Raw genomic sequence first — 257,826 nt, 5'->3', positions numbered from 1 at the left:
TATTCATAGAGGTTAAAAATGTTTTCCAGACCAGTGGACTATGAAAGACTAATAAATGTTTTAAATAATACTGCCTGAGTATGTGTTGGTGGCCTTGTAAGGGTGGTAAAACCACCTGATATGGTCTAAAACATTTTTGTATTCCAGAAGCATTTTGTTAAAGCGTTAAAAGTTTTGTTGAGTAGTGTCAGGCTTAGAAAAATGAAACCACTTTCTCAAACTTGAAATCAGACATTTTGAGTGGGATTTCTATATGCAGGTGCATTTGTGTGCAAGCAATGGTGTCATTATACAGACAGTCTGCTTTCAGCTAAAGGTACGCAGTTCCCATGGAGTTCCAGGGAGGTGACTGCGTAGGCACCGAATGCGTGATGCAGCTTAGAGATATCCATCCATTCAATTCCTACTGAGTATAGTACGTTTAATAATACACTGGCCCAAAGCCCTGAAAAGACAGGCTGCATACACTTAGGTGCTGATTTATGCTGTGCTAGGACTTCAGAACTTTTTTTAAATAGCTAGCTAGAACATAGCTAGAACTAGCTAGCATAGCTAGAACTAGCTAGCATAGCTAGAACTTTTCTTTTTTAAAGCAAAACAAAAAAAGAACTGTGAAAAACAACAAATTCTCCACTGACAGTGAATCAGATTTGAATGACTTGAAACAACTTAGAAAGGGAACAGCTGACTTTTTTCATGAGATCTAAGTCCCAAAAGTAAAGCAGTGGATGATCTCAGAGTCACTTAGTATCCTAAACTCATTTGAGCCCTTACTCGGCAAAGCATATGGCTAACTTCTTAAGTAAAGGCGTAGTCCTGCTGAAGTCGAGGTGATGTATGTGCATGGTCAGGTGTTCCAGAGAAAGGCAGTGCTCTGGATGAGTGAGGATGCAGAACACTGCCTTCCTATCTGGAAGTCCTGAGATGCTCTTTAGCTCCTCGCTCGGCTGAGTTGTGCACGCCAGTCCTGACACTGTTCTTGCAGTCATGTTGCTGCTGTTCTCTCTCTGAGCTAGCACAGCACAGATGCTGGATCAGCCTGACTTGGCTTGCTTTTTAAGCTTCTGACAAATTGCTTAAACTAGTAGTTTTGTGTCTGGGCTTACAAATCAAGTCTGAAGGGATAGATTTTACTTTTCTTTTTTTGGTGACTGGACTAATGACAACACAGATGTCAGCACAGCACACATTCTGATTGGAAAAGCTCTTGAAGTACCTCTACCAGGATCTGAACAGCTCAGGGTCATTTACAGAGAGTTTTAAGAGATCCACATTCTGTTTCAAACCGGAGGAAGTGGTTAACCAAAAAAGCCCCGACCAAACGAACCAGCTTTGCTTTTCTCCCCGAGATGGGCAGGCGGAGGCTCGGGTGCACCAGCAGAGGGAGCGAGCCTCAAAGGCTACAGCCTGTGGTGGGGGAAGGTTGTGACCTGGGTGAAGGAAACCATGCTGAGAGTAAGGTGTTCTTTGCTAGCTAGCCCTCTCTTAAGTGGTCTCCTAGGTTAGATGGTCTGAGCGACGGGACATTAAAGACTAAGCAATGTGTACGTTTACACCTGCAGAAATTTAAGCAGACACAGCAGAGATGAAGAGGAGGAGGAGAGGAACGTGCGCATGAGTTACCCTATTGAGAGACAGGTTTATGTGCAACCCTGAGGGGTAAACTTGCAGCTGGTTTACCTCAAGCTGATGAAAGCGTGGGGATGAAAGGTTTTGTGAGGGTGAAAGAAATCCTCTGCAATAGCTGAAGTTTGGGAAGAAAGGGGCAGCCTTAGCAGTGATGAATTCAGTAGAACATAGAAACGAGACACATCTGGCAGTAAGTGAGGGGGTCACCCACTATCAACTAGTCTGGTGATACCTATGTCAGTTCCATTTACACATCATTACCTGTCCATACACCAGAGCTTATTTAAGTGCGGATTTGAGTTGAAACGCTGATTTTTACTTTTTCTCTCTTTAAGAGGCTACCTATGTTCCATCATAATAGACACCTACAATAGTCTCTTGGCAATGGAATAAGCATTACAAAACCAGCAGCAGAAACGGAACAGCTAGCTATGGATTCCTGGAATACAGTTGGTCAAAGTGGCAATTCAAGGAAGGAATGTACTGCAGCCAGGAAAAATTATGGTGCATGGACAGAGGAGGTAAAATACCTTCTCAGAACCCCAGAGCTGTCACACTGCTTTCCTCTGTTGAGCCTCATCTTTGCAGCCCTTTCAATTATCTTCCTAGCCAACTTCCCCTCCCCCCCTTTTTATACAGTGAATGCCTTCACAAAGAGGTCTCATGTCAGCTAAGGGCTGTACTGCTGCAGCTAGACTTGCCCAAATCAACCCTGCCATGACTCTTTGTCTGATTACTGAAAGAGAATATTCTGAACAACACTTGACAAAATCTTAAGGCTTTAGCCCGAGGAGCTGTGGCTAGAAAACTGCCATAAAGTGTTCATTCCATTGCAACTTCTTTATCTCTTGCTGTTTAGTGTTCTGGAGAGGCTTTCTAGAAATGCTGTTCAGCATGAAGGTCACTAGCATTAGTCCCAGCTGAAATGCTGAATACAGTCCACTTTCTGAGATGAGCTAGAGGTGTGTGCTGCTGTTGGAAGAGATATCTAATTCCATATAGTATGTTTAAGTTGCCATTTACTTTGCAGATAAAGGATTAAATGCTATTAAAAGGTAGAAGCATTTACAGGCCTAGAATTCAGTAATCAAGTCTATTATCTCACTGCAAAACAAAGACATTAAGTAAAAGCTACGCCTTCAAACACCATACATGTCCAGCTCCACTGCTGTTGTGAAGAACAGAATTGAGTCAGGGATGGGCTGCAGGATGATATGGGGCAGAGCAAAGCACAGGTCTTTTAGCCAGTTCTGGAACTGTGGGCAAGGTAGGTCACTTATTCAGAGTTGAGAAAAACAGCCTCACTTTTAGTCATTTACGTCACCCTTAAAAGTTTTTGACTTTTTGTTTTTTTTAAGGTAGATGTTTCCAAACATAGAAACTAAAAAAAAAGAAGAAAAATGAAAACAGACTGGCTAATTTTGGCATTCAAAGAGGATATAATATGAAATATAGGCATACTGAGATTTAATACTTTTAAGATGTGGAAAGGGCTCCCAGTAAGCACAACTGGGTTTGTTTGTAATGTCCATATCTCATTCAGAGTTTTGCTTACAAAGAATCTTCAAGGGAATCTTCAAGGTGCAGCAAAGAGAGCTTTTAATTCTTTGGACTCCCTACTTAATTGTTGCTTAAACAGGGAAGAAAACCAATTAAAAATAGACCCATAATGATGAGAAATTACTGTGTTATTTCTTGAGTTTTCTGATGGTAAATAGAAAAATATCTGTAGCTTATAGCAAAATGGGAGTACATCATAATTAAAAGCCTAAAATGACCACAGAATGTTTCAGCTGTTAGTGGTAACAAATGGCAAACTAATGAATAGTGCTGTGCATCTGAAAAGGGGTTTGTAAGCCCTGCTCAGAACACACCTGTGAAGCCTGGTGGTAACTGTAACTGGCATCACGCAGCTGCAAAACCCAACTAGAGGGGCTGAAAACACATCTGTGCTTTCTCTCTCTCTCTCGGACTAGGATGGCCCTAGCACGAGGGAGCGCAAGCCCTGAAATGACCTACCTGGCTTGCAGCCCTCCCACAGTGACCCACAGGAGCAGCGTGGGCAGCGCAGGTCCTCCTCAGCCGTGTCCCAGCACAAGTGTCTCTGGCTGTGGCACAGAGCTGGCTCAGCGCTGCTGAGCAGCCCTTCCAGCCAGCCTCTCCTCCAGTTGGAGCTGAAGATTGTTTTACAGCCCATTGCCGATTCAGTGGGGCTATGGGGCACTTGATGAATTCCCTCCTCCGAAGAGGACGTGACTTGCCCAGGGCCACAGAAGGTCCGTGCCAGAACTGGGATCAGGACTCTGCAGTCCCCAGGTGCCAGACACGTGCTTGCCTTAAAACTGAGCACTTCATCAAACCGTAAAATCCAGCCAGATGGTGACTCTTTGCTATTATCTGGACCAGTGCTGGGAGGCCTAACGTGTGCAAGGCACGGGGAAGATCTGGATTCCGGTTTCTGTGTTTAAGGCTCAGAAGCCCAGAAAACGGATCCGCGTTTTAGACCTAAGTGCTGCAAGAAACATGAGCATGTTTAAACTCAAATCCTGACTTTGATCCATCCTTCTCATTAAATATTTCCATCTCAGCCTGAACCCACCAGTTTCAGTGGGGAAAGTCTTTCTTTGGGAAGGGATAGAGAGGCGAAGGAGTAAGGACTGGCTACTTTGTCAACCTTACTCTGCCCTGTGTACATGGCCCCAGTCAGACTCTCTTCTTCCACGTAGAAAAGACTGCCTGATTCGGCCAGTGGATCAATTTTGCCCCTTGGCAATCATTAAGAACTCACTGTAGGGTCCCAGGAGGCAAATACACCCTCTCTGCCTTACATACAGAATCACAGAATGTTAGGGATTGGAAGGGACCTCAAAGGATCATCTAGTCCAATCCCCCTGCCAGAGCAGGACCACCTCGATCAGATCACATATGAACATACATCATGAGATCAGATCACATATGAACATACATCCCAGAACTCTCAGTTAAACTCTCCAAATGCAGGCCTGAGCTAATACAGAGATTTTTTGCAGTTGGATTTTTTTTTTTAAAAAAAAGTGGTTTCTATGGCTTTATTCCTGTCTCAAATTCAACAGCAAATATTTCTGTTGGCTACCCCGTGAATGGACTTGGGCCTTTTTCCCATCTTCCAAAAAATCCTTCCAAGCTTATGAGCAGCCCATTGCTCTTTGCATCTTGCTGCTGGGGAAAAAAAAAACCCAAACAACTATATATTTCTCTTAATTACAGTTACCCCTTTATTTGCGTATTTCCTGGGGCACATACCTCTGAGGTGGTTGGAATGACCACGTATTTTTTCCAGTAGCTTCATTGTGCATGTCTTTGTCCCTTTCTCCCAGTCAGTGTATAAACAGCATGTTAGTTCCAAATCAAAAGCAATTCACTGCTGCTAACTGCAGCAGAGCCTTTGTCTTTCCTTAGCGTGAGTTTTGGGGAGCTACTTGACCTATCCATATGCTTTACCATTCCAGACAGCGCACAGTAGTTATTGTCCACTCAGACTTAGTGAACAACACCACATTGTAAACAGAAAAATAACACAGATAAAATCTAAGAAAAGAAATCAGTGTGTTAAACAGTAAAGTTTTCATTTCTTGCTAAAATTATGTTCTAGTAAGGGAAATGGTTTTCCCTTGAACTCCTAGTGAATTGGAAACTTAAACTCTGCGTTCAGGCCTGGCCCTGCCAGTCAGAGGCAGGCACTGAAGGTAATTCTCTGTGCTCCAGGCGGATCGAAAGAAACTCATTATCAGTCAGTCATCTAAAAGGATATGACAGCTTCACATCCAGTTGTTCGGCAGCTTAGATGCAGTCTGGAATGGATCTTTTCTGTGTCTGCCGTCTATAATAGCTTTTAGAGCTGGCCCTTCTTCCAACACACAGTACAAATCTCCGATAACTAGTACCAGCCACACACAAGAAAAGCCAGCTAAATCTAGTGTAAGCTCAGGAATCGATGACTGCTTGCCCTTTTCTCATGCTCAAGTCAGCAAGAGTCTCCCAGGCTGAGTGTTCTGGGCAGCAGCCCTGGGGGCAGGAGTTCTTCTAGACTCCTGTGGACGCTGCTACTACCCAGAAGAGTGTATTCCCTTCCTCCAAGCAGACTGAAGCTGACCAGTGTGAACAAGATGTTTTCCCTGGTCCCTTTTTGCAACACTGGCACTGCACTTCTCCATGAACCTGAGAACTGATGCTGAGTAAAATTCCCTTTGCAAGCATTAATAAGAGGAGATCGTTTAAGGCCGACCCATGCTCATCTTCAACAAAACTTGGCTTCAGACATGTCTGCAGTTACAGCAAGCCAGCTGCAATTCATGTTGCTTTTCTTTCAGACTAAAAAAAGGTACCCCCTGCCTGGTGCACATGCAATCCATCATTTGCATGCCTCAACTCTTCTGCACGTTTTCTCCCAGATACCTGCGTATGTGCCTGCCCCAGCCGCCTTCTCTCAGTGCTTGTGTCAATTAAAGCCTTTTGAAGGAATCGGTGCACATGTTTACCTAGGCAGCCTTTTGATATTCCTCTTCCAGTTCCTGCATCTGTCAGCATCACGCTCCCCAAGGACATACACAGAGTTGATTCCAGAAGTCATCTGTCAGCTTACTCTATATCCTGTCCTTCACCTATACGTAAAACTTCCTCAGGGGTGTTAATATACGTAAAATAAAGTTAACATTTCCTGTCCCGATAATAAAGATGAATAAGTGGGAAAGGGAAGCCAATACAGAAACAAGATCCTTCTCTGTTTCTTCCATGGGATTTGCCCAGTAGATGAAGATAGCAGCAACAGAGGAACAGAGATGGGAAGGAGGGCGGACAGAGTGTGCGTTCATTCTGAAAGGAGGAGGCTGCTGGCTCAGGCCAGTAAGAAAATATGGAACCACTCACAGACTGCAGCCACTGTGAAAATAATGAAGTGTCACTGTGTGTTTGGCTGCTGCCAGAAATCTTGCATCTGCACAGAGATACATGGGATCCAAAAGGATCCCCTGAGTCACTGAACTCAGATCCCTGGTATTGTAGACAACCGTTTTGCATGTCTTCTTTCACAAGCCGGTCACATCCGTTCCTAAAATTAATGCAGGTTCTTGTCCCTCATAGTCTATGAGAAAACTTCTCTAGAACGTCAGCCTAAAGTTGCCTCAGATATTCTAGCTAACTTAATAGACAACAGTTTACACTTTTTTGTTCCTGTGCCAACAGTTTTTTTTTGTTGAAAAAGCTCTTCTTGCTGTTGACCCCAAAATATTTATGTTAGAGACTACTACTGATGTTTGAAGTCTAGTACCAGCGTAAGGAGCTTTTTATGGCAAGAAGAGTTTGTGTGGTCACAGCCTATTGGCACTATCGACTGCAGAGTAGAAGACAGTAATAGAACCATGGTTTTGAAAAAGCTCAGATTATCTGGGTGGTGAGTTGATATGACTGTCACACTTCTACTCTGCCTTTGCTTTGCTAAAGCATCAAAAGAAACTCCTTATCAGTCAGTCACATAAAAGGATATGACAGCTTCACGTCCAGTTGTTTGGCAGCTTAGGTGCAGTTTGGAATGTGTCTTCTGTTCTCTTGATGACCCCGCTCTTCTCTCCATGCACCAGCACAAGTTGGTATTCTTTTTGAATAAAGGTGGTGGTCCTTTCAGAGTCCTTCTCCACTAAAAACACATCAGCTGATGCAGTGTAGGGTTATACTGTTTATTTTACGGCTTGTAGATGTTCTGCACAGGCAAGAACCTGGAGTGAAAATTCCCAATTGTATACTTCTTGCATCCTTCCTGAGACCTGCCCTTTACTGTGTATCAAATCAAATCCTGCAGCCTACACGTTAAAAAAAATGGCTAGTGACTTGCAGTGCTTCCATCTGTAAACTTCCAACCTGCAGCACAGGAAGAGATGCTCCACGCTTTCAGAAGAATAAAGTACTTCGTTAAGTGTCACGTGGGATATCCAGAAGCACAAGATGCTTTTTAAAAAGGTAAGCAAGACCCAAACAAGTAACAATGGCTGAGCTGCAGCAGTAAACCAGGGCGATCTGACACAGAGGAGGGGTATTAGATTAGGTAAGCAGGAAGACAGCAACACTGACATATTCCACAGGAATGAGGGGACAGGATCTAATCTGGAGAGGCAAGGAGTAAACATTGCACCAAGTACTTTTGATCTAAAGAAGTGGTGCTGATAATCCTGCCTATGCATTGTCTCCTATAGAGAATGTACATCTTTGCGTCACGTCAAAGAAGAGCCCAAGCTTCTAGACATCCAGGCTGCACTAAATCCCACCTTTCTCACCCTTCTAGAAAGAATGTATCCCTGTGCTCACACATCCTGTATTTTTATTTTGCTTATCTCTGGAACATCAACACGACAGAAGCAGTTCCTTGATGCTTTAAACTACCAAAGGCTGGTTTTCCACAGACGTGGAGTGCCTGCAATGGAGACCCGGCAGCTGCCACTGTTGGTGTCCTGACACTTCCAGAAGTCAGGTCGCCGCTCCCCTGCCCACAGCGCAGCGCGAGTGTGGACCTCTCCGCACAAGGGAGCGCGGGTGAGTGCCCGCCAGCTGCTGCACACCCAGGGCCGGGTGTTGGTCTCCCCGCGGCGCTCCCGGGATGACCGGAGACGGTCTGGTCTCTTAAGCTGGAGAGGGACTTTTTAAGCTGGAGAAGGACTTTTTACAAGGGCATCTAGTGATAGGACAAGGGGCAATGGATTTAAGCTGAAAGAGAGGAGATTTAGATTGGAAGAAATCTTTAGATAAGGAAGAAATTTTTCACTCTCAGGGTGGTGAGGCACTGGAACAGGTTGCCCAGAGAAGTTGTGGATGCCCCATCCCTGGAAGTGTTCAGGGCCAGGCTGGATGAGGCTTTGGGTAACCTGGTGTAGTGGAGGGTTTCCCTGCCCATGGCAGGGGATTGGAACTAGATGATCTTTGAGGTCCCTTCCAACCCAAACCATTCTATGATTCTATAATGACCTGCAGGGCAGGGCAGTGGCCAGGAGCCGTGGGGGCGTCAAGTAACCTCCCTGCTTAGAGACGGCTCCCTGCAGCACGGACAGCATTTCCTATTTTTTTTTTTCCATCAGTTAACGCTGATTTCAAAATCCCTCGGAGACGAGCCCTGCTCAAGGCCAAAAATGTCCCTCGTGTTTTCGCGGGCCTTCTACGTCCTCGCGGGGCTTCTACGTCCCCGCGGGTCCCGTGCTTATCTCGAAAAGGGCAGGCCGGGCCCAAGGCCGGGGCGGCGGCGGCGGCCGGACCTCGGGCGGTGGTCGCCGGCAGCAGGAGCCGCGGGCCGCGCCGTCGAGGGGACGCGCGGCGGCAGTGCCCACGGGGCTGGCCGTGCCCGTCCCGTCGGGCCCCCGGGGCGGTGCCTCCTGCAGCAGAGTCAGCCCGGCATCACACGGGTGGTGGAAGGCAGGGAGAGATGGGGCTTCCCCAGTGAAAGCCATGGCGGTCGGGAAAACACACAGCCCTTGCTTTGGGTAGAGGTTGGTTTTGGCGGGTAGAGGGAGGACAAGCGTCAGCCTCCCCGAGCCTTGCTCCCGCCTCGCCGGGCACGTCCTGGCCGCGGGCAGAGCGGGCAGGCTGGCTTCCCTGCCGCGACCTCAAGTGCTTTTCAGCCGCCGCCGGCCGCGAGATGGGTTTTTGCACTTTCTCACCCCGGTGTTATTTTTACCGGCCTCTTTTTCGGGCGCGCTGGGCTCCCCGCGCCAAAACTCAGCCTGGGGGGGCTGCGCCGGCCGCCCCGTCCCGCCGCGGCCGCGGTGCGCGGGGCGGGGAGCACCCCCCGCTCTCCCGCCGCCGGCCCGCCTGGGGATGCGAAAGCGCTGCGAAGCGCTGGGTTTCCTCTTTAGCAACCTCGCCGCTTGTTTTGCTGTGTGGGGTTGGTGGTTGGTTGGTGGGTTTTGTTTTTTTTTTGCCGAAGGGGAGAGGGAAGGGGGGTAGTCTGGGTGTAGGGAGGGGAGAGGGGGAGAAGAGTGGAAAACGTTGGCTCTGTCCATGGTCAAAGTAATTCAGCTATAATCCCCCTTTCTCTTCCTCTCCTGGAGTTCTATTCATATTCTAATCACAGCTTTTCCTTCCCTAAACCAGCCACTTTTATCAGAGCCCTAGCTTTGCACTTTTACTTCCACTTCCAGCACATACAACCGCATGCAGAATAAGCAACTTTTTCCAGCCTCCGTCCTGCCCCCCTCTCCCCCCGCAACGTGCTAACCCGAAAAGGGATCCTCGCATCCTCTGGCTAATACTGGAAAGGAACACGAGTTTGAAAATGAACCCGTTTGATTCTTCGTTTCTCTTGGCAATCGGGATCGCCCCCATCCCTGCTTTACCCCCATTCCCACGGAAAGCTCTCCGCTGGCAGACAGGCCGGTGGCGGGGCGACCCCCACCCCGCCTTGCCCTCTCTCCCCGGGGCCGCGGGGAGACGCACGGGAGTCCCTGTCGCGGATCTGCAACGCCAGCACCGCTCGCCCAGGCACTGGCAACTTCTCTCTCCTCTCACCATCCCCCCCCCGCCTCTTCCCTACCCACACACATCGCCCTTTTTTTCCCCCCAATAAACTAAGCTTACAAGATATTTGGGAAGCTGTGCAGCTTCCAACGCCATGTGCCCGCGAAGGGTCCCAACCCAGAGCCCACCGGGAGAAGGAGGAGAAGGAGGAGAAGGAGGAGGAGGAGAAGGAGGAGGAGGAGGAGGAGGAGGGGAGCTCGGCGGCGCTGCACGCACACCCGGCAGCCCCAAAGAGCACAACCCCAAACCTACTACCCGTTTGAAGATCTAAGCCAATTTTGATCTCGGGCTGTAATGAGCCAAAGACGCTGGGTGGGGGCTGGGGGAGGGAAGGGAGGAGTGGAAAGGCCGCTGGAACTTTAAATAAGAAAAACGTTTCTAATGCTCTAATAGAAGAGGGAAGTCGAAGTGTTGGGATTGCGTAGATCTAAGGCCCCCCTTTTTGGAGGAAAGCTTTTCTTATTCAAAACAGCATCACAATGGGCTTCACATTGAGCCTTGCCACATCCCCATCTGAGTAGCAGCCATTCATCAGGCTGGCTGGCCTATCAATGACATTTCTCCCATCAGGGCTTCTATAAAATGATGCTTTTTCCCATGAAACATCCGCAAACATTTTGACGGGTCTGGCTTTGCCCTGCTGGATTACGGAGTGTCCCTCGCTCCCGCGCTACACCACCCCCCCCCCAACTATCTGCCTCTGCCCTCCCTCCCCACCCCCTCGCCGCCACCCTGCTCCCTCTTCCCCGCGCATCTCTGAGATAGGGGCTCTCCACACCCCGGGACCTTGGGGCTCCCGTCCCGTCCATGGGAAGAGCATGCATTGCGGGTTGCTGGAGGAACCCGATATGGACTCCACAGGTAAGTTCCCCCCCGGCAGGCAGCGGGCTCCTCTCTCACGCCAGGGAGGACTTTTCAACTTGACCGTGGCGGCGGGGGCAGCGCGGGCGGCAGCGGGTGGAGCCGCCGCCTTACCGGCCTCGCAGGCGAATGAGCCCGGCGTGTGCGGGGGAGCCGGGTGCGGGGGGTGCGGTGGCCGCGGCGCGGGGGGAGCTCTCGCCCCTGGGCTGGAGCCCTGCGGTTGCACTTGCAGATACGATGGAGCTCAGGGTGGCTTTTTTCTTTTCTTTTTTTTTTTTTTTTTCTTTTCTTTTCTCCTCTATAGGCGGCCGGCCGGCAAACTAATTTCCCTTCCGCTTCTAGTTTTAGGCGCACCCTCAGTTTTAAGCGGAGCCTTTCAGAGGGGCGAGAAAACGAGGTTTATTAGGAAAGATGGTCGATGTGTTAGGGCAAGCCCAGCACCGAGGTCATCGTGTCCCGCAGGCAGAGCCGAGGCTGGGCTGCTTTGGAGGGAAAGGAGTTTGGGGAGGGGCAGGGTGGGTTTCTCTCCCCTCGCACCCCCGAACGATGACTTGGCCGGTCGGGTGACCGGACGCGAGAAAAGGCGGCTGTAGTCCCACCGGCTGGAAGCGAGGAGGACGCGCCGCTCGCCCCGAGGGCCGCAGCCCGCTCTCTGCCACCCGACGGCCGCCGGCCGCGGCGGGGGACGCGGGGCGGACGGGCGCCGGGTCTCCCCGGGGGCAGGGCCCAGGCCTAGGTCTTCCCACCGCGGCTGTCAGCCGGCAGCCTCCCGAAACCGCGGCCCCTGCTCCCTCGCTCTCTGTCGCCAGCAGTGCCCGTGCCTCCCCCACGCTACGAAGTCCGATTTCCAGCAGCCGCAATCGCTGCGCTCTGCCCTGAGCGCGGCCCCAGCGCGCCCGCGTGCAGCGGAGGGCAGGCAGCCGCCACGATAACCTTTGCGATTTTAATTCATTTTATTAGCACTGGAAAACAACCCCTCTTCCTCTCCCTCCCTCCCACCCTCCCAGACCAGGCATTTCCCCGGCGCACAGCTCGCAGGTTAGGGTACAGCCCGGGGACGGCTCCCCCGCTCCTGACCTGCCCCGTCCCCTCCTGCAACCGCTGTCCGGCTGCGATCGCCGTGCCCGGCGGTGGATGGCCGGCACGGCGGCCAGGTGCCCGGGGAGCTGGGAGCCGGTCTGCTTCAGCCCCGCCGGAGCCCGCAGCGGGATCGGGTCCCCCCCGCGCCTCCCCGACGGCCGCGTCGGGCCGCGTCCCGGCGCTCCCCCGGGGCTCCCGCAGCTCCGTCCCGCTCCCCCGGGCTCGCCCGGCGCCGTGTCCGTGTAGCTGGTGCGGGTGGGTACGGGGCAAGGGGCGGCGGGGCAGAGCAGTCCCGACTTCGGAGCCGCTTCGCTCCCCACTGCCCCGAGCCCGCCAAGGGCTTTCCCACCCCTTGCCCCTAAGGCGGTCCGAGGGGCATTTTGTAGAATTTAAATAATGATTAAAACCAAACCAAATAAAACAACAACAACAACAACAACAACAACAACAACAAAAGAGAAGGAGAGGGCAGGCTGCCCGACCCTGCTCGGCTGCGCCTGCCGCGGGGGCTCGGCGCACCGGGCGGCTCGGCCCTTCGCCGGCCACCGGCAACACCAGGCAGCTTTGGGCCACTTTTACTGCCGGGGCCCCGGGACAAAACCCGGGGGACTGTTCCGGGGAGAAAGTGCTCGGCGGGGAGGGAATCGTTGTGTTCAGGTCGGAGCATGTGCGGGAGTTACTGGGGTGTAAAAGAAAGTTGCCGCTCTATCCCGCGGCACTGCCGAGACGGAGTTAAGGGCTCTGCTGACAACTTCTCGTTATCGACACTAGTGGGTCTTTAGCGAAACAAACAAACAAACAAAAACCCAAAACCAAACCAAAAAAAAACCCCGCGTTTTTTATCCCTGCATTGAAAATTGTCCATCCTCAGGCTGAGCCTCCGTACTATTCGTTCCTTAAATTCAGTACCGTTATAATAAATGGCAGTATGATTGATTAAGATAATATTAATCAGAAAACACTTTAGCCTTGCTAAACAGATGGCAAGAAAAGTGGAGCTTTGCAGTTGTCTCATTCAGACACCTTAACCTCCCTTTCAGAGGACTTAATCCAATTAGCTTTTCTCCTGAGTTTCAGTTGTTATGTAAAGATCCTTTTGCATTGTGGAGAAATATGGCTTCATTGAAAAAAATCAGTCATGTTTTAATTTCTCTTTAACAGTTTTTCCCTAAAGCAGCGGGATTAAAAAAAAAAAAAAAATCGCCCACGGCTCTAATTTTAAGGCAGGGGAATGGTTTGGTTCCTTCCCCTTCCCCCAGCAGCGCCGTGTGCTTCCATCGAGTTTAGCTCATGTTCCCCTAACCTGGGCAGTGACCCACGGGGGCTGTCACCAAGCCTAAACCAATTTCTGGCCGTCTAGGGACACGGGACACCCCCACCCCAGCCTCTCCCTGTCCAACGCAGGGGGCCGGGCTGGCGGCCAGTCGGCCGGCCAGCGGCAGCGCGCCGGGCCCCGACCGGGCACGGCGCGGTGGCAGGGGCAGCGCTGGCACCCACCCTGGTGGGGAGCGAGGCACCCACGCTCTTCTCCAGCATCTTTTCCCGCATCTCATCTCCGCCGCCGTTAACTCCGTAAGGCTCTCGTCCGCCCCCAAGCAGAGTTTCCAAAGCTCGTAACTCCCCGGGGAGCCGCCGAGCCGCCGGGGAAAGTTTGCAGCGCTCGCCGGGGCTCTCCCGCCCGCCCCTTCCCTGTGGGGCACTAAGGGCTCGCCCCGGGGTGCCACGTCTGGCTTTTGGGGCTTGCAGGAGCGCGCCCGCCGCCGCCTGCTCTGCCCTCCGTCCGGCTTTCGCCGCACACCCCCGCCGGACACTCGGCACCCCTGTGCCCGCAGCCTGCCGAGGGGCCGGCGACCGCTGCACCGGGACCCCATCCCATCCTCCCCCGGCAGAGCCCACCGGAGCCCGAGGGAGAGCGGCGGCGGGGTGGGTGCTCGGGGCCGGGCGGGCCGGCACCCGGGGAGCCCGGAGGGGCGGCTGGGGAGGGGGCCTTCGCGGGAGATCCCGAGTATAAATAATGGGTTTCCACAGCCGCAGCCCCCCCTAGTGACACCGGCACCGTGAGTGCGAGGCGCCGCCGGCGGGGGTGCACGCCCGGGGCCGGGATGGGGCGGCCGCGGCCGCACGGCGGGTTGGAGCCTGGCACAAGGGGAGCTCCCTCGTCCCGGTGCCCGGACACCCTCCGCCGCCCCGAGAGAGCTCTCCCCACGCAGGACCGCCACCGGTGTGCCACCCGGCCAGGGAGCTGCGTGCGGGGACGCGGGGCGACATGTGTTTCCCGGGGGCTGCCACTCTCCCCTTTCCCGCAGCACCCCTGGGGAAGGTCCCCGCCGCACCGCTTCAAGGAGCAGGAGCCGAAGGAAAAGTAGGCACTTTCTTGGAGCGCAGCTTTTCTGTGTGACTCAATAAATATGCCTCGTTATTTCAGTGTTGGAGCCAGGCGGAAACTCCGCTGGTTTCAAAGTGCTAGATGGATGAGATCCTTGGGACGTGAAGCTGAGACTTAGGAGCTGATCCAAACGCCATTAAAATCAGCAGAAAGCCTTTCAGTACTCTCAAGGATGTTGGGATCAGGCCCTTAAAGCAGTTTGTGTGAACCAGGAAAAGCGTGTTTCAGTGCCTGAAAGGAACATGATATGGTGGTCGGATTTTGGTCTATATTCTTACGAATTTGTGGGTGTCGCGGCGGTAGTGGGTGACCTTTTCTATGAGCTTGTAATTTAAAAAGGATCTAGCATATAAGCACTGATTGAAGGGAATTAATAATGGCTTTAATGTCCTGGTTCAATTAATGAAATCACCAATATTGATAGTAAATACTTGAATACAAGTCAGGAAAGCAGTTGCGACATTTCAGAACACATGTATAACGCTGAAGTGTGCATTGCTAGGTCTTGATTTTTTTGATCCAAACGAGTGGGTGATTTTGCTGCTGAAAAGTGCTTATTGCAACACATTTTACTAATAGATAAAGAGGAACTTGCTATTGTTTTGTGGGGTTTTTTTTCTTACTTCGCTTGAGTACTTTTCATACTCAGGCAAAAATGTGATTTACTTTTGTTCCAATAAATAAAAAAAGTTCTTTACTCTGCCAGGATTTGTGTTTAGAAAGGCTCTTACCTGCCGATCAGTTAAAATAATCCAATTATTTTTTTCAATCCTAAATTTCATATGGATATCATATGGACATGAAAAAGAAATACTGCTGGTCCTTTATGTAATTGAACCCATTTGTCTTACATCATTTCATATCTTTTACGGTTTCACACGTGAAAGAAATGGAACAAAAAAAAAATCAACAAAAATATTTTCTTTCCTGCTGGCTGCAGAGTTCCTGTGGACAATGTTTGCGCAGTAGGGCCCAATCCTTGGCAGCTCCCTCCTCCTTCAGCAGTAGCAGAACTGAAATCTACTTGCAAGTCCCAGCACTGGATCAGGTCTTCATGCCTGAGGGTTTTTTTCAGAAGTTTGTAAAATCCAGGGGGATTTTTTAGAGGTTTGTATGTTGGTCAAAATTACCTTGAACAAAGAAGTTAACCTTCTAAGTCTGACTCAGAGAAAACAATTATTTTATTATTTGTTTGTCTGCTAATTAATTAATTCCAAAATACTTAGTGAGGGGAATTGAGGTACTTTTCACTGCTCCACAATCTGTTATTTACCTGCAATAAAGAAAAGGTCCTTAAAAGCATGGAAAGAAAAAAGAACTAAAACAAGCTTTTGCATAAGAATAGCCAGAAAACTGTAGGAAACTATTTCATTTATTTAAGTTACAGTTTAGGGTTTACAGTCCTCAAGGTTTTATTTGGGTGAAACCCTCATTAAAGAAGGGACTCCAGATTCAGCCAGATTCAGCTTTTGTCTGTGACACTGCAAAGAAACCTGTAGCCTCAGTTGGTCTGTCATCGCAGCTGCACCTTTACGGTAGTAAACATCTACCCAGCAAAAGATCTTCTCGAAATTAAGAGAGACCATTTTGTGCTAAGATACGTACGATGCTGTTAGAAGTGTCCCACAGAAAGTCACTGGTACGGTACCCTGCTTCCATCAGGGTCATTGGTTTGTTTGCTTTTAGAAAATAAGGCTTTTTTTTAGCCACCGTGCAGTGAGCATGCAGGCAAGGAAGGAGGTTAGCGTAGCTGTAAAATCTGCAGCATCTCCCTATGTAAACACCTTTGCATTTCTCTAGCTTAATCTGCAAATGGTTTTCGAGTTAGGACAGCCATAAGGAGGAGCCTCCCCTGGGATATTATTTCTATACATGCAACTTCACCATAGCAAAATAAAGACGAAATCATGGGATCACTGAAATCCGCGTGGTGATGAAACGTTGGTACCTCTTCAGATGAAGACTTTTGAAGAGGTGGCCTTAAACGCAGCCGGGGCTTGATGGTTCACAACAATGCCTTTAGAGCAGCAGCGGGCTGTCATGTAACTAATACAAATATAGGGTCACTCCTTTGGGGATACTTGATGTGACATTGGAGTCCAAATAATTAGCTCACCATTTCGCGAGCACTGAGGTTTTTGAATTTTCCGAGTTCGCCCACTTGTCTGTTTCCCTGCATCTGTGCTGGATTTTCTATTTGATTCATTGTGTCCGAAAATGAATACCCCATACGATCCGACCCTGCTGGAGCCCAGCGCCCCAGCGGCTGAGGGGATTTGATTGCTAACATTCTAGTTAGGAAGATGGATAGCATAAAGGATATTTGATGGCTGAGCGATCCTATAGATAGCAAGCGTAGGAAGGAAGAGTATGTGGTGATGCTTAAGCCAGTGGAGGCCTGCGTAGGTTTTTTTAATATGTCTGTACTAAAAGCAGGCTTACATACATCTTTTAGGTCCTATAGAGTTGTATATATGTGCCGGAGAGTTTCTGCGAGTATTTAAAACTGTAATACGATTTGCTGTTAGAGATGGGTCCTGATCCTGTGATGGCTCCACAAGGGAAACACCTGTTGAAGTCCCTGTGTTCCTCCGAGAGGGCAGGTGCCCAGGGTTAGCTCATAACGATCCCTCCCAATGTTGGGGATGTGTAACAACTTAATTGCAGCTATTTTACATGCATAACTAGCAGTCCTGGCCTGTCTTCATACTAATTTATTTTCTCCCAGGAGATTTACAGGAAGAACAGTTTATTCGCCATAAAACACTAGCCGGTGTTAGAAATGGTGCTTAAAGTCAGTGGCAGAGTCTTTTTGGCTTGCTGCAAGAGTCGTGGTTTCATTCTCTGTATATAAAGAAGTGTTAGGTTAATTTTTTTTTGGCTCTTCTTCCCTTTGTGATAAACTTGAAATCAGGAAAAGCGGAGAGGGTTAAACAGAGCCTTGTCTCACTGCACCCAGTAAAGAAGAAAAAGCTCATTTGCAGCTTAAATTGCCTCGAGACTGAAACGCAGGGCTCAGCGCTGTCTCATTTCCTTCACTTCAGCTACAGTTAAGCACTTTGTTTTCTTTTATTGGTAAGTGAACTTAATTTCTCTAAGATGGAATTTGTTATGGGAACCAAGGAGTCAATTCACAGCTATGAATGATGGGTTTGCAATTAGTTAGCAGCTCATCCCGAGCATTATTGCATAGGATTCCAAATATTATGGTAATCGGAAACGATACATTTTAGGTAGCTGGAACCTTCTCTGAGTGAGCTGTTCCCTGAAACTTACAGCCCTGGCAATTATAGGCATTAATTTAAGAGTAGCAGACCGGAGACATATGCTGGGATTTCATTAGTTTTTCTAGGCTTGCCATAGTCTGATGCTGTGGTCATTGCTTGGACAAACGCTGCGCTGGAGCTCTGGGTGCAAATGAACCCCATGGTATAGACTCATACACTTAGAAACACAAAATCCTCTTCTCTAGGGGTTTTGATTTGCTGACTGAGGTGGTATCTAGAAAAAAAGGAGATTTGCCTGTAAGTAAGAACTATGAGTTTTGAGTGTTAGAAATTATTGCCTTTTTTTTTTTTTTAGTAAGAATGCTGTCACTAGAAATAGAACTACTTGTTGTTGCCCACCTTTGCTTTTTTCTCTTTTTAAACTTTCACTGCTTAGAATAATATTGTCAGATTATCCTGTTTTATTCAATGCAGCCATTTTTACTGATTTGGCTACTTGGGCTGAGACTTACAGACACTCACATTAAGTCAGGTAGAACTCATTATATGAAAAATGTCTTACATGCAAATGTAAGTTTGCAAATGGGACCCCTAAGTCAACAAAACAGGCGTGAGCTTTCTGTTTTTGTATAGATCTCTAAATTCATATCTACCTCATGCTAAACTTGTAAAGCAACAAAATACCAGAAATGCAGTAGCAAGGGGAATTTAAAAGTAATGGAAAAGCCAAATATGGAGGAAAATACAGAAATGCAGATACCACTAAATGCAATGTAGAAGTGTTAACATACTTTTTTATTTCTGCCCCCCTTCCCCACCCCAAATCCTATTACTAGCTAAACTATTTCAGAAGTGCTAAAAGTACCCCAGCTGCAGCTGAGGAAGGACAGTATTGGGGGGGAGAGACCAAATCAAGGGTGGGACCTCATGAGCTGCTATCCAATGCTGGGAGGAATCACCTGTGTCCTGGAGCCTGATCCCCCATGGTGGCAGCAGTGCATGCCCAGTTCAAGAAGCTTCACAGAGCATCCTTTCCATAATCCATGGCACTTTCCAGCACCCTTTAACAAAGGTGCAACCTGCTGCAAAAGACCAAAAGCTACTGTGTGTCAGATGAAAAGCAGGAAAGGCTGTGGTGGCTGTGTGTTTTGTTAATATTCTAGGATCTTGCAGAAGCAGGTCATTTATTGAGTAAAATCCATGGATAGTCTTAGGAGTTAGAAGGACCCTGTCCTTCAAAGTGGGGGGGAAGTGCTCAGTGACCTGACTTGTGTATTTTCCACCTCATCTGACATTCATTTTAACCCTGCCATGTGGCAGGATGTCCTAATTAAGCAAATAAGCATTTAATGCTGTTAGCTTTTGCAACATGGCTTGTAGGTACCCTGCTCTTAGCTGTTGTCGTTTTCAGTGCTTAGAGAAAAGTAAAATCCTTCCCACCCCTCTACTCCCTACAAAGCATAAGCAACCTAGGGAAACAAAAATTTGTGCCTGGTCCTCAGGGTGACAGTGACCTGATAAGACACTGAAAAACATGATGCAAGTAAATGCGGAAGTGGAGTCCCACTCGACAAGTGCTGTGTGTCAGGGCACAGCAGTAGCGTGCTGTTCTGTGATGGGACATGCCTGCTGCTGCCATGGATGTTCCCCTGGTACATTGGCTTATGCATTGGATAGAGGGAATGGGCTTCTTTGCAGAGCCTCACCCACCCCTCAGCACAGCCCTTCAGCTCCAGGTCTCTGTGTGTCAGACGTGGCTGAGCAGCGGGCCAGAGATTTGCTGGCTGACACGTTTGGCACCCTGGGGTCGGCAGGAGAGGAGCCATGCCTGGTGCTGTGTGCGAGATGGAGATCCCATTGGGAATGGGCATGGCACAAGAGCCAGACCAGGAGTTCTCACGCCGAGCATGACAGGTCTGCAACACGTGCCTCGTGCCTGTGAAAGGCCGTTTCTCTTGGGCTCGAGGGTAGAATGGGCTATATTTTAGTTACCAAGGAAGATCTGACCCTACGAGAGGCTGTGTGCAACTGGCTGGTTTGCTAAATGGCACGTTGCATTTGCACACCAGCCTTTGGCCCAGCCGGGCCTCCTGGGTGCTCACTGCGTGTTGCTGCAATGCACCCATGCAGAAGAGGAACGTTTAGGAGACCTCCCAGGTCCACGGCAGAGCAAGGCAGCTGCTGGAGAGATTTACCCGGTGCCTTGTGCAGGCTGAGAGCAGGAATACCTCAGCAAGACACGCTGCTCCTCCGTAAACTGCACCTCGTTCCTCCTTCCTCCGTAGTGGTGGCAAGAACAGATCCAGCGGGTCGGGTTGACTGGCTAGCGCAGGTTTCCCAATGCTGGAGCTCGCATTCCTCTCCCAAACACAGAGTCACGGGGACAATGCTGGTGCGGGGGCCCCTCTAATGCAAACATTTTTTTTTAAATGAGTTTTGGTGGGGGCAGCAAATGGCCTCCATTGTAATGAGGTGGGGAGAACTGTGGAGGACTGCGTTTACAGAGCAGTTTAATCACATGGATGGAGCAGCGTGTTCACCTCTCCTCCTTGCTGGGTCATTTCCACTTTGAGCTCTGCAAACAGACTGTCTATTGAGCAGTTTGTATTCAGTGCTGAATATTCAATACTAGACTCTTGTTTTGGTGAGTCTTAGGCAAGAAAAAAGGAGGAGGAAAGAAGACTTCTCTTTTTTCTCATGTTCCCTCCCTGAGTTTGCTTTGCATATTGTTTAGAGGAGACTGGAGGCTTCTCAGAAAAGCCAGGCTCCTAGTTTTAAAAGCACTGGTCTAATTTCATAGCACTTTCTACGGGGTGGGAAGAGACAGCGTGGAAGGGCCTAAATTCATAGAAGGTTTATAAATCTGTAAGTCTAGGCACATCAGGACTGAGCGAAGACTTTTTGACAAGCACAATTAGGCTGTAAACTTAATAGCATGAAACGCTTGCTCCATACACACAGATTAGTTCTGAGAGGTACCAATTTTTGTGGGGGAATGTTATGATGATTAATGTCCTCGCTGCTAGTTTTGCTACGCAGATATTCTCTGGGTGCATTTTTGAGAGCTGAAAGAAATCTGTTTCTGTCTAGTTAGTGCCATATTTGCTCACAAAAATGGTTGTGAGTAATGTAATAGCTGCGTCCTTTGACAGGAGTGAACAACTGCTAGGTTTGGAATAGATGTACATAAAGTGAGGGGAAAGTGGCCACCATTTGAGTAAATACAGTATGTCTTTCCTTCGATTCACACTTTTCAGTCAAGTGATTGTCTCTTTCTTACTGCCATGATTACATCCCGACACATGAGTTTTCTTTGCACATATGTGTCTGTGTTTTTCTCTTGTTCTTTCAGTCTGCCTGACTGGATGCTGTTTCTGATGAGAAATATTTACTGTAGTCCTATTCCTTCATGAGTTGACCTCTTTTCTTCTGATTTTTAAAAAATCTTCTCTCTGTAGTTACTGTTTCCTCCTATACTCGATTTTTGACCATGCCCTTTTTTTTGGTCATTCATTCTTTTGTTTCCTTTTCTTTCCTTTTTCACCTCCTTTCCAACAACCAGCCTTCTCCTTCTCTTGCCTCCCTGAGCCCCACAGCCAGTGTTTCTTGCATGTCCCACCCATCTCGCATCTCTTCGTTTTGTCATCTTTGTGGGCCCATCTTACTGATGTACCACCGTTTCTGTGCCAAATTGGCTTGTCTGCTGGATTCATCGGCTCCTGAGGCAGAGGGAGGCGTTTTGTGGGTGCTTGATGCAAATCCTGTTTTTTGTTGAGTCACAGACTTCCTGTTCAGCCAAATGACTCCAGCCTTGTGCTCTGGTGAAGCGGAGCTGAATTAAGGATTTGAGGGCTCCATGTCTTCCCATGCACATTGGTGAGCTGAGGGACCATGGTAGCAGCTGGGAATCTTTAAGCCAAGAGCTAGTGAGCAGAGACTGCCATAGAGTAGGCGTATAAGAAATGCTCTGATAGGTACTGAGAAGTGAACACCCTCCTCTTATGACCTCTCTAGCGTACTTCACACTACTTCTACAGTAAAAGAAGTTAATGAAATCTGGGGCAAAAAGGGTATCCAGAGACTGTCCTTTATTCTGGGAGAGAATAGGACTGACAATAATCAGGGGGCATGTTTGCATTTTCTTGGACAGAAACATTGCGGCTAAATCAGAGACAATGATAGCGTTTACACTGGTTCCCACAGCAGACCCTGAAGGACTGAGGATCTGTAACACATCATGTTGTAGAAGCATGAGGGTGCACTTTGCTGCATGCAGAGTTGGTGCTTGGAAAGCACATGATATGTGTGATTATCCTACTGATGAAAAAATTGGCTGCATGTTGCACACCAATGTAAGTTAAGTGCCCTGGGAGAGGTGAATCGGTCAGCTATTGGTGTCACCAGCTTAAATGATCCTAGGTGAAAGTGAGGAAGTGTCACTGCGCTGAAGTTGGACCAGCTGAGGTTCTCTTCCCTGTTAAATGAGGAACGGCCTTGATGTGGCAAAAACCAAGATGTGGCAAAAACCAAGTAGATATTTACTGGTCAGGTGAAACTTATTTTTCAAAATAAAATGATAGATAGCATCTGTGTGTGACTGGGAGAGGGAAAGGGCTACTCCCAATTAACACGCATACTGAGTTGGAAATGCAATAGCAATATGATATGTGATTCCAGAGAAGGGAATGGATAGACTTTGAAGTCCTGTCTGATCCAGGTTGGAGGCTGCTTTAAATGACAGAATCAATATGCAGAGGAATCTTGTATTCTAGGGTTTCTGAGTGTGCTTGATCTGCATTTTGAATGCAGCTTCTTCATGAGGAATATTGTGCATGGAGTACTTCAACGAAAGTATCACATTTAGATGAACTTCTGTATAGTACACAGAGTAACAAGAAAGCAACATATAAATTCCAGTTTTCCTACGAAGTATGCTAGATGAGTTAAAAGGTGATGAACTATAGTGCTTTTTGTTATATCAGTTTAAACACAGCATGCCAATTTTTTAATATACTTTATCAAATGGATTAACAGAAAACCAGTACTAGGAGCAAAGACCTGGCTAAACAAAACAGAAGAGTGTTCTCAGATTCAGGAGAGTCATTCTTTGCGTTCTTATGATATCTTGGTGAATTTCACAATGCTTTACCAGAATCATGAGTCAAAGAAAAGGACAAAAACATCCCTGCCAACATTTAGTAAGTGCCCTGGACCAATGTCCATTAACCCTGAAGTAGTTCCAAGAGAACTGTATGCCAAGCAACGAGAACAAAAGAAAGGACTGCAACAAGAGCGCCCGACATTTTGCCCTGTTGGAAACAAAATAAAAAGTTAGATTAGCAAACAAAGCACCAAGGTATCTGGCAGCTTGTCAGGATAGCAGCTCAACCATCTGCACCAAGGCCATGTGTCACTGTCATCCCTGAGGAGCAGGTCTCTTGGAAGAACAGAAGATGGCTATGCAGGACCAAGGAGGACACTGGCATGATTTCCTGTGGAGCTTGAAGATGTCCCTGACAGTTCACACAGACTGACTGAAAAATATGTGCATTGCCAGCTGATGGCAATGAAGGAGGCAGTGAGGAGCAACACCAGGCTCTGTGTGGCAGGTTCATCTCAATGGTGAAAGAGGAGCTGCTGTGTGAACGAGGAGTGCCTGTCCATGTGATGGAGTAGTCGGAGGGAACAGCGGTCAGATGATGGCCCTGATACGGTCTCATGAACCTTTCATTTGAGAACGGAGAGGAGGGAGATTACATCACCTGTGAAAGCCTAAATCTTAGAAAATCCCCATGTGTGTGATTAGCTGTCCCTAATAGCTTATTCTGCTTGATTTTAGTTAGTCACTCCTCCATGGGAGCCAGTGGCTGCCAAGCACTGTCACGTTACAGGCACACGGTTGTTCATAACACTGTGCAGAGGCCAGGCTAGGACATCTCGCTCAGGTCTTGGTTTTACAGTAGCTTGAGGTTTCAGCGAAAAGCTGATTTTTGTTTGCTTTCAAACAAGAGCTCTCAATGTGCTGCTGTAAGCAGCCCTCGCAGCACTCCGGCAGCATTGCACTTCTCAGGTGGCGGATGTACCTGTAACCATCTGTGCTGTGCTGCAAGGTGTGTGGGAGATTCAGAATATGAATCCTTTGCTTCTAGTCAGAGTGGGTCTGATGTGCAGCAGATACTGCAGCAGGCTTTTAATAGTTTGAGGATCAGACTTCAGGTTTATCTCCTAATCATTACCCCTGACAGAAGGGGATAGTCTCTTTTGTCTTCAAGGAACTGTTTTAAACTAGTGGTTTGTCTTCTAAGGTGATAAAACTAATTGAACCAAGACATCAAAGTGTTACAAGGTGTAGTTTTCACTTGCACATGAGAAAATATTAGATGCATTGGCTCATTTTTTGCTTTAATTCATATGGCAGCTAGAAATTAGGTTTGCAGTGCACTAAGGAGTAGTCAGACACTGTTCAGACATTATGAATTTAACAGCTGTAGAGGTTAAGAGTTCTCTGTTCACAGTAATGGTGCAACACAGACAGCATGAACAGAGGGTTCAGACCACATCCAGCAAGACAAGCTCTGCAGAGAAAAGACTCAATGGGTCATGCAGACCTCAGCATTTATTCTGAGACAGACAACAGAAGAAGCTGTCAGGCCAGTGATGGTTTTCCTAAAAGAGAAAAGATGTAGAATATCATCCTGTCAATGCCACTGAAAGTTTTTGTGATAGATATGATATCTACTTACTACCATGGGCTAGTCATCTAGAAATGGGACTTTCCGTGACCTTTGGTCAGCCTCCTGAGCTCTCAAGGTACTACTTTTACTTGTTAAATCTGCTGTTTGCAACCACTTTCTCTTGGCCTAGCAGATCAGATGAGCAGCTAGGCAATATTGCTGGCCAGCACGGTACTGAGACACTTGGCAGAGATGCTGTAGGAAGAGATGAGCAACTCTTCCCTCTGAGAACGACAAACAAATAACTCAGAGGGGTGTTAAGACTCCATATGCATGACAGGAGTTTCTTCTCTGTCACAGGAACTGTGACATTAAGTCTGTCATTACTTCTGAGTATTCATTTTTCCAACAAGTCCTCTTATAAATCCACTAAAATTTGGTGGTCCCTTTGTTTTTGCTTTCTCTACATTTTATATGCCTTTGCTCACAGTTACTTTCTACTTTTTTCTACATCTGCCTTGAGAAACTGGGGAAAAAAATTACAGGAGCGGCCGTGAATAAAAATAAGGAGTCAGACTGTTGCAGCTGTGCCATCCAAGTTGGCGCATGGCTCAGATTTGGGTCCTGGAAAATCTCTAATTCTCATTCCAGAGGTAGCTCTACTACAGTGACCAGCAAACTTCTGTGGAGGAAATGCTGGTCCCTGTGCAGAGCGCTAGGTAAATTGTCATGCTTGTTGACAAACTGCTTTAAAATTTGAAGTGTGGGAGGCAATCTAGAGCTGAAGTGTGTGAGAGGGATTTCTGTGCAACTACTAGTGCCATGGTGAAATAAGTGTATGGTGATTGTGCAGACTCTGGTATTGTGAATACCACAAGCCTTGGCTATGTTTCTAGAACACGGAGATTCTCATCTCGCACAATTTCAGTAAAAAAAAGCAATTCACAATTATGCCAGTGATATGACCGCATCGAGATCACAGGATAAGGCATAACTGGGGACAACCAGTGCGGTTTGTACTGCTGTCGGGTAATGAGGTGAGGCAAAGTGCAGATCACATTAGGTGACCATAGAGTTTCATTCTGCCTGTAGAAATCTCTTAACCTCCCTTCAGGATGCACACGTGCCCACAGGGCTGCAGCCAGTGGGTGGCTCGGGGTACGCTCACTGCCCAGCAGTGTGGCACAGCCCCTCCAGCTGCTTTTGCCGTTCTGCTTGGGTGAGAATGGCACACTCACCTTGGGTGAGGACACGGTGGTTCTCAAAGGCCAGAAGAGGCTGTGTTTACAGGTTGTGCTAATTCTGCAGCAACTCTTAACCCTTCTGGCAGGACAGCAGCTGTGGAAGCCAGTGCCAGCTGCGATCAGGTCCACCTCCTCTTGCCCTCCGCAGCATGGAGCCCAGGTGGCTCTCACGCTGCTCTCCCTATGGCCATGCACATGTGGGAGCAATGAATGTGTTCTTTTCTGGGCTGCAAATATGCTAAGCCAATAACCATTATACAAACAAGATGGAGTAATTATCCCATTAAGCATTCTGGCAGTATGCAGGCACCTCTGCTGTATTCTTTCACCTCAACCGAGGCTCTCTAGGGAGAAGACTCGCAAAGGTGTTTTCCAGGAGCAAACCTTTCCTTCTGAAGGAGGTAATTTGTCAAAATAATTTGTCAAAGATATATTTAAAGACCAGAAACTCCTCTTTTCTGATGGCTCGTGAAAGCTCCTGCCCCTGAGCAGCTCTCCTGTTTGCCTCTATTTTGGAGAGTCCCATGCCTTCCTTCCCAGATCAGTGGTGAAGCACCATACAAATAAAAATTATGTTTGTCAGGGTGAAGAGCCTTGGTGGGGACAAGGGAAAGCCATACAGGCCTCTGTTCTGGCAACTCTTAAAACCAAGTTCAGTTTAAACTTCTGTTGTTAAAAGTGTGGTGGACATGTTTAATGGAAGAGGAATACCCGCATTCTTGAGGTTCAGTGGATGTGTCAGTCTTAGCAAGATTAGGACTGAAAAGAGAAGAGGTGAAATGAGGGCCAGAAGTAGTCCCGTAGTTCTTTTTAATCCATCTTTCAGCACTTCACTGGGAACAATTTATATTTCGTGCTTGTGTCATGATAAGTTACTCTGTCAGAAAATTGACACTGGAAAAATTATTCTAATTTGAACAATCATCATCTTTCCTTCATGTTGGAATCCTGCTGAAAATACATTGTATTTGCATTTAATGGTATACAAAATTATATAACAAAAATTATAAGGCTAAGGGATATAGCTGTGCACTTCATCATAATTTACTTTTGATGCTTGGGAAATTAAATAGCTGATATAGTATTTAAAGGTGCATCTTCAAAACACCATTAAGTACACCTTAGTTGCATTCTTTACTGACATGATATTGAAGCTATTACAATCTTGTCAGAGTACAGTTATCAGCATGTGACTACACTACATTTTACTACTAGATATTAATTAATTTATTTATTTTGCCTGGATGTTTTTTGGCTAGTGCTGATGCTTGCTCAAACCACTGTGCTGGTACAACAGAGGGTGCAGTATGCTGGGGCTCAGGATGGGAAGGGATCCTAGGGAGCAGAAATGCCTTAAGACTTGATACACTGAAAACGTAGTGAGTAAAAATAGACCCTGTGTGAGACAGGATGTATTGTCTTTTACTCTCCCGAGCACTTCCCACCAGAAATTTGGGGTTTCTACATGTTATGTTAACAATTCGTCATTGTTATCAGGTCTGATACGCACTTCTGCTTAATCACCACCTGAACTCTCCGTTACTTTGTGAGTGTTCCCGATGTGAAATCCTGTCTGTGAGAAGTTTGTAAGGTCCAAGACCAATAATTTAGGCTTTAATCATATAAAGACTTCCATAACGTGTGGTTCAACGACTGTCTAGAGCAGCACTGTAGTGTGATTGGCGTCAGCCTTGAGAGCAAGTGGTGAAGCCTCAGACGAGGGACACTGAGGGTTAGCCACACGTCTCTTCTCTTCCTCTGGCTCTGCAGCTGAACCGCCTGGGACAGGCCCCAGTGCAGTGGGTTGTACACCTGTGTGTTGTGAGGACAAGAGCATTCAGTGTGTACAGGGCTCTACCCAGTATTAACTCTGAAAAATCTTACAAAAATCAGACTTAGTTTTGACTTTTTATTTTGCTTGCTCTGCCTCTTTCTCTCTCTGTTTGTTTTGGTTTTGTTTTATTTTAGGCAGGTGCTATCTGAGATGTATGGGCTCCTGAAGGGAATATTTTTCATTTCAGCAAAACTGTGGTTGCATTTTCTTCTAATACCTGAAGGCATTCTTGTTAATATGTTGATATGACTTCATTTCACCACTAAATGCCAATAAGTAAATAAAGGAATAGTCATGGCCAAACACATCCTGCAGAAAAAAATGGGAGTTAAAAGCTTTGTAAAAACTTTTTTTCTTTGTACAAACAGGGAAAAACATCTACTTATTAAATGAAGGTATTTATTAGAATACTTATTTATTTATACTTACCTCACTTGGTTTATGAGATAATACAGCCTTTAAATAGCTAGTTGGTTTTGTTGCGTTTTGTCATCTGCCAAATAATTTTACAAATTTGCCATAAACTCCCTGACACTTTTTCTCAAAAGAGTTAGTTTTCTTCATTCTTTGCTGCCAGACAGGTCATGTATCTTTTCAGGCTGGAAGAATTTCTGTCAGCTATTTAAATGCAAGGCCACAAAGACAAAGCCAGACCCAGGCTGCAGCGAGCTGAACTAGGGTGATTCAGGACCAAAGGAGTTGCAGCACATAATTAAACAGTAACTGCACCCTACTCAAGAGACTTTACATCTCGCAGTGTGAACTGCCTGCCTCACCAATGAAAAAAAGGGTATATACACAGTTATTTGAGACAATATATGAACGACGACGGTGAAAATTGCTGTCAAGTGACACCTAAAAAGTTTCTTTTTCTGCTACTTAGGCAGGGAACGTGACTAAAGATGGCTGCTGCCAGTTCCCTGTTGCCGAGGGAAGAGGATGCGTCCCGGCTTCCCAGCTCTCGGTGCCGGGAGGAAAAGAAAGGGCAGAGCTGGGCATCGGTCTCTCCTTGGCGCTAATGGCAGCCGCCTTTGCTTTTACTCCCTGCAGCTGGGCTCAGAGCCAAGGGAATTATATACAGCCGTGGCTGTGCCCTGAAAGGAGGAGGAGAAGGAGGTAGGGTAATCTTTCTCAAGGCTTCTTGCACCTCTCTCTGGTGTTGTCCTCAGCAGCAAGTTTCTCTCCACCTCGTAGTGATCTGTGAGGATCCAAGCTCCTGTCCCCCAGCTCGTGGGACTAAAATGGGAGAGGAGAGATGGTATTAGCTCAGTTGTAGGGCAGTAGAAGAAACTTGGCATGAAGAAGCCATCTCGTTGTGTTGGCCCTTAGACAAGGAGGTGATACACCCCCACCCGGCGCAGCTGAGCCGGCATGAGAAAGGAAAACCTTGGAGTTAGAGTTGCCACAGGCGTGTGGGGGGTTAGTAACTGAGCAGGAGCTGATTGAACAGCCCGGGCTTCGCTGGCAAGTTTTAAGTTGTGGTGTCAGCAACCTTGAAATAATTTTTATACAAGGCTGTGTTGAATTTGATGGGAGAAGAAATATCCTGAAAAAAAAATCTATTGGCAACAGGAGTTATTTTTGCTGATTTTCAGAGAAGTACCTCAAAGAAGCAGACCACAGGGACGGGGCGGCACAGTTTTGAGGCTCTGTAGGCATAGGGCAGCTTAATGGTGAATGAGGAAGATGCACACAGGGACGTTGATTGTACCTATGAAGGTAGCACCCCAGCGTGTTCCTGCTGTGAACATGGAGGCAGACAGAGAGGAAGGGAATAGCCTGGAGCTGTCACAACCTCTCTCACACTGCCTGAAAACCAGAAGCACACAGAGCAACAGTACTGGGAGTTTTGTGGCAGGGCCTGGAAGTCAACTCTGAAGGGCTCTTGGTAGACCCTTTCTGAATTCCTACGCAGATGCCATTGCCCTTTTGTTTCTGTGGCAGTGGAGAGTGTGTGTATATGAGTTTGTGAAACTGCTTGGGTGCAAAAAACCATTTTTTCTGCAGGATGTGTTTGGCCATGACTATTCCTTTATTTGCTTATTGGCATTTAGTGGAGAAATGAAGTCATATCAACTTTTACTTTCTATAAACCAGATGGGCAGCTTTCCCAAGACACTGAGCTTCTGCTCTCCCTTCAAGCCTGCTGCAGTGATGGGCTTTCTCTGGCTGGCAGGCTGCTGCCGGCACTGTGCTGGTAGCCTGATGTGCCCGGAAGGTGGCTTATGGAAAGGAATCTGCAGCCGTTTCCGTGTCTTTGAAGGTGTTTCTGGTTCTGTCAGTCTGCTTACAGCAAGGCCTGTTTCCCCTTATTTCTTGTGGATCTCTTTGCTCAGTGGGGTTGTTACCTGTCATAACTTGTGAGGTTACCTTACAGCCTTCCCACCTATCCCTTCTTTTTTTGCTTTGACCACAGGGAGCTCTGACTATAAGTTCATTTCTATCCATGTGTATGCCCTTGAAAAATAATCTTACCAGGGAGATCAGTTTATTGTAGCAATATGCAGGGACTCCAGGCAAACTCAGGGACTCATATTTCATACTTTGTCCAAGGAAACACATAGGAAGGTGCAACTTTTGCCCTGAAGACCTGTAATAGTAAATTCTGCTGAGCCTGGTGCATCCTCTAAAGTCATCAGGGGATGTGTGTTATAACTTCCAGAAAGAGGAACAGCAGAGTCAAATCAATGTAGTGCTGTACCTCATCTGACTGACGGGAATAAAGAGAAAGTGAGAAAGAGGGAAGACAGGAGTGGTTGAGTATCCACCGCAGAGTGACAAAGGTTCGAGTAGCTCAGCAGCTACTCAGTCATTGTGTTGGATTCCTACCAGCATGGAAAAGATCTTGGTAGGGCCTAAAACTCCACCGGGGTGAATAGGTTCGTATGACTGAACTTCAGAGAGCACAGTTTGAGCCCTGCTGTAACAAAAACTCACATAAATGATTGATTTACCCACATGAAGAGTCTTTTCAAAACCAGTGGAAATACTGGAGTACATAAGTCTTTGGCAGGCTAAGACTTAGAAATTAATGCGATTTATGTGTTTCAGTTGCCCACATGAGCTGATTTTTTTTTTTTTAAGGTATCATGTGATGGGGAGGGGAGAGAATGTCCTGAGGAGCTTTATGTGCATGGAAGTGTTTCAGCCTCCGTCGTTTAAAAACAGACAAACAAAAAATGCAACTAAAAAGAAATAGCTACGTTTGAAAGCACGGGAGGATTTTCTTGATAAATAACCTCAGACTGAGCATGTTTTAACAGAAATGCTACAAAACACCATCTGTTGAAAACCAGTGCTTTATTTAGCTTTATGTGTTGGGAGTTTGTTTTTTATGCAAAGACAAACACAAAAAAAGAGCATCTTTGTTCTTTTGCAGAGAGTTGGATTGAACGATGTCTCAATGAAAGTGAAAACAAACGTTATTCCAGTCACACCTCTCTGGGGAATGTTTCTAACGATGAAAGTAAGTAACTTGTCATTAATTTAAAATGAGTGTGAACGTGTCCAAGTGCTAATTTCCTGCTATATAAGTTGCTACATCTTGGTGATATTTTTAGTACTCTGTAGTTTGAAGAGTCAACTCACTTGACATCCAATAGTTTTATTTTTTTTTTTTTCTGGAATAGTTGCTATTTTGTATTATTTAAAAGGAAGTAATACTATCTATTAGTTAAAACAACCAGAAGAATTTGTGTGTCACTGAATAAAGGTTGGATGACCTCTAAAATGTGCTGTTAGTATTAGCTCATGAGTAAAACCATCTGTTTTGCTTTTCGCTGGTAAATACCATTTGGTTGAAATACAGGAAAAATGGTGCTGTTTTTTCAATACTACTATATTGAGTCATACATATAAAATCTTTCTTTTAGGAATTAAACTATCATCAGATTAAAAAAAAACACATACTAAATCATGATATTGCTTCCTTTTTAGTAATAGAGAGGAAACAATTATAAATCTAGCTGAGTTTAAAATTACTATTTTTTCTTATCTCTTCTAGTTATAGTAATATTAGATCTATCTTTTTAACAGCAGGTAATTAAAAAGGCTCTAAAATACTTTAAAAATCACCTAATGATTTATTTTTTAAATTGTAAGACAAATTTTAGTTTACGATTTAGTTTTCCCTGTTTATGCAATTTCTATACTACTTAATTTGCCTAAAGCAAAATACTCTCTGGACTTCATATGTTAGTTCATGCTACAAGATATTAATGCAGACTGAACTCTGTAATTCAGAAAGACTCACATTTTTGTAATACTCAAGCACATAAGTTTGGGAAATGTATTTTTAATAGCTTCTTTATTGCTGAATGAATCTTTTTTTTTTTTTTAATTTTAAGAGAACTACTTTATTTTGATGTTACAGTAAAATTATATGCCTTGCAGCACAGTGATTTTAGTGTATCATGCAATTTGCTATATTGGGTCCCTACTCTTATTTGTCCACGGATCTCTTTTAAGGCAATATCTCTTCTTCTGAAGAAAGGAGGTATTAGAAACATGGTATTTATTCATGACTCCCAAGCTAAGAACAGTGGACAAAAATCTTTAAAGACAGACAATAAAACTTGGACAGGTTTGGGGTTTTTGGTTTTTAAAAATTAAGGAATTAAAAATCTGTTTCATTTTAAAAATAAAATTGTGGTGAATTGGAGTGAATAACAAAAGACATCTGCTTGTTAATTTGCATTTTACGAGAACTTGTGAGAGTTCATTTCACTCTGATGCTACTGAGAAAGTGGTGGAAAGAATCTGTAATGAATGAGATGTGACTTCAGACTCTTAATAAGGTCAGAATTCAGAATTCAACCCTATTGACTTTAGTGAGCTTTTCCTTAGACTCACAGTTCAAGACAGTATTGTCAAGGTAATTATTTATCACCACTAGCTATATTTAAAAAACAAATTGTAATGTCATAATTTTAGTTCTCCTTCCATGTTCTGTTCTAGATCTGTTACCCTAAATAGGTTGTAGAAAAACTAGCTGTAGTTTGTTATACATGCTTTCAGTTTAAATGTAAGCATGAGAACTTGCATGTACCCAGGGACAGGCAGAAGCAGACCTGGGTGCGTTAGCAAGAGCAGGAGTTTCAGGCAGCAACATTGAGAAGATGGGAGGGTTGTTCATTCTGTTTTCTGGTACTGGAATTAAGCGGCAAGCGATGATAATTAAAGGCAACAAATTTAGAGCGGGTAAAATAAATGAATTTATCCCACAATTTGTGTGCAGAAGACATTGTTGCGGTATGTAGTGGAAACCCAAATGAGAGTGAGGGGTGATTTCACCTAGTTTCTTTCTTAGTAGCTGGTTCTTCCAGATGCTTCTTTTTCACTGCTACCAGCTTTTCTGCACTGCAGATAAGACAATTAATCCACTTGAGAAGTCATTGTTGTTTTAGGGGGGAGGGGCAAGGGAGAGGATGAAGAGGAAGGTGCAGGAAAGAAAAATAAGCCACTTGCCCAACAGCGAAAGACCAATAATCTGTGAAATCCAGAACAGACTAGAAGTTTCACCTTAGGTATTGTACCGTGTGCTCCTTTCCAGCCCTTGAATTCTTTCTAACATTTTTCTCTAACAATGCCCACACACCAATCAAGAAATTTCCAAACCGTTGCGTCGCTCTTTGTCCAGCTTCTGTCATACATTTACAAACTCCAGGAGGCAAACTGTTTTGAGAAAACCTATGTAACCCTATCTGAATTCTTCAGAATGGTGGTAAAATTGCTGTTGTCAATGGAACTCCAGTTTTCATCTGCAGCCAAAAGAAAGCACCATCCACCCTTCTCTTGACTAGTTTTTTGTCTCTAAATGCATTAGGTAGCTGTAGGCTGGACTCTAACAGAGAAAACATGGGTTTGATGTTGGGGATTTTTTGGCCCTGCATCCAGTAAAGACTGTGAGAATTTGCACTGTGAACTGATAACGTTCTTAGTATCACGCTTGCTCTTGCGACTCTTTGTTCTTTCATGTTTTTAGAGTTCGTAGGATTTTAGGACAAAAGTAATAGTTTTGCTGGTCTCCTTTTCCATAGTTGAAGTATGCTACAGAACCATACTTCAGGCCACAGGGGTCCTTTGCCATCTTCTACTCTCATCCAGACACCTCCAGGCTTCTGTATTGATTCAGGTTGGATGTTAGGAAGTATTTCTTCTCTGAAAAGGTTGTCAGCCACTGGAATAGGCTGCCCAGGGAGGTGGTTGAGTCCCCATCCCTGGATGTGTTTAAGAATAGGGTGGATGATCTACTTAGGGATATGGTTTATTGGGGATTAGGGACGGTTGGACTCGATCTCTGAGGTCTTTTCCAACCTAGAAATCTATGAAACCTCTTATTCTTCCATTGAAAAAAAATGTTTAAAAAAGAGTTACTTGATTTCATTGAAATTTTCCTTGGGCAAAGCTCTTTCTTTTTCAATCATACCTACTCAATTATAACTATGCTCCTGTGTTTCTCAGAGGGTTTTAAAAAATCCCGCCATTTTAAAAGCATGGAATACGTGTTAATGAGCCTGAATCTTATTTATGCCTACATCTAAGTAAGAGACAAAGAAGCTCCTACTGTCACTTAATTTTAGCTAAGGGCAAATCACTTCTGGTAACAGTCAGAACTTGGACTGCAGAAGTTACAGAGGAAGAGGCTATTCCTCTGAAAGGTGTGGAGCTAGCTGAACTAAGGGAAGGATTTTATCCATATAAAGCTACTAGTAACATATTAGCTCCTCAGAGGTTCTCTTAGACACACAGAGGCAGCATGGGAATGTACAGGGCTCTTCTCTTATCTCCACAGTGGAAAGCTTAGCTTTAACTCCACTTTAGTTATGACAAACAGACTAACACCAACATTTTGGAAAAAGTTGTACTAATGCAGGGTCTTCACTTTGTGGATGTTCCACTTACTGTGTTTAAGGCAGCATGCTTAAAGAGGTGCTGAGCATAGGTCCTATTGTCTCCATATCTTTCTCCAGGAAGCAAGAAATCCTTCAAGCTACCTAAAATCAGACAGCAAAAGTTAGAGGATACTACTGAGAGTTCAGGGAAAGCCACAAACATATGCACAAGGCACAAACAGAACTCTACTCTGGTGGCTTTGAAACAGAATTTTGAAAGAAGAAAGATGGAGCTGTTAGCAAAGACACTTCCGTGAAGTTTGGGAAGAAAAAGATTCTCTGATCTCTCTGGGGAGCCAAGAAATACTATTATTCTAGTACATTGGTGATCCTAGTTTTTAGTATCTTTGAATGCCTCTTCTGTGCCAAGAGCTTTACTTGCAACTGTCTAAGCTCTTACCTGCTTTCAGCTTGGGATGAGTACTAAGTTTCCTCCTAACCACGTACCTTGAAGATACCCTTCCTTGGAATGCTGGTAGTCCTCTTACTGGCAGTGGAGTGAGATCTGCTCCTAGCAAATGGGTTTCTCTCTGAGGTGCTGTGCAGCTGCCATGTCTGTGAACACCTGCAGCTGTGCATCAGGAGCAGGAGTTTTCCTCGTGACTTAAGTCCTTTTGCATTTGTCACAGAACTGCTGGCTCTGTTCTTTGATAATGCCTCAAAGCAAGACTTCTTTTCAGTGTCTTTATTTCCTTCCTTCACAAAACAGATTGGATTTTAAAAGTTATTAATTTTAAAAGGTATGGGTTAGTTGTAATCGACAATGTTGTTCTGATGGAGACAGGTCAAAAAGTAAGGGAAAATAGCATTCCTTACCTCTTTCATGCTGTACAAACAGATCTGGGATCAGACCTGAGTTGAGTCACACAGAGTTACATTTCCTGCTCAATAGGGAAGCCACTAAGTGTCCTGCTACCAACTAAAATATAAGGAATAGGGATATTTATTATTTTTTTGCTAGTCAATTATCTGATGAGATTATACTGTTAAACTATATAAGGTAGAAAAAAGTGCTTGTATGTGTAATACTGAAAGTTCGTATTTCTAGATCCCCTCCATTCCTATACCAAGTGCAATTCTTTCCATCTATTTAATAAAAAAGTGAAAATTTTCTGAAAAATATTTTAGCCAACATTTGGTGAAAATGAGAAACATTTTGTGACAGCTGATCCATTGGCAGAAAACAAACAAAAAACCACCCACAAACTGTTTTCATGTACAGAGACTTGATTTTGAGGGAGACAAGCACTAACTGTGAAAAATTTAGTTTTGATGAAAATCCAGTTCTTCAATGGACGATATTTTGATGGAAGATAGTGCCTAAAGAATTTTTTTTAATAAGTTCAAAGTCCACCATTCTCCTTCTTGGTTTTATGGGATAGTTAGTGGAGGATGCTGAAGAGTCTTGAAGAAGGATCCTCAGAAAGCAGACATATGTGAGGAGGGAGATTTAAATTTCGGTTTATGATCATCTTGTTAGTTTAAGACATTAAAACAAATCCTTACATGGGAGGAGCTGAGTATGGCTGGCTTGTAGTGTGTCTGAGGGCAGGTTAGGTAAAGCACCTGCTCACAGGTTCTCACTGTTAATGCAAGTGAAAAACAGCTGGGAGACGAATGTCAGGGATGTAGAGACTTCAATACTGTGTAATTTAGATATTGGCTTGATGACTGATAACGTGCCACATATCCAGGGGAAAATTAAGACTGGTTACCACAGGTGAAAGCCATCTAATAACAGACCTTTGAATACTAGCCCCCTTAGATAATAAAAATTTTTATTTTGGGGAGGGGGGAATAGTACCTCTCAGTTTCACAGGCAGAGGTTTAGGATTTCTGCACCTTAGTTAGATGAGGAGTTATTTAGATGAGTAGCTTTCAGCCTTTCCAAATTGCACAATTTCTAGCGAGGTAGAAACCAACTGTATACTGAACTTAAACCAGTGGATGGTAGGCTTTGGCACCGACATAGAAAATACTGGTTAAGAAAATAGATGACTTTCCCTTGGGAAGCAATAACCTTAATTTGAACAAGAAGACAGTGGGGCACAGGAGGAGGACTGGGCCCCAACGTGCTGCTCATACTAAACGACAGCCTGGAAAACCATGAAACTCAACCCAGAAGGCTCTTCCCACCACAGGGCAGGGCAGGGCAGACGTGGCCGCCCCCTCCTCCCCAAGCCTCTCCTCGGGGAAGGCTGCAGCCGGGCGAGCTCTCCTTAGGCTGGCTGTGTTGTCGGTTGGGGGGAGGGAAAAGCAGCCGGTGTCGTGAGAGGCGGCGGCCCCGACTGTTTTATCCAGCCGGTGGTTTGCATCCCTGCTGCACGGCTCTGCCTGCCGCCACGGAGGAGGCGTCCGGCGAGCCCGGGGGCTGCGGTCGGTCGCCCGCGGCCGCTCGCCGTTCAGGCCCTGCGTGCCGAAGGTTTGTTGCACGCCGGCCGTTTGTTTAGGAAAAACAAACGAAAACCACAATTTAAAAGTGATTTGAAACGTGTATGTTGGTCCTATGCGCTGAATAAAAGCGGGCCCCTGAAAGGCAGGGAAGGAGCGCGGTCCAATAATTAGGGGCCAATTGTCATGCAGATGCCGAAGGGGGGCTGCCCCAAGTGTCTGCGGGTAACTGTAAATCTGGATTTTCGTGACATTCAGGCAGGCAAAAGGATGTTCGGTTAACACAACTTGCCCGATATGTAATGGAAAAAATACCGTGGCACGAGGGCTGAAGGCAACGTTTTCCAAAGTGGGGTTTTATTTGTGTGCGCGCCGGCTCTTGGGACGGCAGGAAAGGCCTCCCTATGGGGCCCGGTGTTCGGAGCAGATAGCCCTGCTTCCTTAAGATTCAGCATCCTAGAGGCTCACTTTACATAACTTCAGAAGTTAATTGTATGAAGAAGCAAAACTTGCAGCATGGTGTACAGGTGCAGTGGTTTACCTCGTTTAGGTACCAAAGCCTTCTACACTTAGTGCGTTCATCAGGGACAAAGGTGTTAAAATATCAAACTGGGATGCAACAGTGTTTCCCAAAGAATACCCTTCTGGAGATGCTGATTGTGCTTCACTCCAGCTTTCGCCTAGGAATGTTTTACGGGCTTCACAAATCATGATTTAATAGGAATTATTCTATACATACTTTTAAATTGTTTCAAAAGAACCAACATGATTTAGGAAGAATCTAATATTTTAAGAGTCTTATTTTAATTATTTTTTTCTTTATTCATCTTTTATGCAAATTTCTGGAAAGTTAGCAAATCAGAGCGTTGCCTTGGAAACAGTTAATGAGGAATGCTATCAGAAAAGTTATCTGGAAAGGAATAAAGTACATATATAATAAAAATAAAGTACATTATATAATGTTTTAAATTTCTTCTTCACAATTAATCTTTGTAAGTTTACAAACATCTAGTACATATCATATGTTAGGATAACAACAGTGGATGAACCCAAATAAGTTAAATGCCTCATTTAATATAAAACTTGGGTAAGGCAATTGTTCCCTTAAAGCAGGTGAAAGTCTCTTTATGTTCTGACATGCTGCTAGAGGTCTAAGAGTTGGGATATTTTCATATAAATGTATCCTTTCCAATGTCATTAGCCCTATGCACCACTCTGCTCCTGCTATCAGTGATGTTTGCAAGGTTTCTTGCCTTAAGCAGTATCTACAGATACTACCTTAGGGAACATAATTATTTACATTTCCACAATTTGACCAATATTTTGAGAAAGCTTGGGCACTTGAGAACATTCTTTTTTTATCAGATAATTCCTTACCAGTTCATAAATGCCTGACTGATTCCCACTGAAATTACATAGTATTTTTTTGTTTCTTAACAGATGAGGAAAAAGAAAATAATAGAGCATCAAAACCACACTCAACTCCAGCTACACTGCAATGGTAAGATGCCTTTTTAAAAAAATTGAGAAAACATGTTAGTGTTTTTTCTTATACTTTTTCCAACTGAAGAGAATAGAGGTCTTGGACATCTTATACAGTTCTAAAGATACTTTCATTCTGTGTATTTAATCTGCTCATTAGTATCCTGTACAGCATTTCTCAACAAATGTCTTACTCTAATGGGATTTTTTTTGAACATAAGAAACCTCCGATATGATTTAGAAGATCTACTTGGCGTGTTTGTTTGCCACCTTGCCAGCTGGTGGTTTGTCATCATCATTATATTTATTAAAAAAGAAAACTAGCACTGAGAAGTTTTTTCTAGACTCACGTTTGTTTCAGTGTATGGTGAAGCCCACCTTTACTGGCTGTTCTACTGACATAAGATCTCTGTAATTTAATGTAGAAGACAACAAAACAAGAGAGAGAGTTTGAGGTTTGATTCATGTGTCAAAATCCTCTTGCAAATTCAGTGAGAGGGAAAAGGAAGGGTAATTGAGAAGAAAGAAAGAGAGGATGGGGAGGGGAAAGTTTGTGAGTTAGTCTACTGTGCTATGAAAAATGAGCAAGTGCTGTTCACTGTGATTTACAGCAGTAATTTAGACTGCGTGTTCTGTAATGTTCCTTATACTTCTGGCATCCCTTTCTATAGGTTATCTGTTAGACTTTTGTTGGCTTTTCCCTTAATTTAGGTTTTCAATTCTGGTTTAGCTTTCTTAATATTGTAAGTGATCAACCGTCTCTCAGGAGGTTCCTTGTATCTGGCAGAACAGAGCTCTGTTACAGAGAAGCCTTGAAGCATATTTATCTGAAAACTGATACTCCTTGGCTTGTTTTAAGTCTTTCAAAGAAAGGCTTTTACCTCACCTATAAGTTTCTGATAGTTTCCTGGATGAAAAGATAAGATTATTGACAAAAAATATGTTTTTTTTAGCAAAATGTTAGGAAAATATTTTTTTTTTGCTTGCCAGTCTCCTGGGAGATCTAACGAAATAAACAGCAGGGAATAATTCTTTCAGTGAATTTTACTTTTTTTTTCTCTGTCTGTGAAATTCTGTGATTTTGTGAAATATGCATAAAAAGATTTGGATTATTTCATCTATACTTGCTTGTTAAAGTCAATCAGTTACATTTTAAATTTAAAAAAACCCCAAGACCTGTGGATTCATTTATAATAGGTTGCTGCTAATATTCAGTGTTCTGCCTTGAGGAAACTTGCAGACACTTCCAGTGCAAATAATGAGATGGGTAAATATAAACAAAGGCATTTAGTTCTGAACTATTGCTTCTTTGTACCTATTTTATCACAGAAGTGCCGTTTTTCAGAAGTTCAAGAAAAGTGATTAAAGAAAGAGAGTGACTACAGACAGAGAGAAAAATATTAACATAATAGTGAAATGTCGTAGAGGTATTTTATTGTTTTCCATTATTCACCCACACAACTTCAACACAGTTCAAACAGGATAACAAAGAACCATCTAGCTAAAATAAAATAGCAGGCAGAGCTTGCCAGTCTCAAATTCAGAACAGTGTTTATTTTGCGGTAGAGTCAGTTAAGAGTCTTTTCCACAGGAGCAAATAACGTAGTAGCCAAGAAGCCAGAGTTAATTAGAACATGCCAACGATACTGTTCCCAACAGAAAACCTGCAAATACTGTAAACAATCTTTTGCCAAATACTTTCAAGCTTCCTCGGTCATAAAGGTTAGTAAATCCCTAAACTCCTGGGATATTGAGCCCTGCTGGAATTCAGTGTGCACGCTAATGCTCATTCAGCAGCGTTTGCAATAGAATCCTAGAATTTTGATTCTGAAAAGCCTGCTTACATCATCTTCCCTTCCCCCTTGTTAGTGCACTGGCTTACTACCTGTCTGTTGTGTTGTGTTTCTTACACGTTTAGGTAGCTCAGACATTCTCCCCTTTGAGTCTTTTGGAGCATTTGCAATTTCCTCCATTTGATTTTCCACCCAAAAATACATGAAAGAACAGAAATCAAAGAATTTTTCAAGTTTAATTTCTTCAGCTGGTCTCATACGATCAGCTCATTGATTAATAGAACTGTAAGTAAAAGTTTCCCAGCTTAGTAGGCATACCATAAAACAGTTTTCTGGTGGTTTCCATATACTTTTCATCCTAGATACTGCAGCTTTGAATTGATATTTCCTAGAGAAACTGTGCTACTGGGTTTGATACACTAAATGAAATTACAAGCTCAAAAGTTATGGTCAAATTGTTAAAGTAGTAAGCTTGCTTTGTGTGAAGATGTCAAGTTTCCACTGTTCTGGAAAGCTGGACACATCAGTGTCAGGTTATTTGTAGCGCAGTAGCACCGAGCAACCCATGGATCGATAAACTATTGTAGTCAGCACCGTACAAATGCTGCACTGAGCTCTTCCTGCAGGTTTAGCTTTACACGTTTCACAATTTTGCCTTCTCAGGCCTCAGATCGAGTTTTGCACAGTCAAGAAGGAGAAAATATTAAATTTACCTGAATATGCCTTGGGTAAGCATGTGCCCTACCCTCTTAGAGGAGCCTGTGGCCAGATTCAAGAGGTGGAAGTGGTGGGGTAAATTATTGACCAGATTTCAGGACGCAGTACAAACTGGCCTTATTCTGGCAAATGGAAGCACCACGATTGTCTGCAGCGTCTGGTGTCTGCCACATTGAAACTGGTCATATTTTCACTGTTGGATGCTACTATCATTTACAGCTAATGAAGGCAATGGAGTGTTGGAGAACAGAAACAGAGGAAATGTCAGCAGCAAGGAAAAAGAAGAGGAAGAAAGTAATAGGGGAAATGAAGCAAGACATAAGGGAAATACATACGTTTTGTTACATGGTTCATATTACCATCAACTTTATTAGTTATTCCTTGTCTGGCACATTGCTGAAAAGAGTGAACAGCATCAGTCCTACAGGGATCTATCCTTAATGCTTATGCCTCTCCAAAGGCAAAGTATGCTGGACACTATAAATGAGTAGGAGGAAGAACTAGCTGAAGATGCCAAGAAGCATGTCTGGATAACTGTCAGCTTGGCTAAATATCCTTTTCCTGGAAACAGGGCTGAGGTTTTTGTTTTGTTTCACTGATGACACAAAATGAAGTGAAAGGCCTGGTAAATGTAGCATTACTGCCAAATACCTCATAATTGAGGAAACTATGCAAGCTTGAATTTAACCGTTAAGGCATGAACATACCGATACCTGGTATCCTGTGCTTATCCCATGTTCCTGTGTTTTTTGTTGTCTGTAAAGCTATGGCTTACTTAACACTTGGCTCTAAAACGTTCATGATTATTTAATTGGTGAACTGGTTGACCAAATTGTAAGTGTGAAACTTTATTTTACCTGTTTGGGATGGGTGTGTGCGTGTGCATGTGTCTGTGTGTGTCTACTTCTGCAAACACCGAATTATTCAAAGCACGGACAGCCTAATTCCATGCAGTTTGGTGGCTTACAGTGTAGGTGCTCCGAATAATAACAGTATTGTGAGGCTGAAGTCAACAAAACTATTCTATTTTCTGCAACATTTGTAAAAAGAAGTAAAAAAGAGGAAGGCAAAGCATCGCTAGGTAATGGATTCTCCCTAGATCGGTAGTTTCTCAGAAATTGTTATAATACATGAAAATTGATCTGTTCTAGAATCCTTTACATGATCAGCAGCGGTAACATAACAGTTGTTCCGTTGCCTTCATATCTACAACCAAGTCTGTAAAAACACTACAGACCTGACTCTGCAATAGAATAATGGCATTTAATCTAGAACTATATAAGTGTATAAAAAGGAAAACAGTAATAGGAACAGATAAAATTGTCATTCGTGTGGAAGGATTAGGGGTTTTATTGCTATACTGTAATGGTACAAAAGGTCTCATTGTGAACCACTGGATTTCACATGGCTGTATTAGGACATTTAAAATGTTATATATATATTATTTCTGATAATGATTCGTTAGGTAGAAGATTGAGTTCATTATCTTTCTACAATACTGCAGAAGGAAGCTGAATTCAAAATATGATAAAGTTGTTAAATAAAAGACAGGAAAATAAAAGAAGTGGAGCAAGATGGGTGTTTGATCATTAAAAAAAAAGTTCAGGTATAATGGAGCATTGTTCAGTGTCAGACTAATGACTCTCTGTGAAAGAGAGGCGAAAAAGAGAAAAATTCATCAGATATGAACAGAAATAATTAACCGCTTTTCTTTCTGTCCTGTCTTGGTCACAGAAGCTGACATTCCAATTAGCAGCTATAGTATACAAACGAACTCTCCAGGTTTTGAAAGGAGGTTTTGTTAAAGCGCTATGAATTTGAGGAAAGATGCCGTGATGATATTTCTGTAGAAACCAAGGAAGAATAGATGTTGCCCATACAAACCGATTCCATTCATCTAGCCGGATATCTTATTAAAATAGTTTGCAGTCACAAATGATCACAATAACTGAAATGGAAGGTAGGTAGGTCCTGAAAAAGGCAATGAAGGAGAGAAACTAGATGCTTGGAAGGTGTTCGACAGCTATCAAATGACAGGGGGTTATTTACCGTAAAATTGGAGTTTTCTCAGAACATATATGAATTTTCTCATATGTTTAAGAAGAAGCTGCACCTACCTTTTCCTAGCCAGCAAGGCAGACAAGCATGCATGTAACTATAAGCACAAGTGACACCACGGATGACAAGATTAATTGCGGTTTAAAGTTAAGTATATATGTAAATACCTCTTGAACTTCATTGGATCAGCAATAATAAAAATGTCATTTCAAAGGAATGTTTTTTCTAATCTATAGATTTATAATGAGCTCAGTTTCAGATTTTAAAGATGAATCATATGCCTATTTATATATTTCATGGGTAATTTAAAATTTTATAGTTGTGTTTTTCCATGAGTAAATGAATAATAATAGTTTCTACAAGGCAGAGGATGATGTTATTTCACTATTTTATTCGGCATAGTATTCAGACCATGGACTCATTTTTTTCACTTTGTTCAACATCAATAGCAAGAAAACATACAGATATGATTTTGTGCATGCTCTTCAGTATTTGCAAATGACTTGCTTTAGCCACATCTGCTTCCTCGAGATAAGGAATTTGCAGCTGGACAGGAGTGAAGAGAGTGTCATGAACCAAAGATGACCTCTCTGTAAAGAATGAGGAAATGCTTCGCCTCAGTGAACGTTGTTTCATAGTTTTACGTATATTTGTTTACTGTAGGATGCTACTAGAGTATAAGAGATTACTAGTGTATTTTTTCCTAAAAATAGCACTTTGGAGCATGGTCAAACACCAATATCCCTTTGTGCTAATCTCTACTTGCCTGAGGACTTTCAGCCGATGTTTTTAATAGCAAGCATGAAACAAATAAAGGAAGTAAGCGGTATGGAAGGGAATTGGAAGAAGCACTGAGGAACAAAGGAGGGAAAATTTAGTAGACAAGCAGAAGCTGGAATGTTTGATCTTAAAGATGCAGCTTTGCACACTGTGTACCATACAGGACATCCAACATACTTGCAGTTCTCTCTGTTTGATATTTGCTTTTTAAGGCTGGAGGAGAACTATGAGATTGCAGAAGGTGTTTGCATTCCTCGAAGTGCTCTCTACATGCATTACTTGGACTTCTGTGAGAAAAATGACACGCAACCTGTTAATGCTGCCAGCTTTGGGAAGGTGAGTCTAAACAGCAGTATGATGCCTTGAGCTCTCGCCTGGTTGAGGTGAGTTTGGATTATTGGAAAAAATTAAATCATCATTTGCCATTAGAGATGTATGAATGGAATCTCTTATGTATTCAAGTTACTGGACAAAGACTAAGATTTTAAGTGTTTAGAAGGTTGGAATAACTTCTGACCATGACTAAGCTCCGTGATACACTAAAATTTTTAATGACTTCAGTCTCCAGCCTAGCTGACAGCGACGTGGTGTGCAGTGTTGGCACTTGGAAGTTGAATACAAGCCAGTGTAAACACATCTGCATTGTGACCTGCTCTGCTGTAACAAATACATATATTTTTTTTAAATAGAAGTGTAAAATATCAATCAATTCTGGTGCCTGTCTATGCCATTCTTGTAAGCAGGCTACAGAGATCCCTGAGTTAACGGTATCAGCCCACACTGGCAAATTCCCATATCGGTATACAATGCCTCCAGATGTGAAAGTCCAGAAAGCATCTAACGGCATTTGTGTGGCACCGCAGATACAGGTGGCCAAGATATCTTTGCAGTGTGATTCCTTGTGCTTCTCCTTTCCAGTCCAGCTGTAGTAAGAGCCACGGCGGTTAACTCCAGACTCACAGTGGAGTCACACTCTTAGCACAGATGCAGCGGTGTATTGTCCCCATGTGAGCAGTAAAGCTCTTATGCTATATGTCACTAGCAGACATTAATGGCTGGCTAGGATGTTACATAAAGTTCTTATTTTGAATTTGCTGATCAGGTGATATTTTTCTCTCAGTGAAAAATAGGATAATATTTTTATATTTTTAATTTTTTATTTAAAACTGATTTTTTTCTCTAGAATGTATCGCAGGCCTTTAAAACTTGTAGGCTGTGAAAAATATCAAAAGTGTAGAGTTTGCCACTGTTTTTGAAATGCTTACAAGCATGAATCTGAAGCTGGATTGTCCTACAAGCTATTCTCTCCTAGTGTTTGCAACATTTATTCTATAGAAGTGCTGGGTCTTCAAAGCAGGAAAAATGTTTCTAGGGTAAATTCCTGTGTAAAGAGTAGTTGAAGAAGAATGTATTTAATGAGATGCCATTTTCTATAGCACATCTTTATGTAGGAGGATACCATGTTGTAACGTTACTAGGTTGATTGTTTCTTAAACACCTGCATGGCTCAGTTGATTCTGTTATGCAGAATATATGAACAGTAACCTAAGTGTGAATGAAATAGTTCATTCTATATGTTTTTGCTACCAAGAGGTAAGTATAGCGGCAACATGTAATTTAGGAATAGAAATAATAAGAAACAGATGTCATGCAGGTTAATATATTTGGAAGGTGGGTAAAATTTATACAAGTTATTTTTGCTGCTACTAAAAACTTCTGTAAGTTGTAAGGTGTAGCGAGTCTGAAATTATTTCATCAGAACATAAATTTACCAGGGACTTCACCAATTTTCAGTATGCAACAGTCTTGTTACACTGCATATGACTCCCTTCTCCTCCCCTGCCCTCATACACACACCTGTTCATCAGTAGGAGTCCCTTGACCTAGCAGGACAGGTACAGAGCATTTCACCCCAAAATCTAAGCATTCTAAATGTGTTTTTCATGTGTTGTGCTCCAAGTGTTTTCCACTTGTTTGCAATAACGTTCTGGAGCAGTGATGCATGAAATTTTTTTTCCCTTATTGTGGAGAGGACTCTGTACAGAATTCTCCTAGTAGTGTCCCAAACTAGTGCTTTGTGTGGCCATCGCTTTTGGATTTGGAAATTGAGGCTTCTGCACAGGTGTGTCCAGGAACCTCAGACAACACTGGCACAAATATTGAAGTGGAACAGACTTCTGCATCTGCAGAACCCAGAGCAGACCCCAATGATTCTGCCCAACCTATCATTGCTAAGAAAATGTGCTGCAGAGTCATGAAGATCTGCAAGGCAGACACCCACTTCATTCAGTCAATAGCTAGCAGTCAGCTTCTTCTTAGGAGCAGGTAGTACACGGATGAAGTTTTAGCCAACAGGCTTGCCATCATGTGACTTAAATGGTGTATTGGCAGTTTGTGTTGTATAAATGCCTTGGAGGCAGTGCAGTGAAATAGGTGCTATTTGAGGGCTTCCGCACTTAGCTGCTAAAACAGAGACCCCAGACATGTTTGTCCTCATTGGGAATCATCAAGAGCCCTGCAGCTGTCATCTCCTCCAGAGAAAGGAGTTAGTTGTTCTGTGAAATTGTAGACAGTTCGCCTTTCAATAGGCCACATTGAATTTATGATTCATCTTTGAACTTTAACTCTGTGGGAAATGTTAAACATTTAGGATTTAACTTTAAGAGACTGGTAGTTTTTAGGAAGAGACAAGGAGTTCAGCACATTGAAACAATCCGTAATAAATAACATCCTAATGTGTTGTTACATACTCACTTACATCTCAATTGACAGAACAGTGTTGATTTCACTTTTAAAGATACCACTGGAGACATAAAATTTGCCTGAAACTGATGTCTCCAGATAAAGGTTTTGTTGACAGTGCTTCAGCCCGTAGGTACTTCTCAAGACTGATGTAAGTCGAATACTTCTCAAGTCTGATGTAAGTCGAACAGAGCATGGCAGGGAGAACGGACAAGTTGTCCGTGAGCAGCTGAACTAATGGATCTTGTTTTCTACCATCTCCTATGTTCCCTAAATTCATAGCCTTACCTAAATCTTACGTAATATCTCTATGCTTCCCTGCAGTACTTTCAATTATTTTCAGATTCCAGCCACTACATTAAGGTCTTGCTTCTTTCATTTCTCTCACACATCTGCTGCACCTTCTTTCTACATTATTTTTAGATTCCCTCGTGTCTGTCTGTCTGCCTGTCTCTTTCTCTCCCTCCTCCCAAGCTGACAGCTGGGCAAGCAGCAGCACATTGAGTGCCCGGTTCAGAGCAATAGAAGTGCTGACTGGTTGCTTCATACTCACGGTTGTCCAGTCAGTGCCAAATGGCTCAGATAAAACCTGAGCTTTCTTCCCTGTCTTGTCCTCAGCATTAACATCAATATGCTCTCCCAACTATCCAGACAGTGTTTTCTATTAAACTTCAAGGACACGGACTGGACCTCAGGTATTTGGTGATATTGGATTGGTGAAACAAAAATTTGGGGAGTGGAGAGATTAACAGAGAGACAGTAGTATCTCATAGACTGTTTCCTGAGGAAATCAGACTAATAGCAACAACAGTAACAAGAAGAGGAAAGAAGAGAACTACTGTACAAATAAACACTTCTAAAAAAGCAACCTATACTCCTAAGCCACTTTAAGAACATATGAAATAAAGAAGACTCTAATATGGCTATTTACGTTATATGTTCTTGTATGACAAAGGGAGCTGTAGCTTTAATATGTTAGCCAAGATTTCAGTGCTTTACTCACCTGGTTAATATGTGAAATTACAGGCAGTTTTGTCTATACCAGCATTTGCCAATCTGCTAATAGCTATGCTACCTAGTCTGTCATTACAGAACCTTTTCTTGCCTGCAAAAGACAGGACCAAGCCCTCTTTTACCCGTATATGTTAACTAAACAGTGACTAGGGAGTGCCCTTTATTTGCTGGTTACATTCAGCATCAATGAGTGGAGAATCCAGTGTTAAACTTCTGCTCTTACCATAGGCAGCAAAACATATTATATTCAACGGACTCATAATTCCACCCAAAAGTGAAGCAGAGTAAGTGAAACTATTCCATGCAACCAGTGAGAAGACAGGGAAGTAAAGTGAAGGAGGGCAGGCATGTCACTGAGTTACTAACAATAAAATGTTGCATATGAGAAAAAGCTTTCTCACAGTGAACATGTTTAGGCTGTGAATTAGTCTTCAGGCTGAAGGAGTGAAAGCCCTGTTGCTGAGGACACTTCAAGATGGCAGCCTTGTGCCCCTCATCCCTGTGCTGCAAATGCTTCGGGCTCCGCTCCGGGACCTTGAGGAGTCGGAGAGCAGTTTAAGGAGTTTCCAACTCAATTTCTACCACTGCCTGCAGCAGGGGGGGTTGAGCAGGTGTATGTTTTTTTCTCAGCAACATGTTAACATAAAATACCATTAATAATTAATACACTGAGCTAGGAGTTATGGTGAATGAAGGCTCTGACTCACTATCCTCATTGAATTTAGTTGCAAAAGATAAATCATTCTGAATTGGGGCCTCCACTGAATCAAACAAGTTGCTGAAGAAACAGGGATGTTTTGAGCATTTCCAAGGCCCTCAGTAGCTATTGCCTACGGATGGGTGCCACAAGGCAAGGCTTGTTGGTCTCTCCTAGCCGTAGTATGTCACCCAGTTGTTCAGCAGGATTGGCAGCTCTTTGAGCTTCTCTTTCACTTTTATTTCCAACATTGATTTTTGTTCTTTGTTTCTTTTGAGGCCCTGTATGAACCTTATTTTCTTAATCAAGCCTCTTGAAGATGTGAGCTTCCTCCTCTGCACTGGTTTCCCCTATGCTCCACGTCCTCAGTTGAGTGCTTTATACTTACTGTGCAGTGCTGAGTCACCTCCCGGCCCCTGCCATCTCTCTGGTACAGAACACTTAGTTTCTCGCGGTGCAATCTCTTTTGCATCCTCATGAAATGTTCTTCCCACGACTCCCATATGCCCCCTGGAGGTTAAATACTTTCCTCTTTAGCTTTTCTTTTTTGCTTTTGGTGCTTTCCTGCCATGTCTTTTGACAAGTGATAATAAATTAGTATTTGAAAAGGAAAACGAAGGATGCTGACACTTTGCAGGGTGATTCTCCCCCAGCCTGGGGTCCCTATACATCACTCTGGCCGAATAAAAAGGTTTAACATGGTGCACGTTCACACACATTTTAAAGCCTCTTTTTTGCTCCATGACTGGCTTTGCTGTGAGTGAAAATTAGATTACAATTGAATTATTTCACTAAATAAAGAAGAGTAAAGTCTACAATAGATTTGTAATATTGGTTAGGAAAGAGATCTTTTACATTCGTGACAAATATTTCCACCCTATTTCTAAAAAATGGGCTGAGGCACACTTGTACCAGAAGAAAAGTGCTTTTTTTCCTCCAATAGTTTGCTTTGCTCCAGGGAGGTGCAAGCTGTACCAGCCAGAGTCCTCTTTTATCACTATGCACTGTCTCTATGCCCAGAAGTTTTTCCAGCAAGACTGCTTCTCTAAGCATGATTAGCATAAATAAGATTTACAGTTTCATCTTTTCATACTATATATATTTATTGTTTAAAAAGGACAAACAAGTAGCCTTATTGAAAACTCTTTGATAATGACATTATGATGTGCTCGCGTTCTGATTTGTCTTTATATTGAAATGCAAACATCTGGAAATTGCCTGCTGTGCATAAGGAGATACTTCTCCTGAAGACCTATTTTTTTTCCTTTACTCTCATTTTGCTCTTAAATACCCTCAATAATAACTGATATAGCAAATCCAAATTTACTCTTAGTGCTCTCTTCTGATAGGCTAAAGCAGCACTTGCTTTCTTATGAACAATTTCTACATATGGAAATTTTTTTATTAGACTTTTTTTTTCTAGTCAATATAGAAAAGAAAAATAGAATAGGGGAAAAATAAATCTGAAGCTCAGGATGTGGTTTCTGTTACTGCACTGAAGGACCGTATCAGTCTGACCATACTGTCTGAGCAGTCCCTGCTTATCCTTCATCCCTTTTTAACAGCTAAGGTGGCTGACTGAAGGACAGTTAACACCAGTGTGACTTTTCTTCCTGATTCAGTATCTTCTAGGCCAAGCTTCTCTGAGGGCACCATAATAACACAGGTACCACAGAAGCAAGCGGTCATGCTGGTGTGGGGAATGGAGATCCTACAGCGTAGTTGGAAAGGTCTTTGTCTCCTTGAGTCTGGTTCACTGATCCCCTGTATTAGTGCAAATTGCTGACTATTGCCTTTTTCTCCTTGAGCCTAGGGAGTAAGAAAACCAGCAAGGACACCTCAGTTTCTTTGGAGTCCTAGTTAGGTCTTCAGCATGAAGTAGAGTGGCCTCTGGGCTGCTTTACCTCATGCCTTGTCAACACGTCCCAGAGGCTGTTCTTACATCACAGGGTCTGCCAGAGTGCAGGGATCCTGGCACTCAGCCTTTTCCCACAGATATGCTGGATGATGGTAGTAAGTGTGCTGGCACCAGTACAGAGCAGGGGGAGTTGTACAGGGTTTTATATCTGCTTGGCTTCAGCAAGTCAGTGCTGAAAGCGGCTGCAGCTCAGCTAAGCGTCTGAGTCGGAGCATTCAGCGTTTGCAGTTTTGTTGGGATGCAGTAATCTGTTTGATCATGCCTTAGGCTGGATTCCATCTGGCCAGAGGAGCTGCTGAAGGAGGATATTGTTGTACATAGATGAATTTGAGGAGGGGTCTCACAAGCTTCTCTAAGGGCTCCAGTTCAGTTGGAGTTCCTCATGGAGTCTAATCTCCATAGCTGGCAGAATTGGGCACAGGCATTAGAGAAAGTGCTAGCAGGCTTTTCTGACTTGCTTTGCAGTATCAGTTGAGATATATGAGTGCTAGAAACAAGATCTTATCCTACAGCTAGACCATGCCCTGTTCCACAAAACGGTGAAAGTGAGTGGAAAGAAATGGGAAGGTTATTGAATCTAAACAGACAACAGATTTGGGGTCAAGAATACTGGACCCATGCACCACAGTCTTCTGTCCTGAGCCATGCGAGTAAGTGAGCAAGGAGTAGAAAGGATATAGACTCAGTCACACCTCTTCTCCTTTTCTTTGCACAGTTTGGTGGATTTGGGGGACAGGAATGGTATTTTGTAATGAACTAATTTGATTATGCTCTTTCCTATCTGTGGTTGCTTCTTGGGGCAGAGATTTCTTGACCTTTTCCTCAAGGTACTGTGGTGTTAAGCTAGCCCCAAGCCATCTTTGAGCCAAAAGGTACCTGTTAATACAGGTGTTAATAATAGAGTGTCTCAGGGTAGGATTTTCAAAAGCACTGAAACAGATGGGGAAATCCCAGAATGATCCAGCTGGAGCAGTACCAGGTCAAAGACGAATGAGCCTAAAAATCCTATGCTTATCGTCATATAAGATTGAGGTTATCAGCATTGTTTGTGTATCACAGCAATGAGAATAAGGAAAGCAGAGCTGTGTGGGGAGTATAGTTATATTTGGCATCACTGTTTTTTTTTCTGCTGCCATGGCAAAGAAGTTTAAAACTGAAACACTACAAGAGAATTTGGTAAATCTGTCTGCTCCTGACTTCATAAAAGAAATGCATGCCCTTTAGATATGGGACTTGAAGTTTGAGTTGAGATAAGTAGAACCAGGCTCCATTATGAAGGATTGCTTATCAGAGTAAAGAGAATGTATTCCATTGTATCTAGAATCTCTCTAGAACCCCCAGATCTACAGAGCCTGGAGCCTGGAATCAGTTTCTGAATCTGGCAGAGTGCAAATACTGGGTTGTAACTTAATTTGATTTTATTTCATTGTTCTAGGAAGTTCTAGTAGCATGACTAGAATTATTTCAAATAGCAAAGAACAAGAGTCATGAAGAATAACATCCCTCTAGATCAGATGCACTAACAAAATGAGCATACCTTTTGAAAAGCAGCAATTTAAAATTCCTCCAGGGAAAAGACTTCTAAAACTCATAGAATCATAAAATGGTTTGGGTTGGAAGGGACCTTAAAGATCTAGTTCCAACCTCCCTGCTTGTCCAGGGACACTTTCCACTAGGTTCAGTTGCTCAAAGTCTCATCCAGCCTGGCCTTTATCACCTCCACGAATGGGGCATCCATCTGGGCAACCTATCGCAGTGCTTCACCACCCTCATTGTAAAAAAATCCTTCCTTAGATCTACCCTTTTTCAGTTGAAAGCCATTGTGCCTTGTCCTATCACTACATGCACTTGTCCAAAGTCCCTTTACAGCTTTCTTGTAGGCTCCCTTTAGGTACTGGAAGACTGCTAGAAGGTCTCCCTGGAGCCTTCTCCAGGTTGAACAACCGCAACTCTCTCAGCCTGTCTTCACAGGAGATGTACTTCAGCTCTCGGATCATCTTTGTGGCCCTCTTCCGGACCTGTTCCAACAGCTCCATGTCCTTCTTATGCTGGGGACCCCGGAGCTGAATGCAGTATTCCAGGTGGGGTCTCACGAGAGCAGAGTAGAGGGGCAGAATCACTTCTCTCAACCTGCTGGCCACACTTCTTTTGATGCAGCCCAGGATACAGTCCGCTTTCATCCAAAGTCATCATCTGCCTATTGCCCCCAGAGCAAAATTTCATGTTTTGGCAAAGGGAGGGAGGTAAAAATTACTTCAGAAGATTCCAGACATCTCTGGTTTCTTCCATTCTTGTTTGTTTGCCTGAAGACAAACTCATAAGATGCTTTATAAGATGGTCTGTTGGGGTTTTATTTGTTTTGTTTTGTTTTTTCCCTGATTTGTTTTGGCATCTCATATCATAGAAGAATTTAGATGGAATAATTTGGAAACATAAAGTTTACAGTTTGATAGTGAATGCAGTGAGGAGTGATGGGTCACAGCATAGGGATGAAGGCAGAATAGACAATGCATTCCTCGTTTTAAAGCTGGGTCTGGCTCTGCTTCTGTTGGAATGTCACAGTGCTGGAGATGTGAGGAGAGATGCAGTGGCAGAAATTACAGCTGGCAGCAATCAGGACAAAGGAATGCACATTTGCAGCGATTTGAGGGTAACAGAACAGTTCCTGCAGTTTGCCATGTCTGAGGCTAATAGGTTGTGCAGACTACAATACAGACCTTTACAGAGGAAGTGCATTCTTCTAGTTGTTGCTTATAAAACTTTGTGTTTTGCGTGGATGCTCAAGTAACTTACTTAATTTTTCTTGCATTATTTTAAGAATTACCAAAATTACAAGTAACTAGATACTTGAAATTCAAGTTTATTAAGACACCTCTACTAGGTTTAAAAAGCTGAAATGGGGTAAAAATCCTGTCAGTTCCAAGATCTGTGGAATATATGTTGTCTGTTGTACTGCCAGTGTTGTAATCTCAGTGTGAGAGAATGACATGAGAAGACTTTTCTTTCCTGCATTCACTTTGTCTGCCGTGTACATTCAAAGTGGAAAGGTTCCAGCCTGTCAGAAAGAAAAAGATCCCCTTATGTTCTACCTGCACAAGTATTTCTAAAATCACGTATCAGGATTGTCTGCAAAAAGGGTTAAACAAATGCTGACCTGGATATACTAGTCCCCTGAAAAGATGTGAACTATATATATGTTGTTTTATAATGTAATAACTTCTTGGACTGGATGATCTCTAAGGTCTTTTCCAACCTAGAAATCTATGACTTCTCTTTGGCTCTTATGTATACAGCAGGCAATCAACAAAATAATTATGGAGTTGCAAAAAGATAAGGCAGTTTTTAATTTATTTATTTTTTAAAACCAAGAAAGGCATACAAGATCTTCTACAGGCAGAAGGCAAGATCAGGTCTTGAGCCAGGCTCGGAGGAAAGAGAGGTAGAACACAACTGAGAAAGAAATTGAATGATCTAATATGGTAGGGACAGAAGTTACTCGTATGTGAAACTCCTGGTCTACATGTGTTTCAAAACCAAAATGTCAAGTAGTATAAAATAATGCCTAACAGTCAAATCTGCCACATAATTTGGGGGGAATTTTACTTGGAAAATGTAAAACCTTTACCCTTTTACTCAGGAGATCTCATAGAGCAGCTGGATTTGTGGTCACTTTAGAGAAATATGAAATGGAATTTCACTTTCATTGAAGGACAATGGTAAAAGGCCCCTTCACTCCAACATTCCCTTGGATACCACCCATGAGATCTTTTACCACCGCATCTGTTGAGAAGCCAGTGCTGCTGTGAGAACAGGGACTGGGCTCCTTTCAGAAAGCAGCTCAAACTGCATGATCTGGTCTTGGTTCGTTTGCTTGCACAACCCCTCTGCAGCGATGAAAGGAAAATGATCAGATTTGGTTTTCAGATCCAAATCTGAATTTTCATGTCCAACAAATAGGAACCCTACACCCAGCTGTAAAATTAACTCATTTTCTCTGTAGATCTTTAGGAGTTAATAAACATGATACACAATGATGATGTATGTCATGGGGTGACTTTTCAGGCGGAAATATTTTGGACCCTCTGCTTTTTCCATTGATTTCAGCACAAAGTAAACTCTACTTCATCTTACTTGATCTGGCTTCCTCTCTCCTTTCAGGAAAATCTCACTGTCTTTGGCAATACCATTGCATAGGGATTCACATAAATGTAGCTGAAAATAAACATTTATATAACAGCTAGTTCATTGAGTATTTGACTTCTTTTATTCCAAACACAAATAGCCATGCTCTTGTGTATACACACCCAAGCATGAGTATGCTATGTTATACATATTTTACATATGCAGCATTAGATCAAAAAGTCTTGGATTTTTTTCCCAAAGATTTGCTAGATTATTCTTTTTTTTTTTTGTAAATTATTGGTAAAGACTATTTTAAGTGATACATACTTTTAAGCTGTTTTCTGAAAGGTGTATCCTATTGTTTAAAATGCGTTGGATTTAAAAAAGAAACAAAGAAAGAAAAGAAAAGGAGATCATCTTATCAACTGCTCCATTTTTCTTCTGTTTTCCTGATCACCTCTGCCCTGGTATGTAGAAATTGGCTGATTTATTCAAATCCCAGGAACTCCCACGGCATATGGTTCATAAAGTAGCATTTACAGTGTGCATTGTAACACTTCATCACTACTAGAAAGACTTTGAAAGTAATATGGGTTCATGTTGTTCCTAAAGAACAACTAGGGTAAAAATATCTTTAATATTAAGATTTGCTTTTGAGCCTACTGCTGTAAAATCAATTTTTGGAGAGGAAAGGTATTTTCTGAATGACAACTGCCACAAAAAAAAAAAAAAAAAAAAAAATTAAAAAATCCCCTAGCCCAAAAAAAGCTTCCTCAGAAAGTAGTTCTTCAAACTGCTTTTTTTTCCCACAGCCTTGTGGAGCCCCCAACCCTGTCTGCAGAAAATGAAAGAGAGAGGGGTGGGATTAATGTGTAATTAAAGGGAATTTGGAAGGCTGAGATGTTGCGGAATGTTAGATCAGTAGCTGGAACAGCATGTGGTGTTCTTTAGGCAGGCTTCATTGAATCCATACAAAAAAAGAAAGAAGGGCTGCTTGCCTGTCTGCTCATTTATCAAACAGCTAGGCTGAACTTTCACAGCTCCACAAAAGTGTTTTACTGTTTGCTGAAGTTTTGCTCCAGAAATTAAAGCTGAACAACCCAGCGACTCTGAGTCTATGCTGCGTTTTTGACATCAGCCACATCGCGCAAAGCTCTCGGAAACCAACTCGGGTCAATTTTTACATGATACAAAGGGAAGATGATTGCACATTTGCTAAAAAAAAATAAATAAATTACTGAAGAAATGGTCAAATATGTGACATTGTAATGTCTTTATTTATGTAACACCTTTTGATCCAAATACGTGTTCCAGAGCTTTCAGTCATCAATCAGGATTAAATATTTATCATGGTGGCAAAATGGCTAATGGGGAAAAAAAATCTATATTATTTAATCATTTTTAATTGACATTTTCTTCTAGTTGAGCAGTTTTATTCTATCTTGTATGTCTGTTTTCCTTTAATATTAGTTGGTGTCCCCCTCAAAGAGGAAACATTTAGCCATTTATGTAATGAAAACAATTAAAATAGATTATAAATTAAAAAGGAAGAAATTCCTTTTGCAAGTGAATCTTCAAGGCTCACTGCAGTCTTTCTTGCATGACTGTTCTTCCAGAAGAGTTTTCCTCCTACTGCAGACCACACTGAGAATCAGGTTCAATCCTGTGAGGTGCTGAGTGTCACCTTTCCAGCAACTACAGCAGAGCCTTTTCATCAGGACTAGCCCGGTTGACAGAGGCTCTGATTGCTGAAGACACTAATCCATTTCCTTAAATGCATCTGGCACGAAAGAGGTTTTGTTTTACAGTAGCAATGTTCTTTTAATCTCTGCTGACAGACTAGAGTCCAGATTCTTGCTGATACCCTGCTGTTTCTGAGATGCACTTGTCTTCCATAGAGGATAAGTTGATTATGAACTATCTTTACAAATGCAATAGCGAGTCTTCTCTGGTAGAAGTGGTTCCCGTGTCAAATACCAAAATCTTTTTAGGGAATCATCTTTTAGAAAAAGGAGTGTTTAATGGCAGCATTGTGAAGGTCTTTGAAGAACTGTGGCCTCCAAAACTCTCAAAAGGAGAGTTTCCTCTATTTGCAGCAAACCCAAGTTTGTTGAATTTGCAAACTGACATAAATAAAGAGTAGGCCAATTCTAAGGACAATCCTCCTTAGTTTAGAGGCAGAATGGATCTTAGATTTAAGGAAATGTATTCTATTCCAGTAACTTCAGAAAGTCTTTGTTTTAGCTAACGATAATTAATAGAATTATACTGAATTTTAAAATGTATTTATCCTCTTTCAGTAATGGAAAATATCAAAAGCTTTTTTCTCCTGCCACGTATTTTGCTGACATTGCAGTACAGTTTTTCTGCTTTTCTGTCTTAACAGTCTATATTAAATTAAAGAATAGCAAATGTGCTTTTCAGTTTTCTCTAATATCAGTTCTATTTTTTTGCAGATAATAAGACAACAGTTTCCACAGCTAACGACAAGAAGACTTGGAACCAGAGGCCAATCAAAGTAAGCAGTGTATGGTACTATTATCTTCTCACACAGGGCCCCATCTGGCTCTGGCTTTACTTAATAGTGTAAGATCAGGGAATAACTTGAGGACTTTAAACCCAACTTTGAAGGAGGTTCCATTATAGTCTTTGCTTTGTCTGATTGATTTGGCAGTAACAGTCCTGCAAACATAGTCTAATTTCATCAGCAATGTTTTCCATATTATTGCTACGATGTTTTTAATCTCAACTCACTTCACACAATGTAAAGGACATTCACATCCAGCAGTAATGGAGCTACTGTTAGAGGCTGGGAAATGACAGCTGATTGACATCGTGTTTCAGTTTAGAGGAGAAGTGGCAGACTGCTATCTGGAATTTAGGTAGGAATATACATTGGCCTAAATTGAAATTGTCCACAAACCTGGATTTAACCATCATTTTTCCTTTGTAATGAAATCCAGCATACCTTTAAGCGATCAAGAAATTAGTTTATTGCCTTACTCAAAAGATGGTACTTCCTGAAAACAGTTCATCCTAATTCCAGAATGAGAAATTGATTCAGAAAGAACAATGTACTTCCTGGAGTATTTGGCTTTTTCAAATTGTTGACAAGGTGTGATTCTACCAATTTCTAAAGAGGATATAGTGATGTTTTTGTACTTTTTTTCTGCTTGTGGACTCCATGAAATTTTTCCAGTGGAGCTTTGGATCTTTTTCTGACAAACATAAGTCCCCTAAAAAAATTTAAATAAATAAATAAATATATGCTTTTCTTGATCAGTTTTCACAGAATCCTACAGGGCAGTCTAATGGTAGTCTCTGTAGATCACAAGTGGAAAACTGTAGAGAGGGCAATGAAAATCTGGGATATCATGTTAGCAAAATTCTGCTGGTAAAGATTCTCTTTCAAGACAAAGCCTAGAAACACAATATTGCTAAATGCTGAGAAACAAATATGATATGAGAATTGAACTTAGGTACTGAAGCTAGAATGACTTGCTCTTTAAAGAAAAAAAAAAGAAATTAAGATGCTAAAAGAAATGCCTTTAAAATTAACTTTACTGTGCTCTTCTAACAAGTGGTCCATGCCAAGCTGTATCTCTTTAATGGGACCAAATGTCCTTTCTTTCATCTTGAGATTCTCCTAATTTTTGTAACTAAGCTTTCCTTTTCTAGAACAGTCATATTTAAGCAGTTAAGTGAAAATTTGAAATCTCTTCTCAAATGTAAATTCACAGCTACCATACCATCAGTCATAACAGAGCTACCAGAAATCTCTCAGGTGCAAATTCTGTGCTAGTCTAGTAGCATATTAGGAAAATATGACAGGTGCAGACTCACAGAATCAGGATTTAGCACTGAACAGAAATTCTTTGGGCATTCCAAAAGACAGAGTGAAAGCATGCACAAGTTGCTTTATGGAAGCATTCATATGAGAGTATCTGCTGTCAGCCATCAAATCACTGTGACATTGGCTACAACTTTGTTATTTATCTTCCTATTTAATGAAAGGAATGAGCACTGCTGCATTTCCAAACTGGAGCTCCTCCCACAGCTCCAGGAGTCTCTCAGAGGAGCAAGATGCTCTTGATCTGCTGACTGAAGGTGTCTCGCGTCTCCAAAAGCTATGTCTCTTGGCTCTCAATGAGGCTAAAAATCAATGTGAATTAATTTCTTGCATGTTTTCCCCCTAACCTGCATGCTTGTCAGAGGGGCTTTCAGGTCATACACTCCTCTCATGCCACCTTTGCAATGGTTCTGCTCCCTATTTAGCAAATAAGGGGTTTCTGTAAAGCATGCTGTCTGTGCTCCGCAAAATCCTTGGACCCTGAGAGTCCCTGGTCACCCCTGTGAGGGAGATCATATTCACTCAAATTTCACAGCCTCGGTAGGTATGAAATCGACGACTTCTGCTCCAAAAGAGGATGCCTACATCTTTGTCAGTGGTTTTCACCCCAAGGATTACAGCATACAGAGGAGTCATTCTCATTTGGTCTGATGAAGAGGAGAGGTATAAACACACACACACTACATGCACATTGTACTTCTTTACAATAAATACACTCCTTGCTAGACCCAGCACAGCTGTAACTGAGCTCTGGTTTTGTTTTCAGAAACATCTGACTGCATTCCAGTTAAGTGTTATGTAAAGAAATTACTTTCAGCATTAACACTTCAGTCTCTTTATCACCAACTGTGTTGACCGATTGCTGCCAGTATGATTTTCATGCCACTTCCCTGCTACTGCCAAAGGAAATTTGGCCATAGAAGTGGTTAAGGTTATGTGACTTCACACTGTTCTCTCTTCAGTCTTTTTATAGCACGGCTGCCTTGTAACATTACAAAGTTCATAGCTACAATGGTGCTATGCTCCTGGTCATCAGTTGTGAAGCTTCCTTTTTTTGCAGCTGGATTTATTGCTGTAAGCATGCAGCTGTTCTCTATTGCACTGAGCTTAAAAACAGTTCCACCACAGGTGAGCCATGAGAAGGCAGCTAAACACAAAAGCCAATTTATTTCTATACTGTAGTTTGAAACGCTTCAATTATGTACAGGAGAGGTTAGTTAAGCTGATGGAAACTACATGGTGTGAAGGGAATTTTGCTTCTTCCTTTAAAGGAGTGCTGCAGATTCTGGATCCATGAGAGTAAAAAGCATTCCACTACTTACCACAAAAATGATGGTGTTGTCTGCATGTTATTCTTATACAGGTCAAACTTTCAAGCCCTGTTTGCTGAATTAAGTTGGGATTTTTCTGATAGAAATACAGAAAAGTGCTTGGAAAAGAATCTTTGTAAACTGTACCAGTGAGTTTTTGCCATGTGAGATAGTAAAATTACTGGAAGAGGAAGCTATCTGGAAAATTTTTGGAGTTGATTTGACTGTTGCTGTCTATATGATTTTGAAGGTAGCTGGAAAAATCTTTTATGTAGTTTACTGCCAAGTGCAACATACCAGAAATTAAATAACACAGTGAAATTCTACTACGTTTTCCAGGCTTTCACTCATTTTTTTCTTGAACTCATTTAAGAGGAAACTCGATATGAGGCTGACTCCTATTTAAGTTATACAACCCTCTCAGTCCATCTAGAACTTTTGCAGTCCTGCTTTCTGTGACCTTTTCTTTTTTTTCCTCCTTCCCTCAGCAATTTGTGGTGCTAGCTCCCTGCAGCATTTCCTTTTGGTTTCTCCAAGCCCAGACATACCACACAGGATGTATGTGAGCTTTATGGCTCTTACATGCAGTGCATGCATGACAGCTGCTAGAGACCAAACTGCAAGCCAGAGTTGTTACCATTCAAGCTAAAATTCCAAACTTCTACAGCTGGTGTTACAACCCCAGTGTGAGCACAAACTTTCCATTAGGTAGCTGTAACAGGTTAGGACCAATCTGCAGCCTGGTTTCTAGCATGGAATACACGTTTTGGCCTAAGCGCTGATGGGCAGATTTGGAGACAATAGTGTGGCTTTCTAAGGTATTGAAGCTAGGAAATCCCATTCACACCACGTCATTTATTAATGTTTTAATAAATCTCACTTGGATTATTCAGTATGCAGTTCAAGATGGCTTTTATTTTTAATGGACAATATGGAATGTCCTCTGTGGGCATGGCAAGGGAGTCACATACTAGGAGTCTGCTACAACTCCTCAGGCCTCCTCTCAGCCCATCTGTGCTGGTAGACAAGATAAGAGCTTCCAGCTCTTTGCCACCACTTTCTGCTGGAGATTATGACATGCACTGATCTGTGAGTGAAAAAAAAAACAAACAAAAAAGTCACCTGAGTTAGTTTGAACTACCATCACTTAAATGCTACTCTTTCACTAATTTAATCGATTACCTTTGTAAAAGGCTTTTTTTTCCTAAAACAAGCTTGAGTCCGTTAAAATGAACAGATCTGCTGGCAGCACTCTGAAATCAGTAACTGGGGAGTACAAAAATATCCGGGGATGGTAACTTCTCCTGCCACTGTAGTGAGTCCCAGAAGACTGTCTCATCATGGTCTGATAGCCTTTTGATAAGCTCTAAAGAGAACTGGAAGATTGTAGGAAAGTAGGCTGAATCAAAAGTATATGAGCAATACAATCTTGTGATGCCTTTTGTAATCATTACAAATTTAGCTGATGGGTTGGTGGTGCCCACAGCTGAGAAATTGAAATAAAGTTTAGCAAAACATGAAAGGAACAAGATTATCTTTGCTGCTTTGATGCAAGAGTTAGACTGGATCAGTGTTTCCATTAACACCTAAAATAAAGCTAAGTTGTAGCACAAACTTGTGCCATAAGGCCACCAATCCATTTTTATAGCACAGCCGCGCTGTGTAATTCCTGCTGTGGTCTGCACAGACAGAGATACAGAGTCGTGTAGTATCCCTCGCTGATCTAAGCCTAGCGCTGATGCTAAATTATGAAGCAAATAATTTTGAACTGTACATTTCCTCCCATTCATTGCTTTCTGGTGCAACCTTTCCCTCCCCCCGCCCCTCTTTTCGTTGAAATGTTTTCAATTTGCAAAACATTTCTGATCAACTCATTTGCAATAGACTCATGCTTTTCAGGGATCAAACCAGCCCTCAACAGGCTGAGAATCAGGGAGCTGAAATAACAACAGAAGGGCTAGTCCAGAGGGTCTGTACCTCTGCATATTGCTAAACTAAAGGAGCAGCTGCACAGCAGAGCTCTGCCAACAAGTAGCTTTAGGATGCCTTTTTTTTTCATAAGAAGAAAAAAAAATGGAAGTCTATTATTTTCCCGCCTTGCAACAGAGTCAGTTTGATTAGCTCTGAAGAGAGCTACTTTTACCAGAAGGAATGAAAATTGGAAGCCCGATATATTACGGCAATGTTCTGCTACTGAATCAATGCTTGTTAATAATACATAAACTATCGCACAGTCTGTTTTGCTGTAGAAATCATTAGCATTATCAGTTTATCTTACCCCTATATCTTCTTAAAAAAAAATTTCAAACAATCTGCTTTACAAAATATGCATCTTTGTGTATCAGGTACCATTATTATGGAATTGCAGTGAAAGAAAACTCCCAGTATTATGATGTGATGTATTCTAAAAAAGGAGCAGCCTGGGTCAACGAAACGGGAAAAAAAGAAGTAACCAAACAGACAGTGGCGTATTCACCACGGTCCAAACTGGGAACATTACTGCCAGAGTTTCCAAATGTCAAAGATCTAAATCTGCCAGCCAGTCTGCCAGAGGAGAAGGTAACACTTTGGAAATCTTTTCTCGACTTGTCTTGGGGTTTTTTCCCTGCTCTGGATGAAAGCTTTATCTAAAATATAAAGACTTTAAATTAGAGTAAGTTTAATAATGCTTTGACTTTATTTATGGGAGACTTAATTACTTCATATAATAAGAAGAAATATTTTTCCCTTAAAATAGGCAGCTGTACACTATCAGCTGTACAATATTTCTAAAGCCCGTGCTCACTTTTTTTTGAAGTTACATTACATATAGCAGATGAGGTTCGAGGGTAACTGTTTTTGCAATATTTTATAGCTCTTTAATTTACAAAAACATTTGATGGCAAACTGAAACCTGTTCTGATGCTTTCTTGAGCAGAGAGAGACTTAGTGCATTTCTTATCCTTCTAGATTAGAAATTAAGAGTATCCTATTTGCACATATGACAAAAGTGCTCTGGCTGCTCTTGGCTGAGCTTGCTAGTTTTCTGATGCTATTCACATGTGTAGTATCAATGTAAAGAGGACAAAAGAATAGGGTTTTATAGTTCTTTATGTCCTAATTAGGGCCACATTCTCGTCTTTGATCTCACTGAGGCTTTTTGCTCCTCTTACATTTGAAGAATCCCTATTGACATAGAAATATCCATGAATTCAAACAGAGAATTTACTTTTAAGAAGAAAACTCATCTTAAAGCTAATCTAGCTAGACTCTAACCGATTTCATTATTTTTGCAATTGTGCATAGGTAAGATAAGAAAAACTTACTTTTTTGTGCTCTATATTCTGATAGTTTTAAAAGCAGATTTGTTAAAATAGAACGATCTTTTGTGTGTCTCCCTCTCATTCTTTTTCAGGTTTCTACCTTTATTATGATGTATAGAACTCACTGTCAGAGGATACTAGACACTGTAATAAGAGCAAACTTTGATGAGGTATGGTTGGAAACTATAGTTGTAGTTTAATGATACATAAGGTATTAATGGATCTGAGAGCTTATTTTGAATGTGATATTACAAACTTATGGTTTTGTGGTGGCCGATCCTTTTCATTAATAGTGAACAATAACTATACTTGAGTACATAATATGCGACCGATAGTGTTAAATTTCATTTTGTAACACTGTGTGAGTTAGAGGAACAAAAGCAATGAGAATGTCTTTGTCTCTCCATTCTCCAGCAAGATTAAGGTAGCAATATCCCCTTACAAGATGTTGCACAATCCAGTTCTTGCAACTCAAGAAGTGTGTCCACCACTGCTTTTCTAATTTTTGAGTTGCAACTGAGCTCTGTTTGAAGGAATTCCTCTGAGAGTTCAGCACAAACACAGGGCAGTTGCCACAGCCAAAATGTGGGCTCTGCTGGTCTATTAACAAGGGCAGTGGGGGGCCTACAGCCTCCCAGACATCCCAGAAAGCTGTAGCTGAAGTCCCCAATTGCTGAGTTGTACTGCAGTGCAGCTAGGAACACACACACTGCTCAGCAGTTGATACAATCCATTAGAGATGGATAAGGTTTGTACCTGCTGCATATCTGACTGAATCTGAGGGTTTTCTGGCAGTGCATGATTACAGGTCTATAATGAGAGCTGAAAAATAAAACATTATTGGAATGCCACCAGTTCTACATTACATGTGGAGAAGGCCTCTAGTCCAGGAAAACAAACCTGGCAATAGTGATGCTGGGGGCCTGATTCAAATATGATACCCAGATCCTGGAAAAAATCCAAGGAAAACGGTGTTTTGACCCTGCCTTCTGAACAATGGCAAGATTCCCTGCTTTTGTTCCTCTCACTGTTTAATTCTCACACTCTTCTGGTTTAAAGCTGAGGCTCGTTTAAGTCATTGTACCCAGTTTAGATGTTTCCATGTGAGAGAAATATGTGACACGTATTCAGGTAGTTTTGCTGGACAAGTCTCAGAATACTTTCGTAAGGGCAGGATGTTATATTTTGTTAAGGAATCTGTTTGTCAGAATCAGTGGTGGGGAAGGGGCTGAGCAGCAACTATATATAAATGGTGAATATTCTATACTGCATCTGATGTGGTTACTTATTTCAGTACAGATCGTGTGCAGAAAGTTATGACTTGTGAATGCCGGTGTTCTGACGCCCGTAGAACTGGTCATATTCACTGAATAACACCTTTATTTCCTAAATTAAAGTTTTCAGAAGTATATTTTGCTCTGTCTGAAATCTCCTCCCCATTTTCTTTTTGTCTTTCTCCATTCTTTCTCCTCTTTCCTTCATAGTGGAGGAAAGAAGAAATCCAAAAGTGTAGCGTTTCTTTCCAAAACGAAGACAGAAAATGGTATATTGACCCCTGTAAGCCATGTGCTATCCTTCTCTCCCTTCCTACTCCAAGCCCTAGATTGCGTTCCTTTGTATATATACAGAGAAAAAGGCTTGACATGTGGAAGCCAAAGAGTTGCACTCACCAACCACTAATGGAAGGTAAAAATACGGTGGTTCCCATGGGTGTCTCTGCTGAGTAACACGAAGACACTCTGTCACCAGCTCAGAGTGTCTTCTCGCCCTTTGGTTGATTATCGCATTGTGTGCTGCGTTGTGGTACAAGCCTGTCTAGTTAAGGAATGCGTCTTGCCTGTGTTGTACACCATCAGTCCAGCTCTAGGGCTGAAAAAAGTGCTATATAAGCAGGGTCATTTGAGGAAGATGATATTTGTGGCCTCTGATTATTTTCACTTAAATATTCCTGATTCTTCTTGTGATTACAGGTTCAAAGTTTTCTTCTGCACTTTTGGCAAGGGATGCCTCCTCATATGCTGCCTGTATTGGGTTCTTCAACTGTAGTGAATATAGTGGGAGTTTGTGATTCAATTCTGTATAAAGCAATTTCCGGAGTTTTGATGCCAACAGTACTACAAGCATTACCTGACAGGTCAGTATAGCTAGCAGCACTGACCACTTTTATCTCCACAACACGTCTTTTCTTCATCAATCGCATCAGCTTTCAGAAGGCTGCTTGCTGCCACGTGTTTCCTGAGTTTAAATCACAGTGTTAATTCAAAGGAGTTGAAGAGCTGACGTGTTCCTGAAGAAATGTTCAGATTTTAACAAGACTTGTATTGTGAAAAACTTGTTATTTTTGACGTGATAAAAGATACCACCTTCTTTTTGTCTTACTAACATGGAGCTGATAGTCAAGTCTCAACTTTCATGTAATGTCAGAAATCTGTGGGACGCAGATAACTGCACTGTCTTCTGAAAATTTCAGACACTTTTCGACTACTCTGGGATAACAGCATAACAGTATTCTGCGTTATAGTGACAGGAGAAGCTGGCCTGGCTGCTCTGTTTGTAAATATTCACATACATATTCAGACACTGCAACCTAAGCGTTTGTCTCTGTTCACACTATTGGAACCCAATTCTTATTACGCTTGCCAGGAGTATAAAACATGAAGATCATACTTGTGAAGTCTTGAACAAGCTGGTTTAATTTAAATACTATCCTGTGAAGAACAGATGCATGCTTATTTTAGGATCACTTTATTAATATCACCAGGTATTTGCCTCCTTAGTTTCAAAGCTAAATTCACTTTTCCATTCCATGTGGTAGATATCAGCTGTTCTCTTCCTGCCTGGAGCTCATCTGAGTCCAAGAAGTCTTGTTTATATAGGTAACACAGGACAGAGATCAGTTCACAGCTGATCACTGAGTGCAGTCAACCTGTTCCCCACTTTGATTTTCCTAATATGAGCATCAGGAAACTCACTTTTTCTAAATATATGTGTATGTCTTTAGTGTTATTTGACTGATGCTTTCCTGAGGGGGAGTAATTTGTTAAGAATATTGCTTTAGGAGTTTATTATTGGTGCTATACGTTAGGCCCTCAAGATTTTAAAGTGGCCTTAATTATGGCAACTGTTTTCAAAATGTTCTGTTCTCCTATGAGCACTGTGTGACTGCTAAAGTATAGGTAAAGTATTTTTTCCACAAGAAACCTGTTATGTGCATGGGCTTTCCTTGATAAGACATGTACATTTTTACAGGCTTTGCCCCTCACCCCCCAAATCTATTTCAGTGGAAGGATTAAACAGAACAGCAGTCCTTTTCTCAAGCTGCTTAGTTCTTTCATAGCAAATAAGGAGAGACTTGAGTGTGAATATAGACTTTTGTAATGCATATAAAGGGCCAGATTGTGGCTATTAAGCCATAGCCTGCACTGGAGGGGGTGAAGAAGGGTCTCATTGCAATGGAAGCTCCTGAAGGAAATCTTGCTGACTCAGCCAGAATCCTCTGAGGGACTTCCTGGGAACGAATGTTGGCTGTCCAGAAAAGCCATTTTTCAATGGGTGCAGCAGTTGTCATCCATCCCCTGTCCTGCTAGGTGTCTGCGTGGAGCAGAGCACGCCTATGGCCATGTTTATTTTACCAGCTCTATTCTGAGTGCAGTGTGTCAGGAGTACAAACAGCGAAAGCTGCCTGGCTGAAAGAGGGAAAGATCCTTGCATCTTTCCTCTCCCTCTCATTTGTGTACCTGCACACATTGCTACAGGCAGCACAGCTCTGTCTGGCAGAGCCAACTGGTAGGGTCCTCTGCACAACACCCTGCAACTTTTCCTGGAAACTGTCATTTTATACTGAGCAATTCCAAGAAGAAGGGCAGAATGAGCTACCTATGGAGTTTCGCAGGAAATGATGGAGGCATCAGGAAACGGTAGTAAGGGAGAAGAGAGAAATCTCACTTGTCTGGCAAAGTTTCTGTCGGGTGCAGAGCTAAGCAGGCAGGTCCTCTTCTGCCCCTACTTCCCCCACCTGTGTGGGCTTGGCCTGGAAATTCCTCCCCACCATCATCATCCACTCACTAGCTCCAGTCCTGCAGCATAGTTGGTTGTTGCTTCACTTGCACATGCCTGTGTAAATCTGTATAAATGCGGGCACAGCTGAGCCGAAGTCAACGCTTGATCTATTGCCTTCTTTAAACAGTTGTGATTTTATGTTTTTATGTTTGTACAGAGTGGGAATGATTTTGTTTCAAGCTAAGAATACTGTTTGTAAGTGTCAAAGCAGTGCTGTACAGAGACTTTCATTCTTTGTGATGTTTTGAACATTCCGATTTGTTTTCCTGCAAACATTTTCAGAAGTTTTTCTTCATGCCTACAAACCAAAATATGTCAGCAACTCTGCATAATAGTGAATTGTAAATAACTTTACTTGTAGTCTTCACATGTTCACAGATTTTATAGTATAAAGCACAGAGTAAACTTGTTCTGATGTAGTGATTTCTCTTTTCAGTTTGACACAGGTGATTCGAAAGTTTGCAAAGCAGCTGGATGAGTGGCTGAAAGTAGCTCTCCACGATTTACCAGAAAACCTGCGAAATATCAAATTTGAATGTACGTATTGCCCAGACTCTCTCCTATTAACCTGGTGTGTATATAGTATTCATTGATTACAAATTAATTGGAAGTGAGACTAGTGTTCTTTTAGGAATTGAAACCTGTTGGCATTATAAATCTTATATTCACTTACAGTCTTCACTTGTTGATGAGAATCAATTTCATTTAGTGAAGTGAGGCACTGCTCAAAATGAGAAGAATTGCTTTGCCTTTCTGTGGATTCTGATAAGAAATTAATTTTGTTGATAGTAAGCAAACATTAGGGATAATGTTAGGCAAAGGAAATTATTAAACAAACCTTTAGGCTAGCACGATTTGAATACAGCTTGAGGCCCTTGCTCAAAAAAGTGCCAGAGTTAAAAATGAAGGAGATCAAATTACCCTGTCACCACAGGAAAGGGCACTAGTCCTTTTCAGACGTGCTTTGTAGATGCCTGCAGTGCACATCACCTATTGATAAAGCCTGCTTTATTTCACGGCTCTCAATTCTTTGCCTTTCATGAGCACTAAATTCCACACCACAAAGTTAAAAGAAAAAAAAAAAAACTAATTTAGGAGAAGGATTAACTATTTTGATCAGCATGGAAAAATAGGTGTGTATTTACTGAGAACGGTCAGGATGTAAGTTGGAACAAGTAATTTTAAGTTTTTTTGCATTGTATATTAGTTGATTTTAAAAGTTACACAAAGTCAGAGCTGAGAGTATGCTGCATCACCTCTTTGTCAGTTCAAAAATATCAAGAATCTGCAACAGCAAAATCTTTTCTGATCTTACAGGATCAGAAAAGGGAGAGAGAAAGAGACGGACAATGAACTTTCTAGTCATCCTCAATCTGTATTGAAAACTGCCTCTATGTACAGTATGGAGGGAAAACCTACTCTGTGGCCATGTTTAAGGCCTGTTTGGATAGATCTGCAAGTCTTTGGTGATTTTAGTATAAGGAAAAACTTGAATGCATCCAACCTTTTACGTGAGCCTTTGTTGCTTCTACAGTTGCTTCCTCCTCATCAGAATTTATGATAGTGTACACAGCCGATGGAAGTACTGACAGGAGTAACTGCAAGCCTTGGGCATGTTTGCAGTTTCTGAGTCACAGATTCCAGACAAAAAATTCACAATACAGCATTTTAAAAGTTAATTTTCCAAGTATAGGAAATATCTTAATACAAGGTCTCTGTCATGTGGAAAGAGCTAAAATAGGAGCAGAGAGTTGGCAAGTACCTCCTGGGCCATCTTACTCCATAGCATATGGGTACATCATGTAATGTCTTTCAGAAACTTTGATCAAATTCTACCTGAAATTGTATTAGATTTTAGCTCCTACTAGTCCAGTCAAAAGACTCCTCCAAAAATTGTTTGCATTAAGACTTAACAACCTTTCCTAATTTCCACACATAATGTAGCTATCATTATTTTATGCCCACTTGGTCTTGCACCAACATTTTTCTTTCTATTAAATAGTTCTTTCTGGTCTTCAGTTCATTTGTGTATCAAGAGAAGATTTGCTATGCTGAACAAGCAAAGCTCTTCCATTGTCCTCTACATTTCTCCTGTCATTTCATTATTTACAGCATCTATAAATCATTGCTTGTAATATGCCTCTGTAAAACTGATTGAGCATCCAAATTTAAGGGTTTAGGTCAAGGTTTAAACTAAAGCCCATTTAAAACTGGGCTATTTGAATGAACTTTATGTAGCCACAATTTTATATAGGAAACTGGGTATATTTTTTGGTTCTTTTTTTCATTTAGTATTTTCAGAAGTAATTTTCTTTATTTAGCACAGTATGTAAATATGTCTCTCTTTTTCCCTGCAGTGTCCAGAAGATTCTCACAAATACTCCGGCGACAGACATCACTAAATCATCTCTGCCAAGTAAATATTTCAGTTACCCAAGTTTGCTGAATGCCATTTTTACTGACTTTTCAAGCAATTTTGTGAATTGGCAGGCTGGACTGTACTCAAAGAAGAAGAGATCATGTTAGCAGTTTGTCTCCAATATTTATTGTGACCATCTTTACAAAATCAAAAAGGAATCGGCAAAAAATGCTTTTCTAGATAACTAGCAAGCCCTAATCATTACATTTAGCAGGATACTTTTATGAAACAAAATTATTGTTTGATTTGAAGAGATAGTTCATTTCCAGGAAATAAATGAGAGACATTCCATTGATTTCAGAGCAGTTTGTATTAGGCCTATTGCAAAGCAAGAAAAAAATTCTATATGCCTGACAATAAATTCCAAGTGTTATTGTATACTATAAATCAAATGCAAAATAGTAAAAACCAAAACAGTTGAACTACTGGGCTTTTAAATAGAATTATTCTTGCAACCAAAGCAAGTGAATATAAAAACTACTCTGAAGTGTTTGATTTTCACCAGTTAGTTTAGATCACAATTACCTATCAAAAAGTCGCGAGGCCAAATTCTGTGTGGTATAAAAAGGGGGGGAATGCATTGAATTCGTTAACATTTCACCCATGTATTGGAGCAGACAGTTTGTTTTCCCTGTCGCACTGAAAGCTCCACTTTTGGAAGGTGTGTCCAACACCTCAGGTTAAGCCTGTGAGTGGTGAAGCACACAGGAAGAGGCTCTGAGGGAAACAAACCCACCCCTTCAAGGACTTCTTTGTAGATTTCTTCCTCCGTTATTTTAATGGTGCAGGCAGAGATACTAGTGCTGCCTGTCCCCAAACATGGTGGATTGTTACTGAACTTTGAAGTTCCATAGGGATTCAGAGGAAATCAAGATACAGAGGCAACAACCTTCTGCATCAGACCTATGATCAAACAGTTTACTTACATGAAGGACTCTTCATATCATTTCCTTGGGGAAGCTGATAACTTCAGTGTGGGTTACCATCCCTGCTTAACTTACAGAGATCTGATGTATGTTATATGACCATGACCTTGTGTCACTTCCTTTCCTCTCAGCCCATCCTCCCCATTATCAACAGCAGACCTTGTCTCAACCAGCTAAGAAGCAGATGTGATGTGGAGGCAAATGAGCTTTAACCTTTTAATGTGGCTGAGGGAAGAATGAGAGTCTTCATAGTTTGGAAGAGGGGAGGGTGCAAGCCTGAGTGGGGTTTGTTAGGTTCTGGCTTGACTTTTCTTGTTGCTTTTTGGTTTTGAACTGAAGCTAGTCAAGAAAACCAACAGAGCTGTTAGAGATCGAGGAGCCTAGCAACAGCACTACCAGATTAAGGTGTCTGATCAGGGTTTATGGTGGATGCAATCAAAATACTTGCGGTTGATTAAAGTAGGCAAAATGACTTGGGAGTTCTCTGTGGTTAGAGGGCCCTGTAGGGCCCATAAGACATCAAACTGGTGGGTGGGGGTCCGTGAGGAGAATCAACTTAGTGAGCCTAGCTAAGGACGCGTAAAAGGGGATAAAGCCTATTTTTTAACCTAATAAACCATGAACTAATGAATAGATTGGATTGGATTACAGGCATCAAGAACAGTGATCCACAGTGCAGACATCACATTTCAAATGCTGGAGGACTGGAGGAATGTGGATCTGAATAGCATTACCAAACAAACCCTCTATACTATGGAAGACTCACGGGAGGAACACAGAAAGCTCATCATACAATGTAAGAGCAGCACCCTCAAATAAAGCCAAGTGAACTTGGTTTCCTGCTGGAAACAAAGCTCAATGAAAGTAACACTGTTTTCACAGTCAGTGGTTTGCTTGGAGGCTTAAGATAAATATAGAGACATATATCAAAATGTGAGGCAAAGCCCTGTCAAGGTCTTGTGTTTTGAGGCATAGATCTGGGCACTCTTCCATTAACAAGTTTCTTTCCGGTATCCACAATAGCCAATGACACAAAACTTGCACCCAAATTGAGGAGGATTTTTTCCAGGAACTTGAGCAAACTAAGCCTGAGTTAACCATTGAATCTGATAGTCCAATCTCTCCTGCTGTAGATTTGCAGGAGAGTTGTCTTTTAAATGGTTTTAACACTAAAGTGGCTGTGTATTTGAGTCCCTTGTAAATTTTATTTATAAAAAGTTCCATTTTACACAGTGTTTTCATAAACAAGATCATTTGATGGGGTAAGCTTTCACCTTGAACTTTTATGAGTATGTAGAAGACCCGTATCGAGCAAACTCATTGACTAATTTATGTTCTGCCTAGTATAGTGAAGAGCATGAACCGAAAAATTACTTCGGAGGTGTTGGCAAATTGGTTTTAATTTGCGTTGTCCAGCAAGCATGCGTAGTTGCTAGCTTAGGTGTAACCCTAAGCACACTGATTTTGTCCCTCTGAGGCACCAGAGGTGGCCAGCTTTGTCTTTAGCATTGTTGATAACCTCACTTCCCTGTGAACCCACCTGTTCTGTTGCCATCTCTCTCCTGAGGAGGACCAGTCATCTTTTATCCAGAACCAGCCTTAATGGGGAGCAACCCAGCCAACCACTGTGGGAGCCCTGCAAGGGTAGGTTTGCTAGTGGGATAACTCTTTCAGTGAATGGCTGGGAAGAGGAGGGGTGACACCTTCACATGTACACTGGACCCTGCAAGGTTGGCTTTGGCACTCATCCCACCATGTTAACACTAGAAGTCTTCTCCCCAGTTTAGGGTTGGGCCTTGCATTCTCTGTTAGCTCTGTTTTCCAGTGAGAGGTGGTTGGTAGTCTTTCCTCTCTTTCTTAGCCCTTGATTCATTTCCTGACATGGCCCTCTTCCCTTTTGAGGAGAGAGAAACTTGACCTTTCTGGGGAACAGCTGGGGAGGTAGCATATAGTGAGACTGGAGTCCAGAAGCTGCGTGCATCCTTCTGTCATCTGTTATGTTTTCAATATCTACCCAACATCCTCCCACTGGCAAAAAAGAGAGTTCTCAAAGTTATAATCCCTAGCAGCAGCGACAGTTTTGACTCTTATTCAGAAAATCCTTGCTGTTTAGGAAAGTTTTTTTATATATGCAAACTATTTAAATATAATAATAAAATGTAATAATTGTAATAAAATCAAATGGAATTTTCCTGAATGCTAATGGATTTGAACACCTATTTTTCCATATTTTAGACCCATACAGTCCAATAAACAATTACTCAGAAATGGTAACCTAATACAAATGTTCATCATGACATGGGATTCCACTGAGATGTGTAGATATGTATAGAGACTATTCTAGAATTTAGATTTCCAATCCTCCCCCCATCTTTGAGATTTATTCTACTTGGCCAAAGATCTTTCAAAGATCACACTCTGTATGACTCATATGACATGTAATTAAGGCCTGCTCTCACATTCTTAGTATTAATAATCAAGAAAGTACGATTTCCAGCCACTATAAGTGGAAAAAAAAATTGTTTATAATCTTATAAGCAAACCTAGAGACAAATGGAGAAAAATCACTGGGTATAAGAGAACTTCCTTCCTGCTCTGCTATGGTAGCTGTCTCTGACATGGTTTCTTCTTTATTCCCTCTTTCTCAGATCCTGTTGAGGTATTTTTAACAGTCACTAAAGGCTAAACAATTACTTTTCTCAAATAGGTCATTGTACACGGTTGCATTGCTCCAGCAGCAAAGCAGGCAACTGATTTGTTTTTCCACTCTTGCTCCCCTCTTTGCACAGCATATGAATTACTTCATCTGTTGTATCAGGCAGTTTTTGTCCAGCCAAATACTCAGGTAAGGAGACAACATCTAGATTTCTCTGTGATCCTGTTCTGAATAAAGGGAGGTTGCCCATTCAATAGAACAATGAAACAAGATAAGCACGGCCAAACATCATTATTTCCCTTCTTCCTCAACTAATGTTTCTGACCATCCAGCCTTTGCAAGTCTAAGTTAAACAAAATTGTACTTGGGTGTGAAGCAAATGCATTCCTGCTTATCTTGCTGATCCAACTTAGAGACCAGGGAGCTTGTTCTTTGCATTGTTATCAAATTGCCTCTCTGACTCACTTCTCCGGCTATCATCTGTAAGCTTTGCCTCCTCCGCCTCTCTCATTATCTTTCCTACGGTGGGAAATTCCTTCCTCCTGTTATTTATAATTAAGCACAAATGAAAATGCGTAGCGCATTGAGATCATCCTGTAAAACATCAGGTAGGAAGTATCTTCCTTCTTGATTTACCAGACCTTTTATTTTAGCTGACTTGAAGAGTAATTTCTTAAGGTGTCAAAGCACATGATTCTTTGTCTTTCAACCATTGATTCTCACAAATAAACTAGAAGCTTGCGATTTTAAGAGCTGCAGTTGGATGACTTGATTGTTTTTACTTTCTGTATTAAATTACTGGTATGTGTACTTGGGAGATGTTAAAAAGTATACAGGTTGCTTTTTGAAATTCTTCTTGATAAGTGAAGTATAGCATTTGTGCATTGGTAGCAATTTGGTTCGAAGAAGTAGAAGTTTATGGAAATTCTTTGTGTGTGTGTCTGGCATTGCAAATAGATGATTTGCAGCAGTTAAATCATGTTTTTGCAACTAAAGCATTTTACAGATGAGATCCCTATCAACAATACTCATCCACTTGGTCCTTAAAAGATTCTTTATGCACTTCTAAATCAATTTCATGCATGACCTTTTTTCATGAGCAGGGTCAAGGCCTAGCTTCACACTCTTCATGGAGAACAACATAAATGTTTCACTTCCGGGCACTCCAGACAGTGAAGCTTAAATCAAAAGATTAATTTTAAACAATGGGTCCTGATTTGCTCACATTAAAATACCACTTCCAATGATTCCATCACTTTCAGTAGAAACAAGATATGGGACCAAGCAAACTTACTGGGTCAGCACCAAGAAAGATATATTTGTAACAGCTAAGAAATGTATTATAAAAACCCACAGTAAACGTGTGATGTTATTGGCAGGTTTTTGTGATTTGTTTCTCTTTTGTTCAAAATCGAATCCAAGTACTGAGATGGGATATTTTTCCTTTGTCTGCCAGTGTATCAGGAATTTGATCACCTTCTGGAGGAGCAGTCCCCTATTGAGTCATACGTCGAGTGGCTGGATTCCATGGTGGACAGATGTGTTGTAAAGGTTGGTCAGTGGGGCTAAGGACCTGAGACACTGATGTGCGTTATGAACTTTATTCAGGTCATAGATTTTTAGCAAAAATAGAAAAAAAAATCAACAAAACAGGCATTGGTAATAAGCAGGAGTAAAGCAGCAGTGGGCAAAATGTCACCAGTTTTCATGGAGAACTGCTCACATTCAGAATAGAATTCTGCTTTATTCTGCTCTTGTCTATTCTGTCCCAAAAGATGGTATTCAATAATGGAACAAGGTTGAGGTTTCCAATCAAATCAATATTTCAGGGGTACAGAGAGATGAGTTCTGAGTCATCCTAACAACATAGTACAAACAAAAGCATAATTTAATCTGGCCTTTTAAGATTTTAATGAAAAGGATATTTAGGCTAGCTAATTCATTTACATACATATTCAAATGTAAGGATGAAAGTCTACATTACTATTCAGTCAAGGACACATTTATGTTGCCTTTTGAACTGCTTTGGGATACCAGGGACTTGTATTTTTTTTTCAATTTAAGTGCATGCAGAAACCTAACTAACAAATCTTTAAAAAATATTTTGAAAAGTGATCAGGCATCACCGTAATTTTACATAGAGTATGAAACTCTATGACTGACTATTCTAACTTTGATCACTAACTATACTTTGTATTAGGATGTTCTGTTAGAATTTCAACTCTTCATTCCAGTTGTTAGAGCTAAGAAATTAAAAAAAAAAAAAAAATGCTGCCTCTCTCTCTGCTGCAAAAAATCCATACAGAAAACAATAGATACTTCCCCAGATTACTTGAAATATTTTTATTGTTTTGGGAAACTTTTATTTTAGTCAGTGGAATGCAATTTGAAATTCAGACCATAACTGTTAATTTTTGTGAAGAACTTGACTTGAATTTAGTTAGATGATTGTATGAACCTAATTCTTTAACTCATACATGGCTATAGTAAATAAGTTTTTGAAGAGTTGATGCCTAAGTTGCACTTTCTGGAAAGTATTTTTCCTAGTAAAATTACTATGTGAATTCACAAAAATAAAAACATGAAGGAACCAAAAAATTTACATTCAGTAGTAAACTTAAATTGAAATATTAATATAAATTTTCAGTGTAGATCAAGTGTTCTTGATTATAAATTGCTTCCCTGACTAGAAAGCAAGAATGAACATGTAAGTAATTAGATTAAGATGAAGAGCAGGGCAGTTTTTTGGCAGTCCTTTCATAGTTTATGAAGGAAATTCAATCTTATTGTTGAATAATACTTTGCGAGTTCCTCTTTCTGAAGGTTGTATATGGTTACAAGGTGGTTTTCTGTGTAAGGTTGTTTCATGTTTTTGTTGTTGTTGTTTGTTTTTTTGTTGTTGTTGTTGTTTTTTAATTTTTAATATATATTTTAATATGAAGATAATGGCAAGTAGTTTTTCAGTATAAAAAAAGAAGGCAGGTATGCACATCATTCAGCTGTATCGAGTGGTAGAAATGAAAGTTTCTCCATGTCAGATATATCTGTTTTCTTGCAGGTAGCTGCCAAGAGACAAGGCTCTTTGAAGAAAGTAGCTCAGCAATTCCTCCTGATGTGGTCCTGTTTTGGCACTCGAGTGATTCGGGACATGACTTTGCACAGTGCACCCAGCTTTGGTACTTTGATTTTGTTGAAATTATTGCATGTCACAGTCAAAAAAATCTGTATCCTAGCTTGTAATGTACAGTTTAAGTGAAAACATAACTAGTTTTCACATGCCCAGGGCTCTATTTAAAAAAAGAGTGGGGGCTACTGACATTTGGAAATAATGCTTAGGCAGATGTTTGTCTTCAAGATCCAGCCAGGGGAGCTGAAAACATTACTGCTTCCTTCTTTTTGTTTTTAGCTGGTAGCTGGAGTTGTCAGTCACAGGTCAGCTGGAGGAGCTAATTACAGAAGCATTTCCTAATGCGCTTCAGCGCAAAGCGAGCCCGGTTACCCAAACCACTCTGACCATGTGTTACGCTAAGAGAGGTGACTTTGCGCTGAAGTGGATGAAAAGCTCTCTAGTGAACTGCTTTGCCAGCTCTGCTTTTAAAGGATCTATCATTTTGAACTAGTGTTTGCAAAAGGAGTGTGTTTCTGTACCCTGGACAGATTCTCTTCCATTCTTTTAGTATTGTCAGGGTGGAAAAATAGACTTTTACTTTTTGAATGAAAAAGCATGTTGTTTTTCTACAGTTTCAAAAGGAGCTTTATCTTGAATCTTGGAATGCAAACAGTTCAGATTAAAATCAGTTAAAAGCAGGAATGATTGGAAATAGGCTGCTGTGTCATGAGTGTGAACATTCGCAGTCACTCGGGACCAGATTTTGCAGGAGGGATGGTTTTTATAAACACGTTTGTCGGAATATGCTTGTAAAGATTAATAATGGATGAATTTATGAAGGCACTGCAGTGAAAAACTGCAAGGTTTTCTGCCAGCTGAGCTTTGATGCCCTTCATGCTTTTAGAATCATCTAGTAGCATAAATTCAGATACCATCAGAGATAGGCATGATATGATCTGTATTTATATTTTATTCTGAAACTACTTTCATTGGCTTCACGTTGTAAAGAGTTTTCCAAACAGGTATTAGTGAGTCACCATTAGACATCAAGATAGTGAGCATCCCCAAGATGATCACAATTTCCATCTGCTAGCTTGTGTTTTCAGTACTAATATCCTGGTCCCATCTATTTTCTGCCTCCTCTAGGACTCATTTTCTTCTTGAGTCATTGCAGCTTTTCTTTTGTTGTGGGCATAAAAGTAGCTGATACTGATTAATAGTACACTTTCCCCCAGTGTTCAAAAATCCCTTTGCATAAGTGTTGAATAAATGCTGAATTCCGTTTTCTAGCACTTTGGGTGGCTACGTTTCTCTCTGCAGATGTAATCCTGACCTGGGAAACACACTGATACCCAACAAATGAAAAAACATCCTGCACTAGTGCAATGTTGAGCTTACACTGTTACAAGTCATGAAATGCTGACATTAAACTGTCCCTAAGGATACATTATTGCTACTGAATTGCACATTACAATATTATTTTTATTCCTATTCAGGATACGTTTGTAACCTAATCAACATTTTCTGCTTCAGAACATCAATCAGCAAAATATCTTTAATCATACTGAGATTCCCCAAATAGTTGTTAGACCACCAGTTGTCTGGATGGTCTGTACGGAGCTCCTCAGCTGTGATTTCTTACTTTTTAATGAAAACATTTATGAACTTGCCATGTAGTGAGTAAATGAGAAGGTTGAGAATTATTTGTTGGTTTGAGTTTCAGACCCACTGCAACATAATGTATCAAATCTACCAAAATAACTTACCTGTGGTCTCTGTTATAAATTTGGCCCCTGGATTTCTCAATTTTGAGAACTGTAACTGTTCAGCTAAATTTGTAGGGTTTGGGGTGTTTTTTTGTCGTTTTAGTTCACTGAGTGTATCTGTGTGTACAAACGCATGATTCTTCTTCTTATATGGGCATACACCTTTGAACATGAATTTTATATGTTTGTATGAAACCACAGTCAGGGAAAGAATGTACTGGTCATAGCTAATATATTTTTTTGTGGATATGTAGTGTTATAATTACAACTGGATCAATAACTGCTTCTCAGTTTGAAAGCCAATGCAAGAATTAAACAAAAACAAACAAACAAACATCGTGCTCAGTATGAAGCTGAGATAGTTTGGGATTTTCATGAAATTTGATGAAAAATCTTTAGTTTTAAAAAACGTAAAATCAAAGAGAATTCTTTTGCATCTGCTACATTTTGGTGCCTAGACCACAGTTGCCTGCCTCAGCAGTCTTGAAGTAGAGGTAATGACTGCCAGAACAAGATCTCTAACCAAAAGTCTAGAGGATTTGTCCTGTGGGAGGGTTTTCTCATGTATTTTGTTGCAACTATTATTTCACTTTGTACAAACCACATAACCATTTGTTGAGCTGCAGAGGTCTGCAGCCTGCTAGGTGGGTTCTCTCCTGGGAGTTGATGTGACAAGCGTTGGCTCAGTCCCTATTCTAACCCTTATTTATACGAGGTGGAGTTTTCCCTGCTCAGGTGCAATGCCAGTGGAGGCAGGAGATCTGAGCCTTCAGGTTTTCAAAGGGGAGAATGTTACCAAAACCACATCCTCATCCTATCAGGCAGAAGCCTAGGCTATCCCTACCTCATTTCCCTCAAAATGTCCCAAATACTATTTAGCCACAGACACAAATTTATAATGATTTGTATTAAAGATGCTACTTTTTCACTGCAAGGCCATTTGACACATTTTTCATGAATTAGAGTTGAGCAGGTTCCAGAAGAATAACCCCTGAATGTACACAGCTCAGAGCTAGATGGCAGAAACTCTTCTGTGCTTATTTTAACACAATTCCTTCTAGCTTTTCAGAATAATGTATGCGTTTAAGTGAATTCTATGGAGAGAAACAAAGACTGATTTATTCTAAATATTTACATCTGTACATCTTCATTCTTAGTTTAGATGTAGTGTTTTGCTTTTTTACTGCATTGAAAACTGTTTCAGTGGAATGATTCTTAATTCTTTTTTTCCACTTCAAGCAATGTATAGACTCAGATGCTTACAGTGTAATTTTTATTTTTTTTTTTTAAGTAAAATAATGTGTTAAATGATGGGCTCTTTCCGATATTCAGGACAGTATATTTTTGGCTTTGAAATATAAGATACAGAAATCTGATTGGAGGAAGTTGGAACACCTGACACTGGACTGGCTGGCACAGAGATATGGTTCTGCAAAGCTCTTAAGCACGGTGGGATGGGCAGGTTGAAACAATCCCTGGCAGAAAAAAAGCTTCTCTCTCTCTCTTCCCCCTGGCCCCCCTCTCCCTCTCCCTCATTCTCTCTGCCTGCCTGCCTCCCTCCCTCCTTCCTGTCTATGCATATCAAAGACACAGTTGGTGGCAGTGTTTGGGTAATGCATCCAGTGTATAAAGTAACTAATTAGTAATAGAAGCTCCATGATTTTTGCTGGATCTGGAAATCTTGCTGTTATTTTTGCTATTTACACATAATTGCTGTATCTGTTAATAGCAGCTGATACTCACTGTACATTAGCGCTGGGTGAGCATTGCCATGGTTTCTGCTCACTCTTGATAACTAGAGCCAAATGCTATTTTTATTGTAACTACAATCTCTTGAATGACTTCTTACCTTCTCCTAAAGAAGTGTATGGTTTGCCGACCACAGATGGGTCTGTTTCAATACTTAAAGATATACTTGAAAGAACCAGGCAGTTTCATGTGAAAAACAGTAGCTTGCAAACACAAAATAAATTATTGTACATCATGCTGAATAGCTATTCCCTGTGTAGCTGAAATGTGCGCCCTGATATTGATTTCACTCTATAGCTTACATTATATCCAACTAATTTAAAAATATAAAAATATTGCATTCATTCAGTACCAACAACTTGTTTGTCTCGTGTCTTTCACGGAAATTCTGGGCTCAAAAACTCTCTAAGGAGTTTAAAAGTACACAGTGGGTGAAATAATAGGAGAGGAAGAGAGAAATTCAAAAGAGTGACAAGGGCACTGGAGTGTTTTTAAATGCTGCATTCAGTATTACCAACCACCAGTCTTCAAAATAAAGCATTAGACCCAAAAAACCCAAAGACATTTTTTAAAAATAGCAAATCTTGAGTTCTTGTCATTTGCCTGCTAGCATTTCGATGTTTAAGCTTTGCACTTCCAAATATTTTTATGAATTTACAAGTGACCGTCCTTAATTTTTATTTTTTTTTTTAATTAAGCTGAGCAGGGAGATTAATGGGAGACACTAAATACCCTGGACTTTACACCACCACATGAAGTTTGCCAGCATTTAGGCCTGTTTTCCTTACTTCGGAAATATTTATCAGTAGTAACTGCACTAAAGTAAATAGAAACTTCCCACTGAAAAACTGTAGTCGGAAGAAGAGCAAGTATTTTGTAGAGATTCTTGATAATCTAGTTTCCACCAGGAAAATCCTAGGCAACAAGATAATCAGCCAGGTCTGCTGTCTTTATTGTGCTGCTAAATGGAATAGGATTTTATTTAACAAGACTTTGAGCTCAAACGATTTCTAAAATCGAATTCTCTGCGGTAGTTAAGTGAAGATCTCCACTATTTCCCCTCGAAAAGCTGGGGAAACTTGTTACCATTTTGATTTGCATAGATATGTGAAGCAGATGAAAAACTGAATGCTTCAGGTTCACCAACAGTCAAGGATTTCCTCCCCGTAGCAAAGGTGTTGCCATCACATATGTCCTTTTTTCTGTGCTGCTGTGCCCAAGAACACAAAGGCGCGTGTTCACATCCCAGTGTGTGTGCTCAGCTCGTATCAGTGACGACAGGAGCCATGCAGGCGTGGAGTGAGAGGATGAAACACAAAGACCATCCGGGTCACAAAGAAAAAGAATGTGCTCAGAGTCGCTTTGAGAGCTGAATTGCCAGCTAGAATTGTGTAAGGATATAGGGTCTTTCAAACCACTTCTTCTGCCCTTCAGTATGTTTGAGTACAGAAGTTGGAGTAGGGGTACTTAGGCTTCATCGTGATAAAAGCTAGTGTCCCAAGATAAACCTAACTTTCCTTTGAAGAAACCAATCATTATGAAATTTGACTGAATTTGAAACTTGTTGCATCTTTTTCCCATGGAAGTATTTTTCCTCAAAATGTAGTAATGGAATTTCAAAAGGAACACATCCGGATGAGACTTTTTTTTTTTTTGTCTGGCAGTAGCTGATTTCTGTTTTCCTCTCAGCTGGTGATCTTTCTCTAGTTTAAGCCAGCTGCTGGACTGGCTATTATTTTAACCTGACTGCATTCACACTTGCCAGAGTTATTTTAGTGACTTATATGAACTTGTTTTAAATATTCCATGCAAGTCCAAATAAACATAGGATCTTTTAAAAAAAAATCATTATATGATCAAATCCTGTCTGGAGCTATTATAGGAACTCTGTGTCATGGAGTCTATTGCATAAACTGACCAAACTCCATCTTGATACTGTCAGTCTTCCCCTGCAGATGAATGTTATTCATTTCAGGAAGACACTACACAATGTCTCAGCTCTGATGCTTTGCTCCTCTAATTTTCCACTGAAATGCATCTGTGGTGTCTTCTTACATATCTATTTTTGTGGCTATGTGTGCTCTAGGGCAAACATTTCTTCACTGTCCCTGACGTGTATCCTTCTTTATAAATTATGGGAAGCAACTCATGTCCTTTCTGCAAAATGAAGCCAGCCGTGCATTTTTAGTCATTTAAAGTCTATTGTCCATTCCCGCATCCTCTTGGTAATCTTCTCCATACCAGTTTCAACTTGTACTAATTTTTCTTGAACATGGGTGACTAGAGTTATATGCAATATTCTAAGTGAAGTTTCACCAGTGCCTTGTGCAATAGTATTAATATTTCTGTTTCTACAGAGGAAGTATATAAATCAGACCATGATATAAAAAGGCAGAACTTCTTACAGCATGCTATCAAACTTCATTTCAATTACTCTAGTCCATAGCGTTACCCCGTCCTTCCTCCTAACAACATTAGCAAGTTCTCTATCTGTACTCAAGTCTTACTTGAGGATTTGTGGCAGATAGCTATCCATATAAATGGCTTTTACTATTTATTGTCAAAGTGTTTTTTAACTCCATCCCCCACATTTTCTTTTGTCCATGTTCTTCCCTTAAGTCCTTTAGTCCTTAAGTTTTTCACATTCCTGTCATGGCAGTTAAGAGATGGTATCGAGGGCATTTTCAGAGATAAACACAGAAACAGGCCAAATGATTCAAACTGATAATTAGGAAAAGATAGTGTAGTAGGAGAAGTATGATAAAGCAAAGCTTTGGCATACGTCCTTCCCTTTAAGACATCCACAATGGCTGCTAATCCCTCTATGTTTGGCAGTTAATGGATGTCTCATCCAGTCCAGGCAATGCACTGGAGGTATACTATCAGGAGATTTGGAAGGTTGTTTGTACCTTCCTACTGATTAGTCTCTCATTTCTTTGTCTAATGACACAGGTAGTTTAGAAAATTCGTACCAGGACATGTCGCTAAGGCAGCTCCACTGTAGTGTAATTGTGTAAATTGTTCAATGCTAGTGTAGGAGAAGAAAAATCCATCAAGTCCCAGCTCTCAGCTAGGCAGCCTCCTTGCACCTTAAACTGCAATAATTGGTTGTGTAAGCCTGTATAAATCCAGGAGTGAAGAGAGTTTGCTAGTTGCTAGTCCCCAGTTTTACTTTGACCTCTCTTACCTTGAGTAAGAGAGATGCTTCAGTGGCAGTAGTGCATGGAGGCAATCCTACTCAGTACTGTTTGTGTTGAATACCGTGATCATTGGTTTAATGAGTGTATTGAGACAGTCAATGGCTTTTTTGTTTGTTCACTTTATTACCAGGGTCTTTTCACCTTATTCACTTGATGTTCGATGACTACGTATTGTACCTGCTAGAATCACTCCATTGTCAGGAGAGAGCTAATGAGCTAATGAGGGCAATGAAAGGAGAGGGAAGCACAGGTGAGTTTGTTCTTTTATTCATCTTTTGTTGTTTTATTCCACTGGATTCATTATTTTCTATGTTAGGACATTTCTTTATCCTCATCTAACCTAGTGAGTCTTATCTAGGAGCAGTGTTTTTCAGTTCCATCACGATTTGAAATAAATCGCTTGTGAAGGGGTCATCCCTGGTTAATGCATTCTGAAAGTGGCGTGCTTGCTTCATGAAGTAACTCTGGATGTCTGAAACCCCATTCCTAAGCATGCATTTGATGTTTCAGTAAAAGATTTTTGTACCAAACCTTTTACCTTAGTTAATCTGTCTAAGCCACCATTGCGTTTCAGTGAATCCGGTCTTGATTCTTTATTCTCTCTCTCTCACCCTGGTTTAACCCTAAGTAAATTCACTGGTATCAGTGGATTTGTACCAGTCTAAATAAGAGGGAGAGATAGGAGAAGTGAGCAAAGACAAAATCCAATGCTACTGTTCCTGACACAGTTATATTCTGAGTGCCTGTACGTCCTGCTCCACACTACACTGCCTTGCCAGAACAGAAGCAAGCAGAGATTGCCTTTAGTCTCTCTGCTCAGGGCAGCCCTTTGTAATGAGGGGTCCTCAGTGATCTTCCTTCCTTGCATCTCCCATTAATTTTGGGAAGTTAAACCCTCTGTCACCTTTGGAAAGTTCCGTTTCTCATTTTAGCTGTGGCTTAATTTGTCACTCTGTAGATTTATGGGCGTGATTAGGGTAATGTCTTCTGTGTGTTGAAAGACCTGGATTTAATTCATCGCCCTGCCATAGCCTCTTGTTTTTTTGACAAAGAAATTGCTTGTCCTTGAGTACTTTCCATATACCTTTAGAAGCTAGAACTATCCAGAATGTCATCCTCTTTAGTCAATGAAGAAAGAAGGTTGTGACCAAAAGTCACTGGAATGCCCTGGAGGTTCCTGTTTCTTTCCAGAGTCTCTAGAAGAAGTAGGAGAGCCTGACTCAGACTCGACTCCTAATTTTAGGTATCTAATAGTATATTACAGGAATATAAGCCTCAAGCTGTCTATGCACAAGATTCCTAATCATACAATAGGAGAAATAGCACTTTCCTTTAAGAGGTCTTATGAAGGTACACTGAAGGTTGTAATGCTGTGTGTTATAGAAGTACTTCTTTCAAAGATTTGTGATTCCTGCTATGCATTGCTTGAAATACAGCCTACAGAACTATAGCTATGTTTGATGACTTTTCTCTCATCCTGCAGCAGAAATACGAGAAGAAATTATTCTGAGTGAACCAGCTCCTCCAACTCCCTCCCCTGTGCCGTTCTCCCCAGCTAAATCTGCCACCTCAGTGGAAGTGCCCTCTGCCCCTTCGCCTGTCAGCAATCAGTCCCCAGAGTACGGCGGCATAACAGCTACAACAGGTAGGTAGGCTTATGGCAGCTAGATCTGCTTGAAAATGGCTTTTGCACTTGGTCACCTGAAATTGAGCCTAAGAACATGATGTGCTGGCTTTTGAGAGATGAGAAGCCTTCGCAAACAGAAATCTGTTTAAAGTATCAGTTATGCCTTCTCACTGTGTCCAAACATGATGTGCAGTCTAACAGGAAAAAGATCTGACGTTTGGACGTTTTATATACTTCAAGGAAATGTGCCAGATATTTTAAGGTTTAGTGAGGTTTTCAAAATCCTGAACCAGCAGTGGTTCAGGAATTCCTAGTGAGTAAAATAGGAATTGGGTATCTTTCCACATATTTGAGACCTAAATATGTTTAAATAGCTGTGCAAGTTTCTCTTGGAAATGTTTCACACATCGTTGATAACTTTCATCTTTCAGTATTAGAGACTAGGAATCACAGTTCTGAAGCCTGTTTTCAGTTGCATACTCAGTTATGGCAACTTGTGAGGTGGTTGTATTCTGGTGGACCCAGAGATTAAAAAATCTGTGCTTAAAAGTATTCAACTTGTGGGCAGGATTGACAGAAAACAATAAGCACAAAACTGGCTCCTTGTTTGGTCTGTATAAATGGGCAACCATCCTCTGTACTCTAATGTAAAACTCACTTATTACCTTTTGGATATGGGCAGGGCCAGTCTGTCTGTATGATCAAAAGATGGTGTTTTCTTGACTCATAGAGAAAAAGGCAGAAATATGAATGACTTTCAGAAGGTGTTCAGGCAGTGAAATTCCAGCTTTGCTGCTCCTCAGTGAAAAGGGTGTATAATCAGAATATGGAAACTATCACTTTTGTGATGTACTAGAGAAGTTCCAAAACCTTCTTGAAAGAATGTCAGAAAGTGATGATTTACCACAATGCTGAATTTGGCAGTAGCTAAAGGACTAATAAATCTTTCTGACAAATGTTTTTCATGTTTTCAAAGACGCCACAGGGAAGCACAATGCATAGTTGTGGCGGAAAGAGATTTAAGAACATTTGTCCCTACACTGAAACTTCAGATTTTCTCCTTGTTGGAGACAATACCGTATTTAGGAGGGAAATAGGATGATATTACCCTCAGAATAGTTAGACAAGAGACACATGATTGCTAGACATGGCAGGTGAGCACACTGCTTTAGATCAGGCAACGGTTGAGGTGGCGTATATGTTTGAGTCTTATTGAAATATTGATTTTGTGGGTGACTTGATCTGTAGACATTGTGTCCCAATGGGATTGCTGTGATGTTATAACCAGAACTAAGTATAATGCAAAACTGTACCTAGAAGTAAAAGACTGGAAAGTAGGACACTATGTGCTCTCCAGTGGCATTGACAGGAATGGAGATTTGAGGGACTTGCGTTTAGGCTGCAGAGACTGGAACTCTATGTGACTATCATAACTATTAGCCCAAAGCTTATTCCATATTTATATAATAGCCTATTTGTCAGCTATCTGAACTTCCATCTTCAGCTTACTTGATTTAGGTACTTGACTTAGGTACAGATCTGGGCAGGCCTGGGAACTGAGTGGATCTTACATATCCCTCCTGAATCCCACCAGTAATGCAAGGGAATGGACTCACACAAATACTACAAATGCAACTCCTTTTTGTTTTCATGTTGTTTATTATTTCATTATAGTCTGTTTTATTCTCTCCCTCTAATTTTTTATGTCCTGGTAAGGCCAAAGTCTGCTAGTGTGAAGTCTCAAGCCAGGAACAGGATCATTTGGGAAGAATGGTTGAAGGACCTACTCCCACAGTATGGGCAGTAGAACTTGACTTAGTTGTTCCCCTAGCAGAACATCTTAGGCAAGAAAGCTATTTCTAATTATTTTAGCTGTCTCTTTTTTCCAGCTTGCATTTTTAGGTTGTTTTAAAACCTTTTGTTTGGTTGAATTGGATTTTATTCTGTTTAGTGCAGTCTCACTTTTGTGATTGTGAAAATAATTTTTGCTGAGCACAAGCCACATTTGTCAACACAAGTAGTGATCTGGTTAAGATTAAATATAAGTAGGTGTATGTTTCCTTGTCTTAATTTGGGCAATTAGTAATACCTCATGTAGATGAACTTACCACCTTTTTAGTTTGCTAACCATTACACGATGGAATGCAGGCTTCATTTACATAAAGTAATACAAAATAACAACCATGTTTCAGCTCTAGGACATTGCTATACTTTGAAATAGGAGCACTGAAGATGTATTACATATAATCAAACTATTCCATATACAGATTTGTGGCATTAATATATAGAATGTTTTAGAATAGAAATCTCTATTCTAGAGAGATATGTTTAAAGTACACTATTGATTTTCTTACGTGTCTTTTATGAGGTAAATGTAAAACTCTGCAAATGCTTTGCAAATCTTGAGAACTAGTTCCATTGGTTACCACTAGCTCTCAGTTCCCCAATTTAAGGGATCATTAAGTCTTTTTTGCTTGTGGCATTAACAATAAAAGTTAACTATTAAACTTGCATTTTCACCTCTTTGCCTTCAGTCAGTGTAAAAAACCAGCAAATTAAACTGTTGTGATCATGTGATACCGAGCAAAACAAGGGTAAATCCTATATATTACATTCTGAGGTAGAACATCTGGCATGGGTCAGCTAACATTTTATTTAAAACTTTTTGTTAAGTTACTAGACATTTAAAAGGATACTTAGTCTCTGTCCTTTCTAAATCACAAAGGCCGGATTAATGATTGTTCAAACTACAACAATATTGTAATAAAAGTGATAGCTATATGGCTGACTCCGCTATTCTCTCCTAAAGCCTCTCTTAAAGCTGTGATTACTCATTTGCCAATGCAATGGGTTTTAGACAGCCCAAAATGAACCCTGAATTGTAGGTAGCTCCTAATAGGTTAGTGAACTAATCTATGCAGTTTACTGTTTAGTTTCAAGAAAAGTATACGTGAAATAAATCTTCAGGTCAGCAATGGTCATTTAAGGTCACTGTTCTTCCAAGTCTAGGCAGGGCATTAAAGTTCTGGGAATCTGGCACAGGAGATACTTGCACAGAACTACCACCTCTCATGTTTGTGTGTGTGAGTAGAACACTTTTTTTTTTTTGTCCCTAAAGCTTCAGCTCCTGGACTCATAGGAATATATAAGAACATCAGCTCTTGCTCAACAATCAGAGCTTAATTCTCATAGCTGCAGAATGTAAAAGTCAAAGGTTCCGATTTCAAAAGGCAGTTCTGCCCTTCTGAATGGAAGGGTTTGTGTTTTTTCTAAAGCTGATAGTAAAGGTAATCTCTTCGTTGTCAGTGGGCAGAATGGGGGATCTGACTCCAGATTTCTGATTGCTTGGGGTAGACAGTACTGCTTACTATCAGACATAATACACAGTGCTGTGAGTGTCTTGCTTGTACCTCTAGGTGGTCATTTACTCCAGCATAAAGCAAATACTATAAAATGCAGCATCATGAAGCAATTTTTGTTTCTTTCTGCACTGGTGTATATGATGGCACCAATAACAACAGGGCTGTTGTTGCACTGATAGCAGTTCCATTTGTATTTGGCTCTCCTGCAGGTCAGATGGTCTCTTGGTTAGTATCCTCAAAATCAAATTTTTGATTAACAGAGAAAAGAAAAAGGAGTGATAATAAACGAACTTCCCTATTTTAATCAAACCCCACATGTTCAGAACACAAAGCAGAGCAAAATGTTGCTCAATCACTATTGTTTTTGCTTATTTCAAAAAACAGTTCAGTTGGGCTCAGTCATATCTAAAAGAGACTTCATGTCCTGCAGTTCAATTCTGCAGACAGCTGAGAAAATATAGGACTGGGATGTAGGTGGGATGTAGGCAGGTACCAAAAAGCTAACTATGAAAAACTTTCAGACTTATCTCATTCCTCCTTTTCCACCAACAATGTCATCAGTGTCCCAGATGACCTGATCTATACATACACACAGTCTGCAAATCTGTTGTCATCTTCTATCGTTCCTCTCTGTCTATGTGCCTAGGTCACTGAAAATAATACCATCCCTTCCACAAAGGCAAAGAGAAGTGAGGAGACTGTTCCCAAGAACATCTTGAAAAAAATATTTGAAATGCTTTCTGTCACTTTGTAAATCCAGAGTAAAACCCAATACGCATCTGTTTCTAAACCATAACCTTCAAAAGAAAGTATTTCCTAGAGCAGCTGTGTGAGGTACTATCCTGTAGTACCTCGAACAATTCTTGGTTAGGAGATCAAATCAAAGATATTCACAACTCTTCCAGTGCAACATCTATTCTCTGTATTTGTTTCTGAGTCATCGGGACAGGCTCAAAACATGTTACACTCCAAACATTTATTTTTAAATTGAACTGAGATGGCTGGCTGTTAGACTTGAATGATAGGAGTGGCCAAGTCCTCTTGTCCAAGGAATCTGACATCCCACAGGGAGCACATGAAACAGCTTGCCATCCTGGACTGGCTCATTTTCCTCAGACTCAGATAAGATCCCTACTATTTTTCAAAAAAAGAAAAGTAGACTGTTATAATGGGTAGGGCCAGCCAAATCAATCGTATTTGGTAAAATGCAGAGGATATTTTGGCCCTGTTATTTCCCTTCTTGTTAGAGCTAGGAAGGTCATGAGATTTTTGACTCAATGGCCAATTTTTTCTTGAAAAAAATAAGATCAGGTCAAAGTAAACTTTTGTTCTATGGTGAGTTTAAAAAGTGAAAAAGTGAAAAAAAACAGTGATGTTACGTAAAAATAAGTATTTTTTTGTTTCACCATCTTTGCTGTCCTTTTTTTTTTTTCTTTATTTCCTCTTTGTTTTTGTCTTTTGACTTTAAGCCTGTTTTGAAACAAAGTTTCAAATTTTTTTTTGAAAATAATACTAGGAAAATATGTTGACCTTTTGAAATTGAAATGTTTCACCAAAATATTCTGCAGACAAGTTGTTGATATTTTCATAACAGTTTTTCTCTTGTTTTCAAATGAAGGTATTTGGTGACTGCATAAGTAGTTTTGGCCCCTTCCACATAAACTGTGTTTTCTAGTGAAGACAGACTTCCTTAAACATTTTCCTCCGCTCAAGGACCCATGACTGCTTATATCCACTGCAACACTGATGTGCTAGCTTCTCGTTGGTCTCGGGGATCTCAATGGTCCTCTGTAATGGGAGGAGATGAAAGACTGAAAATTCAAGAGTCATTGACAGAAAATGCAGGCATGTAAAAACAGACCTAGCAGAAATATCCTTGGCCATAACACATCCAAAGATGTCTCTACTATAAGAGCAACAAATCACACCATACTAGAGTATCTCAAGCCGGACTTACCTTGTGAAGCTCAGAATGCCTTCGTTCAGTCCCAGAATTAAGCATTGCCTATTTAAAAAAAAAAAAAAAAATTGGCTGACTTTGCGAAATGAAATCACATGCACCTGAAGAAAATCATGCACTTATGAGATGGGCTTTTGATTCCCCAAAGCCATGGAATGGACACAGACCTGGTAATACAATCATTTCCCCCTCTGAATTAGGCCCTTTCATACTACAGGAAGTCCTAGAATCCACACTGAAAAAAATAAGTCACCTCCTGCAATTCCTTTTAGCTAGTGAAAAAGAGTCAAGAGTGCCCAGAGACCCCCAAACTAGTGTTCGCATTGGGTTAAATTCAGTGTTCTGGTCCTCATTTGCAGGGTAATCTCAGCCAGTATGGTCATGACCTCCAGCAAGAGCTATGTTATACTGGAACAATGGATCTGTCAGCCTCCTGAGTGAAAGGGGTGTGTGCAAAGGACAAAGGTTTCTCAGCAGCTGGCTCATGAATCTGGAGTTCCTGCCTGGAAGGGATCAGGATGATTAAAAAACTCAGCACCTTCCAAGCAAAATGGAAAACCCACTTCTTTGCTTTGCTCTTCCCACAAACGCTCTACATGAAAAAATAAATTAAGTCCAGTCCTTGCCGCATCGGAAGAAGAATGAAACATTATTTGCGGGAAGGAAATGGCTAGGCTATTTTTGTCTATATGTTGATTATAATTTGGACATCTGCCACTGTGTTGCCACTACAGAGGCTGGTACCTAGTTGGGTGGAACAGATACAAACTGCAAAAGGATTCAAGAAATTTATTTGCTTAACACCCATTTTTTTCTAATCCTTCATTGTTCTGATCATACTTCCTGCCTCAGTCCAGGCCCAATCAACCTCAGATCTAAACAGACCAGCAGCATGCTCCATGTGAGAGAGACCTCAGGGTTTGGTGCATCAGGCCTGAGAAACATTAGCACTGGCGTTCCTCCATTTCTAAGTCATATCCCATTTTTTTCAGAAAAATTATTTCAATACCACACTGGAAGTTCATAGTCTGAGCCACTCCAGATATGTCTCTTACCTCTGGATCTTTGCACACTCCAGCTGATCTATTAGTATTTTTATTTACGCTTCAGATACGACTGTTTTGTTCACTTCAGTTGATGCTGTTTCCATTATCCTTGCCTGTTAGGTTGCTTTCCTATAACGGTCTCAAAGAATAACACCTCTAGGGATGATAGCCCATGTTAGCTGTGTTCCTTTAACACTTGCTTGTCTGCAGGGGCTATGCAATCCTATACGTGGTCACTCACCTACACTGTGACAACAGCTGCTGGGTCACCTGCTGAAAATTCCCAACAGCTGCCCTGCATGAGGAGTCCACATGTACCATCATCATCTGTCACACACCGGATACCTGTTTATCCCCACAGAGAAGAACATGGGTAAGTCACTTCACAGTGTCTTTTTTTTTTTTTTGTGGTTTTTGGATGAACTTGTGCTTAGGGTTTTGGGGTGGTTTTTTTTGAAATACAATGATACAATGAAATTTGTCTCTTGATGTAGTAAGTTGGTATTGCCAAGCTGCTAGTATCATTATTCTTTGTCTGTTGTTACTTTTGTATGATTATATTATGTCTCAGTTTTATAATCTCATTTAATTCTATTTAAAAACACAGTAGGCCTGGAGAATATTTCATGAAAGAGAAAGTTTCAGCAGATTTCTTCTCTGATTCCTGTTTTGCTGTGCCATGTTCTATCCCACATGCTAGATGTGCCCAAAGAACAACCCTACTATACCATGTCCCAGGAGAGGTGACCCTTCTCCTCTGCTCAGCACTGCTGAGACCACAACTGGATCGAATTCTGTGCTTCCTGGTACAAGATAGACACAGGCATACTGGACTAAGTCCAGAAAAGAGCCATTTACTTAGATGATTACAGAACTGGAGCATCTGTCATACAAAGAGAGGTTGAGAGAGTGAGATTGTTTAGAAAAGAGCCATTTACTTAGATGATTAGAGAACTGGAGCATCTGTCATACAAAGAGAGGTTGAGAGAGTGAGATTGTTTAGCGTCTGTCAGAGGAGGCTCAAGGAGGGTGTTATCAATGTGTGTAAATACCTGCTGGAGGATGTAAAGAAGATGGAAACAGATTCTTCTCAGTGGTATTTAGTGCCAGGACAAGAGGCAATGGGCACAAATAGAAATACAAGAAATTCTGTTTAAATATAAACAAACAAAAAACTTTTTTTACTGTAAGTGTGATCAAACACTGGAACAGGTTACCCAGAAAGGCTATGGAGCCTCCATCCATGCTGATATACAAACTCCATCTGGACACGATCCCGGCCAGCCTGCTCTAGCAAACTGTCCTTTGAGCAGGGGAGTTAGACTAGACAATCTCACAGGTCCCTTCCAACCTCAATGATTCAATGACTCTATGACTACTGTTATATCTGCAGATAAAAAATGTCCTAAGTTTGGAGAAATAGCCACATTTTCACCGTTAAGATTCTATTCTCATCTCCATCACCAAAATTTGCTCAAGGCTTTCAATTAGAATAAGAACAGTAGAAATTTATGAAGCATTATTTGATCTTGGAAAACTTCAGATACTCAGACTAAGTCTCTCGGTATTCTTTTCATCAAGCAGCACTTCTTCTGTGCTATCCTCATTTGAGTGACTGTATAACTCATAGAGATCCATAACTATAAAGAAACAATCACAAAATAGTTGATGGAGAAGGGCCGGGCACATAGCAAGATTAGCAAATGCCCAGGCGTTGACATGAAGCAAGAGGTCCAAAAGACTTTACTGAGCTCCTCAGTCTCATTGCATACTCATTAACCTTCCAGAAGTGCTTTCCAGTGTGGAAGACTGTATGCTGTTTGGTAGGGTAACAGTAGATTAATTTGAATCCTGCATCTCCTTCCCTCTTGGATGTGGTTATGTTTAGATATCTGTTTGAATGTCACTGCTAAGCCCTTACTGGAAAAACCTGGATATGAAGATATGGAACATCTATCCAGCAATATCACTGCTTGGTGGAGGCAGAAATAGAGCAGCAGGGAGGTTCAGGAGCTAAAAGAATACAAGAATTAGAACAGATCACAGTAAAACAGTGTATATATAATATACATGTGTGTATATATGTAAGAATTTATTGTTCCTAAAGGAATCTCTTGTCTCTGGCAGGAGATTTGAGGAAACTTTTTAATCTAGGTGAATCAACTTTTCTGAAAGGCAACACAAAATTCTATAATCTGACTTCTTTTGCCATTTGGTTTTAAGTGTGACACATGGATAGAAACATTTTGGTGATGTTTCTAAACATTTCAGTGACTTCCGCCTTCTTGTCTGCAATTGAGTTTGTAAGCTTATAGGGATAGGGCCTTTGTGAATCTGTGTTTACATGGCTTCTATCACAACGATTTCCTCATCTCATCTGCCTTCTATATGATACTGTTAGTTTTTTTAATCGTTACAATTTGTACTTATTTTGTATCTACAGCAAAATCAGCGTATTAGTATTTCAGATTTTGTGTCATTTGAGTCTAATGTGACAGGCTAAGAGAGGCATGTTCCTAAAGAAATGTCTGCAGAGAAATCCAGTGGCCTCACCTGTGGTCTTTTGAAGCACAGGACTCATTATATAGTTCTTATGGAAGGTACAGTCACAGATTCAAGACAGAGCTTGTTTAAAAGCATTTAAAAACCATATCTTCGGAGAGGAAAAGAAAAAACAATATACCTTGTATGCAAGATTCAAACAGGTGGTTGCCCTGGAAAGGAAGAGAGAGAGAGAGATGATCAAAGTCTGCGCTAAAACTTCTAGTTTTCTGGTGAAGAGAGAAATGGAGCAAGCAGCTGCCGTAGCTGCAAAGACTGAGCATCACTCCCATGCAAAAGGGCCCTGCAGAGACCATAAGCAGTATGGAGGCCATGAGCCATTCCTCTGCTGTAGGTGAATTTCACACCAAAGGCAGACTCTTAGCCATCCAGCATACCCAAAGTTTCCTAACAGAAGTTCTCCTGGGGTTCCTACCGTTCTTGCACACTAAAGATGATCCTTTGTGAAATATAGAGGCTCAAAACCATCTTGAGATAGAGAGAAAATACTGAAAAAGTCAGAGCGCTTTATACCACGATATTCCACAATACAAAGACATTTAAGAACTGAAGCCTTGAAACAACATAAAGCCCTAGTAGCTCCCAAGAGAGACTTGGATATAGACTGTTAAAGACTGAAATATAGACTGTTGGATTGATTTGTACAAATATTTTATTTGTGCTTCTGGCCAGTTATAGAAAATAAAATGTAAGTTAAATGATAAAAACTTCTCCCTGTAAAATAAAAATTTATTAAAGCCAAATGCACGTTACCAGAAATGAAGAAAGGGCTGTATGATCTGTTCCCCATTATTAAACCAAGCCTTATAGCAAGCAATACTAACATAGATTTGTGTAACAGGAGAAGAGCACAAGGTTCATAACCTACTCTAGCTCACTCCGATAAATCTTCTAAATCCACAGTGATACTCTCCACACATGTGGAGTCTCAGGACTGTAAATGGAAGATCTGTGGTATTAATAGAAGAAAATATCCTGATATCTAATTGGAATTTCCCGTATTCCAACTTGTGTCTGTTGGCACTCACCCTCACCCACTGTACCCTTGAGGAGAGTTTGGCTCTAGCTGCTCTACATCCTCCTTTTAGGTTGTTGCAGATCATGCCTTTGCCTCTCTTCTTAAGGCTGGACAAACTCAGTTCTGTTCCTGCAAGTCACGTGCTTCAGCTCCCTATCTGTCTTAATGGCCCTCTGCTAGAGTCACTCCAGTGTATCAATGTCCTTGTTATAGCAGAGAGCTGAAAACAGGACACAATACTCCAGGTGTGGTCTCCCAAGTGCCAAATAGAGAGAAATAATCAGTTCTTTAGGCCTGCTGTCTACACTCCTGCTAATACAGCCCGGTATGTAGCTGGTCATCTTTGTTGCAAGGGCATGCTGGTGACTTAGGTTCAACTTTTTGTCCACCAGAACTTTCAGGCAATCTTCAGCAAAGCTGTATTCTCTCCAAATGGCCCCAACCTGTGCCACTGCAGGAGCTGTGCCATTCCAGATGCAGGACTTTGCATTATTCTCTGTACAATCAATTGACCTTTCTTTCTGAATCATACCTGCCAGACTCTAAAGTAACTGCTAGGTCTCAGCTGGACTTCCCCAAAGAAATGCCATCTGTGTATTAACCTCACTATTCAGTATCTATAGATGTGGTTCAGAAGTCACTGTAAGGCATGGTACTTGGCAGAAAACATTTTTGTTGGATTTTTTGGGTACACTTTCTTCTTAGAGAGATGTAGGGTTCCTCAGCCAAACACTTTCAGATAGGTAGGAGAATACTAGCCAGAGACAAGATCAATCGCTTCCAGTCTAGGACATAGCATCCTTAATGACTAGAGAAAGCATGAAGTGCAAACAGCACCTTACAAGACTTGTCTTTGTTAGGAAGTCCAAGGGCACTCTGGACTACAGGAGTGACTAGGTAGGTGAGCATCTTCTTCAAGCAGAGAAGGCTGCAGAGTGAATGTCAGGCTTATAAAGTCTGCCAAAAACATCTGTTGCAGATCTTACTTACCAGTATATTGTGTTGAATTAATTAAAACACAAGACATCTGCCTACCACAAACAGTGTGCAACAGCTCTGTAACATAGCTGTTCCTCTCTCCCCCACTCTCCAAATGTCAAATGTCACTCCAGTCTTCAAAAAGGGCAAGAAGGAAGACCCAGGAAACTATAGACCAGTCAGCCTCACCTCCATCCCTGGAAAGATAAGGGAACAACTTATCCTTGGTACTGTCTCTAGTCATATCAAGGACAAGAGGGTCATTAGGGGCAGTCAACATGGCTTCACTAAGGGGAAGTTGTGCTTGACAAACCTGATAGCCTTTTGTGAGGACATCACCCAGCGGGTGGATGATGGTCGAGCAGTGGATGTGGTCTATCTTGACTTCAGTAAAGCATTTGACACAGTCTCCCACGGCATCCTCACAGCTAAACTGAGGAAGTGTGGTCTGGATGATCAGGTAGTGAGGTGGATTGTGAACTGGCTGAAGGATAGAAGCCAGAGAGTAGTAGTCAATGGGACAGAGTCCAATTGGAGGCCTGTATCCAGTGGAGTCCCTCAAGGGTCGGTAGTGGGACCAGTATTATTCAACATATTCATCAATGACTTGGATGAGGAAATAGAGTGCGTGGTCAGCAAGTTTGCTGACGACACTAAACTGGGAGGAGTGGCTGACACACCTGAAGGCTGTGCTGCCATTCAGAGAGACCTGGACAGGCTGGAGAGTTGGGCGGGGAGAAATCTAATGAAATACAACAAGGGCAAGTGTAGAGTCTTGCATCTGGGTAAGAACAACCCCTTGTACCAGTACAAGTTGGGGACTGAACTGTTGGGGAGCAGCACAGGGGAAAGGGACCTGGGGGTTGTGGTGGACAGCTGGATGACCATGAGCCAGCAATGTGCCCTTGTGGCCAAGAAGGCCAATGGCATCCTGGGGTGTATTAGAAGGGGTGTGGTTAGTAGGTCGAGAGAGGTTCTCCTCTGCCTTGGTGAGGCTGCTTCTGGAATATTGTGTCCAGTTCTGGGCCCCTCAGTTCCAGAAGGACAAGGAACTGCTTGAGAGAGTCCAGCGCAGGGCCACAAAGATGATTAAGGGAGTGGAGCATCTCTCTTATGAGGAAAGGCTGAGGGGGCTGGGTCTCTTTAGCTTGGAGAAGAGGAGACTGAGGGGGACCTCATTAATGTTTATAAATATGTAAAGGGTGACTGTCATGAGGATGGAGCCAGGCTCTTCTCAGTGGCATCCAATGATAGGACAAGGGGAAATGGATATAAGCTGGAACATAGGAAGTTCCGCTTAAACACAGAATCATAGAATCATAGAATGGTTAGGGTTGGAAGGGACCTTAAAGATCATCTAGTTCCAACCCCCCTGCCATGGGCAGGGAAATCCACCACTACACCAGGTTGCCCAAAGCCTCATCCAACCTGGCCTTGAACACTTCCAGGGATGGGGCATCCACAACTTCTCTGGGCAACCTGTTCCAATGCCTCACCACCCTCAATGTAAAAAATTTCTTCCTCATATCTAATCAAAATCTCCCCTCTTTCAGTTTAAGTCCATTGCCCCTTGTCTTATCACTACACGTCCATGAGGAAGAACTTGTCACAGTAAGGGTAACAACACTGGAAGAGGCTGCCCAGAGAGGTTGTGGAGTCTCCTTCTCTGGAGATGTTCAAAACCCACCTGGATGCGTTCTTGTGTGATCTGATCTAGATGGTCCTGCTCTGGCAGGGGGATTGAACTAGATGTTCCTTTGAGGTCCCTTCCAATCCCTAACATTCTGTGATTCTGTGACTCTCCACAGAGAAACTATCAAAGTCGTATTATGTGGACACCAGCTCGTCTGAGGTAGATTATGGAAACCACTCAGATTTACAGCTAAGCCAAAGTGAATATAACAATGAGAGCTCAGTGTTGAACAATGAAGATGGACACAGGGCTTTATGTTCTGAAAACGTCTTTAGAAGGGATGCTCTGCTTTCATTTTGAATGTGTTGAATTGTCTGGTCTAAGACATGACATGGTATCTCCAGAATACCATCACAAGATAAAAAGAATAATGGAAGTTTAAACTGTACCCAGTGTAAAAATTATGTTGAGCTCTCCAGAAAAAGAGTAAGTCTGTGCAAATAACTAACTGTCTTCTCTCACTCACAATGAATTGGTTCCCTGGTTTGTTTATCATGGTTTGTGTTTCATTGTGTTTCATCGAGCAGGTCCAGAGGACGGCCACGAAGGTTATCGGGGGCCTGTAAGGACAGGTTGAGAGAGTTGGGGTTGTTTAGCCTAAAGAAGAGAAGGGTCCTGGGAGACCCTATAGCAGCCTTTCAGTACTTAAAGGAGGCCTACAGGAAAGATGGACAAGGACTCTTTATCAGGGACTGTAGTGATAGGACGAGGGGTAACAGTTTTAAACTGAAAGAGAGTAGATTTGGATTAGATATTATGATGGCAAGACAGTGGAACAGGTTTCCCAGAGAAATTATGGCTGCCCCATCCCTGAAAGCGTTCAAGGCCGGGTTGGATGGGGCTTTGAGCAACCTGATCTAGTGGATGGTGTTCCTGCCTATAGCAGGGGAGTTGGACCAGATGGTCTTTAAGATCCCTTCCAACCCAAACCATTCTATGATTCTATGATTTCAACAGGGTTATTTTAAAAACCTTTAAACTTCTGTGCTGAATTAGCATCAAATGTTCGCATGGCTACACAAAGATGGGGAGATTGCAGAAAGTGTCTGTGCATCTTCTGCTAGTGAATAGCCCAAACAATGGCGGCCAACAAACACTGCTTATAGCTAAGGAAACTGCTCCTTCCTTTACCCCTGGCTGTCCCTAGACAAGGGCTGGGATAAAAAAACAAAGTAGGCAGGTTCTCCAGCCACAAATCCCACTCGATTCTTGAGTCTGCTGTGCTAAAGCTGTATGCTGTATGCTTCAGATGCAAATTAGTACATCTCTCTCCCTGTCAAAAAAGGAACATCTGACCCCAGTGCAAGGAGATAGCTGGACTCCACAGTGTAATTCTTTAAGTCAAATCTTACCATAGTTCCTCAGCCTGGATAGTAATTTACTAGGAATATGGCAATAAAACGATAATAAAAGGGAAAGACACACTTTCTCCTTAGAAAGTGCACAAATGAGTCTGCAATTGAAAACTAGTCACAGAAACACGCTGAGTCTCTCTGTTGTTATGCTGAACACATAATTTCACTAAGTGGCATCTGCTTCCCAGCTGAGCTGGGAAATATCTTTTTTTTTAAAAGGTTTTTTAAAATATCATTCTCCTATTCGAAAAAGTGCAACTGTGTCTTTCATAAAAGCTCTAGAATTATTATTTGGAATACGATTATTGTGCATACTAAATAGTGTTTTTAAATGGATTTTAGATACACAGGAAGTTACAACTATGGTAGCTACAGCAACCAGCATCCCCATCCAATGCAGAGTCAGTATCCATCCTTACCACATGATACTGCTATTTCTGGACCACTTCACTACTCAGCTTACCATAGAAGCTCTTCGCAGGTAAGTTGGATTCATTACTTGACAATGCTTGCTGCAATATTTTAAGTAAAGTTGTGCTTGTAAATTTACCAGCATATTAGCTGTCTGAATCAACTGATGATCTCTAATTTGTTTCTTTTCTAATATTACCTAGATATCTTTTCATTTTGGTGGAGAATCTTTTATCAGAAGTAGATTTAGATTGTGAATTTAAAGTACCAACTCTAAAATCCAGCAATCTGAATCATAGAAAGTGATTCTGTGTAAAAGAGTGGCTAAACCAAAAACTAATATAATGGGTTGTATGTTTCTTAGGTGTTGGGAACAGGAAGAGATTCCTAATGGGAAATAAAAGTGTTTTCATACTGTCAAAAGAAGATGCAGAGGCCACAGTGAATTCTTCTGGGGCCTCTGCTTTTGAGAATACATATGTTTAGGAATTTGCCAAAATTGTGAGTTCTGAATATAGTTTGAACAACTTCAGGAAGCCACTGCAAAGAGGTTCTGTTTAATCTATGTTATACTCTCTTACTATAGTGCTGAGAAATTATGTCAGTAACTGTTTCAGGACTATTTCACTTCAAAAAACTGAGCCAGTAGGAACCAGCACAGATTAAGTGTGAAGATGATATTTGGCAACAGTTCAGAAGTAGTGCCACTGTAGGAGGGCTTTAGCATATCATGCAACTGGTGCTTCCCTAGTGTAGGAAGCTGCTCTCTGGGCTCTCTGCTGGAAGATTTGCAAAAGGCAGGTACAGGCAGGAGGTGATGGCATTGGGGTATTCCACCCACATGGCATCTCTTATGTTTTATCTACTGGAAATTTATACAAGTATATTAGGGACATCCATGCTTAACTGTCATCACTGAACTGGAACAGTTTCATACCAGATGCAAAGATGTGAATTTGATAGCACTTTGGACTAGAACACATGAAACCTGCATCTCATTCTGGTCTTTGGCATCAGGTGATCTCAGGGTAGTAATTTCTCTTTTTTATGCTTCATTTCCCTAGCTGTAAGATAAGAATAATGGTATTGATCTCCTTAAAGCTTTTTGAGATCTGCTAGGAAGATTGTCCTAAACAAATCCAATATGCTCATTTGGACCAGCTCAACAATGAGTCCCTAGCTTATGGAAAGAACAAGTCTACAACTTCTTGCTCATTTGTGTAGCACCTGGTCCATCAGACTACAGGAGGTGTCAGGGTTTGTTTGAGGGTTGTTGCAGCTGCTGTATCTTCAACAGGAACAACGTTTGAATACAGTATCCTGTGATAGGTTTGTATTCATTGATTTTTCAGTATAGGGCTTATCCTGCTACCTCGAGATTTTTTCCAGAATGCATCACTTTTTGACCTAAAATTGGCTCACCAGTTTTCTTTACTGTCTCTTGTCTTTTTACTGCAGAAAACCCACCTGAGTGCTGGTTCTGAAATGGTCTGTAAGGCCATGAATCTGTGTGTAAAACAGAGAATTGGGCTTTTACTGTTTAGAAATGTTATCACCCACACAAGGAGTTTCTTTCTACCCTTTGACAACTGTCTGTCACACTCACATAGGCAGCACAAGTTAAACAAGAAATAAATAAAGCAAAGCAAGATCAACACGTTTTCAGTTTACTCATGTTCTGGTTAACATGTTAGATGGAAATAGTAACATACATTAAAATAATGCAAATATTTTTCATACTGTAGTAGACTGTCTCTACAAGCGCAGATGTCAGATCATTTCTTCCTCTCTTGCTAGCCCTTGAACTGTTCTGATCATACATGAAGAACAGCTACACTTAAATGATCACGCTTGAGAGCAAAATGATTTCCACTTGTATTTAGCATTTTCTTCATCATGCTGCTTGTAAACTGAGATGGAATCTCACAGTAGGACACAGCTAACAAAACCCAATCAAGGCGCTCATTCTATATTGAAAGGAGGTACAAACCGAATCCTTACTTTCAAGAATAATCTAAAAGTCTTGAACAGTTAATATAGAAATTGCTGACCTTCTTTTTAAAGCTGAGTGAGCTTCTGTAAAGTGCCTACCCTGATGATAAATCCTTTCTTAGCTACTTTTAACCAAAAAAGTTTGTAAGATGTCCCTAATAAGATGTTAGGGAACTACTCTCTTTCTAACAGACTTTCTGAGAGCAATATGATGCAAGGAATTGCAACAGGCCTCATGACATTGCAAAATCAAAATATAGGAAGACAAATTTGCAATGAATATATACAGCTGCCACTATACTAAAACCAGAGGAGATGCAATGTGTATGACTGTGATAATATAATCTGTTGAGAAGAGGAAGCATTGACCATAACTCTTCAAAAGAACTCTTTGTTATAATCTACATTCAGTCCAAATAGAAATCTGGCTCAAATTTAGCTAATATTCTATCATACTCTTTAGGATAGTGTCTAGGGATTAACTAATAAGAAAAAAAATAATCTGTGTGTGGGGTAAATTCTCCTCTACAAACATAGATTCAGAGAGAGACCTTGTCCCAGACAGCGGTCTGAGCTGAAACACGCGACATGTAATTGAGGTGGGGTTTAGGCTGCATTTAATAAATTAGTATTAAATTAGTATTTTGGTCTCGAAGAGTACTATGTCCAACCTCTTTCTGTGGAAGAGAGCAATATAATACAGGTTTTATCAGGTCAGTTATTTTGAAACTATTTTCCACCTCAGAGAAATGTTCCTAAAGAAAAACAGTTGTGCTTGATTTTGTGTTCATTTGTTTAGTAGAACTTTAAGACGGATGATTTCACAAATATGGTTTACAAACCACCACCAAAAAAAAAAGTGGAATTGGAGCAAAAGGAATAGAGGCAGTAACTTTTATTTGGTGCAAGTGCGTAACTGAACAGCTGGAAAAGGAGAAGGGAATGAATGACCCTTTAAATCGCATTTGCCAACATGTAGTATGTTGATTCCAACCTGACAATACATTGTATTAATTTTAGGATATCTACTGTGATTTTGTCATTGCAATCCTCACAGTAGGGCTGTTCTGGGAAGAAGTCTTACAGCTGTAGATCTTGTACTATGTACAGCTCTTGAAAAGTGCAGGTGGGGTTCCCAAGCCAAGCCTGACTCACCTGACCGGTGGCAAGTCCATGTTGGCGGTAGTTGCTAAGGTTGATACCGCTGAAGCACCATGTGTCACAGCTGCATGCTCACTCACACCTTGTCCCGTAACAGACTGGTAAGAGTGCTTGAGGTTATTGTTATCTCCCATCTCTGAGACAGTCTTGGAGCTTACCTTAGCTCACAGAGGAATGTGATAAATGTCTTGTGACTTTAGGCTAAATAGAAATTTTGAGAAGTAGCTCATAGTATCATAAAGATCAGTGGCTCTCAGATGGACAAGAAGGCAAAAAAAATGGATGAAGTGGCATGTAAAAAACTTTATAGGGGAGTAAACGTTATGCTGAAGTAACATCTGCAGCTACTAACCCAGCATAAGCCTAAAACTGGCTCTTTCTGGCAGTATAGGCTGACTAATTCCCACTGATGGTGAAGAGTCTTTTCATTGACAGGAACAGTCTGTTCAAACCTTGGTCTTAATCCGAATATTTTTTTTTCTTTCATTAGCATCTGTGAATAGTTCTCAGAACAGTTGCTTCCTTGTAACGCCAGGCCTGATTGCTCATTTCTTGACTTGGCTTACTGGCCAGAAGCCTGGCACACAACTAAAGAAAAATTATCTACAGATTGATTTGTTACTACCTAATTCTCTAAGCCATAGTGCAGAAGTGTATACAATCCTATGATGCTGCTCCATCATCATATTGAAGGGGACTGTGTAGTGTGTGTACATAAACATGATATCTATACTGACACTATGTTTGGTCAGTTCTCTGCCTTTCCAGTTTTGGGTACCAGATGCCAGGGTAGAACATAGACAACAACTCTGTCTAAAAGCCTCTGAGCATTCTTATCAACCTATGTGGAGTTTAGCAGAGAGGTACCCCCTTCAAAGGTAACCCCTTCACGATGTCACCACCTAATCCACCTCCACAATGTACACTTTACTGGCTTTTAATCACAGCTTTTGTCTGCAAGTTTCACCCTGTCTGGGCAGGTTCTGATCCTCTTTCAGGCTATCCAGAAATATTTCAATTTGTATCATTCCACCTCTTCCTTAAACAGAAAGTAATTCATGCTGCAGTAATTTTTCTTTGCAAATCACAAGGATAACACTTTTAGTAGGAAGAGTAATTAGAGAAATCTGCAGCAGCATATATTTTTATATTTTAATATATCTGGTAACATATAAAGATGCACATCATATGAATGTGCATCACCGTACATGCTGTACAAAAAGCAGCAAACATATGATATGTATGTGTAAATACTCTAATGCATGGCTGTAGTGAATCATATTGTAGATCAGTTTATCCAGGTCCTGTCTCCAGCAATGGCCAGAAACAAACGGGTAGAAGAAAAGTCTCAGAAAGTCTTTCACCAGCATAGCTGCACTGTCTTTGGCAAGAGATGACTTAGTGACATCCTGAGTAGGAAGCAGCAGCTGGACTGTTGTATTTTGTAGCAAACCACTCTCCATTACCCTGTCTTTGAGCTTTTTAGTTCTTTTAGCTTCTTTGTACTTACAGGTTTAGGGATGTGTTGCGTGAAACATGTATTCTCTTGCTAGTTTTAAGTCTGTTATCTCATAATTGCATTGGGTGCCCTATGGTTTTTGCGTGATGTGGAATAGGGAATATTCATTCCCCTATTTATCTACTCTTGCCATTCAAGATACTATAGATTTGCATCATTCCTCTCATCTCCTTCCTGACATCTTTTTTCCAAATTTAAGAGTCATCATCTGTTTGGTTTCTTTTGTGATGAATGCTCTATACACAGGAGTTATCTAAGGGCTGCATCTGCACTGCAGGGCAGGCATAGTTTGGGGAGTAGGTGAATGTCCTATACTCTCAGCTGTGCTGAGCAGGGAACTTGCTGGAGCTGCAGCTCTCCTCCAGCCTTTCTGTGCAAAGCTGATCTCAGAGTAGATAGGAAGGACTCAGTCAAGAAGCTGTCAGATCAGCCGCTTAGATCTGGGAAGCACACCTAGACCCTGCACTGCACACAGCCTTATTTTACCTTTTTTTCCACTTCCAAAATGGAGAAACCACCTCCAAATGGTATACCTCAGGTGGAGGTGCTTAACAGAGAGGCATAGAAGTGGCATAACAGTGTTTCCCTTTTTGTTTCTTGACATGCAGTTCCCACCTTAAAGATAATCTTTTTTTTCTTTTTTTTTTGTTCCCTCCTGCTTTTAAGCTATCTCCTGTTGCGCTCAGGAGCAGCGCCAGAGTCAGCTGTTCCTGCAATGGGGGTCTGTCCTCCAGAGGCACCAATGAACTCCTGAGACTAGGAGGAGAACATATGTATCAGCAAGTGCTTCTGTTTCATTGTTGTCAGTTTGGATTTATGAAAAGCATAGTTTACTTCCATGGTCTGGACAGAACAAATCAGTCTGGAAAATACTGTAGTAGTACAATCTGCTGTTCTGCAGTAGATTGGTTCTGCACCTCTCAGAGGCACAGAGCACAGTATTGGGGCCATAGTTAAAGGAGCTTTAAGCAGTGTTTGTATTCTGACTTTCCTAAACTACTCTGAGGACTGCAGTGGTCTCACATAACTTCCCAGAGTTGCAGCACCACTTGGTTTCTCTGTGCAGTGTTGCATGCCAACCATGTCTTCACTTCCCTTCATATGTCTCTACAGCAGGATTTACATGGGAGCAGTACTGGAAGAAAGTAGTAACTGGTTTTTGTTATGGTGAGGGAGCCAAAGAAATCCTCTCTCAGACAGAGCCTGTGCTTTAGTGTCCATTCACATTGTTCTGGCCCATCTACTTCACAAAAAAAAAAAGAAGAGGAAAAATTCTTTTCCTCCTAGCACATATACAGTATAAGATCATGACTATATCAATGCAGTAAGAATAATATACCCTTCCCAATAACCACTCTGTCATCAAACAGCTAGTAATGGCAAAGCGAAAAAAATAACTGTCCACGTCCCACCCATGCAACAAGAATGATTGTTCCTAACAGCACGGCTTCATTATGGACTTGAGATTGTTAGAAAGTAATTGAAGTAATTGTGTATTGAATGCAACAGGAAACAGATGTCTTAATTTCTTTTTAAATAATTACAAATAGCATTTTCATAAGGCTCCAAATGCCACTCCCAAAAGTACAAAAATCACTTAGATTGACTTGAAAGTTTCACCCAACCTATTGGACAGACTAATAGTCAATAAACTTGGACGTGTGGAGAAAAGGATCAAATTAAGAGTTATAAAGATGCAATCAATCAATAGTTTTTATTATGTCATTTTTTGAGATTTTAAGCATATTTTTATGAAGTTAATTTATGGCCAGTTTTTCAATTGCTATAATTTCTGGTATGAGTTATTTGCAAGTCCTAAAATAGTGGTTAACGTGCAACATTAACTTACAGCATTCTGCAAAACTGTGCGCTAATGCAATGCAAAGTCAGAGCCACATTCATAAGGGAAATATTTTGCTGTTTGGTCAGAGACACCTTTCACCTCCATGCATAACTAGTCAGTGAGTTGAGGACAGGAATAAAGAGATCATTCTCCACCCTCACACTGCAGGAACTTGGTCTTCACTTCATGGGAGGACATATTTAATGTTCTATTTTCTAAAATAATAATAAAAGAAATTGAATTAATTTTACATTTTTGGGCAAGACCTTAACAATAATCTGCTCAAAGTCTCCCAAGCTTAAAGGGTTTCTTGTCTAGGTCTAACGGCAGCAGTAGCAGCAAGTGTGAGTTAACCCACAAAGTGGTAATTTCCTGTCAAGAGCCCTCCAACAAATGTCGCTTTTATATCTGGCAAAGATCACTAGGCCCCAGTGTTTTGAGTTCAGCATGCTTAAGCACTCTTCATTAAACCGGATGTAGAGTGTGAAAGGTGATTCAGGCAGCATGGGCAGGCATCCGCCCAGATGGCTATGCTTTGGACACTCCAACAAGGCTGAATAGATGCTTCATTGGGTGAGTTAATAGTCAGGCCGGGGCCAATGAGTACTTTAAAAATATTGTCTTTCAATAGTCTCTTCACTGTAGGGAAAAAGAAGTCACTGACTCATTTGCGATTAGCTGACCTACCATTACAAAACTTTCCATCTTGCGTTCAGTCATAACAGAATTTATTGTAAAATACTAGATATTTAGAGTCCATGTTATTTTCAAGCAATTATTCTTTTTACATTCATGACACATTCATAAACACAGCTGCATCGGGTGTGCTGGATGAAAAGGAAAAGCAACACGCTGTATCCTGTCCCCTCATGCACAGCCATTAGCTCTGCCTTCTCAGTAAGCCTTAGTGTGGCCTCTTGACTGCAGATTGGAGGAGAGTTATCTTTCCTTTTCAGTGCATCCTGAAGTTCATTCTAGGTGCCAACGTTTCTTTCCGCCAACGGCACAGGTTTTGTGGTTCCAAACTACCTAAAAGACATTATGTGGCTTCCCCATGCAATGCCATGTACAACCAGGAGACTCATCCTCGTCACAACATTGCCAGAGTTCATTTTGTTCCTCTTGCTCATAGATGCAAGTCTTGCAGTCTACAAATTAGTAAGTAGCAAATTATCCTGGCTGAAGCCAGGGCTTTCTCTTGGCATTTGTAACTGGTATGAAAGCAAGTAACTCCCCTCTTATAAGTCACAACTTCAGTTTCACAACCTCAAAGGAAAATTGCACTGAGTCAGGATGGCAAAGGATTCTGTTATGGTTAGCAACAGAGTGGATCAATTATCGCACTGGGAAGAAGATAAGAGGTAATCATTGGTGTAGTATGGCAAAAGTCTAGGTTAATCCTGTTGTAAGTATATTCTTTAATACAAGAATCTACAGTGACTTCAGGTATAGATAAACGGGTAACAAAGACCATGATAACTGGTACCAAGTAAAAAACAACTGAAGACAAAGAAGAATGTTTCTAGCTTGGCCTGCATCTTGCAGCTCCACAAATGACATACAGAAAACAGAAAGTTAAATCCATCCTGGTCCTGACTTCTGCCATCTCAAAGCATTTTGTAGACAGTCAGTAGTGGGACTTTTGAGATCAGCCAGGAAAAACAACTTATGGATTTGACAACTAGGGGGAAAGGACTTTTATTTAACTTGAGCCAACCTAACTAATGGATTCCATCACGTAGCAAGAGGAAGAAAAGAACCATCTTCTAAGGACTGCTCATGTTCTGTCTTAAATATTTACCTCAAGGTTTGAGGCTGTAGACAGAGCACAGATGACTCACTTTTATTAGATGGATGACTTTTTTATAACTAAAGTTAGGTGAGATGAATTCAACTCTGAAGTTGTAGCAAATCACAAGACAACTTGTTTCCTCTGTATTCATTATGACAAGAGAACTTTGTTCATGAAGATGTTTGGGTGAAGGCAGTCAGCAGGCACTAGCATGAAAATGACTTGCATATGTTGCCAGTGCAGACCAGGAAAGCAGCATCTTAAATCTATTAGCTAGTCTCCCAAACATTAAAAACATGAAAATTTTTCAACTTTTTCTGGAACCTCTTACGTTTACTTAGAATACTTACAAGTTGGTTGCCTTTTGACAGAGTGCCCTGTCCTTAATTAATGAGAGAGGAGAGGACCATGATCTTAAATTCAAACCACCTCATTTAAAACTTCAGAGCTTGAGTTTCATTGTTGCTGGGCACTGGCAGCTCTTTTCTTCAGCAAAAGCTTCTGGAAAGCCAAGTATGAAAACTTGATTCTTCTGCAAAGGAATACAAGGCTTTCTGCGGTCAGTGCCTAAGCTCTGCTGAAATTTCTTCCTGAAAAGCCTTTCTTTGGGATGAAGATGGAAATTTAGACGATCTCGAACAGATTTGTTGCCAGTGTTGCCAATACATAGCTGTATTAACAGTACCAGTTGAAGTGTTGACGTTCCAGTACGGTGCTGCCATTTACCAGCCTGTCTCAGCAGCTAATTGTACAGGTAAATCCAGTCTCTGTGGCGATGAGAAGTATATGCTAAATAATGCATCTTACAGCTTTGATGTCTTCCCTCTCATCTGCTAACTGGCCTGTCTCCCCAGGGCGTGGTGGAATATGCTAAATCACTGACTGCAGTATGTTGGTCAGAAATAGTCTTCTCTTTCTCCTCTCTAATTAGGAGTGGCCAGTGTGTGGCTTTTTAGCTGCCTGAGGCTGGTGAACTGTTCGAATACGTTTGCCAAGGCAGGGCTGCCTTCCTGGCTGTGGGCTGGAGGGAGTCAGCAGAAACTTCTCATTGCTGTAATTGCCTCGAGGACCCACTTATGCAACTGATTAACCCCAGACTCATCCGGCAATGGAGTAATGTAATGAGACCCTTTGGGAATAATTGTCATCTCCCTCCTAGGAACAACTATGGCAGCTCTTCTCTCCATGACCTTCCAAAATATGGAGAAGGGGTTTTACAGTCCTCAGCCATTTAAAATTTTGGCATGCAGCTTGCAAGATTTGTAAGCATCAGAAGCGATAGTCCTACTTTGGTGACAGCATTCTAGTTAAAGGAAACACCACATTGTCAAACAATCCAAGGTCATGAAATCTAAAATTATGACACTTTTTGTAGAAAAGGTAGAGCCCTGTGTATGAGGATACGTTTGCATGTAAAATGTAGAAGCTCTGAAGATATGTGGCTGGTCAAGGGGAACAGGGATCCTAACCATCTCTGAGATGCAGATGGATAACAGGAGGGCAAAACAGGGAGAGCCATTTCTTAGGCACAGCACACAGATGATCTGCTCCTGTAAGACAGGCAATAAGACAGATCCATGTCAAGCAAGCACTCATAAGCACAGTTTACTTTCTGTTGCTGGGCAGCCTGTGGCTACAGAAGGCGAAAGCTGTTCTCTGTTTTCCTGCCTATCCTATCCTCAGCACATCTTCTCCTTAGTGGGAGGCATTTGTCGGACTTCTTTGATTTCTAGTTTCCAACTGTCACCGAGAACAGCTGGAGAATAGGGAGATTCTTCTTTTGCTTGCCTCTTTTTGTAAGTTCTCCAATTAGCTGCTTGCTTTGAGGCCAGACGGTACTATTTTTCTGCAGAAACTGGCAGGATGGCTTGTGAACATTTAAAAAGGAAGGCACCTTTCCAGTAATAAGGATCCTTTTGCTCTCCTCCCTTAAAACTCAGTTGAGTGAACAGGAGTTGGGACATTTTCTACTCTGTTTTTTACTGAATAGCAAGTTTCCAAGTAAAAGATGGGAGAAAAAGCTCAGATTAATTCAATTTATTTTTCTACTCACATACATACCTGCCAGTACCTAGCTCTTCAATAAATTAATTTGCTGCTTAAATGCAGTGACTGCTTTGCAAGACTTTCCCTGACCCTTTGGTGTAACACCATCAGCCCTTATTCTAAAAATAAGTATTTGGTAGATAATGCCTTAATTTGATTTTCTTTGTTTTTATTGTAGTACCCTTTCAACAGCCCAACATCAAGAATGGAGCCCTGTTTGATGAGCAGTACTCCAAGGCTGCATCCCACACCAGTGACTCCTCGCTGGCCGGAGGTCCCGGCTGCCAACTCCTGCTATACAAGCCCATCCATGCACTCCACAAGATATGGAAATTCTAGTGACATGTACACCCCCCTGACTACGCGCAGAAATTCTGAATACGAGCACATGCAACACTTTCCTGGCTTTGCCTACATCAATGGGGAAGCCACCACAGGTTGGGCTAAATGAAAATGACTGGTATCAGCTAAGCCCATATACATAAAAGAGTTATAAAAACTTCATGTTATGTGGAACTTTTCATGGACGTTCTTCAAGGGAGGTGAAGATGGAAAAGATCCTGGGCAGATAAACTTAGTTTGTAATGTGGGCAGATTGCAGACCGGTATGACTGAATGTTCCTGTAGCCGAAAAATATTTTTGCGCTCTTCTAGACCACTTTTGGGGCCAATCTGTGCCTTTTTTTATTCTGGCATGTCGGCCAACCCTGTGTGATGTCAGTTTGAGTGAGCCATGTTTGTCCCCCTCTCTTATTGACAAACGTTAATGAGTCTTACAAAAAAAAGTACTGGAACAGGATCTATTTATAATTTGAGTTAAAGATAGGAAATTCACCCTCAGCAAAACTCTGTCATCTGTTCTTTTTTTACGCTCTTTATGCATTTCTTAAAAACCACCCTGCCAAGTCATCACCTGTTCATAGCAATTCCTCTATCTGGCTCCTTAAAAGACGTGTTGTTGTAGGTTTCGGTTTACACCTGACTTTGTATGTTGATGCACCTTTCCGTCGATCCAGCAAGTTTGATCTTTACAAAAGAGAAGAGAAGACATGTAGCATTGAGTTACACACTGCCTTAAGTTGACTATTGTTCTTATTCTATATGTATTTGTGTTAAGTTTGCACAATCTGGAAAAATCTAATTTCTCTGGTCAGTAATGACAAGGTTAAGAAGGGACTTGGGGACTGGGAAGATTTTGGATTCAGAGCCACATATGTTAAATATGACGATATGAAGCAATTATGTAAAGAAAATGACAATGCAAACATGATTATTCATTTCATTACCTATTGACAGGTATGAAACTGTTCTCTGAATTCCTTCATGTGGTGATAATTCTATATACTTCTAAAAAAGCAAAATTCAAAGCTGTGCCTTTGAACTTATTCTGTACTGTGTATGTGTGGAAAAATGTATTGTATTTTGGGGAGAATTTTTCTTAGCCATTTTCTGTCAGATTTGTAGCTATATGTGAGTTTTTGTTAGATTTTATTAACATAGCTTTTTCTTCTGTATTATAAAATGCACCAAGCAATTATGGTGGACCTATTACCCTATGGGTAAGAAATAAATAAATGGAAATATGACATCAGGCATTTTAGTAATTGTTTTGTAAATAAAATCTTTGATAGCACCCAGTGTGATGATAACCATGTTTGTGCCTAAAATGGATGGAAGTGTTATTTGTACAGTTGTGCAAGATATATGAAGGATTTTCACAGTCAAATAAAGTTCTTGAAATTAAATAGATACCATTTAAATTTACTTAAATACAGAAACTTCCACAAGCTGCAAACTTTCAAAAAACCGTAAATGTGACCACGTATGTTTTTATCCAACAAAGGACTTGAGAACATACATAACTCACAGCAAATGTGTAGTCCTTCACCTGTGCTTTTAGCTGGAAGGGCTCAAAGCTCAAGACTATGACTGGATAAATGACTCTGTGTTGTTCGGTTTAAGTCCTGCTGCTGTTGCTCACCCAAGCCAGTGTACTCACTGAGGCAGGTAAGATGTGCTGTCTTCTTTACAGTAACTTGTAATAAATGTCTTGCCAGTGGAATACTGGAAATGGAAAAGCTGGTTTTCCTCAGGTGAGTAAATGAAGTGGCAAAATTCTCAGACCTTGTATATTCAACTAGTGGGTAAACTGAGGACTGAGTCTGAGGTCTAAAGTAACTACAGGAATGAGCTGGAAATCTGCAAGGACTGACGGAGAAAAGATGTCCCAGGCCAGGTTTGGCAAATGTTCAGGCTCTAATATATTCAGCCAAGGTCCTGGTGGGGTTGGGTTTTTCAGAAACACAGCAGGCACCTATCTCCACCCTTAAATAGAATCATAGAATCATAGAATGGTTAGGGCTGGAAGGGACCTTCAAAGGTCATCTAGTCCAACCCCCCTGCAAGGAACAGGGATATCTCCAACTAGATCAGGTTGCTCAGGGCCTCGTCCAACCTGGCCTTGAACGTCTCCAGGGATGGAGCATACACCACCTCTCTGGGCAACCTGTTCCAGTGTTCTACAACTCTCACGGTAAAAAATTTTTTCCTAATATCCAATCTGAATCTACTTCCCTCTATTTTAAAACCATTACCCCTTGTCCTATCACAACTGGCCCTCCTGAATAGCCTCTCCCCATCTCTCCTGTAGGCCCCCTTGAGGTACTGGAAGACCGCTATAAGGTCACCCCGGAGCCTCCTCCAGGCTGAACAGCCCCAACTCTTTCAGCCTGTCCTCATAGGAAAGGTGCTCCAGCCCTCTTATCATCTTTGTGGCCCTCCTCTGGACCCTCTCCAACTGGTCCATGTCCTTCTTATGTTGGGGGCTCCAGAACTGGACGCAGTACTCCAGGTGAGGTCTCACGAGGGCAGAGTAGAGGGGGAGAATCACCTCCCTCGACCTGCTGGCCACGCTCCTCTTGATGCAGCCCAGGACGCGGTTGGCCTTCTGGGCCGCAAGAGCACATTGCTGGCTCATATTGAGCTTCTCGTCCACCAGTACTCCCAAGTCCTTCTCCTCAGGGCTGCTCTCGATCCATTCTCCGCCCAGTCTGTATTTGTGCCTGGGATTGCCACGACCCAGATGTAGGACCTTGCATTTGGCCTGGTTGAACTTCATGAGGTTGGTACGGGCCCACCTCTCCAGCCTGTCGAGGTCCCTCTGGATGGCATCCCTCCCTTCCAGCGTGTCGACGGCACCACACAGCTTGGTGTCATCGGCGAACTTGCTGAGGGTGCACTCCATGCCACTGTCCACGTCACAGACAAAGATGTTGAAGAGGGCCGGGCCCAACACGGACCCCTGAGGGACGCCACTCGTGACCGGTCTCCACTTGGACATCGAGCCGTTGACCACTACTCTCTGAGTGCGGCCATTGAGCCAATTCCTTATCCACCGAGTGGTCCATCCATCAAACCCATGCCTCTCTAGTTTAGAGAGAAGAATGTCGTGCGGGACAGTGTCAAAAGCTTTGCACAAGTCCAGGTAGATGATATCCATTGGTCGACCCTTGTTCACCGATGCTGTCACCCCATCATAAAAGGCCACCAAGTTGGTCAGGCACGATCTGCCTTTGGTGAAGCCATGTTGGCTGTCACCCACCACCTCCTTGCTCTCCATGTGCCTTAGCATGGTTCCCAGGAGAATCTGCTCCATGACCTTGCCAGGCACAGAGGTGAGGCTGACCGGCCTGTAGTTGCCCGGGTCCTCCTTGTTCCCCTTTTTAAAAATGGGGGTTATGTTCCCTCTCTTCCAGTCATCGGGGACCTCGCCAGACCGCCATGACTTCTCAAATACAATAGCCAGTGGCTTGGCAACTTCATCCGCCAGTTCCTTCAGGACGCACGGATGGATCTCATCAGGTCCCATGGACTTGTGCACCTTCAAGTTCCTCAGATGTTCCCGAACCTGCTCTTCAAGTACAGTGGGCGGTGGTTCATCCTCACAGTCCCTGCTAGTTCTTTCCACAGCTTGGGCAGTAAGACAAGAGGCTTTATCAGTGAAAACTGAGGCGAAAAAGTGTCATGGTTTGATGTGGAGGGGGGGGTGGTTCTGGTGGCAGGAGAGGGGTTTTGGCCCCTGTGACCTCCCTGGTTTTGGAACCGGGTTAGGCTTAGTTCTGGCCACCAGATCAGACTGCCATCTCCCTCGGGGCTGAGCCAGTAGGGCGCCTCTGCGAATTGCCCTATTTAAGTCAGGACAAAGGGACCGGAAAAGGTGCTTTGCCCAGGATCAAGCAGAGAAGGGAGGAGGGCACTGCCAGCGCTCCCTGGCTCCCGGCCGGGCAGCTGCCTGCGTCGGGCTGGCGCCGCCCACAGAGAATGGCGGCGGCGGAGCCAGCTGGGGAACTCGGGGGCACCCCACTCCCGGGGTGCCCACTGGGCTGAGTTCACTTGGAGAGGACTGAGATCTGAGAGAAACAGCTGCATCGACACCAGGTCAGTGAGGATGGAGCGGGAGGAGGTGTGCCGGAGCCGAGTTTCCCCTGCGGCTGATGGTGAGATAGCAGGTGGCCCCCCTGCAACCAGGACAGCCTCGGTGGAGCAGAGACCCACTCGCAGCCCGTGGGGAGAAGATGCCTGAGCCTGAGGATGGTCGTGTTGGGGTGCACGGCAAGGCAGAGAGGCATCTGGAGTCTGCGTGACGACCCACGCCGGAGCGAGTGGCTACAGCTCCCTAAGTACCCGAGACTGTGGTAAAGCCCACACCGGAGCAATCTGTGGGGAAGGATTGTTTCCAGTGGGCTGGACTCACGCTGGAGAAGTTTGTGGATTTTTTCCTCGTGGGTAGGGGATCCATTGGAGCAGGGGAAAAGGGTGTAAGGACTCCTTCTCCTTTAAGAAAGAGGCAGCAGTAACAGCACGGAATGAACTGACCTGCACTGCCCCAGTCCCTGCCCCCTGTGCTGCTGGGGGGAGGAGGTAGAGCCGGGAGGAAAAGGAAGGGGGGGGGGGGAAGGTGTCGGTTTTAAGATCTGGTTTTGTTTCTTTCTGTCCTCTCGAGTAATCGGTTTTTGTTTCCCTTTGTCCTTCTAAGTAATCATTAATAAACTGTTTTGCTTTGAGAAAAGCTCTGCCTGTTTTGCCCAGGACCATGGTTGGTGGGTGCTCCCTCTGTTCTTGTCTCAACCCTCAGTCCCTTTGGTTTTTTTTTTTCTCTCCTCTCTACTTTACTGGAGAAGGAGAGACTGTGTGAGTTTTAGTTGCTGGATCAGCCTAAAACCATGACAAAAAGTCATTGAGTACCTCAGCCTTCTCTATGTCCCGGGTAACCAGAGCACCAGTATCCTTCCGGAGGGGGCCTACGTTCTCCTTGGACTTCCTTTTGTCCCCTACATACCTATAGAAGCTTTTCTTATTGCATTTTATATCCCTTGCCAAATTTAATTCCTTCAGGGCTTTAGCCTTCCTCACTTGATCCCTGGTCACTCGTACAGCTTCTCTGTATTCCTCCCAGGCTATCTGTCTCCGCTTCCACCCTCTATAGGCTAACCTCTTCATTTTCAGTTGGTCCAGGAGCTCCTTGCTCATCCACGCGGGCTTCCTGGTCTTTTTGCCCGACTTGTTCTTCATCGGGATGCACCTCTGCTGAGCTTGGAGGAGGTGCTCCTTGAATGTGGACCAACTTTCCTGGGCCCCTCGTCCTTCCAGGGCTGCCTCCCATGGCACTTTGCCCATCAGGTCCTTGAAGAGGCCGAAGTCCGCCTGCCTGAAATATCTGATTAAAGTTTTGTTTCCTGGGTTAGTGTGACAGACCTTCTGAAATTTTATCTCCCAGCTAGTATTATTACCCAATATACATTTACTCCTCACTTTTGTTAAGGGCAGAGGAGATCAGGCTTAGGTTAGCTCATCTATTTTGTTCTTATTCAGGCAAAATTGTCTATACATGAAGAAGGCGAGTCTTGTGAGGAAGTTTTTTGAGTGGCCAGTCTTTAGCAGCTGGAGTTTTTATGTGTTTGAGACCAAAGTCCTGCTTTGCATTATATCATTATGCATTTATTGAAGATGTTTAAATCAAAGCATTAATTCTGGCATATTAATTATTAACAAACATAGAAATACCTGCCTCTTCAATACTGTGAGAAATTAGTATGAGAAAGGCAGTGTCACTAGAATAGAAAAACCCACTTTCTCTTCTCCAATGGATTCCAAATTTCTGCTTTGCATTGCATCCTGATGGACTGCTGACCATGACCTGTCACGGTCCCTCCAAGGACCAGATGTAGAGGTGAGATGCTTGTGGGCGGAACTGACCAGTAACTCAAAGCTGGGTCTTTGGAATGATCAGGAAGGAGGTGAACCGCAGCACCACTCAAGGGAAGCCAGAAGTGCTTCCTATGTTTTTTACAGCAACTCGTTAAACTAAATAAAGTCTAATCTCCATTGGCTGAAAGAGAGGAGAAAGTGAAAGTATTTTAGTATACAAATATGCCGTATCCTTCAACACACTTGTGGACAACTCAGTAACCCTTACTCGAACAGGAAGGAGGATGGATATTGGACCCAGCGTCAGCCCCAGAAATAATAGTCTTTTGGAGTGGAGAACTGCAACACTGTGCGTGAAGTTCTGGGAGAGGAAATTTTGACCAACAGCAGCACCACAAAGCTGTTAATAAAAGAGAGCCACGGAACATTGTCAGTCAGATAGGGCTTCGAAAGTCTTTTGCAAAAGACCCTCCACAATCTGTCTTTCTTTTAAAAAAAAAAAAAAATAAATTGAAACTTGTGTTGATGCCACAGGAGTCTGAACATACACTTTCAAATTCCTGATGAGGACTTTGAAATTTAAACCGGACATACGTGGGGAGCAATATTTAGATTATCGAACACAGTTCTACAGAGGTCACCGTCACCATCTGCATTAGAAGCACTGCAAGGGAAAGCAAGCCTCCTCCTCGACCACCGCAGGTCAGAACCCACCACATTAATATAAACCGCCACAGCTTTCGGGTCACAGGGGTATATACCAGGCTGTGAAGTGCGGCAGCTCATGAGAGGATGATAACCTCTGGGTAGAATTGCTGGTTAGGGGCAGGAATCTCAAATTGTCGTAGTGCAAATTGCCAAACCTCTTGAGCCAGAGCCTGCAGTCTGATAATTAAGCCTTTCCCTTGACCATGGTAACTGAAACTCCTCTTTCTTGCCTAGCCACGTATTTACGTGTATGTAAAGTAAACACGTGACTACAGAAATCTTTCTGAAGAAGCTTTTATACCACATGCCAAAATATTAAATCTCATTTTCACTTTCTCTTCCTTTCTTCTTTTTTTCTTTCTTTTCTTTCCTTTTCTTCTTTTTCTTTTTTTCTTGCTCACTTTCTATCTTCTCATAGAAAATACACATTTTATTAAAAGTGCAATCTTTTTTGTGGGCTAAAACACATAACAAAAGATACATACATAATACATACAATATAATATATTGTAATGGCATCTAGCATAACTAACATATCATATATCATAATTTTAAATAGATGTATACACAAACATATATGTATGTATGCATGTAAAAATCCATTACAATGCTTCAGGATTTTTCATTACCAGGTAGAAAAAAGACTCAGCGGGGGAAGAGCAGTGAGAACTCCATTCAGTAGCATGAATCCTGTTTTTGTCAGGCTACCTCTTGCTGCTAAGGTCACTACCCTTTGACAAAAATGGCCTCTGACCTCCCCAGCCCCACAATTCTGTTGTGACTGACCCTGAAACCCATGAAATTTGGGGGCAGACATTGCTTTGGAAGGTTTATATAAAGCTGACTAACATGGGAAGGGCTCACGGTATGCACCCATCTGAAAAGGTCTGGCAGTTCTTTGGTAGAGGATGCAATTTATTCTGTCCCCTCTTTCATTGAAATCCTAATCCTTCATATGCTACCTAAAGTGGAAACTAAAACGCACTGATGATGAATAACAATGTGCTTTTAAGGGGCAGTAACAGTTTTCTAGTCTTTATTTTTTAGGTTTTTAATTAAAAAAAAAAGTAATTGGCAATCTACACATAAAAGGAGTGGCTTGCTGTGCTGTGAAGTAAATCTACGCAGGCTTGTGCTTTGTGATAGAATTGCAAACCAAACAAACAAATGATTATTTTTACTGTGTTTCCCACAAAAGCTGCATTAGTGTACACATGGACCTGACTCAGAAGAAATGGTTACGCACCTCGGGCTGGATTTTGTTACTCTTTGCTGTTCAATGACCGCGTTGTTCTGGTTTTGTATCTCAGTTCAACCCATTGTGGCGAGAAAGCCCTAACCAGGAAAGTCAGATCCTAGTTTGGGTCTGCATCTTAATCATGCACAGGCATGTGCCGACACGTCTTGGGACCTTCGGTGCTCTTTGGAGCCACTGTCCATCCGCAGGTGAGACCAGCCTGCCCTGATGGTGGTTTCTGCCACGGAGCCCATCGTTTGCGAGACGAAAGGTTTCTCTTTGTGACCAGGGAGTCCCTCTTGAATTGCTGCTGAAGGAGTAAACGCTTCAAGGAGAGACCGACTGCAGCTCCCTCTGAAGTTTTATTATCGTGATATTTGTTAACTTTGATATCTCGCTTAATGCCATCTGGACAGCGAACTTTGATTGGAAGGCACCGTGAGTATGGATACACCACATTATCTTCTCGCTGTAGTTTAAACCCACGGTCTTGCAGCGCGCTGTAGAGACACAGCTCACCTTCGCTGTGCCACCGCTGGCTCTGCCGGTGCCGCCCACCCTCCCGCCGCCGCCGCCGCCCCCCGAGCAAACCGGGGCAGCGGCGCGGCACCGGCACCGCTGCTCCCCGCCGCCCCGGTCGCTCACACCCGCATCGACACCATCCGAAAACGCGTTACCGACCCCTCCGTGAAAGGGCGCGCGGGCGGTTTTGGGAAGCTGGCCGTGCCGTCCCTCAGGGAGAGGGGCTTTGTCTCCAAATGGAAACGGGCGATTTCCGCGCACCCTCCCCGCTCTGGTGGCTCGGACTCGAGAGAAGGGGCTTCATTTTGCTGCCGGACGTTACGGCGAAGCCGAACGTGGAAGGCATGTGTCGAGGCGTGCTTTGTGCTACTGAGCGACCCGAGGGCGCTCGCCCACCCGGCGGTGGCGGCTCGGGAGGCGAACCCGCGCTCCTTATCCCGCTCCGCCGCCCTTCCCGCCAGGCGCCCTCAGGGCTGCCCGGCGCGGACTGCAGCACCCATCGTGCCCCGCAGACCCCGCCGCAGTGCCACGTCGCTTGGCATACTGGGAGGCGTAGTCCTCTCCCCGCCCTCTTCTGCCGGCGGGACTGGGCGGGAAGGCAGCCAATAAGAGGGCTCAGGAGTGCACGCGGCTGCCCCCTCCAGCCAATAGCGCGCGAGCGCTGCCTGCCAGTCTGGGCGGTTTCCAAGGCGAGCGTTGCGTCACGTCGCGCCACGGGGGCGCGGGGCGGGAGGTCAGGGCGCGGCGGGGCGGTGGCTGCTGCCGGCGGAGCCGAGCGGGGTAGGCGGCGGCAGCGGCCGGCCGGCATGGAGCTGGGCGCGGTGCTGGAGGCTGTGGAGGGGCGCGGTGGCCCCGAGGCGGTGGAGCGGGTCCTGGCGCGGTACAACGAGGAGGTAACGGGTCGCTGGGGAGGGCGGGCGGGCGTCCTCCCTCTCCCCCCACCCGCCGCGGCGTCAGCCGGCCCCTCCACCCCCGCTCCCCGCGGCGGTGTTGCCGCCCCGCCCCGCCCTCGGTAGCACCGCCGGCACCGGGCGACGGGGTCCAGTCCCCCCTTCCGCAGGTTTGCCGGAGCTCCGGCCGATGTCCCCCCGGGCTGGGCTCTGCGGCGGGTCCCCTGCGGTCACCGCTTCGGCTGCCGTTCCCTCGGCGAGCGGCGCCGGGGCGGCGTGCCCGGTGTAGCCTGCCCGCGTCCCCTGCGCTTCCCGGGGTGCCCTCCGCCCGCAGGCTGTGCAGGGCACCGCGGCAGGGTGGCGGCGGGGAGGGAGGGCAGTGCCTAGAGGAGAGCAGGCTTCCGCGGGAGTGCCGAGCCCGCGCTGTCCGCGGGGAGATCGGGCCCGTTATCGCTGCCGTTCCAGTTGATACGCCGTTACAATATGATATGTTGATATGTCTTGCTCAGTCAAGAAGTGAAGGGATTTCCTGGTAGTGTTGGGAAGTAGACAGTGGAGTGAAGCTAGACGTTAGGTGGATTTATGTTCCCTCCCCCCCACCTGCTCTCCAATAGAGACATTTTGACACCTGTATTTCAGTAGACCAGTATAGTCTATTTCTGAAGATCACTTCTCAACCCATCAGGTGTCTGCCCTTCATGTAGATACTTCTGTGACTGGTACACGAGTCTCTAAAGCTGGTGCTGACTCGGAGTTTGGCTTTAGATGCAAGTTAAATGCGGTTGTGTTGCACTGTCTACCTGCTGAAATTTAGGAATCCGTTACAGGAACAAACATTCAGGTTTTTAGTTAAAGATTCCTAGCTCTGTGGTTAGGGAGAACCCAAATGAATGTGGAGTGGTGTACAGTTCTTCTTCAGCCTCCAAGAGATGGCTTGAAGTTTGCCACCTTATGTTCAATATGTTTTAAATCTAACAATAGCAGTAACTGATATCTTGACTTCAACTTAAGCTTCTAGGAGAAGCTTGAGCAACAGTCTTGATGTAGGCTGCCTTTGTGCACATGAAATTCAAATGTAGAGATTCATGCAGCTGCAGAGCACTTTGTCTGAAGGGTGGGTCGATCTAGCGTTCATTAGTCGCATCTAGCTGTTTTAACTCGCTGACCTCTAAGGTACAGCGGAAGGATTCTGATTGAGGGAACCTTTTGTCTCCTGTCTTTACTCTTAAAAATGACCCTTTGTTAAATGTGTTCAGGCAAAAAGCGCACGCAAACATTGTTTCTTAATTTTGCTGTACTGGATTTTATGCCACTTCAGCAGCTTCACCAGATGAATTATTTAGGCTTAAGCTGGACTCTGAAGGACAGAGTGAGAGCTGTTGTGGTTTCTATTCTGGCATTTCAAGTCTTCGAATGAAGTCGTGGAGTTGCATATGTAGCTAAATACTTCTTTTGAAGTGGGATAGAAATCTTTTAATACTGTCTTGATATGGCATTTCTCTTATTGTGTTTCTTGATAAGAATTTTGCCTTAACATTTCCTACATCTCTCGTTGTGTGCAATGAGTTACTAACTCAGATGTTTCACCTGTGGGCCAGCAAAGACTGGGCGCAGTACTCCAGGTTCCAGATCTTTACTTGTGCCCCTTCTGGGCTTTAGGTTTCCTTAGTTGTTTTTTTCCAAATAAAAAAATTAAACATGCTTTATTTGAAGGGAAGGGATGGATTAAGTGTAGTTCTAAGGTGCAAGTGGCCATAGAATAACTATTATGAGAGGAAATTAATAGGTCTGTTCTTGCTCACCTATGCTGTACCATTTGCAATGATTATTCCAAATCTCTGTTCCTCCAGTGCTTTGACTGCTTGTTGTCACTACATTTCTTTTGTAAATTTCCAAAAATGTTCATGTGCAAGTGCAAAGATTGCCTTCTCTTTGTTAATTGCCCATCAGTTAATGTTCCTCTGCTTTTGGATGGCATTTTGCTGAACTTATGTTGTTCAGCCGCCCTGTAAGAGAAAGCAAAGGAATTATTTTCCTACCATCCTGAAGGATCTAACCAGTATTGGTAACCCTTCATGGTAGGGTAGGTTTGCAAGGCCTTTCTGTGTAATTGTGAGCTTGTGTGATGAAAGGTAAGAGGCTCACTAATGTGCTATGGAGGGTCACTTTTGTTTTTCAGTCACCTGCATGATGTAGCAAGTTCTGTATTAGAAATAATAGAAATTGAGATTTATATATTTTTAGAAGCTGTTCATCATGCTTAATGGTTTGACCTGGAAGATTTAAAATGTCATTAAAATAACTCTCTGTTATTACTGTTGTTTTCTTTGACTGGCAGAATAAACTTTGTGTCATATGAGTAATGTTTCACTAATAACATACTTCAGGATACTAACATATCTATAGTACTAGATATGAAGTGTTTAACTAGAAATGAGTACTTGAGTACTATTTGAAGTGTTTAACAGAAAATGAGTACTCGGTGTTAGACCATGTCTATCTTGTGTTTAACTGTACCAGAGAAACAAATACCTTGGTACTGTGTTTTAGAAATTACCACAGTACGGAAACAAAGGCTTATTTGATTTGTACTAATTGTTTTCTGGGCAAGATTATACTATGGTTGTTCCAGTATGGAACACTTTGAAGTGCAGTCAGAAGCTTGTAAGCAGGAATTGCTTGGGGAAGAGTCTGGGTAATAAGGTATCTGTAAAACATGAGACTGTAGCTCATGTTCTTCACCTTGTAAAGTGCCATATGTGAGGCTATTAATTTGCATCCGAAACACAGCCCACAGGTCAAGGCTTGCTCTGCACCAGTACTGAGGTAATTGTGAAATCGTTAGTTGGAGACGCTTCCTGAAGCTCTTGCTGTTGGGTACAGTGGGAAAGAACAGGAGTTGACGTGGTTATGGCCTCATTATCCGAGGCTGGTTTTAACCAGAATCCTGAAGTTTTATAACAGTTTCGCAGGTTTTACATACTTGGCAGCTGATGTTCATGTAGTGAATGCAAACTCTTCTCTTTTTTTACAGAATCGGGCCATTTTCAATTTTGACCCAGCAGATGAAGACAAAAGAAAGGTAAGTAAAATTGGTTATCAAGCTGCTCTGGTTCAAAGTGTAACGAAGGAAAAGCAGTCTCTTAACTTAGCTGCCATTGTGAAAGGGTGCAGTTAGCCATTATAAAGTTCTGGTTTCAGTTTTGTTTCTGTAGTGTAAGAGACATGACAACTACCCATTTATCGTTTTTTTTTTTTCTGAAAAAGAAAAACAAATCTGCCTAACGAAAAGCCTTGTCTCAAACAAAAGTATTAAAAGTAAAGCCTATAAATAATTTTGTTTGGTATAGATTTGAGGTGGGAGAATAGAGTGAAGATACTCTTCTTCATGTTCTGAGATACACGTTTTGCAATACATTTTTGCTTTATTTCTCCTCTTAGCAGGTAGCGATTTCTTGTCTATGTTAGATACTTAGAGATTATTAGTGCTAAAGATGAAGGGATAAGTACAAAAGAAAGCTATGGGGCTGTAAGGGAGACAAAGGTACCAAAGGCTGTTAATCGGAAGGTATCTCTAATCAGCAGAACATGCACTGTGAATGTCAGGTTCCAAAGGTGGGAAATGTTTGTGTGTTACTGCATGGAGCTGTACAGGTGTGTCAGGGCTTGACAGGTCCCTTGAGATCCATCCACAGCCTCACATTTAAAGCTTGGGCTGCCCTTGATTTTTTTTTTTTCTGTTATTTTTATGGCATAATATGTAGTGACAAGACCGTTCCTTTCTTTTCTGTAATTAGTTTTTGAGCTGATTTGTGTACTTATTCAGAAAATATTCATTAGTGAATAAGGCTGCATGTTTCCTCTATTTCTGAAATAAACTCAAAGCTTGAATCAGAATTGCAACATTCCTGCAAGGATAGCTTGTCTCATACTGGACACACATCAATTCATCCCATGATTTTGTGCAAAGTCTAAATATTTTCAGGTCTTAAGTCTTTTTCTGGTAGAAATGGGAGGGATAAGTCTCTCTGTCCTTTGCATTTACAAAACCATCAGTTATGAGTATGGTAGTCTTAAGTGACAATTGTTTATTGCAGAGGTGACTTGAAGACCTGTTAGCTTGACCTCACTCTTGTGTGCAAATATGCAGTTCAACACAAAAGTAATAGTGAAAGTTACATAAAAGTTATGGTATATATTGCTGTTGTCTCTCATAAATCAAAATAAAATAAAACCAGGAATGTAGCCTAGAAGCCTTCCCCAGTCTTCCTGTAGAATAGGTTTGTTTTGCAGTCCTGGGAGCTCTCTGAAAACATCTTCACCTGCTTTGCTTTTTATATCTTACAGAACAGCTGTTACAGACTTCATAAGATTCCATTTCCCAACCCCCCGATATATGTAACTTTCTTGGTTGAGATTTAGATATCTGTTAAATGCAGAGTTATAACAGGATATTTATGGGAAGCATCTTTATTTTATTACAGGATATGGAAATTTGAATCAATGTTTAAAGCTGTAGTTGAGCAATAGCCAGTATGACAAACACCTAAGTATGTTTGGTAGTTTTGTAAGCTGAATGTTTTAGAGGTGTACATACAGTTGAATAATGTTTTATTCAATGGTTTAAGCCTGTTGCTGTAGTTGATTGTGGCTTCTGTCTTGCTAAGAAATATTCTGAAAATCCTTGGTAGAATTGTTACTTAATTGGTTAAGTTCTTGACACATTTTCTGGGGAAGCTGTTGTTCTTTCTGTGACATTAATTTAAAGCTGAATGAAGCTTATCAAGGGGTGTTGAGGACAGTAAGCAGACTTAATTCTATTCCGAAAAAAAAACCCTTAAATTTTTTTTTTAAATTGCATTTTGATAGTGTTACATCCTTACTGGAAAAGACATTAATTGTATGTGATCAGAGTCACATTTTTAAAGGCAACTTTTATGTGCACATACTTGATAATAAAAAGTTGTGGGATTTTTTTGTTCCTGAATCTGCCCTCATTATTCTCTGGGAAGTAGATAAGAAAAATACAGCTTTGAACAGATGCCACTGAAAAATTGTACACTTCTAAAGCTTCGAAAGACCTATGTACAGTTATTAAATACTTGGCTTTATCTATGGCTTTATTCGAAGTTGATGGTCAGTAATGTGTTGACAGGACTATGTGTGTCCTTTTTAATCTCTGTGTTTGCTCAATATCCTTAATGTTTGTAAAACATTCAGCATTCTCCTTTTATCCTTCAGGTTTAAATAAAAATGCTTTAAATTGAAAGTTAAAATGGTACCATGGCTCTTGCTAAGAGCACATTACTGAAATTGTCACAAAAATTAATGGATGTTGCTCAAAGACTTCATGACGTAGTCTCATGCCAATACAGAAACATGTTGCTTTTTTTGTTTAGTATTACCAAAATACTAATTAGTATTACCATACTACTAATTATGTTGACAGTATGTGCAGTCCTGCTACTATTAGCTTTCAATGATTGCGGTGAAGGAGAGTTCAGACGAAGAGTCACAATTCATGATGAAGTCATGTAGTAGACTTGAAGTTCAGGTATGGGGGGAAAATACAGAGGGGCTTCAGGATTTTGTCTTTGGTTTCTGGCGCTATTGGAAACTTGCTATGTAACCTGGTGAATGCAATGCATAGTTTTTACCAGTCTCTTGCTGCATATTGAGTTTGTTCATTTCTAGGAGTAAATTTTCTTTTCGTCGTTTACTCCAGCAAGCCTCACAGACTTTGTTGTCAGTCATTTATGTCTATACAAGAGTGCAAGTAAAAGATTGACTGTAGCGATGCAAGTTTTTTCTCTGCCTCACCATACAGCTTCAGCCATGAATTACAGCAAGGTTGTGTCTATAGTGTAATTGTGTTGTAACGTAGGGCTGGATACTGTTAGGGAGAGGATAACCCGTATACAACAGTGACACGCTGTAAAATATGAAAGACAGTAGGGGCAATACTATGGATAGACTGTAGGATGTGGGTAAATCAGACAGCAAAAGTTGTTCTGTCCTAATATGGCTATCAAATCATGACGCTTTATGCTGTAAACTAATTCAATCAGCAGTGAGTTTGTAGTACTGAACTCCAGGAGAAAAGTAGGTTGTGTCCTCCAGAAGGCAGGAGGAGAAGTAATGCTATCAAGCTTGTCTATCTGAACATAGCTGCAGAACTTGAATACATCACAGGATGATAAAAATCACAAGATCATAATGTGAGCTGTTACTTGTCTTGGTTGTTTTGTTTAACAATGTATGTGTCTGCATTGGCCTACGGGCGGATGCTATGGATATAAATCGATTGGCAACCTGTGCTGTACTGTAAGATCTACTCGGATACCAGGCAGATCAAGTTGGTGCCATTCCTTCCTAACTTTTTGTACACCAACAAAAAATAAGAATTTCTGAAAGCTTGTTTTCGGTTTGTGCCTGTAAACAGTATAGAAATTGCCAACCAGAGGTAAATGTGTTCTAGAATAGCAACTGAAAAGTGTAGTTGCTTCAGAGTAGCTTGACCAGCTCTTAGAAATCTAAAATATTTGTCTCAACCAGCCAAGAAGTTCTAGAGAGTGTTTTGCTGGAAAAAGTTGAGTCTTCAGAACTGCAACACTTCACAGCAGCATGGCATGGTTGGCACAAACAGCTGGTTCTTTAGGTCCATGCCGGAAGGTACCCCAGAAAATGAATATCTGGTAATTGACTGGGCAGTCACCTTGGAGAAAAATGTCAGGCGTAGTGTCTCCTTCTTGATGTAGCACAGCAGGCACTTCAGCTCAAGCCTCACATGTCCTAATACAAAGGAGAAATTTTAATTTAGATCTACCTTCTCATCATTTAATAGCTTTGTTCTCTATTATTTATACCTTCACAGACGCAAATCCTGCTTCTGAAGCAGCAACACATTTGTGCTGTTTACAGACTTAAAATGGCAAGAAAATGATGGCACTGTTTGTGGCCTGGAAATGTCTGTCAGTACTCATTCCCTGGTTAGCCATGGCCCTGCACAACCGGAAGGAGCTACAGCACCGTTTGCTTAGCTGATAGAACACCGAAAGTAAGTCTGTCCAAGGTAGCAAGCAAGACTGACTTTTTAAATTGGACGGAGATGCTGAGTTGAGGGGAGGAAGAGGGGAAAAAAAGGAAGCAGCAGCCGAATACAAGAATGTTACTCATAAGCCATATTATTACCTGAAATGGTAGGGTCTTTATGATTGACATAGTGCCTCCTCAACTCCCTATGTTTTGTGTGCTTCAACTCTTGTAGTACTTAAAGCACCTGGCTTCTGCTCCACTGTCTCTGGCTTACTGTGTTGGGTTAGTCCTGTAATAGAAATCTTTAAAGTTTGAGATCGGTTTTCTTGGTTTATTGTTCAGGTTCAATTTGAACAGAATGGATCTAAAATTCAAGGCCTCCTTTAGTGGGAAGAAAATCGCCAAACCAGTCTTTTTCCTTACATTGCTGAATGTTTTAAAGATGTTGAAATAGATGATGGTAAATCATACCAAATGTATTGTGGGACCTTCTCTCCTAATTAAATTCATGATGTGGGGAGATTCCTTAAGGCTGTGGACTGTGCCATATTTGAACTTTGGAAGGATGGAAGCAGCAAAGTTATGTTGATGGAGCAAGATGCTGTCATGCTCTAAATCTCAGCAGAACCTCATTATTAGGTAGTGCTGTTGACACTGTGACACTTCTGGGAGGTCTGAAGGCTTCTGTGGCCACTAAGGCACAGAACTTTTCTCCTCCCAGTAACTTTGTTTCAAGCTTTTAAAGTCTGTTAGTGAGTGTCCTAGAAAAAAATATTAAGCTCCAGCGCTCCTGTGGGCGCACTGTGTGGTATCTTAGTGTTAATTGTGGTTGTTATTGTTCTGACTTTACTGAAACCCCTTAAGGGAGTACCAGTCTGTAAGAGACAAAAAGTTACTAAGTATCCTTTATTAATACTAAGCGTATGTTCTAATTCTCTCTGGTCCTGCCCATTCCCATCCAGCATTTTTCAGTTTTTACATCTCCGAAGGTTTATGTCAAGCCAGTGAAACCCATCTCTCCTTTTTAAACCCTTCTTTTACCACTGTGTTACACAGGTTATAAAGGATTCTCCCTCTCCCTGTTCAGTGGGGAGGGCAAGGGGGGCTGCTGAGAGTGCAGCTATGCAGAATTTCACCTTTCTGTGACTCTGAAACAGGTGTTTATTCCACTGGTTCTGACAGCACAGACTACTGTGCTTGCTGCTCACCTTACCTGTGGAGTCCCATCTAGCCGAAGGTCTTGTGTGTTCAAAGCTGCGACTTGGGCCTCTGCCATGTCAGAGCTGGCAGGCTCCGGCCGAACAGGCCGACCTCCCGCTGTTGATATGGGCTGAACAATGAAGTTTTGAAATGAAGTGGACCGAATCCTCAAGGAATGCAAGTATGGACCTTCCCTCCCTGCCCATGTCTGTCCACAAAGACCAGGCAAAAATTGGGCATGGCCTTTTCAGAGGAGGTGATCTAATTGTCCCATTATTCAGCAGAGTTGATTATAAATCTTCTATAAATGTTGTCTTGACTTCCAGAGGAAAGGAAGGCTTGAACTAATGTTTCAGATACTCTGGGGCTTACTTGCTTACTGCCTTGGATGCTGAACTCTGAAGCCTAAGAGCAGAATAAAGTATTTATTTTATTATTTTAATGCTGCTCCTGCTAGCAGAAATGATCAGCCGATGTTCTTACTCAGCAGTTCCAAGTTATGTCTCTTTGCTCCTGGAATCTCTTATCTCTGACTTGCCAGAAACATAGTTTCTCTTTGGTTTTCTACAAAGTTTTGTATAGTCTAATGAAAACATAGGAAACATACAAAATGCTTAATTTTGCCTTATATGAGATAGAGATGGACTATTTAAGGCTATTTAAGAGAAGCTTCTGAATAACTTGGAGAGCCACAGAAGCTTAAAGTTGTTGTAAAAATTAATGTCCAGTTTATTGTGATTACTGCTAACGTTCCTTTCAATTACCTGCAATTGGGTAGAATCTACTGTGAATCTTCACGTTTTTAGCAAAGTAGAACGTAAGTTTGAGGAATAGGTAGCAATACAGATGGACTAAACAATAGAAGACCTTTATGACCTGTTGAGGAAACACAGTTCCTTGAACTTTGTGTCTGGCACTAAAGTTGATTTCATTAACTGTTCTCACCACTGAACAGCAGCAGAACTAGGTTGAATTAAATTGAGAATGTACTTCTCTTGAACCCCTAGAGAGAATTTAATTAAAAATTGAAATTTGAAAATGATGGAAGACATGGGTCCAAAGACAAAGAGAACTAGAGGGACTTAAGCTAGTACGGAAGAAGGAAGGCATGACTTGGTACTACTTGTGATGTTCCTATTCTCATAAATTATGTGCTCCGGCACATAATGCTTGATGAAGCCAAAAACATTGCGGCTTCTGGTTCGCCTATGCTAAAAGAGTGAGCAAGCACTCACTGTTAGGTCTATGACTTTTCTTTCACAGCTATTAAAGAAGAGTGGGGAAGACTTGTTTTTTTTGTGGGCAGTTCTTTAAAAAGCTTGATTTTTTTGTTTAAGTTAAGCCTAACATGAGCAGTAAGAATTTCATAAGTCTGACCTACTCATATTGCTCCCTGTGTGCTAATATCACTTGCTGTTCCATCAAGATAGGTGTATTTATGCCTTGAAATATACAAAGAAGTCTTGAAAACATTGATCTTGAGAAACGAATGAAGGTGATTCAAAACCAAGCACACCTCCTGTGTTCTGCTGTTGTAGAATTTCTGTTCTTGATGGACTTTTCAGGCAATTTTGTTACTAATATGCTCTGTCAGTGAGGAAAGTGGAAAATGGGAGCAACATGTATTTCCAAGTCAATTTAACAGTTGATTTTTTTTTTTTTTTTTTTTTTTTTTGCCTCCCTTGCTTTAAATTAAACTTGAATGCTAAGCAGCATACCCTTCTGGTATTTGCAGCATACCCCTTCTGGTATTTACAGCATCTATGGCCTAATTCAAAAATAAAGGTGCAGAAAAGGAGAGATATTTCTATAATGTTTAGCAGAAGTGGTGGTGTTCACCTTTGAATTGCAGCTTCACTAGCACTGAGTAATCTGTGTCTAAATTAAATGCTGTATTCAGTAAAGCAGTGTTGTTTGCTTGGATTTGGATAATTGCAGAATGGAGAATGTATTCTCTTGTTCCTCTTGTAATCCAAAGGCCTGTATAAGTAAAGAGAATGATTTGCCAAAGGAGAAGGAGCGAATAAGGGGAAATTGTCTCCATTTCTGACCAAGACATTTATTACTCTGGTGTTGACAAGCTACAGTAAATTCAACTTACATACTGTGGCCAAAGTTTAGTGGTCTGTGAATTGAAAAAAGTGGATATAGGTCAAGTGTACTTTCTAAACATCTTTGAACACAAAGAGAGGAGGTAGAAAAGGACCTCACATGCAGGCATCCCAGGATCAGAGAGCAACATCATGGAGTACCCTGTTTTTCACAAGCACCTAGTATCCCCAGCTGAGGTTGAGCCTGGAAAATATAAGCACCTGCTAATAAGCACTTACAGTGCTCCCCTCTCCTGTCCGCTCCCCCCCATCTAATGAACCTGTAAACAAAGATGGTGAAAGGAAAATGGAAGTAAAGAGATGATACCTTCTTGCCCAAAGCCACGCAATAGGTCTGTGGCTAAGCAAAGAAGAAAATGCACGTCTCTTGTATTTCAGAATATTGCGTTTTCTATAGGACTGTGTTGCTTCTTAGCATCAAGCGTTCATGCTATCAGAATAAAGAACCAAAATGGATGAATGTTTTACTCGTCAAGACAAGATGACAAATGGGTGTTTCTAGGCTTCCTGTTTTAGCACGCAGTAAAATTTAAAAATGTTTTAACATTACTCACACTACGGCATGGACAAAAGGAGTGATGTGTGTTGCTCTTAACTTTGCTGTTAGCATGAAAGCTGAGAATTCTTGAGTTTTGGAGAAGTGAATGTATTTTACAATTAAAAAAAAAAAAAAAAGTACTAGAACCTGCCCTGGTTCTATGGAAAAACACTTCCTTTGTAGCACAACTGATGAAAGTCAAACTCACTTCTGAATGTTGAAAGGATAGAACTCAAAAAAGGAAATGTTAAATTTGTACAATAATTTAAGAGGTAGCAATAAAACTCTGAAGCTAGGATGATCGTAATATATTACATGAAAGGGGAGGTACCTTGCTATCTGAATTCTTTTACTTGCTTTCATTTCCAAGCTCCTTAGTTTATTCCATGCTAATGGTCCACAGAGGGGTGGAAAAAGCACCACCTAAAGAAAATGAAAAGGATGATAATGCTTTTGTGTTGGTTCTGTCCTTTCCTGTTTCTCTTCTCTCTGCGCATCCTTTTTCTCATGCTGTCAAGAAGAAAGCAGAAAATGTGCTGTATGATGTTTGGTTTTAGTTTTCTCCAAGGCAGTTTAATAGGATGAATTTTGTTTTCTTGCTTCAAAACTTGCCATGGGTAACCTCTTCAAACATAATCAGATGCTCTATTTTTTTCCTAGCTCCTGTTGTCACCTGAGATCAGCCAGTAGTGATTCACTGTCACAGATTTTCAGTAGTATTGCAAGTGGCAGTATCGTAACAGAATGTTGGTCCCTTTAAAATCACTCTTGATGGCTTACCAGGGTCTAACTCCAGCGAACTTCGTCAGCAGTCCTTTTGTGTTTTTCAGTTATGTGAGTCTTACAGCAAAATACATTTTTTTTAAGATGTAATGGCTAGGAAGCTTAGTAACTTACTCTTAAGTGTGTGATGGCTTAGTTCTTAATATAGTATGCATAAGGCTATATAATTAATGCTTTTTAAAATAAATAATAAGCCTTGCTTGTATTGTGAAATCTTTTATACAGCCAAGGCTTCAGGAACGCTTTAAGAAATGAAGTGCCTTACAAGCACACCAATGGTTTGGGTTTTTTAAGTTGTAAGTAGATTGCTAAATCTGAAACAAAATGCTTGTGTTCTATTATGTATCTTTAGTACAGCTATTCAGAGTTAAGAATCTTCTATTGCTGCATTTCAGTAAGGTTTGAAGCTATGAGATGATGGTTTTTATAATCTTTAATTAAATCCAAGGATAGTCTTCAAATGTATGGAGGGAGGGTTAGGCTTCCACCTCCCACGGCCAAGTCTGTGGGAGTTTGGTGCCCTTTGGGATCTCCCCTGCAGTGCTTTTGACATTTTGCTGTGACAATTCCATAGCAGCAGGTAGATGCAACTTACAAAAAAAAAAAAAAAAAAGTCTGAATTTGGAAGGATTGGTCTCTTTGTAGTCAAATGAGCGTTTAGGTTTTATCTGACTGAGATTAAAGACCAGAGCACCAGGTGCAAGATGTGTATAGGCTCTGCTGCTAACAAAAATGAGTGGAAACTCCCCTTAACTTCAATGGATATTGATCAGATCAGATAATTTATGAAGTGATCCTTGGTATTTAAAGTTCTAGAAGAAACCTTCAGCACTGTTAATGAAAAATCAGATATGTTTTTGTGCTGTATTTATTTACTGATAAGACAGTATGTCTTTGAAGTGTTTGTTCAGCATCTTGGTTTGGGGAAGGCTGGTAACTTGGCTTCTTGTGTTCTTAATATGGTACTCCTACACAGTTCCTGAAGACAGGGAGAGTCCAGTTGGTGAACTGGCTGTTGAATTTGGGTAAATTATTACAGACCACCTTGTAGCAGCTGATGTCAGCAACTGCTAAGTTTAATAGAAACATGCTTAAACAGGGAACAAATTAAACTGGCCTTTTCCTGGAGTTCTGTGGACTGTGGATATCAACTGGTCATTTTTTGTTTCCTTGGTGTTTTTTTTTAAAAGCACTTCAAAGATGCCACCTTCAGAAACATTTAGTGCAGGTCTAGCGTGCTATGCTCAAGTCAGGGCGTTGTACAACTCTGGGAGCAGCGTTAGGTTAATGTTGAAGAACTCTGAAAACTCTGTACTTGAGTATCTTTTTCTAGGTACTTGTCTATGAAATTCCCATGGTAAGTACCTATACACTCGCATAGGTGGTCAAACGTGGGTTTTATACTACTACAGTGTCTCTAATACTCTGATGAAGATTTCTTATGTTGCTTGTGTGATAGTAAGAGGTGGACCTCGTTTCTTGTTTTCAGACTCTTACTGGATTAGTCTAGTCAGAGCTGTGGAAATGTAGTCAAGGTCTTGATTGTCTGGGTGGTGCTTTTGGGTGGGCTTCACCCTAGGACAAGCGTACTAGAAATCATATTGTGAGTTCCTACTGTCTGACTTTGTTTACAGATTGTCTTTTAACATTATTGAAGACTTGTGGTTTTTTTCTCCTTTGTTCTTCTGGAGTATCTGTTCTTGATTTGCTTTAGACTTAATCTTTTTTTTTTTTTTTTTGGCTTTGATTGTAAGTGATCACAGTATCAACATTTGCTTGGATGTCCCAAGTGGAACTTTTGTTTTGAACTTAGGGTCAGGGTGATGGGCTCCTGTGCTCCTTGTCTTTTTGTTGTAGTAGTGTTGAGAAGTGCAATTTCAGAGACCTTTCCCCAAGAACTATTTTTTACTTTACTAGTATTCCTATGCTTTTTAAATCACTTCCTTATTGACATATACTGCCTGAGACCATGGTAGGAATTTCAGGTCCTAAGTGGACTTCTGCACTAGGGCTATTCAACTCAGTTGCTATTGTGGCTGCTTTGGCAATTTATTCATGTCAATGGTCAAGGCACAAAGCTTTTGGGATGAGAAGGGGGAAGAAACTGTATCCTGTGAGGTACAATGCAGTTTGTATTCCCACTTATCTTGGAACTTCTCTGTAACTGTACTTCTGGATCTGATACCCATGAGTAGTAATGTTGTTCTGAGCTTAAGGCATAAAAACCCTATGGAGTCCTCCCCCATCCAAGCAACCTCTTCTGTCCTGTCTTTTCTCCCTTTTGATTCATCACCTGATTGTCCGTTTCTGTCTTATAAAAGCTAATTCTTCTGTAATTCAGATGTTACTGTTCTCATCTGCAGATCCTTGGAGTGTTGTATTTTCTCATGCTGCATTTATGATTGTTCACTCATGCAGTCACTTTGGTATAAAGTATCAGTGAGGTTTTTTGACTTTAAGAGCAATCTGTGTTGACAAAGCAGCAGTTTTGCTGGTTTGGTAAAACTGCTACAGCCGAAGTCTTCCAATAAAACTGCATTATGCTTCTATGTCAGAGGCAACGTTTCCACGAGTCTTACTTAAGATGGGAGAAGGCCGTAGATTAGGTTGAAGTGGCAACACGAATTACAGCTGTTACCAAACACAGAGTACTAATGCTTGTACATTGAGCAGCAGTTATTTTGGTTTGGTTTCTTTTCTCCCAGCCTCCTGACTGAAGTAAGTGCAGCTTATAATTTTGCAGGTACTGTAGGTGTGACTGTTCTGCTTTGACATATTTTTAAGACCTTTCACTTCTCTCTAGCTTTGTTACTCTGGCTACTCAGGTTTTTAGTTCTGATACTGAGAAAACTTGGTAACTGGCAATGGTGGATAGCATCTGCCATTTTGACCTAATGCTTTTGCTAAAGTTTATGTACTTGGATTGTATCCATGAGAACTGGTTTTGATGATCTTTGGAGGTCTTTTGCAATAGTTTGTATTTTGAAGAGCTAATACAGAATACCTAGTTTCTCAAGTCAGGTCAGCTTGAAACTCAAAAGTTATATGGAAGTTTAGCAGAAGTAGTTCCCTATTGCCACTGATGTTTTGATGCTAAAACTGTTCTTTTTTGTTTGTTTGTGTTTGCATAGAAACTGTGCGAGGGAATTCTAAACATCCTTGAAAAAGATACAGAAACTTCATGTCAAGTTGCCTGCCTGGAGGCCCTCCGGATTCTCTCCAGGGACAAGAAGGTTTTAGTGCCTGTAACTACGAAAAGGAACATGCAGATCCTTATGAGACTAGCAAAGCTGGACACTGGGGAAGATCCTTTGGAGAGAGTATCTGAATTTCCTGTTATAGTAGAAGCTTTAAAATGCCTCTGTAACGTGATTTTTAATAGTGCTGTTGCACAGAAGCTCAGTTTGGAACTGAATCTTGCGGCTATGCTCTGCAATCTTCTGGAAAAATGCAAGGACCAACAGTTTGTTGATGACATTAAATGCTTTGATTTGCGTCTCCTCTTCCTCTTGTCACTTCTGCACACAGATATTAGATCACAGTTGCGTCAGGAACTACAAGGGGTGCAAGTTTTGACTCAGGCTTTGGAAAGTTCCCTGAATGTGAGATGGACAGAAGAGTATAAAGCAGCGGAAGATCATGACAGGCCTCCTTTATCTTTGCAAGAGACAGATTGTGCTGTTGAGGCACTAAAGGCTCTTTTTAATGTAACACTTGACAGCTGGAATGTCCACAGCAAGGTAAGGTTTAGCTGAAGTGGTTTTTACATTGGTGGTGTTTAGCCTGCAAGATCCTGAACTAGCAGGTAGATACATAAGAGGCAGTTGTCCAAGCCCCAGAGCAGCAATTTTAACACTTAATTTTTGCTACTGTAGTTTTGATGGAATATGATTGTGTTTTTCAAAATAGCGGTTACGGTAGTCTTGAAATTTTGCATCATAATTTCTCTATGTGCAAAATCAGTCTGAGAAAACTTGTCTGTCTGAATTCTGCTTATGTCATGTATTGATGATCTTGGGCTTTCAAGAGGTGTTGAGTCTTTAATGCTTATTGCTTTGAATACCAAAATAACTTTTTTGTTCTAGTTACTACTTTGGCAAAAAAAATCTAATCAATACATTTACTGTGTAATGGAAGAGTAGCGTGGATTACATAATGCAGGTTAGAACTGTATGTTTTCAAATAAAAAATGCTGAGACAGCCATTTGATAAGAGTCTGAGATTTCTGAAAGGAAATAAATGCTGTTCACTGATAATTAGCTGACTTTTAATATAAGTGTATCAGCTACATCTCTGGAGATTGTGGAGTGTGGCAGTAGGGTAATAATTAGAGCTGAGAAGTCTTCCTAGTTTTCTTCTGTTTTTCTGGGCATGATGATAAGCACATCAACTGTAATTTTTAACAAATAACTCTGAAGAAAGAGTGCTACTGTTCTTAATATCTGTCTCTGCCATCCTCCCAGCGCCAAGTTTTGGACTTAAACGTGATCTTTTAAGATGAGATCAAGTAGAAGAACCAAACGTATTTCATAAATCAAGACAAGATTTATCTTGTTTTTGTTATTACAACATCAGATCTAATTTTTTTTTAGACAAATATGCTGTCTATGTGTTGAATCCCTAAATTTATAAACAGAAATGAAAAGGATAACTTTTTTGTTGAATAACCTAAATCTGTGCTACAGTAATAGAATTAAATAGGGAATCATTCTTTTTAGTCTGCATCATATTGTCTCTAAAACAGTGTTGTCACTGGGCAGTGTAAATATGCAGTGTATAAAGCTTAAGTAGAAGTTTACAGTAGTTAAAATTGACAAATAATTGTTCTCTTTAGTACATTGGACTAAACAGTAAATATGATTTTAATCATAACATTAAGGAATGTAAAACTTGAGGAAAAGTATGAAGCTTATTCTTTGCATTAATATCTCAAGGATACTCCAAATAAGAAATCTTGAACTTTAAGATTGAGTGGGGGAGAAAAAAATCGGAAAAGTTAATACGTCAAATTTCAAGGAAATACGAAGAAAGTGAAGGGTTTTCCTCTTGTTTCTATCCCTGACTTAGACCTTTATTAAAAATACCTTTAACTTTCTCAGAGAAAGTTCTTTTAATAGACAAATGATTGTTATGGAGATAGGAACTTAAGTGGCAAAACTTGACCCAAGTTAAGCATATAACACAGCTGTATGAATGTTTGCTATTTCAGAGTTTGACAACTATCATCTTTGTGATTAAGTACTGTGTGGAGGATATCACGTCAAGTGATATCTTCTCTGGAGAAGCTAGCTCTTTAAATCTGAATCTTGAAGTTGGTATACTCTTACAAAATACTGGCAATCTTGAGAAATTAAAAGCCCAGTTGACCGCAGAAAGGCAAGAGGGAGGTGCCACACAGTTGTGGTGTTACCTGATGAGGTTTTGTTTAGCTGCTGTGTGTGGAATGAGGGAAGTTTTGTCCCACAGAACTTTTCCTCCCAAAGTGCCCAGTCACGCAGCTGTCAGGAGAACTCCCTTCAGATCAGAGGAAATTCTGGCATTAGTACATTTTATTTTATTTTATTTTATATTTTTAATTTGGATGAGAGTTTAAGACTTTCTGGAGTGGGAGAAGCTTGTTTTGTGTTTTGAGATAAAGCTTATATAATAACTCTTTACTAGAAGTTCCTAAAAGCAAGCAACCCTTAAATTAGAGCTCTTTAGTACTTGTAAACTGTTAGCCAGATGTGTTAGGTAGCATTCTGCTTAGCAAGTGTCCCTGTGGAAATATTAATGATCTGTAAGAAGAGTAAACAGCATGTTAATTACACTGGCTGAAGATACAGGATTTGAAGAGATTACAAACACTAGACAGGATGGAAAATAGAAGGAGACCAGAGAGGTTAGACGTGTGGGTAGAAAACTAAATGAGATCTGTCCTAAGCAGTAGAGAACCGTTTGAAACACCAATATTTAATGACTGGAGATGGTTTAAAAGTAGCAAAGCCAGACAAGAGCCGCAGGTGGTACAGTTGGCAGATTTGGATGCTGATGTTACAAAAGATGCATTGGGGCGCTTTGTGCTAGGTCAAACACACCAGAACATATGATGGATGCCAAGAAAAGCTAATGAAAAAAGGACCAGGACAATGATACACACAGTTAAATGATTGCAGTTACTTGTGTACTTTTGTGTGGCTGCCGTCTGGTGGGAGATTGGAAGGGGAATTGCTTAGAGAGAGCAAAAGTAGGGCAAATAAGGTTTCTGCTAGTAGAGAGGTTGTTAAGGAAATGGAGAAAAAGTATGAAGGGAAAAGAAGTAAGTCAAGTAGAGAAAGAAACAGATTGGGTGGGGGAATGAAACTGTTGTCAGCCAAAGGTCTAAATGAGGAGAAAGCAAATTAAATTAAGAACGTACAAAATCTAAATGGATGAAGAGGTGGCCGGATGTAAATATAGGAAGATGATAGTGGTATATTAGGAACAGAGGCACGGAATTGATCGAATGCCTGTAACAGAGTTTTCTGGTAGTAAAGGCTCATTTAGCTGGAAAAAAGTCCCCAGTGACTCTTACAAGGTCTAGTTAAAAGACCAGCATGTGACAGTTATGTTGCATTAAGCATTCAGTGAACTCTAAGGTACAGTCCTTTTATTGACAGGGATGGATGTTACGATCTAATAGGTATTTTCCATCTTTAATTTTTATTATTCTAGTGACCTGAAACTCCCACTTGCAATCTTCAAAATGAAAATATATCTTCATAATTTGTATTTATATAGAATGAATCTCATCAATTTCGTTACATGGCTGCCATCCTTCGACACTGCTTATTAACCACGGGCCCTACTGAAGACAAAACTGAAGAGTTGCACAGGTTGGTAGAATTGCAGAACCAATCTATTTTAAAAGGTTATTTATTTAAAAAAAAATAGAAAAAGAATTACTTTGCCCGAAATCTAAAGTGGAAATCTGAGAAACAATGAAAACTATTAATTCTGAGTAAAATATTATTAATCTCTTTGATGGAAGCTGTTTCCCTGAGATATTGTTTAAGCATGTCCACTATTCCAGAGAAAAAGTGGCTGGCAAGGTTGCTATTTTTGATCAATAATATTGAAGCTGACCTTTTTGAAATCTTATGTGTGTGTGTAACTGAGGATGAAAATACATACAGAAGTTCTAGGGGTAGTGCAAATTGAAGTTGGAATGAAACTTCTGTTATTTTGCAGAGAAGCTGATGGAAAAGCTACATTTTCAGATTTTTGTATGTAACTCGTTAATTCTGATGGATTGAGATGGAAGTAACAAGTTGATATTTTATCTCCAATAGTTCTAGACTGCTTTATTAAAAGTACAAATATCAGTTCCCTGGTCTTGCAGTTTTAGGTGGATTGGGTTTTTTTTCCTCAGTCCTGCACTGAACTGTTCCCTATGTATTTGCAGCCAATAATTCAATCAAAACTCAGAATATTTTTAGTGAGGTGGTGGTTCTCTGTTCAGTGTTACTGTTTTTTTCCATGACACCCTTATTTCTATCGAAGTAGGTCAGCTGTTCACAGGGCTGGACATTACATTAGCTTCAAACACTCTTGGCAATGAAAGTTGATATTGCCATTTTCTTCTTCAGAGATGTCTGTATATCTAAGTGTAGGATCTTTCGAAGATCATCTTCTGAAGCAGCGATCTCCAAGAAGGAAGGATATAGCTTTTCACACCTAGCAGTCTTGAAAGTGTTAAATGAACTTGATTGAAATCTTGGAAAGCTCTTGGAGATCAGCAGTGTTAGTAGGTGAACACTAAAATTCTACATCAGAGCCCTTCTCAGTTGATGCAGACTAGTTTGGAATAATTTAGGATACCGCTGCAGTAGTTGCCATGACTGAAGTTAGTGCTGAGTGTGTCCTGAAAGGCAGTCGGTGCTTTCTCTTTGCTGCTGCTTGTGGCGAGTGTTTTGCACACTCATCCTCTTTTAAGGGAGAGACTAGTGGGAATAAGTTCCCCACTGCTGGGAAAATAACAGATTTGGATAAGTTCAACAACTAGAAGAAGACAGAGATGGTCTTTTAGCATTTAAACTTGTATGCAGTCAGTCAGACTGCCTGGTATTCTGGTGCATTACTATACAGCTGGTGCTCTTCCCGTGAAAACATGTTCTGTTTCCTTGTCCAGGAATCTGACTAGTCTCATCACCGTGTAACATATATCACCTTGAAAAATTTAATTGTCGTGTGCTGTTGCCAAAGGATGCATGTTATGCAGGTCCTTTTGCTTTTAGCTTTTGCAAACACTTGCAGATGACATCCAAAAAGGGCTTTCCATATAGAAGTAGGCAGCTGTGGAGAATACGTAGTATTGGTGTGATTTCTGTCCCTGCTGTTTTCAGTCAGGAGAAGTATTTTGTGTAGAGATGCTGCCCATGCGGACCTTGTGGAGACACCAAGTCAAGGCAAGGATTCCCCGTACTTCTGAAAAGGGGAAGCAGAAAAGAAATGAGGATGGTTATCACTGGCTTGTGTCACTTCCCCTTCTCCATCAGACTCAGTGTAACACTGTTTCAGTCTTTCTGTTATGCTGGGAAACAACTTTCTCCCTCTGGTAGCTAACTGTAGCTAGTTTGTTTAGCTCGAGGTGACAGGAGAAAGACTGCAAGTGTGGTATTGTTCTGTGTCGCATTCGATTTTGATTCATGTCATGCTCAGGCTCTTTTTTCTTAACATGCTAGAAGAGCACTGCACAGTTTTGACTTCTGCAATTCACATATTTCAGCCCGTTTGCAAAACCTGAGTTTTGTCTTTGAATGCTACAGAATGCAGTAAAAGCTGAGTAATTTAATATGCTTTTCCACCAAGATTATTCATCATGAGGCAGCTTTGGAATGGAAAAGGTATAGTCAGAACTAATGCTTCTGCAAATCATCAGAAGGATCAGGGGCCTGGATCAGAGGGTCCCACTTAGTCCCCTGATGTATTTGGTCAAGTGAAACTTTCGTTCCTGGTAGGAGCTTCAATAATGAATGAGTAAACCTGTGTTAGTGGTCTATAGCTAACATAGCATTGCTAAAAACTCTGGGGCTGTGTCATCATTTGGGCTGTTCAGTATGCTGGACTCTGATGGTGCAATCTATATTGCCAGAGATGAGGTGTGAGACAGAGAGCAGAGTGCAACTTCTCGCTCTGTGTTCCACCTGGAGCCTATCAGTAAGGCAATTATAGTCTTGGATGCAGAATAAACTTTACGAAGCATCAGGGAAGCATAAGTATTATTTCTTAAAGTTGCTCATCACTTGCACTTCTCTAAGTTTGTATATCTGCAGAATGTAAGATGCTTAAGTGAAGGGTTCAGGCAGCCTGTTAAAGTGTGTTGTATAAACACTTGTGCTCTAAATGTGTTGAGAGTTTGTTTTATGCAAGCATCAGGTGTTGGGTACATGCCCTGAGCTGTGACGTACTGATTGTCAGGGTGACTCTATTTCTAATAAATAAGTAGAAGTTACCTCAAAAAAAAAAAAATCTTAAATAATTTAGCACCTGGTATTGATGTCATTATTGTGGTTCTGTCATGTCATTACTTAACATTTGAATATGAACAGCTTAAAGCACCACATATTAGAGTGAGTGCCATTTTTGCCCACTAACAAGGTTTTAATCAAGGCATTCAGCAGCTCTAAATAGGTCTTTGCTTCTGAATTTGCATATCAGGAGGGGGCTGGGAGCATGAGTGGGTGGATGTCATGTCCTAGTGATTAATGATCTCTAGGCAGCCGAAAAGGGGAGAGTAATATACGCAGTATTTCTACCCCCTGGAGTAGGAATGCAAACACTATTGTGCAGATCTGTGCATAGTCACTGACTTCCTGGTAGCTGGAGAATTTCATACACTCCTCTTCCACAAATAAAACTGTCAGTGGAGTGACAAAGATCAGAAAGCCGAGCTTCATTTATTGAAAAGAATAGCTCAGACACAGTGATCCAGAAAATTAATTTTGTAGGTGTTTGGGAACTTGGTTGTTTAATAAGAAACTGGTAAAAAGAGAACTTTTGATGAAAGGCCTGAAGCCACCAAATATTTGTTGAATTTCAGTCTGTTTTGTTTCTGGCTATTCCTGAATTATTGGAGAGGAATAACTTCCATGGTATAAAAGACATATCTTAAACAAATTAGAAAGAAAACAAAGCAAACAAGCTTTCCAAAAAGTAGTAGGTGTCTGAATTTCAGTTGCAAAAAGACCAAAAGTGAGATGGCACAATGTGGAACAGCCACCCAGTCTGATCAGACCAAAACTAGCACATTTGTTAGAAATCCTGTTACGTTTGATTGCTGTGATTTACTTTCTCTTATTCTAATTCTTTGTTAGAATTGTATTAATAACATAAAAACTGAGGGAAGCTTTAAAAGCATTAAATGAAGTTGTTTGAAAAGTTTTCTCTATTCTTGAAACACTTCACCAGTCCTTGAAACATCGGTCCTAATAGTTCGTTGATAGCTTTGAGGTCTGCATGCAAACCTAGATAGTCCTGTAGTATTTCTGAATATATCCATTTGTAAGTTTAGTTGGGCATCAGCAAGTAAATAATGACAGAATTCTAATTTTTGCAGCATCTGTGTAATTTAGCCCTATATTCAGGAAGAATTCAAACGCAAGTCTGTATAATGAGAACAGGTAGATAGCAAACTCAGGGGATGTGTACCATACCAGAGACCCCTGCAAAGTAAGTTCCATCTTACTCCTTTAAAGAGGAGGGAGGGAGGGACTAATTTAAATCACTTAATGGATATTTGGGAAGCGCTTCTCTTTGTCCTTTGTAGAATGCAGTCTGCTAGTTACTGAAAGGTAGTGCTTAGTAAATAAACCTGCATCTTTTTTTTTTTTTTAATATGTTAAAAGCCGCCTGTATTTCCTATGCACTACAAGCTAGGAAGAAGTGGAAGTGTTTCAGGGGACCTGAGAAATTGCCACTGCACCTCGCTGTGATAGGAGGAGGGAATGTTTTCTGTGGTGTACTTTGTCACATTAATGCTGGTAATACGAATGCACTGTAAAATGTTTTGAGTTTCAAGGAGGAAAAAAACTCTGACTGCTGCAAATCGATGTGAGAGTTCCCCCTGCTGTCCTGCAAGATCAGCTGCTGTAACACACTGCTGGAAGCTGTGCCTTATCTATGGGAGAGGGTACTGGGGAGGTTGGAAGTAATGATGCACTGCTGCAGTACAGCTTTTGGAGCTTTTTGTCTTTCTTCTTCCTTGTTTGTTCCAAGAGCCAGCACTTGGGCGATAAAGCATACCACCTTCTTTAAAACCCAGAGAGTGGCAAATAAAGCATTGTTTTGAGTTGCAGGGCCTCTTTTTGGTTGCAGTTGTATAAACAGTTTATGGGGAGTTGTACTCTGTTTTTAATTCTTTCTTCCAAATGAATAATGAATTTTTAAAATCTGTTTCAGCAATGCAATCAACCTCTTAAGCAATGTTCCCGTTTCTTGCTTGGATGTTCTTATTAGTCCATCATCCCAAGAGGAAACAGATATAAAATACAATGGTATGAATATGAGAGCAATTCAAATTTTACTGGATTTCATGGAGAAGAGAATAGACAAGGTATGAGCTGCAAAGATTTTTTCACAAAAGGGGCCTCTCTCATTAAAGCAAAATTGCACACATGTAAAGCTTCTTACAGACCTTTCAGACAGTATTTAGCACAAATACGGATGTCCTTGCTTCTAGACTGTGAAAAACCTCAAAATTGAGAACAAATTCCTGTGAATATCTGAAGCATATTTGCTTGTGTGTGAGGATGAACGTTTAGATCTTTGTTTATGTCTGTATGAAGTTCATGTTTTGACTGTCATATAGGACTTCATTGAAGGGTTTATAGTATTTAAAAAATGAAAATTTGCTCTTAAAAGTGTTTTATTTTTATTTGGTTTTATTTTAGGGAAGCAGCTATAGAGAAGGTCTGACTCCAGTTCTCAGTTTATTAACTGAATGCTGCCGAACTCATAGGAATATCAGGAAGTTTATCAAAGCTCAGGTAAGTAAATATTCATCAAAATTTGAATATGAAGCTAATGATAAACTTTTTGAGTTTATCAGTGTAAGACACTGATACTTTAAAAGTATGGATAGTTTCATATTAAATTACCCACAGAGTTCTCTGCAGTATTTTTTTTCTGTTAGGTCTCTGACAACTGTCAGCTATAGAAATAATTTTTCAGTTATGTAAATCAATATATATTATGGCCTAAGTTCCACAATATATTTTGTAGAGCTGTTAAATAATAACGTTAGGAGTATTGCAAAGCTGTGTTAATGTGGGTCACCATGGATCGTGTGACACAGGGGCAGAGAACTCAGTGAGGTCTGTCCTCTTACATCCAGCATATCAAAAAAATTTTCAGTGCAGTTAATAAAACTTTGCAAAGCTGTGAGGCAGCCAGTGAGGCTACAGGTGTTTCAATGGGTTCTGCTTGAGCTTTAGTTTGACCTCAGCAGGAAGGAGTCACTGGAATTGAAACTTGTGTACCAGTGCACATCAGCTGTTCTGTCAGAGTAAAACTCTGTCCCTGAACAGAGGCACACTTCATCGCTTGGTCTCTTAGAAGAGCTGTTGAATACAGTACAGACTGGGGGTAGGCTTTTTGCAGGAAAAAAGATTTCCATGCCATGGTTGAACATCTAAAGGATCACTGTGGCATGGCTTGGTGGTTGGGTGTCGTGTTTTCTGTTTGTGTTGCTGCTTTTCCTGAAGTCAAGTGGAGAGAAGTTGAAAGATGAGCAAGGGAGAGACAGCTGAAACCAGCTAAGAAATGTTCTTTTTCCTAAGACGCAGTGATTTTCGGGTTGCATCTTAGATGCCACTCCCAGATTAAGGCTGCACCAGAATTCATAAACAGTTTATAATGGAAAAGAGCATTGTTCTGCATATGTTTTTTGCCTCTTCCATCTATACCAGAAAAGTGTTCTTGAGGAATTTAAGAAACTCGTTCTTAGTGTTTATTGTTTTAGTTCACAGCAGTTCTTTTCTAGGATACTCTTCTGATCTGTTAAGTAAAAAAAAAAAAAAATCTCAGAGCCAAATGATCAGAAGTTAGAAAATGAAGTTGTCTGCATGTTTTTACAACATCTCAGTGTCTAGATGTCAGGATATAATTGCATGCTGTCTCTTACCACAGGACCACTGCCTCACATAGTGCACAGAATGGATGGATGCTGCTAACTGCATGACCGGATGTTTGACATTTTGAATTACCCTTATTGTTAAGTGTTGGCCTTAGGCTTTATTTATTGTGCACTATTCAAATTCTGATCTGAAGACAGAATGATTAATTTCCTCATGGACTGTCCTATGACACTCATCGCTGTATTATTATTGGAGTATTCTAAAAACATTAATTCATTCTTACAACACTCTGTGAAATGGCAGTCATAGTACTATCCCCACTGGGGAAAGTAAGCAGGGACAAAGTGAAATGTTTTTCCTAATTGTTTGAAAAAAAACAGACTCCATCTTTTTCAAACTAAGTATTCAAAGTAGGCAATGCTATAGCATTCATTTATTTAAGTATTGCTTCTCAGGGAGTCTGATTTCAGTAGTAATTGTGCAGTAATTTTGCACAGAACATGACATTTTTACATTAGACACCTAGAATACAAAGGACCTGCAGTTTCTCATGACAGTTAGTGACATCTTTGGTTTCTTTCCTAATAAACCATTGAAGATTTATAATTCTTACAAGAGTCTTCAGACCATTAAATATTCCATGTTACAGCCCAGATTCGTTTGCAGATCATATAATATCCTGTAAGTGTGAAAAAATTAATGTAGGTTTTGAGTCCGAAAGCATATATGCACAAGGAGGCAGAAGTTAGGTTGCAAACCAGCCATATTTCAGGCACCTCTTGAAGGGTGAAGTTAACAATATTAATGACATTTAATGAGAAAATAGTGTGTTTGAGGGAATGTTAAATAGTATTTTTCTCCAAAATGTTATTGAAACTTAGCTTCAGCTTTTAAAAGAATGTTTTCTGGGCAAAGTACGCATTTCCTCTATACAGTGGAGCAAACTTTTGAAATTCATGGTACTAGAACTTGCAATGTGACTTATTTTCCTGCTTTTTCACTGGAGGTGTATTCATTGTTCTGTATAAATTACACATCATGTCTAATTATTGTAATTCATTGTAAGTTTCCTTAAGCTGGTATTTTTAGTGCTTTCGCCAGATATTTGAGCAAAACAGAAGAAACAAAGAACACGAGGTTACTGCTGCCTGTTGGCCAACTATTTTAGGAGACCCATTTGTGCTCTTAAACTCCTAGTAGTTGTCGTCTTTTTTGCAAGTCTATGTTTGGGACTGAGTACTCTTCTGCCAAGGATGGCAGACCAGAAGGCCTGAATATGTTAAGAAGCAAGAGTCATTACTAGTGCATGTAAGCATAATTGGGTTGATTTTATTCTTCTTTTTGAAGGAGCAAGGCTTACAGTATTTTTATTTTCGATTGACTGTGTTTGTTTCTGCAAGGACTGGGTAGATATTGCCATGCATTCTATGCTGTTTTTTCCTTTTTTTGTGCTGCTAGGTACTGCCTCCATTAAGAGATGTATCAAATCGTCCAGAAGTCGGCACAACAGTGAGAAACAAGCTTGTGCGCCTCATGACACATGTTGACCTGGGAGTAAAGCAAATTGCAGCAGAATTTCTTTTTGTTCTTTGTAAAGAGAGAGGTAAAAATTACTTTTTCTTATTGCTTTTATATAAGGTCTTGCTGTAATTAGTGTATTTGCCTCTTGCTGTAACTTTTGATTCTTTTAACATTATACTGTTTTTTGTTTAGTGGTTGAATATAGCTGAATGATTTTCCTGTATCACTCTTTGCAGTTGACAGCTTGTTAAAATATACGGGCTATGGTAATGCAGCAGGATTGCTGGCAGCAAGGGGCCTGTTAGCAGGAGGAAGAGGAGATCATTGGTACTCAGATGATGAAGATACGGATACAGAAGAATACAAATCTGCAAAGCCAAAGTATAGTATTGTTTTCAGTTCTGCATATCCTGTTGCAATTTAGATGTTTTGACATAATTTATTTGTTTCACCTACTCCAGAGAGGCCAGTTTTGGACTGACATGCTTATATTAACTACTGTTTCCTGTTGACTTCATGGTCTAATTATTGAGGAAACAACCTCAAATAGTGACTATCATATAGTCAAATGTCTCAAAAAAAAAAAAAAAAATCACTGTGAGAATGATCTAACTTCAGTAGGGGGAACTTTGTAAAAATGGAAACTTGTCAAAAAGAAATAAGGAACAAAAATGGGAAATGTTTGTGGATGGCCTAGGAGCAGTTTCAAGATGTGTATTAGAGGCTCAGAGTACATGTGTGTTGTGCATTTCAGTGGATACTTAAAAAGATGGAATTGTTAAAGGAGAGTAGAGGAGGCTATCGGAGATGATACTGTAAAAGAGCATCAAAGCAGGCCAAAAAGGTTTTGAAGAGCGGTTTAATGGAAGCATTAAAAATAAAGAGAACCTTCTTCACAGGTTGATCAAAAGCTGGAAGCCTGCTGTATGTATATGATCATCAGATGGCTGAGAGATAAGTAGGCAGAGAAAGGGGCAAGTCCACAGTAAAAAAGCTAAAGGAATGCTTTGCATCATTGTAACTATGAGGAAGTTTGAGGGAGTTGGCAGGTGGTACCCTTTCTTTACAGGCTATGAATCTGAATAACTATTTAAAATTTAAGTTGAAAAAAGATTTTTGAACAAATTGAGAAAATTTTAGAAAAAAATTATAGTAGCAAACTTAGCAAGGATGGCTTTTGCCCCAGATTTTCCAGGAACTCACACGTAGTTGCCAAACTGCTAACTATTGTTTGTGGGGTATATCTCTGTAACAGAGAAAATAAAGGTTTCAAAACATGCCTTAAGGTTTTAAGCAGGACTTTGTGAAAAAGGAACAAACCAGTAGATCTAGTTGCAGTCAGTCACATTGCCTGGTACTAAAATTTCCCTAAAGAATCAAGTAGGTCACAGAGGTAAATATAGAAAGAGCGAAATAACTTCTATGAAGTTATGCATTGGGAATCCAATATGTTTGTTTGAAAGATTCAGCAATCATACAGAAGGTCTGTCTGTTGATTTTTATTAATCATAATTGATTTGATGATAGCGGTTTCCGTTTGTCATGTTACATGTATGACTTGATGCCATTTTAAGTAGTTCTGAAATTGTTGATAGTGGGCATCTGAAGTGTGTTATTTTTCCACTTTACTATGTTTTCCTTGAATTGCCCAGACATGATTAGGTATATGATGGGGGGAGTTGCAGCTTATTGAAAGATTCTTATTAAGGAACATGAATGAAAGACAGGTTTAAATGTATGAGAAGTTACAGCAATTATATTGCTTCTATGCTAAGAAACGAACTCTAAAACAGGAGGTTTCTTTTTATTTCTGCACTTCAGGATTTTTTTTTCTTGCTCTTTTGTCTCTGCTCTTCTTTCAAAAGCCTAACATCCAGTTATATGCCTACAACTATAACATCTATTTAATTAAAAGCTGACGCTTAAATGAAACATTCAAGACAACTGTCAGTTGATTTATGCATCTGATTTTCTGTATTGTTTTTAAATGTTTGTGATTAAACTGCTTGAAAAGATAATTTGCCCTGGAAGTGTTCTTTAAAACTACTTCTCTGTTTTTGTTACCATTTATGTATCGCCGTTCACTTGTTTTAACAGTGAAAATAAAACTAGCATTGTAAATTCTCAAAGTAACCTTAATTTGGTTTGAACAAAAATCATCATGGGAGGGGAATAGTAAACTAATTCAACAGTGCTTCATGAGTAAGAAACTGTAACTGGAACCTGTCTATAGTTTCAAAATTAAGCCTCTACAGAATTAGTTTCAAACATGTATCTGTTGTTCTGTTCCGCATCTATGTCATTATTTCTAATTACATTGCCATTATTGCCATCATTATTCCCCTGGTTTCAAACTGCTTGTATATGAGTTACAACATAACAAGTATTAGTGCACTGTGTGTTTCTGAGTAGCTAACAAGAAATTAATACCGTGAATCAAGAAGATAGTATGACGATTCACAGGAAAAAGGCTACAGAAAAGGTATGAATATGATGGTTAGCTATTTATAGTAAAAACTTTCATGTGCAGTTCAGACAGTTTCAGTCTTGTTGATTTCTGTTAGTGTGTTCCTCTTTCCTCCTATCAAGAAGATAGACAATGTACATACATATTTCTATAGAAATGTAAACTGTATTGTTTTTCCACCTCCAGCATTAACCTTATCACTGGTCACTTAGAAGAACCAATGCCCAATCCAATGGATGAAATGACAGAAGAACAAAAAGAATATGAAGCTATGAAGCTTGTCAACATGTTTGATAAACTTTCCAGGTATTGTATTACAGCTGCATTTGAGGGAGGCAGCTCATACCCTGACTCTTTACTAAGGTCTAGTGCTTCAAAATAGAGCTATAATCAACTTCTTGGAGGATTAGGATCACTTTAACTGCGGAGAAAGATGTTTAGCACTTCAAAGAAGAGAGCGATATGTAACAGGACTTCCGAGGAAACCTCTTTTGGAGAGGACTGGACTGGAGAATCAGGAAGATCTGGTGGTGGGGGGACCTGCCTCCTAAATGGATAGGCTGATAATAATGAAAATAATTTCTCCTTTTAAAGTGTGGGACGCAATCCAAGCCCAAGGCTAGTGTACTCATTTTCCCCAAGTCAATGAGCAGCCTCTCATGGTAACTACTTATGTCTGCTGCTTAAATGAAGAACAAATACAGTATGAAAACGGTTGTCACCAGAAACAATAAATTCTATAATGGAACAAATAAAAGGGAATTTACAATGAAGAATTATTGTGGATTTATTAGAATAAGTGTGGACTGGATTACAAATGAGCCTTTATAATTTGTTTTAAATGACTGAGGTAATGCCATAAAAGAAAATGGTACTTAATGTGACATGAACGTGTATGTTATTAATACAGAAAGTTTATTTTTATTTTTATATATAACTTTCTATGTACAAAAAGGGAACAGACCCATGTTGTTAGCTGTGGCTTTTTTTCTCTTTGACTCAGTATGCCTAGAATTTGCTAGTTTTTCTTCCCTCGTACTTGTAGCCATGTTGGAGTGATTGCTCGTAGTTCGTTTTCTGCGTAAGCTAAAGTTTTACATTCTTGAGGAACACTTGATGTAATACTAATTTACCATTAACTGAGCTGTAGGAATGTAGGCAAATATGTAAGTGGATCATTCTTCAAACATGGGAAAACTCAGCAGCTAGAAACATGTTTGTGTTTTCTGAGAGTCTGTAGATACTCAAATAACAAGATCTATTCAGGGAAATTCAGCAAACCAAGTATTTTTACGTCTTTATTGAAGATTAGAAATACAGCAAAAGATATGGGAGAATCTGTATTTTTTAATTAGCTGACAAAGACTGAATTATAAGCAGGAGTGAAAGCAGGGGAGGATCTCGGGACAACTAATCTGAGACTGTCAGTGAAGTAACTGGATTTTATTTCACATGATTTGCATCGAAAGCAAGTGCAGTATGTTTCAGTCTTTTTAATAGAAGAAAATGCAAGGCACGTGTAATCTTAATAACTACTATGTGAAATGGAACGATTGCTATATAAGCTGGAGAATTGAGATGCTGAGTGTTAGAAGTACCACAATAAAATGACTAAATCTCTAGATTGAGACCGGAGACACACTGAGACTGAAGACAAGTCGGTTGCTATCACTATAGCAGTTACACAAAAAGTCCGAATGGCGTTGCTGTCGCCTAAGAGCCTTTTCAGCGCAGAGGACTGGAGGCACCTGCTGGGTTGCCTGCTACAAACTGACAATAACTAAGCAGCTGGTGCCCTGTGTCACTGCTTATCCTCTTGGCCAGTAGCATTGCTTTCACCTTGGGCTTTCTGTGTCAGTTACATCCACCTGCAGCTTCTTCTATAGTACTTCAACTGCAAACACTTCAGGACTGGGACTCTCTTTGTCCTAAGGTTTTTGTTTGTTTGTTTTTAGTATAGTGATTACTGTGGGACAGTGTTGTTGATGTGACCCCTTTAGGTGCTGTGATAACATGAATAAAATCACTTGACTGTTCTTCCCACCCTTTTTGTTTTACTGAAAATTGGGGGTGGGGGGGAATGCTGGCAGGAAGTAAAAAGAAAGTAAGCCTTGGTTTTGGGAGGCTGTGAAATGTTTTTAATGAATGTAATTGAGTGCAATTGTGGGTTTTGCAGATGTTGAATAAAATAGGAAGCAGCCAGTATTGTATACAAGAAGAAAGAGTTAGTAACATGCTGATAGTAGTGGGAGTCCCTCCATGTTTTTGGAATTGAACACTTATGCCTCCAGCTTGAGTCTCTCAGTGCTGGGAGTTTTCAGAGACTTAAATCTACTGTGGAATGCACTTTTTTCCCTTGGTTTGCAACCTACAAATTTAAACTGGAGGTTGCTTTGATAGGAGTCTGCAGTTGATTCTGGGTTTTGAATCTTTGCTTTGAGGCAGACTGCTGGTGGCAGGTTTCCTACTTCTGCTGGTCTTTGTTGTTGTCACTGTAGGAGGGGACACGAACTGAGCAGTTTCAGTTTGGTGCAGTGCTTTCCTTAGGGGAGGAAGTTGGACAGGGAACCAACAGCTCCTACTTCTGATCTTGAACAAGTTTATGTAACTGTATCTGTGAAGCTTCAACAAGATCTGTTTGCCCAGAGAAGTTGTGGATGCCCCATCCCTGGAAGTGTTCAAGGCCAGGTTAGATGAGGCTTTGGGCACCCTGGTGTAGTGGAGGATTTCTCTGCCCATGGCAGAGGGGTTGGAACTAGATGATCTTTAAGGTCCCTTCCAACCCTAACCATTCTATGATTCTATCTTAGAGTGAACTTGTATGATGTACAGCAAAACTGGTTTGCTTAGTACACTTGTATTGCCCCAGTAATAGAAGCTGAGCTTTGAAGAGGTGGCATGCTTCTACTGGAGAAAGGTATGGGGGAAAAAAAAAAAGATGAAGGACTTACAAAATTGCTTCCCTTCCTGACTGATGAGGATAATCAGGCCAGTCTGTCACTGGGATGTTCTAGATTTGTCCTCGACTGGCTCTGAATTGTTTTTGAACAGTTACCTGATGACAGATTGAACTCAGAAAACAAATTTGCAAAACAGTACTACTTCATTGAAAAGTGTAGCCTTCATTAATGGCTGCTGTTTATGCTGTACTCTTTTTGTACAGGTTTATTCAAACTATAAGTAATAAAGTGGCATTTTCTCCCTTGTCCTGTAAGATGCCAGTGGATTTTTGCTTTCCAGGTTTCTCTTTATTTTCAGTATTGGCACTGACAAATTGAAGCTGCTTTGAGGTGATGTAAAGCTGATGCATGCTTTTGGTCATTTCAGGTCTTACTTCCAAAATTTTTTTTCTTGTCGATGGTAATTGACCATCGACAAGGCTAAATTAAAATTAATCACCCGGTTTTATAAAAATGTATGAAGGAAAGCTGAATATTGTTTGTGAATCCATTTCCCCTGCCTCAATATTTTAACATGGACTTGGATTCTACAAAAGCTTTTCTAGAAATTAATATTTTACTCAGATTTGCCTGGATGAAATTACTTTTTAAAATCACTAAATATATAAAAATTATAAGTGTAAATGAAAATGAAAAGTCTTGATTACTGCAGCTTTTGGCAGATGTAGATGTTACTTAGGTAGTTTGCTGTATGCCTGAACTTGGCCCTGAAGTAACTTGATGGGATCTGTTTGCAGTAAAGGTCAATAATATCTTGTTGATTCATTGAGAATTGTTTGGTGACTGTAAACCAGTGTCCTCTGCCTGTGATGGACATCTTTGAGCTTTGAAAAACTCCCCAGATGTGCAAAAAGATTTAACTCAACCTTTCATTTTTACAAAATACCGAGTTAGCCACCTTAAATCAGTGTTGTATGACATTGTGTCTGTTTATATCATAGATTATTGGAAATACTCTGTGTTCATTAAAATGTCTGGAAAAAAGCTAACATTTTTTCCATTGTAAATGGTAGGTAGAATTGTATATTAATTGACTAATTTAAAATGTCAGGATGCTTTTTCCAAGCCAACCTTGTATTAATAGCAAGAATCCTTTTGCTGATGAAACGGTCTCCAATTATCGCAGCTTGGGTTTTGTTGTACATTGAACAGAAGTCAACAAAACGAGTATGTAAGAGAACCTGTCTAAATAAGCAACCATACTCATTAAAAACACAAAATTAATCATAGAATGAATGAAGAAGGCAATGTTACATAGATTTTTTTTTTTTTCCTTCTCTTTCTAATCATAGAACAAAATAATGTTACATGAAAGGATCGGAACTATTATGTAGTACTCAATTATAAGGAGGTGAATAGGTCCCTAACATGCCATTTTATCAAAGGAGCAGACTGGTGTTTACATGATGGCTGTTTTATTACAGACACCGTCATTAATTCCATGTGTCAATACTGCCCTATAGCACATAGAGCAGACAAGAAAGAGTTACCCTTTGAAACAAGGGAATGCTTTTTGAGTCGTTATCAAGCTAAATGGCAAGCAGGAAGCTAGAACTTATATAGCTATATTTGAAGGGACTCTTGGGAGATCTGGAAGTGGAAGAAGAGAATGCATTTTACCAACTGTTTAGTTATGGTGTGTTTCTAAGTGCACTTGAATAGAATGCTTTGTTTGCATTAGAAAAATGAATGTTGCCAGAAGGTGTGTTTGAGTATATGGGAGGTCATATGAGGATGTGCAAATATGTGTAAACGCGCACGTTGTGTACTTGTATGTATCTTCATGGATACAGAAGTATTCCCGCTGCCACCTAATGGCCTGAAGCAGTCTCTCTTCTGCCCTGTAGATGGACCATAACCATCCAGATTCTGGACAGTGAACTGTCTTCTGAGGCTATACGTGCCAGTTTCTGGTGCTTCCCTTCCCACCTTGTAGCTCACCTTAAACAGTAAGCACATCCTCAGCCAGCCCAAGTTGTCAAAGCTCAGTTGAGGTCTCTAAACAGCCAGTGCTAAACTGGAATACTGCTGAGGCTGGCGAGCTGAAATGGTTCAAATCAGGTAAGGATCAGCTCTGTGAGCTCTTGTGTGGGACTGAAGTTAGCTGAGTGATGCCTCTTGCAATTCTATCCAAAATTCTGTTATTTAGCAGATAGTCGTTCCAAACTTCTGAAGCCACCTTTGTAAGCAGCCCAGATCTTTTCATCTCTTTTGTCTCCCTTGTGAGGAGTAAGCTTTTGTCATGTTCAGAACTTGCAATCAAGTCTTCACCAGTGAAAGGATGCCATGTTTTACACCATTTTAGGACTAGGTTATGGTTAGGAAAAAAATAGGCTGATCCCTGCATCTCCTCCTACCTTTTCTTTTGGTGGCCTAGGATATTTCTGTCATCTTACAGTTTGATTTTACTGGGTAGCATTTGTCTGAGGAAGGATTCATGGAGTTCAGCCTGCTAATACAGAGAAAGAACAGCAAACTTGTAAGAACCATCATTCATCCTGTTCAAGGACTTGCAAAGCAGGAAATTATTGCAGGAACATAAAGGTAATGGATAAACATCCTTGTTATTCTATGAAATGTGAGATCAGTCTAGCTCATGGTTAAAGCCTAGAGAGGAGGAAATGAACCTCAAATGCAATGCAGCACAGATCATAATGGTGCACTTTGAAATGAGTACAGCGAGCTGAGAAACAGGCTTTTGAGCATCAGGAAAGAAGATACCAAGGCACTTCAGTGACTCAGCCTTGTGCATTCCATTGTCATGCAAAACTTGGTGCATTTATCCTCAGAAAAACCACAGACCAAGACTTGTGTGAATGGATGTGGCTTGTCTATTGCATCTGGTGTTCAGCGTCTCTGCAGATGACTCGCCAGGACAGAAAAAGTTTCTGTCAAGTTCTGAAGGATGTGAAAGTGAAGCACGAAAGGGAAGTTGTTGAGAAAGAGCTGTTTCTTTATAATTGACAATAAGATAGGACTTCTTGGAAATATTTACAGATATCTTATGCGTCCTTATGTGAGGAGAGGGAGGTCCCCATATAAGGGGACCTTGGGATCTTGTTTTCCCATGTTTCTCCTTCCTCTTTCTTGAACTGTTTCTTTATCCTTTACTAGCCATTATAATTTATTTATTACAAATAATAAATTGTAAATGTCTAGTAAATTACGTGGTTCTGTGACTTCTGGCTACAATGTGAGATTGAGCTTAGAGGGCAAGCAAAGGTGATTTTGGTTTTTGTGGCTATGTTTTTACTTTTAGGACTTAAAAAATATGAGCAAGGACTTACTCTTCAGGTTTTTCTTCTCCAAAAATAAATGTATTAGATCACTACTGAGGCTTGAACTTGAGTAAGTGGCACTGAAGACTTGTTGCGAGACTGATTACAGATTTCAAAGGACACTTGTTTTGTATTATGGTGGTTAAAGCTTAGCAGTCAAAAGGGACTTAGATGTATAGGGTTTTTTCCTGTGGAAAAAAGTCTTGGCTATTAGACGCAACTCCAAAGCACTCCAGCTTTGCCTTTGGGGGACCCCTGCAGCAGGCAGGGAGGGTTCTGGTCCTATTTGGATGCTAGATCTGCAGTCTTCAGTGTTTTTAAGCCCTTTTGAATCTGATTTTGAGTATTCTTTTGGTCTCTTCTGGAATACATCTCCAGCAGATACTTGAGTGCTCTCATTTGGGCAGAATCTGCATACTGTAGATGGCATTGCCTGCAGGAAGAGGACTTGCTGTCAGTCCTCAAGTACGGCAAGGTATCACTATATTTGATACCTGAAGTCACTGATTTCGGATATCACTATCTTCAATCAGTTTAAAGATAAGTCCTACACACACACAGAGGCAGAGTCCAGCCTATGCTCTTTGAGTACTGTCATTAGAGGCGTCCTTCCCTGGCCCTCAGCTTCCCACCCAGACCTGGTTAGCCAAACCACAGCAGTTTCTCCAGGTCCAGTTTCTCAAGTTTTGAAACGCCAACGCCACAGGCAGTGGGATTTGTGAGCTTATTGCCATTGTATCTGATTGCCACATCTGTGCAAATAGCTGCATTTCTCTTGCTGATCTCTGCTCTTCCTGAGCAAAAAAAAAAAAAAAGACTCGTGGAGACTTAATTGCTGCTTGACTGTACAGTATCTAGCGTACGCGTGCCATGTAATTCAGATGTACCTTTCTTCCCCTTCGTGTGGTTGTGTTCAGGTGAGATTGCCACCTGTGTACAAGCAGTTTTTGTCCCTTTTTTCAGCCAAAGTAGTAGTGCAGACCAGGCAGAGAGCTGGTGAAATGCCTTTGCTTCCCCATTGACTGATGGAGTTCTATTGTCTGTGGCTCAGGAGGGTGGTAGATGTGTGTTACATGGGCAGTTTTACAGGGCTGCCTTTCAAGCAAGGGGTAAAGTGACATCAAGCCTCCCCTCCTTTATTTAAGGTGACTCCTGAATATTTAGAGGTATTCTCCATTATTTATTTTTTCAGCAGAAAATCAAAATGTTATCTTTGCCCTTACAGCTTTTGCCATAATCCACATATAAATGAGGTGATAAAAAGTAAGGATTAGATTGGATTAAATAAATCTTTGCTAATACTTTTTGATTGGCTTAATCAATAATTAATCATCTCTTAGATGAGGCTGTAGCTTGTGGAGTAGATATAATTGGATTAGCTGCTGAGAGGCCTTTGGAGCTTTGAAGAGATTAAAATGGCTGTCAATCCTGTAATTAAACTGCCACAAACAAAAGTGATAGTATTAGAATCAGTCAGCTTTTTTAAAATGAATCAACAAGTACTTACACACCCCTAGTTGTGGTGCAGGCAGAGTCTGTTCTCGTATCTGAGTTATTTCCTTCCACAAGACGAATATGTATCAAATCGTTGTTTTAATTGCCGGGGCATATATTGGCCGGAACGGCAGGTGAAAGTTTAGGAAGAAATGGCTGTCAGAAGTCTGGGAAGAAAAGCTAGTTTGTGTATCTGAAACAGTGAACCTGCTCCTTGTCTTGAGCCTATTAGGCACTGACTTTTCATGGTGTCTTTAATTGGCTAAGTAGGTTTGGCCTACATGAATGAAGTCTTTATCTGTCCTACTCTTCCCCTCCCACCTATTTTGGAAGGTTTTTGTTCCTCTTTCCTCAAAACAGAGGGCTTTCGCAGAAATAATTTCCTTTTAAAAGCTCATTATGTACTAAAGCATATACTGTATGTGACTGTATTATACACATGTGAATTGATATGTGTGCATATGCTAACACAATTTTTCTAAATCTCTTACAGAGATGAAGTTATAAAACCAATGGGAGTGCGGCCGGATGGTACAATGGCTCCTTTGGAAGAAGCAGTCAGCCAGTACCATACCAACAAGCAAGACAGTTCAGAGTCAGACTAAAGCATCACCTGCTTCACTCTCAATTCTCCTCTAATCCACACTTTTTCTTAGAGCCACGACATCTTTTATCTAGGCATTTTATCCTCACATTAGCCAGCATCACTTTAACTGTTCTGTTATTGGGATATTTAAATGATGGGTCCTGTGGTGTAATCTCTGAATTTTTATTATGTCTGTTTAAAGAACATATCAACTTATTAGTTTATGATTCTTATTAATTTAAAACTAAATGTATTTCAAAGGGATAGAAAGCGAAAGCCTGCAATGTAAAATAAATTACAGAATCATAGAATGATTTGGGTTGGAAGGGACCTTAAAGATCATTTAGTTCCAATCCCCCTGCCATGGACAGGGACACCTTCCCCTAGACCAGGTTGCTCAAAGCCCTATCCAACCCGGCTTCAAACACTTCCAGGGATGGGACATCCACAACTTCTCTGGGCAACCTGTTTCAGTGCCTCACCACCCTCAGAGGGAAGAATTTCTTCCTTAGATCTAATCGAAATCGACTCTCTTTTCAGTTTAAAGCCATTACCCCTTGTCCTATCACTGCATAAAATACAATCACTTTAATTTTCCAGAATCTAGTTTTCTGAACTTTGTAGGTTTTCCCATTCTTGATATTTTATTTTTTATATTGTCTTGCCAGTCCCTTTATATAATTGTAATTAAAGAAGCATGTTTGCTTAATGGCATTAGGAGCAGAGGGTGTTTAAACTTGGAAGTCTGACTGAGCTCATGAAGCTGCTTTAGCTGGCATTCGGCAGTGATTTCGGAGCTACCCTTTTAAAAATGTCATTAGATTTCTTACTGCTGCACAATTCTGTGGATAAGTCCCTGCTTAAGATTTTACCAATGTGTCAGTCACTGACTGCTGCCAAAATTACCTTTATATTGGGAACAAGATGATGTTTGTTCTGTGTCCTCCCTCCCCTCCCCTGTTAAGACCACATGAATCTTCCCCCCACTCCCATTTTTGGTTAAGTAAAAACCTCCCTGTTCAAAACGGCATTCAGGTATGCACCCTTAAATGTTGCCATGGATGGGAGTGGACTAAAGCGAAGTGCATGTGCACAGCTTTTACTGAATTGGGGCCCACTTTTGGAGATTAACAGGTATGCCTCACTTGAAGGGAAGTTAAACTAATCAACAAGGCAATATTTCCATTTAGGGGGAACTTAGAAAGCGATGGGATAGAGAATGGGAAGGTGGGAAGGAGAAGAAAGGGTCACTTTGAACTCTGTGCTCTTCAAAAGCAAAGATTAAAGTTTCAGGCGTGCTGCACTGCTGTTGTTGCCTCTTTGCCTGCTTGGTTTCTTTCTCAGTGCATTTCTCACAGCATGAATGACACGAAGAATAATCCAAGTCCTGGTTTGTAATTCCTTTTTTTTTGTTTTTTTGTTGTTGTTGTTCGGAGACATACACATGCCATTGTTGTGAACATTTCATAGATTGGCGAAGGTTCTTCAGTTTGTCATTTTTTTTCCTGTGACTTGACACTGGTTCCCTGAATTGAGGAAGCTGGTGTTCAAAGACCTCGTTCAAAGGGAGGGCTTGGTGTGAAATCATGCTGTGGTTTCCCAGGTGAGGAGCTTCCACAGACCTCCTTAGTCTTCCAAAAGGACTAAAAAGAAATAATGCACTGCTGTCCTCTCTGCAGTTAAGTTTGTTTTCCCAAAGGACACTGGCCAGCCATAGCAATGCCTTTTTCCTTTTTTTTTATTATTTATTATTTCTCTTCAAAAAAACAAGGGAACTTAAGGACATTAATTCTATACATTTCTGTATGCTGGGACCTTTCTGAATATTAAAATCATTGATGTTTTGGGTTATGACTTGACTTGGGCTACATTGTCTGCCACATTGACATGGAGCATCACAATTTGGATAGAGGGAAAAGGAAGCCAGCTGCTGTTTCCACAGAGCAATAGCTAAAGCAAAACTCATCAACGTATTGGTAATATTGTAATTGTACCTATTATGTCTGAATGCAAAAGGGGGAGGGAGGAGTTGCCCAGGAGCAAAAACTATGGTTAGCTGCATCTAAGCTGGGTCTCAAAAATGTAATTCTGGGGTTAGCATCACCCACTGACTTCTCTGAGCCCAGCACAGGCAAGTATTAAGCACACTGCAGGTGCAAAGAATTTATGAACCTTCCCTGTGGAGCAAAACTTAACTAGCTCTGTTAATGAGGAATTGAGCCCTGTCTTGGTACCAGCTGAGGCTGTTTCTTGGGGCTGGAGAATCAGTTATTTCACTAATGGGCTGTGTGGGTTGCTATAGAGGGATGAGTACAGGGCATGAAAAAGCAAAATCTCAATTTGTTGCTTTACAGGTTGTAGAATGTGCTCCTACAATTAGCTGGCTGAAGAGATTAATAAAACAATAATGGCTCCAGGGACCTTGTTACAAATGGTATAGCGTGAGGCTTCTGTGGTCTGGCTCCTGCCAATTGCAACAGGGCAACAATAGTCACAATAAACAGCTCTTCTGTTTAGTTTATCTTGGAAAACACATGCTTATAGTAGGTTTTACAGACATGGGATGCTGCTTCCACTAAAAAGAAAAAAAAAAAAAAAAGACCAAGCATAGAAGGTTCTGCCTGAATCCTCTAGCTCAAGAGTGATTTTCATAATTGGGTTGCCTGTGGTGGGAGCACAGGTTGATCTAGTTAAATTACTAACTGCCACTAGTGCAGTATTCCAAAGCATCTCTTGTTCCAAGATGACAGCCTGTGGAAGGGGTGCTGCAGGATTTTTGGGTTATCTTTGAAACATAAGTCCATCCTTAGCTGCACCAGCTGGAGATCTGGGAAAGTCTTTGGACAAAGTTCATTCAACATAACAGGGCATCTGCTTCCATGTGTGCTGTGCAATGTTTGTTTTGTCTTCAAGGTAACCATGCATGTGTTAAGATTTCTCTTGGATTGGGAGTCTGAAGAAAAGTGAGTGGTTTAAAAAATTGGGTAGTTTAAAAAAGAAAAAAAAATGCTCCCTGGAATTGTTTGTTTACTGTGAAATTAGGATTTGCTCCTGAATTTATTTTCAAAGCTGAACCTCCAAAATTGGAGACTTGGGTTACTGAACCTTATTTAAACCAGCAAACTGGGCAGTGAACCTGACCAGTTTTGGGAATGTTATCTCTTTCCTCCCCAACAGAGCACAGAGGTGCCACATCTGCATTTGAGCGAGCATTGGAAGTTCCTGTCTGATGTGACCAATAAGAATCTGCTGCAACCTGCAACGTTTTAATACCTGGTTGTCTCAAGCCTAGAGAGCAATGAAAGGTTTGCTGCCTCTGCTAGCAGAAGCTCTGATAGAGTCATTATATGTGTATTTGACTAATGCATTACATTCCACATGGTACGAGCTGTTCTGTGTTACATGAAATAACAATATTTGATTACATAAATGCATGCTTTTGTTTTCCTCCAGAACATTTGAGTATAGTTGACACAGAAAATACTATAATGGAAAAAGGAACTCTTCTGAGTAAAATGTATATAAATTTTCTGGTGGTGGCTGTAAAGGTGTTAGCGAGTTTCAGAGATGTGTACCTTTCATTCCCAAAAAGCCTTTTGCAGTCAGTCCCAAATACAAAAACTTGTGTTTCGGTCTTTATTTTGGTATCAACATCCAAAGTAACACAGTTCTCATTAAAGCTTGTCAATGATTTGGAAGCTTTGCTTTTCTTTGTTTCCCATTAGAGTTATGAAACAAAAAAATGATGGGAAATTGCTGAAAATTGTCAGAATACTTTTTTCTTTTGCAAAATAGCTCAGACGTATTTGTTTAAATGTTCATGAAAACTTCCTGGCAGGTATTCTCAAATGCTAATTGAAGTTTTATGTGCCCTAGATGTAGTTTTCAGGAAAAAGGGACACTTACAATCTGTTATAAATGTTATTGTGAAAAAATTAACAGAATGTTAAAGAAATTTACCAAAGAGGACAACCACATTAGCTTCAATGTTTTGAATATACAACATTGCTGTAAGTTGGGTGTGGCCAAAATAGATTTTTCATCCTATATCTGGACTTTTTCCAAGTACTTGAAAATCTTCAATGTCTTTAAAAAAACAGTGTATTTCTCTTACAGTTCTTCAAGCAATAATTTTCTTCTACCTGGGTGAAAAATTGATAGTCAAAGGTGACTTTAAGGAAGAGAATATTACAATGAAGTTGTATTAGCTGGTTGCCAAGCATCCCAGTCAAAAAGAGGAAAGTAAACCCTGAAGTATGTAAGATCCCAAATCTCCTGAAGGAGCATTCCACAACATTGTCCTTCACCTTATTACCACAAAACAGCTAATAAAATCCTGTGCTTTAATAAGGCTGGCTGTAAAAAGACTGTTCCACTGTTCAAACAGTTGAGAGACAGACTTTGCTAGTCTTTGATGAGCAGCAAGTTAAACAGCTGCCCAGGTCAGATTCTTTTCTAGCCAAGCATGGAAAAATGATGATTTAGTGGTAGTACACTGATGTAGCTCGCTTTCAGGGGAAAACAACAACAACAAAAAAAACACAAAACCAAACCACTACATTATAATCTGACAAATGATAATCTCTGTTGTGTTAACATCTTAGTTACTTGGATGGCTCTGGGTCTTATGAAAAGTGATAGGAAACATTTCCTGGTTTCTTCGCGCAAAAACTTCTGCTCATCTTGAAGTTGATTCTCTCCAAAATCCGTGTTCTTGCTCTGGTGATGCCATATTTAGACCAGGAATTCTAGGCGTAAGTGATGTTCTTTTAGCTTTGCCGCATATCCTCTGGCTAGGTGTGCCTGGGAACACGGAAGGTGGCTCTTGGTGCTGGATGATAGCAGTGGAGACCCTGCCTGACAGAGGTGGGACCTGGCAGCCCTCAGAGGCCACCCTGTCTATCTCCTACTGCCTGTCCATTACCAGGGCAGGGATGGGGAAGACACGAGTGGCTGCGTGGCGTGGAAAATGATGGTAATTGCCTACTTGCAGTAAAAACGAATGTTTTTCAGGGCTCCTCCTGTCACCACCAGCACCACTGTCTGCAGGTGAGTCCAGTTGATCCTCTGCTTTTACCTGTTTCTTGGCCCTGTGGAAGACTGCCTTCGTTAGGGTATTGCCTTGGGTTGCAGGAATCAGTAATGCTTTGTCTGCTGCATGTCTGTTCCTCCTTTTGGAGGCATGCCATGCCTCTGTGACTCGCTTTCCTTCTTGAGAGCAAGCCCCCCTTCCTTGCTCTGTACGAGTGATGATGAGGGAGAGGGAGTCCCACAAGAAGGGATCAAACTCGTTTGTTGGGAAGGAGGTAAAGGCAGCCACATCTCCTGTCTCTGCAGCATGGGAGCCACTTTCGGTTCCACCATTAGACACCTCTAAGGGCCAAGCTGTCCCCCAGCTGCTCCCATCTCAGTGGCCTCTGGCCAGGCCTGAGGACAGCAGATGCGGTCTGATGGGGAGAAAAAATCCCCAAAACCTGGCCATCACCACAACCGGTCCAACATCACGATCTGACAGCGCGTGTCTCAGGTCAGGTCCCTGTCCCAGCTGGAAGCTACAGGATCCAACAGGATCACATAAGCTCCTCGAGCATCCCGTCTTTCTGTAGGGCAGGCATGAGCGCAGATCACTGAACTGCTGACGTGCTTGGGAATCGATCCCTCCGACGGCATGCCAATCTCTGTGGGGTACCTAGGCAGGCTTTTAGAGGTTGGTGGGGAAGGAATTATTCAGACCACCCATCTTAGCTGGCTAAATTACCCAGTTAGTCTCTTCAAACTCCTTCTCCAGTCACGGACGAGAGAGAGGACAATTCAGAGTAAGGCTAATTTGGGTGCACTGAATGACCCTCTGCAGGAGCTTTGCTTTCCCTCCCTCGACTACAGAGGGATCCTGGGGAGACCAGCTGGTTACATTTAACTGCTAAATTGGTTGCCAAAAGATGGGTGGTGAGAATTCCTTCCCATTTCTCTTTGCCATGAACCGTGTTCTTCCCAGAGCATGATGTTCACTCGCTCTCTCCTGCAAATTCAGAGAGTGCTCAGTGCAGACGCTGCATCGTGAAGAGTTTATAGATCCTGTATGTTGTGTGTAGGATTTCATGGACTTTTGCTTAAATAGGTCCTTTAAAGCAGCTTTGCTTTTGGGAGCCTGTTTAACAACTTGTCTTGGTATAAGCCAAGTTTTACATATGTTCTGAAATTTAAAATGCAAAGTGAAACCTCGAGCAATAATTGTAATTAGGGAGGTACAGATAAGAGAGAGAAAAGACTTATGAGTTCTCTCCAGATGTTCCAAACGGAAAGGAAGGTGAAACCACTCAAAATAGGGCTGAGATTGCCCTTTCCTCTTTGCCTGATAAACCCATAACAAATTAAAACAAAAGCAGCCAAGATCCACAGGCTTCAGGGCATCTGTAAGCCCTCTTTTACCTTTCAGAGCTTATAACAGATGCTGACTGTGGGCGCTGGTCCTCGCCTAATCAAAAAGGCCAGTTCCTCATTCTGGAAGCTTAAAATACAAGTTTCTGCCATATAAAAACCAGCAAGTGTAAGAATCCATACCTGAACCTAAACTACCAGGACTCTAAGGATTTAGGATTATTTTATGCTCAAGAAGTGATCTTGCCTGGTAAATCAGTGCTGCAGCACATCCCACTTCCAAAGGCATTTGAAAAAACAGTAGTAGTTTTTTGGTTTTTTTTTCCTTTTTGGAGAAGAGAGTAATGACTGCCTGGATTCCCTCCTGTTTTCTCAGTCCTCAAATGTTCATAACACCCTGTTGGGGAGGAATAATTCCCATCCAAGTTGTAAAACACACTTATAAGTAGATGGGAAAAGCATGAACAGAGCTGTACGGAAAACAAAACCGCCAGGAACAAGATCTTATTTTGCATGCTTCTCACTGCTGTATTTTTGCCCCAATTAGCATATTTTAAAGACAAGCCTTTAAAAAAAAAAATTCTGCTATCTGCTTGAACTGTTCTCAAGCTTTGAACTTTTCCATCCTTTCTATTGATTATGGCCAAGTGACCCATATTTAAAAAGCATTTACAATAAAATTATAGCACTTTCTTTTGTGCTGCCGGCTTTCCCAGTGAAAAGCTAAAATGTTTTAAAATTGTCACTTTTTGACAGAGGTAATGGCTGTAATATATTTAGTCTCTCCCCCCTTGTTGTGCTTAAAATGGCTATGCTAATAAAGGGCACAGCTGTCGATACTTTATGGCCTGCTGGGGGGAAGAGGGTGAACGAAGGCAAAAAACAGATTGACTGTGTGTCAACAAATGCAGCTGGGAAAGAAAAAAAGAAGCCCCTTGAAGGCCCCTGCAACTTAAAGTCCAAGATAAATGATGTCCCTATGCTTAAAAAAAAAAAAAAAAATGGAGGTTGGAATTCAATAAAGGGGGACTGAAAAGGAAACTGCTTAAAACTGAAAGCCTTTTCTCTGCCTCTAGACAGCTTACAAGAGAAATGAGCAAAACTGACCACAGAAAGAGGGTGAGCAGCCAAGAAAGAAAACAAAAGCCTATCCTGGAAAATATATTGCGTCAACGAATTATCTGAAGTGCATTATCGCCGGCGGGCGGAGAGCGTACAGTTTAATGGAGATGCGACAACAAACCTTTACATGCCGCTGCCTTTTGGGGAGCGGGCTGCTTTGTGCCCGGGCCGGAGGGGAGGGGAAAGGGGACCTGTAATTATTCATAACAAATAAATAAGACCAGGACAAAACGGCCGGTGGGGTGTTGGTGACAGTCTCTCCCTAGGGAGCCAGGCTGGGCTGACCCCGCAGCTCCCGCCCGGCACAGCGGTGCCCTGCGGTTCGGCTCCCAGTGCGTCCCGCTTTGAGGTCGCTTGGGTGCGTCCCTTGGGTCGCTCTGATACGAGTCTCTCTGGCCTTTGGGAGGCATCATGGAAAAAAATAAAAAGGTGCTTTTCCCCTTCCTGTTACTTGTTACCTACTGGCCTGTCTTTTTTTATTCTCAGCAATGTAGGTTTGGACCAAGCCCTGTGTTTCAGATAGGAACGACCCCTCAAACGGCCAGTGGGCAGGCAGTACCCCCGCGGCCGTCCCCACCAGGGGCTGCGGCTGGTCCTGCCCAGCTGGCTGTGGGGGACCTGGGCACACCACGAAAAAGATTTGGGACCCTTCCTCAGGCACGGTGAGCGGAACAACAGGGTTGTAAGAGACATAGGGATGGGGAACTTGAATTACTGCAGTGAGGAAATGGCAATGTTGGGTGCAAACCTGCAAGAATCAGGCAGTTTTCATTCCCTAGGTCATGACACAGCTTGTTCGCATGGAGGCAAACCCATAACAAAATAATGAATGACAGGGAGCCATTTGTTCATTGTCATTTCTTGGACAATTATGGAAGATGAGGACACTTTTTCCCAGCCTAAGGCAAACGCCTTTGTAAGTATGTCTTGTGCTTCCCAGAGGCATGCCAAGAGTACGGGTAAGGCTGCGTCTGTACCACCATAGCTCCTGCAGCCGCCCAGTGAGAACCAGGGTTCAGACACTCCTGCTACTTGTTCTGGGCCTGAAAAGAGGCTTTCTGGGAAATAAAGGTTTGGTAGGAGGTGAGGCCAGGAGAACCAGTCAACCTGCGAATAGCCTCTGCTTCTGCAGTCAGATGGTGAGGAGGTGTGGTCTGGGGTGGGATGTCCTGCTCTTAGGAACTGTCTGCTCTTCTTTTCGCCTTCCCACTTCTGTTGTTCCAAGTCCCCACTGATTTTTTTTTTTTTTTTTTTTTTTTTTAAATTTAGCATTCAAGACCTTTTTTGCCTGGTTGGTTGTTCCCATTCAAAAACATCTGGAAAAGGCAGTCAGATGAAAAAGAGGATTATCTGTTTTCCCAGTTTCCAAATTTTTGTGCGAGCATGTACTTTTTAACCTCTGCAAATTCTTTAAGAATGGGAGCAAGGAAAAATAAGTAAACAAAGACAAGGCGAAATCGGAAAAAATCCTAAAATGAAATAAACCAGTCATGTCAAATTTTTTTCTAAAACAGCGGGACATGAAAATGGCACAGAAAGTTCTCATTTCCTTCTGTAATTGTTTGGAAGAGTTTAAAAAGCACATAATTTTTACTATTCCTGCTAGATTTTGCTTGGTAAAGCCCTTGCACCAGTAGAGTTCAATACCTCCCAGTTTCTGTGTCTGTGGGATGAGCGGTTTGGCTTTGCTTTTCTTTAGAGAAGAGTGGAGTTTGGTGTGGCTGATGTGCAAGAGGAAAAACTGAAAGGTAGCTGTGCCCAAGGACAGAAGAGGTAAGAGATTCCCCACCCGCACTTTGGTTTCTCTGATGCTACCCTCTTTTGACTTCTGGAAGCAAACTTCCTTGTCTGTGATGGTGACTCCCTGTGTGAGTCCCGCTGCCTCTTTCTAGTTGATAGTGAGAAAAAAATGGAGAAAGACAAGAGAAAAATACCTGAACTCTGAGCGTGTGATACAATCGAGATTTTCACTGATGTGGGTTGATATGATTTTACAGACAAACGTTCTCCTGAAGCTGAGTTAAAGGTCGAAACACACGGTCCCTGCTTAAGTAAGAAGAAATGTTATGAGAACAAATAATGCTAAAGTTGGTGCAGTACATGTAGCATCACCGTAAGTAGCTTAGCAGTATGTGAGCTGTAACTGCTGTTGGAGAACATCGTCCAAAGAAAAATGTCCAACAGATTCCTGGAAGTCCTGTGGCCCTGGGAGACTCAATGTCTATATCCATGATTTGGAAAACAACCCGAAAGTGATGGAGATAGCCTAGAGATGGTGTGTAATGGTCAAAGCAAATGAGTTATGCAGAGGCTCCATAATCCCTGCACAGGGAATGTGGGAATGCGCCGTTAGCCATAAGGAGCTGGTACCCTCCATACGGTGCTGGTGAAACCATGACTGGCCAGCTTCAGTGCCCATAACCCACGTATCTGCAGAGGCCTGAAAAAAACAGTGAGATGATTTACGATCGTGCTGCTTAGCACGCTCAGGGGAAGGCTAAGGAGATGTTGTGTGGGAGCCAGAGCAGATGTTTTTTGTAATTTTTTGCTTTGCAGACCACCCCAATTTTCCACGGGAGGTGCAAATGCGGGATAGCGGCTGTTGAGCTCATAGACTTGCTTTGTTTAATTATAATTCACAGCCTGTTTAATAGGGGCCCAGAGACCCTAGGAACCATCAAGAGCTGGAGGTTGACAACCACCAAATATCTCCATAGGAAGAAGGCATGTAAAATTTTGATTTATATAATGGAGCTGAAAAAAAACCCAAAATAATATCTTATGTGCATAATTGGGCATTGAAGTGACAGGCCATGAGGTCTGGTGGGCTTGCTGTCATCTAAAGCTCTTCAGATGGTCGACTTGCCTTCAAATCTGGACAGCCAGGCTTGCTGCTGCCATTGGTGTTTCATGTGCTACTGAGGGTCTGCAGGCCCTCAAAACATCTGTGCTTTGTACCACTTACTTGCAGTGCAGGTCTTCGTGTCAAAGCCTTTTAGGTATAGTGTCTCCCACAGTCCTTTTAAACAAAAAATTCCCAGCAAGCAACAGATCAAATTCTACCTCTTGTTTTTAATACTTTTTTAAATTTCAGGCACCTTTGCACGTTGTCCTCATTGCTTGGTCTACCAGTTTTAATGGTTAATGTCCTAAATATCTTGGGTCTAAGCCAGAGCCTGATCTTTGGGGCTGGTGTCAATTCTCTTATTTTCAACCCAGCTGGTGCATGGGTCCTTCTGCCTCCTCCCAGGCTCTTGTCGTCTCTGCTGGCACCCTTCCATCAAGCGTGGGCAATAGGGGGATTTCTCAGAGGTATCAAGTCGCCTAAAACGTAACTAGAGGAGACAGGGAGAGAGGAGAGAAGGGTTCAAGTGTGTGCTTATCCTTTATAAAATACAAGAGGATCCACGTAAAAAAGAAACCAATAAATACGTTACTGCAGGTAGGGGTTTGGGCCAAGCTGGCCTCTTCTCAGGTGCTATCAGCAACTGGGCACACAACTGTAGGAAATGGGTTTCGCTGGTTCTTGTGTGCATGAGCCGAGGGTTTTTCTCAACAATGTCTTTGGTAATTGTTTCATCCTTCTAATAACTTGCTTTCTGATCACACGGTCTCTGTCTGTAGGTACACGTGTGTTTCTCTTCTTTCCCTGTGCCCCCTCTGGCAGCTTTTGAACCTGCCAGCCAGTTTCAGACGTATCTGTCAGCACAGTAAAGGTGTCAGACATGACTCTCCTACATGTTTAATGAAAAGCCATGCCCTAGAAGAAAAGAGAGGTGCAAAATGGGCCTCTCCAAGGGAAAGGCTTCAGTACATGCTTGCAGTTTGCTGGAGAATTTCCCATGTAAATATTCTAGCTCAGCCAACCCCCAGGTCCCCATCAGACAAACATCTGCAGGAGGCCAGATGTTAACCCTTCCAACACACCACAGTAGTTTTGCGGTGCTGCCTCATACCGCCTTCCTGCTCCTTTTCCTCTGCCTCCACCTTCTCTCCCAGCAAGACAGCCCCTGGCTTTACCTTGCCAGCTTTATAGAGGCGAGTTTAGGGATTCTTAGGGTACATTTAGGGGATGTGCTAGAGCTCAGGGCTGCACCTAAATTAGGTGTCTCCTTGTTTCTCTGCTCCAAAGCAGTTTGTCCCACCTGTCGGACCTGTCTTGGAAGGCATTGCTCTCTCTCCATGGGTGCCCATCTCTCCACTGACTCCAGAGCCATCTGCAGCAGATCAGACACCTCTTTTTCAGACAATTAAATCCTTGAGTTTAATTTTAATACCACCTTTAATTCAGATAGTTAAATCCTGAGACCTTCTCTCAGCAGATGTGTTTTTCTGGTGGAACGAGGAGGACTGTTTTGCCTCCCTGCTTCCTGAGCTGTCTGGTGAGGTGTGAGATGCTACAGCCAGGGAGCCAGGAGTGATTATGCTGCCCTTGTCCACACTATGACCTGAGTTTCTGACGGGGAAGGGGGGATCCTACGCAGCACGGCGACTCACCGGCTGAGCGATACGCACGCTGACACGCGGGTGCCCATGTGTATTTTTAGCTCTGCTGCCAAGGCTTCAGAGTGAGTTATGAGATGGCGGGGAGAGATGGATTTGGTCCAGGCTTGTGTCTCTACCACAAAACCAGGCTGTGGTTCAGCACCAGGCAGGCTCTTCAGCCTTCAGCTTGCCCTTAGGTGGGGATGCAGCAGCTGCTGGAGCAATTTGTGGTGCGAGTAACTGCGGAGCGCAGTCTCCAAATTACCTTCTACATGCAGGCCCTTGTATTACCCTAAATGAATCTGAGTAGATTTGCAGGGGAGGACATTACAGTGCAGGACCTGGGCACTGTGAAAGGATTTAATCCAAACATGTGAGAAAGTCAGAAAGTCAGTTGGATCCTGACAGGAGGGACATTGGTGCAAAGCCCTTGCTGGGTTTCTGAAGCTCAAAAATCTTCCTAGCAATCTCCCTGTGATGAGTGCTTTGGTGAGGAACTATATAAAAATACTGAAAGTATGTTACACAATAAGGTGTTTGGGATCACAAGGGAGACCTTGCAAATCTAGCCATGAGGCATTTGCATGTTAAAAAAAAAAAAAAATTGCAGCTTCTTTCAGCTGCAACCTAAACTTTGTGCCGAGTTAAATCTCCCCAGCCCTGGGCTGATCCCTGTAGCCCCTCCCGGGTTTTCAATGCATCCAACAATGAAAGTGAAATCCAATCCCATCCAATTAGAGGAAAATGAATGGCTCATCTACAATAAATGGGCTCTGAATAACAATAAGCCAACAAGAGAGCAATGAACTGGAGACAGAGTACAATCTTCCTGAATGTTAATCGGCAACTAACTCCACAAGCTTCTTAGAGGTGGAAAGAATTGGAGGAAAATAGATTAGGGAAGCTTTAGAGCACATTGCCTTTTAACTGCTTAGGCCGCACATTTTTACCTAAATACAAGAATGTTTCTAATGCTGCCTTTTGCAGGGTGAAGGGGTGGGGATGGGGGGGTTTGTTCTCAAAGTTAGATGTTTTCAATTTATTTATAATTTGACATGGTAGGTCCTACTATATACCCTCTAGTATCATTTCATGGTTTTATTTATTTGAAAAACCCTTTTTAAAATTACCAATTAAAAGGGCAGAAGCCTTGGAAAATGTTTTCTGCAGATCTGAGGATTTGGGGAATGAGGCTGAATGAATCCCGAAGTCAGCCTGAGACTGAAGAGAAGCTGGAGAGGTGAAAGAGAAAGGATAAGGAAAACTCTGCAGTTCAGCAGCTGAAGTGCTGTCCATTCCGAGCAGGCTCCCCTGATGCTGCCCGCTCTCTGATCCCATGTAGACACCTTTTCAGCTCTCAAGGCTGCTAATACCTGAAATACCTGCAGAACAGCCCAGCTGCTGCTTTCCCCTGCCCTCAGCCTCACAGGTAATTTTTGTAAAACCAGGGAAGATGTAGGATTCCTGATCCATCACTAAGAGAAGCCCCCTGCAGCCATGCATGCTCCATATTCAACGCAACTAGGTCTCACCAAACTGAGCTGGCTTGCTCATCCTCTCTATTCACCCTATTAATTTCCTTATAACCTTTTTTTTTTTTTCTCCTACTCCAGGCAGGCAAAGAGGTTATTCATCCAGACCAGTCCTGCCATCCCCTCCTGCCTACCTTTATCCGCAGGAGCCCAACTCAAAGGCAATGGAGTCCCACTGGCTAGTATGGGCATCTGATCAGGCCCCATTAGGTGAGAGCGGGTTAACCTCACTGCAGCCTGGGCACCCTCCATGGTGGCGGAGGCTGAAGGAGCGTGTTGGTTCTCTGGGAAGAGAAGTGCTCCTGTACTGGTGATGTGCAGTCATGGTGCTGTGGCAAAAGAGAGTACACAGTGAGATCCGACAGCTCACAGTGTGCATTGCTATGGAGAGCCTGTACCTTCCCAGTTTGCAGTGAAAATGTTGATTTTGACAATCCTGGTATTTATAATAACATATATAATATACATATATATGTGTGTGTGTGCTATCCCTGCTCACTCCTGAATAAAGCTGTCAAGAAATTCCTTGTAGAAATCATGAAAGTAAAGGGCCTTCCAAAAGTGCACTGATGCGAGGGGAAGGTGCCATCGCTGGCTTTGAAGAAGCCGTGGACATGTGACGCATAGTAACGCATGCTGCGATGCCCAAGTTTGCAAAGAGCCTGAGAGGACATGTTCCCTCCTATGCCTAGAGGGTCTAATGCTCGTGAGGGTGCTCTGTGCCCTTGCACCCCTCTGCTCCTTTAGTCTCTGCCTATGTACGTTTTTCCCAAGGAGGGGGCCCTAATAGCACCTGGGAGGGCTGCAGGGACAGCACATGTAGCTTTCCTCTGTTGGAGCTGAGCACTCAGCTTTCATGTTCAGCTTGTGCTGCTGGTGCTACTGTTTACCTGCAGGAGGTAGATCCCCAGGCAATCCTGAAGCTCTGGCTGAGAACGGTGGCGTGCAATGCAGTGGAAGGAGGTAAGGTCACCTACCAGCTCCTCAAATAGGTGGTCCTGAGCAAACCATCTTCTACAGCTCCCTTATGTAGCTCCTCAGGTATGCAAAGGCTGCAGTGCAGGGGCCTTTAGAGGGTTAACCATCTCCATCAACGTGAATCCCAAATGCATAGGACAAGCAAAAAAAGGAATGGGGTAATTTTTAAGTTGAATGATACAAAATATCTTTATAATTATTCCATCTGCAGGGGTTATTGATGTAAATATGTGTCCTGTGTTGCATTCCTTATCATAAATGTCTTCTCAGAGATAGCTCCAAATTTGATATCTCAAGGCCAAAAAACTGGCCAACAGGTCTATAGAACACCAAAGTACGTTCTTTCTCTGTATGGCAAGATGGCAACGAAGAGAGGAGCCATATCCCCCTTTGCCTCTCCCAATCTGCTGTACAAGCAAGGGGTTGCTCGCTTGATTCTTTCAGAGGAGCAAGAATTTGATAATTAGATAAGCTATTAAGGAACATACATGCAGAGCTAAAGGGGATTTGGAAGGGAGAATTATTCATTTGTTAAATTAAATAACAATTTGGTCTCGGCAGCATTAAAATAAATTTCCAAACGCTATTGTTTGTTTGAACAAAGAGGGGAAAGGAGCTGTTAGGAGCAGTTTACAGTTCAAATATGAGGGGTTCTGCGCGTTAATAAGACCAGTGTTGGTGCTCAGCATGTAGCACAGAAAACACATTTGCTGTAGTGTGCTGGACACGCTCTGGCCAGCACTTGGGAACAGCAACGCACCCTGCCAAAACTTAGCATTGAGAGCAAGAAACGCCAAGGGGAATTTCAAATTCCACAAATATATTTTTTCTAAAAACTGACTTAAACTGTCGGACCAGGACAAGGCAGTGGCTTTGACCGTTTAGAGGTAAAATCCTGTTCCTTTCCCTTCCAGCAGCCTTGAAGCACTGTCATCCTTCCCCGTCTTCCCTCATCCCCTCAGCAGAAAACATGGAGCATTTGCTGGAGCCTCCCACCTTGTTTGACATCTTGGCTTTGGTTGTCACTAATTGCAACAGCGATTCTTTGGGTAGTCTGGGATTTTCAACACAAGAGATTTGCTCTGCAAGTCCTGAGAAGAGTGAGAAGTGCATTGCTCCCCAGGTAAGGTGCAATGTCACATTTAGCCCAGGCCCAGGCATATTAAAAATATTAAAGATCTTGGCACTCTAGCCTTATTATGCAAGAATGACATGTTTTTATGGTCCTTGTATGACAAAAAGGGCATGGCACCAACCGGTTAAATTGTTGGTTTATAAAACCAGATTCTGGTAACTCGATTTACCCAAAACAGCATCATCTGTTCCTTGTGGTTATGTCTGTGGTTATGACAGTGGTACTGCGCATGTAACAAGTTGCTACTCATCATGGGGAGGTCACAGTGAAGGTGCTAGGTAGGGTAAGGTGAAAAACTTTGATGAAAAAACAATTTTCCGTGAAAGTTTCAGAGTGGGCATTTTCATTTATAAGAGCAATATCCTGTGAAAACAAATTCACTTTTCATAGGTGTTCATCATGTTTTCATTTTTTGGCAGAAAGGGGAACCATCTCCACTTGCCCCTGTGACTATAATGTCTCTGAAGAACCGTGGTCCAAGGCCTGATGTCCCATTTTTCTTTTGGCGCTGGACCACCTGTCCTATGAGGACTCACACCAGGAACTCCTAGGAGGCTCCTGCCTCTCCTCCACACAGCAGGCAGCCGAGATGCCCAACGGATGGATGACCTTCTCCCAACCAGGAGAGCTTCCTCACCAGGGACCTCAACAACAGTGCTCACACATTAGCCCTGAGGTAAGGTGGCTGCAGTTTGGAGACTTAGGGCTGCCTTCATCCCTCTCCCTCATCCCAGCTCCTGATCTCTTTGTGCCCTCCGAGCGGCAGCCGGGCCCGCAGCAAACTGGCTGCAGCGTTGGCAGAAAAGCACCTCAAGAACTTGCTTACAGCATAAAGCTAAGCCTTGCTGGGCTGCAGGGAGGGCTTGCTGCCGGAATCTTTGCTCATGGCAAAAATCTCGGACAAGGTCCGATCTCCCTGCTCCAGTAGCCATGGTGAACTCCCCTGGATCCAAAGTGGTTTTGCCTGGGGATTTTGTGTCTCCCCTCAGGTCGCTTACCAAGCTGAGGAGCCCCGCGTTCATGTGTGACCCAACCCTGCCTCCCCTCACCACAGCCGCATGAAATGCTTGAAAAGTCTCTTTCAGTTGCCTCCACCAGCTGCATCTCTATTTGGAAAGTAAAAGTCAAAAACTTATGCCTTTAACCTTGTCCACTCTGAGTCCAGTCTTACTTTTACCTTCTTTACTACGCATAGATTTGCCCTGTTGTATTTTGTATTCCCAGGCTCCCGAAGAGGCCGATCCCCGGAGCAGAGAGCAAGGCCAGCACTACCCTGGCACTCTCACAGGACTGCTCCTGCCGGAGCCGCTTGAACAAAGCGCCGTTTGAGACCGGCTTTGGCGCCCATGGCTCCCTACAGGGATCTCTTCCATTTCTGAGAAAAATCTGGCAAATTTTTGCTTTTTCCATCCTGATGTTTGTGACCATTCCCACGTGAGAAGGGGTAAGTCGGGGACTGAACATGTCAGGTCCTGCAGGCTCCCAGCAGAGCGCTGAAGACCAGACACCTTTCCCTCAAGAAGTTTTATGGACATTGCATAGTTTGTGGGTTGATAATTAATGACCAACTCCTGCTATGTTAATCTACTTTTGCTCTCCTCTCTGTGGGTGCACTGTCTGGGCATTATAAATAAGGTAAAATTATGGACAGGTAGTTCTTGGAGGGGAAGATTGCCCAGATGACTTTTCTAATTATTGACATGAGCATCTTTACTGACTCCAGGGGTATCAGCTGTTTGACAGAGAGTGCTTACTGAGAAGTGTTTTGTGTGTTAAGTAGTATTTTGAAAGAAAAGCACCTATTTTAGAAGAATACCTGGCTGGAAGGAGGCTTGTTCTGGCAGTTCTGGACTGCATCGTACACAAGGGGCCACAAGTGGCCTCAGGTAATGCCACTCTACCGTGAAACCAGTTGTACTTGCCATGGCACCTATCTCCAGAAGAGGGTGAGATTTAACACAGCTTTTTCTGTTCAGTTGCTCTGCTGAAAAATGCAGGCAGAGCCCCATTTTTTCTGACTCCTGGTCTTTGACCAACACCTCTGGAGGCTTTATGAAGGGAGTTGAGGCTCAGGCCAGAGCTGCAGCGGCACTTTGGGTTGAGGTGTCCAGCAGTCATTGAAGCATCCAGCTCCTTTTCTGGCTTTGGGCACACACCATCTCCCACGTTTATCTTACAAACTCATGTTGTTTAAATTCAGATTTATTCCTGATACAGCTTTTCAAAGCCGTGATAAACCTTGCTGAGCGACTGACCAGATCAACAGTGGCAGATACTTTGTTTCCCTGAATCTCATAGGAGAGCTCAGCTCTCTGGCCCAGCATCTACATCCAGCATGTCCACCACTCCTCAAAGCTCAGGAATTAACCATAACGCTGCAGCACTCCCACAGCACCATCAGCAGGGAGCCCAAACTCAGACCCACCTTTTCTAACATGCAGACGTCTGCTGCAGGAACTCAGAGTGCATCTTTATTAGCTGTAGCACTGCAGGAAGGAGGACTGGCCCACGCCTCCCTGCACGGCTTTGCTCTGCTCACCTCACCCTCAAAAAGAGATTTTAGAATATCTTTGCACCGGGTAGCCAGGATTTACTCTGCAGCCTCCACTTTCCAAGGGGTTGCAGGCCTGCCGTGGCCTGAGAGGCTGCCAGAGTGCAGCACAGTTCATTTGAATTTGAATAAAGTACTGAACTTTATTTTGAGCCTTAAAATTCAAATCAGAGCGCGATGAACACACGCCTGGCGGATGTGAATTTAAAAAAGGGCCACTAAGCAATGGCAAGCAGAGCTGCCCATGTTTTCTGTCTCTCTGGTTTTATCATCTGGAGAGCAAACAGTGAAAAAAAAGCCTCTGCGTTTAAACATCTCCCAAAACCTGGACCTCACTGAAAGATTTTCACTGATGTTTTTCTGTAAGAGGAAAAATAGTGGCTCGTTAGGCAATATATCCTTGTTCGTTTTCCATTAAAATAAAATTTTAATTAATATAGAGGGGCTACCCTAACTGTCTCAGGTTAAAAAAAAAAACAGAGAAAAAAGGAAAAACTGTGGGGAAAAAAAACCAACAAACAACTAAAACACTAAGGTTTAACCCCAGCGAAATTTTTAGCAATTTGGGCTGAGTTTTGTTGTTTTGGAAACATGTGTTTTGACTAAAAAAACCTAAAAGTTATCTCAAAGTTTGCCATAGGAAAACGGCTGCCAGATTTAGTGGGTCTAGCAAAAAATTCCCGATAGTTTCTCAGAGAGAGAGAAAACCAGCCAGCATCCAGCATGTCCCTGGAGTTACACATAGCTCCAAATCAGGAAGACTCACCAGGTAATCCTTTTCCAGCAGAGGCTTGCAGAGAAACTATCAAACCAATCCAAGAATAATAAAAACGTTAATTACAGGCTTTCTCTCCCTACAGAACACATGGATTTTAATGTCTCTTGCAGGGATTTAGCCCACATAAGAATGTGGTATATTTTTTTTACTGCTCCTTTCTTGCTCCTTTAGTCATGAAATACTGGAGTTTTCCAAACATGATGCTCCACTCTCAAAGACTAAATCCTTAGCTGGTAGAAAATGGGATAATGCAGCTAATTCCCTCTGCAGCTCTACTGATCTGCACCAGCTGCAGACCAGTGCCGTTATATCACCTAGGCGCAGAGTGGAGCTGTTTTAATTCTTTATTCTTGTTTGATATCAGTTGCCAAAATAAAACTGTCTTACGAAGCGCATGTTTACAAATGAGTCAAAATCCCTTACACTGAAACTATTTAACTATAAGCAGGTTAGATCAGCTTTCTTGTGATAAGAGCTCCTGATATTAGTGTCTCTTTCTTGTGCAGGCTTAAAACTTTACTTTCAAAATCTCCTCGTATTCCTTTGAACTCCCTCGGGAGATTAAAAAAAAAAAAATACTCCAGTTAACACTCCCTCGTTTCATTTTTAAAGGTCAGGCTTAGAGCTGGCAGTTGTTATAGGAGCTGTCCTCTGTAAAGAAAAGTCTTAACTAGCCAGGCACAGACTTAACCTCACCGTCGAAAAACTAACATTGTCACTAGGATATGGAGAAACCATGGTGAAGAACTAGCAACAGCTAGACCACGGCAGAATGAGCAGTCGGCATCTGCTCGGTGGGCCTTTATCATGCAGTGTTGTATGTACGATTCAAAATGCACAGAACGATTGTTGAAATGATGTAGACAAATTGACTCAAATTAGTTTAGCATGGGCCATGCAAAGTTTAAGCTTGTTGAGCCCAGACACATAGCAACAGCCGCCGTGCTTTGGAAGACTGGGCGTTCGAAGCGCTAGCAGAAAAGCGGTATTCCAGCCCACGTTCGCGGGGTTTGCTTTTGTGCCTGCTTGCCTCTTTTCTTTAATTTTGCCTGGCTCTAGAAAGTCTTGGCAGAAGCGATCCCTGCTGAAGACTACACTGGCACCGATAATTTTATAGAAGTACTCGTGAGTGTGAGCTTTAATGTCATTTTATACTTCCTTAATCTTTTGACTGTTACTTAATGACAAACAAATCCCCAAAGAACTTGGGGGAAAAAAAGATTAAAAGGATTTTGAGATTGTGTTCTCTGCTTTCAGTCAAACTGTCCCAAATCCTGCCAACACAATTCTCCAGTGCCCTATGACACCCCTCCCCAGACCACCAGGAGTGAGTTTCTTATTGTATTTACAGTAATCTAATTACAACAGTTCTTCAATTCACAGCCAGCTTTGGTATACAGACTTTAGCAAGAACTCTCCTCTCAGTGCAGATTGCAAACTTTAATCTTCTAAACTAACACACTCACAGGACAACCACTCCCCCCCAAAAAAAAAAATTCTGAAATGCTTGTGTAAGATACTAAGATATGTTCCTCTTCCCGTGTCTGCCAATGCTTCTCTCATCTTTTTAAGTTTTCTTTTGTGTCAATATACTGCCTAAAGGTAATACCAGAGTTCCCAAGAGATAATATTCTGTAAGGTTATAAAATGATGGTAAAAACAGGTTGCCTGCCAGAAAATTTCTTTTAAAAAATATATCTTTCTAAAGATGTGTTCCCTTAAAGTTTTTTTAACATCTCTCTGTATTTGTGTAGTTGAAGAAGCAGCTACACAGGGGAAATAAAAACTGAATATTTAACTTAAAAATTAAATACAGTCTCAGCTTAAAATTGTCATTGCCCAAAACAATTTGATGCAAACGTTAAGCTGATTATTTAGAAGAATCAGATGACAAAAGTAGATGGAGTTTGTACATAATAAAAATGTCAAGAAAATGAAGACAGAAGAGATTGTTTTATATGAAGCAAAATACAAAACAAAAGTAGAATTCGTAATGAATTAGCAAATCTGGACATTCTCAGTGTGTCATTGCAGCCATCTAGCTATATACACAAGTATTGCACTATTCAGTTTAATTTCTGTCACAGGTTTTCCACTTAAAGCTTTTACAATAATACTGGGTTTACCAATGCACATCTTTTGGAAGCTTGAGGGAGCTTTCCTCTTCTTCCAGTCTGGCGTTTGACTCCCTGAGCTGTACTCACATAAAGTCTAATTTCAAACCCACTAAAGTTAATAAAATCTTAACTCCCAAAGATATCAGGAATAATTTAGGTCCAATCTTACTATAAAACTCTTAGGTCTTCCCCCATTGCCATGTCCTTTAGAAGATGTACAGAAGGCAGAAATACATGTACGCTCATATTTCATTTACAAGTATTTCAAACCCTCAGTTTGGCCTTTGGTGACTGTTTGGTTGGTTTCTGTGAGTCATCAACCATTTTGCTTTCGAGTATGTACCAGCATTCCTTGTCCGGTCAGAAGTGTTTTAATACTGAATTCCTCCTGTTGAGATTCATTGCTATGCAAGCTGAAATGAGTGGGACAGTCAAACCTCAGCTATTTCCTACTGTTTTTCTGAGAACCTTGAAGAACTGAGAACATAGTAGAGTCTTTTCTGGTCTCACATTCACTCTTGAGAAACTACTTCTAATGCACCTTTGTGCTATTTTCCTCTGAGCAAACTGGCCATGGTAATACTCAACAAATGAAGCAATTATTCAGTTTGTAAAATCTTTAGCTTTCTAGATAATGTGTATGCTCTGCTCCATCCAAAGAACTCGAAATAATGAAATGGCTTTGAAAAGGTTGTATGAAAGAGTAAGAGAGAGCAGCTGCTTGGAAACCTCCCAACTTTCATGAAAGTGTTTTGGAGATGACAGATTATTGTATGTAGTAGTTTATTTCTGTGAGATCTATTTTAACTTTTAATCTCTGGTATAATATATTTAATCCTCATCAGGTTGGACAATGTACAGGAAATACTCCTACCCTTGGGAAAACAAAGTGCTTTACTGATTTTGGGGGATATTCTTGTGTGAGGGATTCGGTCTCCTCTAATAAAGGGAAAACATACTGCGTTGTTGAAAAAAAGTGTGGAGCAGGGAAGCCCGAAGGGTACGAATGCCATCTGGTGGCTTGATTGAAAAATATGACCCTCCAGCAACCACTGCTGCTGTCTTCGAAGATGGATGTGGAGGGACAGATCTCATTTCATGTATTGGCATGAGCCAGTCACATTATTCCATATCTAAACTCACGTCAATAGAAGAATCAAGCTGAGATTATATAAGAAAAATTTGCCTTAATGCGTACGTCTGTGCTCAAGCATTAGGCTTGTTTAATGCTTTATGTCATCAGAGCTTAGTTAGATTAGGAATAAAAGGCATCTGTGCTTGTAGTTTTGCTGAATATTGTGTTTTACATGTACTAATCCTCATGGAGGTTTATACCCATCAGACTATTGTTTTATTGCTTTACATGCAATGCTACAAGGAAAGGGTTCTGCACAGCAAAGTCAGCTTTAGTCCAGCTTATTTCATCTCCCTGGGCTCCTAACCAGCTTTCCTTTTCGGGGCAACAACCTGGCTCGCTCCTGAAGGGAGTCTGGAGCGAATGAGCTGCCCAGGAGGGCCTGGGGGTGAAACACAGAGCAGCTCAACCAAGCATAGAGGAACCAGCACCTCCACAGGAGCTTGTAGCCTCTGTGAACATCTCCTTAAGGTTCAAAGTGTAAACAACAGTGAAAAATGTGTATTTTTAAATTAAACCATAGACTAGAGTCTAATAACTTGTAGGGGTTAAAGCATTATGAATTTTAGAAATATTTCATGAGTACTTTAGGGTCTACCTTCTCAGCACACTCCTACAGAAACTTGTAATTCAGTCTGACATATGATGCCAAAAGGCAATCTCTTCCTGAATACGGTCAAGCCCATGCCTTGTGTAAGTTCTGGCAGAGACCTGTAACCCATCCAAACCTTATAGTGATGGGCCAAAGAATTGGGAAATAAAAACTAAGTATGAGTCCTCACCATGCCTCATCCTCCTCCCCTGGGCTGAACTCAAAAGTCCAAGTGGGGAGGAGGATGGCTGCTTGCTAGGCTCACCCCTAGGTTTCAGCAGAGTCAACTGAGCGTGGGCCCTGCTTTTCCTGAGCTTCTCACGTGTGCCAGGAGAGCTGGCAAGAGATGGACCTGACCTGTCCTCTCATTTCTTTTTTGTGAGACTAAACCAGAGAAGCAGATGCTGCTTAGGGACTTTCCAGCTCACACATCAAATTAATTGAGGAAACACCAGACCACAGTTGGAGACAGTGCCCTTTACTACAGCAGTGCAAGGCATGACCTTTCCAAATTTGACACGACCTCCAAATTCACAGGACTTGAAAAATACCAAACGTCGTGTGGGTTTAACTTGCCCTTACTTGCCTTCTGGCTCCTGAGCTCTGAAGATTTACAGGCAATTCATTCTCTCTCCACAGCACCGCTCCAGACACCATAAGATGCCAGCATGGATGGAATGGCACTGACTAGGGTGTCTGATTTTATGTTTACAGAGATGGGACTGATTTGGATGTTTTTGCTTAGAAATATTAAGGTGTTTATAGTCAAAATTATCATACTGGCATTTTATAACATTCCCTTTCTACATGTTTGATTAATTCTCTTGGGTCAATGTATTAATAAATGGCCATAATGAACAGTGAATGTGATGCACTATATTTTTCCAAGGATGATCCATTCTTGTGAGGCTTTACCCATTCCACAGTTCTACTCAGAAAAATTTCTTCTTTTATTTTTTATTCTAGGTACTTCATGTTGTTCAGAAATGACCCATAGCCAAGCAAGCTGAGAAGACTGTCACTATTTAGTGCCTGAACTCTAAAACAGGGTCAGAGCCAACAGTGTAATTAACGATGGGAAGTAGTTAATGATGGGTCAATGATGGGATATAACTAATCGAGGGAAAAGGATTGCAGAACTGCAAAGTTATCGAGTGCACTGCATGGCAGATAAAAACTGTGTAGGTCCTTGTAACCCCAAGCCTACAGCCACCTTTTTGCCCTCCCACTCCCCTTCCTGGTAGCACAGCAAAAATTTCCAAATCAGCCACGGCAGTGCCTTGTAAAGCCGCAGCTCTCACCACAGGAGTTCAGGCTTATCGTGCACACTGCCTCTGACATCCAGCCTCTGTCTGGTCCTCAGGATGTCAAAGGATGTCCCCTAAGCAAGGACAGCAATCCCATCACTTCTTTCCGAAAAAGGAGTCTGTGTCTTCTACAGACTGTTAACTACATTACAGGAGTGAGTCAGTGCTATAAAATGCAAGTAATGAATGATACCATCATCATCATCACTGTTATTATTTTTATTATTTTCTTGAAGGGAAAAAGCAATTAAAGGAACTATAGGCTTTGATTAGAAAAATGGGGAGAAGGAAGGAAACTACACTCCACATAGAGAAGGGTACAAATCCATCTTGCAGAATTTAGATCTAGTTGTGTACACAATTGTATTTGACAGTGTTTAGAGGGTTGAGTCCAGGATTTGTGAAACCACGTGGCTTCCTTTACTTTTGAATGTTCCTTTTATCCCCGCAATATGCCACTAGAGGTATGGAGAGATCAGGTAGAGACCCTATGAGAAAGCCATAGGGTCATAAAGTATTCACTTCTCAGCAGTGTCAGTATTACTTCACTTCTTATTTGAAGTAGGTGATTTGTAGTTCAGAATTGAAATGAAGATACTTTTTTTGAGTATTCCCACACCTGTTTTACAACTCTTTGTTTCATATTTGTCTTTTCATTCATAGGAATAAACACAGTAACAGCAAAAAGAGTCTCTGACATGTCAGTACTGCGATATGCATACCTTGAGGACCAGCGGCAATCTGTTGGCTCTCCTGATTAACAGCTAGCAACGATCAGACCATTTACTAGACCTAAAGACAGATTGTGGACTGTTTTATTGCTACAATTTCCACCTCTGGAAGGTACCAAGAGTACATGAAAGCACTTGCTTATCTACAACCTGGTAATTAAACAGCTGTAATGAAGTATAGTGATAACCTGTCTAATTTTTCAAATGCTTGAGTGTCTCATCAGTCCACTGGGAAGAATAAGGAACCAGAGCAGGGAGCTGAATGTCTAATTAAACTGATGGAAGATATGTACTCAGCTCTGCAGAGACCCCTTGGGAGACAAACGCAAGGAAAGAGGTGCTCAGTGCCCTTACAGGCCTGGGTTTTTTCCTTAGTTTTGTTTGTAACCTCAAAAACACGGAAGGACTTCTTGCTGTGTAGACCTGTAAATCTGACGATATTTTATTTCATAACAAAAATGGAGGCACAGTAAGAGACTTAAGGAGTGACTTCATGCTTAGCTCAGCTTGTTATTTTAAATGTCAATCTCTTGGGGGAGGTTCTTGTGCCAAGACTTTTCTTCAGAGGTTAGATGCTATGAAAGTGGGTGAACACACACCCAACTTGTAACTCAGTCAACCTTCCACCTTCATAAAACAGAGCAAAAAGCTTATGAGAATGTGCTAACAGGTAGAGCACACAGCTGGCAAACAGCCAGAAGGACGTTTTACTTAAAACGGGATAAAAATCCAAACCATCATGAAAGAGTTGCTGCACTTCTATGCAGCATGCCACACCTAGGAGACTAAACAGCAATATTATCATCTATACCTATTTATTCAAGGCAGGGATCTGACCTTTCCAGGCTCATTTGTTTCAGCAAACTTTGCTCATGCTACTCATGACTGCTCATATTTGTAAGACTTGCAAGATTGGAACATCAAATAGTTACTGATAATATAAAGAAACTGTGATAAGAAGAACAATACCGTTTCTTACTATGTGATTATCTTTTTTTCTTTAAGACTCTGAGAAATCACTTCAATTATTTTGATCATTTTTCTGTCAAAGGTACATTTTTTAATTGGCTGTTGCACTTCCAGGGGTATGAAGCTGTTCTGTGATCTCTGCAACAATTCTTAATGAATAGATTAAACTGGGTACTATAGTTCTACCAAATAATATTATCGTAATTATTTTGTTCCAGGTTTATTAACGTCCACCCAATCATTCTCTCAGTTGTACGGAGGAAATGCCACCCTGCAGGTGGTGCAACAGATCCAGACGGCTTCAGGGGTTGGGTGGCTTCAGTCTTGTCACTTGACTCTAAAATGACACCGTCTCCTGACCTATAAAAGAAGACAATAAAATCTATTCACCTTGTGTAAACACTAGTGCAACATATGGTTGAATGGCAGTATGTAAATTTAAAATCTTAATTAAACTGAGGCAGAACGCCAAGTCATCACAAAGCATACGCTACTTGAGACAAGCTCATTAATAGTTCTGCTGCTGGAACCAGTTTTTTAATGGCTCAGTAATGAGCTGACAGTACAATTTGCAAAACCATAGTTCTTGATAATGTTTTTAAAGTATGTAATTATATTGTGATAATGGCTTGAACTTGTGTGTTCACATGTAACAAAAAAGATACCTCCAAACAGTTAACAGACCAAGACTTAAAATCTATTCTTGATTATTCCCAATTTGTATTGGTGTAACTCTGCAGTCAGCTGTGTTATAAAAAGGAATAAGGATGGTCTGGCTTTTCTGTTGGTACCCGGCACTGCAGTGGTACTTCAGTAGCACATTTGATCTATTATTCTCTGAACTGTCAACCAAACGTGTCGTACAACCAATGCATGTCTCTGACATTCTCCCCTTGCATGTTAGTCACCCAGTACTCCTAGCAGACAGGAAGTTCCATTTTCTACAAGACAAGATGCATCTGCAGGTAAGGCATCACGCTTAATTAACCATGTCTCTTCATATGCAATGAAGACATTATATACATTTGAGTGGTGTACGCTGCTTTTTCATTCCAACTTGGTTTTGTTAGTAAGAGAACATCAGCTGCTGGCCTCACTGCCAACAAATCTTGGATATTAATCTCCCTCCCTCCCTCCTTCCCTCCTTCCCTTCCCTCCTTCCCTCCTTCCTTCCAGCACACTTTTAACCTCAGTTATCTAGTCAGAGAACCCATTTTTAAGCCTCAAAGTAGAATTATATTTCTAATTTGCAAAAGCACAGTTCTTGCCTAATTTTTCTCCACTACACCACAGACATGGATCTGCGATAGGGATGTATTCACATCTATGGCAAACAAGTCAGGAGATGGCACCCAATAAGATCCAGCTCTGGCCTTCACCTTTCGCTGCTCAACGTCATTATCGCTAGAACCAAACTAAATAAAATAGCACAAGCAGAATCTCACGTGCTTTCTCATTTCGCTCCTCATTCAGGTCTCCTGTTGAGCAAACAGTCCAACTGGAGTCTGCTGTCCAGTCACATGCCTACAGACTTCACCAGACTTAAGAGCCTGACGCTCTCCCCACAGCTTTGACTTTTCACTACGGCTACCTAAAACGGGAAAAATGAAACTCCGAGGCCAAGGAGTTCAGGAGACACACGTCACATTTTAAATTAAGTTCTGCACTGAAAGAGAAAGACTCCTTTCAGGGCTGCTGTTTCCTAGGTCTACGTTGCATTCAATAAAGTGAAACTCTAACCCTGGCCGCAGTTCCCCACAGCTACTGCAGCAGTAGAAGTAACCACAATCATCATCATGGAATACAAAATGTATATATTTTCATAGATTTCATAGATTTTCTAGGTTGGAAAAGACCTTAGAGATCATCCAGTCCAACCGTCCCTAATCCCCATTAAACCATATCCCTAAGTAGTTCATCTACCCTTTTCTTAAACACATCCAGGGATGGGGACTCAACCACCTCCCTGGGCAGCCTATTCCAGTGGCTGACAACCCTTTCAGAGAAGAAATATTTTCTAACATCCAACCTGAATCTCCCCTGACTAAGCTTATACCCATTTCCTCTTGATTACCCATCACTAATGTAAAGAGCCCTTCCCCCACCTCCCCACCATCCCTTCTCAAGTATTTGTAGGCTGTAATCAGGTCTCCCCTCAGCCTCCTCTTCTCCAGGCTAAACAGCCCCAACTCCCGCAGCCACTCCCCATAAGTTTTATTTTCCAGCCCCTTGACCAGTTTAGTCGCCCTTCTCTGGACCCACTCCAGGAGCTCAATATCTCTCTTAAAGCGAGGGGCCCAAAACTGGACACAATATTCCAGGTGCGGCCTCACCAGTGCTGAGTATAGGGGCAGGATCACTTCCCTGTTCCTGCTGGTTACACTATTCTTGATACATGCCAGTATCCCATTGGCCTTTTTGGCCACCTGGGCACACTGCTGGCTCATATCAAGCCGGTAGCCAACCAACACCCCCAGGTCCTTCTCCGCCAGGCAGCTCTCCAGCCACTCTTCCCCGAGCCTATAGCGATGCTTGGGGTTTTTATACCCCAAGTGAAGGACTCTGCACTTGGCCTTATTAAAGCTCATGCCATTGGCCTCAGCCCAACAATCCAGTCTGTTCAAATCCCGCTGAAGGGCCTCCCTACCCTCGAGCAGATCGACACAGCCTCCCAGCTTGGTGTCGTCCGCAAACTTAGTGAGGGTACATTCAATCTCCTCATCCAGGTCATTGATAAAGATGTTAAACAGAACCGGACCCAGCACTGAGCCCTGGGGAACCCCACTGGTGACCGGCCTCCAGCCGGATTTAGCCCCATTTACCACCACTCTTTGGGCCCGGCCATCCAGCCAGTTTTTAACCCAAGGAGGGTGTGCCTATCCAGGCCAGCAGTTACCAGTTTCACAACCAGAACACTATGAGAAACTGTATCAAAGGCTTAACTGAGGTCAAGGAACACTACATCCACAGCCCTTCCCTCGTCAACCAGGCAGGTCACCCTGTCATAGAAGGTGATCAGGTTTGATTGGCAAGACCTGCCTTTCATAAACCCATGTTGACTGGGCCTGATCACCCGGTTAACCTGTATGTGCTCATTAATAGCACTCAAGATAACCTGTTCCATGACTTTGCCCGTCACCGAGGTCAGACTGACAGGCCTGTAGTTCCCCGGATCCTCCTTCCGCCCTTTTTTGTAAATGGGGGTAACATCCGCCAGCCTCCAGTCCAGCGGAACTTCCCCAGTGAGCCAAGACTGTCCAAAGATAATGGACAGGGGTTTGGCAATGACATCCGCCAGCTCTCTCAGGACTCTCGAGTGGATACCATCAGGCCCCATAGACTTGTGGGCATCCAGTTGGCAAAGCAGATCCTTGACCTTTTCCTCTTGGATCACAGGAGCTTCGATTTGCTCTCCCTCTCTGCTCTCAGACACCGTAGGCCAGCTCACCTGGGAACTACTAACCTTATTACTAAAGACTGAGGCAAAGAAGGCATTAAGGACCTCAGCCTTGTCCTCATCCCTAGTGACTAACGTACCCCCTGTGTCCAGTAGTGGCTGGAGGTGATCTTTAGCCCTCCTTTTGTTATTAATGCATTTATAGAAGGACTTTTTGTTGTCCCTTATGGAGCAGGCTAGTCTAAGTTCCAGTTGGGCTTTTGCCCCCCGGATTATCTCCCTACATGCCCTAACTTCCTCCCTGTAGTCCTCCCTGGACGCCTGCCCATTCTTCCAAGACTTAGAGACTTCCCTTTTTCTTTTGAGGTGTTCCCAAATCTCCTTGGTCATCATTTTGACCTTACTTCAATAATTTTCCGCATCTGTAATCATAGCGCATTCACAGGCAAAACCTAAAAACCTATAATCTAAATGAAGGAATAACTCCTCCACAAAGGAAGACCGAATGTTGTATTTTTTCTGTTTTAAAATTGTTATGAAGCTGCTTATATTCTGTTTTCAGTGAAAGAAGTTTATTTATTTCTCATAATGGCTAAATAATACTGAAGAAGTCTTTGCTGAATATATCAACAGTGAACTGTCTTGATATTATTCATGAAGGAAATGTTCAATGCATGAAAAACGAAGAGCAAAAATAGTCACAGTGATAACGTCTCTGCAACCAAAACCTTTTCCTCAGCTTCAATGCTGCTTTAGTGAAGTAACGGGGACGCCTGTTATTTATCATTTATTTTCTATTGTTTGCAAAGATGTCAGCCTGAAGCTATTTCAGTTACTACACCTGCCAGTGAGACTCCACCACCGATGGCTGTGGTTTCACAAGGAAGTTCGCTCTTTCCGTTTGCTTGGCAAAACACTTCACCAACCCAAGTCCTTCTGTGCCATCCTAAGTCTTTCGGAGTTTGAAAAAGAAGAGACTTTAATCTCTGCAATGTCTTTAATTTTTAGTTACTAGGAGGCAAAACACTCTTTGATGTCTCATGCTGTGAAGTTTATGGGTGATTGATTAACTCTATCACAGAGAAAACATTCAAGCAACTCTTTCTTCCGCCACCAGAAACATGAAGCTACAGGCCTTGCATTTGAAGCAGAGCATCCCACGTAAAGAAAGCACTGTGTACACTAGGGCCTTAGGGCAAGAGATGAACAGCAGCTATAGGAAAAGCCCCTTATCTTGAAGACCAAAAAGGAGTTAACAGTGGCAGGCGTTGCCTGTTAGTACCAGGAAGGCAAACACTATGGAGTTCGGAGAGTCGCTGACCTGTCCTCCTGGGTGGAAATCAAGATCCCAGAGCAGGACTCCTTTGTGTCTGTGTAGTATTTCCAAAGAACACAACTAATTCACACACCTTCTGGGCCTCTCATGTCCTGAAAGATTCCCAAGGTATCTCCCGACCAGACGCGGGCTTGGTTTTTCACTTGGATTCTCCCATGTTCATGCTTTCACTTGCTCAGTGCCAAGCTAAAGAACACGGCTGGTATTCTTTCAGTGGGTCAGGAATGCCGAGTCCCTGTATCAGCAAATCCCTCCAAGACCCGTACAGCATACAGTGTTGCTTTGATGGGTCACACTGATGTTCCTGCAACTGTCAAGTGATGTCTGATTAGATCTGCACGCTCTGAGGAGGACAGATCTCTGTCACCTTTATCTCACAACTGCATTATGTCCCTCTGTGCTAATGCAGAGGTACACTGCTGAAGCTGGGGGTGATAAAGAGCCTGGAAAGGGCCTCTTTAGACAGATCTCTGTGGAAACAGGGTGCTGCTTTGTGTTTTCCATGTAGCAGATAAGTTCACACAGGAACAAATTATTTTAGAGGAGTCCAGGAAAGATTATCCTCCATGCACGCCTCTTCGTAGCGAGGATGGAGCAGAAGGGTGGCAGTCAAGCATAAAGCCAGGCAGAGGAAGCAGGGGTGGTATTTTGCTTATGCAAGTTTTTTTTAATCTTGTGAAGCGTTTCATGGTGTATTCCTGTGCTGAGAGCAGTTCTGTTTCTAAACTCACATTTGAAATATCTGGGACTTCCCTCTCCCCCTTGGCCATTCAACACTTCCTTGTCTAACAAACTTGGAAGTTGCTGTTTGTACCCAAAGATCGTTAGAGACACACATGGAGAGGTGCCAGAGAAGGCCGCGAGCACCAGAAAACCTGTCTTTCCCCAACTATCCATGTTGGTGTAGCTACCTAGAAAGCCATGTCCTTAAACCAGCACGACCACAACCTTATTCCCTACCACTTGCGTGCAGTTAGCTCCACTCACTCAGATAATAGCTGGGATAAAGGGTGCAGTGTAAATGCTGCTTAACGTAAACCCAGATCCTTTGGATCAGCAGAGCAGCTTCACACCACGCTGCTGGCACTGCACCAGGCAGTGCTCCGCACAGGACGGTGCTGCTCCTTGCCACATGGAGCTCCTGCAGCCTCCCGGTTCTGCCACCAGCACAGCCCGAGCGCCCCGAATCCGCATTCATGCACCCCGACCTCTCGGCCGAGGCACCCCCCAGCCCAACCAAGGGCTACAAGCCCAACTCCGCCACCCCACAGCACCTCGGTCAGTGATGGCAGCAGTGTCATCCCTTTCCTCCCCTCCTCTGCCCTTCCACTACGTGGCATCTCCCTCCACCTCGGTGCCCCCGCAGCCACGGAGGCACCGCTCAGCGCCGGACCTACACGGGCCCTTCGGGGGTGCGGGCCTGCCCCGTTCCCCGGGGAGGGACGGTGCCCGCGGGCCTGTGAGGGCCATGAGGGTCGCGCCTGTAAGGGCGCCATGAGCCCCTCGGAGGCAGCGCAGCCGCCCTGAGAGCAGCAGGCACGGACGTGCGGCGCGGGACGAGCAGGCGGCGGAGGCGGACGCCATGGGGGCCCCCGGCAACCCCGGGGCGGGGTGGGGGCGGGAGCGGCGGCGCCTGCGCGCCCCCCGGCAGCGGGGGGGGGCCGCGCCGGGCGCTGGGGCGGGGTCTGCGGGCGCCGACGGGGCGGGCGGCGGCGGGCGCCACGTCGGCAGCGGGGAAAGGCGGAGGAGTAGCATCTGCGGCGGATCCCATCCCATCCCATCCCAGCGGAGCCGTGTCGCGGCCGCTGCGCGGTGAGTGAGGGCTCCGCGGCCGCTGCCGCCCCGGTGCCGCGCTCCGCTGTTAGCCGGGGGAGTCGGGCGGGCGAGCGGATGCCCGAGCGCCCTTCCCGCCTCCCCACTTTTCGTCCCCGCGGAGGAAGGGAAACTTCTGGGGGAGGAGGAGGCGGGAGGGGGCCCGGCGTGCGCCAAAGTAGCCGCCGCCGGCGGGAGAGGCGGGCCCGGGGAAGCGGCGCCGCGGCCACCGCCACCTGCCCCCGGCGCCTCCCGCCGCGCCGGCGGCCTGAGGCGGGGGCAGCTCGCCCGCCTTTGTGCTTCCTGCCGAGGCTCCGAGGAGCGGGCGGGCGGGAGGGAGAGAGGGCCGGGCCGGTCGTAGCGGCTCCGCTGCGGCCTTGGCTGCCACGTCAGTGCCGCCGCCCTGCGCCGTGGTGCCCGCGGCCGGCCCGGCGGGGAAGGCGGGCCGGGGTCGCTGCCGGGCAGCGTCCCGAGCTCCGCTGGGAAGGCAGGTAGCTGCGAGGGGAGGACGCGGTGGGGGCTTGGGCCGCCCTACGAGGGGGATGTGGGGCCTCGACGGGCCGGAGCGGGCTCCTCGGGTGCGGGACCGGGCGCGGGGAGCGCGGCAGGAGCGGCGGAACGGCTCTCGCCTGCCCGGGAAGGCAGCAGAGGAGGCTGTGTGCGCTTTGGTCTCTCTCCTGGCGGGTCTTGGTCTCCCTCGTGAACTTCCCTGTGCCAGGAGAAGCTTTGTTTGGGGGTTTATCTCTTTCTTTTTGAACTTCACTGTACTCGGATGTATCCTGTAGCAACCTGCTCTTGATATTTCATCCATTTCTCTCAAGTCCAGCTTGATGGAGCAGAATCTGGAAGAGTTTTCTGTAAACTGCTTGGGAGCAGCTTAGCTTTCAGCATTCACCTAGCCTAGGCGTTTATGCCGTGTGACCTGAAAATAAATCCAAGTTATTTTAACTGTGCAGCTGGTTCTGGTCATTGTGCGAAGCCCGTCGACAGCCTCTGCGGATGCAATTAAATCCTTCCTTCTGCTCGTTTAACCGGGCTGAAAACGAGAACTCTGAATCAGGATGTCAGTCCGTACGGAAGATAAATACCAGGTGCACGTAGCCTGCTTCAGTGTGTCCAGAGCATGGCTTCAGGCAGCATGTGTAATTGGAAGGGTACACACAAGATAGATAGCTTAATTTAGTGCACAGATACTGGTTTGTATGCGTATCAGTTTTAAGACTGCTCAGTAAATACTATCCATGCTTTTTTTCTAAAGCTTTCTGCTAAGCTGTGGTTAAACATTCAGTAGAGTTGGTGTTGCAAAAGCACAAACCGAAAGGTGGTCCTTGTCCTGCGAGCAAACAGATCTTAATGTCAGACAGGAGCCAACAAACAGGTGGTGGATGCTAGGGAAAAAGTTCATTATTTCACTAGCAGGAGTGGCAGGGAAGTTCAGCAGCTACTTTATTGCTCTGACTGTTAGGTGCTGTCAGGATTTGTCTTTGTAGGCCTCGTGGAAAAGGAGAGCTGAGGCAGATGTGGATTTCAGGCAGTTGGGAAAGCATTAGAAGAAATGAAGAAGGCTCTGCTTTGGCAAGCTGAGCTAGCAGGAGGCAAAGGCTGACAGGACTGGTGAAATAGAGCAAGTCCTTGGCATTTCTGAAGCTATACCTTACTGGAACTTACCATTTAATTTCTAGAAACCAGTTTTGGAGGACTAGAAAAGGGGAATTCAGGTTTCTGCCACCTTTAATTTGGTATCTTGCGAATCCTTGCTTTGGAGAAAATTTGATTGCCAACATCAGATTTTCCTAGAGCCTCTTCTGCAGCCTGATCTGCACTTTAGTTGAGGATGATGGAGAAATGCTGGATTCTCTTATTTATATACAGATACAACACTGTAATGTCCCAGGCAGAATTAAAGGTTTTTTGTTTTTTGTTTTTTGTTTTCCCCCAGGAGATATGCCTCCTTTTTTGCCTTTAATTGTGGTGTGTGTTTGTTTGGTTTTTAATACAGATATGTTGCATTACTTTGCCTGCTGTGTGCTGAGCCTTGCATGCTGCGAGCCTGTTGTTTGTGTTTCTTGTGGCAGACTTGGTATCTTTGGGGATGGGTTGTAGCCCATCCTGCTACAGATTTAAAACTAAGAAGTTTCCAGGTGTAAACCACAACTTATCAACTTGATGTAGTCTTTCCCTGAAAACTGTCTTTTTTCCTCTAAAACAGGCATGCTCGCTTCCAGGCTGGTCCTGCTTTGTATATAAATCTGAATTTTGAAACTCAGCTTCTAAACAGAAGGCTTGTTGAAATGTCAGCTATGCTCTTGGTTTTTAATGACACGCTTTCTGCGTGCCTGGATTTGTTTTTTTTTACTTCAGTGCTGTTAGCGTCAACTCTTTTTGCAGAAGCTCAGTCAACTGTCTCCCTTGCACTAACTAACAGAAAAACACATTTTCATATCAGCTGTGCTCTGAGGGTTATGTCTGAGAGAACTAACAGCACTGAGCACTCTTATTCCTAGCATGTTACAAGCCCTAATCCAAGGCGTAAAGTGGGGAATCTAATAGTCAGGGGTTGCTTGTGCAGTTTGAAGCAGTACCCTGAAGAGCAGCAATGGGTGGGATTACCTTTTTGACTTTATGCTAATTTCTTTGTTTAATTTGGAGAGTAGAGCACTGTTACTCTTTCCAAAATGTATTTCTTAAAGTATCATCCCTAAAAATATTTTTTTTCATGTACGTGAAAGACATCAGGTTATTTTGAAGTCTGCTGCAACTGCTGAAAGAGAGGAAGAGAGCCGTGCACGTGGCAAGGGTTGTTTTGTTTTCCATCAGCTCTGTAGCCATGCTTTTTAATTGCATAGCCGGTGGGCAGAACGAAGATAATTTTTTTGTGGCGAACTAGGATGAGGTGATCAGTTTGTTTGGAGTTCTGTCAGGTGAATAGTTCCAGTGCTGGCGGCTGCTGCTGCAGCTTTCTGGAGCAGCATTATGCTGCCAAGTGAAGTTGGCCCCATCCTTGGGTAGTTTCATTGCTGCCTGCAAATATCTGAGTCGTGGCATTGAAACAAGGCAGTTTTTACTGGCTGCTGCTTGGGCCAGGTTTGCTGTGCTGAAACAGTAGGGCTTTTTGTTCGTGAAGTCAGAAAGACGTCATGAGCATCATCTGAAGCTCAGGAAGTTGGACACGCGTCTGTAATGGTTAGAGCCTGATTCTCAATGGAAGGCTGAAATTTTACACAAATTGCTGTCCAAGAACTGCTAAATCATTAAGAAGAGGTTGTGTCTTAACATTAATCACCATGCTTCATAGTAATCCTCATGACAGCATACGGAGCAAGTGAAATTATCTCTGGCCTTGCCGAGTGTGCTTCTCCTCTGCCGTGGGGCTTTGTATTAATGGTTCCCACCATACACCCATGGCAGGTATGCGACAGTAGTGCTGTTCTGTGAGATGTCATTAACCTTCTACTTTTCTTGTAGGTCTATGCAGAATACTTTTGTGGAAACAACTAACTAGACATCTTCACAAAGGAACATATTTGGTGAGAAAGATTTTTTATTATTTTTTAATCAACTTTGGTGTGAATGTATGTGTGGCTGTACGGTTACCTCCAGAGCTTTGTAGCACTTTCATTCAGTGTTAATGCTAACAGTGTTATTGTTTTAAGTAGCTCTTGAATTAAAAATCCTTTTCTAAATCACTACTTTCTTTACAACTGTGTAAAACTTTGAAGGTTCCTACATATTTCATATTATGACAATATGAAAGTGTGTTTTCTTGTCTAAAACCAATTGAAAGAATGACTTCCATATTTTTTAGTTTTTATTTTTTTTTAGTATGAATGTCAATACATAGTTTAAGGGGTGGTTAAAAAAGATGAGAGGTTATCCTTTATCTCTTGAATGACTAGCATCCTCATAAGTGCACGTGGGGGAAATAAAAACAACCAATCAACCAAAGTAGTTTACATGTGTCCCTGTTTGAAATATCTTTTAAGATCTGGGTTTGCTTCCACTTCTTAACATGAGAAAAGCTTACGTATTCATCTGCACAGATGAAGGATGAGACTGGAGAGTGCCACTGATATGCTAGATGTCTGCTTCATGAATGTCCATGTGAGTTCTGCCAGGACTCATGGAGATCCCACCTCATTCCATGTGACCGTTCAATGCAGGTGTTAAATGAAGCTGGAGGCTTTTCCCCAGTGACACAAGACACTGAATTTGGCATCACAGGATGAGAATGTCAAAGAGATCTATATGTGCTTGCTTTCTTTTTGATTTTTTTTTGGCCAGTGTTAGCATACTTCGAAGAAGATTCTGAAAAACGTATCAGAAAAGTTCCAAAGTTCAGGCTTCTGATAAATCGTTGCCTTGTTGCATGCGCTTGCAATACTGGTAATAATCGTGACTAATGATTCAGTGCATAGGGGACTTTGAATCTGCAGCTTCCAACTTAAATTTCCGAAGATCCTTAGTCAATACTGTGTCTGAATGACCTAATTCTCTGCACAAAAGTCTTATCCTTGCACCTCCAGATGGGTGCCTTAGTTGTTGGCTGAGTTGTAATCTCTACTTTCTTCTTTGTGGGGATGCACCTTCAGCAGGGAGAGTGAAGAGGAACCTCCCTTAAGGTACGCTACAGTCTGGTGACCAGAGGACTTCTGCAACGTGGGACATAAGAGCTTGGATCTTATTAGACGAAGGAGGCATTGAGCAGTGAGTGCTTTAATCTTGATGGTGTTATGTAAAAGATAGTGAGTGATTTATGCTTTTCCAACTCCCAAGTTTTGAAGAAAAAAATTACATTCCTGCTGTCTTCCGAGACTGAATGAAGGCATCTGCCACAAAGCAGTTATTCCAGGTCTTTGACCTGCAGTCAATAGAAATACTCACCTTAAATCTCTGGAGAGGAGCCAGGTTTAAGACATGCTCCTGTGCATAGTATTTCTTCTTCACCAGATATGCTACACCCTGTTCAGCACACAGGATTTTTTGATCACTATTCAGAGGCTCTTAAGTCTCCTGATGTGTTAAATTGGATATGAGGATGCATGACACAGGCTGTAACCTATATGTCTTAAATTTTTCTGCTTAAGTCCTTTGTTGGATCTCAGTCTCGATTCTGTGATTCACTGGAGAGCTTCTACAGAAAAACAAAAGGACTTGAATTGCCCTTTGTGAGCCCTTGTGTGCCAGGTTCTGTTTCAGGTGAAGCTGTGAGCCTTTTCTGACAGTGGTGTGATTCTGTTTTCACTTGCAGTGATGTAGTAGGAGAACAGTGAGTAAAACCAAGCGCAGGCTGGTTAGGCACATCTCTTGCAGCATCCCTAGAGTAGAACCACATGCCAAATGATAGTTTTCAACTTGCTGATCTGCAGACTCCTGAAGGCTCCCTTTTGTGTAGAACAAATTCGGTGCCACCAACAGTGACTTATTTGCCCTAGCTGCCCTTCTCAGGCCCGTGTAGCACTCCATTGACTTCTGGGGTTTGATAGCAGCAGGTTACCAGTATGTGAGCTGTAGAAGATAGACCACTGTGGTCCATGTAGTTGTAAGAGAGTGAAATACTTCTGTGGTTAAATCATTGCATGTGGGTGATATGTTGTGTAATATTCCTGTCTACCTTTTAAAAAGTAGCTTGTGGTCAAGAATTACATAAAGTTGAGGTTATAGAAGAGGTAGCAGGGGAGGGAATGCCTAATCTTATGGCTTTTTTTATGTGATGCTGTGATTTTTATACACTTCTTTTTTTTTTAATACTTTTATCACTAAACTAGAAACTCTGCTGTGAAACTCCCCTGCAAAGACATTGCTTTGCTCATTTAGCTTTGCAGGAACTGCATGCAAATCATAGAATCATAGAATCTGACGGTGTCCTAAACTAGATTAGAGAGGTATGAAAATGTCTTTTACCTGCGCTGTTTGCCAGTCTTACTCCCTTTCCATTGGATAGGTCTTGTCTTAATTAAATACTTGTATGATGCCTGGCACAACAGATCCTTGGTACTTACGGCAGCTGTATCTGCTGTCAGTACTGCTGTGTCCAACACCTTCTTAGTAGCAGAAAATACTAAAACTTGTGTGGAGCCTTGTGACACTTTCTACTGTCCTGCCATGTTTAAAACTGGTGACTTACTCCAGCTGCCTTCTAAACTCGTTGATAATCCCTGACAGTGTTTTGTCTTTCCTTGTAAGATTAAATAACTTTTCTGAGCCTCTTATGAGGGATTGTTGACAGAAACCTTTTGGAAGCTCAATCAGTCTGTTTCATCTGTGTTTTTTTGGGGAGTTCCATGCTGGCTAGATAGAAATATATTAGCAGAGATAGTTCTTTATAAAAATTGGTCTGTCTCTGGCTTAACTCATTTGTGTCTTCCGTGAGTCTGCTTTAAAACTGTTTTGGTCACTTTTTTCCCCTTTATTTGAAGTAAGGCTTGCTAGGTTGTGACTTTTATTTTACTTTTTTCAGGACCTTCCCTAATGCAGTGAAGAAACTCCTAAATTCCTGATAGACTAATCATCTTAATGAACAAAATAGCCATATGTTAAGTAGAAAGATAGTTGCTTTGTCTTCGTACAGGTATTTTGATCAAGTAACATCAGGCCTGTCAGTTTCTTACAGCATCTGCCTTCTCTTTCTTATAGTGCTTGATATTTTTGTTTTAAGTTGGAAAAAAGCAACAACCTACATGTAACCACTTAGTGAGAACGAAATCTTTGTATTTCTTCCAGCTTGCATTAGATGAATGCAAAGAAGACATGTAGTACCTGAATCCAGTACTTTCTCGGAATCTGATTGCCCTTGATTGCTCCTTGGGATCGGTTGGGCGCTTTTTTTTTCCCCCGTTTTTTTTCTTGACTTACTGACCTGTGATTAAATAGAATAAAAAGGAATTCTGTAATTGAAACTTTTTCAAATAACCTCTTAGCCCTCATGTATTTAGTCATCCATCTTGATGTGTTGCTACTCACTTTCCTATTTCTTAGCTTCCACATTTGTGTTTCTGGCTTTTGAGAGGTGCAGGGTTTTTTTTCTTGCTTTCCTGTTCAGCTTCTTGTGTAAAGGTACCTGTGTTTTCTGAGTCGTGCACTCATACCCTTAGTGCTGATTGCGAGGGCTCTTTAATATCCAATTTAGGCTTGCTTTGCATCCAGAGATCTGTTGTTTAGCATGTGGGTGCTGGTTTTTACTGTGATGTTTTGACTTGTTAATTTTACTGTGAGGGTTTTAGCTGTTGTTTTCCAGCTCAGCCTTCCCACCCTCAAATTCTGTTTCTGCCTCCTCATCCCTCCTTCAGATCTCAGCCACTGCTTTCTCACCCAAATGAGGTACAGAGAGATCTGTGCACAGCAAGAGAGGCTGGAATTATTTTTCTGGTGGTCAGTAACTCCTGGAAGAAATTAAATTATTTAAAGGCTTGTGCAGGGAGCAGGGAACTAAGAGGTCACTGGCAGGAAGATAGGCGGATGCTCAGTGGTATAAGGCAACTTGTTTTTCTTTCTCCTTTTCCTGATCTCAGTGCCTGCTGAGGAGGGAAAGATAGATTGGGAGGAGGTGAGACTTAACAATGAGGCACACTTTGGCGGAAGAAAGCAGGAGGGGAAACCTGGACTAGGTACTGCTTTCTTCCCCTCCGAAGCGAAAATGCAGTAAGCAGAGCTGCTGATTTGAGCTTTCTCTTGTGCTTCCCCTCACTGTCAGGGACTGCTGCTCTACAACTGCTCTAGGAAACAGTTTTTGGTGTAAAGAAATCTTTCTGAAATGTTTTTATTGGACAGTTTGTGTAGAGTTAAAACAGTCTAGTTCTGCTGCTATCACCACACTGTGCGTGCAATACTGCTACAACATAAATGGAGTGGTTTTGTTACAATTCTTCCATCTTGTTTTCATGGCATTTATTCAAATTCTGCTGCAAGGACTTGTTTCTTTAAACTACTGCTTTCCATGTACTAGCAGGTCTTACAGGCATGCTGCTGTTTTTTCTAGTGCTCGCCACCTTTAGGTCACCAGGGTTTTCTTTTTTAGTACTTAAACATGAGCTATTGTATGGCAGTGGCTGTTTTATTTTCATACTGGTTTTCTTCCTGATTACTTTTTAGGTTTGAGATGCACTTGGTGTGGGGTGGCAGCTTCCACCAAGCCTGCTGACCTGGTGGAGGGCTCCTTTTTGAAGAGTTGAGTCTGGTTGAAGAATGCAAAAGCGTAGTCCGATAATAAAACCAGCAGCAGTTTGGCAGGAGCTGCTATCTTATCTAGTAATGAAAAAGAAGTTCCTTTTGTTTAAGTTCCGTGGAACTTAAACGACATGAATTTTGGATTCATGGATTACATTTATGCTTTACCAGAACAGATGTACAGCGTATGTGAATTTCTTTTTTAGGCAATAATGAATCAAACGGACAAAAATCAACAGGAAGGCCCATCATACCTTCATGATGAACCACCAGAAGGTATGTATTAGTTTTCATAGTATGAAGTAAATTCACAGAAATTCATCAGAAGTTCAGTTCTCTCTTAAAAAAAAAAAAAATCTTTAAGCTGAACACCTTAACTTTCATTTAAGTAACAGTAAGCTAGCCAACCCTGAGATGAGATGGGCCTGGATTGTTGTTCACTTCTGCATTGTCCTGGTTAAAATACGGCCACCGAATATAACTCAGTAAACAACTGTAGTGATAAATTACAGAGAAGATGGGCAGATACTGAAGGACATAATTTGCAGATTAGTTTCCAGAGATGTGAATTGGTCCAATAAGTATCTATTTCTGCTGTTCATTATGTGAAATGGAAAGAGCCCAGCTTCACTTTTAGACACCTTGCTGAGTTCATAGTGCTTGTGACTTGTAAACAAGATGGGGTTTAAAAATATATGGAACTTGATTGCTACTTTTGGAGACCCTTTTCCATCATACAATTAACTGTGGTTCTAGCTGTTGACTTAATCTCATGGTTTCCTAAAAACAAACAAATGAACACTTGACTTCATTAATGAATGCAGTGGCATCTCCGTCTCCTGAACCAAATGAATCTTAAATTGGTTATTAGATCTGCAGAGGAAACGCAGTTGCAAATGAGTAGAGTTCCCTCTGGGCTGTGGAACGGCGGGACTATGAAGAGTCCTGTTTGCATAATGTGTCTGGAAGCATACTAGATCAGAAGCCGTTCTTGGCATATAGGTTCTCTCTGTTCTGTCTTCTCTTGCTTTAAGACCAAATGTGTTGGATGTATAAGTTGGTGAGTCTTGATTCCTCTCATTTCATTGCTCTTCAATTTATAATGGCCCTTTAAAGCTCTGTTTATTTGTTGGCTTGGGTTTTTTTCTCATCTTTTATATGTTGTGTAACTGAACACTTTACTTCACTTGAGCAATAGTGTTATCCACTAACTGTAGCAGAAGGGGTTCAAGTGGAATAGCTCACTTTATCCTTCACAACTGTTAGACAGGAAGCAGAAGTACAAGATGATGAGAGGAAAGGGAGAAATAGATTTTCATGGCACTGTAGCTCTTAAGCTCTGCTATACTTGAACTTGTTATGGTATTGTTGTGAGGACAAAAATCTTTCTTTTTAAGCTCTTACAGAGCTGTCAAGATCCCAGAAGCGTTTCTGAAAGCAAATGCCAGGTTGGAAACTATGTCCTAATGTATGTTACTTTCAAGTCTAATTTTTAAGGTGCTTTCCCGCCCCCCCGCCTTAAAGATTTAATTGTGTTTTATATATGTTAAACCTCACATATAGAAGTTGAACAGTGATCTGACTGGTAAATTACAAATGATTCTTCCTTGAGGAAGGCAGTGAAACAAGTGGGCATTTTTGTATCTTCCTAGAATATTCAGTAGGTTGTCCAGATTCAGAGAGTAAGATCAACACAAGGTATTGCAAGGTTTTGTTTAAAATTTGTGACAAATTAAGACTTATTTTCTTCTGCATGGTAGCTTCTGCAGTATGACAATAACCAATTTGAATATGAAGTCTATATAGATGGAGAAAGTCAGTGTAGTTAGAGGGAGTAGAATGAAATACAGCTCGTCTTAATGGAAACTCCGTCTTTGAAGAGGTTTTTTCCTTTTGGTTCTGTTTCACGTGCACTCTTCAAGCCTCATGAGTTCAGTTAAAATGTTGGAATACCCTTGAACATCCCTGTTTTAAATGTCATGCACAGCCTTCATATGCGATATACTTACACCATTGTAGAAAGATGGCCAAATGTGGATGGAAGGCTACCAGTTCAGTGTTGGCAAGAAGATGGTCTCTCTGAACATGCTGCCAAAAAAAATCCTTAGAGGAAAGGCTCAAATTCAAAACCAATTTGCTGTTTTTCGTAAAGATATAAATAGTTCCAACTTGTCCAAATAGCACTTGACAAGCTTGGTGCCCAAAGGCTTTGAAGAAATGCATACGTAGAAGAAGCTTTTGTGCTCAGGCTTTCTATGAGTAGTGCTATTCTAATGCTTTATTTTCTCTTTTGCAAGTGGTGCCAACCTTTGCAACCTGTGTTCATTCAAACTCTTGTTCACTGTTGGACTCTTTTCAGCAGGAAGCTGGCTGAAAGGTAGCATGGCAGAGCCAACCCATGAACAGGGAACTTGTGTCATTTTCTCCCTACATTTAGGAATGATCTGTTTTATCACCTTTGTCATACTGGTTAGAAACAAGGAGACCAGGAACATGTATCCTGGAATAGAAATCAATTGGCAATAAAACCTCTTTGCAGCTGCAGGAGTTCACTAGATCTAAGGGACAATGCAAACAGGAATGAAATGGGAATGTCAGCCATCACCAGAAGTTATTAATACACCAAGTCACAGTCAGTATTTACACTTGTGAAATAAAGTAGATGTTGTCAAAGGATTTGCTACTGAAATAATGTCAGGAGAAGCATGTCAAGGTTACTTTAGTTTGTTTGTTTCTCTCTGGATTTTTGTTTGTCGTTTTGTTTTTTTTGAAGTTAGCTACGATGGGTCCTTTCTCGCTAACATAAGGTCTGATTTACTGAAATCAACTCTTAAAATCCAATGTGGTAAGACTTTACTCTCATTCACCCTACTGATGGCGATCTGGTTAGGTGGAAGTGAAGGACTTTCTGACCAAGTTTTTTACAGGGTATGTAAGTCTGGTCACAAGAATCCTCTAATGAATAATAACTAGACAGTGGATTTTATACCCGGCTCTATATACTCCTCTCTGAGTGTGATTCTTTAAAGGCTTTCTGTAAATAAATAAAAACTCTGATCTCTGTGTGCTTGTGTTGGCAATGTGTTTTTGCTGGAGTTGTCCAGGTTGAAAGCTACTGGCCTGGAATGAACCAGGAAGGGTATTACTTGGCTTTAAGTAAAAGACTGTAATTTATGTTTCTATTTTCCGTGACGCTTTCTGTTACCTGTATCAATTTCTTAAATAAAAGAGACTAGTGTAAGCTGGAAGTGTTTTTAGTATTTTTTGCTCCCTTGAGCTGCCCTGTTCCTCTTTATGCTTTTTTTCCCCCCTTTGTCAAGCTTGTAAGAAATTCTCTCATTTAGATGGTATCTTTTGTTTGAATTATTCTGGGCACACGCATAGGAAATACAAACTTCACACATTTTTAATGAATTGTGAGCGCTGGGTCAGTCCTGGCACTATCACAAACTCATTGGAGGTGCATGGGGAGTTGTTCACCCTTGTTTTCATCTTGTAGTAGATGAGTGCTAGGAGGTGACTCGTGGAAACTCCTCTGAATGCAAGTTGTCAGCAGTCAGGGCACTGGAGGCAGAGACCTGTTCTGCTGGTTCTCCTAAGGCCTGTCACAGTGTGGAGTGAATGTGTTGACAGGGGCTGGATATAGGTCTCTGGTGGATCTAGATCTGATTTTTCTTTTCTCCTGCCTCTCTAGACTCATCCTCTTCTAAGCATGTTCTTTCTGCTTCTGACTCGCTCACCTCTTTCTTTCATGTTTGTTTTTTTCCTCTAGCACTGCCTACTGTGGTCGCACTGGTTCTTTATTGGTTTTCTTTAAGAAAGGGAAACATGTCTGTTTAATACTATATATTATCTACAGGTAGCTAGAAAATACAAAACACTGGAATTCTTACCCTACTTGTGTTAAATGGCTGTCTCTTGCGTGGTTCTCTCTGACTTTAAGAAAGTGTTTGGGGTTGGTGAGGAACTGGCAAGACGGGAGCTGAAAAAACGCTTACCTGTACCACATTGTTGTGAAGACCAGGTTCACACTGAAATTTGTGAAATTGGGGTATTGAATTCACAGATTTTTCAAGGCTCACATTGAAAATACCTTGCAGACAAACGTGTCAGGGCTACTGGTTTATAGGTGCAGTGGGTGTTACTTTCTGGTGTGCTTAAATACAACAGTGACGTACTGTTTCATCTTCCTGTTTCTTCTTTGAGGATTAGATGATGCTTATGCAGTAGTGGGGCATGGAGTCATCTCAATTCCCTTTAGAGGCAAGGCGTACGTATCTCTTCAGGATTTTGAAGCCTACGTTTAGAAATAGGAAGTAATTACTAAATTATTGGAAGGCCAAATGGCTAATTCTGGGAGTCCTTCTATTACTCTAATAGTTTCTGTTATTTTAAGGCTATGTAATTGTACTATAAATATGGATCAGGAGTTTGTTTATACAGCATATAGCAAGAAACTGTGCAAAGTGCAGGTTAAACTTAACAAGAAAAAAACATATTTACATGGTCAATAAAGTGCAGAAATCCTATGGTTCAAGATTTGGTTTTGTGCATCATATTGGGATTTCTGTTGAAAGCCTGTATCTCTTGCTATTGTTAATGCCTTTGGGGACCACTTTTGGTATTTAATGAAATTATTTAGCCATTGGACTCTCCCCCTCCCTATGCAAAGGCCTTTTCGGAAGAAAATTAAATTTGTGTACATGACAAAAATAGTGATACAGTGAAGAGCTGGTATCAGTTTTGTCCTTCTCATGCTTCTTTGACTCCTCTGTTTGCTCTCTTGTTTGTGACCTTCTTTCCCTCTTTCCTGACCTCTGCACACAACCCTTGAAAACATATCTTCAAAACAGTAATTATTAAGGAAAGAAACAACTTTGTCTCAATGACCTCTTTCCAAAGAACAGCTTTTTTTTTTTTTTCAGTAAACCTTGGGCTCTGCTTACCCAGGAAACTTTTTTCAGGCCTTCCTTAGAGATTTGAACAGCAAGGTAGTGCTGCTGCTTTTTTGGGGTGTGAGTGAACTCTGAATATTAGGATGGGGAGGGAACAGGAGGGTTTCTCCCTGCTCTGTTAATGAAGTCCAGAAATGAGGCTAACTTGGCCATGAGACTTTCTGGAGTCTGGGAAAGTGGTGGTACACACAGAGAGAGGACAGAAGTTTATCATGTAAGACCGTCTTAGAGCTTTGTGCCTGATATTTGTAGACTCCGTATTGACTTGTGTTTTAGAAAACAGCATTGAGGTATGTCTCACTGCAGCAAAGTGTCTTTTCTTATTTGGAACGATCGTATTGTATGAGCAGCCAAGAAAAGCAGCCTGCAAGGTAAGCATATGCTGTGTGCAATGGCTGTTAGGCTGGCAGAGGAAATAGTTACCAATAGCTTTTCTTTTGAAAATGCTTTAATCATAGCACCGTGATTGACTCGATTGTTATTTCCTCCCTTAGATGCATTAAAAGACCACCCGCAGCAGCAGCCTGGAATGCTTTCTCGTGTGACTGGTGGCCTCTTCAGCGTCACGAAGGGAGCTGTTGGTGCCACAATTGGAGGTGTTGCTTGGATTGGAGGGAAGAGCTTGGAAATTACCAAAACAGCGGTCACATCTGTGCCTTCAATGGGAGTGGGGCTAGTCAAAGGAAGTGTTTCTGCTGTGGCTGGAGGTGTTACAGCTGTAGGATCTGCTGTTGCAAGTAAAGTGCCTTTAACAGGAAAGAAAAAGGATAAGTCTGACTAAAACCAAAACTGAGACATACTTGATTGTCCAGAATTACATCAGTGGCATTAAAATCTGCTAAGATTTGGACTGTGAGAAGCCATGTGTCTTAGACACTTTATCTTCTAAAGAGCTGTGCAAGTAACATGATTTCATCTGAAAAGGACAGAAGAAGCTTGGCTAGCACAGAGTATGAAGATTTATTAGAGCCTAGATTGAAGCTTTGTATCTGGTGAAATGTTACACTTGATAACTATAGAAGTGAGTAAGTGTGTCTGAAGGGATAATACATATTTGAATATTCATTTACTGTAAGTCTCTTGCAGTTTTGGGCTAAAATGTGAACATAGAAACTTGGTAATCTCTGCCATGCTGTCAGTATGACGAGATGCCGTTTACTGTTCTCGGTGGTTTTCACATCTTCCTGCTAAGGATCCTTCAGCTGTGAAACAGCATTGTTGGACATATCCAAATAGTTTCAGCTATGAAACTGTATTTGCAGGCAGCCTGTAAACTATCAGTGACTGGATTCTGCCAGTGCGGACTGGAGCAAATAGAACTGGAGGCACGCAGAAATTGGAAATAAGAGTGGGAGATGGAAGTGAGAAAGTTTGGTAACATGGTAGAAGGGATCATAAAGAGGAAACTAACTTAATGCCTTATTAGAAAAAATACATTTCAGTGTCGTTTACAGAACGAGCTTTAGACTCTCTTTATGAATCCTGATACCTGAAACTTAGTCATTTTTACTGAAAACAAGATTGCTCCATCTCAGGTGTATTTAATAATATGCATCTATCTCCTGCAAGTGAAAACTTGCTTCTAATAAACTTCTTATAGACACTAGAAAAAATGATGGCTTAATGGAAACTGGGCTGATGTTTGTGGTCATCTAGCATAACTGTCTGACTTGAAAGAAATTCCTTTGTGTAGTTGGAAACCACTGAAGAATTAGCAACGCTGTTGTCTCAACTCCATGATGCGCCAGGTTAGCTTCTTGTTCTGTTTAAGGAAATACAAGGAATTTTTCACTACATCTTTCTCTCATACATTGCATTTTGATTTTTGAGTAAAATGCAATACTTTTATTTAAAACAAACCAAAAAAGGTAGATGAGGCCTTAAGAAACAAACCAACGAAAAAGTAAATTGTATACTGACAGATTTCAAACGTTGACACACCTCAGGTGGGAACATCTGTAGTTCCTCTGCAGCATGTGAGGCAAAATGCACTTGTAATGACACAGCTTGAGGTTGCCTTAAGATAGAAGCTGTTGGTGATTTTTTTTTTTTCTTTTTTTCTTTTTTGTGTACTGACTTTGCAAACAAGTAACCTCTCTGGAAGCCCATAGAAGGCTGTGAATGTTGTATATGCAGTATTTTCTAAAAACTTCTCTTCCTACAGAGAACTTCTAAGCATGTAAGCTTACTTTTTCAGTGGCTATGGTTGTACAAGAAGGATATATAGGGAGACTTTTTAGAAATTAAAAAAAAAAAAATCAAAACATATCACTTGTCTAAAACTTAGTGGTATATTCATGGGTGTTTAAAGTATACTGTGGGTAAATTATGGTACAGTAATCACCTCATCTCTCTGAGCCAGGGGTACTTCAGCTGCAGTCTGGAACAACTTTATTTGATATTGGTAATTGTTGTATATGTTGGTAGTATGGTAATCGTAAGCATGGGGATTTGGGGCGGCGGGGAGAGCAAAACCCCAACAAATGAAATTATCTGCTCCTCTTGTTAGATACACCAGCTGATTAGCTCCCATCTGCTGCAAGGGTGTGGTGAGGTAAGTTTATGCAACAAATGGGAGACTTCTATAGTCAAAAGCTAATCGCATAGAATATAGTGTAGCTTAAGGATACTAGTTAGCTTTAGAAATGAGCTAGCTTGGGTATCAGAGGCAATCTAGCTCCAGCAAATGTAGTATGGTCTGCTCCCCTGTGTTTACGATGTACAAGTATGCCCAGAGAGCTATAAGAATCACCTGTTCGGAGCATACTGGTATTTGTGACACTCGACCAAACCCTTCCTAATCATTTTCTGCAAACATAAACGTTGAACTGGTCATACCCCTTTTTTGTGACATTCTCTAATTTTTATACTATGAAACTTGCTGCAAAATAAGTGCGGTCTGAGAAAAGCCATGTTAGATCTGTAGAGCTGCCAACACTTCATTATGTTTTGTCCTTCACATATCCTATAGTCATTACTTCTGAACCTTGTAACTGAAACACCTTAACGTGGCGTATGGTTTTAGTTTTTGAAAAGAGCTTTGTCTTATATCCTGCATATTTCTATTCACTTAGGAAACTTGCTTCGTCTTAAAAACTTGTTCGGATTCTGTCCTGGCACTTGCGAAACATTAAATTGTTGCTGTTTCAGACATTTGAAAGCTTCCTTAGTTAATTTGTGGAGAAAGGCATACTTGGGTATAAATCTTCCCACAGTATCATGCCCCAGAGTGTCTTTTATCTGCATGTAAATAGCGCCAACCAGCTTGTAACAAAAACTATAACTTCACTGTGTAGGCTGTACATAGACACAACACAAAATCCCTTGTACTATTTTTTTTTTTTCCTGGAAACTGAGGCTTGGGGATATCCACTTTTAAGATTGCAGTGAGCTCAATGGAATACGCAACTGAAATTTTCAGGGAGAGTGGGGTGGTTGTTGTGTTTTGGGGTTGTTTTTGTGGTGGTTTTATTTTACTCTACTTTTCCCAGTCCCTATTTCAAAAGGGGGAACGTTTATGAAGACTACTTGTATGCCTGACTGCTCACTATGTAATAAAAGGCAGGTCTACAGGCTTTCATGTGCCAGATTTAAACAGTACAAACTGGTTCACATTCGCTGTGAGTAACAGCAAGAGAGGAGGAAGTGATTTTTAGCAATAGAATGTTTTGGTAATTGGGAGCTTCCCTGAGGCTTTATTATAAATGAATCCTGTGAAGAAGAGAGGAACATGTCCCAGGCATGAAGGACTGAATGAATTTTGATCTGCTGGTAGAGAAAAGGAGTCTTTCTGCTTATGCTTTTGTGTTGAAAGGGGAGGAGGAGAAATTGAAACATTCAGAATGGAAAATGAGTTTGTGGTAACTCAGGCTGTGATCCAATTAAGGAAGTATGTCACGGAATTTTCTGTTTTGTCCATTTCTACTAGAAATATTGTTAAGTGATCGGAATAAGCTGTTTCAGGAACTTTAAAAGCAGAAACCTGTAGAACTGGTAGAACAATGTTTTCCCTGAAAATTTAGTTTCATGTCTTGGTTTTCTTTTCGTCCTAAACCACCGATAGTTCTGTGGTTCAGCATTACAGATTGTATTATGAATAGCTTCAGAGAGCTGAAATGCCCCCTTGTGTCTGAGGGGAAGGATGCTTTTGAATTCAGATAATACCGTGGTCTGCTTCATAGCTGAGTACTGAAGGACAGTCAGAAAGTGACACAGGCAAGTTCCTATGAATTTTTAATGTGGCTGTCTTCCCAGTTTACTCTTAGAAAACGAGAAAGTGTTTTAAAGAGTCAGCAAAGAAATGGCTTAGTAAGACAGCCTGACTTTTATAGTGCTAGTGATACATGCCCCTTCAATTCTCACTGCTGTCACACATGTGCTCTTACAAGAGGTGGTTTTTACCCCCACAAGCTGCTGTCATGTCCACACTTGCCTGAATGGTGGTGAGTTGAAGACCTTCAGCTGTTGAGATCTTGGCACTGCTCTAGCCAGATGTTTCTAGCCCTTTCCAAGCTCACAGTGGATAACATGGCAGGCTATATAAAATCATCATCTTGCAGCCCACCCTCTAAACAAGTTATTCAATACCAGCTTTCCTCAGCAATTCAAAACTTCTCTTAAAGAAAAGGAACCTTGGACCTGCTGCCAAAATGTCCATTAAAAATTACCTCAAAGAATGGCCTGGGGAGAGGGGGGTGTAACTGTTTTTTCTCCTGCTGTCAAGAGGGAATGTGTGTGGAACAGCTGCTTAGGAAAGTCTTCATGAGGAAAAAAAATCACTGATGATCCTAATTCTATTGAGATGACCGTCAATGATGCTACTATTTTATGTTATCGTTCACAGCCCATAAATGAAAATAAATAAAATCCCCTGAGAACTTAAACACTGTCAGATAGTTACTATTTTGAAAGCCAGCACTTGTCAACAATTGCCATACGGTGATATCTGAGCAGCAGTATCACCCATATATTTAGAAACTGTGGCAGCTGTTTGCAAATCTGGTAGGCATTTTTAATCACCAGTGGTTTACAGACTGCAGTTTTATTACACCCGATAGAAAAGCAGAAATTTTTGCTTTCTTCTACAATCATTTGAGACTCACTTAAGTCTCTCCCTAACTTTTCTCTCCCGGAGCCTTGCTAGAAAAGATGAAATTAAGAACCAGCAATAGCAATAAAGGTATTTCCTCCTGCCCTAAACCTTTTGCAGAAGTAAATTTTGAAGTCACAGAAATGTGAAGGAGGTTGTCCTGTAGTTTGTTTGCATTATGGTTTGTACACAAACATATTAAGGCCTCACTGTAGTGGTCACTAAATAAAAAAAAAAAAAAAATAGTATGTCCTGCCCCTGTTCTCAGACTGCAGTCTAGCTAGGCACTCCCATCCAAGTCTGCTCCAGGTCAGGATCTGGGAGCTAGAGCTACTTATTTCAGCAGTAAGGAATGGAACTTCAAAAGAGTCTCCAAAAGTCAGTGAACCAGTGGGTTGATGAGCACTGAAGGAGAGTTATTTGAAAAATAACCTCCTCTCCTCATTCTCAGATAAAGATTGTGCTAATCACTGCCACAGGCTGGACTGTGCAGTGACAGCTGAAAATTCAAAGCTGTTAATGCCCTCCCTGTTAGATAAGGAAATGTAACAGAATGAAAAACACATGCTAAGAGGCAGCTTTCATAACCAGGTTCTATGATGTTATTTGAAAGCATTAGAAAGCTACCCTTGTATAATGAAATTGTGCATAAGACCCAGTCCAGGACAAAGTACAGTGTAAGACTACACTCTGGTTAAGATTGCTTTTGTTTCAGAACCAAGATCTCTTTGATAATTTTCTTTTATTTAATTTAAAGTACAGCATTCAAATTAATCTTCAATGTTTATAGGAGCAACAGGATTAAAAATTGGTCTCTCCTTCTTTGATTGTATCTTACCATAATTGACTTCAAAATCTTTTTTAGTACCATTCAAGTTTTCTAGAGTTCCACTCTTTACATCATATCCCAAAGCAGAGAGTTTTTTAATTCGGTACTGAACAATTTGCGTTGTCAACTCCAGCACCATCGGTGTCTCTCTAATCTGCGTTACAGAAATTCCTTCCTTCAGTAGTCCTTCAAATCTTTCTTCCAAAACTGGAACAGAATAGTAGAGAAGGGCTGGGCATTTCAGCACTAGCTGTTTTAATTCTTGATCACTGCACTTAAAGACATTTTTGGAGAAGAGCATACTCTTCTGCATAGTAGCAGGAGTAAGCTGAAAAATGAAACCCTTAAGTTTGGACAGCAGCTGTAGAACTTCATGGTCAGTGAAATCATTCTTCTGGAGAAATTCCAAGTTCTCCTGGATTGCGGTGGAAGTGTTTAATAAAATAAATGGATTTTGGCTCAATAGCTTCAGTATCCAGATCTTCATATTTGCATCAGAACCTCCTAAACTTAAGTAATTACTTTGTAATGTCTCTATCATGTCTTTGTTTTTCTCCACAGGATTGTAGAAAATACTGGGTGCACTTGTCAAGAACCTGGTGATTATATTATTCTTAAGTCCCAACTCTTGAAAAAACAGTATGTTTGCCTTCTGGTTCTCATGATAGTCTGTAGTAAAAAAAGACTCCGGAAATTGCTCTATTAGCTTAATCAACTGTTTTTTGTTCTGGCATACGCATTGCCATAGAGCTCTTTGAGAGTTTATCTCTGCAGGGGTATGGAGAATTGCCTCTGGGCAGCGTTCTAAAATGTTGGCTACAGCAGTCTCATCCGCTCCCATTTCTTGTAAGATATCGGCAATTTCTTTAACATAGGCCACATCCTGGAGAAGGACCCATTCCTTTAGTCTGCGTATTTTCTTAATGTCAACTGACAATCTGTAGAGACTCTCAATGGTTTTTTTATTTTCCTCTCCTAATTTTGTATCAGTTGTGTAAGTGGAATGTATTGGGAAGCTTCTGTTTGTTGTTTCAGTCCATACTGATGGAAAATTCAATCCTGGATTGCAGTACTGAGATCTTGCCAACAGAAGAGTAAATGTATCTTTTGCACTGTGAGAAACTCCCCTCAACATGGTGGAATGCATAGAGAACAGCAACTACAAGAAAACACATTTAAGGCACAAATTAAACCCTGTAATGTTCCCAGAGACACTGATATTTAGAATGAGCTGGCATAAGAAATTACTCTCAACAGTGCCTTTTGTTACTAGCACAGAATTCAGCTTTCACGCAAAAGGGAGAGGGGGGTGGAGAAAGAAACTTGAAAGATTAATGTTCTGAGGGATGCCTCACAGGAACAAAAACACGCAGATACAACAGACCTGACGTGGGGGCGGCACTCTGTCCATATAAATGCTTGCAGTCATACAAGAACCAAACTGCCAGCCGCTTCCTGCAGCTAACGTTATTCTATTACAGCTCACTCGCGCTATCTTAGAAGACCGTTTCATGCAATTTAATTTGACAGGAATTCTACTAAATGAATTTTTAAAAACGCAAGCTTAAGTATCTTTCTTAACTGTTCTGAATGCATTTGCTTAACTTCTCAATCATTGTTTGGAGTGTGACTTGTTCGTTTTATGTCAGACTCCCCTGGTGCTCCTTCTGTAGCAGTTCATAGTCTAACTGCGTTGTGAAATCATTCTTCTTGTAACCAAGGAAAAAAGTCATCAAAACCTTTTATGTATGTATTTTTCACTAGCTGAGTCTGTTAAGTGGTTTCTGAATAAGCACACTGGTATTTTGGGGGAGGAATTAAGTACACCGTGACATCTTCAGGTCTTCACTTGCCTTTTCTAGCACCTACTTTGCTACAGCTGCCCTTTGCACTGACGCCCTATTTCTGTCTCCAGGTCACTTCTGTCATTGCCAGCCACCCCTAGCAGGGAAAGAGTCCTCGTGCACCCTGTGGAACAGATGCGTGGCTGTGCTGGGGTCAGCATAGCAAACATGGAGTGAGTTGTTGCAGGTAGCCCCATGCCCCACTTCTGCTCACACTGACTGCCAGGTATCACCAGTAACACGTGGTGCCACCTGCTCTGCAACGGCCAAAGGAGCCGCAGCACTCAAACACCAAAAGAGATCATCAAGTGTGTCTTTAACTTCTACATGGTGGTTTTGTAACAACCTTTTGGAAGTACAGGGTGTGAAAGGGACAATCGCTAGTCTGTGAAATACTCGCGCTAATTGCTGCTGCTGGTAATGTGTTAAAACTGCTCAAATTGAAAATGAGGAAAAAAATACAATTTGTGCATCTGACGATTCTATTTATACGGTTGCTTTCACCTCTCCCAAAGTACAGCATGCTTCTGAAAGTACCTACATGAGCATCAAGTTAAATTATTTTTGGGTGTTTTTTTTAGGAGAAAAAAGACTGTTACAATCATGCATAATCTCTTGCCTAACAGACCAAGAAGTCTACTGAAGGAACAGCTATTCAAGACCTCTAGAATCTTCTTTATATCCCCTATTTTAAGAAAATACGTGGTTTGTTTAGAGAAGTGAAGTGACAAAGCCTCTATCTAGTTGCCAGGTAATGTTAAATATTTTCCAGGGGTAAAATACTTGATCTCAAGAAAGTGTACCTTTGCTTTTAAGTTGATGTGTTTCAGCTTCTAGCAGCTGGACTTTTGTTTTGTTACTACATCATAAACTAATAGAATAAGACATAAAAATAGTTCCCTATATGTAAGCTTACATTATTAACAGAAGCTGGTTTTTGGTAACTTGGGTTTTTTTTAGTATTATTTCAAATCTCTGAGGCAAAATCTGATTGCCTAATGAAGCTGCTTGTGCCATAACCCCAAGGCTAATGATTTTATTTTCATAAACTTTGAGACGTGCTGTCCAGCAAGCTCCACTACAGAACAGGCAATTTTTCCAAACAGCCCCGAAAGCACTGTAAGCGTAGGTAAGTCACAGACTTTTCGTGTGATGACCTTTCCACGTCCTGCAAAAGTGACTGTTTCACAGGGACTGCAAACTAAAGCCTTTTCTCCACAGGGAGTGACACAACCACCTGGGTCTGAGTCCTGTGGGTAGTTCTACTGAATTCAGTGGGTCCACTCACAGTTAAGTAAATCTCTGAAGGATCAGCGCTTTCTTCATTAAGGCTTCAGCTCAGCTGGAACCTGCCAGCAAAATAAAGTATTGTTAAAATTGTTTGGAGTGTCAGATGATACTTCCAAAGTACAAACTGGAAAAATAACTAACCATGATTTTTACTTCTATGTGTAATCCTGCTGTTACACAAAATTGCCTTGTGAGCAATGCAGTCACTTAAAATACAGTCATTTCATCTATTGTAGAGCTTTTAAAAAATTCTGATATAGTAAATTGTGCTTTCCAAGAGCTGACATGGAAATGATTGTTATGTTCACTTAAAAGCAGCTTTATGTTGTCTGAAAATGTTGGCATCAGAGTATTTTTTTTCTTGTGAGGATCACCCATGCAGAAACACAGAATACTATAAAAGAAAGGAAAACTCTATTTGCTAAACTGCATTTGACTGGGGTGCTCAGGAGCCCTCGTAAAGCACTAAGCAAAGTCTAACATGCAAAATAAGATGAATGGATTTTAATGCCACGGTGTTCTATAGAAACTGAGAAGATGATTACGAGTTATAATTTGGTGTGTTTCAGAGTCCATAGATGACAGTAGCACATTTCCAGGGTATGTAACCTATTCCAAGAGTTTAGAGGTCTCTTAAAGCTCATGCTGGACTACTATTCTAATATGCAGAACCTCACTGCAACTTTTTACATACTCTCATTGCTATGGGGATTGTAAATCAATTGAGAGATTAAGAAAAAAACCCAGCCAGCTTAGACGAGATGTTTGTTCTCACTGCCAGCAGCACCCTCTTATCGCCAGGTGTTGTAACAGCAATAGGAGAACTAATGTCTACCTGGAAGTTATCTGTGATCCTGCTAGTCAGCACACTTGCAGTGATCTACTGAGTAAAGGGGTGTTATAAGTTTCATTATTTAATGAGACTCCTATGTATACCTTCTATAGCAGACGAACACTAGGATCAACTGGCAGATTCATCTCTCATTTCATTCAGAAATTTTGACACATTTCTGAATGTGTATGAGACTCAAATCTCACTTTTTGAAAAATTAGCAAACCAACCTCTTGCTCATGTTGTATTTTTCACAAAATCTTTCACTTAAGAGAGCAACTACCTCTGACTACCTCTGTAGGCTGGTCACTGCAATTCTTATTACAGCAACCTATAGCCAGGTCTTAGTAGGCTGTAGAGAATTAAATGAAACTACTAAATGCCTAGACTGAACTTTGAATTAACCAGGAAGAATAGGTATCTACCTAGAAGAGAGCAGCACTGATAGGATTTTAATAGCTTGTAAAGAATCTGGAGCAGTAATGTATAGCAGTTTTGTAGATTAATGCATCATAGAGTAAGCATTTACACTTCTGCACTTACAGACAAAAAATGAATCCCTGCTTTGCATCACTAGTGGAAATGAGGTAAACAAGGATTACAGAAAGAGTCCAGACCAACATACAGCTTTCTAGAAAAAACTATGTAGGATCCTAGGATAATCCAGGTTGGAAGGGATCTTGAGAGTTCAAAACAGGGTCTGCTATGAGATAAGACCAGGCTGCTCTGTCCAGTCAGGTCTTGAAAACCTTCATGGATGGAGCCCACCCAGGCTCTCTGGGCTGCCTGTTCTACTGCTTGACAGTCCTTGTGGGGAAAAAGCTTTTCCAACTATCTAGGAAAGAAAAGACATTAAAAAAAAAAAAAAAAAAAAAAGCTTAAGGAAGGACTATTTAAGCCAAAGGTCATCGAGTGGTGGCTTTAGTACAGAGAAAACTGGGAAGCCAGCAAGCAGTCACAGCCCGGCTGCCTAAGCCCAGCCACCTGGATGATCCCTATCTGCACACCCCCTTTCTCCCTCTCTGGAATCCGCTTCGGGGTGGAGGGGCAGGAGGAGGATGGTTTCCTGCAGCCAGCATGGGAGCCAAGGGCAGGAGGCCTGGCAGGGTGATTCAAAGGAATTGACTCACAGACGGACTGTAAGCCCAAGCACCTCTGTTTTCGCTAGTGGGGAGAGCATAGCGTCCGCACACTTCAAAATGCACCTCCCCCGAGGTAAAATTTCAGTCAGTTTATACAGTAATTTTATCAAACATTCCATACATTGTGGTTAATCTTCAAAAAGCAAGCAGTTAGGTTACAGAACTTTAGTGCTCTATGTTGTCTAGTGTAGCTAACTTATGGTTTCCTAGACAGCCATAAAAATATAGGGTATAGGTGCATAAAACCAGCTGTCTCAGCACATACCACACCCCTGCAGAGGACTGGGCCCTGTTTGCAGCTGGCCAAGTTGAAGCATTTTGTTAAAAACAAGAACTTTTGTTTTGCTAACTCATCCTTATGCTAAAGGCAGCCTAGTTATGTCAAGTAAGCCATACTAAGCTCAGTAATTCCTTAATCCAAGGGCTCTCCCCACCGGCCAGGCCCTCGCTACCTCAGCTGGCTGCTGCCGTCACTGACAGCCTCACCGGGCAGGCGCGTCACTCGGGGCCTACAGACGGGACTCGCGCCCAAGGGCTTCCTTCCCAGCCCCGCTCCATTTAAAAACCACGCGGCTTCTCCATGCGCCTCTCGCCCCGTTTATCTTCAGGCCGTCATTGCTACGACACGGCCGCATCTGTCGTCAGAGCACGGGAGGCCAAACGTAACGTCAGCCGCCGCGCCGGGGTTTCCCGTAACAGCCGGTACTCGGCCGGGCCGCCGCCCCACACCCCCAGCCCCAACCCCCGGGGCCCCGCGGCTGCTGTGGGACGGTCGGAGCCGGCTGGGACCGGACCGGACCAGACCAGCACGCCCGCGCCGCGTCTGACCTGCCTCGCCACCGCGCTGGGCTCTACCACCGGCTCGGGGCGGGGGAGGGCGGAGATGGGGGAGGATGTACCATGTGGCGGCCGCGGGGGGGGGGAGGGGGCAGTGAAGTGCGGTTATTGAGTCCGAGTAAGGACGGACTTCGCCATCCTTCGGGTGTGAATCGAGTGTGACGTAGTTCATGTGCTGGTGCTGCACTTTAGGAACAGTTAAAGGTGGTTTGATTTAAACAGCTTTAAAAACAGCTTTGAAAACTGATCATTTTGAAGTATTGTGATGGCAAAGAAATTAACATTTTAAAATTAGGCTACTTGAGCGCCTGTGTTCTGATGGGAAGCTGATGATCCTGTCGATGCGGTGACAGAAATGGTGTTTCTTGTGTTTCTCTAGAACTGAAGTTGAAATAATAGTGCTAGTGAGGCCCTGCACCGGACGCAGCACAACAGTTACCGCACATGCCACCCAGGAACCAAAGCCCAGGGCTCCTGGTACCAAACATGGGAACGTCTGCAAAGATGCTTCTACTCTTTTTGAAAGCAGTACCTGGAAAAAACCTCTTCAGGATCAAATTTGGATGAGAGGCAACACTGAGGTGATGATGGGAGGCTTGGCTCACACCACTATATTTTCTTCCATATGATTGCTGCACTTATTACCGAATAAGAGAAGAAAATTAACACACGTAGTCATTGGATTTATAGTGTTTTGCTGGTGGTGTTTCAGAAATTAAATGAGCCTTGATGGTGAGAATCATCTTCCTCGGCCTTATTTTTTTCAGCTGTATCTACCTTGTTTCTCTTCTAAACTTAGAGTAACGTATCAGCAGAGACACATAAATGATTTCTAGACTACAAAAGGTTTTTCTAGGCATGTTAGGATTTTTTAAGCTACCTCTGGGTCTGCGTAATCACATGCTTCAGAGAGTGAGAGTCAGAACTGTTCTCTCTGGGAACACTTCTTTTGTCTGCTACATTTTCAATAGTCTCTATTAGATCTGTGAAAAAGATCTAATGAAGAGAACTGCTATAGAAAGAAACTGTGCTCTGTGAACCCAGTTCAGGCTTGGTCTCCTACATAACTGCTGTTTCTAGAACAGTTATCAGTGTTTGTGAATATAAAGGACATAGAATGATGTGAAAAACATGTATTTAAAAAACGCTTCTAATTTGTAATACACAATGTATTGTATACTTGCTTCTTTTTGATTGATTTTCACCATTTCATGCCTTCATGTTATCTTTATTTCTTTTTAACTCCTTCCCACTCTCTTTATTTTTGTGATCACGATCTGGGCTAAATTAACTAAATTAGCAATAATATTATTTTAAAAAGTTATCCACAAGAGAACACAGTAGTGAGGTTTACTTGTATGAACTCTTTGATTAACTGTGATTCTATTTTCTTTTTCTACTAATTTGGAGAGATTCTTCCCTTGAGCTTTGACATTTTAATTAACATATTCTCCACTTTCCTTCCACTGCTAAATCAAGAACAAACTGTCTAGCATGGAAGGTATGCCTAGAGCCAAATGGCATTTTGACATAATGATACGGTTGTTATTTAGTCTGTAGAAACAAATGGCTTATGGACTGATGGTTCTCATGGTTGCAATTTGGTTATGAAACCGTAAGGTCTAGTGAGGGAGGGCTGCGTCCACCTCAATATTTCCAAGAAGGCGGATCAGTGGATGCTGGACTTTATTCAGGGCCATGTTCAGTGTTGCGGCCTTGTAAGGAGCTAGCAGAGAACATAAGGAGTATGAAAAAGCAGTTTAAAAGTTCAAAATAAAAACTATATTGCGAGGTGACTTTCCTTGAAAATAAGGAATCTGTCTTCTTCGATGTGCTCAGAAATTACAGAGTTAAAAGCAGTTAGATGGAAAGTGGTCATTAACTACTGAGATTTCTTCTTCTATTTTATTTCTTTGAAAATTGTTCACCAAATATTTGGCATTTCTTAAGAATAAAAACAAAAAGAAACCAAGCAAGGAAGAATGTAATTTGTATTCATTGAGAAAACAATGCTCAACTTTACAATGACCCAGCTACTTCAGGTTTGAGTTGCAAGGGTATATGACAGGATCCTGTATGTTCTTCTTGGACCAGAATGTTGAGCTATGGAATATGATGTTCCACATATGACAAAGTAGTAACTGCAAAACTGGTAATAATTTACGCCATTTTTTAAAGTTAGTGCTGAAGAACAGCTCGGCCTCCACGCTTTTTAGAAAGTTTGTATAAAACCAAATAGAAGGAGATTCTAATCATGGCTGAGGCCTTTGCTGCTAGTATGCCTTGATCATTAATGACATTTATTAAGTCATTCAAAGAGAGGAAAGAAAAGCTTGAAGAGAAATACGTGACGCATGTTTCTTTTTGTTCACTTCACTTCTACGTTCCGTGGATTTAAGCAGAAAAAAAAATATTTTAGTAGGAAAAGCAACTACAATTCTTAAAGTACTGTCCTGCTTTGGAATTCTGGAGGTCTACAGAGGTCAGTACTCCTCTGCCTTTCACTTGAGAGACATTATTTCTAATGAGACCCCTCTTGCTGTTGCTACCCACTTGTCTATGAACACTCTGGAAGTTGCAGATTTGAGTTGTAATCCACAGGTGGAGGCTTATTTTCAGATATGCATCTAGAGCTGCCCTGTTAGGACTTGAAATTGCTCTACTGAGTCCTATCAGTGTGATGCCTCATTCAGTGGTTAGCCATGTTAGTGGCTGACTCGGGAGAAGGTATAGGGAAACCTGCTGCGTCGGCAGCACGCAGACGTTGGTTTGAGCTCTGTAATTAAAAGAGAAGACGTTAGATATACACCATTTACTAATAATGACTTTACTAACAGTGCTAGAGAGACCATTTTAACTCATTCTGCCGCTCAGTACTCGCTTGATAACACGTTTTCTTTCAGCAGCTCCCGCGGCAGGAGGCTGCACGGCCGAGCCAGCTCTGCCTCCTGCTCAGCGGTTCTGCCCCAGCGTTTTTTACACCACGTCGGGGCTGCAGCGGCCAATGACGAAAACACGGTCCGTTTTGTAAGGAACGGCACTCATCTTAAAACTACCACGGGGACGGAGACGCCTTCCCTCATGGGGCAGGCGCCCGGGACGGGTGCGCAGAGTTAAATGCCCGACGACTAGAACGGGGGCAGGGCGGTCGCCGTCCCCCTGCCCGCCCGGCCCGGGCGGGCCCCGGCGGCGGCCGCGCACACACGGGCACCAGGCTGGGGCTGGGCTCCCTACGCACAGGCTTACATAAGCGCCCCGCCTCTCTCTGCCCCGCGGGATGGGGTGCGGTGGGATCGGCCGAGCCGGGCAGCCTCCGGAACGGCGACCTCGCCACAGCGGTGCCGCCCGCCCCATCGCGGCCGCTGCCGGGGAGGGGGTGGGGGGGCGGGGGGGGCGAGGAGCGCCCCACCACCGCGCATGCGCGGGCCCCACCGCGGGCGCGCACGGGGCGCTGATACATAACAGGTCGGCGGGCGCGCGCCAGCCGCCGCACGCTCCCCGCGCGTGCGCGGAGGCGCCTCCCGACGGGAATCGGCGCCTCCAAGAGCCTCCTCGGAGCCCCGTGCTCATCCGGGTCCCGTCGCATGGAGCCGGGAGGAGGGCTGCGTCTCCGCCCCCCGGCGCCCCGCCCCGCCGCTGCCCGCCGCCTCGCACCGCCCCGGCGGGTGGGATTCTTGCCGAGATCGCGGGCTCCCCCGGCCGCGGGCCGCCCTGCCGCGGGAGCGGGACCGGTCGCGCCCTGCGCCGCGGCGCCCCGCGCCGCCCCCCCCCCCTCCGCCGGTAGTAAACACACTTCAGAAACGTGAGGGCCGGGGGTCACGTGGGGCAGGGCCCGGCCAATCGGGGGCGGGGGGCGGGGCGGGGCGGCCGGCGGAGCGCCGGCCCCCGGCGCAGAGTCACAGGGCGAGCGGCGAGGCGGCGGTCGCCGGCTGGCACGAGGAGCGCACAGACGGGACGGCCGCTTCCCACGGGCAGAGGGGGGCTCCGCCGCCCCGGAGCGACCGCCGGATCGCTTCGTCTTCGCTCTCCCCGGCGCGGGGGCTCCGCGGGGTGATGCGTCCCCGCCGGGCGGCCGCCCCCGCCGTCTCCGCCGGGTCCTAGAGCCGCCCGAAGAGAGGCCCCGCGGACCCCGCGCCGCTCGGGCCCCGTCTCCGCGCGGGGCGGCGGCGGCCGTTGCTCGCCCGGGCGCCGAGCCGCGGCGCCGCGCCATGAGCGGCCCCGCGGGCGACGACGGTTCCCGCTGAGCGCCCGCGCCCCCGGCCCGGCGGCATGGGGGTGAACGCCGTGCACTGGTTCCGCAAGGGGCTGCGGCTCCACGACAACCCGGCGCTGCGGGAGTGCATCCAGGGCGCCGACACGGTCCGCTGCGTCTACATCCTGGACCCCTGGTTCGCCGGCTCCTCCAACGTGGGCATCAACAGGTGGCGGTGAGTGCGGGGCGGCGGGGGCGGCCGCCCGGCGGGGGCCCTAATCCCCGCGTTATGTATGCGGTCACGCTGCCTTCCCCGCCATCCCCTCCCCTCGCCGCCCGATTGGGCCGCCGCCAGCGCCGGCTTCCCTCGCTCGCTCGCCCGCCCGCCCTCCCCGTGGCTCCGGCGGCGTGTTACATATCCAGCCCTTGCGCCGGCCCGGGCCCTGGCTGCCGCGGCGTGGGAAGAAGCGGGGAAACCTCTGGCAGAGCGCTGGCCCGGGCGGGGCGGGGGGGGCCCGTGGTTTCCCGCGGAAAGGAGGGTTCTTGTTCTCGCTCCCGAGGGCGGCGGTGGTTCCGTGCTGGAGCTCAGAGCGGGGCTGCTGCCGGGCAGCGGCGCTGGGAGCTGGGCTGCAAGCCCCGGGAGGAGCAGCCCGGAGGGTTTGTTTCACCCCAGCATCTCTGGGCAGCAGCCGGATACCCCGCGCCGGCACAGCTTTTTCCATGCTGGAAGGAACTTTGCAGCTGCTTGATTAGTTCAAAAATAAATTCTCAGAGTAGCGTTCCTGCAGGGAAGGGTATGTAGTGTCCCTTTCTGGAGCGCGCAGATCTGTTCCCACACCTTCAAGCCAGGTGTGGTCCTACCTAGTACAGAAATGAACTTTACTGTGGAGTTGTGACTGACACTTCCCTGTTAAATGTGTGCCGTAATGAGGCAGAGGGTAAGTGTGCACAGATGTCCCATTAACTTGTGAGCTTAGTTAAAGCATCACTAGGGATCTGAAAGTTGTTACCCTTTTGAAAGGGTTGATCGTGCAGTAGAGTTCTTGTGTCATCTGTCCATCCAATGTCAGGAACTTGAAACATGGGCGAGCTTAGCCCGCCCAGACTGCAATGCTGAGAAGAGTTTCCTAATTACGGAACAAGCATAATGAACCTTGGCTTAACACCACATTGTAGAAGAATGACAAAGTCGAGGTACTTTGAGTTTTGGTTCAATTTACCTCTCTTCAAGGATTATTTCTTTCGGATGTAATAATTTCTATCATTTAATCCTTTGCCAGCAAGTTAACTTACCTTTAGAGGCTTTTTCAAATTTTGAGAAGTTTTTCTTATGGTCCTATTTCTGGTTTTCAGAAAATAGAAATACTGAAAATGCTTTGTGTGAACTTAAACTTGATGGTTATTCCATTTTCGCTGATAAAAAAAAGTTTGTACCACTTTAGAATAGTAATTGTTAGATATTTCCCTTATCTGAGGTTCATGATGTGCATTTCTTCTATAGAGGCTTTTTAATTTTTGTCTGTTTTGAAGGGGATAGGGTTTTTTTGAATAACAAATACCTGACTTTATAAAGAAAGCTCAGAGGTCTTAGTTTTATGGATGAAGCGTGAACAACCACTTAAGTTTTAAAAGAATGCGGACAATTGGCACAAGTCTAAGTGTTAAGGAAATCACATGTCTTAAGAATACTTCATAAATTTCTAATGTGTTTTGGAACTGAAATGCTAAACTGTTTTTTGCAATATTCTCTGAGCTAGTGAATGGTAGGCAAATGTGAACTTTGATTCTAGCAAAAGGAAGTTCAAGTCTTCAGTGCTACTGTCCTGGTTCTTCAATGACTATTTAATATGATCTTTAGCTAATACAGTCCCTGAGTACATTTGTGTGTGTGATACATTTGTTAGTTGGTTTACTTTAACAGTGTTCTCCTGTCTTAGAAGACAATTAGTCCCCGCACTGCAAACCATCTTTTTTTCAGTTGCTGGTTAGAGAGGCTGAGGTTTTGGTGGTGTGGGTTTGTTTGTTTATTTATTTAATGAAGAGGAGCATTTTTTTTTTAGTCCTTTGTTTTTGTGCCCTTCTTTCCCTGCCTGCCCCCCCCCCACTCCCGAAGATCTCCCAGAAGAAGGGTAAATTACAACTCCCCTATCCAAAGCGCTTCAAACAATCTCCTGGGATTCACATACCCTCAAGGCACATGCTGCACATGGATTTGAGTAGGAAATCTCACTGCCTTCATAGCCCAGTTTTGTGAGATCTTCAGATTTTTTTCAAGTTCAAAAGTACAGTAACTTTATAGAAAAACTGGCTGCTACAGCTGTATGTTTATTAGAGTGATCCCAATAAATTTTTGTTTAAATGAACATTTACTAGTTTGGAATGAATCCATTTTAGATTCCAGTGGTTTTAATGAGCTATTTGTAACCAGTGGTAACACACGCATTCACAGTATGCATACACAAGACCTTTAATGCAGTTTTTTAGTTTGCCAGCCTCATTCAACACTTGTAATTAATAATCAAGCATTTTATTTCCTTGGTCTCTTGACCGTAAGCAAGATCCTTACGTGCCTGTGGAAGTAGGGTGTTGAAGTAGTAAAAAATACGTCTTTGACTTCTTTGAGCTTAGGAGCAGAAGCCCTTCAGTCTTTGAAACGTGGGTCAAATTTAATCTTCTAGTGTGAATTTACGGTGACCCTTTCTTAGTTTGAGTTGATTGACAGCAAGAGTTTATGTTCTGATGAGTTTATGGTCCTAATGCCCTGGGCAAAACTCTTGTCTGAGTTCAAAGTATGACTAACACAATGGATATGAGGAAAAATCGTGCAAGAATATGAGAAAGCTGGAGGTTTAGTTTCTTGTTAGAGGTAATATTGTCCCTCTGCAGAGTCACCAGTTATAGCTCGTTTTAAAAAATATGTTTTAAATCTGGCGAATAGCAATCTTTAATACCTAGGAGCTTTCTGAATAACTTTTCTCTTTAAACAGTCATGTAACACTCATGAACTAGTATTTTTGTGTAATTGCACTATTGAGCAAGTCCAATTACTAAGCAGTCACATGGTCTTACTGACCTCCTTTCTCCTGGCATTCAGCCTACCTGTTCTAAAATCATGAATACTATGTAACAAATGCCAGGGTCTTCCTCAACTCACTTGTTTTTTTTCTGGTTCTGTTCCTTTTCTTCTTATTGTTCCTTCTTTAAAGCTGTCAAATAAATCAAGATGTCCTTCCATTGAGACATGCTTTTTCTGTATAACAAGTTTTCCAGTGTGGTTCACAGATCAAGGCTTGCAAGAGAGGGGTTATTTGACACAGTAAAAGGCGGTGGAGAAGTGGTGGAGGGAGGTGCTAAATGGAAAATTGCTCTAACACACTCTTAAAGTTTTGTCAATTGCCCTTAAACTTTTGGCACCAGAATTAGCTGCATCTAGTTGTGTCAACAGAGTAGACAAAGAATGTAACTTACATACTCCAACAAGTAACCATTACCTACTTATGAAAAAATGCATTTGTATGTGCTGACAGACTTTTCCATATTAAGGAGAATGGGATCTCATGTTTAGCAATATCACTTAGGGGGAGGTTTTATTTAGTCCTGATTTTAGTACAAAGCAGCAATTGATCACAATACCTAAAAAGAAATGCAAACATTCCGTTAGTTGCTGCATAAGAATTTACTTTGGCTAATAATTTACTTTTTTAGTTTGTCTTTTTGAATGTGTATGTATGTTTTTGATATGCTAGTTAAGACTCACTTGCAGCAATTGATTTAAAAAGATGGATAGTTTAATCTTGCCAATGCTTATGTTTCTTTTTTTAATCATTCCTGAAGAGAACAACTTTAACTTTTAAAGGAAGAGTAATAAAATTTGTTTTGTATATCTAGTAGACTTTGTGAGACTATTGATGTGTTCAACATCCTGCAAAGTTAGCTGCTCTTGTTATGGTAGATAGTCCTTTTCTTCCTGGAGGAAGAAAATATGTGATTTTTTAAAAAGTTTTTTTAACACTCATATATTTCAAAGCATATTGAAAATTAAAAACCTGAGCAAAGCATAAATATTTCATTTTGAGGACAATCCCTGCAATTCATAGAAGTGGGAGCTTATTTTAAAAAAATAATACTGGATTGTCCTTCTGTAGCATCTGTTAAATTTTGCTATTCTCTGCATCTGGATTTGAAAATATTCTTGCAGTTTCAGGTTATGTAGGAAAGGATTTGTCCTATAGAGACCTGTTTGTTGGATGTGGGATTAGTGAAGAAAGTTTGTCAATAGAATTATTCTTATGAGTGATTTCAGTATTAAATTCTATCATGTCTGTAATTCAGGCAGGCAAAATTTGTGTACTATACTTTGTTAATTTTGGTGACATGGTTGGTATGTGAAAAGCAGCGTGCCAAAATAATTATGACTTCCTTGCTTAAAAGGTCCCTTTAAATTTGTAGTGCTTAGGATGAAAATCCATTTGATTTATGAAATATTTAACATCAGCCCAATCATCTAAAATATAGATAGAGACAAGACTCTTGGTTTTTCATATACAAAGCTAGATGTACATGATGTTTGGGAGTAACATGAGTTTTGTATGTATTCTGTAGATACTTTGGGGTTTCTTTTACAGGGCAGGTAGCCGGTGCTGAACTCCACTGCTATAGCCGGGGTGTAACAGGTCCGCAATGGAACTTCGGTATTCCTGTGTTATGTTCTAGACATACCCGTCATGCCTTTTAATGAGTGGCTTCAACTCTAGCTCTGTGCGCAACTTGGAGCGCTTTTGTCCAACCAGCCTACTAAATTGAGGGTAATTAGTCTGTAAATTTCAAAATCTGTTACTGAAGAGCAGTAAGTTGTTTTCAGAAGCTGCAGGTTTGGATGGGAGTTCTGTGATGCCAGCGGTTGGGTCGGAGAAACCCTCCAGTGCCACCTGCCTAGGTTGCCCACTTGTCCTCTTTCATAGAAAGCCCTGTCTACCCCAAAAGTGCCCACACTTCAGCGACTCCCTCTATAGTTCATGGTGTTATATGATCTAGTCCTGTGATTTACAAAGTACGTCACTGAACCACACTGACGTATGTCCTCATGGCTTTAATCCTGCAGTGTTGATGAAAGGGGTGGTTCCACCCTTTCGTGATAGCACACAGCCCTGTGGTGAGCCACTTTAGCTCATCAATCTGTCCAAAAGAGATTAGTTACCAGTGTTGGTAGGATTAGCTCTGTAGTGGATGGTGCCAGCAAAAAGGTTGCAGTGGTAGCAGTAAAGAGGCGAGAGTGGGAAGGGCGAGTACCATTTGTTTCAGTGGCAGTATGGATTTGCTCCAGGTTAAAATGGCCGTATAGCTGTGGCCTGCATTGCCCATGTGTGTAGTAACCACCGGGTGTTTTTGGGAAGGTGATTATTGGTTTCTTCTGTGGCTTGCCATTTGTTGACACCCTTTGAAGTGATATTGTGGAAAGTAAGTATCGGCTGCCTTGCTGTGTTAGGGGAAAGGCCCGATTTATTTCTCTGTCAGAATGTGAGAAATAACTCTGCCAGCTGAGAAGTTACACTATGCTTGTTTGCTTATTCTGGTGAGCGATCTTGTGTCGGCAGATTCTGTACTGTAACTATTGTTAAATTGGGCAAAAAGTCTGCACTGGTTGGTCTGGAGAGAGCAGGTGGTACTGCAAATCCAACTTTATACGAAGTGTTGAAGAAATTGTTTCTTCCAAGTAGCAGTTATAGGACAGAAAAATTCTGGTGAGCATTTATACAGTTTGCTTTTTGACTTCAAGATTGATCTTGAAGGAGTCTAATTTCTCAGGTTAAGAAATTTTGAGGTTTTAGAGGCCTGGTTTTACATCACTAATCTCCAGGTCTGAGGATATCAAGAGAAGACCTGAGTAGAGTGTTCTTGATATGTAAGTGTAGTGCGTGGACTTTGTGACTGAGTATCAAGGGACAAATGCAGTCTGGGAACAACTCCGTAGGGTTATTTCAGTCTTCCTTCTCTTGGGACCAGAAGTCTATTTTTGATTGATTTTTACCTAAGTATCAATAGATCACATTCTTATTTGAGCAGGGGAAGGTAATCTGTCTGCAACTTGTGGTGTTTCCTTCCCTGGTCATAAAAGGAGAGGGTGATAAACCCCAACGAATGCCATCTGTGGTGAATGCAAAAGCAGCTTTTTTTAAGCAATCAAGAATGTAGATTTTGGTTTTTTAACTGATCAGTATATGGCAGTGTCAATGAATTCTGCATCAGTTCTTCAAGGCAAATTATTTTATGTGTTGTTATCCTCTTTTGGCTATTTCCTTGTAATAAAATCCTCCAGGTGGTGAAAATATCTTTTTTCCTACAAATGGCAGATACTCTTGAAACACATTTCATTTTGCAAATATCACAGAAAAAGCTGTGTGTCATTGTACCACCTGAACTTTTTTGATTTCTGATGGTTTATCTACCTTTATTTTCAACAAAAGTTGTTCCCTTCCATACCCTCTCAGTGTCTGGCAGGTTTTCAGGTTAGTTATATAACCCACGATAGGAGGAAGGTCAAGCTGCCAGCAAAGTCGGCTGTTTTTTCAGTGTAAAAGTTACATGAAAGTCTGTCATGTATTAATTTGTATATTGAAAGAAACTCTTTGCTTTAGAGAATTTTGTGATTTTCCCATAGTGACCTAAAAAGGCAAAAGGCAACTTGAGCATGAGTTGGTTGTGTAAGTAGTGTGGGAGTATGTGGCTTTGTGTTTTATAGGCTTAGTAATTCGCATATCACATTTTAGCAGGTTTAACAGCTGTGCCTTTGCTTACCTCTAGGAAAGGATTGGATTTGATTACTGGGGTAGGAACTTTGTGATATTTTGGTGTACTACATTTTACTTAAATTTTCAGAACTCCAACTTAAATATGGAGCAAGGTTACTTTGTGTGCTTCTATATACTTCTGGCTTTCAAGTTCTTTGCAATCTAGGTCAACAGGTGAACTATAATTGCAATGTTCTTTTAGCCTTGAAGCCTCCATATATTTTTCAGGTCACCATTAAGCATTTGCTTTCCCTGCTTTGGACTTTTGTGTGTGTAAATGTTTCTTTATGAAGGAATAAAAGTTTAGTGGAAGTGAAGGATAGACTGGAAAGGGCTGAGGGAAAGAGGTCAATATTGCAATGTTCTGTTTCAAGTGTGTAAAGGGAGATGGCTGTGGCAAAAGTCCATGTGTATAGCTATACTTTTGGAACAGTTACGAATCTGAGAGCATACCAATTACTAATGGAGAGATAATGAAAATTAACATATGAGCTTTGTTAACATTAGTTTAGACAGTAGCTGAGCTGCGGTGAACATTGCTTCCTAAAATACTCGCTTTTTTTTCTTGAATTTGGTACTGTTTTTTTTTTAAATTGCATTAGCATTTGAAAGGTCTGGAAGTCTGTATTGATAAACTTGGGTAGGAAATAAGAATTCAATAATACCCAGGGTTTCAGAAGTAAATTCGGGTGTCAAACTGTTGCTCGTAATCTCTTCGAGAATTGCTAATGCAACAAGTTCCTTGCAATAGGATGGGATCTGCCTAGATTATCAGAGGTGGAAGGGGTTTCTTCCAGTTGAACAGTGGTCAGGATGTGTTCCCCAAGTCTGATTTCCGTGGTGACAGATGTGATGTCATGTACACCTGAGCTTTTGTGTTACGCATTGCTTCCTCCTGCAGCTAATCTAGAGAAGTTTGCTGCTTTTGAAACTTACTTTATCTTATAGGAAAGTATTTTCTTTCCTGTTCAGTCACATGCATTGCTTTTTTAACATCTGTTAGTATGTTTGTGACTCTTTGCACAGCTGTTGAAAGAAAAGACTGCAAAATTCTTGCACTGTAAGTTTGATTCTTTTCAGAACACAAACTTCTATCCTTTCAAAATGAAAACCAGAAATGTGAAAAAAAATCTGTTCAAGCTCAAAATTGGGAAGTTGTGAAGTATGCATACCTGTTATTTTTGGTTCTTCAGTGATGGACATGAAATACCTACAGCACAGGCTACTTAGGAACAACTGTAAGGAAAACTTGGATTTTTCTGCCTGTTACCTATTCAAAGTGTGGAATACTTGACCTAGGAAATGCTTTACTTTCTATAGTAAAGGAGCCTGTGGAGTTCAGCACTTGCAGGTTTTTAATTTTTTTGTTAATGCCAGTATTTTACTTACCTTGTAGGTAAAGGGTAAACTGCATTGCGATTTAGAGAAGAGGGCAAAATAATGATTGAAAGAACAGAAATAGGAGGGCAACTTTCATCAGAAGGATGAGTAAATAAATAGGTAACTCCTTCATGTAAGTTGCTTCATGCCTTCTGTAGTTCATAAAACATGATCATGGTGTGCATGGTTACAATTTTGCTATGCACCAGAGAACACCGTGGCAAGCGTTATCTCAGTTTCGCAATCTGTGCAGTTGTGAAGTACTGGAGAAGTGTACAGAGAGTTGTGATACTCTATTTTATAGACCAACTGGCATTAAAAATAGTTAATGATTTGATTTCAGATACATTGGATTAATTGAAGAGTGGAGTAAAACTTTTATTTCCTATGTTCTCTTGTGAGTTTCCTCTGAGTTGAAATTTTCTGCCTGTAAATTCTATGGCATCAAGTGATTTTTTTTATTTTAAATTTTATTTTAAATTTCTTTCTCCTATTCTTCATATTTTCTCGTGAGACCCCACCTAGAATACTGTGTTCAGCTCTTGAGTCCCCGGCATAAGAAGGACATGGAGCTACTGGAACGAGTCCAGAGGAGGGCCACAAAGATGATTCGAGGGCTGGAGCACCTCTGCTATGAAGACAGGCTGAGAGGGTTGGGGCTGTTCAGCCTGGAGAAGAGAAGGCTCCGGGGTGATCTTATAGCAGCCTTCCAGTGCTTAAAGGGGCCTACAGGAAAGCTGGAGAGGGACTTTTTACAAGGGTGTGTAGTGATAGGGCAAGGGGCAATGGATTTAAACTGAAGGAGGGGAGATTTAGATTAGATATAAGGAAGAAATTTTTTACATTGAGGGTGGTGAGGCAGTGGAACAGGTTGCCCAGAGAAGTTGTGGATATCCCATCCCTGGAAGTGTTCAAGGCCAGGTTGGATGAGGCTTTGGGCAACTTGGTGTAGCGGAGGGTTTCCCTGCCCATGTCAGGGGGGTTGGAACTAGATGATCTTTAAGGTCCTTTCCAACCCTAACCATTCTATATTTATTCTTAAGAATGTGAAATATAGAATCAAACTCATTTTTTCTAGGAGTCTTAAAGTAGAAAAAGAGAACAATACAGCTTTTAGAAGAGATTGCCTACTATTGTTTTCCTTATTCCTCTCTCATGGGAGAGGCATGACTCTGCATCTGTAAAACTGAGATACGCATTTAAAATAAAATATTTTAGATGAATTTTTGCCATCCAGGTTTCAGAGGGGTCTTTGACTGGGGAAGAGGTTGCATTTTAGTTTTATTTCTTGTTTTCATAAGTCTTGCTAGTAGTGAACTGAAGAAGTTGAAACTGTCCAAGTCTTAATGAGGGTAATCAAGCAAAGGATGTCATCTGAATTATTTGTTTTATTTGGGTTGCCTAGGGATAACTCCTGTGACTTCTCATATTTACTTTTCCTTAGATGGCAGGTTTAATAAGATCTAGTTTACTGTGCTTTATGTGTGTTTCTTTTTAGACAACATAGCTGTTTACTGCTGTTATGCTGTATGTCCCAAATCCTGTAAATGCTGCTTTAAATTACTTTTTATGAGTGACTTCTTCATTCTCTTTTCTCCAGCATACTCTTTAATTGGTATGACCTTGAAACATCTGCTAATGTGTAGTTTCGTCAGTTTATGACAAAGGGAAAAAGTTCTAAATTGCAGTGATATAGTTCAGTTTTCATTGTGGTGTGTTTTTCCTTTTATTTCAAGGCTTTTGTAATCTGCAGAGACCTGTATGAAGATTAGTATTGATCACATAGCCCTGGTGTTCTGCAGAGAGCAAAGTTTTTTCATTTGATAGAAGTTTCCTTTTGGTAAGCTAGTTGCCAATAAATATACTGGTAAGAAGTACTCTATTTCAGAGCTAGTGTGTTTTTCTTCCAAACCATGAAGAAAATCACATTTTTGTGGGGATAATGTAGATCTTCCTCTTTTTTCATTTTACACTTTAGCTTTCTACTTTTTTCAAATGAAACTCCTCCAACCTCTCTTTTTCAGTGCCAACTCTGAAACATTGTGTTAGTTTGCCAAAGAAAAGTTCTTCAATGCTGCATTTACTGAAAGTTTTAATCCAGTTCTTTACTTCTTCCATATGAGACAGTACAACAGAGCTTGGATTTTTGGCACTGGAGGTCATGCTTTCAAGCTGAAAAGTGTTGCTAGTGATCAGATGTTGCTCTTGCAGCAGCAGCTTTTCTGAGGTTTTTTTTTCCTTAAGTCTACGATTTTTTTCACAAGTCTGTTTTCTTTTTTGTTCTACTAGTCCATCTTTCTTCCAGAATCCTACCTTTACAGCTGCTGCTGTACAGCTTGTCAAGTGCAATGTAAAGTAAAAATAATTTTTAGTTTGTTGGGGTTTGTTGTTGTTGTTCCCACCCCACACACCCCCTCCCATTCTGTTTGAAGAGTGTGAGATTTACAGGAGTAATTATCTCATTATGTGTGATTTGTTTCCCAGTAAAAGTGTGTGGGAAATTTCAAAAACTTTTAACAGTACTACATTGTCATCGATTCCAGTATTTTTCCTGCTGAACTTAGACTTTTTAAAAAGGCTTAATGTAAAGTAAGCTTTGGAGAGCTTTGCTGCCTGTGCTTTGTTTTTCCACTTTTGTAGTATGAGCTATATCTGTCAGAATCTTTCCGTTAACCAAAGTTTTAATTGAGATCTATTATATGGTAATGCATAGCTTGCCTTTCATTGGAATGAGTTGTCTTTCATTTGGAAGTGTTAGTCTCTTGTGCTTGCCTCTTAAATTTTAGCTTGAATGAAAGCTTTTGAACTTGGGTTTTGCAGCAATTGATCAAAAAAATACCGGTGCACATGTTGGTGTGATTGACGTTTGAAGCCTTGTAGGCTTGTTTCTACAGAGATAATATTTTTCTTCATGAGGCTAAGGTGTAGTTCAATGAAAAGTTGCACTAGTAATCTTTTTTCCTATGTCATAAGGTTAATCGTCACTAACAACAACAGTAAACAGGATATTAAGTAATTGTCAACGTTACTTCCTGGGTTTGTGTGGTACCTTTGTATTTCTCTGCTCTGCTGTCCATGCAGGGTTAAATAGGGTTTAAAAAGCTGTAACCTGTCATTCACGAGGGTTTTTGTTTTGTGCAGATTTAATGTTATTTAGACCCATAATAAAGGATTCTGTCCGTTAGCTTGTGCTTGGATGTAGTGCTGAAGCAGCCTGTTTCTGCTGACGCTCGCTGCCAGCTGTTGACTCTGGCAGGGGACACGTTGTTCACAAGCTGCTGTTCACTTTCACACCTTCCCCTTCTGTTATTTTTATTATTTTTTTTAATCAGCCTCTCCAGTTTTGAACATTGGCTTGGTACTTTTTGAACTCTGAGCACATACTAGGTTTCATTTAACCTTTAGCAGCCAACACTTCTAAATATGACAGAGGAGCGGAACCCACCCACTGCTTGTACCTGCTCAAAGCCTTTCTCTGTCCTGGTTAGGAAGAAAGTTCAGCCCCAGTACGGAAGTCCTCTCGGAGTGGCTCTGAAGGGAAGGAGAAATTGGGCTCCTACTATGACGGTTACGTATAACTGGAAAAGTAGGTCATTGTGGCAGGGAGTAGTCCAAACAGCCGCCTGGTTGCTGCAGCAACGACCTACTTTAGGAAACTATTTTTGTTGATTCATATTGAAACATTCTTCTTACAAATGGTATAAGGAAATGATCGGGTTATGAGACATGTAGTAATGAAAGCTGCAGACTTTGTAGACTTCCCTCCCTCCCCTCTCTTTTTTCCTCTGCCTTTGGTCTTGCCCCTTGATGTTGGATGTATGGGGATTAAAGCAAATAGGGTTTGTTTTTCTTCAGTTTCACCTCTAGTGAGGAACATCTCTACTTGCTTGAAGGTTCTGCATAGCAATAATACTTTTCAATGGTGATTAAGTTTCCAGAGTTCAGAGCCTACAAATGCTCCCGTCATTTTCGTCTATAGATATAACTTTGGAGTTTAAAAAAAAAAAAATCATCTTTCTTGGGAGTATCCCTTTTCTGAAATGCTAACATTTCATCCTGATGTTCACCTGCTCTTATTTTAACCACTTCGCGTCCAACAAAGTTTATCTATCTTCAGGAATGTGGGCTTGGCATCCCCCCGCTTTTTTTTTTCCCCTTTAATTTGCATTGTTTCTGTCTGCATCTCCTGTGTTGTTATTCATTTTGATCCTGGCACAAGCAAACTGGAAAAAAATAAAGTGATCCTGGATAGGATGATGTCTTCCAGTTGTCTTTGAACTTTATTCTTTCAACAGTTGAAGTAATAATAATAATAATAAAAAAATCTGTGACTGGTGTTCAGGAGGTGAATTTTGGTAATTCATTCCTGTCTTCTGAAAGGAATGGGTAGACAGGGAGAATGAGGAATATAAAAAATACAGTTGTTCTAATAAAGGCTTAACTCTTCATAAAATAATTCTTCATCTAAACTACTATCACTTCTGCAGAGATGATTTAATATCATTTTTTAGTTATCAGAATGTTCCACTTAACTGTGCTACGTAACATTTCAAGACTAATTTAGTCACTTCAAATGAGGTACTTTCTGTTAGTCCTGTCCTTCAATATTGCAGTGAACTGCTGCAGTAGTGGCAGATGAAGACAAAGTTTATCTAGAGATTATTTGAATTTTTTATCTATTATGTCTTGAGCTATGTTTCAGTTTTGTTTACCACGCCTTGCATTACTGAGCTCCATGCCTCTTTTTTGTCAGCTCTAGTCTTTGAGATGGAAGGCCTCTGCAGTGTGAAATGAATCATTACCTCCATTAGTCTACTCATACACTAAAAAACTTTGGGACTAAGTGGAATTTTTCTGGACTCGTGTGGCTTAATAAACAAAGCTGTGTTTCTGTTATTTGGGACTTTTATTATTTTTTTAAAATGTTGATTCTTTCAACACAATATTATTCAAAAACCTGAACACATTTTCATAGACTCATAGAATGGTTTGGGTTGGAAGGTACCTTAAAGATCATCTAGTTCCAACCCCCTTACCATGGGCAGAGACACATTCTCCTAGATCGGGTTGCTCAAAGCCTCATCCAACCTGGCCTTGAACACCTCCAGGGATGGGGCATCCACAACTTCTCTGGGCAACCTGTTCCAGTGCCTCACCACCCTTGTAGTGAAGAATTTCTTCCTTAGATCTAATGTCAATCTACCCTCTTTCACAGTTTAAAGCCATTGCCCCTTTTTCTATCACTACATGCCCTTGTAAAAAGTCCCTCTCCAGCTTTCTTGTAGCCCCTTTAAGTACTGGAGGCTGCTAGAAGGTCTCCCTGGAGCCTTCTCATCTCCAGGCTGAACAATCCCAACTCTCAGCCTATCTTCATAGGAGAGGTGCTCCAGCCCTCAGATCATCTTCATACCCCTCCTCTGGACCCGCTCCAACAACATAAATGTTTTGTTCATGTTTATCTTGTATTGAGATACAAATTACTAATTTCATTTTTGAAAGACCAGTTCAGAAAATTTGGGCCTTCTTGGTTCATAAGAGTAGTGGTGGGAAGTTAGGATAATGCTGAATGTCTGACCACCATAAGGAAACCACCACAGAGATGAAATCCAATCAATTTTAATTAAGATTTTCAGGAATAGCTTTAGGTTGTGTTTTTTTTTCTGTTTTCCAAGCCTTCTACCAATTTCTGTGCTTGCTAGTAGATTTCAGCTCTATCCTTAATTCTCTTCTGGGAGTTTAATAGATTTTTTTTCAGTATGGGAAGCCAGAGAAGATAGTTATACTTTAAGGACTTGCAATATATACAGTGTAGTTGAGAAATATGTTCGTTTTACACAGTGTTTCATTTCTGGGAAACTTAAAACTGTGCAAAATCTTATTAGCAGTAATTATAATCTTGAAAGGTCACTTTAAGGAAAGTAAAAAGGTTTTATTAGAGTAAATGAAGTGCAGTATAAAATTTGTCCTTCAGAATCAGATTGCAAGATTGTATCTTGTTATAGTGCTCTTATCGCACTTGCTCTTTTACAATGAGCCCAAGCTGTTACTTTCTCGTGGACAGCTTAGGTTGCCGAAAATAACGTGGCTGAACTATTTTATTCAGTGGCAGGAAGAAAAAGCAGGACAGCTCTGGTTTAGTTACATCAGGCCTTATGAGCAGCACATTTAAATAAGAGAACTTTGGTGCATGAGAATAAGGAGTTTTAGATTTATTTAAATATGAGCATGTCTGTACTGTCAAGTAACTTAGTTTTGTAATTTGCTTCTAGGTCCTATTTCCCCAGCTGTCTCCACTGCAAATACATTTGTTTGCTCTTTGGTTTTCCTTTGTGGATCCAGTTAGTTTCTCTCTGGGAAAAGTAGGCATAAGGAATTAAAGTCAAATAATGAGGACTTTGATTTATCAGATTGGAATTAGAGGATTAGAGAAAAATAAACACAGGATCTATACATTAAAGAATGGAAGATGCTGGGAGAGAGATTCAAGAAGCTGTGAGCCTGTTAGTCTCATACCACCAGAAGGCTGACCTTTGTAACAAGCAAGTGATTTGAGCTGTTTGCTTGTTACATGGGAATAGTTTAGTTGAATAATAGGTGCCCTTTGAATGTGAAGTTAAGATCCACATCTTTACACATCTAAATACGGTTATTTGCGGTGACGTACGGTTGGCAAAGTAGGAGCCAAATACAGATTTCTATTTGGGAGACTATGAATGTCTTTGGAATGGGTCAAAAAATGTGTTTCCTTCCTTTGGGGAAGGCTAACCTTGAAAAGGTGGTTCAGTTGGAAAGAAATTAATGAGGAATGTTATGTAAGGAAATGCTAGCTTTGTTTCCAATGTAAGCTATGTTAGATTGAAATGATTTTGTTGTACTTAATAGAGCAGTAGTGCTTGCTGTAGTTAATATCTAGCCCCACTCCGTACATGAGATGGTCTTTACTACTTAGCTTCAAAGAAGATGCACTCAAAAGGACTCAGCTTGGAAAGATTAAATTTTGAACATTGCTTTCTCTCAATTATTGTTCAAAGCCCTTTCTTTCATGCTTTTTTGGAGCTGAATTTGTTTTTTAAGAACCTCTTTTACAGCAATTATGAATGTTTGAGCTGTACATGGGCTTGAGGATATCTTGCCTTCTGCTTCCATCACAGCTCTGCTTTGGCTTGAAAATTATATCAGCAGTAAATATTAGAGGAAAAAAGCCAAGTGACATGCTTCATGGTCTGTGTTTGGTTTTATTTTTGCACGTGGATCAGCCCTTTACTAAATTATGAAAGATGCTGAAGTCCTGAATTGCACTCTAAAGGAGCTGTTTCTTCTCCACTGACTGTAGAGCAGCCCTACAGGGAGATTAGGTAGTTCCTACAGCCACTTCACTTAGGTATCTAGAGTTGAATAATGTGAACTTTTTCCTGCTCTTGTGTATAAGCTTAAAGGAAAATACTTCTATGAAATTTATTGCTGTATACCTTTTTAGGATGTGGAAGTTGTATGCAGTAGTCACTAAAACAATGTAATACAATAAGGCATGCCTCTGTGACCTTGATTTGGTAATAAGAAAATACTACTATGGCTTGCTGCCAAAGGATGCTGTGGAGTGTACATAACACTTAAATCCTGTCTGAGCTTAATCTTCTTATAGTTTCATAAGAATATACTGCTCGCACTAAGACACATTGGTTGGCAATCAAATAGGAAAATTCACTGCTAAAGTATTAAATATTTGTATATAGCTATATCAAATTTGAGATACTTCTCAGTGTCTTTTACTCTGTTTCTGTATGAGATGAAATCTGCCTTATCATTCCGGTAGAAGCTCGTATGAGGAATATATTTACCTAAATGATACTGGACTTTTGTAATGACCTAACTGAACATATGGCAAAAATAGCAGATACATGTGAAATAAAGGTGCTCTCTCCCTCTTCCTATGAAGACAAATAAATGTTGCATAATGTATTAATACAATCACAGTCTAATGCTGTGGACTATACTCATTCAAATAAAAAAAACTTGTCGATGTTCCATGGTGTGTAATAATCTTTCTTTTTATTAAATCCAGCTCTACTAAACTCTGAAAAATGATGGAGGAATACCTGATAGCAACATTGAAAAAAAAAAAATTGAATGGGAAAATAAAACTAGCAGACATTAGGCTGCTTAAGATAATTCTGATAGACAAAGTCTGGGTGGTGATGAAATATCTGTAATGACATAGACTCTTGTTTGACAGTGCTTTTCTTTCACTGGAGACACTGTAACCATTGGCTTGGCATGAGGACTAGTGGATAGATAGAAGATAATTAAGAAGATTGGTTAAACAGAAGTTTGGATAGATTGCTGGAAGCTGACCAGTCATAGGTTAAAATAGTAATTAAACTAGGAATGAAACAAGATTTGACAGTTATTTTTCGTTCAGCTTTTTAAACTTCTTTCTCAGAATGAGGAAGCCTGACTGGATTCCTTTCTTTTGTGTGATACTGGCTGTGCAGCAACTGTCCTCATTTCATACTGGCAAGGATGGGTATAAGTGATTATGGCTTCTTGGTGTTTAGTACTCCTAAAAAAAAATCCCCAAACAAGACTTAGTGGTAGCCTTAGCCAGTGCATCTATAAGTATCCTTCTTGCAAGCCTCCTCCTAAATAAAAATGCTACCTTTTTAACAGACTGCTCCTGACTTCTTCCCTGGAATAATAAATGGTTTGGGTTGGAAGAGACTTTAAAGATTATCATCTACTTCCAACTCCCCTCCATGGGCAGAGACACCACTAGAAGATGTTGCTCAAAGCCTCATCCAACCTGGCCTTGAACACCTCCGGGCATGAGGCATCCACAACTTCTCTGGGCACCCTGTTCCAGTGCCTCACCACCCTCAGAGTGAAGAATTTTTTCCTTAGGTCTAGTCTAAATCTACTCCCTTTCGGTTTAAAACCATTGCCCCTTGTCCTATCGCTGTCTTCCTAGGAGATGTGCTCCAGCCCTCTCATCATCTTTGTGGTCCTCCTATGGACTCACTCCAGCAGGTCCATGTCCTCCTTATGTGGGACCCCAGAGCTGAATGCAGTATTCCAGGTGGGGTCTCACAAGAGCAGAGTAGAGGGGCAGAGTCATCTACCTGGATCTTCTGGCCATATTTCTTTAGATGCAGCCCAGGATACAGTTGGCAAGCGCACATTGCCGGCTCATGTTGAGCTTCTCATCCACCAACACCCCCAAGTTGTTCTCCTCAGGGCTGCTCTCAGTCCATTCTCCTCCTAGCCTGTATTTGTGCTTGGGATTGCTCCGACCCATGTGCAGGACCTTGCACTCAGCTTTGTTGAGGTTCACACGGACCCACTTCTCAAGCCTGTCAAGGTCCCTCTGGTTGGCGTCCCTTCCCTCCAGTGTGTTGACCACACCACACAGCTTGGTGTCATCTGCAAACTTGCTGAGGGTGCACTCGATCCCACTGTCCCTGTCACCGACAAAGATGTTAAACAGCGCCGGCCCCAGTACTGACCCCTGAGGAACACCACTCGTCACTGGCCTCCACTTGAACATCAAGCCATTGACGGGAACTTTTTGAGTGCGACCATCCAGCCAATTCCTTATCCACTCAGTGGTCCATCCATCAAATCCATGTCTCACCGATTTAGAGACAATGTTGTTGTGTGGGACAGCGTCAAATGCTTTGCATGAGTCCGGGTAGATGACGTCAGTAATCTTGAGAAACTCTTTAGTCATGTTGATAGTGCAGAGCCAGGAAAACTGCATGATGTAATGCTTAGTTTAGTTAATTTCGTTAATGGTTAACTATGTTAACAATTAGTTACTTAACTTTTGAATTTCTGACTTGATGATACAGGTTTATTTTGGTTACTTCATAGCTAAAATTATGGTCTGTAATATGTGAACCAGTTTGTCAGTCACTCAAGATGCAGGGGGGCAGAATGTTTAGTTATATTTCAAACCCCAAGCAGACTTTGCATGATTGGCAGTAGGGAAGATTGTGGAATTTCTTGAAGTAAACAGCGAAGATTTTATGTGTGTGTCTTTTAAAGAATGTGGTCTTTAGAAGCTTTGATGAAAATTCTGAATATCATAATTAGATGACCCTGAGCCAAATGTGTTTAATGCCCTCTAAGAATGTTGCTTGAAGACAAGTATGCTTTGCATTGACATCTTCACTGTGTCTCAATAAATATGTCTTTTCTGCCTCCCTCCATCACTTCAGTCATGCACATAACTCACACAGCTTGCTACTGTGAAATAATTGGTGAACTCTTCCTTCCTCTGGTTTGTCCAAGGGAAGTTAAAGGCTAGATGCAGAAACCTAGGCTGATGCTCTGGTCTGATTAAAAAAAAAAACAAAACAAAAAACAAAACAAAACAACAACAAAAAACCCAAACAAACAAAAAACAACAACCACCAACAAACTGTGCGTCCTTTTTGTGTCTTTCTAATGAAGTCATGTCATGTAGTTTTGGTTTACCTCTTTCAGAGAGAAGCTCAAATAATTTTGCCTTGTTTGTCTTAGAATGCTACTCTTAATTATGTTTAAATGTCTGCACTGAGCAAAACATCTGCATGTTCCTGTGCTGCAGCAACTGCCCTTGCATGGCATTAGAGTAATTCAGAACTATTTTCACTTGCAAACAAGTGCTACCAGTCAAAATCATGCCCTGGAAAACTAAGAACTCTTCTCTTCCAGATCCCATAATAATTCACTGTGACAGTGTGTTGAATGCTGAGAATTATTATTTTATTATTTTTCTATTAGTATGCTTAATGTGTGTGTGGGTGTGCATGTTGTGGATATGTTATTATTCCTCCCTGACATGCTTGTGTATGTTATAGATGAAACATTAATTTGCTAGGACAGAAGGTAAATGCAGTGCCATGCCAAAGTTGGAGAAAGTGCAGGAATGAAAGTTGTCCCAGGGAGTTGGTATAATTAAAACATTTCCTTTCACGTAGGCTTATTCACACAGGCATCTGTTAACACATTAGATGAATGCTACTGTGTTCTGAAAGGTAGAATTTTCCTTCCTTAAATTCAGACTAATTTGTATCTGGATATACCTAAAGCTAGATGTTAATTACTATGCATTTAACCATAGTAAAGATGCTGTGCTGCTTCTGCAAGTTTTAAAGGTACTCATGAGAAAGAGCAGAGGTGAAAACTTTGGTTATGAGAAGTAGTTGATTGAACTATTAAGTTTCTTGATAGGAGTTGTATCTAAAAGCAAAGATTTAAGAAGGTTCATTTTTAATTGAGCATGGCTCATTGCAGGGAGCATTGGACTAGATGACCTTTAAAGGTCCCTTCCAACCTAAACTGTTCTATGATTCTATAAATCTGTGTAAAGGCTTTTATGTTCGACAGATTTTATTAACACTTTTATGAGAAAATGCCTTTACATGTGGTGTGGCATAAATATAGTTGGTGAAAACAAAATAAATTATTAATTATTTGCAGCACATTTCGTTAAAACACATTTGGTCCAACTGGAAGATTCAAATATGCTTGATAAACTGCATGCATATTCTGAGTAACCACTTGTAAACTGATCTGTGTTCTGAAAGTCAAAAGCAGTATTATTTTGCATTGCTGTTACTAGAGATATCATAGGGTTGCCAGTGTATAATTTGATCTGTTTTTTTTTGAACAATGTGCTTACAGTGAGTCTTCCATGTTAAGCTGTGGTTTGACTGTTTTTTGTTTGTTCTGATTTTGTTCGGGTAGAGGGAGTGCGTGTGTGTGTCCTCTGGTCACTCTCCTGCTCCCTTCCTACATATATTCAACAATTTGAGTCTACACAATTGTTTTTGTTAAATACGTGGAAGAGTTTTATGGAGATTGAAATGCTGGAGTGTGTTGAGAGATAATAGAGGTGATTTGAGGAACCAACAAAATAGAGATTAAACAGTATTAAGGGCAAGTTTAGGGATCTTGGATGTGAATTGGAGACTGGGTCAGTGCATATAATCTTCCTGAATAGGATTTTGTGCCAAGTGCAGACTAGAAGTTGTAGGTTACGGTCAATCAGGTAGGAAGAAGAGACTGAGAAAATAGAGGGAACTGAGATGCAAATAGGAAAAAAAACTAACCATTTCCTGGAAGACAGATTTTTACTTTGAAAAGTTATGAGTGTTTTATGTCACCAATTTCTCTTCATATCCTTTCCCTTTATTCTATGATACAAAGTTAAGAAAACTAACAAAAAACCCAACCCCCCAAAAAACACACCAAAAAATCACAACAACAAAATCTCACTAGACAAAAAAACCAAACCAACCTTTCCTGGACTGTTCCAAAGGCATCTGGGACACTACTACAGTTTGTCTTCATAGTGATTTGTGAAGTATAAGGGAAGGTATATGCTCTTTGAAAGCAAGATTCAGGTGGATCAGATTAATGATAAGGTCTGTCATTCCAGGTTTAAAAAAAAAAAAAAAAAAAAAAAATGAAGCTGTACTTTTCAGAGTCCAACTGGAAGTGACTTTGACCTGGGAACATGGGGCCCAAGTTCTTTCTGATAGAAGTATCTGTGATTCTCATCTGATTCTTAAAATTACTCTGGTGTGGTTTCGAACTAAATGAGTATACAGAAGTTTCTTTTTAGGTACAGCGTACCTTATGTCACGGTCTCACTGCCCCAGAGTTTGTTTCAAAATTAATTTTAACAAAGTGAGAGAATCAGACATTTTTGGCTTGTTCCAGTCATTAAACATATAAACATAATTGCCAACCAAGAAGCAGCTACATTCTGGTACACTGGCTTCCTCCTGGACTTGCTTGCTTTCTGTTACCCTTTCAGATGGAGTGAGCCACGCATTTTTGGTGTTTAGTAGCAGCTAGGGGCTTTCCCTGCTAGCCTTCTAGATACTAATTTTTGCTTTTTTTTCCATATAAAGTTGGAGGCAATGCGTTTTAGGTCGGCATCATCTCTAGAAAATGTAACAAATGTTGGTAGGTTTACAACAGCCATGTATGCTACATCCCTCCTAGAATGTGCAGCATTTTTTGTTGTAACCAGTTATTTTTTTTAGGATTCATTCTTAAAAACCTAGGTGTTTTAGGAACTCCTGGTTTTAGCGAACCTGACTGCTCAGTGCCTTTGTCTTGGGCAGCGCTCTGGGCGCTGGCAGCAGTGCATCCTGCCCTTCCATGGCAGCTGGGCAGTCGTTCCCCGGGCAGGGGTGCAGTATCTCCAGGCGCCTATCCACTGCTCTCCCTGCCCTGGTCTCCAGTGGTTGCTCTTGTGGCCTTGCACCTGCACACAGTGTTGTTATAGCAGACTGTCTCAGGAATAATGGCCTGCAGCGTTGGGAATCTCCTCTTTTTATCCCGCTTTGGGTGTAGCTTCTGGTCTGTGGCAGGGGATGAGTAATATGTGTGCGCAGAGGTTAATGACCAGCAGGCTCTGACTCAGCGGCCGCCCTGATCGACACGCACTTTGTTGAGTGCCAGCAGCATTGAGAGTAAGAACTGCTGACAGGGTTTGAGCAGTTCCTGCTGAAAACTATATTGTTACTATGAGGAAAAATACCATGGGGAGCCACTTACTACTTACTGGAGAGAAGTCCAGGGGGAAGGGCGCTCATCTGGGGACCTCCAGCATCTCTCTTGCTGGCTGGCTGCAAGGGAGAGTTTCCATTTTTCCCTCTCCTTCCTTTTGTTTTTATTTCTTCCTACAAAAAAACTGTCACTATTGGAGTTATTTTTAGTTATTGAACCCGCTAGTAAATCTTTGCACGTGTGAACCTGTCGCAACATCCTTTGTGCAACTACCTGTTTCTCTTGAAGACTTGCAGGTTTGCAGCACCTCATTCCTCTCCCTGCCTTTTTTTTCCCCTGTTTGCTCATTAAATAACTCAGGTGATGTTATAACCAAGAAGCATGAAAGTGTGTGTTATGTAGAGGGCTATTTTTATAAATGAAGGTTAAAGGGCTATTTATGACCATGTAGTCCTCTGGTATGCTGTTTTTAGTAACAGTTCAGGCTGCTGTGTCGTAAGAAGGACTTGGATTAAGTTTAGCAGCAGTATGCCAACAGTTGATTGTCTGTGCGTTTTTTTTTTTCTGTGGTGTGCTTTTTTCTTTAGTGTGACAAGATACTTCTAGTTTTAATTAGGATGTGAACATGCATGCATCAGCCAAATAGACACCAAATACTGAAGGTCTGATAGTCTTTGTTGGATTGTTCCTCATATTTCTCTTTTTCTATTGTAAAATTTTCTGTTTTGCCTCAGAAAATAAACATTTTTTTACAATTCCTTGCAGATTCCTGCTTCAATGTCTTGAGGATCTTGATGCCAATCTACGGAAACTGAATTCACGTTTGTTTGTTATTCGTGGACAGCCAGCAGATGTTTTCCCGAGACTTTTTAAGGTGAATGCTGCCTTGCAGTTGTTGTTTCTATCCATAAATGACTGACAAACTAATTTCAACTAGGAATATTTCTTGTACTATATACTTCAGTGCAAGTGTTATCCATGCTAATACTGAACTATCCTTGCAGTTTCTCTTTAAAGTTATTTTTGTTAGATTTGAGGTTTTGCCCTCTAATATGCATATCACCAACTGAACTGAGTTGCTCTTAAACCTTACAGTTTTTGTTTTCGTTCTTTCCAGGAATGGAACTGATTTCTAATAGTTTAAGTGTAGGTACTGTATATTACTAAATTTTCCTTTCCAGGTTTCCTTTGAAATACTGAGGTATAATTCTGTGCACATGAATCTGGGTTCAAAGCCTGACCTGTAAAAGCAATCTTTTCTTTAGGCCAAATACTTGCTGTGATCGCTTTTTGGCTGCTAAAAGTGGTCTAATAAGCTTTTTGCTAGTAGTAGGCTTGGTAAAAGCATAGTGAACGTAAAAAACAATTTATAGTTAAAGAAGTTTAAGGGTTTTGTGGGAAAGGGTCTTATTATTGAGCAAGTTAAAGCTGTGAGGGATTGTTACTGATATTAATTTGTCTTTCATGGATAATAGTGTATTTAAGGTAACAATACTATAATAGGATAATTAAAAAAACCCTTTGCAGATTGATTTTATAAGTTTTTGTGAACTGACTGGATTGAGGTGTCGGAGATGAGCAAGACTAGGGAGGGGAAAATAAATATCTGTTTTTTCAAAGAGATTATCTGTTCAAGATTTTTATTCCTAAGTCTTCAATGCCAAGTGGAAAACTCGAACAAAACTCGCGTTTCCATCTTCATTCTTGTGCTTTAGTTGTGAAATGCTGATTTGATGATACTCTGACTGGTCTTTTCTTGATTTTCCCTCAGTGAAGAATTTCCTGCAGCAGTACTGTGGCATTAATTGCTGCTTGCAACCCCGCAGATATTCAAGCTTGTTATATCTGCCTGCCAAATTTGGTTTGATTGCATTTAAATAGGGGCAAAGATCTTGCTGTTGTGTGTGTTGCCTTCTGGACTTGAGTGACCTGTGACAAGTTTTCTTAAGTATTTTAATGGCTACTTTGAGAAGTCCTGTTTCAGATCTTGCTACTAGGCTGGTCTTTCTATGCCTAACAGCATTGGAGTAACACATTTTCAGAATATTGATTTTAGTGCTGAGAAGATAATGAAAATAACTTGTCATATAGATAGTGTACAGCTATGAAAAAAGAACATTCACATCTGTCTGTCTTCCAGTTCCTCAGATTACCAAAAAGTACCTTTATCATATATTTGTTCACTGAGGGGCTTTTCAGGACATCCTCTATCCTCGAACAAAAAAGAGGCATTGTTGAAGCTATTGATGACTTCTTCAACTTTTGGCTGAAGTCTACCTAGAACACGCATCTATCTCATATCATTAATCTCACAGCCTCTTTTGCCAGAGCAGTAGCTGTACATTAGGCACTTGCAGTGCAGTGAAGGGCATGTAACACACTGAACCAAGCTTTTCAGATCATCCTCATTAAATGTCTTGAAGGTGAGTGATGATCCTGACCCTGAAGAACACATGTAGGTGTTCTTGGCTGGTAGAAGATAACTTTAAGTAAATAATGGTAGGAGACAGTGGAACTTCTGTAGAGCTTTGTGTCAGGATCCCTATCACAGATGCCAGCATCTGTGGATTTCCTGGGGATGAATGTTTCACAGATGTTTCTTGGTAAGGCTTTCCTTTTCACAGGCTGAAGGACAATTCCTTCAAAGGCAGAGCACTGATCTCTCTTTAGCCTTGCAAAAGGCCTCAAGGACCTTTAGGCTCTTTCATTTGTGTGTGTCTATATATATGTAAGTATATATATATATAAAAATGACTGCTTTCCTCTTTCCAGTTGTTCAGAGCAGCTTTGCTTCTCTTAAGACACTGAATTCAGTGTCACATGTTTTCAGCAGTACTAGCTAACGGCAGTAGGCTGTCATCCCCTGAAGTAGTGTATAGAGACAGTATATTTTTACCAGTGGACTTTACAGGTCTTTGCAAAATTCTTTTTGTTTGTTTGTTGGGGTTTTTTTGTTTGTTTGAAGTTTCTTTAGGTAACTTAGGGATGGTTCCATCTGACTGCAGAGATGCGACTTCCACTAGTAGCAGGCACCAGCTTGGGGCCTGTTGGTTAACTTGAACCAGTCAAGTTTTGGTTGGTTCTTGCCTCATTAATACCTAACTAGCTCTTTGGGACTGGCTTGGTAAAGAAAATAGAATTGCAACAATCTCTTAATTCTTTAAATGCATCAGTGTTGCTAAAAGCATTCAGCAATATGTGCAAAGTGATTTGTGTCCATGCTTCTTCTAAGTGCCTAGCTCATGCTGATGTGATCTGGGTGTATTCACATCACGTAGCACTCGTCTCAGAGTTCCTTGGCTCCCTTGGGGATGTGGCTCTGGCTCTTGGACATGTGTTTTATAGTTTTCTTTTCAATACGCCAGAGGAAAGAAAGATTTAGAAAAATATCTGCTGCAACTTGTCAGACAGTGGTTTTACATTATGAAATGGAAAATAAATGTTGTATGAGGATGTAGGAGGTTGCTTGAGGATTCAGCGCCTGCTGGGTCAGTCTTGGCAGGCTTAATGATGGAAGGAGCCAAGCCTTCTTTCAAAGAGCAAGCACTCCTTGGAATTGCCTATCCTCAGGGTTGTACCTGGGTGTCATCTAGGAGAGAGCTAGAATTCAGAAGTGAAACAGCACCCTAGGTGAACAGCGTAGAATGCCCCCTGTCTCTGGTGTAAACCTAGTTCTCTGAAATAGTCTGACTGGTGTGTTTCAATCAACTGATTAAGATTCTGAGGGATTAGAAAGGTATTTCTCTGAGTTTGATTGGCAGGATGGCTTTCTAGGATAATTCCGTGCATGCATCACCTTTCTGATTTCCTGCTGTTGCAGAAGCCTTAGCCATTAGTTGGTCCCTTTCTTTGCTACTTTTCCCCTACCTGTTACTGTTTGCCTTGGTAACAGCATCTGTGACATAAAGTATATTAGACTCGAAGGCATCCTCTTTTTAGGACACTTTGTTTTGGTTTATTTTTTAAATTGAGAATTTGAAGATTGTCTGTTCTGGTGGGTGAGGGATAGGGATTTGGAAAAGGGAAAGAAAGTGTGTGGTGTTTGGTTTGGGAGTGGGCTGGGTATTTTACCACTCCCTTAAACTTCAGTTCTGTTGTTAAAGTTGGCAGGCATATGTGAAAAACCTTTCTGCAGAGCAAGATACTGCTGCTGATCCATGTCCAGAAGACAGCCTCTGTTGTCTTTCACTTCTGTTGTGTCTCTTAACGTGCATGGATCTTAAAGTTAGAGCTGAGTTCTCAAAGTTTGCACAGGAGTTGTCCCACAGATAGAGACTCTCTTTATGCCTTATTTCCTACTTAGATGCCAAAACGTTGGACTTTATTTTTGTGAGTTTGGATGTCTAAGGGTATTTTGGGCTTTTGTGTATCTCTGACAACTATCCACAGGTAATAACTAGTGTTCCATCTTGTCTTTGTCATTCCTGTTCTCTTTTCCCTCACCCTCCGTCAAGCAGCCAAGTTGCTGAAGGACCACATTTTTGTCTTGTGTTGCAGGAATGGAATATTGCAAAACTTTCTATTGAATATGATTCTGAACCATTTGGGAAGGAAAGAGATGCAGCGATTAAGAAGCTGGCTAGTGAAGCTGGAGTGGAGGTCATTGTTCGAATTTCCCATACGCTATATGACCTAGACAAGTAAGTTACCATTATCTCTGATTTTAAAAAAGAAAAAAAAAGAATTTTATGTAGTATTTGGTTAGGTATGATGTGCTACTTTCTATGCAGAGCACTTCATAGTTAAGAAAACTACAAATTTGTTTTGTTTCTTTTATCCATCCATCCAAATTTTATTACATACTGAGTAGAACTTTGCAACTCCAAAAATGATACATAACTGTATCTGAAACACAGTTTTGATTTGGGGTTCTTTTGAAAATAATGGTCACGTTAATTATCTATCTTTTATAATGAAGTTACTCAAACATACCTGTAACTTCTCCCAAATAAGATCTGTTGTTTTGTTAGATTGTTTTGTCCTTATTTCACTTGCTGTACAAAAGTTAGCAGAAAGTCCTTAATTTTTCAAGGACTGTTTCTGATCCGTTTCTGTATCCAATAAGCAGGTGGGGAGTGCTTGATATCCCTCTGTTGCTTTACTTAGTCTTGTTATATTTTTCCACAGATCTCTTTAAATGGATTAGTATTAGCTCCTTATTATAGAAACATAATCCGCAACCTATTCAAAAATATGACTTGGCTTCTCTTAACATTAAGTAATTTATTGTGCTAGATGCCTCTTTATTCTATTACAAGCCAATGTATGTGGGGCAGCTAGACGTATGGGAGGAAAGAGAATTATTTACTGTTTTGAAACCAATACCTGATTTTTTTTTAATCCTAAATTGAAAATGCCTTCTCTTCCATCCCTGCCCAAGCACCCCCTCAAATAAACAGTTGATTCCATCTGCCACTTGGTAAATTATTTCTTTGAAGTTTTCCTGCTACTGAGATTTTATATATGTTTAAGGTGACAGTGGGAAAAATGGAAACTGTGTGTTTTTACAACAGTCATTGTCTATAAACTACACCTTCATTTTCTCCCACATTAAGACAGTTGTAATATTGACTACGGTACTCAATACCGGAATAGAAAAATAGATTTATTTTTTTTTTTATGCAAATAGCATAGTCTTGTTAGGTGACTTGGATGTATCTTTACATAGCTATGATCTCTCATCTGCTTTGCTGATCTGTATTTTTCTTTGTCTTGAGCTGTCCATATTCATCAGTTGTTCTTGAGAGACTTTCCTCAACCCAGGAATGAAGAATAACTGACTTGGTTATAAAGAGTTAATTTGTATGTCTCCCCAGTGGGGAAAAAAGGATGTTAAAATTAAAGTTAAAACTATCTGGATTACCATGTATATCTGTGATTTTATATAACATGGTAGAGGCAGGTAAGAAGATATTTCTCTGTGTGTATATTTTATTTAAAAAAAAATTGTTATATGCTATTGTCTGACCTTATTTTCTTTTTTCTTTTTTCAATCCAGAATAATAGAATTAAATGGAGGACAGCCGCCTCTTACTTACAAGAGATTCCAGACCCTAATTAGTAGAATGGAACCACTGGAGATGCCAGTGGAGACTATAACCCCAGAAGTAGTGGAAAAATGTACTACTCCAGTTTCTGATGACCATGACGAGAAATACGGTGTCCCATCACTTGAAGAGCTAGGTGTGTTCTAAGATTGCTTTGACATTGTGAAACAACTAAGATGTAATCTACCACTTAACCCATAGTCCTTAAAATAACCATGAGAGAGGTTCTACCTACAGGTAATGGTTAAACTGCTGCCAATTATGACATACAAAAGGAACAAAAACCAATAATCAACTCTGTAAATTTTAGTTGTTTTATTTTTAAATGTGAGGTCAGACAGATCAAACCACACTAAGTACTGTTTGACTTCTTGTATGACAGCATAGCCGTTTTCCCATGGTGCCAAATAATCATTAAGCTCCTAATAGTCTTTGATACTTCATTTTGTTTTAAAGGCATTTGGTATCTTTTTGCTTCAGGTCATTAATCTGTCATTTTATAAATTAATTAAAAAACCCCTCTTGTCTTGCAATGCCAAAAAAAGATAATAAGGCTAATAATTATTTTAGAAGCTTCTTGTAAAAAAAAGAAAGTCTTATTTCTCTGTAAATTTAATTGTAAGAAATAGTATCAAGCTATTGTCCTGTGAATCACCCCCTCTCTTTCCTGTTCCCCCCTGCACTGAAATACAAGCAAATGTGGTATGATCTCCAAATTGCTAACAAAAGGGTCTGGACAGATTGTGGCTAAGCTCTGGCTGCTCTGTCTAGTCTGTTTGAACTCTCATACAACAGACCGTACTTTTAAAGTCTTTTTAAGACAAGAAGATCTCACATATACAGTGGTTAAACTATAGGTAGACATGTTACCTCCTGCACCTGGTGAACAGTCTTGGGGGAGGTGTGGAGATGTGGAAGAAATCTTGTTACTTTCTTTTCATCTTTCTTTTGCAGCTCAAGTATGTGTTTATCATCAAATTGACAATAATCCCCATCTGTTATTTAAGTCAAGGTCAATGAAACCTAGGAGCGTTCTGAAGATAGCATTCATGCTTTTAACTTGATGGAAGAAGTTTTTAGACATTCTGTAAATGACAATAGCAATTCTTGTGTCTTCGTAGTAATTAAAAAAAAAAAAAAAGTTGTGGTTTTGGGATAGCCCATGTACTGCAGAACTGAGAACTTGAAAATAATTTGAAAAATGATAGAAAGGTCACTTTGTGCAAGAAAACAGAAGTGGAATTGAAGTAAGACTGTTCAGCATGTAAAATTTGTAATGTGAATGAATGTAAACGTAAAAGTAAAAATTGGATTTTGCTGCAGGTTAGAGGTATTGAATGTGCTTTGATAAGACTTGATTGCATACTGTTTTAAAACTTGTACATTGCCATGTGTCCAATTTAGGATTATTCTCAAGATACAATAAAACTTTGTCAAATATCAATATGCTAGAATTTTGTTACAAGGAATTTCCTTGTTTCAATTTGTTCTTCAGGTTTTGACACAGATGGTTTGCCTTCTGCAGTATGGCCAGGGGGAGAAACAGAAGCTCTTACACGATTGGAAAGACATTTGGAACGAAAGGTATGTTACAAATCATCGCAGGTATGACGTGTCTGGGAAACATAGGTGCTCTTTGCAATGAAATGTTAAAGGAGTTGGGCAAGTCATTTAAAAAAAAAAAAAATCAGAAAACACGAACTTGCTTTATATCATTATATCAAGGCCTTGAATTCAAGTTGCTGTTTCTTAGTTTTAAAAGATGATAGCAGGTTGTCTTTAATTTAAATTTTGGAGAAAGTCTGTTACACTTTTTCTACTAAAAAAATTAATTATTTGTTCTTTGGAAGTAGTTTTACTTGAAACAGACTTACAACTTTTGAAGGGAGATTCCTCTAAAAGCCAATGTATTGCTAGCTGTCTAGGTTTCCTCTGTATTTAAAAGAAAGGATAGGTAGTTCTGGAAGACAGTTCGTGCCTTCTGCATTGAGATGAATTATCTTCTGGAGATTCCACTGATTCAAGAGGAACTCGACAGGTAATCTGATCATCTGACCAGTGTCTGGATTCAGTTATAGAAGCACATGATTTCTCCCTTTATGTTTACAAGTTGCTACCTAGCCTGTAGTCTGATGTTGCTATGTGGGTTTTTTGTTTTATATTTTTAAGGCTTGGGTAGCAAACTTTGAAAGACCACGAATGAACGCGAATTCCCTTCTGGCAAGCCCTACTGGGCTTAGTCCCTACCTCCGCTTTGGCTGTTTGTCCTGCCGTCTCTTTTATTTCAAGTTAACGGATCTGTACAAAAAGGTATGATTTCTGTGTAGTCAGCTACATGTTCTTAGATGCCATGATTTTTTTCCTACTTCTTCTCCTAATAAAATGTTTTCCTTTAATAATGATCTTCAGGTAAAAAAGAACAGCTCCCCTCCCCTCTCCCTCTATGGCCAGCTGTTATGGCGTGAATTTTTCTACACAGCGGCAACTAACAATCCACGGTTTGATAAAATGGAGGGGAATCCTATCTGTGTTCAAATCCCATGGGATAAGAATCCTGAGGCTTTGGCCAAGTGGGCTGAAGGCAGGACAGGTTTTCCTTGGATTGATGCAATTATGACACAGCTTCGTCAAGAAGGTTGGATTCACCATTTAGCTCGGCATGCTGTAGCATGCTTTTTGACTCGAGGTGACCTCTGGATTAGCTGGGAAGAAGGAATGAAGGTATTGTTTTTTATTCTTGAATTTCTGAAATTACCTGTTAAAGTTTCAGATAGTCATTCTAGAATTGTTGTTACTGTGTGGTGTAAGTTGAATTTTAAATCTTAAACTGCGGCTAAAATTAAATCAGTTCTGGTAAACCAGTATTGCTGAAGTTTTGCCTGTTGAACGCCCCTTTTATTGGAGTATTCGAGTGTTTCTTGCAGTCAGAATTGGTCTGCAATTCTTTTAAATTTGGTATTGCTTCTTAAATCTTGGCAAATAAACAGGGATTACTCTTATAACTGAAATTTATTTCCAGTCATACTGTGTGAACAGTTTCTGTTCACATCTCGCTGCTTCTTCCCTATGAAGGGAAAGCACCATGGGAATTAAAGGGAAAAGCAATTTCTGTCCCTTCACCCAGTGTTAGAAATGTGACTATGGGAAACATGATTTGGCTGAAGTTTCAAGGCAATTAATCTCTATGCAAGTATCGAAGAGGTGCTGAAGTTCAAATTACAAATATCAGTCTTTTGAAGAAAAAGATGGAATAAAATTTAATCTCAGCCTTTGAATCAGTTTTACATTTTTAGAAAGGTAGCACATCTTTTACTGAGCAATAATAATAAATTAAAAATAGTTTTTTGGTTTTGAAATCTAAAAAAGAATTTACTTGCCATCAGGATTGTGACCTTTTAGTTATATACATATATAATCTCATGAAATTTCACCTTTAACAAATCGATTGTAAGCAAACACTTTTCATTGTAAAAAAAAAAGATTGTCTTGGTTACAAAACATAAGCTGCTTTAGGAATTTTCCTTTTGCACTTCCTAGATAAAGACACTGAAGATGCACATTCATAGGTAACTCAGCCAAATGACAAGGCTGTGTATTACAGATAAACACCAGCTTGTTCTTACTTTGGAAATAATACAGATATATGGAGGGCCCAGACTTGTGCAGTGGAAGGATGTTTAATTCATATGTCCTCAGCTACCAAAAGTTAATCTGACCTTCTGCAGCGATGTTATTTCCAGAGTCTTATTACATGGCAGCATCTAGTGGAACAGTTGTGTGCTAACACTTAATATTCATCTGTAGATCTTGTTACATTACTAGTCACTCTCTATTGAAAATGTTTTTTAAAAATGTTTTAAGATAAATCTTATTTTTTCAAAACAAACTTTTTCCAAATAGTTGCAGATGTTTAGACAGATACTTTTCTAATATTTACCCAGTGCACACTGTAGAATGAATGCCTTATTGAATATATGTAGAGAGAAAGATATGTCCTTGTTTAATGGTATTACCTTATTTAGACTTTATATTGGAATAATGTTAGTTGAAATTAGGTGGCAGTACTAAGATGTTAAATTCTAGTGTTTTAGCATGAAGGTGTTGATTTATTTGGAACATTTGGAGATGATGCAAATTTGAATGGAAAATCAGAACTTGCAAAAATATGTATTAAATAAGTATCTGTTATGAGAACTACTTCTCAGTGCACTCTTTTTATAAAATGTACTTGAACATTCTCCTTCAAAGAATAAGGCTTCTCTTTATTTCTTGTTAGCCTGTATTGCTAGTGATCTGACTGAGCAGAGAAACTTCTTTTTATGCACGTTAGTACTAGCTGTGTTAATAATTAAAACCCAATCAATGCTGGAAACTTGAATGTTTCACAACTGTTAAGCTCCAGATCTAAAGTAAAACTCTCACAATATGAATCTTCAACCTCCTCATGGATTATTTTTAATATAATAGGGGTAGACTTCTTTCTGTCTTCAGGCCAGAGTTCATTATCTGTCCCGTCATTCTTCAGCATGCTCAGTGGTTCATATACCTCCAGGAATTTAAGTGTTCAACCTCAAAACTGTGATTTACTAGAATAACTATCGGCCTTCAAGAACACAACTTCTGAATGCTTACGCTACCCTGGAACTCTTTAATTCTACTCTTGGGACTCCTAGCATAGTGAAAAGTACTGTGCAAGTTAAGGTATTCAGACTGGCAATTCGAGTTTGAAATATTGTTTGTATGTTCCCTGTTTTCTGGAAGTTTGCAAAGCTTACTCAGTTGTAATGTCATGGAGCAGCTCTTCTGAATTCAACAAATGCCGCTTGCAAGCGTTCAAGCTCCAGCCATCCTTTGTGGATTTATTTTTTTAAGGATGTGTTTATGCAAGAATGTATAACTATGGTTGTAGCTTTCTGAGATGTTTTTTACAGGGTAAAAGCCAAACAGGCTGTCACGCTTTTGTTCCTGAGTTTGGCATTTAGGTAAGTACAGCAATCGTGTACTGAGCATTCTGTGAATGTTGCCACGTTAGAAAGTGTCCTGCTAGTTTGAAAAGCTGGGCTTCCTCAGCTGAAATCAGAAACTTGGAACAATTCCTGAAAAAATACTTGTCTTGAAGGTGTGCCATGTTCAGGCTAACTTGTTGGTCTAACTTCTTAAGGTCTTCGAAGAGCTCTTACTTGATGCAGATTGGAGTGTCAATGCTGGAAGCTGGATGTGGCTATCCTGTAGTTCCTTCTTTCAGCAGTTTTTTCACTGCTACTGTCCAGTGGGTTTTGGCAGAAGAACTGATCCAAATGGGGATTATATCAGGTAACTCACAACCCAGAAATTGCAGTGATTCATGGATGCTGCTTAAGCTGTCCAGATGTTCTACACTTAAAATGACCTTTTTATTTTTTTAAAGACGTTATTTGCCAGTGCTTAGAGGTTTCCCTGCAAAATACATCTACGATCCTTGGAATGCCCCAGAGAGCGTCCAGAAGGCTGCAAAATGTATTATAGGAGTTAATTATCCCAAACCAATGGTAAATCATGCAGAGGCAAGCCGTCTGAATATTGAGAGGATGAAACAAATCTACCAGCAGCTTTCACGATACAGAGGACTAGGTATGGCTATTTATAGACTGTTGGCTTTATATATTTGAAAGCTTCTCTCATCTTCTAGCAATTAATAATTTTGTCCCATAGCATTGATAATCAGGTGTGAGCTCAGTGTGGTGACCAGGGTTGTGTATCCAAATAAATTAAAATAATAGATGTAACCAAGAAAGGGAAGAAAGAGATTGAGTGGAGTGCCTCTTGCCAAATCTTACCTGGACTTTTTTTTCTGTTGTTTTTTTTTGTTTAAGTTTTTTTGTTAAACTGGATCTTCTGTGCATTCTGATACTCTTATACAGATAGGTTTTAATACTAGTGATTAGAAAATTAATATCGTTCATAACTTCAGCCATACTGTGTTTGCATTTGCAAATGCTGTTGCTCAAACAGAAACCAGTGCAACCTCTGCTAGTGTTTTTCCTAGTTGGAAGACTGTCCCCTTTGCTCCAAGAGGTGAACCACATGCACGTGTATTGCTCAGGAAGGCATAAGCAGTCAGTGTGTTCAGATATTGGGTATTGAATCAGGATGTGTTGCACTTCAACGCAACGTAGCAAATACGTGTACCTAATGAATATTGGAAAAGTTATGCAGAATATTATGCCGAGGATGCCTGTTAAGTAATTGTGAAATAAGATTACTTTGCAAGATGCCCGAAGTAGGCAAGACAGAGATGTGCGCCTATTATAAACGTAAACCACTCAGGGTGAGAGTGGAGAATTGGTTATCATGAGGAAAAAAGCATGCTACACTTAATCTTTTTTTTGCTGTTTTTCTTCATGGCTATGTATTTTGTTTTGTTGCTTAGGTCTTCTTGCAACAGTGCCTTCTAATCCAAATGGAAATGGAAATGGTGGTCTAATGAGCTACTCACCAGGAGAAAGCATTTCTGGTTGTGGTAGTACAGCAGGTCAGTCAAATTCTTTCGATATGTAGAATTACTGGAACTGAACCGCACAAACTACGTTTATAAATGCCCTTGGTGATATGTATTATAAGAAAGAGCTGTTTTCACAAGACAATTTTCACTGCAAATCACAAAAAATTCACATTTATTCACTAAGTTTGGTTGTATTTGTGTAGAGACATCTTTAGATTTTTTTTCTCAAACATGTAAGAATTTTTTAACGTTTTTTTATTTTCCTGAAAATTAGTTATTAACGTGTATCGAACAGTTTGATTTCAAAAACATTTGAATGTGATTTACTTCTAGAAGTCTACAAGCATCCTGGTATTTGTAATAACGAATAATTTTTTTTTAAATTTTCACGTCAGAACTGTTAGTTTGTGAAGTTTTCTAATGCTAACATTAGATTGCTTACTGGAATTTAATTCTATCATAATGTCAATAACAATATGGTTGACAGCGTCTGAAAGAACTTAATATAAAATTTATCATACAGTTTTGATGAAAATTACTTTAGACTATTAACATCCTTGTTGTAACAAACAAAGGCTAGCATTACCTAGTTACGAAGAAAAAAAATAAAAAGTAAGAAAGCAAGTTTCCAAACAGCACCAAGCTGTGTAGTGTGATTGACACGCTGGAGGGAAGGGATGCCATCCAGAGGGACCTTGACAGGCTTGAGAAGTGGGCCTGTGCAAATCCCATGAAGTTCAACAAAGCCAAGTGCGAGGTCCTGCACATGGATCAGGGCAATCCCAAGCACAAGTACAGGCTGGGCAGAGAATGGATTGAGAGCAGCCCTGAGGAGAAGGACTTGGGAGTGCTGGTGGATGAGAAGCTCAACATGAGCCAGCAATGCGCACTTGCAGCCCAGAAAGGCAACTGTATCCTGGGCTGGATCAAAAGAAGTGTGGCTGCAGGTCGAGGGAGGTGATTCTGCCCCTCTACTCTGCTCTTGTGTGACCGCACCTGGAATACTGCCTTCAGCTCTGGAGTCTTCTGTTGGAGTGAGTCCAGAGGAGGGCCACAAAGATGATCCAAGGGCTGGAGCACCTCTCCTATGAAGACAGACTGAGAGAGTTGGGACTGTTCAGCCTGGAGAAGAGAAGGCTCTGGGGAGATCTTCTAGCAGCCTCCAGTACCTAAAGGGGGCCTACAGGAAAGCTGGAGAGGGGCTTTTTGCAAAGGCATGTAGTGATAGGACAAGGGGCAATGGCTTTAAACTGAAAGAGGGCAGATTTAGATTAGATACAAGGAAGAAATTTTTCACCCAGAGGGTGGTGAGGCACTGGAACAGGTTGCCCAGAGAACATGTAGACGCCCCATCCCTGGAGGTGTTCAAGGCCAGGTTGGATGAAGCTTTGAGCAACCTGATCTAGTGGAAGGTGTCCCTGCCCATGGCAGGGGGGGTTGGAACTAGATGATCTTTAAGATTCCTTCCAACTCAAACCATTCTATGATTCTATGAATAGCATTAACATTGTATAAATCCATGGTGCATCAGCACCATGGATTCTTTGTACACCTTGGACTCCTCATTGTAAAAGGATACAGCAGAACTGGAAATTTAGTGGCTTTGTGTTCTCCTTAGGCTTTAGTCAAGGTTAGAAGCAGATTGCGAAGAAAGATGGACCTTCAGGTCATTGTTCTCAGCCAGTAGAGTTCCTCTCAAAGAATTAAAGTCTAGACTCCTTAAAGCTGGTTGCTTGAGGTTTTCGTTTAAGTTCAGAGATTTAGAAGACAAAAAGGGGTTAGTTTAAAAAAATCAACATTATGTGCACTCTTTTCTCCTTAAAGTATATACATATATACTTAAAAGCATACATGTACTTACACTTTTCAGGTCAGAAATGTATCCATTTTGTAGGAGGTTACTGTGTATTCATCTGAATTTGCAAGTGTGTATTTGGAAAGACAAAAGTATTAGAGCTTTGGACCAGTTCTGAGGTTGTTTCCGGGGGGGGGGGGAAAACAAAAAAGCCACAGTCAAAGTCTACCTCTTGAAGGGGGGGGGGAAGACCCCAACATTTAAAATTCCAGAACTGGAATTGTATCTTCTGTTATGTTTAAGTCTTTTTCCCACCTCTCCAGGAGCTCAGCTGGGAACTGGTGATGGTCATACAGTTGTTCAGCCATGTGCCCTGGGAGACTCTCATACAGGAGCAAGTGGGATTCAGCAGCAAGGTATTATGGCAGTGCCTGTCTGTAGAGGATCTCCAAATCCTTGCAACTATGGAAAAACAGACAAAACATCAAAATAACATGGATAGATTTTTGGTGACAGCTGCTGTCTACAACTTGAACTGGCTTTGTTTCTGTTCTTGAAACATAAAAATTATTTCTTAGAGTGAAGTTGCTTGTCTCTTGTCACCTTTATCTTTCTAAAGTGCTCATCTAGAACAGTATTTGTATGTTTTGAGTGGGAGCGATCACAAGTGTGACTAAAGAAAAAATAATAAACATTATCCTAGGTTACTTTAAATGAAAGATACTGAAAGAAGGGAGTTCACTTTGTGTATTTGATAGCAAAATTTGCATGTTACCTTTTCCCTACTTTCACTACCACTCTTTCCATAGATAATAAATTTCCACAGTTTTGTGTAGATATTCTCATTGTGGAGGCAAATTTTTGTTGCTTACTTTATACAGAAACTTAAGCTGTGGTTTGTAATAGATCAAAGTTGCAGTCAAATTTAGCACCATTTTCTTTCTTTGCAGTCTTAACAGAGGTTGTGTGTTTACTGATCATGGAAGCCTGTAATCTGTGTTTTGTTTAAACATCCAGAACATAACTGCAACACCGCAACTGTTCAGAATAAGAAACCTTGCAACTGCTTTTGCTAATTTGCAATATTTATGCAGAGTGCTCAGTGTCAAGGTTGCCAGTGGATAGTTTAGGTGAACCAGAAAATAGTTTGCATCTTTCTTTAAGTTAGTTGCTTTTTTTTTTTACAGCTTAGTCATGCTAAGGATTCACTAGTATTGCTATAACAGAATATTAAAAAGGACGAGGAGACTTGTAAGAACAAATGTTAACATTTATAACAACTTAGAATTAAAATCATTGGCTGTATAAACATTCTGCTTGTTGCAAATATAATGCATAAATATGTACGCACTTAATATTGTTCACCGTGCATATATATTTAACTGCTGTAGGCTGCCATGAGGCTTTTTTTTTTTTGCATAGGAACTCTTCTGCATTCAGGATGGTTTCTGGCAGGATTTTTTCTTGAGAATAAATCAATTGGCTCCTTTTTGTTGTTGTAAAGAATGTAATTACACACTTGCTTGCAGTTCTAAATTTTATTTATTATAATAAATATCTACTGTATCTGAACAGGTTACTGTCAAGCAAGTAGTATCTTACACTATGCTCATGGAGACAATCAGCAATCACACTTATTGCAAGCAGGTAATTTCAAGAACAACAGAAAAAAAAAACGAAACGCTTTTCCTGAATATGTAAAGGTGCAATAGAGTCTTAATGTAAATACTGGTTTTAAATTATCAGGAAGAACGGCCCTTGGTACTGGCATTAGTGCAGGGAAACGTCCAAATCCAGACGAAGAAACTCAGAGCGTTGGACCAAAAGTCCAGCGACAGAGCACAAATTAAACTGGTAAGATCTGAGACACCTTAAAGTTAATCCTGTTAATGAGTAAATTCCTGTACAATTTTGTCTATGGTAACATTTATATCACTGCAATGCAAAGGATCCTGAATTATTGCTGTAAATATTTCAGTTCCAGGTACTGTACAAACAAACAATACAAAATCCTGGCTGTAGAGAGTTTACAAAGCATGAGATAGGAAGTAGTTAAGTAGTTATAAATAGCACCAGACTGAGGATTATAACACACAGATCAAGGTGTTGAATGGAAGGGAGATGGATAAACTGGTTTCATATACATTAGCAGAGCTCCTTATGTAGCTTCAGTTACTCTCTGCTCCCACGTCTCACCTTAAGTTGTGCCAGCAGCACTGTTTGTGTGAATATATGGTGACCTGAATCAGAAAACTAACACAAAAGGAAAGGCCCAGGGCCTGGATTAGAGTTTTAGACATACAAGTGAACTAAGCAGAAGGTGTTTTAGAGACTGCAGAAAACCTGCAAAATGCTGATGTAGTTGTTGCATGCAAAGATGTAGGGACAAGAAAGAGCTGAAGACTTGAGCATTTGTCATTGGTCTGAAACCTAAGCAGGATGCTCAGATTGCCAAAGTTTGTCAAGAAAAGCTGTGGTGAAAAGTACTTGAATTTGGAGAAGGAGGCATTGTTATAGATATATGCAAACAGGTGTGGAAAATGTGTAGAGAGCAGCAGTAAATTGGAGAAAGAGTTTGATTTGTGTGAAATTATCAATGTAGACAAGATAACTGGATTTTGTGGTTTGGATAAAGTTACATAGGAACAGGATAGAGAAGAGAAGGCTAAAGATGTTATACCCTTTCCCCCGGTGAGGTTGATTTGAGAGGAATAAGGAAGATGACCTGAAAGACAAGTTAAAGAGTAAGTACTTAGGAGGAAAGCCAAAGAATGGAGGGCTGTCTGAAACAAGAGGAGACAAGATTTCAAGACTGGGAGTGTGGCTGTGTAGATAAAAGGAGGTTGACATGTCATTCCATCCTTATCTTTTACAAAAAATACCCCAAAGAGTTAAGAGTTGGTCATTGTGGAGTTTGAACAATAAGTAAGAGTAGCACATAAGCAAAATAACAGCACATGGAGAGACTTGGTGGAATTGGAAGATAGGGATTCCATACAGCAAGTATAGAAGATGCATTCAGCACCTCTAGAGATAAAAAAGGAAATTCAATCCACTTCATTTGGATTTGACAGCAAGATCTAATTTTGGTTGTTGTGTGGTGTCAGCATGTTGACAAAGTTATTGTGGTGCGTTATGAACAATTGTGTTGTACTGATTTGATTCAGTGAAGAACCACAGCATTGTTTCCATAATGCCTGTCACTTGAAGTGAGCTGAGACCTTAGCGATCGATCCATCTGCCATTTTCTCACGTACTGGAAGCACTGTAAACTGCGCTTCCATGTTCTCAAACTGATTTCTGGTACTCGGATGGTCTGAGTGGAACATAATTCCAAGAGAGTCTGTGTTTCAGTAGCTGTCTAATTCTTAGTATGTGTAGATTCATTCAGCATCCATGTTTTGTGTTGCAGAATTCCTTAGGTGCTCGTGTCTGTGTAGAAGACGTGCCTGCAGAGCGAACGTCTGGTTCCTGTCTAAGCTCTTTTTCAATTGAGAGACAGGTTGGAGGGGTTTCTAGTTTGGCAGAGAAGACTGATCTTGTTAGGGGTATTTCAAAGCATGCTGCAAAAGCATTATAGTCAAATACAAAAATCAGCCAAGGTCATACTCAAAAATGCTGCTGGCAAAAGGATGTGCACTTTCTGAATAGCACTCAAGTACAGAGGATGTTGGGTTTCTCTTTTTTCTTTTTCTTCTTTTCTTTCCCTTTTGGCATCTAAGGAGTAAGAAAAAAGATTTCTGAGTACTTGGGCTAGCACAAATGGGGACAGGGCTTCTTGCACTGAGAAGGGGGGAAAGAACATTGGCCCCTGGAATTATTTCTGTGTTCTTCAAAGACTCAGGACAAACTGCTTAAGAATAATTTTTTTCTTTTTTCTTGCAGCGTTATTGGAAGAGAAGATACTACTCAAAGAACACACAGGACAAAGTTCCTGCTACTCTATATTGAAACTCAAGTGTTGTGAGAGTACTTGTACTAAAACGACATACTTTTTCATAAATTATTTTCAATTGTTCTCAGTTGTTGTAAACAAGTCCAATTTTTGGAATGCATTATTTCTAACTGGCATTTCTATGGTTTTTAACTTTTTAACGACTTTCACAAAGGGCAAATTGAGTTTTGTATATAAAGTATTTGGTGAAGAATTTGCTAACTTAATGTAAATATAAACATTCATGATTAGCGATAGACCCATCAATATATTTTTGATAATCTTTCGTGTGTGGTAGTAGGAAAAGCTGTAGTGATGTTATGTAAAACGGATGGACATAGAAGGTTTTGAAGTTTTAAAATCGTTATTATTTTTAGATTCCAGAACTTGATTTCTGTATGATCAACTTCATATTTTCATAATGTAAGTGCTTAGGACTGTGTTTAATCAAATACAGTAGAGTTGTAACCTTTATTAACCTTAAATCGCATCTGTATATAAGTCATATGCCAATTTTTTGTCGAGTTGTAAAATTTTCATGTGTATGTCCAGTCCTTGTATTTCCCAGTTGCCTTGTTCGGTAATGACATACCTTGTTAATAAAAGAAAATTGTATATATATACACATGTCTGTCTTTTGTGTATGCTATTGCTCCAGTACATATTTCCAAACAAAACTGTTTCAGGGAAAAAGAAGGGGAATGTAATTTTTAGACTTAATCTGGAGGTCATGAACAGTGAACTGTATTACCTTTCACTTCAAGTTTCATGATACTGAAGCAAAACACTATCCAAATTATTCAGGCCTTTTTGTTGAAATTGCATTTATTCTTACCATTAAATGTTTTTCACCAATGTACTTATTAAGTGTTTCTTCAAAACCTAGAGTTTGGGTTTTTTTGTGTTATAGCTGCAGTTTGCTTGATAGCCCGGTAGTCTTTCCTGCACTGCAGC

General features: G+C 41.5%; 5 protein-coding genes across 10 annotated transcripts; 4 read left to right on the top strand and 1 right to left on the bottom strand.

The window, feature by feature from the left end:
• Positions 1-30,854: 30,854 nt before the first annotated feature.
• RFX4 (regulatory factor X4) lies at positions 30,855-109,236 on the top strand. The gene is made up of 17 exons (XM_086610278.1): positions 30,855-30,933; positions 38,192-38,252; positions 43,794-43,917; positions 56,531-56,592; positions 61,580-61,793; positions 62,629-62,706; positions 64,507-64,670; positions 67,032-67,132; positions 68,953-69,011; positions 70,592-70,736; positions 74,053-74,147; positions 75,655-75,772; positions 82,551-82,670; positions 83,904-84,065; positions 90,626-90,788; positions 98,364-98,502; positions 108,964-109,236. Exons 3-17 carry the CDS (start codon positions 43,852-43,854, stop codon positions 109,234-109,236), a joined length of 1,959 nt encoding a protein of 652 aa, XP_086466404.1. The 5' UTR covers positions 30,855-30,933; positions 38,192-38,252; positions 43,794-43,851.
• Positions 109,237-118,265: 9,029 nt separating this feature from the next.
• On the top strand, positions 118,266-156,842 carry RIC8B (RIC8 guanine nucleotide exchange factor B). Of its 3 annotated transcripts, XM_086611123.1 has the most exons (10): positions 118,266-118,352; positions 121,384-121,431; positions 133,148-133,756; positions 136,776-136,870; positions 141,435-141,588; positions 141,926-142,021; positions 144,569-144,713; positions 144,868-145,012; positions 147,285-147,404; positions 155,324-156,842. In XM_086611123.1, exons 1-10 carry the CDS (start codon positions 118,266-118,268, stop codon positions 155,433-155,435), a joined length of 1,611 nt encoding a protein of 536 aa, XP_086467249.1. In that variant the 3' UTR covers positions 155,436-156,842. The 3 variants fall into 3 exon arrangements, with proteins under 3 accessions (XP_086467249.1, XP_086467250.1, XP_009978589.2); XM_086611124.1 differs by lacking the exons at positions 118,266-118,352; positions 121,384-121,431 and adding an exon at positions 125,356-125,406; XM_009980287.2 differs by lacking the exons at positions 118,266-118,352; positions 121,384-121,431 and adding an exon at positions 126,726-126,765.
• A 39,298-nt stretch (positions 156,843-196,140) lies between these two features.
• On the top strand, positions 196,141-201,670 carry TMEM263 (transmembrane protein 263). Its single transcript, XM_009979904.2, has 2 exons — positions 196,141-196,210; positions 201,384-201,670. Exons 1-2 carry the CDS (start codon positions 196,147-196,149, stop codon positions 201,668-201,670), a joined length of 351 nt encoding a protein of 116 aa, XP_009978206.1. The 5' UTR covers positions 196,141-196,146.
• A 5,078-nt stretch (positions 201,671-206,748) lies between these two features.
• MTERF2 (mitochondrial transcription termination factor 2) lies at positions 206,749-207,961 on the bottom strand. The gene has a single exon (XM_009979905.2). The coding sequence runs from the start codon at positions 207,952-207,954 to the stop codon at positions 206,749-206,751; it is 1,206 nt and encodes a 401-aa protein (XP_009978207.2). The 5' UTR covers positions 207,955-207,961.
• Positions 207,962-217,021: 9,060 nt separating this feature from the next.
• CRY1 (cryptochrome circadian regulator 1) lies at positions 217,022-257,472 on the top strand. Of its 4 annotated transcripts, XM_086611120.1 has the most exons (13): positions 217,022-217,179; positions 239,381-239,489; positions 243,113-243,255; positions 244,614-244,798; positions 246,158-246,246; positions 246,832-246,972; positions 247,072-247,383; positions 249,824-249,975; positions 250,070-250,272; positions 251,072-251,173; positions 253,262-253,354; positions 254,514-254,585; positions 254,685-256,864. In XM_086611120.1, the coding sequence occupies exons 1-13, from the start codon at positions 217,022-217,024 to the stop codon at positions 254,786-254,788; spliced, it is 1,863 nt and encodes a 620-aa protein (XP_086467246.1). In that variant the 3' UTR covers positions 254,789-256,864. The 4 variants fall into 4 exon arrangements, with proteins under 4 accessions (XP_086467246.1, XP_086467245.1, XP_086467248.1 ...); XM_086611119.1 differs by lacking the exon at positions 254,514-254,585 and having other exon boundaries at positions 256,824-257,472; XM_086611122.1 differs by lacking the exon at positions 253,262-253,354 and having other exon boundaries at positions 217,022-217,173.
• The last annotated feature ends 354 nt before the right edge of the window (positions 257,473-257,826 follow it).

Source organism: Tauraco erythrolophus, chromosome 4, assembly GCF_009769465.1.
Source record: "Tauraco erythrolophus isolate bTauEry1 chromosome 4, bTauEry1.pri, whole genome shotgun sequence".
Classification (NCBI taxonomy): domain Eukaryota; kingdom Metazoa; phylum Chordata; class Aves; order Musophagiformes; family Musophagidae; genus Tauraco; species Tauraco erythrolophus.
Note: the sequence above shows the minus strand (reverse complement) of the source record. Positions and strands in the feature narration are given on the sequence as shown.

Bases quoted from the DNA above. Each gene is read 5' to 3' on its own strand.
- RFX4 (XM_086610278.1), top strand. From the start codon at position 43,852: ATGCATTACTTGGACTTCTGTGAGAAAAATGACACGCAACCTGTTAAT. The intron at 61,794-62,628 runs GTAACACTTTGG...ATTCTTTTTCAG, and splicing joins CCAGTCTGCCAGAGGAGAAG to GTTTCTACCTTTATTATGAT. The intron at 74,148-75,654 runs GTTGGTCAGTGG...GTTTTCTTGCAG, and splicing joins TGGACAGATGTGTTGTAAAG to GTAGCTGCCAAGAGACAAGG.
- RIC8B (XM_086611123.1), top strand. From the start codon at position 118,266: ATGGAGCTGGGCGCGGTGCTGGAGGCTGTGGAGGGGCGCGGTGGCCCC. The intron at 118,353-121,383 runs GTAACGGGTCGC...CTTTTTTTACAG, and splicing joins TGGCGCGGTACAACGAGGAG to AATCGGGCCATTTTCAATTT. The intron at 133,757-136,775 runs GTAAGGTTTAGC...GTATTTATATAG, and splicing joins GCTGGAATGTCCACAGCAAG to AATGAATCTCATCAATTTCG.
- TMEM263 (XM_009979904.2), top strand. From the start codon at position 196,147: ATGAATCAAACGGACAAAAATCAACAGGAAGGCCCATCATACCTTCAT. The intron at 196,211-201,383 runs GTATGTATTAGT...TTCCTCCCTTAG, and splicing joins TCATGATGAACCACCAGAAG to ATGCATTAAAAGACCACCCG.
- MTERF2 (XM_009979905.2), bottom strand. From the start codon at position 207,954: ATGCATTCCACCATGTTGAGGGGAGTTTCTCACAGTGCAAAAGATACA.
- CRY1 (XM_086611119.1), top strand. From the start codon at position 217,022: ATGGGGGTGAACGCCGTGCACTGGTTCCGCAAGGGGCTGCGGCTCCAC. The intron at 239,490-243,112 runs GTGAATGCTGCC...CTTGTGTTGCAG, and splicing joins TTTTCCCGAGACTTTTTAAG to GAATGGAATATTGCAAAACT. The intron at 246,973-247,071 runs GTATGATTTCTG...AATGATCTTCAG, and splicing joins TAACGGATCTGTACAAAAAG to GTAAAAAAGAACAGCTCCCC.